At 45.2% G+C, this 288,358-nt stretch overlaps 2 protein-coding genes across 6 annotated transcripts; one reads left to right on the top strand and one right to left on the bottom strand.

Annotated features, from left to right (window-relative positions):
* Positions 1-2,399: 2,399 nt before the first annotated feature.
* On the top strand, positions 2,400-9,692 carry GPX4 (glutathione peroxidase 4). Of its 3 annotated transcripts, none has more exons than XM_069739927.1 (8): positions 2,411-2,537; positions 3,830-3,880; positions 4,666-4,760; positions 4,881-5,025; positions 6,148-6,299; positions 9,047-9,071; positions 9,150-9,209; positions 9,299-9,692. In XM_069739927.1, exons 1-8 carry the CDS (start codon positions 2,457-2,459, stop codon positions 9,329-9,331), a joined length of 642 nt encoding a protein of 213 aa, XP_069596028.1. In that variant the 5' UTR covers positions 2,411-2,456; the 3' UTR covers positions 9,332-9,692. The 3 variants fall into 3 exon arrangements, with proteins under 3 accessions (XP_069596038.1, XP_069596028.1, XP_069596046.1); XM_069739945.1 differs by lacking the exon at positions 2,411-2,537 and adding an exon at positions 2,709-2,753; XM_069739937.1 differs by lacking the exon at positions 3,830-3,880 and having other exon boundaries at positions 2,400-2,537.
* A 73,062-nt stretch (positions 9,693-82,754) lies between these two features.
* On the bottom strand, positions 82,755-206,720 carry SBNO2 (strawberry notch homolog 2). 3 transcript variants are annotated; one of them, XM_069739898.1, is made up of 32 exons: positions 206,490-206,720; positions 170,978-171,151; positions 169,900-169,988; positions 168,349-168,439; positions 153,596-153,757; positions 149,486-149,572; positions 149,296-149,392; positions 149,038-149,198; positions 148,819-148,952; positions 144,362-144,452; positions 143,268-143,411; positions 141,758-141,875; positions 141,524-141,629; positions 140,257-140,410; positions 134,452-134,628; positions 123,924-124,021; positions 123,754-123,833; positions 123,026-123,220; positions 122,802-122,929; positions 122,600-122,728; positions 117,147-117,282; positions 116,921-117,033; positions 116,763-116,834; positions 108,945-109,053; positions 96,307-96,378; positions 95,924-96,067; positions 95,712-95,806; positions 95,497-95,589; positions 94,873-95,004; positions 87,243-87,319; positions 85,380-85,570; positions 82,755-85,291 (listed from the first exon to the last, which is right to left on the bottom strand). In XM_069739898.1, the coding sequence occupies exons 2-32, from the start codon at positions 171,101-171,103 to the stop codon at positions 84,864-84,866; spliced, it is 4,029 nt and encodes a 1,342-aa protein (XP_069595999.1). In that variant the 5' UTR covers positions 171,104-171,151; positions 206,490-206,720; the 3' UTR covers positions 82,755-84,863. The 3 variants fall into 3 exon arrangements, with proteins under 3 accessions (XP_069595999.1, XP_069596007.1, XP_069596015.1); XM_069739906.1 differs by lacking the exons at positions 168,349-168,439; positions 169,900-169,988; positions 170,978-171,151; positions 206,490-206,720 and adding an exon at positions 159,607-159,761; XM_069739914.1 differs by lacking the exons at positions 168,349-168,439; positions 169,900-169,988; positions 170,978-171,151; positions 206,490-206,720 and adding an exon at positions 159,478-159,513.
* Positions 206,721-288,358: the final 81,638 nt, after the last annotated feature.

Below are 288,358 nucleotides of genomic sequence, written 5' to 3'. Positions count from 1 at the left end.
CGTGAGTAAGAGAGGCTCGGCACCGCCTCCATCGCTCATTTAACTTATCGTTATCATAGATGACGATACAGTTGAAAGCAGTGATGGAGGAGAGAGCATCAGCTGACGCTCCCTCTCCCATTACTCCCCCTCTGCTTGTGACCCAGCGGGCACGCGATGACATCATTTCATCGTGTGCCACGCTGTGCCAGCAGTGGAGCTGATGAGACCAGAGCAGAGCCTGGAGCAGGGAGGGGAACAAGGAGGAGGCATAAGTAGTGTATGAGAATGTATGCATTGTAGTATGTCTCTCTGCACTATACTGTGTGATGGGGATCTGCACTTTACTGTGAGTTGGGGGAGCTGCACTGTACTGTGTGTTGGGGGAGCTGCACTGTACTGTGTGTTGGGGAGCTGCATTGTGCTGTGTGTTGGGGAACTGGACTGGACTGTGTGTGGGGGGAGCTGCACTGTATTGTGTGTGTTTGTGGTGAGCTTCACTATATTATGTGTGTGGCTGCATTATACTGTGTGTGGCTGCATTATACTCTGTGAGGGGGGCTGCATTATACTGTGTGTTGGGGATGCATTATATTGCTTTTGTGTGGGGCAGCTGCATTATACTGCGTGTGTGAGTAGGGGATGCATTATACTGCGTGAGTGGGGGATGCAATATACTGCCTGTGTGGGGGGATGCACTATACTGCGTATGTGTGTGGGGAGGAGCTGCATTTTACTGCGTGTGTGTGTGTGGGGGGGCTCCATTATACTGCATGTGTGATTGGGGGGATGCATTATACTGCGTGTGTGAGTGGGGGATGCATTATACTGCGTGTGTGTGGGGAGCGGCTGCATTATACTGCGTGTGTGTCGGGAGGGACTGCATTATACTGCGTGTATGTGGGGAGGGACTGCATTATACTGCATGTGTGAGGAGGGGCTGCATTATACTGCGTGTGTGTGGGGAGGGGCTGCATTATACTGCCTGTGTGTGGGGAGGAGCTGCATTATACTGCCTGTGTGTGGGGAGGGGCTGCATTATACTGCCTGTGTGTGGGGAGGGTCTGCATTATACTGCCTGTGTGTGGGGAGGGGCTGCATTATACTGCCTGTGTGTGGGGAGGGGCTGCATTATACTGCCTGTGTGTGGGGAGGGGCTGCATTATATTGCGTGTGTGGAGAGGGGCTGCATTAAACTGCGTGTTATACTCTGAAGGGGGCTGCATTATACTGTGTGTGGGGAGAGGTTGCATTATACTGTGTGTGTATACTCTTAAGGGGGCTGCATTATACTGTGTGTGTGTGGGTAGGGGCTGCATTATACTGTGTTTATACTCTGAAGGGGGCTGCGTTATACTGTATGGAGGACTATCTGTCCCCATCATTCTTCCTCAGTCTGTGTAAAAAGAATCGGGAACAAGTGTCAAACGACTTCACTATTGTCGATCACGCTCGATTAACTGCCTGAACTCTGCACCTGTAACTACAACCAAAATATTTGTGTGATGTGGAATATGTGAGCATTTGGGGCCCCACTTTCTCTAAAAGCAGCACTAGTGGTGTGAGCTCAGTGGCACAGTCACTTAACCCCTTCGATAATGCCCATGCTTTGTAGCTGCTTTTAGGCTACGTTCACATTAGCGTTGCGCCGCTGTTGCGTCTGCGACGCAGCGGCGACGCAGCGGCGACGCAGCGGCGACGCGCCCCTATGTTTAACATAGGGGACGCGTGCGTTTTTTGGGTGGCGTTTTTCGCCACGTGCGTCGTTTCCGACGCTAGCGTCGGACGCAAGAAAATGCAACAAGTTGCATTTTCTGTGCGTCCGATTTTTGTCAAAAACGACGCACGCGTCGCAAAACGCGCGCGTTTTTGCGCGCGTTTGCGCGCGTTTTAACATGCGTCGCGCGTTGCGTCGCCGACGCAGGGCGGCGCAACGCTAATGTGAACGTAGCCTTAGAGATCGTCACAACCGGGCATCACACTGACTTGTATCTTATTGTGTTTTTTTCTGCTTGTTATTAAATCTGTAAAAAAAACTGGAGGAATAAGAAGCCGTTAGCAGGTTTTCTGCCTGACAAAAATCAGTTTGGAAAAATCGCCGTGTGAACGTAACCGTAGGCTGAGGGGTCGCAGTGACTCCCGACCCCAGCTGCCTTGTGTAAGGTGGGTGTGCTACAGCAGCGAGCAGAATATATGGCGTCACTTATACAAGTCCGCCACCACGGCCCATGACGCCAGGGCTGAGCAGGACGGCATTAGTAATACAGCCAGACACATAACGGGAGATCAGCTGACGGGACGGGATAAAAACTGCAGCATCACGCGCAGCCAGCGCGACCACTCCCACTCCCGGCCACCGTACACAGCGGCCAGGTGACCTCTGATTGGTCGCCAGTGGAGTTCTTTATCAGCAGAGACCACGCCCCTCACAGTGATTGGTCTGTATGTAGCACGAGAGGGCGGAACGTATTGTTGACATGTTCAAAACGCTGTGTGGTGGCGCTGGTCGGTCAGTCCTGCTCGGCGCTGTGAGCGGAGTGTTCGGCAGGAGAGCCATGGTAAGGCGGCGCGTTAGTGACTTGTGTCTACCGGGTATAACCGCCATTGTAGGATCATGGTGCTGCTGCGCCTGGCGAGTTCCCACAATGCCTGGCGCTGTGTAGAGGTCACCGTCTAGGGGAGTGCGGTTCACGCAGGTTTATGTCCGCTTTGGCCGGCTGCTGCGGGCGGGGCTTCCGCAAGGCCTCATGTGGGAGCACAGGGTGAAGTCCGAGGTGCCAGAGTCCTTGTTCTCTGCCTGAGGGCGCGGACGGGCCAGTGAGGTGGTTCCATAGAGGGCGCGGTGGGGCTGAGCACAGCACATGGCTGCAGGCCTCCTCTAGCCCGGTGTCCCCGGTGGCCGGCAGTCTCCACGCCCGGTACCGGCCCCCCAGGGTGCTGCGCTCCTCTTGTGACCGCATGCTCTGTGTGACTGCTTAGTTTCATCACTTCTATCCTGCCAGCATGCTCTGCATTGCCCAGCCACTGGCACCCCATGATCGTGTAGCAATGCTGGCTGTGCAATATCTGCCGGTTATGGCTCAATCCTTAATATAGGATGTATTCTGTACTAACAGACTTTTCTCCAGTTGTCGTGGGGACACTCTCAGATCTTTTAGGCTATGTTCACACTTTGCGGATTTTTCCGCAGCAGAATTCCAAAATCTGTGGTGAAAACCCATCGCGGTTTCTTCTGTGGATTTTCATCTGCAGTTTCCTATTGGAGCAGGTGAAAATCCACAGAAAAGTGACATGCTGCGGCATGTTTCCGCGCGTTTTTTTTCCGCAGCATGTGCACGGCGTTTTTTGTTTCCCATAGGTTTACATTGTACTGTAAACTCATGGGAAACTGCTGCAGATCCGCAGTGGTCAGATCCGCAGCAAAATCCGCAAAGTGTGAACATAGCCTCAATAGCGATATACACCTATCAGTAAAGGTACCTTCCACTTACGTACACCAAGCTGCCACATTTAATTCATGAGTGTTTGGAGGATTTTGGTCAGACGATACATGCCAATGTTCAACATGAATTAGTATATGATTGTTCTGCTGGCCATTGGGGAAGGCAGAATGTGGCTTCACTGCTCCCCACTCCCTATGTTTTGATGGATCTTCCTCTCTGAAATGGGCTGTCATTAATGGTAATAATGTAACCCAGCTGAGGAAAATAATGTCTTTCATCCTGGATCCACTTATTTGGGTCATGAATCTGGCACGCTGGTTATAGCTGCCTGCTAATGTTACATGGCTGGACTGTTTCTGTGTGATAGTACAGTGTTTTGTACAACGCACCTCTCCATTCCCTTCCAGAGTTTCCTACAAGCCTGTCTAATAGCTCTGTGGCTCATTGATGTACCGAAGGTGAGACCTGTGTAGCTGGAAGTCTATCTGCCTCCTCCCTTTCTACATGAATCGTGTAGGACTTGCCTGAACTTAGTAAATCCGGGCCTCATGATGGCCCATTGTGTGGTTCTGTGTTGTGGAGCTGCGTGTGTCGCCTTACCTTCACAATACATGCTATGCCATAAATCCATAAGATATAATGCTATGTGCCACCATTTGACAGTAGTATGGGACCATGTCATGGGTCAATGACTGAGGCTAATAGTATTGCCCATTCTTCTTGCTGTGAATTGTCACCAAAACCCATGTCTCAAAACAAAATGGTTTTGTATGAAAACGGCTTTATGTACCCACCTTGTCTAGCTCCAAGTCCCTGCTGCTTCTAGTGTTATTGTCTGCAGTATGGCGGTCACTGCTGTGGCGCTGCAGCCAATCTGCGAGCTCAGTGACTGAGCCTCTTGTGTTGTCTACTTGGACAGAGCTGCTGATTGGTTGCAGTGTCGTTGATGTGACCTCAGCAGTGCAGACAATAACACGCCAGGAGCAGTGAAGACCCATCCTTGGATTTCAGGAGGGTGAATAAAGCAGCGTTTGGTAATTTAGTTTTTATTTTGGAAAGCTTTTTTTTTTTTTTTTTTTTTTTCTTTTCTCTCTCTAGAAAATCTCTTAAGACAATCCACAAATGTAATGTTGGCAGACTTGAGCAGTGATTGTAGGTGGGGGTATTGTCTAAGCTCTTTCAGAACTAGGGCGGCTAACGTTGTGTAACACAATAATGCCGGCTTTGTTTGCTTGTGTTGCAGTGTGCGCATGTGGATGACTGGAAGAAGGCCAAAAGCATCTATGAGTTCTCTGCTACGGACATTGATGGCAGTGCAGTGTCCCTGGAGAAATACAGGTACCGCTCACTTACTATCTCTCCTGTTTTGCTGTAGACGTGCCCAGCCTCTCATTGGTCTAGTCACTGGAGATTAGCAGTCGCTTGTCACATTATGTAATGTGTTTTTCTGTTTTTCAGAGGCTTTGTCTGCATCATTGTAAATGTAGCATCCAAATGAGGAAAAACTCCAGTAAACTACACTCAGCTTGTTAACCTTCACGCCAAATATGCTGAGAGTGGTTTACGCATCCTTGGGTTTCCTTGCAACCAGTTTGGGAAACAGGTACAGACTTTTTTTTTTTTTTTTTCTTCTAATACATTCTATGGAAGAAACCTGCTTGAGAAGCTAACTTATATTTGGTAAAGAAGCACTGTGAGAAATGTATTTTCTAGCCCAATTTCAGTAGTTGGTTTACATAAGATGGGTTCATATGTGCTTAGATCGTCACCTTCTCCCACTGTCTGAGTCTTGGTGCAAGCCACTTCTGATGCACACATGTAATGCTGCATTTCCACATAAAACGTCATACCAGCTCTGGCTAATCAAAAGCCACCCTGGGATCCCAGAAGCCTAGGGATCTACTAACATCTTGTCTGTCCGATCACCTGGCTGGACTGCAGTCCCAAAAAATTATCTGCCAATCTTACTTCATGTGACTGCTCTAAGAAAACTACTTCTAGTCCACACACTGATCTGGCTCTGATTTGTGGCGCAGAAGAGAATCTGAACACTTGCACAGTATACACATCTATTGAAAAAAGGCTATAATCTTCTTTAGGGTATGAGCTTAAGACTGCAATGCGCTATCTTCTAGATCAGATATGTTGGAGATTAGGCTTTCAGTGATTAGCATGGGATTACATAATACGGCTGTTATGGTAGTAGCCTTGTCGTACTATTCACAGGCTGCATTCACATGGTCTGTAGTGATCAGTGAAATAACAGATTCAACAGCAATCGGTTGGCAAAGTTGTGTAATCATAACTTGGTAATCATTTTTTAAATAACTGATCTGTAGTGGCTTGTTTGGGTGGTGTGGTTTTTTTTTTTTTTTTTTTTTTATTTTTTTTTTTTAACATTGAAGTCTAAAAACTAGATTGAAAATTAACAGATCAGTTTTTTTGCTTACTGGATCCACTCTGCTGATGGATTTAACTTTTCACTGCTGGACATGTGAACTTATCCTAAAACCCTGACCCAGAGCAGCTTGTATACTTTGACCATTTAGTAGAAAATAGTTAATGTGCATACAGCTGGAGTGGGTTATATGTATACATTTTCTTAATAACCAATGAAAAGTCTCAGTATGGAAGCATATTCTATATTATGTTTCTAGAAAATGGTGCTTAATGTGTAGATGCAAAACTTATTCATCTTATTTTTTTTTTTTTTCTCCCATGTAAGGAACCTGGGGATGAAGCTCAAATAAAGGACTTTGCTGCTTCCTACCAGGTGAAATTTGACATGTTCAGTAAGATCGATGTCAACGGTGATGGTGCCCACCCTTTGTGGAAATGGATGAAGGCTCAACCCAAAGGGAGGGGTACTCTTGGGGAGTAAGTGTCAGTTGTTGTCAATATACTGTAAATTATAGGCTTGCAGCACAGTAACAGGCTATCCTGAAATGATGACTAACACATACACTTCAGGTTTAAGATTGTGTACTAGGCTCTTTAATGGCTCGGGCTAATTGCATTGTTTGAACCTCCACCCCCTTCTCAGTCTGTTAGGGGTTTGGAGAAGATAGTAGGTTATTGTAACTTGTGGCAGTGGACTAGTTCCTTGGATTCAGTCTCTTGTGAATGACCCAAATTTGGCATACTCTAGAAGTCCTGTTAAAGGGAACCTGTCACCCCGTTTTTTCAGATTGAGATAAAAATACTGTTAAATAGGGCCTGCACTGTGCATTACAATAGTGTATGTAGTGTACCCTGATTCCCCACTTATGCTGCGAAATACATTACCAAAGTCGCCGTTTTCGCCTGTCAATCAGGCTGGTCAGGTCAGGTGGGCGTGGTGACATCGCTCTTTTCTTCCCCAGCTTTCTGTTGGTGGCGTAGTGGTGTGCGAATGTCCAAGTGCCGAGTCCACTGTGCGCAGGTGAAGAAAAAGCGCACGATCTGCGCTATTACCCTTGTCATCGGTGGGGGCGGCCATCTTCCTGAGGCCGCGCATGCGCAGATGGAGTGCTCTGCTGCACGGGGCTTCAGGAAAATGGCCACGGGATGCCGCGCGTGCGCAGATGGAGATCGCGGCGGCCATTTTCCCAAAGCCAGACATTGTCCGTGTGCCGTGCAGGAGACAGCGCTACATTAAGCGCTGTCCCCCCCCACTGGTGCTGAATCCACCATTCATATCTTCCCTGCAGCAGCGTTTGCTGTAGAGAAGATATGAATAATAGTGTGTAAGATCCAGGTTCCCCCCCCCTTCCCGCTGTGAATAAAATACTCACCCGGCTCCCTCGCTGCTTCCTGTCCTGGCCGCACCTTGTACTGTATGAGCGGTCACGTGGGGCCGCTCATTTACAGTAATGAATATGCGGCTCCATCTCCCATAGGGGATCTGGATTTTACACACTATTTATATCTTCTCTACAGCAAACGCTGCTGCAGGGAATATATGAATGGGGCTTCAGCACGATGCAGCGCTAAACTTTAGCGCTGTCTCCAGCACGGTGCGTGTGGTACCCTGTGGGCACACGGGCGGCCCATGTGTGCCACACTGATGTGCCACTGAAACACACCGGCACACGGACACAGATAATTCCGGTACCGGGTTTTTTTTTTGTTTTGTTTTTTTAATCCCACACAGGGATGTAACTAGTGTGACATGTACTGGCGCCTGAGAAGCAGTGGTACAGTTGGCACTGTTCCCTGGCGCCGGGTGCTGAAGACAGCTCATTTTGCTCTGCTAGTGATCAGCATGAGCAGCGGAGAATGTTGAGTTATAATCAACTGATATCAGCGAGAGCAGGTGCTAGCTGATGGGAGTAATAGTCCGGAATGCTGTTGATAAGCCCCTGATGTATCCTGAAAGAGGTTAGATTACTCACCCAGGGGCGTTCCTGCTGCGGTCCAGTCCAAAGGGTGTCACGGTCCGGGGCCTCCCATCTCCTTACTATGACATCCTCTTCTTGTCTTCACGCTGCGGCTCCAGTGCAGGCGTACTTTGTCTGCCCTGTTGAGGGAAGAGCAAAGTACTGCAGTGCGCAGGTGCTGATAAAGGTCAGAGGCCCAGCACCTGCGCACTGCTGTAGTTTGCTCTGCCCTCAACAGGGCAGACAAAGTATGCCTGCGCCGGAGCCGCGGCAGGAAGACAAGAAGAGGATGTTATCGTAAGATGGGAGGCCCTGGACCACAACACCCATCGGAACGCCCGCCCAGGTGAGTATAATCTAACTTTTTTTTTCTCATCTTTCAGGATACATCAGGGGCTTATCTACAGCATTATAGAATTCTGTAGATAAGCCCCCTAATGCCAGTGGGCTTAGCTCACCTTCGATTTTGGGGGTGACAGGTTCCCTTTAAACACGTGTATAAAACCTTTAGTTTCCACTCCAGGATTTCTTTCCAGGCTCAAAATTACACAGGCAGTAAGGCCTAAATGCAAATATTTTCAGGGTTTTGCTTTAAAGTCCAAACTGAATCTTTAGGCCACATGCACACGTTGCGGATAGTGGTGGGGACTTTTCCAGACTGATTTTGGTAAATCCACAGGTAATCCTGCAGAATTACCATGGATTTACCGCTTTTTTTTTTTTTTTTTGGATTTACACCTGCGGATTCCTATTATGGAGCAGGTGTAAACTGCTGCAGAATCTGCACAAAGAATTGACATGCTGCAGAATAAACAAAGCGGCGCTTCCATGTGGGTTTTTTTTCCCACAGCATGTGCACTGCAGATATCTTCCATAGGTTTACATGGTACTGTAAACTCATGGAAAACTGCTGCGAATCTGCACTGGCCAATCCACTGTGGATTTGCAGCAAAATCCGCAACGTGTGCATATACCCTTGCACCACAAGTCTAATGCCTTTTGGGTTCTCTGCAGGCAAACTCCTCTTGAACTTAGTAAATGCTGTATTTGTTCACCAATTCAAGGCAACCCCATCTTTTCCATATAATTTGCATCTGTTTCATGCCTTAGCAGAAGTAATTGTAAAACGGGTCCCTTGCCAAATTTAATCTTGTGTTTATGGCACTGGTGGATATTCTGGGAAAGATGAGTGACTTTTATTTTTTTTTTTTTTTTTTTTTTCCCTTAGTATTATGTATCTTAACTTTTGTGTTTTGTTTTCTCTAGTGCAATTAAGTGGAATTTTACCAAGGTAAGGCCCTTAAATTCAAAGGAGCAGAAAGCGAGAGTATTTAAGCAGCATTCATTTTATCAATGATTATTCTTACAGTTCCTCATTAACAAAGAGGGTCAAGTGGTTAAGAGATACAGCCCCATGGATGATCCAGTTGTAAGTCTGCATCTAAGATGTGACTTAATTAAACAAACAAAAAAATGACCAGGCATCCGGAATCTGAAATGTTGTTCCTTTTCCTTCAGGTGATCGAAAAGGATCTTCCAGATTATATTTAAGATGTTCCATGCTCATAGGGTCTGACAGTTGACTGCAGTCTTCATTCCTGATAATGATGGTATGCTTCAAAACCGTGAGGGGGAGGCAAATCGGAAGGTGTCTTGGCGTGCACCTGTGGAAGGAGACTGAACTTCGCTGACAGCGCCTAAACAGTGGATCTAGGGATCATGTAATTTATACAAATAAACTATGCATTTAAAGTTTCCAATCAGTTTATTCAGTGTTATATTGAGGGACTAGAACAAGGTATTGGATAACATTGTCCTAATTAAACACAGATTAAATTAACACCACAAATTTTGGTTATTTTTGGATTGTTCTCAGTTTTTAAAGTAAACTCTCAAATTGCCTTCAAACTCAGCAAGTGTGACAATATCATTATTCTCTTTAATTGTGTGAACATAAGGGTTCACTTGTTGATCAGATGGAGTTGGATATCATTCACACATTTACAATATGAGTTTAAAATGGACCCTACATGTTGTCTTGAATCTAGGGTCTCTTCTTTAAATGGATATATGAATTGGGCCTGAGTGTCTTGTATGATTACATGTGATAAGATTTCATAACGCATGATCTTGCGTTTTATCTTTGTTCTTGTTTTTCCATACAGGAATATTGAGTATAACGTTAAGGCTATGATCACATGTTGCAGATTTACTGCAGAACTGCAGCGTTTCTCCTACGCCTCATTGGGGGACACAGGACCATGGGTGTTATGCTGCTTGCCACTAGGAGGACACTAAGTAAACACAGAGTTAACTCCTCCTCTGCAGTATACACCCCTTGACTGGCCAGTAATGACTCAGTTCTTGCTTAGTGTCTGTAGGAGGCACTTGGGTCTGTTTTCAAACCCCACCGTTTTTATTTTTTAAACAGTGAAGGGGGTGACTGATTCCTTTCCAGGGTCTGCTCTCCCCCCCCCCCCCCCCCAAACCATCAACAGGCGAGTATAATCTCCCCATACCTCTCCTGCAACGACTGGGGCATGCCTAAGCTATACCAGGGTGATGGTTCCTATACAGTCCCGATCACATAGACCCGCACAGTAGCCGTAAGTCCACTGCAGCAGGCATTTCCGTAGATGCAGACGTTCTCCATCCCCCAACCTGGGGAGGATCTACTGAGCTACAGGCACCCCTCCTCGATGAGTAATACCCTTCCTCACGCTGCCTGCATAGGAAGGTGCGGTCCTGGTCCCTGGGAGATACTGCTAGATGCCAGCGGCGGTCATCAGTCACGGCCGCCGATACATTCCACTGGCCGGCTCCACAAATTTAGTCCCTGGCTTCTACTGCCAGACTAGGCCGCAACTTAAAATTCCCGCCCACTGTCAAAGCCCTGCCCACTACTCAGGCGCTTCTCACTCTGAACGCGAAGTACCCTGCAAATCTTGGGTGACATCTTGGGACTCCACTTCTGCAGGGAACATTCAGCCAAAAGCGCTGCCTTCCCTCCCTGGGGACACCAGCACAGGACCGCGGGTAAACTGCCCCACTCTTAAAAAAGCTTAACCCCTTTTCTGCTCTCACAGTTAAATTGGAGTATAGACATACACTATGCCTCAATCTAAGGACACAAAAGGGGCAATAAAAAGCAGTGTTATTTATTTATTTTTTTTTATTTTTTTTTAACTTTATGTGCCACTTGCAGTTCTGCATTGCTTGCGCCCACAATACCCCCTTTGTGCCAAAACTGTGACCCGGCCTGTGTGCAGCTGCCTTCTGCCACTACCTCCAGAGTGGGCCATGTCCTTGTCACTTTCAATGGAGTCCTTGGTCAAGGCATTGGACTCTTTCCAAGGGTCCTCCTTAAGCCAGAACTCGCCTCCGTCGGCTGCGACAGAATCTGGCGACGGTGTGGGGCCGTCCGACCACAGGGGGCATACCGTTCTACGGGACTCTCGGGGTGCCAAAAAAGAACCCTTCCCTCATCTCCTGTCTATGCTCAAGCTTCAGCATCTGTGAGCTATTCTCGCTCCCCCTCTGAGGGTCGCAACGTACATGACTCGGTATACTAGTCAGAGGAATCTTTAACCCAAGACTCCTCTATCGGTCAGGACACTTGACTCCCTTATTGAGGCAGTCAACAAATCACTAATGGTTGACGATAAATCTGTTTCCTCTCAGGAACACTTTGTATCTTTTAAAAAGACTAAACGCGTCCAAAAGATATTTCCTAATCACCCTGAGTTTCAGGCCATTATCCAAAAACACAGGGAACACAGAAGCTAAATATTTTTTCTCGAAGGAGTGGCTTCTCTCTCCTTCTGTTCATCCTGCCGTATTGTAACTCGCATCCAAAACAGTCTTCTCCCTGTCATACGGTTCATCAGTCAAATCCTTCTGACAGTCAATTTGACGATCTGGCTCCCTCAGTCTGAGGCCTCAGGAGCAGCTCTCCTTCCATCTTTTGCAGCTACCTGGGTGGCCTGGGCAGAAGTGTTAACCTCTACAGTCCATGGCAGTAATCTTCCCCCAGAGGCGGCCAGACTTTCTAACCAGATAGCTCAGGCCGGAGATTTCGTAGTTAACGCTTCCATAGATGCGGCTAATGGCGCAATTGGCTGCAAATGCAATTTCCATCAGGAGGGCCTTATGGCTCCGCAACTGGCGAGCAGATTCTGCTTCTAAAGTCGCTGACTACCTTACCAAGCGGGTTGTTTATTTGGTGAGAAACTAGACCAAATCATTTCTGACGCTACCAGAGGGAAGAGTAAATTTCTTCCCCAGCAAAAACCTGCCCAGCCTTTTTGGAATCAACAGCAGTTTCGATTCCGGTCCTTTCGTAACAACTCCAGTTGGTCCTCCTCTTCCCCTGGTTCGGGAAGGCAGGAAAACAGAAATCCCCAGGTCTTCCTTCTACACAGTGACTCTTCGACGTGTCCGGCAGACATCGACAAAGTAGGCGGACGCCTTCTTTCGTTCAGTCAAACTTGGCTCTCGGTCGTTCACGACAAGTGGATCAGAGAGCTCATGTCTTCCGGATACAAAATTGAGTCTTCCAGGACTTCCCTCCTGACAACACCATGGAGGACATCCTCCTCCCCCTTGCTGGGACAGGAAACACGTGAGTTTAAAGGTCATGTCCCTGCAAGGAGGGACGCACGAGAGAAGCTGCGCAAGCTTACCGGAGCTCAGGGGGATTATGTGGCTTGCCAATACCCTTCCCCCCTGTCAAGAGCCTCAGGGTAGAAGTTCCCCGGGTGGGGAGTCCCTCTGCTCCAAAGACCAGGAGCAGGATGAGACTCCTGGTTGCAGCCGCTCCTCCCGGTGGGAGGCTCTCTGCTGGGGATGCGGTTCCAGGCTGCGGCGAGTAGCGGCATCCAGCGTGGTGTCTCATCTCGCCGAGCGACTTCCGGAAATCTGAGTGAACTGCATCACTTCGGGATTGCCACGTCCGGTAATCGTGACGTCGTAAAAGCGGGGAAGTGCATGCACTCCAGCGTTGGAACGCATAGCAGTACGGGCGCTCCTACCCAGCGTCTGGAGTCACTGTGGAGCCTTCTGCCTGCCGCAGCAAAGAGCCCATGGAAGGAGGCATGCCTGACGATGGGGTAAGTGCGCATAGCGCAGACTACCCTCACTGCACACCTGAAAATACAGGCCTATCCTATTTACTCCCTGTCTTATGTCATTTAAGATAAAGGAACCCCCGCTGTCTTCCCCTCCCCAAAACCTCCCCCCCCCCCCGCTAAAAAAACCCGGTAAGGCCTCTACAAAATCTAACAGATGTCCCATATGCCACGTGAAACTCCCGGCCTCCCACGGCACGACCTTGTGTGCATCTTGCACATCTAAGTTTGATGGCCAAACAATCCTCACTACTCTCAGAAATGAGATCCCTAATCCGGGAAGAGTTCCAGGCTTCCGTGTCCAGCCTTTCAAGGCAGTCCAGCCCCATCCCTGGCCACAAGCGAGCCAGATGGGAGCAAGACTAGAGAGAGTTGGAGTATAGTTCTGAGGACTTGTCCGATCCAGGGGACTCAGTCTCAGAAGAAGAGGGGGAGCTCCCCTCAGGGAGCCAAGAAAATATCTCTTCCAGGCAGAGGAGACGAATGAACTCGTCCAGGTGGTGAGAAGCACGATGCAGATAGAGGAGACATCTAAGCCGCAGTCCAGACAGGACCTGATGTTTGGGGGACTTATGTCTCGTTTCCTGTCAGCGAACATATTGAAGCTATGATACTGGAAGAGTGGAAGGAGGCGGAACGCCGGCTGGTATTGTCTCGTGACTTTAAGGGTCGCTTACCATTCGACCCTGAAGAAGTCAAGCTACGGGAGGAAATACCTAAGATTGATGTTCCTGTGGCAAATGTCGCCAAAAAGACTGCCATACCCTTTGAGGACTCATCCAACTTGCGCGATCCTATGGACAGGATGGCTGACATACTTCTTAAAAGGGCCTGGGAATCTTCTGCGGCCTTAATTAAGACTAACATAGCAGCCACTTCGGTGGCCAGATCTATGTACCTATGGATGGGGCAGTTGGAAGAGCATCTGTCCAATAAAACCCCGAGGTTTGACATTTTGAGTTCCCTTCCCATTACTAAATCAGCCATGGCGTTTCTATCTGATATGACGGTGGAGTCAGTTAGATTTTCAGCCAGAAATGGCTCTTTGTCTAACGCGGCTAGAAGGGCGGTTTGGTTAAGATCCTGGTCAGGAGATAATGCCTCCAAGACCAAGCTCTGCTCAATCCCCTTTTCAGGGTCAAGAGTATTTGGACCTTCTCTAGATACTATTCTAGAATCTGCCTCTGATTTAAAAAGAAGGGGTTTCCAGAGGACAAACCAAACGAAGCCTCAGTCCTTTCGGAGAGGATTCCCCTTCAGGAAACAGTATGATTTCAGAGGGGGTAGGTCCAATAGAGGATCCTACAGGGGTTCCCGTAGCCAGGGCAATAAGAACAGAAACATCTTCAGCCCATACTCTAGATCCAAAACACAATGACGCCATATGTATCAGGGGGAGGCTTCGCCACTTTGCAGAGAACTGGGCCCAGATAACTCACAATCAGTGGGTCCTCCGAACCGTGGCAGAGGGTTACAGCATCGAGTTCTACTCCCCTCCTCCAGAAAGATACGTTGCCCCTACCGTTGTCACGCAGGACTCTGCCATGCTGGTAGACCTGCAGGACATGCTCTCTTCGGCAGTCATTATTCCGGTTCCTCCGTTAGATGTAGGCCAGGGACACTACTCTTCCCTATTCTCCATCACAAAACCGTCTGGCGACTTCCGCACAATAATAAATCTAAAACCTTTGAACGCCTGGGTCAGGTACAAAAGGTTCCGTATGGAATCCATATGATCAGCAATTCACCTCATAGATCGGGATGCTGTAATGTGCACTCTCGACCTGAAGAGTGCCTATTATCAGGTCCCTGTCCATCCCTCATCTCAAAGGCTTCTGAGGTTTGCCGTAGCTCTGCCGTCCCGGACCTGTCACTACCAGTTTCAATGCCTGCCTTTCGGGCTTGCCTCAGCGCCCCGTATATTCACAAAGCTGGTTTTGGAGATTGTCGCCTTTCTGTGAAACCAGGGCATCATAATAGTTTCATATCGACTACTTTCTCCTCGTGGCAAAATCGTTGGTAATTATCTCTGGTCTGGGTAATCCCTGGTGTTCCATATTGAGTGTGATTGAGGTACACCCCCTGACGAAGGAGAATTGTCCGAAACGCGCGTCGGGGTGCGTTACAGCGGGACCCAGCCACTGAATAAGGTATATACCGGCACAATATTTGAATTTGTCCCATTTGTTCATCTTGAACTATCTTTGCACATTGTTGAGCTCGGTGCTCATTGAGAGTGGGTATCAGTACACTGCAGCACTTTATTTAATGCACTTGGCACATTATATTTTGGCTGAGTCCTCTCCCTATATTTTATGATTGCATGAGGATACGAGAGTGTCTATTTTGTTTTTGTGTTTTACACATGTATATATTTTTTATGCACTTTATATTGTTTATACAATATGAACTGGGACACATTGTGCAATAGTGGGTGAGCCTATTAAATATACTATTCTTAGTAGTTCTGCTGTACGCACAAACCTATTTGGTTTTTATTATATTTTTTTTTTTATTTTTAAATATTTTATGTACTGTCATGTGAGTATAAATCAATAATAAAAAAGATATATTGGTAATTATCTCTGGTCTGGGTAATCCCTGGTGTTCCATATTGAGTGTGATTGAGGTATTCCTTTCTCGTGGCAAAATCGCCAGAGACACTGTCAGTTCACAGGAACCAGACAATATCAGTAATGGAACAATTAGGCTGGGTCATAAACTGGCAGAAGTCCTGATTCCGGAACACAGGAAGATCTTCTTGGGAGTGTGTCTAGACTCCAGACGCAGAATATCCCTATTACCAGAAGACAAACTGGAGGCGATCCAGATCAGGCACCCACTAGAACACAAAGTTTCCATAAGGACGGCCATGAGTTTTAGGCCTAATGACGGCTTGTATACAATGTGTCATATGGGCACAGTCACATTCAAGACCTCTGCAGAGACTGATTCTCTCCAATTGGGATCATCGCCAGTCTTCACTGGGCAGTACCTTGAAGCTAACGAATCCAGTACGAAGGTCTCTCCACTTGTGGACACAGCCAGAGAACCTAAGAGTCGGAGCGCTATGGTCCACTTCCCCTTATGTAGTGATCACTACCCTTATGTCGTGATCACTACGGACGCCAGCGCGTGGGGCTGGGGAGCCCATTTAAAGGGCAAAATTCCACAGGGCAGGTGGCCAGCACACGTCAATCACAGCTGCTCCAACTTCAAGGAGCTGTATGCCGTTTGGGAGTCCCTGAGAAGGAACCGACACATGCTTGCAAATCGTCATGTCAGGATATTATCCGACAACGTGACAACAGTTTAATTCCTGAAACATCAAGGAGGCCCAGGATCTGGCGGGAAGAATATTTCGCTGGACAGAAGATTCAGTCCTATCCGTATCTGCAATTCACCTGGAAGGCTCTCAGAATGTGATGGCAGACTACCTGAGCAGAAGGCGGGTGTGACCAACAGAGTGGGAACTCAACCAGGACATCTTCCAGGAGTTGTCTTTGTTGGGGTACTCCCAGAATAGATCTGTTCGCAAACAGAGGTGTTGTGAATTCTGTGGTCAAGCTCCCTCCTGTGGTCATGAGCGGTACTTCGGCTGGTTCTGTCTATGAGCTTCCTCTGGTGGATGTGAGTGGGGCTGCGGCTTCTGAGTTTCCTTCCTCAGGTGACGAGGTTAAGTCGTTAGGTGCTGCTCTATTTAATTCCACCTAGTTCTTTGTTCCTGGCCTCCAGTCAATGTTCCAGTATTGGTCTTGCTTTCTCCTGGATCGTTCTTGTGGCCTGTCTGCCCTGCATAAGCTAAGTTTTGCTTGTTACTTTTGTTTGCTATATTTTCTGTCCAGCTTGCTATATTGGTTTTTCTTGCTTGCTGGAAGCTCTGAGACGCAGAGGGAGCACCTCCGTACCGTTAGTCGGGGCGGAGGGTCTTTTTGCCCCTCTGCGTGGTTGTTTGTAGGTTTTTGTGCTGACCGCAAAGCTATCTTTCCTATCCTTGGTCTATTCAGTAAGTCGGGCCTCACTTTGCTAAAATCTATTTCATCTCTGTGTTTGTATTTTTATCTTAACTCACAGTCATTATATGTGGGGGGCTGCCTTTTCCTTTGGGGAATTTCTCTGAGGCAAGGTAGAAAAATAAGCCTATCTTCAGGGCTAGCTAGTTTCTCAGGCTGTGCCGAGTTGCATAGGGAGCGTTAGGCGCAATCCACGGCTACCTCTAGTGTGGTATGATAGGATTAGGGATTGCGGTCAGCAGAGTTCCCACGTCTCAGAGCTCGTCCTATGTTAGTAACTATCAGGTCACTTTGTGTGCTCTTAACCACTAGGTCCATTGTGGTTCTGAATCACCTGTTCATAACACAGAGGAAACTCAAAGGTCTCAAAATTCTTCTCCCTGCCCTGAACCCATTGGATCTCCCGGATGGGGTGGACGCTCTGAGCCAAGATTGGGTGGAACCCCTCTCATATGCGTTCCCACCTCTGGCGCTGATCCCAGCTGTTCTCCGGAAAACCGAGCTCTGGTCATTTTGATCGTGCCATACTTGCCAAGAAGGAGCTGGTTCCCTCTGCAAGGGGCCCTGGCAATCAAGAACCCAATAGAGCTTCCTCTCCGGGAGGATGTAATTCATCAAGGTCCGAATTACCACCCGAATCCAGAAAACTCCATCTCTCAGCATGGATCCTGAAGGGGACATCTTGAAGGCTAGAGGCTTATCAGATCAGGTGATAGCCACTATCAAAGCCAGCAGGAAGCCAGTCACATCGGCAATCTATTTAAAGATTTGGAAACGATTCTGTCTGGAAGGTGGCAGGTCCGATGTTGCGGCAGATACTCCTGACATACCTGGAATCCTAAACTTTCTGGAGGCTGTGTTCAACAAGGGCCTTATACCAAGCACCTTGAAGGTGCAGATCTCGGCACTTAGCTCCTTCTTTGACTATCCTCTAGCATCACACCCGTGGGTAGTTAGATTTATCCGAGCTACTCAGAGATTGCGCCCCACTATTAAGCAGTTTACTCCTCCCTGGGACCTCAACCTGGTCCTCAGGTTCCTGTGTAAAGACGCATAAGCCCAGGCCGATAATATGCCCATATCAATCCTAACACGGAAGACAGCATTTCTAGTGGCAGTCACCACGGCCAAAAGGGTGGGGGAAATCCAGGCCCTATGTACCAGCAATCCGTATCTACAAATTAGAGAGGATAGTTTAATCCTTAAACTCAATCCCTCATTTATCCCAAAAGTAGGCTCGGCAAAAAACAAATCAAGAGATTGTATTACCTTCATTTTGTAACCCTGCCAACGCAAGGGGAAAAACCCTTCATTCCCTTGACGTCAGGCAGGCTGTCTTAGATTACCTAGCAGCCACCAGTTTTTGGCGGGTAGATCCAAACCTGTTTATCCTTTTTTGGGGAAAAAATAGGGGAAAGAAGGCCTCGATTGCCCGTTGGATCACGTCTGATATCTGAGGCCTACCAGTCTGAAGGGGTCCCCCCTCCGGCGGGTCTACAGCTCACTCTACACGAGTGATATCTGCCTCCTGGGCCGAGAGGGCAGGTGCCTCTTTTGAGCAGATTTGTAGGGCAGCAACATGGGCAAGTGCCAACACTTTTTGTAAAAATTATAAACTTGATGTCTTGTCTGGTCAACACACTGCATTTGGGAGAAAACTTCTCCAAGCGGTAATCCCACCCTAAGGAGGTGCTTTGGTACTCTCCATGGTGCTGTCAGGAGGGACATCCTGGAAAATAGGCATTAGACCTACCGGTAATTATGTTTCCAGGAGTCCATCCTGACAGCACTGGTTGTTCCCTCCCTGTTCTGTTATGACATATGATGTAATATGTTTCTGTCATTAAAGTACTATTTGCATTTCCATGAGGTGGTTCTTGTTACAACACTAAAGGTCCTGTCCCATCCCCAAACTCTCGTGTGTTTCCTGTCCCAGCAAGGGGGAGGAGGACGTCCTCCATGGTGCTGTCAGGATGGACTCCTGGAAACATAATTACCAGTAGGTCTAATGCCTATTTTCCTCCATTTCCCCTCCGCGCTTCATCCAATCTTCTTCATCCCCCCAAATCAAGGGCGTCACATCTTCTTGAGGCCATACAGGCGCTTCAAAGGGACGGTGTCATCGTTCTGGTCCCTCGAGACCAAAGGTTCAAGGGGTTTTACTCCAACCTTTTCATGGTCCCAAAGAAGGATGGGACTCTACGGCCCATACTGGACCTCAAACTACTGAACAAGTTCGTACGGGTCTGAAACTTCAGGATGGATTCGCTCCGTTCCGTTGTCGCGTCCCTTGGAAAAGGAGAGTTCCTTGCATCCATAGACATCAAGGATGCTTATCTACATATTCCGATTTTTCCCTCTCATCAGCAGTTCCTGCGCTTCGCAGTCCAAGAAGAACACTTCCAGTTTGTGGCCTTGCCCTTCGGACTTGCCACCGCCCCCAGAGTCTTCACGAAGGTCATGGCCATTCTTCACGCTAGGAGAGTGGTAGTTTTCCCCTATCTGGATGATCTATTAATCAAGGGTCTGTCTCAGTCTGCCTGCGAGGAGTTTGTAAGTATCACCGTGGATTCTCTTTCTCACCTGGGTTAGAAGATCAACTTCGAGAAATCATCTCCAGTGCCGGCTCAGCAAATCTGCTTCCTGGGCATGATTTTGGACTCTTCCCGCGGGATAGTCATTCTCCCTCCAGAGAAGGTGTTGTCCTTATAACAGGGAGCGCACAAGCTCTCCCACCCAGTTCCTCACTCCATTTGCTTCACAAAGCGCATCCTCGGGAAAATGGTTGTGGTGATGGAAGCCGTTCCGTTTGCGCAGTTCCATCTCCGTCCCCTGCAAAAGGGGCTTCTGTTAGCCTGGGACAGGAGCCCATTTTCCCTCGCCCGTCGTTTTCACCTACCCCCTCAGGTGGTTGATGCCACAGTCCTGCCTGAACCAAGGGAAGTCCTTTCTCCCAGTGTGCTGGTTAGTGGTGACCACCGATGCCATCCTTTTGGGCTGGGGCACAGTTTTTAATCACCACACGGCACAGGGTCATTGGTCCACAAGAGTCGCGTCTTCCAATCAATATCTTGGAGATTCGAGCAATCACTCTTGCCTTACGCAACTTTCACCACCTTCTTGCAGGCCATCCCATCAGAATCCAATCCGACAATGCCACAGCATGGTGTATATCAACCGGCAAGGGGGAACCCGCAGCAGGGCAGCCATGCTCTAAGTCTCCCACATCCTGCGCTGGGCTGAGACCAATCACTCGCTCATCTCGGCGATCCACATACCGGGTGTGGAGAATTGGGAAGCAGACTTCCTCAGTCACCAAAGTCTTGCTTCAGGCGAGTGGACCCTCCATCTGGAAGTCTTCCAGCAGATTTGCCTTAGCTGGGGGATGCCGGATGTGGATCTCATGGCCTCACGGCTCAACAACCAGGTTCCCCAGTTCATTGCGCGGTCCCGCAATCCTTGCGCCATCGGGGCAGATGCTCTGGTCCTGTCGTGGCATCGGTTCCAGCTGCCATACATATTTCCACCTCTTCCTCTGCTCCCGAGAGTCATCAAGAAGATCAGGGCAGAGGGGAGACCGGTGATTCTCGTCACGCTGGACTGGCCGCGCCGAGCATGGTACGTGGAACTCGTCCAAATGGTCGCTGACGCCCCCTGGCGGCTTCCAGATCGCACAGATCTCTCACAGGGCCCGATTTGCCACCCGAACTCCGGGGCCCTGTCTTTGACGGCGTGGCCGTTGAATCCTGGATTTTAGCTCAAGCCGGATTCTCTCCAGGGGTTTCTTCCACCATGATTCACGCTAGGAAACCCGTATCCATGCGCATTTATCATCACACCTGGTGCATCTTTTCATGGTGCAATACCCATGGATTTTCTCTTTTTTTTTTTCCATTCCGTCCATTTTGGAGTTTCTCCAATCAGGCTTTGCCCTAAGCTCGCTCAAGGGATAAGTGTCCACATTGTCTGTTCTATTCCAACAAAAGATCGCTTCCAGACTGCTGGTTAAGACGTTCATCCAAGGAGTCTCCCGGGTGGTCCCTCGCTATAGATTGCCTTTGGCGTCATGGGATCTTAACTTGGTTCTCGGAGTTCTTTCGGAGGCCCCTTTCGATCCATTGCAGGACATCTCTCACCCTCCTTTTATGGAAGGTGGTCTTTCTCATGGCGATTACATCAATCAGGAGAGTTTCTGAGTTGGCGGCTCTCTTGCTGACCCCCTTTCCTGATTTTTTCACCCAGACAAGGTTGTTTTGAGAACCTCTCCCTCTTTCCTACCTAAAGTCGTCTCCTCTTATCTAAAAGAGGACATTGTCTTGCCGTCATTCTGTCCAGCACCAACCCATCGTATCGAGAAAGCTCTCCATACTCTGGATGTGGTTAGAGCTCTTGGGCGGTACATATCTCGCACGGCTCCCTGTCCTGTTCGTGCTTCCAGAGGGACATATATAAGGTCTACCTGCCTCAAATGCCACTCTGGCCAAGTGGGTTTACTCCACTATTCAGGAATCCTATCGCGTCAGGAACACCCCTGTCCCAGCAGGGATTAAGGCGCATTCGACTCAGTCGGTGCTTCTTGGGCCATTTGGCACCAGGCTTCCGCACAACAGCTTTGTAAAGCTGCGACTTGGTCCAGTCTGCATACCTTCACGAAGCACTATCACATCCATACCCAGGTTGCGGCAGACGCTGCCCTTGGTAGGCGCATTCTGCAGACAGCGGTACCTCAGTAAGCCAGTGGTACATGGGGTTTTAGCAGTGCAATTGCTCCCCACCCAGGGACTGCTTTAGGACATCCCATGGTCCTGTGTCCCCCAATGAGGTGTAGGAGAAAAGGAGATTTTTGTGTACTCACCGTAAAAATCTTTTTCTCTGAACCAATCATTGAGGGACAGAGCACCCACCCTCTTAGCCTATTGGCTGTTTGTTGTTGTATTTTGTTCCTCAGTTTTGGACAGTTTACTTGTCTTGGTTTTACTCCTACTGCTTTAGATCCTCCCTCAACAGCGACTCAGTTCGGTAGTAAAGTGATCCTTCACGGTTGACTCAGTGATTTCCAGATTAATCTACAGGGCGTTGCCGGCAACTGAAAATGACCAGACGGAGACGAATGCCTCTGTGTGGGGGATCGAGCAGATCTCTGGGCCCCCGTTTATTGTGTATGAGTTTTCATAGTCATAGAAATTATACTTCAACCAATCAGCATAAGAATACGCTCACAGTTCTTAACATATAAGAATACAGGAAAAACTTAACCCATGAGGATACAGGAAAAATGGAAACTACAGATATGGTCGTGTCTTTTTGGCATAAAAAACATTAACAGATGCCTCAGTCTTGTATAGCGATACACCCACGAGTCTCTTATCTGGCTCGGCTCGAGTTAGAATACTCAAGGTCTTTATACCAATTATGAACCATAGACTAGCTGAATAACAAAATGTTATCTTTGTGAGAAACAGGACTGAGTTATTTCACGGCAGCTGTAACCTTCTACCTAAGTAAATAACAGAATTTATCTTTAACCAACAACAAAATGGAGTCAAAGCACAAAATGGAGAATCTTTCATAATTTGTTCCTTCACATTCCCCCCTAGATAAATTTTGTTAATGTCCAGCATCAGAGGTACTATCCCAAGCTATAAGCTCGAGAGGTACTGGTCTTCACATGACTAGTGCCATGTTACAAGCCATGGCTGTTGCGGCGTACCCGTCCCCCCTGTATACTAGAATTTACTAATAAATATTGATGACGGTGGTGGGGATCTTTTGAAGATAGCCATATGCTTGCCTTGAACATCTTCATCAGATAACTTTGTGAAATCGGTGTAGAGAAGAGCAGGGGTGGCAACGCTTTTGGTTTCATCATTAGTTGTCTTAGTGCAGAATTTCCTAATACATACAGAAATACACCAAAAAACAAGTTTTAGTATTACATACATGACAAGGATAAAGGCAGCGATATGAAACAAACTTTGCAAGATTCCAGCTATCCAGCCGCAAGTCCCTCAAACCAATTGGCTGGATTAAGAAAGGAGAAGGTGTCTGCCCACCAACTGTCCTTATTACAGTCATTGTCTTTATCATATTGATCTCTGAGTCTTTGAATGTCTTCTAACTTTAACTTTAGAGTACTATTGGGTTCTATATAATGACAGCATGCGGGTCCAATAACCTGACACATACCACCCTGTGCTGCTGTTAAGTAGTCCAGTACTACAGTATGTTGATTAATAACTATGATAAGTTGGTTTTGGACAGCGACAGTAGTATTAAGTATATCCAATATATCCCAAATTTGATCATCTGGATAATCTGTGGCCCTAACCAATTTATCCCACATTTGTGTAGCTGACAATTTTATTGGCTATACCCATCTGTACTACTCATCTTTCATGATATTGTACAAACTTATTATTCAAGAATATTGGAGAATTTAGGCTGTCCCATGCGGTTACCAATATTATTAAATGGAAATACGAAAAACTAAAACATTATGTCCTTTTATTTGCTATTAGTCTGTTTGACCAGCTTGCAGTGCGATACGTGGATTCACGTCGGCCTTCCTTCCAGCTTTACTGACATAGGAGTAATGAGGAGGACTTGGTAGGGACCATCATACAAGGGTTCTAGTCCGTGTTTTCTGACATGCCTTTTCACAACCACAAAATCACCAGACTTCAAGTTGTGACTAGTGTCGGTTTCTGCTGAATCTGGAAGGGAAGAAGAAACTAAAACATGGGTGTTAGCAACATTTTTTACTAAGCTGAATAACATATTGAACAGCACGGTCAGTTTCTTCTGACAACTACTGAGACTGAAAATTTGCAACTGAGAACCTAGCACCAAACAATATCTCATATGGGGACAGGCCATATTTTGCAATAGGGGCAGTACGAATGTGTAAGAGCCCTGGCCATGGAGCCGTAGTCTCCTTCATCATTTTGGTCAATTGTCCCTTCAGTGTGCCGTTCAGCCTCTTAACTTTCCCACTAGATTGTGGATGGTACAGAGTATGAAGGGCTACAGTGGATCCAAGCATTGCCAGAACCTCCTGATACACATGAGAAGAAAAGGCTGGGCCTTGGTCACTTTCATCAACTTCTGGAACACTATATCTGCATATAACTTCCATCACCAATTTCTTTGCTGTGGTCTTTGCAGTCGTGTTGGTGACGTGGAATGCTTCCGGCCAATTGGAGAACATATCGACAACCACCAGACAATATTCATACCTTCCAGACTTAGGCAACGTGATGTGGTCCACCTGGAGCCTTTGGAAAAAATAGTCGGGCTTAGCAAGGTGCTTTGGGGGTACATGTTGAAATTGACCGGGATTGCAGGTCTGACAGATATTACATGCACGGTTGAGTGCTGTCAGGACTGTAGAAATACCTGGAGCCCAGTAGAATTTTTGTACCAGGGCTAGGGCCCGTTCTTTTTTCCTCGATGTGTGGGCCCATGTGCCCACGTGGCAATAGCAGGGTACATCCACTTAGGGAAACACACAAGTTGGTCCTTTTTCCAGAGACCATTGTCCATACGTGCTCCATCAGCCTTTCACTGCTTCACTTCTTCCTTTGGGGACATTCTCTGCATCGTCATTAAGTGGTCTCGTGGGGTCCGACAGAAGACCTCAGTCTGTTGTGGATCATCAGGTTCCTGTAGAGTCAGTGTTTCTTGTAACTGTTTACGCTGAGAGCGTGTGGTCACCATAGTTGGTATGGTCTGTTCAACGGGTAGGAGAGCAGCAGCTTTTGCTTGCATATCCGCAAAGGTGTTACCAACAGTCTGTGGACTGTTCCATAGTACCGTGCTCCTTAACTTTGATAATGGCCACCTGAGTAGGTAATTTGATTGAGTCCATGAGGGTTTTAACAGCTTCAGCATTCTCCACTGAGTCTCGGCAGTAGTAATAAACCCTAGATTGGCCCATAGGGCTCCGAAATCATGAGCAATACCAAATGCATACTGTGAGTCCGTGTATATATTAGCCCACCTGTCTTTGGCCAGAACACATACAGTAGACAGAGCCTGAAATTCTATTTCTTGTGCTGACAGGGAGGGAGTGCAGCTCCGGGCAATACAGTGTCTTCTGTAGTAACAGCATATCCGGTGTGGAATCTGCCAAAATCAGCATATCTTGAACCGTCTTTCAGGGCATTGTAGAGAGGTTGCATTATGCGGGATGCGTCCGGTATCCACTGACAACAATAAGTATATAGTCCAAGAAAACGCTGGAGTTCAGTCTCATCTTTTGGGAAAGGAAGGGAGCTGTCTGCTATTTTTCTTTCTTCTGTGAGGTGTCTGGCACCCTGAAGGAGACAGTGACCCAAAAATATCACTTGACCAAGGCAGAACTGAAGTTTCGAGGCCGAAACCCGACAGTTCAGATCTGCCAGATACTTGAGAAGGCTAACAGTGGCAACAATGGCTTCCTGCTCTGTCTGTGCACACAACAAAAGGTTACCACATTCTGAAGCAGCGTGACATAAGGATATTCTAACTGCCAGGGTAAAAGACACTCGCTCATATTTTTTGCAAACTGATTGGGACTGTTTTGGGCCCCTTGTGGCATAACTGTCCACGTCAATTGTCATCCCTGATAAGTGAATGCAAACAGAAACTGGCAATCTGGGTGTAAAGGAATGCTGAAGAAGGCATTGGCAAGGTCGATAACTGTGAACCAAGCAGCATCCTGAGATATCTGGGACAAGAGTATGTGGATTAGGCACCGGAGTTTCCAGAACAGTAGCTGCATAAACTGCCCGTAGGTCTTGTACCAGCCGGTACACAGGGGGTTGGCCGGGTGGGGTCTCTTTTTTTTTTTAACGGGAAACAAAGGCATGTTACATGGAGAAACACAGGGTACCAGGGCACCATTATCGAGTAACGTTTGTATTTGACCCTTGAGGCCCTGCCAGGGACGTAGCTAGAGCTTTTGCTGCCCGGGGCTGCTCCCGAGTTTGGCGCCCCCCCCCCTCGGCTCAATACACACAAAGGTTACCAAAAATAGGGCAACACGCATGATCGGGACTGCAAAAAAAAAACAACAAGTTCTGCTTACCTGACCGCGCTCCTGCTCTCTCCACGCAGCTGAAGCGTGCACTCGCCGGCGACTGACAATGACGTCAGCATTGCCCCAGTGTCTCCAGCAATCATCTGCCCCAGTGTGTCCTCCAGCATTGCCCCCAGGGTGTCCAGCAATCTGCCCCAGTGTCTCCAGCAATCTGCCCCAGTGTCTCCAGCATTGCCCCAGTGTCTCCAGCAATCTGCTCCAGTGTCTCCAGCAATCTGCCCCAGTGTCTCCAGCAATCTGCCACAGTGTCTCCAGCTTTAGCTTATCAAAAAAAAACCAAACAAACAGAGTCTCCTCACCTGACCAGCGCTCCATGCGGCGAGCTCCCTCCAGCAGCGCATACTCGCCGGCAACTGACGTCAGAAGCCAGCGACGTGTGCGCTGCGGCCGACTTCAGCTGCCAGCCTCCAAATGGCTGGTGGCTCTTGTTAACTATTGATGTGCGGGCGCGGGCCCGCACGTCAATAGCGTTAAACAGCTGCAGCGCCGGCCGCGGTTTTAGAGGGCCCCGGACGAAAGAGTCTCAGTGGGCCCCCCCTTTAACACATAGCACGATTCATGATGCAGATACAGCAGAGAAATATAGCATAGCCACATAGCATATAACACAGCCCACGTAGCACATAACACAGCCCACGTAGCATATAGCACTGCCACGTAGTGTATAACACAGCCCACGCAGTATATAACACAGCCCACATAGTGTATAGCACAGCCACGTAGTATATAACAGCCACGTAGTATATTGCCCAGCCACGTAGTATATTGCCCAGTGACGGAGTATACAGCACAGAGTCACGTAGTATACAGACTTAAATTAAAAAATAAACATAAACTCACCCTCCGATGAAGTTCTGGCCCTGTACCGCACGAGGCAGCTTCCGGTCCCAGGGTTGGTATGAGCGCAGGACCTGTGATGACGTTGCGGTCACATGACCATGACGTCATGGCAGGTCCTTCTCACATACCATCCTTGGCACCGGAAGCTGCCGCTTGCATGGAGCGGGCACTGGAGCGTGACGAGGAGCGGGAAAGGCGGCGGAGGGTGAGTATAGCAGGTTTTTTGTTTTTTTTATTTTCAACATGACATTTTTACTATTGATGCTGCATAGGCAGCATCAATAGTAAATAGTTGGGGACACACAGGGTTAATAGCAGCAGTAACGGAAATATACATTTCACAAAAATTTCAAAAAAATTTTTTTAAAAATTTTTTATGAAAAATATTTTTGTGAAATGTATATTTGTCTGTGTTTTCACATGGCCGATTCATGTACATGTGCTGCTGTGGTCTTTTTTGTCTCTGTGTTGCAGTTTGCAGCTTGCGCGTGTTCACATTGGAAGTGCTGACTTGTTTTTTTCCTCTATTTGTGTGGATGTGGCAGCATCCAGACTTGTCTTGCACTTCCCCCATTGACATTGCAGGTGGCGGTAATTAACTCTACCTGCCCATAAATTGTAGGTCTGGCCCAGAGTGACATGTTTGTCCGAAGTTTTAGGCTGGTGGACCAAGAGTGGCATGTACAGTAGAGTAAGACCCATCAGGGGGAGATCACCTTGCCGTGGTTGATGGGCATACATGAATTGGCCAATTTATGCGCTAAGAATCTCCATTTTAACTGTAAGTTTTATGAAAAAAAAATTTTGAAAAAATATTTTTGTGAAATGTATATTTGTCTGTGTTTTCACATGGCCGATTTATGTTCATGTGCTGCTGTGGTCTTTTTTGTCTCTGTGTTGCAGTTTGCAGCTTGCACGTGTTCACATTGGAAGTGCTGACTTGTTTTTTTACTCTATATATACACACACACATATATATATATATATATATATATATATATATATATATATATATATACACATACATCTCACCTGTGTCTTGCCTCTCTGTTGTGTTTTCTGTCTCTCACGTCTTTTCTGTCTCCCGCTCTGATTTTCATATTTCCTTCTGCCTCTTCTTCCGGCTTGTCCTTGGCTCCGCCCCCGACATTTAGCCCCGCCCCTCCATGGCTCTTCACAGTGTGAGAGCTGTGACGCTGCTGGAGGGGAGGGATCGGAGCTTCTGCTTCTGACTGCAGGTGCGGGGGTGAGTCACAGCGTGTGTGACTGTGTGCCCCTGCTACACTGCAGCCAGCAACTCTGTACGGCCACGCGCACTGCCAGCGCTCTGCTCCAGTCCTCACTATGCAGGGAGGAAGGAGCAGAGAATGAGTGCGCGCAGCCGCGCTGATACCCGCCCCCCGCATTGTGCCGCCCGGGGCGGCCCGCCCCCCTCCCCGCACCACCCTTCCTACGCCACTGGGCCCTGCTCCTGATCATGTTTCAAAGGGTATTGATGGACTTTGGGAAAAGGGGCACCAGGTTTGAGAAACACTTTTACTGGTTCTACAGGCATTATTGGGGGTGAATCTGGGCCTATCAGGGCCATCATAACCGTGGAAAGGACGTGTAAAATACAGATCTCATTATGTTCATCTGCATAGGGGTTATATAACGTAAATACCATCTGACCATCATCTTGGAATTATATTCTGGAGCGGAACTGTGATAATAAATCTGCCCCCAGTAAATTTACCGGACATGAAGGAGAGATTACAAACTGAGCAGTAACTTCAGGGAAAGGTCCCACAGGGATGGGTTTTGTGAGAGTATATTTATTGGGTCTGCCATCTACTCTGATTAAAACAAGCTCTTGATCTGAGAATTGACATGGCAGGGCTTGGGAGGGAGATTTCCAGACATAGGGTTAAAATGGATATTGGAGTATGGGACTGGATTTGTGTAAGGTGGGAGGGCTGGAGCTAAAGTCTGTTGCTTGGGCCACTGATAAGGAACGGAGCTGTGTCCTTGAAGCTGCGGTTCCTGCTCCTTGAAGCTGCGGTGGGGGCTAGAGAGCGAGCAAAATTCGCTGCAGCTGCTGATTTAACCTCTAATTTTACTGCTGATGCAGAATGGGTTAAGTTCTTCTGAAAACTTTGTACTACTTTTAATGCATCATCCGGAGTGGAATTCTCGATGTCAGGTCTAACTGACATTATTGCCTCTTTCAATTCAGATTTAAGGCTGGACATCAAAGCTACTACAAAAAGGTGTGTATGGGCTTTATTATACAGTGAAAACCACAGATCTTTAAATACTACCATAAGACGCCCATAGAACTTCTCGGCAGTCCAGGATATATTGGTGCTTTGGGGTTAAGGGGCATAGGGCTTACAGTCGGGAGAAGAGGCTTAATTTCCTGGGGAAATTATTATTATTTTTTTTATTTGTCTTTCTAACACATTACCCTCAATCACTTTCTCAATTCCTTCTTGTACCGCAAACATCCAGTTTTTGTCATAGTAATAGACAACTTTCCTTTTTCAACGTAACAAAAACAAATCCAAATTCACTTTCTCTGTTAATCCTTAATTTGCTATATATCAACTACTCAACTTGAAGCAGGTGAATCTTTTACCAATCTTTCAATTACACTGATAACCAAACAATCTCTTTCAAGTTTCCTTCTAAAACTAGGCGCCATTTTTTACTTTAAATTTACAATATTTCTTTCTAATTCAATACAATATTGTACTATTGCATTAAATAAAGCACAGATCTCACAGCACATACTACACAAGGATAGAAAATTCAGAGAGGACGCAGCATTGTGCCCCCTCCATACCAGAAACACAGAACAGATAAGAACATCACAGCATTCCTCAACACAAAAGAAAGCAATAGCGCAGCTGTTTGACCTACCCCTCCCATCGGATATTTTGGAAATCTACACACAGAAACAGAATACAGCAATTCTCAGACTTAATTAATTCCTACAAAACCTTCATCACACAATTCATATGCCAGAACACCTTAGAAAAACCAATGATTGAGAATATTTTCCTCATCTTTGGGCTAACAATATCAGATTCAAAACACAAATTCAAAGTCTTCTCTTACTTCCATGGAAACATGATTCTCCTTTAGAGCTAAATATCCTTACTTTGTCGTGCATAGTACCAGAGCGGCCGTATATAGTCTATTTCACTAGGTTTACCTGTCCCCCACTGGGACAACCCATAAATGCGGTACTCAGTGAAAGGAGGAGGGCGTCTTAGACTTCCCTCCGGACACCTCTGGATATATATATACTGTATACTTCTATATATTCCTGAGTTACGCATCCTACCCAATCTTCGATCACCTCACCGCGCCTGATTCTAACAATGATCAGGAATTCAGGATATTTTGACTATAAAGAGAATTACATCACTGGTCAATCCGGGGTGTCCGTCCCTTATGAGGTATGGTTCGAGCACTGGGCTCCCAACGGAACTACACCTCTATATGATTCCACCCAAAAATCACCCCACCATCGGGGACAAACCTCAGATCCTCTTTGCAGCACAAACACAGGATAACCACACCAAACGGTCAGTCTGGACAGTATAACTGCCAACTTACCGTGGTTGTTGTGGGGGATGATCAGTCCCAATTTTCCAGTGTCTGTGTCCGCACCGAGGGTCCTTTGTCTTGTTGTCCTCCGGGGGGCAGAGGCGTTCCTGTTTGGGGCCCCAAGTTGGGCGCCAAGCTGTTGAGGGAGGATCTAAAGTGATCCTTCACGGTTGACTCAGTGATTTCCAGATTAATCTACAGGGCGTTGCCGGCAACTGAAAATGACCAGACGGAGACGAATGCCTTTGTGTGGGGGATCGAGCAGATCTCTGGGCCCCCGTTTATTGTGTATGAGTTTTCATAGTCATAGAAATTATACTTCAACCAATCAGCATAAGAATACGCTCACAGTTCTTAACCTATAAGAATACAGGAAAAACTTAACCCATGAGGATACAGGAAAAATGGAAACTACAGATATGGTCATGTCTTTTTGGCATAAAAAACATATTAACAGATGCCTCAGTCTTGTATAGCGATACACCCACGAGTCTCTTATCTGGCTCGGCTCGAGTTAGAATACTCAAGGTCTTTATACCAATTATGAACCATAGACTAGCTGAATAACAAAATGTTATCTTTGTGAGAAACAGGACAGAGTTATTTCACGGCAGCTGTAACCTACCTAAGTAAATAACAGAATTTATCTTTAACCAACAACAAAATGGAGTCAAAGCACAAAATGGAGAATCTTTCATAATTTGTTCCTTCACATCGCTACTGGCCAGTCAAGGGGTGTATACTGCAGAGGAGGAGTTAATTCTTTATGTGTCTACTTGGTGTCCTCCTAGTGGCAAGCAGCATAACACCCATGGTCCTGTGTCCCCCAATGATTGGCTCGGAGAAAAAGATTTTACGGTGAGTACACAAAAACCTTTTTTTTTCTGCGCAGAAACGCTGCAGATCCGCAAAGCGGTTTACAGTACAATTTAAATCAATGGGGTGGGGGAATGCTGTGCTAATGGTGCGGAAAATTCCGCATGGGAAAACGCAGCGGATTGAAAGAAGGAGCATGTCACTACTTTTGTGCGGATCTGCAGTGTTTCTGCACCCATTCCATTCTAGAAATGTGCAGGGGTAAAAAACGCATGAAATCCGCAGCAAAAACGCATCAAATCTGCACCTGCGTTTTCTGCCAAGAGATGCAGATTTTGTGCAGAAAATTCTGCACCCAAATCTGCAACGTGTGCACATAGCCTTACATGAAGTGACAACTAGCTGACTTGCTTTAACCCCCAAGGGTGGTTTGCACGTTAATGACCGGACCAATATTTACAATTCTGACCACTGTCCCTTTATGAGGTTATAACTCTGGAACGCGTCAAAGGATCCCGGTGATTCTAACACTGTTTTCTTGTGACATATTGTACTTCACGATAGTGGTAAAATTTCTTTGATATTACCTGCGTGTATTTGTGAGAAAAAAAATGGAAATTTGTCAAATTTTAAGGGTATGTGCAGTTCGCAGCTGTTTTCCGTGAGTTTACAGTACCATGTAAACCTGCGGGAAAAAAACGCATGGAAATGCTGCGGCGTTTGTTCCGCAGCATGTTCATTCTTGGTGCGGATTCCGCAGCGGTTTACACCTGCTCCATAATAGGAATCCGCAGATAAAACGCAGTGCTTTTTACCTGCGGATTTCTCAAAACAGGTGTGGAAAAATCCAGATTCCAAATACGTGTGCACATACCCTGAAAATTTCGCAATCTTCCAACTTTTAATTTTTATGCCCTTTTCGCGATAAAAACGCTTACATTATGCATCCTATCATTTAGAATGCATTCCGCATTTTTTGTGCACATGTTACGTTTTTTTCCGCAAAAAAAAAACGCATTCCGGAAAAAGAAGCAACATGTTCATTATTTTTGCAGATTTCCCATTGTTTTGGAGTGTCTGAGGAAAAAACGCATAAAATCCGCGAAAAAAAAAAAAACGCATGCAGAATTCCTGCAAAAAAACTCAGGTTTATCTCAGGAAAATTCTGCATGCATTCCGGACGTGTGCACATACCCTCAGTCAGAGATGCTATTTATAGCGGATTTTTATGATTGGAACTGTCACACACTAAGGCTGTGTACACACATTGCGTTTTTTTTTTCGCTATATAAACGCATACATATGCATTCCGCTATTTTTGTGCACATGATGCGTTTTTTCCATGAAAAAAACGCATCGCGGTAAGCGCAGTATGTTTATTAATTTTGCGGATTTTTAGCGTTTTTCCCGCTATTTAATGCATTGGGAATCTCCAGAAAAAAAACGTGTCAAACGCATGCGGATTTCTTGCAGATCCGGTTTTGCTCAGGAAATTTCTGAAAGAAATCCTGAACGTGTGCACATAGCATAAGGCTATGTACACACGATGCGGATCTGAAGCGGATTTTTCCACACAGAAACGCTGCCGATCTGCACTGTGATTTACAGTACAATGTAAATCGATGCGGATTTAAAAGAAGTGCATGTCACTTCTTTTGTGCAGATCTGCAGCGTTTCTGCACCCTTCCGTGATAGAAATCCGCAGTGGCAAAAACTGCAGAAAATCCGCAGCTGTGAATTCTGCCAGGAGATGCAGATTTTGTGCAGAAAATTCTGCACCACATTTCCTACGTGTGCACATAGCCTAAAAGATGCTTTTTATTGCAAAAAATAGTTTTTGCATTACCACATTGAGAGCTATAATTTTTCCATATTTTGGTCCACAGCCATGTGAGGTCTTGTTTTTTGCGGGACGAGTTGACGTTTGTATTGGTAGCATTTTCAGGCACATGACTTTTGTTTTATCGCTTTTTATTCTGATTTTTTTTTTATTTTGTGAGGCAGAATGACCAAAAACCAGCAATTCATGAATTTCTTTGTGTGTGTGGTGTTTATACCGTTCCGCGTCTGGTAAAATTGATAAAGCAGTTTTATTCTTCGGGTCAGTATGATTACAGCGATACCTCATTTGTTTGTTTTTTTTGTTTTGTTTGGCGCTTTTATACAATAAAAACTAATTTATATAAAAAATAATTTATTTTTGCATCGCTTTATTCTGAGGACTAACTTTTTTATTTTTTCACTGATGCTGTATGGCGGCTCGGTTTTGCGAGACAAGATGATGATTTCAATCTGTCTTTTTGTTCAGACTGCAGACTGCGCCGGCAGTGCGGCCACCCACCTCGGGAATCCCTGCCCCGCACTGTGTTATGCATTATGCACAGTGCGGGGCTAGGATTCCTGGGCATGCGCACTGCGTGTGTCAGACTGTCACCCACGTCCCCCGCCTTACAGCCTCTGTCTATTCAGCTGATCGTCCCGGCGATTGCTATGAGGAGGAGGAGGAGACGCGATCAGCTGAATAGACAGAGGCTGTAAGGCGGGGGACCTGGGTGACAGTCTGACACACGCAGTGCGCATGCCCAGGAATCCTAGCCCCGCACTGTGCATAATGCATAACACAGTGCGGGGCAGGGATTCCCGACGTGGGTGGCCGCACTGCCAGCACAGGTGCAGTCTGCAAGCCTGGCTGGGACGTCAGACCGCCAGAGCTTATTGCGCCTGCCCCACAAAGTTTTACACAGCGCAGGCGCCAGTTTTGAAGAGAAAACAGCGTGGAGGGGGCGGCGCCGAAAGCCCCTGAAGATGTGAGTGACGGCAGAGTACCGTTCAAGCTGGGGATTGAGGACCCGCCTCCGTGGATAAAGATAGGTATTTTGAAAAGCTTCAAAGCGCTTTATTTTAGTAATACATGAACACAAAACTAAAAGATCCACCTTGTTAGAATGCAGCATTACTGCTGCACAAGGTGGCTCTTTTAGTTTATAACGGCTGGAGGGGGGTGACAGTGGCCCTTTAAGTATTTCTGTTAATGTAGTTATGACTTAATACTCACTGTTGCATATCCATGACTGTGTAGATCTTATCTGGTGGAAGGTGTTAAAATAGATGTTGCCAGGCTGAATGTCTTTGCTCATGTAAAAAAAAAAACCCTGGTGTGCTGGCCCCAGCTGCCAAATTATCCCCAACCAGTTCCCACAATCCATCTCTTCTGACCCAGCAGTCTGGACTATAAATTTAGAAACATCCTTGGGGTGCACGCAAGCATCCCAGAAGCAAAGCATCACGAAGCTAAGCGTCGTGATACAGCAGTTATTCCATGGCAGTTAAGTCAGGAGTCGGGTAACCCACACTCTGCTCTCCCTTCTATCAATGTGCTTTATTCCTATCCTCCTATGTTCCCTTGCAGTCCACATTCACCGCCCAATCCCCCCTCCATCACAACTCATATACTTCAGCTCCTCCTTCCCTCTCCCAAGTACAGCTCCCATGCGCTTCTCACTTCCTGGAAAACCTCAGCCCATCTTGCCCAAACATACTGCACAAAAAAACTTCATACAATTCCCAAAACTACTTGCTCTTTATCTTCTTACTCCTACTGATTTCAGGGGACATCTCCCCTCCCTCCCCCCCCCCCAACCCTGGTCCACCAACCTCAACCCTCTACCCCACCTCACATCGAAACCTTAATAATCTTACTAATATTAATTGCACTCCTTCATCTCCTTTTAATTGTGCCCTTTTGAATCCGCGGTCTGTATGTAACAAGCTTTCTTTCATACACACTTTCTGAAAAACTCTCTTAGTCTGTTGGCCCTCACGGAAACCTGGATTCAGGATTCTGACACCGTCTCTCCTGCTGCCATTTCCCATGGTGGCTTACAATTCTCACATTCCCTGAGACCCACAAACAGACATGGTGGTGGAGTCGGCATACTCATTTCCCCACAGTGCACTTTCCAGGTCATCCCCCCCCAGTTCCATCACTCTCATTCCCTTATTTTGAGGTCCACACCATCAGGCTCTTAAGTCCCCTCCCTCAGAGTAGCGGTCATATACCGGCCCCCCAGGCTCACCCATCCACTTCCTGGACCATTTCTCTGCCTGGCTGCCGCACTTCATGTCCTCAGAACTCCCAACCCTTATCCTGGGAGACTTCAACATCCCCACTTCCACATCTGCATCCCAGCTTCTATCACTAACCACTTCTCTAGGCCTCTCACAGCTCTCAACCTCTAAAACACACAGACAGTAACACCCTAGACCTGGTCTTTGTCCGGGTCTGTTCAATCTCCTACCTAGATAACTCACCGCTTCCCCTCTCTGACTACAACATTCTCTCCTTTATGCTCACAAATCCTTTCTCACCCCAGCACACTCCTACCTACCACACATTCAGAAATCTACATGCTATTAATCCTTACGCACTTTCAGACTCCCTACACTCATCATTGGCCCCAATCTCTTTTTCCTGTCCTGATCTGGCTGTACATCACTTCAATGACACTCTTGAAAGCACCCTTGATCAAGTAGCTCCCCTCACCCTCAGAACCTCCAAACATAGAGTGAAACAGCCCTGGCTCACATCGCAAACCCGATTTCTCCAGTGATGCTCTAGGAGTGCTGAACGCTTATGGAGGAAAACGCGCACACCAGAAGACTTCATACACTTCAAATTTATGTTAAGGACCTATAACTCTGCCCTTCACCTCGCCAAACAAACCTACTTCACCACCCTGATCTCCTCACTATCCAACAACCCCAAGAAACTTTTTGACACCATTCATTCCCTCCTCAGGCCAAAAGCCCAAGCCCCTATCACAGACATTTGTGCTGATGACCTGGCTTCCCACTTTATAGAGAAAATAGACAATATCCATCAGGAAATCTGCTCCCAGACACCAAGTGCAATGACTCCCATCCCTCCCTGCATCTCCCCTGGCTCACTCTCCACATTCGATCCCATCACAGAAGAAGTCTTCAAGCTCCTCTTCTCGTCCGACTACATGGACCACCGACCCAATTCCCTCACACCTCTATGAGTCTCTCTCCAGTCGTCACAACTCACCTAACTACAATCTTTAATCTCTCCCTCTCTGGCATTTTCCCCTCCTCCTTCAAACACTCTATCATTACTAAAACCCACCCTCGACCCATCCTGCACAAACAACTACAGACCGGTCTCCAATCTCCCCTTCATCTCTAAGGCTGGTTTCACACTTGCGTTTTGATCTGCAGCGCTTTCAACGCGTTTGAAAACGCATGTGAACGCATGCAAACGCTGCGTTAACGCATGCGGCTAAAAAAACGCAGCGTTTGCACGCGTTCACATGCGTTTTTTCATGCGTTTGCGTTTTTTTGTGCACATGTCCAAAAATATCACAGGAGCCAAAAAAAAGATAACCAGACACCACCAATAGGAATAGAGAGGGCGTATATGATGGGCTCTCTATATATAGACCCTAGGGCTACAGAAATTTTAACAGCTTGCTACTGTTTCCTGTGTCATGATGGATCTTCCATTGGAGAGCTTTTATTTCAACCTGGATTTCAGCTTCAAGATTTTTCTGGCCTGTGCTTTTGCTTGGGAGGAAGACCGAAACCGCCAAAGATGGAGAAGGAGACAACGTAGGCGTTTTTGGAGGAACCCCATAATAGAAGCGTGTGAGAGCCGTGGAGCCTATCACACGCTCTATGCCGAGCTGAATGCCAACCCGGAGAAATTCCAGGAGTACACGAGAATGTCACAAGAATCGTTCAGGGATTTGCTGTCTCGTGTCCAAGGAGCGATACGGCGCCAGGACACCCAGCTCCGTAGAGCGATTCCACCCGAGGAACGTCTGCTGGTGACATTAAGGTACGTTTAAAATCTAAACCAATGACAGTCCCAATTTTGTTTATTCTGACATGTTTTTTTTCTGTTTTCCTCTTCTTTTTTTTTTAACCACACCATAAAAAGAGTAGATTGTATAATGTTGTTTTTTGTTTGTGTTTTTCTTCTAGATTTCTTGCCACAGGGGAGAGTTTATCTTCCCTCCACTTCCAATACCGGATTGGAATATCCACCTTGTCCAGAATAGTTGTGGACACCTGTCGGGCTTTATGGAATGTACTCTGTGAGGAGTTTATACCAGTACCCACCGCGGACATGTGGCGTGATATTGCAGATAAATTCTTGAATGTGTGTGATTTCCCCAACTGTTTAGGAGCGGTGGATGGAAAGCACATCCGCATTATCAAACCTGCCAGAACCGGACCGGAGTTTTTCAACTACAAAAAATATTTTTCTGTAGTGCTCATGGCAATAGCTGATGCGGACTGTCGCTTCATCGCCGTGGACATTGGAGCTTTTGGCCGTGGCAATGATTCCCAGACTTTCAAAAGCTCGGATATGGGCCGGCGTGTGTATGGCAACAATTTTAATTTTCCCCCTCCACAGCCTCTCCTCAACACTCAAGGCCCACCGCTGCCATTTGTTATGGTTGGGGATGAGGCCTTCCAGATGTGTGAAAATCTACTTAAGCCATATTCCAGTCGGGACTTGGACCACACTAGAAGGATCTTCAACTACAGACTGACCAGGGCCCGGAGAACAGTAGAGTGTACCTTTGGCATTCTGGTTGCTATATGGCGCATTCTTGCAACAGCCATAAATCTAAAAGTGGAAACAGTCGACGAGGTGGTCAAAGCCTGTGTGGTTCTCCACAATTACATAATTACTAAGGAGCGATCCCACATTGAACTGGATGAACCAGTTGCACAACCACTGCCTAATTTCCATCATCACCCGCTGCGGTCAACTGCAGCCGTTGGTCTCATGCGGGACCAATTTGCGGCCTATTTTGATTCAGATATTGGACGGGTGTCATGGCAGGACAATGTTGTTTAAATGTCTAGTTGTATCTTTATCTGTACCAGTAAGTTTCTATATTGAAAATAATATTTCAAATTAATAAACTTTGGTGTTGGTTGTGTTGACCGTGTCTCCTATCTTTTTCCTCTCCAAACCAAGGTTGCCCTAAAACGGGCAGTAGATATGTATGTAATATCATTTTTTGTAATCCAAAACCAGGAGTGGGTGATACAGACAGAGGTGCTAGTTATTATGTTAATATCATAATTGACCTCTTGTTGTTCCACTCCCTATTTTGGTTTACAAACAATAATATAAATCACTGGCCACATACTTCTAATAATGGCAACCATGTTGCTTTATTGGTAAGCTTGTTGACGTCATTGCGTCAAGACTCTATACTCATATATCCATTGGACACAAAATGGAGAGACAATCACTGTCACGCTATCTATACTCATCAAGTAAAGTGTCAGAAATAATGAATTCATGATGAACATATACAGGCTCATGAATTCACTATTTCTTACACCTGGGCAGGTGAACATAGATATATAGCGTGTGACAACCATTGTCACCTCAATTGGTGTATAATAGATTAGGTATAAAGAATAGAATATGGTGAATATACAAGGCAGTTATCTACTCAACAGGTCAGGTGTCCTAACTTTTGAGTTTTTGGACACCTGACCTGTTCAGTAGAGGACTGAACTTGATTTCCACCATTTTCTCTTCATTCTGTCACACTAGGCATATACAAAAATAGAGTATGGAAATAAATGTTATATTTTTGGGGCCACCTCATATCTCTATACTAAAGACACACATATAGCTGCAGTCTTGTATTTTTAACTACTTGAGATATGTTGTGGCCCAAAGAACACGTGTGTGGCGAAGTTTCGTGGCGCACGGTGTGTTGCCGGCGGCGATAGACACAATAAACCAAATATAAGTGTGGCAAATTAAACTGTTTTTATTTAGTTAACAAAGTCTAAAACTTATTTTTTGGTACCGCGACGGGTTGTACCGCGACGGCTTGGGGTAGAGTGATGTAAACGGGGGGTGTGAAGAACTGAAGCCTGGCTAACCGTGGACGACGCAGAGGTGGCAGGAGAAGGGGCAATGAAACTAGAAGGGTCTGGAAGTTCGGGGATGGGGCTTGACACATGAGGGGCTTGAGACGCACTGGAAGGGTGAGACAAAACTGACAATACAGACACATCGGAAGGTGATGGGGAGGAATACTAAGAGTTTTTTTTTTTCTGAGTTTTTGTTTGGGTTTGCCTGGTAGGGGGATGTCTTGGTGGGCTCATATGCTGTACCGTGGTGGCTGGAGACACGTCAGGGTTCGGCTGCACTGTCTCACAGTCCATTGCGCTTGTCGAGCGCTCGGAAACGCCAGAGTCCAGCTGCATCGTGGTGGTGGGGAACATAAAGCCCTGCCAGGGTCCTGCTGCATTGTTGGGGGGGGGGGGGAAACATAAAGCCCTGCGTGGTAGGGCCGGTCCAATAAGCCATGCCTGGGTCCTGCTGCATGGGGGGGGGGCCGGACCGATAACCCATGCCTGGGTCCTGCTGCATGGGGGGGGGGGGGGCGGTCCGATAAGCCATGCCAGGGTCCTGCTGCGTAGGGGGGAGGGGGGGTGCTCCGATAAGCCATGCCTGGGTCCTGCTGCATCGGGTGGGGGCCGCTCCGATAAGCCATGCCTGGGTCCTGCTGCATCGGGGTGGGTCCTGGCCGGAAAGCCATGCCTGGGTCCTGCTGCATCGGGAAGGGGGGGGGGGGGGGCGATCCGAAAAGCCACGCCAGGGTCTTGTTGCATCGTGGTGTCAGTGGAGGAGGTCCAAGCCGGAGCGGCGGTTGTCACGGTGGTGGCGGTGGGATGTCCAACTGCACTCGTCATGGTGTTGGCACTGTGGTGGAGTCCACCTGTGGAAGGAATTGAGGTGGCCGTGCAGTGGTATGCGGCAGAGGTCGGCATGGAGGTTAATCGTGACAGTGACGGCACAGTTGGATATGTCGCCATTGTCTGCTGTAAATTCCGACTCTGCTGCATAGCCTGCACAAAAGCAGCATTACAGGCCTGCATCACACTGAGCTGGAGATCAGGGCTAAGGTGTTCCGACATGCCCTGCTCAATTTGGTTGAAAAAATGATGAGCTGGCCTCTGGAGGTTGGCTTTCACTTGATCAAGGCTTTTGGTGACCTCCTGGATATGGCAATTCAAGAGGTTATGAGAAACATCCATTCGGTCACCTAAAGCCTTGACTGCTTCGTGTAAAACCGAGCTCAAGTGCAAAAACTCGGGCATGAGTGACCTGTCCGAAGCCCTCTGACGCTGCCTGGTTGAGCCCCAAAAAAAGGGTGCAGTGGAAGAAGACTGCGAAAGGGGAAGACCTGATGGGCCAGCTCCCTGGTCTCCAGTTAGTGTGGAAGGCCCACCTGCTGCTGCGCTGCTGGATGGCTGGGACGGGTCCGTGGCTGCCGGCTGAAGGACCGCTCCAGAACCTGGGGTGACAGTCGTGCTGTGTGTGCTGTGAAAAAAGGAAAAAGAAAATTAATACCAAAAAATAACCAGACGCTAAATCCTGTGGAATTTGAAAATACAGATTATGTCAATGCAATACAACCGAAAGCATGTGAGCAAAACTTACGTTCTCTGGAGAAGGACCGGTCTTAAAAATGACAGCACATGATGGTATTTGTACAGTCTGGTCCTTGCTCCTGAACCACTGGCAGCATGACTCTCTTCGCGCAGGTCCTTGTTGAAGCGGTCCTTCATGGAACGCCGTGTTTTTACTTTGTCCACTGTTAAAAAAAAAATAAAATAAAAATTATGGTCAGTAAATGGACTTTTTGCCGTGCAAAGACAACTGTGTGTGATGAAAGAAACTCCGAAGAGTTTCTTTCATCACACACAGTCAAGAGAGCACGGCCAAGGTCTCTGCTGCTTCACACTTCAGTGCAATACTTACCAAATGCATTACGGACCCGTGGCGTGGCATTGTCCCAGCCATCCCACAACGCTTGGGCCACCTCATTCCATAAATGGCGGAGTGTGCTGTTCATCGAATGCAGTGGATCCCGGCTGTCCCACAACGGAACTCGCTCCTGGACAAGGGTTATAAGGAGGTCATTGTCAATACGGCATCGTCCCGTCGTGAAACCTAAAATTAAAAGAAAATCATTAAAGTATGCTCAATCACATAAGGAAAAGAAAGATAACAGATGATGAGAAATGGCATGAATATGAAAGTCAACATACAAAAGTATTCCAGAAGAAAAATTTAAAGAAATTCAAGGGTAAAGAAAGGAAGATTGAAGAATATTACAATGAGGACAGTCAGCCTTGTATACATACCCGCTGCCGTCTTCCCACCGGAGGTTGACACCGCTGCTCCGGCCCGGTCTGTGCCTCAGTGGAAGTGCTCTAAAAAAAAAGGAAAAATAAAATTGTCACATGTGTCGATGTGACAGTGAATACTTACCAAGCTGAAGAGGCAAATACTAACCTCACTGACATGCTCCACTTCCGACTGACATGGCTCAAACTCCTCACTCCGAAGAAGACATTCTGATGCATGTGGAAAAAAAGAAATGGAAGAAATTAGGACATGTAGAGCCAAAAATTTGAAAAAACAGGCATTGTTTAGGATATACTCACATTGATCTGGGTCTTGTCCTCCAAAATGCGGTCTGACAGTCTCTTGTCTTCTTCAGAGTCTGATGAGAAGTGTCCTGAGACTGTCCCCAACCTCCCTTTTATCATCTTGATGCTAGGGGGTGGCTTATCAGTGTCTAGACCTCCTTATCTTAATTGAAACGCATGCGTTCAAAAACGCATGCAAACTCATGTACGTAAAAAACGCATGCATTTCCATAGACTCCAATGCATTTTTTGACGCAAAAAAACGCAAACGAACGCATGCGTTTTTATGCGTCAAAAAAAGCCTCTGAAAATTACTACATGTTGCATTTCTGCAAATGAACGCATGCAGCAAAAAACGCATGTGTTGTAAAACGCGACCAAACGCGTATAAAAAAACGCATGCGTTTTTAATATTAAACAGGAAAAAAATGCATGCGTTTTTATGCGGTACAAACGCTGCAGATAAAAACGCAAGTGTGAAACCAGCCTAAACTCTTGGAGCGCCTGATCTACTCCCGCCTTACCCGTTACCTCTCCACTCACTCCCTCCTAGACCCTTCACACTCCGGTTTCCGCCCCTAAATTCGACAGAAACTGCGCTCAAAGTGACCAATGACCTTCTGACAGCAAAATGTAACAGTGACCACTCTCTGCTCATTCTTCTCGACCTTTCTGCAGCTTTCGACACTGTTGACCACCCTCTCCTACTCTCTAGGCGCCAGTCACTAGGCATTAAGGACACTGGTCTCTCCTGGTTCTCCTATCTTTCTGACTGCTCCTTCAGTGTTCTGTTCTCTGGCTCCACTTCATCTCCTCTTCCTCTCACTGTCGGGGTACCTCAGGGCTCAGTCCTTGGCCCCATTCTCTTCTCCCTCTACACAGCCCCAATTTGACAGACCATTAGCAGATTTTACTTTCAGTACCATCTTTATGCTGATGACACACAACTATGCACTTCAGCCCCTGACCTTACCCCTGCTGTACTACAGAACGCCACTGACAGTCTGTCTGCAGTCTCCAACATCATGTCCGCTCTCTATCTGAAACTCAACCTCTCCAAAACAGAACAACTTCTGCTCTCGCCGTCTACTAACCTCCCTAAATCTGACATTTCCCTCTCTGTGGGAGGCACCGTAATAACGCCCAGGCAGCAGGCGCGCTGTCTGGGTGTTATGTTTGACTCCGATCTCTCCTTCACCTCCCATATACAATCTCTTGCCTGCTCATGCTGCTTACACCTAAAGAACATCTCTAGAATCCGCCCTTTTCTCACCATGGAAACAACAAAAACCTCACTGTTGCCCTGATCCACTCCTGCCTGGACTACTGCAATACTCTTTTAACCCCTTCATGACCTTGGGATTTTTTGTTTTTCCGTGTTCGTTTTTCGCTCCCCTCCTTCCCAGAGCCATAACTTTTTTATTTTTCCATCAATTTGGCCATGTGAGGGCTTATTTTTTTGTGGGACAAGTTGTACTTTTGAACGACATCATTAGTTTTAGCATGTCGTGTACTAGAAAACGGGAAAAAAATTCCAAGTGCGGTGAAATTGCAAAAAAAGTGCAGTCCCACACTTGTTTTTTGTTTGGCTTTTTTGCTAGGTTCAACTAAATGCTAAAACTGACCTGCCATTATGATTCTCCAGGTCATTACGAGTTCATAGACACCTAACATCACTAGGTTATTTTTTATCTAAGTGGTGAAAAAAAATTCCAAACTTTGCTAAAAAATAAAATAAAAATTGCGCCATTTTCTGATACTCGTAGCGTCTCCATTTTTCGTGATCTGGGGTCGGTTGAGGGCTTATTTTTTGCGTGCCGAGATGACGTTTTTAATGATAGCATTTCGGTGCAGATACGTTCTTTTGATCGCCTGTTATTGCATTTTAATGCAATGTCGCGGCGACCAAAAAAACGTAATTCTGGCATTTTGAATTTTTTTCCCGCTACGCTGTTTAGCGATCAGGTTAATGCTTTTTTTTAATTGATAGATCGGGCGATTCTGAGCGCGGCAATACCAAATATGTGTAGATTTGATTTTTTTTTATGGATTTATTTTGATTGGGGCGAAAGGGGGGTGATTTAAACTTTTATATTTTTTTTTATTTTTAAAAAATTTTTTCAACTTTTTTTTTTTCACTTTTGCCATGCTTCAATAGCCTCAATGGGAGGCTAGAAGCAAGCACAACTCGATCGCCTCTGCTACATAGCAGCGATCTGCTGATCGCTGCTATGTAGCAGAAATGCAGGTGTGCTGTGAAGGCCGACCACAGCCACCGGCGATCAGTAACCATAGAGGTCTCAAGGACCTCTATGGTTACAATGGAGACGCATCGCCGACCCCCGATCATGTGACGGGGGTCGGCGATGACGTCATTTCCGGCCGCCCGGCCGGATGCGGTAGTTAAATGCCGCTGTCTGCGTTTGATAGCGGCATTTAACTAGTTAATAGGTGCGGGCAGATCGCGATTCTGCCCGCGCCTATTACGGGCACATGTCAGCTGTTCAAAACAGCTGACATGTCCCGGCTTTGGTGCGGGCTCACCGCGGAGCCCTGCATCAAAGCAGGGGATCTGACCTCGGACGTACTATCCCGTCCGAGGTCAGAAAGGGGTTAATTACCTCCCCCTCACTCGACTTTCCCCTCTCCAGTCCATCGTTAATGCAGCAGCCAGGGTCGTCCATCTGTTAAATCGTTACTTGGACGCGTCCGCTCTTCGCCAGTCTTTACACTGGCTGCCCATTCATTACAGGACACAATTCAAAGTACTTGTTCTCACCCACAAAGCCCTGCACAGTGCGGCACCCCCTTACATCTCCTCCCTCATTTCTGGCTATCTGCCTAACCGACCACTGCGCTCTTCAAATGACTTTTGACTAACCTCTGCTCTAATCTGTACCTCCCGACCCCAAGACTTCTCCCGTGCTGTGCCAATCCTCTGGAATGCTCTACCCCAAGATATTAGGACCATCCACAATTTGCATAGTTTTAGGCGCTCGCTCAAAACACATTTGTTCAGAGCGGCCTACCACGTTCACTAATAAAAGTCATTTTATGTTTGTGTGTGTAGCCCATTCACTATCTCCATCTATCCCCCCACCCCCTGAATATGGCTGGACCATCATTGTAAATACACACCTGTACTTTGTATCTCCCCCACCTCATTGTAGATTGTAAGCTCTTACAAGCAGGGTCATCTTATATCGCTTTAATTATTGTATTGTTAACGTTGTTACTTATGACTGTTGTGTTTGAAACTGTAAAGCGCTGCGGAAAATGTTGGCGCTATATAAATAAAGATTATTATTATTACTTACAGCCAATGAAAGCCCAAAACTCATTATCACAGTAACTTAGAATAATTAACAAAAAGCACCCGCAAAGGCTTCCTAAGCATTTGAAAAGGTCCCTTAATCTGTTTCAGTGGGCTCCAAAATCATGGGGAAGACTACTGCCTTGACACCTGTCCAGAAGAAGGTCATTGACATACTCCACAAAGAGGGTAAGCCACAAAAGGTTATTTGCTAAAGAAGCTTGCTGTTCAGAGTGCTGTATCCAAGCATATTAATGGAAAGTTGAGTGGAAGGAGAACGTGTGGTAGAAAAAGGTGCACAAGCAACCAGGATAACCTAACCACAGCCTTGAAAGGATTGTTATGAAAAGGCCATTCAAAAATTTGGGGGAGATTCACAAGGAGTGGACTGTTGCTGTAGATACACACAGACATATCCAGGACATGGGCTAAAAGTGTCACTTTCCTGTGTCAAGCCACTGATGACCAATAGACAACGCCAGAAGCATCTTAGGCCTCTTTCACACTTCAGTCGGTACGGGTCCGTCGCAATGCGTCAGGCCGACATACCGATGGACGTTGTGAAAGTTTTGCACGACGTGGGCAGCGGATGCAGTTTTTTGATGCATCCGCTGCCCATTCTGCAGTCTGGGGAGGAGGGGGGCGGAGTTTCATTTTTTTGTGACGACGGTCTGCCAAAACACGACGGATCCGTCACACGATGGACGCAATGTGTGGCCATCTGTCGCAATCCGTCGCTAATACAAGTCTATGGGCAAAAAACGCATCCGGCGAGCACATTTGCAGGATCCGTTTTTTTGCCCAAAACGACGGATTGCGACGGATGCCAAACGATGGAAGTGTGAAAGAAGGCTTACCTGGGCCAAGGAAAAAGCAAACTAGACTGTTGCTCAGTGCTCCAAGGGGTTGTTTTCAGATTAAAGTAAATTTTGCATTTCATTTGGAAATCAAAGTCCCAGAGTCTGGAGGAAGAGTGGAGAGATACACAATCCAAGATGCTTGAGGTTTAGTGTGAAGTTTCCACAATCAGTGATAGTTTGGGGAGCCATGTCATCTGCTAGTGTAGTTTTTTTGGAGATGGAAATTTAATTCTCCAGCAGGACTGGGCACCTGTCCACACTGCCAAAAGTACCAATACCTGGTTTAACAACAACAGTATCACTGCTTGATTGACCAGCAAACTCGCCTGACTTTGACCCCATTGAGAATCTATGGGGTATTGTCAAGAGGTAGATGAGAGACCTCAAACCCAACAATGCAGATGAGCTGAAGGCTTCTATCAAAGCAACTTGGGCTTCCATAACACCTCAGCAGTGCCACAGGCTGATCGCCTCCATGCCACGCTGCGTTTATGCAGTAATTTATGCAAAGGAGCCCTGACTAAGTATGGAGTGCATTTAACCCCTTCCCGACCTTTGACGCCACGTAGGCGTCATGAAAGTCGGTGCCAATCCGACCTGTGACGCCTATGTGGCGTCATGGAGGGATCGCGTCCCTGCAGATCGGGTGAAAGGGTTAACTCCAATTTCACCCGATCTGCAGGGACAGGGGGAGTGGTACTTTAGCCCAGGGGGGGTGGCTTCACCCCCCGTGGCTACGATCGCTCTCTTTGGCTGTTGAAAGTGAAACTGCCAATCAGAGCGATTTGTAATATTTTACCTATGAAAACTGGTCAATTATTACAATCCAGCCATGGCCGATGCTGCAATATCATCGGCCATGGCTGGAAACCCTGATCTGCCCCCCCCCCTCACCACCACCGATCTCCTCCCCAGTCCTCCGTTCAGTCCGGTCAGGGCTGCCACTAGGAATTTCAGGGCCCCATACTGGCAAAATTTTCAGGGCCCCCTTAAGACTCCGCCCAGGCTCCACCCCAGCCCCGCCTCCACCCCTCGAACTGTCCACAGCCCCACCGCTCTCTTGGCAAAACTCCACTTCTCACAAATCACACATTAACAGTTCCCATCACCAGATCAAACACATAGCCAGCAGCTTTTGTTTTGGCCAAAAGGTTTTTTTTAATCTGAGACGACAACAAGGTAGACTCTTTTGGCCAGGCCCTACTCTACTCTAACCTATTAAACATTTGTTAAAATATGCAATACAATTTAGATGTATTTTTATTTATTTTTCAATTTTTCAAATGACCAATAATACCACATACAAGGGACAAATACCACAACACCATGACCAGACACCATATTATCACCACATAGTGACCTATAATACTATCTACAAGGAACAAATACCATGTGCAGACCACATATTACCACCACAGTGACTGAACAATGTCACATATAAGGGACAAATACCACCGCAGCATGTCCAGACCACATATTACCATCACATGGTGACCAACTACATACAAGGAACAAATACCAACACAACATGAACAGACCACATATTACCACCACTCAGTGACCGAATAATAGCACATACAAAGAACAAATACCGCTACACCATGGCCGGACAACATATTACCACCACATTGTGACTGAATAGTACAATACTGATCATTAATTTAAAAAAAATACTATCACCATAAGTGCCATTATACACAGGAGATCTGTACTTAGTATGCAGTGTGTGTACAGGTAATACAGTGGTCACCGATGCCATTATACACAGGAGCTCTTTATATAGTGTCAGTGTACAGGTAATACAGGGATCACCAGTGACATTATACACAGGAGCTCTGTATATAAGGTACAGTGTACATGTAATACAGCGATCACTAGTGACATACACAGGAGCTCTGTATATAGTGTATAGTGTACAGATAATATAGTGATCACCAGTGACATTATACACAGGAGCTCTGTATACAGTATACAGTGTATGGTGTCAGTGTACAGGTAACATACTCACCAGTGACGTCTCTAGCTAAAGTCCTTCATCCTTGCGTTTCTTTTTAATCCAGCGCAGACCGCTATCACTTCTTTCTGCCAGGACTCGTCTCTGCATAAAATAACAGTTATCTAGAGCAGGGGTCCCCAACTCCAGTCCTCAAGGCCCACCAACAGGTCATGTTTTCAGGATTTCCTTTGCATTGCACAGGTGATGCAATTATTACCTGGGCAAGACTAAGGAAGTCCTGAAAACATGACATGTTGGTGGCCCTTGAGGACTGGAGTTGGGGACCCCTGATCTAGAGCACCGCTTCCAGAGCACATTCCCCATTTTTTCCCTTTCTTCTACACTACACATCTGACTACAGACGTTCACCCACCATTAATATATAATTGGTTATTATGCAACCCACCATTCCAAATATAAATTATAATCCACCACTGTGCCCCCACTATCTGTATATAGCCACTTTCCCCATTTAATATATAAATGAATTAGCACCTGTATTCTTTCTCCCAATTTATTACCAGTCACTTTATCCTCAACGACCCCCACTATTTACCTCCCGCTCTAACCCTTACCCAAATTCACTATAGTTACATGCCCCTTCTGCCTCAATTCATTGCCATGTCTTCTCTCTCTCCCACCCTCTATTCATTATCAATTGCTCTTCCCCACCCTCAAAATTCATTATTTGCTCTCCCCACCTTCAATACACCATTTGCTCTTCCCACCCCCACCTTCAATTCAGTTGCTGTCCATGTCCCTCACTTCATGTGCAGTCCCCATCACCCCCACTTCTTCATTTAGTCCCCTATCATTTAGTCCCCTATCCCCCCGTCACTTCATCTGCAGTCCCCCTTACTTCATCATTTGCAGCCCCCTATCATTTCATCATGTGCAGAACCCCCTCAAACACACTTCATCATCTGCAGTCCCTATCACCCCACATCATTTGCAGTCCCCATCACCCCCACATCATCATTTGCAGTCCCCATCACCTCCACATCATCATTTGCAGTCCCCATCACCCCCACATCATTATTTGCAGTCCCCATCACCCCCACATCATCATTTGCAGTCCCCATCACCACCACATCATCAGTTGCAGTCCCCATCACCCCCACATCATCATTTGCAGTCCCCAACACCCCCACATCATCATTTGCAGTCCCCATCACCCCACATCATCATTTGCAGTCCCCCCACATCATCATTCGCAGTCCCCCCACATCATCATTCGCAGTCCCCCCACATCATCATTCGCAGTCCCCCCACATAATTTGCAGTCCCCATCACCCACACATCATTTGCAGTCCCCATCACCCCCACATCATTTGCAGTCCCCATCACCCCCACATCATCATTTGCAGTCCACATCACCCTCACATCATTTGCAGTCCACATCACCCCCACATCATCATTTGCAGTCCCCCCACATCATTTGCAGTCCCCCCCACATCATTTGCAGTCCCCATCACCCCCACATCATTTGCAGTCCCCATCACCCCCACTGTTGTGAATTCTGTGGTCAAGCTCCCTCCTGTGGTCATGAGTGGTACTTTGGCTGGTTCTGTCCATGAGCTTCCTTTGGTGGATGTGAGTGGGGCTGCGGCTTCTGAGTTTCCTTCCTCAGGTGACGAGGTTGAGTCGTTAGGTGCTGCTCTATTTAACTCCACCTAGTTCTTTGTTCCTGGCCTCCAGTCAATGTTCCAGTATTGGTCTTGCTCTCTCCTGGATCGTTCTTGTGGCCTGTCTGCCCTGCATAAGCTAAGTTCTGCTTGTGTTACTTTTGTTTGCTATTTTTTCTGTCCAGCTTGCTATATTGGTTTGTTTTGCTTGCTGGAAGCTCTGGGACGCAGAGGAAGCACCTCCGTACCGTTAGTCGGTGCGGAGGGTCTTTTTGCGCCCTCTGCATGGTTGTTTGTAGGTTTTTGTGCTGACCGCAAAGCTATCTTTCCTATCCTCGGTCTATTCAGTAAGTCGGGCCTCACTTTGCTAAAATCTATTTCATCTCTGTGTTTGTATTTTCATCTTTACTCACAGTCATTATATGTGGGGGGCTGCCTTTTCCTTTGGGGAATTTCTATGAGGCAAGGTAGGCTTATTTTTCTATCTTCAGGGCTAGCTAGTTTCTCTGGCTGTGCCCGAGGCGCATAGGTCTGGTCAGGAGCGCTCCACGGCTAACTCTAGTGTGGTGTGATAGGATTAGGGATTGCGGTCAGCAGAGTTCCCACGTCTCAGAGCTCGTCCTATGTGATTAGCAACTATCAGGTCATTTTCTGTGCTCATATTCACCAGGTCCATTGTGGTTCTGAATCACCAGTTCATAACAGTACTGGAGGCCCAAAGTACTAATGCTTCTCAATAGAGGGAAAAGAGAAGTTCTGAGACCATTTTTTTTCTTTGCACTGTGTTTTGTCTTTCTTTTCCCCTTTACATCAGGGTGGTTCAGAACACTGGTGTAGACATGGACATTCAGGGTCTGTCCTCTTTGATGGATAATCTCGCTATAAGTGTACAGAACATTCAAGATTTAGTGGTTCAGAATCCTATGTTAGAACCTAAAATTCCTATTCCTGAGTTATTTTCTGGAGATAGAGCTAAGTTTCTGAATTTCAAAAATAATTGTAAACTATTTCTGGCTTTGAAACCCCGCTCCTCTGGTGACCCAGTTCAACAAGTAAAGATCATTATTTCTTTATTACGTGGCGACCCTCAAGACTGGGCATTTTCCCTTGCGCCAGGAGATTCTGCATTATGTGATATTGATGCGTTTTTTCTGGCGCTCGGGTTACTTTATGATGAACCTAATTCAGTGGATCAGGCACAGAAAATCTTGCTGGCTCTGTGTCAGGGTCAGGATGAGGTAGAGATATATTGTCAGAAGTTTAGGAAGTGGTCTGTGCTCACTCAATGGAATGAATGTGCTCTGGCAGCAATTTTCAGAAAGGGTCTCTCTGAAGCCCTTAAGGATGTCATGGTGGGATTTCCTATGCCTGCTGGTCTGAATGAGTCTGTCTTTGGCCATTCAGATCGATCGACGCTTACGTGAGCGTAAAACTGTGCACCATTTGGCGGTATTATCTGAGCATAAACCTGAGCCTATGCAATGTAATAGGACTTTGACCAGAGCTGAACGTCAAGAACACAGACGTCGGAATGGGCTGTGTTTTTACTGTGGTGATTCCACTCATGCTATCTCCGATTGTCCTAAGCGCACTAAGCGGTTCGCTAGGTCTGCCACCATTGGTACGGTACAGTCGAAATTTCTTTTGTCCGTTACTTTGATCTGCTCTTTGTCATCCTATTCTGTCATGGCATTTGTGGATTCAGGCGCTGCCCTGAATTTGATGGACTTGGAGTTTGCTAGGCGCTGTGGGTTTTTCTTGGAGCCCTTGCAGCATCCTATTCCATTGAGAGGAATTGATGCTACGCCTTTGGCCAAGAATAAGCCTCAGTATTGGACCCAACTCCCCAATGTGGAGCTTACTCTTTGCCACATGGGGTTTTTTTTTGCCTTCCTCTGGATCAACATGTTAGGGCATGTTAGGTTAGGCTATGGGTTGAACTAGATGGACATATAGTCTTCCTTCAACCTTAATAACTATGTAACTATGTAACTGACCATGTGCATGGCTCCTGCGCATCAGGAGGATATTCGCTTTTTGGTGTTGCAGAATCTGCATGATGTGGTCGTGTTGGGGTTGCCATGCCTACAAGTCCGTAACCCAGTATTGAATTGGAAATCTATGTCTGTGTCCAGCTGGGGTTGTCAGGGGGTACATGGTGATGTTCCATTTCTGTCTATTTCATCATCCACCCCTTCTGAGGTCCCAGAGTTCTTGTCAGATTACCGGGATGTATTTGATGAGCCCAAGTCCAATGCCCTACCTCCGCATAGGGATTGTGCTATCGATTTGATTCAGTAGAGAAAAGCGGAAGGCACCACTAAATATATGTCTAAATAATTACACGCTGGGGCTCACCAAGGACTTGAAAAGCTACAATTAGACCAGAAAGAAAGAAAAGATCATGTCCATAAAATGGGAGCACCTCAGACAAATAAATGAAATGCAAAGTTTTTATTATATATCAACAAGATAATATACCACACACAAAAAAAACATAGAATATAAAAACATTTAAAAGTGCAACAGACAAAAAAGAAAAACACAGCAGTCATATCCTAATATAGGGAAAATGACAACCCACAACCCTATCTTCTCCCAAGATAGCAAAGATATATATATGTACACAAACGTAGTGACCCAAGAAACAGTTCCGCGATCACATACACTATATAGAGGAACAATAAGAAATTCTCAACCTCAGCAGAGACAATGCAGTGCATACAAGCGCATGTCGCTACTTGATATCACAGTACCATATAGCCCTACAAAAACAGCCAAAATGTAATGCTCACCGGCACGTGCAATCCCATGCCTGGGCAGCTGTTGAAAAAAGGCTCCTTGCACCTAGGTAAAGAACATGCTGGGCACGATGGTCACATACATGTCAAAATTAAGCAGAAGCCCACACTGCAAAAGATCCATAGGCACATGAGAGACCGTATCGTGTGCAGGTAAAGGAGGGAGAAATATGGGAGAGAAGGAAAGGGGCTGTGGGGTGCAACCCACGCGTATCGCCGCAGCTGTGGCGGCTTCCTCAGGGAAAAAATTAGCATTTGATTCCTGGTAGTAAGTTTCCTAAAGGTCGACTGTTTAATTTGTCTGTACCTGAGCACTCCGCTATGCGGAGTTACGTAAAGGAATCCTGGGAGAAGGGTCATATTCGCCCGTCGTCGTCGCCATTGGGGGCAGGGTTCTTTTTTGTGGCCAAGAAGGATGGTTCGTTGAGACCTTGTATTGATTACCGCCTTCTAAATAAAATCACAGTCAAATTTCAGTACCCCTTGCCGCTGCTGTCTGATTTGTTTGCTCGGATTAAGGGGGCTAGTTGGTTCACCAAGATAGATCTTCGTGGTGCGTATAATCTTGTGCGTATTAAACAGGGCGATGAATGGAAAACAGCATTTAATACGCCCGAGGGCCATTTTGAGTACCTGGTTATGCCATTCGGGCTTTCCAATGCTCCATCAGTATTTCAGTCCTTTATGCATGACATCTTCCGAGAGTACCTGGATAAATTCCTGATTGTATACTTGGATGATATTTTGGTCTTCTCGGATGATTGGGAGTCGCACGTGAAGCAGGTTAGAATGTTGTGCTAGGTCCTGCATGCGAATTCTTTGTTTGTGAAGGGGTCAAAGTGTCTCTTTGGTGTTCAGAAGGTTTCATTTTTGGGTTTCATTTTTTTCCCCTTCTACTATCGAGATGGACCCTGTTAAAGTTCAGGCCATTTATGATTGGACTCAGCTGACATCTCTGAAGAGTCTGCAAAAGTTCCTGGGCTTTGCTAATTTTTATCGTCGCTTCATCAATAATTTTTCTAGTATTGCTAAACCGTTGACTGATTTAACCAAGAAGGGTGCTGATGATGTCAATTGGTCTTCTGCTGCTGTGGAAGCTTTTCAGGAGTTGAAGCGTCGTTTTTCTTCTGCCCCTGTGTTGTGCCAGCCAGATGTTTCGCTCCCGTTCCAGGTCGAGGTGGATGCTTCTGAAATTGGAGCAGGGTCTGTTTTGTCTTTGTGGTTTCGTACCTTCCGGGCTCTAAAAATGTGAAGGCGGATGCCCTGTCTAGGAGTTTTGTGCCCGACTCTCCGGGTTTGCCTGAGCCGGCGGGTATTCTCAAAGAGGGGGTAATTTTGTCTGCCATCTCCCCTGATTTGCGGCGGGTGCTGCAAAAATTTCAGGCTAATAGACCTGACCGTTGCCCAACGGAGAAACTGTTTGTCCCTGATAAATGGACGAGTAGAGTTATCTCTGAGGTTCATTGTTCGGTGTTGGCTGGTCATCCTGGAATCTTTGGTACCAGAGATTTGGTGGCTAGATCCTTTTGGTGGCCGTCTCTGTCGTGGGATGTGCGTTCGTTTGTGCAGTCCTGTGGGATTTGTGCTCGGGCTAAGCCCTGCTGTTCTCGTGCCAGTGGGTTGCTTTTGCCCTTGCCGGTCCCGAAGAGGCCCTGGACACATATCTCTATGGATTTTATTTCGGATCTCCCCATCTCTCAAAAGATGTCGGTCATTTGGGTGGTTTGTGATCGCTTCTCTAAGATGGTCCATTTGGTACCCTTGTCTAAATTGCCCTACTCCTCTGATTTGGTGCCATTGTTTTTCCAGCATGTGGTTCGTTTACATGGCATTCCGGAGAACATCGTTTGTGACAGAGGTTCCCATTTTGTTTCGAGGTTTTGGCGAGCCTTTTGTGCTAGGATGGGCATTGATTTGTCTTTTTCCTCGGCTTTCCATCCTCAGACAAATGGCCAAACTGAACGAACCAATCAGACCTTGGAAACATATCTGAGATGTTTTGTTTCTGCTGATCAGGATGATTGGGTGTCCTTTTTGCCTTTGGCTGAGTTCGCCCTTAATAATCGGGCCAGCTCGGCTACTTTGGTTTCGCCGTTTTTCTGCAATTCTGGTTTCCATCCTCGCTTCTCTTCAGGGCAGGTTGAGTCTTCGGACTGTCCTGGTGTGGATACTGTGGTGGATAGGTTGCAGCAGATTTGGACTCATGTAGTGGACAATTTGACATTGTCCCAGGAGAAGGCTCAACGTTTCGCTAACCGCAGGCGCTGTGTGGGTCCCCGACTTCGTGTTGGGGATTTGGTTTGGTTGTTGTCTCGTTATATTCCTATGAAAGTTTCCTCTAAGTTTAAGCCTCGTTTCATTGGTCCGTATAGGATTTCTGAGGTTCTTAATCCTGTGTCTTTTCGTTTGACCCTTCCAGCTTCTTTTTGCATCCATAATGTATTCCATAGGTCATTGTTGCGGAGATACGTGGCACCTGTGGTTCCATCCGTTGATCCTCCTGCCCCGGTCTTGGTTGAGGGGGAGTTGGAATATATAGTGGAGAAGATTTTGGATTCTCGTATTTCGAGACGGAAACTCCAGTACCTGGTTAAGTGGAAGGGTTATGGTCAGGAAGATAATTCCTGGGTCTTTGCCTCTGATGTTCATGCTGCCGATCTGGTTCGTGCCTTTCATTTGGATCATCCTGGTCGGCCTGGGGGCTCTGTTGAGGGTTCGGTGACCCCTCCTCAAGGGGGGGTACTCTTGTGAATTCTGTGGTCAAGCTCCCTCCTGTGGTCATGAGTGGTACTTCGGCTGGTTCTGTCCATGAGCTTCCTTTGGTGGATGTGAGTGGGGCTGCGGCTTCTGAGTTTCCTTCCTCAGGTGACGAGGTGAAGTCGTTAGGTGCTGCTCTATTTAACTCCACCTAGTTCTTTGTTCCTGGCCTCCAGTCAATGTTCCAGTATTGGTCTTGCTCTCTCCTGGATCGTTCTTGTGGCCTGTCTGCCCTGCATAAGCTAAGTTCTGCTTGTGTTACTTTTGTTTGCTATTTTTTCTGTCCAGCTTGCTATATTGGTTTGTTTTGCTTGCTGGAAGCTCTGGGACGCAGAGGAAGCACCTCCGTACCATTAGTCGGTGCGGAGGGTCTTTTTGCACCCTCTGTGTGGTTGTTTGTAGGTTTTTGTGCTGACCGCAAAGCTATCTTTCCTATCCTCGGTCTATTCAGTAAGTCGGGCCTCACTTTGCTAAAATCTATTTCATCTCTGTGTTTGTATTTTCATCTTTACTCACAGTCATATGTGGGGGGCTGCCTTTTCCTTTGGGGAATTTCTCTGAGGCAAGGTAGGCTTATTTTTCTATCTTCAGGGCTAGCTAGTTTCTCAGGCTGTGCCCGAGGTGCCTAGGTCTGGTCAGGAGCGCTCCACGGCTACCTCTAGTGTGGTGTGATAGGATTAGGGATTGCGGTCAGCAGAGTTCCCACGTCTCAGAGCTCGTCCTATGTGATTAGCAACTATCAGGTCATTTTCTGTGCTCGTATTCACCAGGTCCATTGTGGTTCTGAATCACCAGTTCATAACACCCCACATCATCATTTGCAGTCCACATCACCCCCACATCATCATTTGCAGTCCCCCCACATCATTTGCAGTCCCCATCACCCCCACATCATTTGCAGTCCCCATCACCCCCACATCATTTGCAGTCCCCATCACCCCCACATCATTTGCAGTCCCCATCACCAAAAAAAAACACCAAAAAACAGGCAAAGATGCTTACCTGTCTAAATAGGCCTCAATACAAATGCACAAGCAGGGTCCAAATTGTTCTGTACACTGTGGCCTCTGTTCTCACGGGATGCATTTTAGCACTGGGCAGCCCGCCATATGGCGTCATTAATAGGCTGTAGCCAGACGCTTTGTATTCCTTGTGTGAACACGCCACATACAGAGTATTTTATCTTAGTGCATTGGTGTACCACACGGCCAAACCCTTATTGAAGGCTGGCTGTTTTATTAGGTATTGCACCTGTGCACTTGCTATTTTGTTTGGGTCCGCTGCACCCTGCTTGTGCATTTGTATTGAGGCTTATTTAGACAGGTAAGCATCTTTGCCTGTTTTTTGGTGTTTTTTCTTGAATGTGTCCTTTTTTGGTGTTTTTCATGTTAGAGTAGGACTGGCAATACGTAAGGACCCTTGGCGTGGGTTGCCAGCTTCCATATTATGGCCCTAATATCAACTAATACCTTACATATATTTATATGTTTTTTTTGCACGTATATTTTTTGCAGGGTGCAGCTGGGCCCAAATTGTTCTGTACACTGTGGCCTCTGTTCGCACGGGATGCATTTTAGCACTGGGCAGCCCGCCATATGGCGTCATTAATAGGCTGTAGCCAGACGCTTTGTATTCCTTGTGTGAACACGCCACATACAGAGTATTTTATCTTAGTGCATTGGTGTACCACACGGCCAAACCCTTATTGAAGGCTGGCTGTTTTATTAGGTATTGCACCTGTGCACTTGCTATTTTGTTTGGGTCCGCTGCACCCTGCTTGTGCATTTGTATTGAGGCCTATTTAGACAGGTAAGCATCTTTGCCTGTTTTTTGGTGTTTTTTCTTGAATCAGTCCCCATCACCCCCACATCATTTGCAGACCCCCATATCATTTGTAGTTCCCCCACATCATCATTTGCAGTCCCCATCACCCCCACATCATCATTTGCAGTCCCCATCACCCCCACATCATCATTTGCAGCCCCCCACATCATTTGCAGTCCCCCCACCATCATTTGCAGTCCCCTCACCATCATTTGCAGTCCCCTCACCATCATTTGCAGTCCCCCCACCATCATTTGCAGTTCCCCCACATCATCATTTGCAGTCCCCCCACATCATTTGCAGTCCCCATCACCCCCACATCATTTGCAGTCCCCATCACCCCCACATCATCATTTGCAGTCCCTATCACCCCCACATCATCATTTGCAGTCCCCATCACCCCCACATCATCATTTGCAGTCCCCATCACCCCCACATCATCATTTGCAGTCCCCCCACATCATTTGCAGTCCCCATCACCCCCACATCATTTGCAGTCCCCATCACCCCCACATCATCATTTGCAGTCCCCATCACCCCCACATCATCATTTGCAGTCCCCATCACCCCCACATCATCATTTGCAGTCCCCATCACCCCCACATCATCATTTGCAGTCCCCATCACCCCCACATCATCATTTGCAGTCCCCATCACCCCCACATCATCATTTGCAGTCCCCATCACCCCCACATCATCATTTGCAGTCCCCATCACCCCCACATCATCATTTGCAGTCCCCATCACCCCCACATCATCATTTGCAGTCCCCATCACCCCCACATCATCATTTGCAGTCCCCATCACCCCCACATCATTTGCAGTCCCCATCACCCCCACATCATTTGCAGTCCCCATCACCCCCACATCATTTGCAGTCCACATCACCCCCACATCATTTGCAGTCCCCACCACCACATCATTTGCAGTTCCCATCACCCCCACATCGTCATTTGCAGTCCCCTATCCCCCCTTCACTTCATCTGCAGTCCCCCTTCATCATTTGCAGCCCCCTATTATTTCATCATGTACAGTACTCCCTAAAACACACTCCATCATCTGCAGTCTCACTCCGACCCACCTCACCCATTTAAAAAAACAAAAATGTTTTTTATACTTACCTCAGTCGTTCCCGGGGCATCTAGTGTTTCCAGCAGGGAAGCAGCAGCTAGAATGTAGGGGCTGCTGAGAGGACCTGACAGGAGCCCATACATTCTAGCACATTCACTACTGAGACGGCTAGAATGTATGGGCTGTAGTCAGGACCTGCAGGGAGCCCATACACTCTAGCTACAGCCGAGCAGGAGCTGCGCAGCCAACTAGGTGAGACGGCCGTGCACAGCTTCAAGAAGGCTCCCGGGCCCCAGCGCCGACGTGTGCGCCCCAGTGCACAGTATTTTAGTGCACGATGGGGCCCGATCAGTAGAAGCACAACAGTGGGGCCCCAAATCTGCAGGCCCCTCTGTGTACTGCTGCAGACCGGGCCCCATACAGCAGTAATGGCTGTAATGCCCTGATGGCGGCCCTGAGTCCGGTACTGTGGTCCTCTCCCCTCCGTCGCCCTGTCTGCTCCCCCGTCCTCCTGTCCGGTCCCCCCGTGCTCCGATGCCACCCCCCGTGCTCCGATTCCTTCCCCCCCCCCCTCATACTTACCGAGCCTCCCGGTGTCCGTCCGTCTTCTCCATGGGTGCCGCCATGTTCCAAAATGGCGGGTGCATGCGTAGTGCGCCTGCCGAATCTGCCGGCCGGCAGATTCAAAAAAAAGTAAATGAACCCCCCTTTATCACCCCCATAGGTAGGGACAATAATAAAATAAAGAAAATATATATATTTTTTTTCCACTAGAGTTAGAACTAGGGTTAGGGAATGTGCACACGTATTCTGGTCCTCTGCGGATTTTTCCGCAGCGGTTTTGATAAATCCGCAGTGCAAAACCGCTGCAGATTTATCACGGTTTTTCTGCAGTTTTCACTGCGGTTTTCTATTGGATTAATTAGATCAGAGCCACATATACGTCCTATACTGGACAGAAAAAAACTCCCATTGATAATATAAACAATTAGAAAAAAAGGAGTCAGAACGCTGCCAATTAGATCCATAAAATTACAAGTATTTATTAAGTAGTAACATAAAATATACAATCACATAAACACCTAATAAAAAATCTACAGTATGTCCACTCCACGACTGACATGGGTAAGGTCCAGTCCTAGACACCTTTTGATACAGCTAGTTTACATAGGTTCCTAGAGGGATTTAACAAGTGTGCTTTCACTTTTGGTATATTCATCTTGCGCTCTGAACCTTGGACCTTAAGTCGTATTACATTTAGGGGTGGTACGTGATTCTGTTACCTGTACCCTTCACATGAGTAACCCTATATTTACTGTAGATTTTTTATTAGGTGTTTATGTGATTGTATATTTTATGTTACTACTTAATAAATACTTGTAATTTTATGGATCTAATTGGCAGCGTTCTGACTCCTTTTTTCTAAATGTTTATATTATAGGTTTTCTATTGGAGCAGTTGTAAAACCGCTGCGGAATCCGCAGAAAGAAGTGAAATGTGCGGAATGTAAACCGCTGCGTTTCCGCGCAGTTTTTTCCGCAGCATGTGCGCAGCGTTTTTTGTAAACTCATGGGAAACTGCTGCGGTTTTCCGCATCGTGTGCACATACCCTTAGAATTAGGCTATGTGCACACGGTGCAGATTTGGCTGCGGATCCGCAGCGGATTTGGCTGCGGATGCGCAGCGGATTTGGCTGCGGATGCGCAGCGGATTGGTGTTTTTTATTCTGGTGAGTGCGCTCCACTTTCTTTCTTTTGACCCCTCAAACTGACTTCAAATGTGAGGTGGTCCCTAAAAAAAATGATTTTGTAAATTTTGCTGTAAAAATGAGAAATCGCTGGTCAACTTATAACCCTTATAACTTCCTAGCAAAAAAAAATCTGAGAACCGCTAGGATCCGTTGAAGCGTCATAAAGGGGTTAATGAACATACTTTTCAGTAGGCCAACACTTCATATTTTAAAATAATTTTTCAAGCTGGTGTTCTAAAGTATTCTAATTCACTGAGATGACTTTTGGGTTTTCATTGGCTGTATGCCATAATCATCAACATTAACAGAAATAAACACTTGAAATACAGTTATATGAAAAAGTTTGGGCACCCCTATTAATCTTAAGCTTAATGTTTTATAAAAATAGTTTTTTTTGCAACAGCTATTTCAGTTTCATATATCTATTAACTGTTGGACACAGTAATGTTTCTGCCTTGAAATGAGGTTTATTGTACTAACAGAAAATGTGCAATCTGCATTCAAACAAAATTTGATACAGTGCCTACAAGTAGTATTCAACCCCCTGCAGATTTAGCAGGTTAAAGGTACCGTCACACTTAGCGACGCTGCAGCGATACCGACAACGATCCGGATCGCTGCAGCGTCGCTGTTTGGTCGCTGGAGAGCTGTCACACAGACAGCTCTCCAGCGACCAACGATCCCGAGGTCCCCGGTAACCAGGGTAAACATCGGGTAACTAAGCGCAGGGCCGCGCTTAGTAACCCGATGTTTACCCTGGTTACCAGCGTAAAAAAACAAACAGTACATACTTACATTCAGCTGTCTGTCCCTTGCCGCCTGGTTCCTGCACTGACTGCTGGCCGTAAAGTGAAAGTGAAAGCACAGCACAGCGGTGAGTCACACAGCGGTGACTCACCGCTGTGGCTGTGCTCTGCTTTCACTTTACGGCCAGCAGTCAGTGCAGGAACCAGGCGGCAAGGGACAGACAGCTGAATGTAAGTATGTAGTGTTTGTTTTTTTACGCTGGTAACCAGGGTAAACATCGGGTTACTAAGCGCGGCCCTGCGCTTAGTTACCCGATGTTTACCCTGGTTACCAGTGAAGACATCGCTGAATCGGTGTCACACACGCCGATTCAGCGATGTCTGCGGGGAGTCCAGCGACCAAATAAAGTTCTGGACTTTCTTCCCCGACCAGCGACAGCACAGCAGGATCCTGATCGTTGCTGCCTGTCACACTGGACGATATCGCTAGCGAGGACGCTGCAACGTCACGGATCGCTAGCGATATCGTCTAGTGTGACGGTACCTTTACACATTTGGAATTAACTTGGCATTGTGACATTTGGACTGTAGATCAGCCTGGAAGTGTGAAATGCACTGCAGCAAAAAAGAATATTATTTCTTTTTTTTTTTTAAATTGTGAAAAGTCTTTTCAGAGGGTCATTTATTATTCAACCCCTCAACCCACCAGAATTCTGTTTGGTTCCCCTAAAGTATTAAGAAGTAGTTCAGGCACAAAGAACAATGAGCTTCACATGTTTGGATTAATTATCTCTTTTTCCAGCCTTTTCTGACTATTTAAGACCCTCCCCAAACTTGTGAACAGCACTCATACATGGTCAACATGGGAAAGACAAAGGAGCATTCCAAGGCCATCAGAGACAAGATCGTGGAGGGTCACAAGGCTGGCAAGGGGTACAAAACCCTTTCCAAGGAGTTAGGCCTACCTGTCTCCACTGTTGGGAGCATCATCCGGAAGTGGAAGGCTTATGGAACTACTGTTAGCCTTCCACGGCCTGGACAGCCTTTGAAAGTTTCCACAAAAATCCAACATATACCAAATACGGAAGCACTAATCATAAATATAATCCAAAAAATTGCTTTATTAAAGATAATAAGTTTATCCACAAGTGATAAAAGTAGTACATAAAAAATGGAGATGCACATGCAACACCACAGCAGGTGCAGGAACAGTATCACATCTATAGGTGAATCTCAATACAGGCATACATAGAGAGTATAGAGCTATTGCACACACCATCCAAAATAAATACAGGAAGTTAAACTGAATGACATATACAGGCTATATTAACATCTGCATCTGCCAATGAGGCCAGAACAATGCTGCGCCTTGCTTGCTAGTGCACACAGATGAAGTTCTCATAAAGCCCTATCAGACCTTCTATCAAGTGATAGCCCAATGCTGGTAATCAAGGAGTGCTACCGCACACATAATACACATCTAAGCCCATCTCTATGTTGTATATAGATAAGATAAAATAAAGGTGATACGTGACCTGCACAAGCTGTGAAGAGCCCCAACGCGCGTTTCACGTTAGCTTCGTCCGGGGGTTGCTAGTGTAGGTGTTAAAATGTGGGGTTTTTATAGTTATACCTTCATTGGTGGGGGCGGCGTGGTAATGGCGCTCGCATCTCTGTGCCGAGTCCCAGCGCATGCGCAGGTCGGCGTACTCGTCACTGTTCCACTTCCCCGTCTGACGCATCAAGGCGGGGGGTGGAGCCAGCAACGTACCAGACGCGTTGCCACGGCAGCGCGAGGAATCAGTCAGAGGCGGAGCGCGCTCACCGCTCTGTATTGTGCTTATGGTAATAGTGGGAAGACTATGCAGAGAGTATTAAGGGGCAGGTGTAGATGGAAGGGGACATCTAAATACTTCCAAGATATCACTCACGATTTAGAAAGTGCACAGTGTAACTGGATGTAATATACCAAACTAGTGGGTACATAGTCAGTGCGTCTGCTACAGGTCACATATCACCCAGACGCAACAAATACACAGTAGTATGTACAGAGACAGCCTAGACATATAACAAAAAATAATAAATAAATAAACCAATCTTGCTCAAGTGAATACCTGTGCGAATTGTTCCTAGTACTTATGGAGTATATCATTAGTCATATAAAATGTTTATAAGAATTAAGTGCAAGTGTAAACAGGGTCCAAAATGTGGAGCCCACTAGTGTGAATGAAAAAATAATTTGTTAAAAATAAGTTTCACATATATCAGTATAGTGACAGCATATGTTAAGTGAATAAATAATTAGTTAAAGATAAGTTTCACATATATTAATATAGTGACAGCATATGCTAAGTGACATCAAATTTAGTGTCCCCATAGTCTTCTTGTTTTCCTGTGCGAATTGTTCCTAGTACTTATGGAGTGTACCATTTGTCATATAAAATGCTTATAAAAATTAAGTGCAAGCGTAAACAGGGTCCAATATATGGAGCCCATTAGTGTGAATGGATGAATAATTTGTTAAAAATAAGTTTCACATATATTAGTATAGTGACAGCATATACTAAGTGACATCAAGTATAGTGTCCCCCTAGTCTTCTTGTTTTCCATTGGTATAAATCTTCTCATTTCTTCTCCCTCGTATACAACAAGATATGGATATTATACAGTGGGGCAAAAAAGTATTTAGTCAGTCAGCAATAGTGCAAGTTCCACCACTTAAAAAGATGAGGCGTCTGTAATTTACATCATAGGTAGACCTCAACTATGGGAGACAAACTGAGAAAAAAAAATCCAGAAAATCACATTGTCTGTTTTTTTATCATTTTTTTTCATATTATGGTGGAAAATAAGTATTTGGTCAGAAACAAACAATCAAGATTTCTGGCTCTCACAGACCTGTAACTTCTTCTTTAAGGGTCTCCTCTTTCCTCCACTCATTACCTGTAGTAATGGCACCTGTTTAAACTTGTTATCAGTATAAAAAGACACCTGTGCACACCCTCAAACAGTCTGACTCCAAACTCCACTATGGTGAAGACCAAAGAGCTGTCAAAGGACACCAGAAACAAAATTGTAGCCCTGCACCAGGCTGGGAAGACTGAATCTGCAATAGCCAACTAGCTTTGAGTGAAGAAATCAACAGTGGGAGCAATAATTAGAAAATGGAAGACATACAAGACCACTGATAATCTCCCTCGATCTGGGGCTCCACGCAAAATCCCACCCCGTGGGGTCAGAATGATCACAAGAACGGTGAGCAAAAATCCCAGAACCACGCGGGGGAACCTAGTGAATGAACTGCAGAGAGCTGGGACCAATGTAACAAGGCCTACCATAAGTAACACAATATGCCACCATGGACTCAGATCCTGCAGTGCCAGACGTGTCCCACTGCTTAAGCCAGTACATGTCCGGGCCCGTCTGAAGTTTGCTAGAGAGCATTTGGATGATCCAGAGGAGTTTTGGGAGAATGTCCTATGGTCTGATGAAACCAAACTGGAACTGTTTGGTAGAAACACAACTTGTCGTGTTTGGAGGAAAAAGAATACCGAGTTGCATCCATCAAACACCATACCTACTGTAAAGCATGGTGGTGGAAACATCATGCTTTGGGGCTGTTTCTCTGCAAAGGGGCCAGGACGACTGATCCGGGTACATGAAAGAATGAATGGGGCCATGTATCGTGAGATTTTGAGGTCAAACCTCCTTCCATCAGCAAGGGCATTGAAGATGAAACGTGGCTGGGTCTTTCAACATGACAATGATCCAAAGCACACCGCCAGGGCAACGAAGGAGTGGCTTCGTAAGAAGCATTTCAAGGTCCTGGAGTGGCCTAGCCAGTCTCCAGATCTCAACCCTATAGAAAACCTTTGGAGGGAGTTGAAAGTCCGTGTTGCCAAGCGAAAAGCCAAAAACATCACTGCTCTAGAGGAGATCTGCATGGAGGAATGGGCCAACATACCAACAACAGTGTGTGGCAACCTTGTGAAGACTTACAGAAAACGTTTGACCTCTGTCATTGCCAACAAAGGATATATTACAAAGTATTGAGATGAAATTTTGTTTCTGACCAAATACTTATTTTCCACCATAATATGCAAATAAAATGTTAAAAAAAACAGACAATGTGATTTTCTGGATTTTTTTTTCTCAGTTTGTCTCCCATAGTTGAGGTCTACCTATGATGTAAATTACAGACGCCTCTTTTTAAGTGGTGGAACTTGCACTATTGCTGACTGACTAAATACTTTTTTGCCCCACTGTACATCCTCTCCGGTCCGAACAGTCCTTCCAGCAGGGGTGCCACTAATCAAACCACCAACCAGGCGCTCATCCATAGAAGAATATCTAGATGTAAACTAAGAAAAATACTGATTAAAATACAAGCTAAAATACAAAAGACAATAAATAATAAATAGAACAAAAAACACACATAAATAACTACCTAAATGGGCAAAGCTGAGCTTCTCATTTAACCCTTTTGGGTAAGCACAATCAATCTTCTTTATCCATCTGGTTTCTAACTGCGCTAAGGTTTTTTTTCCAGTTTCCACCTCTTTGGTCTATGAATACCTTATCTATGCCAGATACTCTCAACAGTTTGGCTTCACAATCATGATATTTTTTAAAATGTCTCGCTACTGGCTTCAATGTTGACATGTCAGTTGTTTCTCGTGCATTCAGAATATCTCTGTAGTGCTCCCTAACACGAATTCTTAGTGGCCTAGAGGTTAAACCCACATAAATTTTGCCACAGGGGCAGCTGGCATAATACACCACACCAATCGTATTACATCTTATGTGTTGTGTAATGGTTAATACCTTTGTTCCATCACTCGATTTGAAGGTGGATGCTTTCTGCATGTTAGGGCAGGTTATGCAGTCATTGCAAGGGAAGAACCCCCATTTTGGTCCTTTTGAACCGAAAGCTTTGCCTGGATCTTCACCCGGGTGGTCAATCCAGCATAAGGACGGTATACAGGCAGCCCAAATGTTTCTAACTATGTCCGACTATGACACAGAATTTACTAACTTTCTGATTTCCTTACTAAAGTTTGCATTGGAGCATAATTATTTCATTTTTAAAAATACCATCTACGTTCAAAAGCAAGGTACTGCGATGGGGGCGGCGTTCGCCCCCTCGTATGCAAACCAAGAATTCGTGTTAGGGAGCACTACAGAGATATTCTGAATGCACGAGAAACAACTGACATGTCAACATTGAAGCCAGTAGCGAGACATTTTAAAAAATATCATGATTGTGAAGCCAAACTGTTGAGAGTATCTGGCATAGATAAGGTATTCATAGACCAAAGAGGTGGAAACTGGAAAAAAACCTTAGCGCAGTTAGAAACCAGATGGATAAAGAAGATTGATTGTGTTTACCCAAAAGGGTTAAATGAGAAGCTCAGCTTTGCCCCTTTTCTTTAGGTAGTTATTTATGTGTGTTTTTTGTTCTATTTATTGTCTTTTGTATTTTAATCAGTATTTTTCTTAGTTTACATCTAGATATTCTTCTATGGATGAGCGCCTGGTTGGTGGTTTGATTAGTGGCACCCCTGCTGGAAGGACTGTTCGGACCGGAGAGGATGTACAGTGGGGCAAAAAAGTATTTAGTCAGTCAGCAATAGTGCAAGTTCCACCACTTAAAAAGATGAGAGGCGTCTGTAATTTACATCATAGGTAGACCTCAACTATGGGAGACAAACTGAGAAAAAAAAATCCAGAAATCACATTGTCTGTTTTTTTAACATTTTATTTGCATATTATGGTGGAAAATAAGTATTTGGTCAGAAACAAAATTTCATCTCAATACTTTGTAATATATCCTTTGTTGGCAATGACAGAGGTCAAACGTTTTCTGTAAGTCTTCACAAGGTTGCCACACACTGTTGTTGGTATGTTGGCCCATTCCTCCATGCAGATCTCCTCTAGAGCAGTGATGTTTTTGGCTTTTCGCTTGGCAACACGGACTTTCAACTCCCTCCAAAGGTTTTCTATAGGGTTGAGATCTGGAGACTGGCTAGGCCACTCCAGGACCTTGAAATGCTTCTTATGAAGCCACTCCTTCGTTGCCCCGGCGGTGTGCTTTGGATCATTGTCATGTTGAAAGGCCCAGCCACGTTTCATCTTCAATGCCCTTGCTGATGGAAGGAGGTTTGCACTCAAAATCTCACAATACATGGCCCCATTCATTCTTTCATGTACCCGGATCAGTCGTCCTGGCCCCTTTGCAGAGAAACAACCCCAAAGCATGATGTTTCCACCACCATGCTTTACAGTAGGTATGGTGTTTGATGGATGCAACTCAGTATTCTTTTTCCTCCAAACACGACAAGTTGTGTTTCTACCAAACAGTTCCAGTTTGGTTTCATCAGACCATAGGACATTCTCTCAAAACTCCTCTGGATCATCCAAATGCTCTCTAGCAAACTTCAGACGGGCCCGGACATGTACTGGCTTAAGCAGTGGGACACGTCTGGCACTGTAGGATCTGAGTCCATGGTGGCGTAGTGTGTTACTTATGGTAGGCCTTGTTACATTGGTCCCAGCTCTCTGCAGTTCATTCACTAGGTCCCCCCGCGTGGTTCTGGGATTTTTGCTCACCGTTCTTGTGATCATTCTGACCCCACGGGGTGGGCTTTTGCGTGGAGCCCCAGATCGAGGGAGATTATCAGTGGTCTTGTATGTCTTCCATTTTCTAATTATTGCTCCCACTGTTGATTTCTTCACTCCAAGCTGGTTGGCTATTGCAGATTCAGTCTTCCCAGCCTGGTGCAGGGCTACAATTTTGTTTCTGGTGTCCTTTGACAGCTCTTTGGTCTTTACCATAGTGGAGTTTGGAGTCAGACTGTTTGAGGGTGTGCACAGGTGTCTTTTTATACTGATAACAAGTTTAAACAGGTGCCATTACTACAGGTAATGAGTGGAGGAAAAAGGAGACTCTTAAAGAAGAAGTTACAGGTCTGTGAGAGCCAGAAATCTTGATTGTTTGTTTCTGACCAAATACTTATTTTCCACCATAATATGCAAATAAATTGTTAAAAAAAACAGACAATGTGATTTTCTGGATTTTTTTTTCTCAGTTTGTCTCCCATAGTTGAGGTCTACCTATGATGTAAATTACAGACGCCTCTCATCTTTTTAAGTGGTGGAACTTGCACTATTGCTGACTGACTAAATACTTTTTTGCCCCACTGTATAATATCCATATCTTGTTGTATACGAGGGAGAAGAAATGAGAAGATTTATACCAATGGAAAACAAGAAGACTATGGGGACACTAAATTTGATGTCACTTAGCATATGCTGTCACTATATTAATATATGTGAAACTTATCTTTAATTATTTATTCACTTAGCATATGCTGTCACTATACTGATATACGGTATGTGAAACTTATTTTTAACAAATTATTTTTTCATTCACACTAGTGGGCTCCACATTTTGGACCCTGTTTACACTTGCACTTAATTCTTATAAACATTTTATATGACTAATGATATACTCCATAAGTACTAGGAACAATTCGCACAGGTATTCACTTGAGCAAGATTGGTTTATTTATTTATTATTTTTTGTTATATGTCTAGGCTGTCTCTGTACATACTACTGTGTATTTGTTGCGTCTGGGTGATATGTGACCTGTAGCAGACGCACTGACTATGTACCCACTAGTTTGGTATATTACATCCAGTTACACTGTGCACTTTCTAAATCGTGAGTGATATCTTGGAAGTATTTAGATGTCCCCTTCCATCTACACCTGCCCCTTAATACTCTCTGCATAGTCTTCCCACTATTACCATAAGCACAATACAGAGCGGTGAGCGCGCTCCGCCTCTGACTGATTCCTCGCGCTGCCGTGGCAACGCGTTTGGTACGTTGCTGGCTCCACCCCCCGCCTTGACGCGTCAGACGGGGAAGTGGAACAGTGACGAGGACGCCGACCTGCGCATGCGCCGGGACTCGGCACAGAGATGCGAGCGCCATTACCACGCCGCCCCCACCAATGAAGGTATAACTATAAAAACCCCACATTTTAGCACCTACACTAGCAACCCCCGGACGAAGCTAACGTGAAACGCGCGTTGGGGCTCTTCACAGCTTGTGCAGGTCACGTATCACCTTTATTTTATCTTATCTATATACAACATAGAGATGGGCTTAGATGTGTATTATGTGTGCGGTAGCACTCCTTGATTACCAGCATTGGGCTATCACTTGATAGAAGGTCTGATAGGGCTTTATGAGAACTTCATCTGTGTGCACTAGCAAGCAAGGCGCAGCATTGTTCTGGCCTCATTGGCAGATGCAGATGTTAATATAGCCTGTATATGTCATTCAGTTTAACTTCCTGTATTTATTTTGGATGGTGTGTGCAATAGCTCTATACTCTCTATGTATGCCTGTATTGAGATTCACCTATAGATGTGATACTGTTCCTGCACCTGCTGTGGTGTTGCATGTGCATCTCCATTTTTTATGTACTACTTTTATCCCTTGTGGATAAACTTATTATCTTTAATAAAGCAATTTTTTGGATTATATTTATGACTAGTGCTTCCGTATTTGGTATATGTTGAATTTTTGTGGTTTGTTTTGGGAGCGTCATACAGATAGGCCGTTGTTCTTTTCTTTTGGGTTTACTGACTTTGAAACTTTCCTCCCGTGCCGAGGCCAGGCTTGTCCGAAGAGTCAAGGCTAACCCAAGGACAACAAGGAAGGAGCTCCGGGAAGATCTCATGGCAGTGGGGACATTGGTTTCAGTCAATACCATAAGTAACGTACTCCACCGCAATGGTCTCCGTTCCAGACGAGCCCGTAAGGTACCTTTACTTTCAAAGCGTCATGTCAAGGCTCGTCTACAGTTTGCTCATGATCACTTGGAGGACTCTGAGACTGACTGGTTCAAGGTTCTCTGGTCTGATGAGACCAAGATCGAGATCTTTGGTGCCAACCACACACGTGACGTTTGGAGACTGGATGGCACTGCATACGACCCCAAGAATACCATCCCTACAGTCAAGCATGGTGGTGGCAGCATCATGCTGTGGGGCTGTTTCTCAGCCAAGGGGCCTGGCCATCTGGTCCACATCCATGGGAAGATGGACAGCACGGCCTACCTGGAGATTTTGGCCAAGAACCTCCGCTCCTCCATCAAGGATCTTAAGATGGGTCGTCATTTCATCTTCCAACAAGACAACGACCCAAAGCACACAGCCAAGAAAACCAAGGCCTGGTTCAAGAGGCAAAAAATCAAGGTGTTACAGTGGCATAGTCAGTCTCCTGACCTTAACCCAATTGAAAACTTGTGGAAGGAGCTCAAGATTAAAGTCCACATGAGACACCCAAAGAACCTAGATAACTTGGAGAAGATCTGCATGGAGGAGTGGGCCAAGATAACTCCAGAGACCTGTGCCGGCCTGATCAGGTCTTATAAAAGACGATTATTAGCTGTAATTGCAAACAAAGGTTATTCCACAAAATATTAAACCTAGGGGTTGAATAATAATTGACCCACACTTTTATGTTTAAAATTTATAAAAATTTAACTGAGCAACAAAACGTTTTGGTTTGTAAGATTTATGCATCTGTTAATAAATCCTGCTCTTGTTTGAAGTTTGAAGGTTCTAACTTATTTGCATCTTATTAAACCTGCTAAATCTGCAGGGGGTTGAATACTACTTGTAGGCACTGTATATGATATATGAAACTGAAATAGCTGTTGCAAAAAAAAAAACAATTTTTATAAAACATTAAGCTTAAGATTAATAGGGTTGCCCAAACTTTTTCATATAACTGTAGATCACTCTGTTTGTAATGATTATACAATATGAGTTTCACTTTTTGTATTGAAGAACTGAAATAAATTAACTTTCTGATATTCTAATTTTGTGAGAAGAACTTGTATGTTTGGAACAGAACTAGATGAGTTACTGGAGAGAGCCTCCAACAAAAAGTGTTGCCAGAACCCAAGGTGATCAAGAAGAAGCTGTTTTTTTTGTCCCTCACAAAGTCAGCCCCCTCCATATAGGAAAAGGGAAGACCGGGCACTGGAGCTATCCTAAAGGAGGTAAAGGTAGAAACATCTTGCTCTCCCAGAATCAATGTCAGGACAGACAATGACTGCCTTTTTGGAAGTGCATTGAGCAGCAAGGTAGATTGCAGCTGAGGGGAAAAAGAAAAAAAAAAAATCTTTAAATCTTCAGCATAGCGAGTGTGAGCAAGCTGATTGTGACCTGAGCGTTAAGTGTGAACGGCGGTAAGTGTGACTTGTGATTCAGTGACTTTGGATTCAGGGAGTTTCCAAGGGAGGAATTACTGTCTGTGTTTTATTAATACTTTGCATTTATTTTTTTTTGTTTAACGTTTCTGTGTGGTGCAATCCCCATTAGGAAATGTGCTCCACTCTTGTTAATGCCATCCAGTGCACGTCTTGCCACATATATGCAATCCTTGATCAGCCGATCGAGGGTGCATACAGCTGTGTGAGATGTGAGCACATTGTGCATTTAGAAACCCAGATTCTGAATCTAAATGTGCAGGTGGCAACACTGAGATCCATAGACAATATGGAGAGAGAGGAGTCTTCTGCTCACTGATCAGATGCTCAATGGGATAGATGAGGGGGGAGATGGTAGGATGGAGCTGCAGGACGGTGAAGTAGCAAGCTGGGTGACAGTTAGAAGGCCGGGTAGAGGGAAGAGTGCCAGGGAGGCTAGTCCTGATCTGGAACACCCCAGTAAGTTTGCTAAGTTGGCAGATGAGGGGGGTGCAAGTACAGGAGTAGCACTGCTTCAGCCAGGCATGTCCTCTGAAAGCCGGAGGAGTGACTGCTACAGTAAGGAGGGAAATAGGAAAAAAAAATTATGGCTCTGGGAAGGAGGGGAGCGAAAAACGAACACGGAAAAACGGAAAATCCCAAGGTCATAAAGCCCACTCCACAAGGGCAATTTCTGTATCCTGGGCCGAAAGAGCAGGGGCTTCCATAGACCAGATCTGCAGGGCTGCAACTTGATCTAATATACCATCTTTCTGTAGGCACTCCAAGCTAGATGTGATATCAGGTCAGCAGTTCGATTATGGACGGAAAGACCTGCAGGCAGTGTTCCCACTCTAAAATGCCATTGATTTGGTATTTCTCCTGTCGTGCTGTCATGAGGGACGTTCCTGGGAAAACAGGAATTAGACCTACCAGTAATTGCTCATGTTTATTGTACTTGTCTATTTATGCCCCCTTTTTTCACATGTAAAGCGCCATGGAATAAATGGCACTAGAAAAATGAATAATAATATTTCCAGGAGTCTATCATGACGGCACCATTACATTCCCTCCTCTGAATTATGAAACTGATGTAAGGTTAACATTTGTATGTAAGAATTCAATAAAAGAGTTGCATCCATTCCCTGGTGTGGTGATTGGTAAAAGACACTGGGGGTGAGGTGGAAGGGGGGGCTTTCAACCTGCTGTGTGTTTCCTGCCCTAGAGGATGAGTAGGACTACCTCCTGTCGTGCTGTCATGATGGACTCCTGGAAATACAATTACAGGTAGGTTTCATTCCTATTTTCATGGTACTGCTCAAAATCACATGCTTTAATTTGCTGTTAATTCATTGGGCAAGAGGCGCAACGTGGTTGAAATTATAATATGACAACATCTGCAAGGAGTTGTATGTTCTCCCCTTGTTTGCATGGGTTTTCTCCGCTTTCCTCCCACACTCCAAAGACAAACTGATAGAGAATGTAGATTGTGAGCCCCATTGGGGACAGTGATAATGTGTGTAAAGTGCTGCAAAATATGATAATAGCACTATATAATAAATAAATAATGATAAAAGGCCCAAAAATAGGCAGTGACCAACAGGCCGAGGAAAATCCATAAACTATACTTACTGTATATAATTGTGTATAAGCAGAGTTTTTCAGCACATTTTTTGTGCTGAAAACACCCCCTTCAGCTTATACACGAGTAGTGTTGAGCATTCCGATACCGCAAGTATCGGGTATCGGAATTCCGATACTGAGTTACGATACTTTTGTGGTATCGGGAATCGGTATCGGATCCATAGTGATGTGTAAAATGAAGAATTAAAATAAAAAATATTGATATATTCACCTCTCCGGCGGCCCCTGGACATCACCGCTGGTAACCGGCAGGCTTCTTTGTTTAAAATGAGTGCGTTTAGGACCTGAGAATGACGTCGAGGCTTCTGATTGGTCGCGTGCCGCTCATGTGACCGCCACGCGACCAATCACAAGCCGCGACGTCATTCTCAGGTCCTAAACGCGCTCATTTTAAACAAAGAAGCCTGCCGGTTACCCGCGGTGATGTCCAGGGGCCGCCGGAGAGGTGAATATATCAATATTTTTTATTTTAATTCTTTATTTTACACATTAATATGGATCCCAGGGCCTGAAGGAGAGTTTCCTCTCCTTCAGACTCTGGGAACCATCAGGATACCTTCCAATACTTGGTGTCCCATTGACTTGTATTGGTATCGGATATTGGTATCGGCGATATCCGATACTTTTCGGGTATCGGCCGATACTATCCGATACCGATACTTTCAAGTATCGGACGGTATCGCTCAACACTATACACGAGTCATTGTTCCAGATAGACGACGGGGGAGGGGGAGCGGCGGAACAGCGGGTCACAGAGGCAGGGGCCGGCGGCTGTGGCTGTAACTGTGCCTGCTGCTAAAGAGAAAAGAATATTCACTGCGCTGGCAGTGAATATCAATTTCTCTTACAGCGTGCACAGCTACAGCCGCAGCCTACATACATTCCCTGTGTGCCCTCGCTGCATCTCTTTCCTGTGCCAGCCTTCCGGCCGAGCGATCACGTGTCCCTTGCTCTTTAAGGTAATGACTATTCACCCCTCTCCACTCCCAAAGGCATGGAGTGAACATTCATTACTTTAATCCCATGACGTACTATCCCGTCGAGGTGACTTGGGACTTAATTCCCAGTGACGGGATAGTACGTCACATGCGATCGGCCGCGCTCACGGGGGGAGCGCGGCCGATCGCGGCCGGGTGTCAGCTGATTATCACAGCTGATATCCGGCACTATGTGCCAGGAGCTGTCACGGACCGCTCCCGGCACATTAACCCCCAGAACACTGCGATCAAACATGATCGCAGCGTTCCGGCGGTACAGGGAAGCATTGCGCAGGGAGGGGGCTCCCTGCGGGCTTCCCTGAGACCCTCAGAGCAACGCGATGTGCTCACCTTGTACCGAGCATCTCCTCCCCCCGGATGCAAAAAGACCGCTGGGCTACATTCTGGTCTTGCAGGTAGGTGGCTTACCAGCGCCTGCCCAGAGCAAGCGCTGGTAAGCCTGCAGCCCTGCATGTCAGATCGCTGATCTGACACAGTGCTCTGCAAAGTGTCAGATTAGCAATCTGACCCTATAACATGATTCAAACCCCCCCCCTCCTGGCAATGTTATAAAGTAAAAAAATAAAAAAAATATTCACATGTGTAAAAAAAAAAAAAAAAAAAAAAAAATTCTAAATAAAGAAAAAAAATATATTGTTCCCATAAATACATTTATCTAAATAATAAAAAAATAAAAGTACACATATTTAGTATCGCCGTGTCCTTAACGTCCCCACCTATAAAACTGTCCCGCTAGTTAACCCCTTCAGTTAACACGGGGGAAAAAAAGGCAAGAAAATGCTTTATCATACCGCCGAAAAGTGGAATAACACGCGATCAAAAAGGATATAAATAACCATGGTACCGCTGAAAACGTCATCTTGTCCCGCAAAAAACGAGCCACCATACAGCATCATCAGCAAAAAAATAAACTTATTGTCCTCAGAATAAAGCGATGGAAAAATAATAATTTTTTTCTATAAAATAGTTTATCGTATAAAAGTGCCAAAACATTAAAAAAATATGAATGAGGTATCGCTGTAATCGTACTGACCCGAAGAATAAAACTGCTTTATCAATTTTACCAAACGCGGAACGGTATAAACGCCTCCCCCAAAGAAATTCATGAATAGCTGGTTTTTGGTCATTCTGCCTCACAAAAATCAGAATAAAAAGCGATCAAAAAATGTCACGTGTCCGAAAATGTTACCAATAAAAACGTAAACTCGTCCCGCAAAAAATAAGACCTCACATGACTCTGTGGACTCAAATATGGAAAAATTATAGCTCTCAAAATGTGGGGAGACAAACTATTTTTTGCAATAAAAAGCGTCTTTTAGTCTGTGACGGCTGCCAATCATAAAAATCCGCTAAAAAACCCGCTATAAAAGTAAATCAAACCCTTCATCACCCCCTTAGTTAGGAAAAATAAAATAAAAAAAATGCATTTATTTCCATTTTCACATTAGGGTTAGAGCTAGGGTTACGATTAGGGCTAAGGTTAGGGCTAGGGTTTCAATTAGAATTGGGGAGTTTCCACTGTTTAGGCACATCAGTGGCTCTCCAAACGCGACATGGCGTCCGATGTAAATTCCAGCCAATTCTGCGTTGAAAAAGTAAAACAGTGCTCCTTCCCTTCCGAGCTCTCCCGTGCGCCCAAACAGGGGTTTACCCCAACATATGGGGTATCAGCGTACTCAGGACAAATTGGACAACAACTTTTGGGGTCCAATTTCTCTTGTTACCTTGGGAAAATAAAAGTTTTGGGGGCTAAAAAAACCATTTTTGTGGGAAAAAATTACAGTGAAACACTTGGGGGTTCAAAGCTCTCAACACATCTGGATAAGTTCCTTGGGGGGGTCTAGATTCCAATATGGGGTAACGTGGGGGGTTTCTACTGTTAGGGGCTCTGCAAACGCAATGTGATTCCTGCAGACCATTCCATCTAAGTCTGCATTCCAAATGGCGCTCCTTCCCTTCCGAGCTCTGCCATGCGCCCAAACGGTGGATGTGGATCCCACCCACATATGGGGTATCAGCGTACTCAGGACAAATTGGACAACAACTTTTGGGGTCCAATTTCTCCTGTTACCCTTGGGAAAATACAAAACTGGGGGCTAAAAAATAGTTTTTGTGGGAAAATACGTACGCTACTCACCTGGTAGCAGTGTTTTTTCAGGAGCCATGACAGCACAACGAGAGAGGGGATCCGCCCTTCAGGGACAGGAAACCTCAGACATAAAAAGGGCGGCACCTCACTCCCCCGCCAGTTGGTTTACAGAGTATGAAAGGACCTTCTAGGTTAGTAGCACATAGACAATATTAATATATGGTACAATTCACCCAGTGACTAAACTTAGGAATTAACTAAAGGAAGTGTTGAACCCATAAACAAAGAGGGTAGGGAATCTAAGGGTGCTGTCATGGCTCCTGAAAAAACACTGCTACCAGGTGAGTAGCGTACGTATTTATTCAGTCGCCATGACAGCACAACGAGAGACTTTCAGAGAAGTGAAAAAAGTGACTAGGGAGGGATAACCGCCTCCAGCACCCTTCTCCCAAACGTGAGGTCGGAGGAGCCACCTAGATCTAACCTATAGTGTCTAAGAAAGGTGGATGGAGAAGACCATGTGGCCGCCTTACAGATGTCTTCAATCGACACTTCTGCCCTCTCAGCCCAAGATGTGGCTACCGCACGAGTGGAGTGTGCCTTTATGCCTTCTGGAATTTCCACGCCACCTGCGGTATAAGCAAGAAATATGGCCTCCCTAATCCATCTGGCTAGCGTATTCTTTGATACCCTAAGCCCCTTCCTAACTCCCTGGTAGGATAAAAATAAGGAATGATCTTTTTTCCAGGCGTCTGTTACTGCAATATATCTGAGAAGGCATCTACGCACGTCCAAACAATGAAATCTCTGTTCTTTATTGTTAGAGGGATTAGGACAAAATGAAGGCAAGATTACCTCCTGGGACCTATGAAATTTTGACGCGACCTTTGGAAGATAAAGAGGGTCAGGCCTCATCACCACTCTATCTTCCGTAATTTGCATATACGGACGCTGCCTGGACAATGCTTGCAGATCACTAACCCTTCTTGCCGATGTGAGGGCAACTAAGAGGGCTGTTTTGACAGACAGGATCTTGATCGGGACAGAGTCAATGGGCTCGAACGGAGCTTGTGTTAGAGCCGAGAGCACAAGATTTAGGTCCCATGGAACTATTCTCTGTTTAATAACCGGCCTGGATCTGGTGACCGCTTTGAAAAACCTTGTTATCCAGTGATTACTAGCTATGTTGGAATTATATAGTGCCCCTAGAGCCGAAACCTGAACTCTAAGGGTGCTGGTGGCTAAGCCTAAATCTAGGCCCTTCTGTAGAAATTCTAGGATCTGAGCAATATCAGGTTTCTGATCGATCTGTGCTCCTGAGCTTGATAGGAACTTCCTCCATATCCTAACATAAATGCTAGTCGTGGAGGCTTTCCTACTCTTAAGCAGCGTATTTACAAGGTTCTGAGAGAATCCCTTCTTTTTCAGAAGTGACCTCTCAAGTTCCACGCTGTCAGATGTAAGTTGGCTACTCGTGGATGCAAAACTGGACCCTGGGAGAGGAGGTCTGGAATTTCTGGGAGAATCCATGGTTGGGAAATGGACATGCTTCTTAACCATGGGAACCAAGACCTTCTGGGCCAGAATGGAGCTATTAATATAACTCGGGCTTTGTCTTCCCGAATCTTCCTCAGAACTAAAGGAATTAGATTCAGAGGGGGAAACGCATAGGCGAGACTGAAGTTCCAGGAGATCAGAAGAGCGTCGATTGCGGAGGGGTTGTCTCTTGGGTCTAGGGAACAGAATTGATGGAGCTTCTTGTTTCCTCGACTGGCAAACAGATCTATTTCTGGACATCCCCACAACCGTACGATCTGATTGAAGACAGCCGGTTTTAGAGACCAATCCCCTTGTTTGAGCTCGTTGCGGCTTAAGTAATCGGCCATGGTATTTAGTTTCCCCTTTATATGAAGGGCCGTAAGGGAGAGTAGGTGATTTTCGGCCATCTGAAAAATACGATTTGTAACGTTCATTAATGACGTAGACCGTGTGCCTCCTTGGCGGTTCACATAAGCAACTGTCACCTGGTTGTCAGAGAGTATTCTAACATGTCTACCCTGTAGAGGTACAAGAAACCTATCCAAGGCGCGTTCCACCGCCATCAATTCTTTCAGATTGGAAGACGAGTCCTGCTCAGATCGGGACCATAGACCCTGAACGTAATTATTTTCCCAATGTGCTCCCCACCCCGTGGGACTAGCATCAGTTGTTATTACTCGTGATATATGATATGTCCAAGGTACCCCTTTACGCAGATTAGGGATGTGCGTCCACCACCTTAGTGAAACCGTGGCCTCTACGGATAGAGAGAATTTCTTATCTAGGTTGGCGCCTAGTCGCCGAAAATTACGTAGAACATCCCACTGAAGAGACCTAGAGTGAAACTGTGCCCACATCACCGCCGGAAAACAAGAAGTAAGTGACCCCAAAAGAGACATAGCACTTCTTAAGGAGACTACGGGATTTTTAATTGCTCTAGAGGCCAGCCGGTGGATAGCATCAACTTTTGAGTCTGGCAGGCGACATTCCTGCTGAGCTGAATCTACAATAAGACCCAAAAACTGCTGTGATGTGGAGGGTTGAAGACGCGATTTTTTAAGATTGACAATCCAACCTAAGTTACGAAGTGCTACCATCACTTTCTCTAACTGCTCTTTACAGTGTAACTCTGAATGCCCCACGATCAGTAAGTCATCCAAGTAAGGAATTATCAGTATGTTTTGCTCATGAAGGTGTGCCATAACCTCTACCATAACCTTAGTAAAGACCCGGGGTGCGACTGCAACACCAAAGGGGAGTGCCTGATATTGGAAGTGCTCCACTGTGCCGGCAAGAGAAATCGCCACCCTGAGAAAACGCTGGTGATCTGCATGTATCGGAACATGGTAATAGGCGTCTTTTAGATCTAAGACCACCATGAAGCACTTGTGAAAAAGAAGCTTTATTGCCGTTTTCACAGATTCCATTTTGAAGGATGGGATTAGCAAGAATTCATTCAGGCCTCTCAGATTAATAATGGTACGGTATGACCCATCTGGCTTCTTTACCAAGAATAACGGGGAATAGAACCCCCTACCTCGCTCTTCCGTGGGTACCCGAATAAGAACCCCCTTTTGTCTGAGATCCTGAACTTCTGACTCCAACGCCAACTGTTCTGCAGGAGAAGAACGGATAGGAGTTAGTTTAAATTTGTCCTGAGGGATCTGATGAAACTGGAACTTTAATCCCTCTTTAATGATACTGAGTATCCATGGACTGTTGGTGATCCTCAACCAGGCTGGGTAGAAAGCTAAAAGCCTACCGCCCACCTGGACCGCTAGTCATTGAGTTTTCTTCGAGTCCCGAGGGGTGTTAAACATATACCCCCTACCTCTTCTTCTGCTGCTGCTGTAATATTTGGATGAATCTCTATTTGGTTCTCTATCAGATCTGCGGCGATAAGACCATCCCCTGCTGTAGTCACGCCTATAAAAAGGTTTTCTTAATAGAGGGAACCGCTTCTTAGAGTCGCCCGCCTTCTCAAGCAGCTCATCAAGTACCGGACCGAACAGATGAACTCCTTCACAGGGGATGCCGCATAGCCTTGACCTAGCTTGTAAATCACCTGGCCAACATTTAATCCAAAGTGCTCTGCGGGCTGCGTTGGATAAGGCTGAAGATCTTGCGGCCAGCCTGACCGAATCCGCTGATGCATCCGAAAGGAAGGCTGCAGCATCTTGGATCATGGGCATAGATGATAGGATTTCACTTCTAGGAACTTTATCCTTAAGTTGATCTTCCAGGTGGCCTAGCCACACCATCAAGGACCGAGCTGTGCAAGTAGCCGCCACTGCCGGTCTCAGGGATCCCGCAGAAGTCTCCCAAGCTCCTTTAAGGAACACATCAGCCTTTCTATCGAGCGGGTCCTTTAAGTTACCTAAATCTTCAAATGGAAGAGAAGACTTTTTGCATGCTTTGGCCACTGCTGCGTCTAACTTCGGGACTTTGTCCCAAGAAGCTGAAGCTTCTTCCTCGAACGGGTATCTTCTCTTAAATGCTGGCGGAAGTGACCCCTTTCTTTCGGGCTTCTTCCACTCCTTCATAATCAGAGACTTGATTTTCTCCACCACAGGAAAAACCCTTCGGGATTTACGGTCTATGCCCCTGAACATAATGTCCTGAATGGAGCATTCTGGCTGAGTCTCTTCAATCCCCATGGTGTTGTTGACAGCTTTCACCAGATGATTAATCCTATCTAATGATAGACATGTTCGGCTAGACTCTACGTCCTCTGAAGATGAAGATGATGGATGGGAATCCGAGCTCACACTATCGGAATCCATCTCTGATACAGGGGATGAACCTAGTATTCTCTTCTTGGATTGTTTCTTATGAGAACTGGATTTTAAGGAGTCCCTGATCTCCTGTCTGACCATGTCCCTAAGGGTAGACGTCAGGTCAGGGGCCTCCTCTTCGATTAAGTGCTGTATGCAGGATCTGCACAGCTTCTTTTTATGCCCATCTGGGAGAGGCTCTGTACAAACGGCACACTCCCTATGTTTAGCTTTGGAAGCACATTTTTTCCCCTAAATAAGGAGAGAGGGAATACAAGGAGGGACACCAATCAGAAAGCGTACTTTCACGTAGCTCACTTACCCATCCTTGAAGTAAACGGTACCGTGATCGGGGGGTCCTCTTTGGCCGGAGAATTCCTACGGCCCGAGGATTTGGTGGACCTCTGAGCAGCTTTAGCTCCACCAGCACGACTACTGCCACTGGAACGCCGCTGGGAGCTTCTCTGAGACTTTCCTGTTTGTGGCTGCTCCAAAGGCTGCTGCTGTTCACCGCACAGCTGCGGAGTTCCCTCCGGTGACTCCATTAGGAAATGGACAGGAACCAGGATGGGCATCTGTGCGGCTCTTAAATACATCCCCCTGGGTACCACCCCCGGATGGGGGTCAGCAGGGCTTCCTCCAGGTGTCAACGATCGGTATTAACTACCGATAGGCTCTGGCCACTGCACGCCGTGCCCCACGCTGAGCGCCGAACTCCCTGCGGCCAGTATCGTCCCCCTGCCCCTGGGCGCCGCCATTAGCCGGCGAAAGAACGCTACCGCGCATGCGCGGCCGCGCCACCGCCCGGCGCCGCTCGCTGCGTCATCCGGACACGCCCCTTCCGGTCACAGCTGCGGCGCCGAGGGCAGACGCGCCGAACAGAGGACGGCAGCGTCCTCCGGCCAAGACGGACCACCAAGGCAGGAGTGGACAGACCCCAGAGGCCACGTAGACACGGCGGCGTATACTCACAAGGTAATGTGACACCTAGAAGCTAACCCCTTGGGGTTGCTTCCTCCTGCTCTCACCGACACTAACAGTCCCCCTGCCGTGTGGTGCTACCGGCCTCCTGACTAGGCCGAGGCAGGGGACCCCCGCTACCTGATCCGGCCTGTCAGGAGTGGGAAGACTTCTTTCTTCAACCTTCTTCAAAAAAGGTCTGCCTGAAGAGGTTCCACTGTCAGGGACAGGAAACCAACTGGCGGGGGAGTGAGGTGCCGCCCTTTTTATGTCTGAGGTTTCCTGTCCCTGAAGGGCGGATCCCCTCTCTCGTTGTGCTGTCATGGCGACTGAATAAAAAATAATTTTTATTTTCACGGCTCTGCGTTATATACTGTAGTGAAACACTTGGGGGTTCAAAGCTCTCACAACACATCTGGATAAGTTCCTTAGGGGGTCTACTTTCCAAAATTATGTCACATTTGTGGGGTTTCAATGTTTAGGCACATCAGTGGCTCTCCAAACGCAACATCTCAATTCCAGTCAATTTTGCATTGAAAAGTCAAACGGCGCTCCTTCCCTTTCGAGTTCTGCCATGTGCCCAAACAGTGGTTTGCCACCACATATGGGGTATCAGCGTACTCAGGACAAATTGCACAACAACTTGGGGTCCATTTTCTCCTGTTACCCTTGGTAAAATAAAACAAATTGGAGCTGAAGTAAATTTTGTGTGAAAAAAAGTTAAATGTTCATTTTTATTTAAACATTCCAAAAATTCCTGTGAAACATCTGAAGGGTTAATAATCTTCTTGAATGTGGTTTTGAGCACATTGAGGGGTGCAGTTTTTAGAATGGTGTCACACTTGGGTATTTTCTATCATATAGACCCCTCAAAATGACTTCAAATGTGATGTGGTCCCTAAAAAAAAAATGGTGTTGTAAAAATGAGAACTTGCTGGTCAACTTTTAACCCTTGTAACTCCCTAACAAAAAAAATTTTGGTTCCAAAATTGTGCTGATGTAAAGTAGACATGTGGGAAATGTTACTTATTAAGTATTTTGTGTGACATATCTCTGTGATTTAAGGGCATAAAAATTAAAAGTTGGAAAATTGCGAAACTTTCAAAATTTTCGCCAAAGTTCAGTTTTTTTCACAAATAAACGCAGGTAATATCAAAGAAATGTTACCACTATCATGAAGTACAATATGTCACGAGAAAACAATGTCAGAATCATCAAGATCCTTTGAAGTGCTCCAGAGTTATAACCTCATAAAGGGACAGTGGTCAGAATTGTAAAAATTGGCCCGGTCATTAACGTGCAAACCACCCTTGGGGCTTAACGGGTTAATGAGCGGGGACATGTGATTGCGGGGACATGTGATTGCTCGGCCGGAAGAGCTGCTGGCGCCGAAACGAGATGCAGCGAGGACGAGCAGGAAAGGTAAGTAGGATGTGTTTTTTGTAAGTTTTTTTTTATAGGAACCGTGCATACAAGGATAGGGGATAAGAAGCCATGCATACAAGGACGGGGATAAGGAGCCATGCATACAAGGATGGGGAGCAATGCATACAAGGGCGGGGACGGGAGGCCATGCATACCAGGACGGGGAGCCATGCATAACAGGATAGATATGAGGGGACAATGCATACCCGGCTTATACTCGAGTCAATAAATTTTCCCAGCTTTTCTTGGCAAAATTAGGTGCTTCAGCTTATACTTGGGTCAACTTATGCTCGAGTGTATACCGTACATCTTTCTAGGTGACAAAACTTCTGTCAAAAATAAAGAAAATTTCAAGGCGAAACACCAAACACTGCATGAAAAATACACCAGTGGGTATTACAGAACCCAACGTAATTTTCAAGTCTCACATTCCCTTATACACAGAATTCTTTATAAAAAAAAAAAAGTGGTCTCAACTATACCAAAGTTACATACAATTGCTGTAGCACACATTTTTTCATTTACAACACAAAAACAGTTTGGATCAAAGACAGACTCAGATGTGCATTGACATTGAAACTTTTACTGAGTTGCTGAATCCAGCGTTCAGTTACAAATAGAAAATGTAGGAATTAATTGAAGGCACATAGTCTAAATAAAACTGTATACATATATATATATATATATTACAAACTTATAAATATGCGTAGAAGACCTGCGTGTGTCAGGACACAATCAGTAGCACACACAAGTCATAATAACTTAATTGTAAAATGTGATCGATCACAGGCACTGAAGTGATCTCACAGGGTACACAAAGATAACGTGACAGAATGGAGGGGACAGCAGCTCCTCTTGGCCCCTTTTACTGCCAAAGAGGCATGCATTTAAAATTCCAGAGAAAGGTTTTGCAGAGCCCCTGTCCTGACAGGTAATAGGGGGATAAATACCTGAGATAAAAATCGGCATTTAATGAACAAAGACGCACAAAATAATAGCAGTCGAGCAGTGGTGCACACTAATCTGGTGTACATAGCAAGGCACTGGTTGAGAGACATTGCATATTATTATTTGCTATAGTGGTAGTCACAATAAGGTAATGCTTTTATACACGGTTCCAATCATGGAATAACCAGGAGTCATGCTTCAATCTTTGGGCTGACAAGTGGGTGCCTGAAGAAAGGGTGGGACAAGTCTGTTAATCAAGACCCATGGCCAGATTTTCACAACGTGTCTCAGGAGAATTGAGAGTTAACAATCTAGAGACGGCAGGGCAGAAAATTGGCATATAAAGAAAAAGCACTCCAGGATCTCGTGAAGGCAGCGAGCCAAAAAAGTCTGCACCCACAGCACTGACCAATGTGTCACCACTGGTGATGTGAATGCAAGCTGCAAAAGGACAGAGAAAGTCTGCATTTGGATAGAGCAATAGTTTTGTTCTTCTCTGTATGACAGAATTTTAATGATTCAACTATAGCTGAGGCCAATAGGACAAGAAAGATGTGTCCCTAGCCTCATATTTACCAATACATTCAATAACTTAACGTCCAGTCATAACCCAAAAGAAAACTAAAGACATGACTTGATTAGTTGACCAGATTTGTCCCATTTCACCAATACAAGTTGGGTTCATCTATTCCTAAGTAAGATTCCCCCAGCAAACAGAAAAGAGCACATGATGTGGGCAAAAATGCCACGGATTCGATTATTTCTTGCAAGCAGTAGAGGTAATGAGTGTGTACTGAATGATTCTAGCCATTATTAGGTGTCTTTCTGTTTGCATCGTCGACACGGAGTACTGTACAGCCGCTGACGAGAAGTGATGCAGATGTCCCTTTTTACATTTTTGATGGAGCAGTCAAAAGGAGAAGTGCACTGGAAAGGAAACAGGAAAAAAAACACACAGTCCCTTAAAATGTGAGGAAAATAAGAAAAATATTTGTCTTTGGCATAAAACGTAAAACAATGTCTGCCTCTGTCTGACAAACTGTACCCAGCCTGAGACATACAGTTATGGACATAAATATTTATATACAAACATACCCTGAGCAGAGACCCAGGCCCCATCTATCCACAGGGAGGAGGTCATGGGGCAGCAAATAGTGCAAAGATTAGCAAGGGTTAAAATAACGATTAAAAGATCAGTCTTTTCCCACCCCTTCTCCATGTATACATTTATACTGATCACGCATGCTATTGCTCTGCAAAAGGCTCGTTTAGCCAGCAGTGTATAAAGCTCGGCAGAGGAGACAATAAAGTGCTGTGCGCTCATGAACACAGAAGAACCTATGTACACGGGAACATGTATCCCAAAGCCTATCCTAAGCTGCTCAAACAAATGAGCAGGGAAACACAGTGTTGTGCTCCTGGTGTGAGTTCTGCATCATTCAAGTCCCACAAAACAGGGACAAACTGCAGGTTACAGCACCTGATGTGTCAGCCACTTAGTAAGAAAGGGGTCTTGCTAGCTTCTATGTTGGGATGTTAGAATAAACCTGTGCATGACACTTGGTCCTCTGAGAATGGTGAATAGTGTACTGCTTGCTTTGGCCTATGAGACTTCAGATTTGTTTTTATATTTGTGAAATCTAGTATAATGGCTTCTCCAACAAACCGCATCAGACTGCTGGAGCAGAGCTGCTGGTCTGATATCACTGGGAAAACTTTAGTTGTCAGTCTGTACCCCAGAAGTTGTTCTGTTCCCCTCCATACTGGATGACACTCTGGCGGTCCACAGGTGATGGATCATTTGCTTTCTGAAGCATCTCCTCTATGATCTCTTTGACATTAACCGACTCACTGAGGAAAAAGTCACTAGATAGGATACTCCCTAGAGGTTCTAGGTAAGGATATCCATGCAGTCCCTGCGTGGTTGGCAGTGGAGGACTACAAGTCAAGTCCAAAACGTCAGGTTGTGGAAAAGGTGCTGGCTGAAACATAGGTAAAGAGAAGTCCAAAGGGAGAGATGAGGAGGGCAGAAGGGGCATAGACTGGCGAAGAGCCTTCTGACGGGATTCCTCATGCTTGCGTTTTACACTCATATCCATTTGCTTGAGCTCCTCTTGGACCTTATACACACAGAGCTCTGGAATTTTTATGCCTGGACAGTGGAGAAAGAAAGAAAAAACACAATTATGTTGACATTCATACACAGGGTGTCTTGTATGTACTCGGTGACAGCTACTTACCCACTTGCTTGTGTTTGTCCTTAGTTTTTAAACGTACAATCTGTAGGTAACTACTGCTTGTTATGTCAGAAATCACAGATGCCATCCGACTCCAAACTCTGAGCAAAGAGCCACACAACATGTAATAATGTCGAAGACGTAGACCTTGTATACACTCCTTTCCTTGTTGCACTGTTTTACAATTGCCATTCCTACATATTGAAATAAATAAAGCCCTTGAAAAAAACATATAAAAAAACAACAATATTTGCTTGTCAAACGTCTATGGGAAGGGAAAACAAATAAGACTAAGATGTCTGCCTCAGCAATCACAGGTGTAATGGCGAGAGACTAAGAATTGTTCAGCTTCAAGGGGGTCGTGTCATCAGGTTGTTTGGGATATAAAAAAACCAAAAACTCCTCAATCTGTAGCTTGGATTTTGTGGGTGCAGCGCAGGACACTCACTCCATGGCAGGCACCGGAAATATTGATGCCACAGTTCTTCCATGGCAGGACCACTTGGGGCCTGTTATTGGCTGCAGCGATCAGGTGAGTAGAACAGTGCGTCATCAGAGAAACATATGATAAAGCGCTGTTCTAGACACCTGGCACTCCTAACATTCCCGAGAAATCATTGCCAGCACGGAGCACCCAGCGTTAGCTCCACAGGTGTGGTGGCAGATTTTGGGATTTTCACTGAATCCAAGCTTCTGGTTAAGTTTTCGTTTCATTTAGTCTGGACAACCAGGGCTATGGAGTCGGAGTTGTTGAGTCGGAATCCATTTTGGTGAAGTTGGGGTCAGTATAAAATGGACTGACTCCTAAAATATATAATACATTGGGTACAATAGTACAATGCAGTATGTGCTGTAAATGTTTTCCTAAGAATTTGGGAACAATATGAAATGTCCTATCAATGTCTGTTCTGTCCCTGATCTAAGGATCTCGGCTTTTAGGTGAGATGAATCTGTGCTGCACTTTATGTACAGGCTCAGTAGTGAGGCAGGGCTGTGGGGTCAGGAGTCAAGGAAATGTCCTATAAATGTCTGTTCTGTTCCTGATCTAAGGATCTGGGCTTTTAGTTGAGATGAATCTGTGCTGCACTTTATGTACATGCTCAGTAGTGAGGCAGTGCAGTGGAGTCTGGAGTCAAGGAAATGTCCTATAAATGTCTGTTCTGTTCCCGATCTAAGGATCTCGGCTTTTAGGTGAGATGAATCTGTGCTGCACTTTATGTACAGGCTCAGTAGTGAGGCAGGGCTGTGGGGTCAGGAGTCAAGGAAATGTCCTATAAATGTCTGTTCTGTTCCTGATCTAAGGATCTGGGCTTTTAGTTGAGATGAATCTGTGCTGCACTTTATGTACATGCTCAGTAGTGAGGCAGTACTGTGGAGTCTGGAGTCAGGGAAATGTCCTGTAAGTGTTTGTTCTGTTCCCGATCTAAGGATCGGGGCTTTTAGTTGAGATGAATCTGTGCTGCACTTTATGTACATGCTCAGTAGTGAGGCAGGGCTGTGGAGTCTGGAGTCAGGGAAATGTCCTGTAAGTGTTTGTTCTGTTCCCGATCTAAGGATCGGGGCTTTTAGTTGAGATGAATCTGTGCTGCACCTTATTTACATGCTCAGTAGTGAGGCAGTGCTGGAGTCAGGGAAATATCCTATAAGTGTCTGTTCTGTTCCCGATCTAAGGATCCGGGCTTTTAGTGGAGATGAATCTGTGCTGCACCTTATGCACATGCTCAGAGACAAAGCTGTGAGGTCGGAGTCAAAGGTTTGGCTTACTGACTGGACAGCCCTGTAGACAACACCATTTGTTTATTTTTAAAACCACTTTTCTACGCTACCCTTACGATATAGACTCTGAACAAAGACAAATTATCTTACCACATGGTATGGGAGCAGTTGCTTAAAGAAAATTCATACTGACGATCCCAATGCTCCTGAGCCTCCAGTGCAGATACCTGCAAGTTATTAAAATCAAAGGTTTGTAGCACATCAATCTCAGACAATGAACACATACCAACATTAAGCCTGCATCACTTGCTTTCACATTTTGGCGCAGCACAGCCCAGCATTGCTCTAAAAGTAAAGTCCAGGTAAAATGTTATTTTGCCCAGCACCAAGGAGATTCTGGGATTCAAACAAATGATTCATGTGTTCTGCATTAGAACTATTACTATATCAGTGATGGCTGAGCTTTTTATTTTTTAAAGGTCTTAAATATTACCTATTAAAAGGAATGTATTTCTTTTGTATTAACCCCTTAATGACTGCAAATACACATTAAAACAGCGGTCGTTAAGGAGCCTCATTCCCTACCGCTATTTTAAAACGGAAACCGTGACGTATGTGCTGAGCGTAAAACACAAGAATGTGATCCCGCCTTATTCTGAAAGCAATCAAAAAATGTTATGTACCCCAAAATGTTCTCAATAAAACCCCTAATTTATCTCACACAAAACCAGCCCCCACTCAGGTCCTTCATCTGTCACTGGAAATATAGTGCTTCCCACGTTACTGGTAAAAGATTCTGGAAAAGTGGCATGGCTCTCATCCCCCAAATAAAATACAGTGAAATCTGCGCTCACACATCCCCCTCCTTCTGAGCCCCACTGTGCCTAAACCACAGTTAGTGGTCACATGTTTAGCATTAGTGTAGCAAGGAGAGTCCTCCAGGGTGCAAGTGCGTGTCGCCAGCAACACAAGCTGGACACCGTGTATGGGGGCACTACACTATATGGGCGTACAATGTATGGGCACTAAACTGGCATATTTGCAATTCTCAAGAAAAAAAGCTGATGCATGTGTGAGATTGATAACAGCGTTTGAATAGTTAACAGTCACCTGTAACAAATATTGCCGGCATCTGCTGCATATGGAGGGAGCTCGCTCCAGAGGCTCATCCACGCAATGTAGGAAGGGGTTAAGTAGCGCTACCTAGTGGTCTGGACAGTCATGGCCAAAAGTTTAGAATGACACAAATTTTGCTTTTCAAAAAGTTTGCTCCTTCAGTTTGCATAATGGCATTTTTATATTAACTCAGCATCGTTATGAAGAGAAATCATATGAATTACTTGCTATGAAAATTTACGTAAAAGGGTTGTCCAAAGGCAAAGTCATTGTCCTCCTAAATCCCTATCTATTTAATGCCATAATCTAAACATTTTTCTAATATACTTGATGTAAAAATTCCCACTGCTTCCCTAACTACACTATTACACTAACTGCTATTCTATTTTTTTTCCTAGGCAGCTTCCAGGTGTCAATTTTTTCGTATATTTCCAGGAAGAATAACAGAACAGCACAACATAGAAATTGAGCAATTATTTATGTGAAATACAGGCTATTTAATAAAACAGACCTCAGGAATGTTACCAGGTTTTCTTTAACCCAAGAATGCGTAACCTGGGCCTTTTAGGCCCGGCTAGCTTACATTTTGATATTTTCTGCTAAATTACTTTAGTACAGTACATTTTTCATATCTTACTTTGCAATTTTGAAATAAACTTGTACAAGTTATTAAGAGTTCTCCATATGATTTTCACAAGGGCTTAAAAGGCCCGGGTTATGTGAAGTGTATATTTCAGATGTCACACATTCTAGGGTTAAAAGATATCACTAAAAAATATGCTCTAGGGCCGTGTTTGTGAACGTATGGCACGCGTGCCATTCCCCTCAGCAGTAGCACCCGCCAATCTCCTCTGCATGCAGTATCATCAGGCCACGCACGTGCCGAGAAGGGTGAGGATGGCGGCTAGTGCTGAGGGAATGGCGCGCATGCAGAAGGGAATAGCTGCAGATCTAGTGATGAGGGGATGGCGCCCCTACCTACAGGTAGGACTGTGGTGTATGAAGATGATAGAGATGGGCGGACCCTTGGATGGTTGGGTCCAGCCAAACAGTAAAAAAAAAAGTGGGGGGACCCAAACATCCAGTATATGCCACACACTGTCATGTGCATGAATGCGTGGCAAACACTGCTTCTGATTAGCGGTAAGATCATTACCGCCGGTCAGACAGCCGCGGTTTCCACAGTGTCAAATGACAGCGTGAGCCTGCAGCTGTGATAAGAGGTAAAAAGTTTGCCTCCGGTCACTGGTATCAGTTGATGGGACTACTGCTCCTATCAGCAGACACCTGCTACCTCTAATAACAGTGAGAGCAGGCAGCGACTGATGGGAGCATTCATCAGTCGGCCCCGGCGCTCTAAATAAATAAGTATAAAAAAACTGGTGTGGGTTCCTCTGTATTTTTGATAATCAGACAGGCAAAACTGACAGCTGGGGCTGCAACCCTCTGCTGTCAGCGTTGGCAAGGTTGGTTATGAAGAAAAGAGTGATTCCCACACGTTTTTATTTTTTATTTAAATAATTTGGAAAAATCGTGTGGGGTCCCTCCCATTTTTGACAACCAGCCTTGCTAAAGCAGACAGCTGAGGGCTGGTATTCTCAGGCTGGTAAGGGGCCATGGATATTGTCCTCCACCCTAAAAATAGTAGCCCGCAGCTACCTAGAAAAGGCATTATTAGATGCTCCAATTCTGACGCTTTGCCAGTCTCTTTCCAATTGCCCTGCAGCGGTGGCAAGTGGGGTTCATATTTGTAGGGTTGATGTCACCTTTGTATTGTCTGGTGACAGCAAGCCCACCAGTTAGTAATGGAGGGGCATTGATAAGACACCAATCCTATAGTTATATTGTAAATAAACACACAGCCAGAATAAAGTCCTGAGACTACCAACCCCAAGCTGTCTGATTTAGCAAGGCTGGTTGTCACAAATGAGGGGGAACCTCAAGTTGATTTTTTACTTATTTTAATAATTTAAAAATACAGCATGGGGACACCTCTATTCTTGATAACCATCCTTGCTAAAGCCGACAGCTGAAGGTTGCAGTACCCAGCTGTCTGTTTTGCCTTGCTGGTTATCAAAAATAGAGTGGAAGTGATGCCAGTTTTTTTTTTAATTACTTATTTAGAGAGCAGGCGCCAGCTAATGAATACTCCCATCAGCCGCCGCCTGCTCTTGTTATTAGCGGCAGCAGGCATAGGCTTATGGGAGCAGTAGTCCATCAGTTAACGCCAGTGAACGGATATAAACTTTATACCTCCGATTACAGCTGCGAGTTCACACTGTCATTTCACAGCCTGGGAACCGCGGCTGTCTGACCGGCGGTAATGATTTTACTGCCAATCAGAATCAGAAATTGTAAAAAGTAACAATTACAGTTTATTATTATCCAGACATAGAACCAGTTTGTTGAACGTTTTCAGTCCCAGATGGACCTTCTTCAGAACAGTTCAATTTATCTGGAATGGAAGGATAATGCGTTTGGCCAGTAGGGGGATCCCTCTGACAATGTAATGGCTATCACCACACTAAATGCAATGTGTACATCTGGGGTGTGTAGTGCACAGCGGCGCTACAGAGATCCGGAGGTCAGCACGTGGTGAAGCTGCAGCGCTGGTGGCGTGCTAGGTCTCCGAGGGGAAGAGTGTGGTGATAGCCATTACATTGTCAGAGGGATCCCCCTACTGGTCATACACATTATCCTTCCATTCCAGATAAATTGAACTGTTCTGAAGAAGGTCAATCTGGGACCGAAAACGTTCAACAAACAAACTGGTTCTATGTCTGGATAATAATAAACTGTAATTGTTACTTTTTACAATTTTTGAGTGCCGGGTTATTCTTGAATACTTGTGACTGAGGGTTGGATACCCTACTCGAGCACCAAAACTCATATCCTCACAGAGTGCCGTGTTTATCTACTTTTAATCAGAAGCAGATTTTGCCATGTTGTCATGCATATGACAGCAAGACAAACACCCGGTGTATTTTTTTTTCTTTAATGTGGGGCCATTATACTCTATGGAACACTGTGGGGCCATGATACTGTATGGAGCACTATGGGGGCCAATATACTGTATGGAGCACTATGCGGGGCCAATATACTGTATGGAGCACTATGTGGGGCCAATATAATAATAATAATAATCTTTATTTTTATATAGCGCTAACATATTCCGCAGCGCTTTACATTTTGCACACATTATCATCGCTGTCCCCGTTGGGGCTCACAATCTAAATTCCCTATCAGTATGTCTTTGGAATGTGGGAGGAAACCGGAGAACCCGGAGGAAACCCACGCAAACACGGAGAGAACATGCAAACTCTTTGCAGATGTTGTCATTGGTGGGGTTTGAACCCAGGACTCCAGCGCTGCAAGGCTGCTGTGCTAACCACTGCGCCACCGTGCTGCCCGTACTGTATGGAGCACTATGCGGCGCCAATATACTGTTTGAAACACTGTGGGGCCATTATACTGTATGGAACACACTGGGGCCATTATGCTGTATGGAACACCATGTGGTCCCATCATACTGTATGGAACACTGTGGAGCCATTATACTGTAAGGAGAACTATGTGGGGCCAATATATTATATGGAGCACTATGTGGGGCCAATGTACTGTATGAAGCACTATGTGGGGCCAATATACTGTATGGAGCACTATGCGGCGCCAAAATACTGCTTGAAACACTGTGGGGCCATTATACTGTATGGAACACACTGGGGCCATTATGCTGTATGGGGCACCATGTGGGCCCATCATACTGTATGGAACAGTGTGGGGCCATTATACTGTATGGAGCACTATGTGGGGCCTTCGTACTGTATGGAACACTGTGGGGCCATTATACTGTATGGAGCACCATGTGGGGCCATTATACTGTATGGATCACAATGCCTGGCCTATTATACTGTATGGAGAACTATGTGCAGCCCATTACACTGTATGGAGGACTATCTGGGGCCCATTACACTGTATGGAGCACTAGGTGGGACCCATTAGATTGTATTGATGACCTATGTGGGACCATTAGACTGCAAGGAGGACTTTTTGTGGCCATTATACTGTATGGAGGGTTGAAAGGGGATTACAGTTGGATTGGGTCATTCTTTCTTGGGTGGTCATCATACTGTGCATGTGGAGAATACTGTGGGGGTATCATACTGTGTTTGGGGCCCTTTTTTGCGTCATACTTTATTATATGTTTTATTCAAGGTTTTTTTTAATCTTTTATTACATATTTAAAATAGGCCATTGGGACATATGATTTTTACTGCTTTTACATAACATATTATATTATTCCAATATAATTCCAAAAGCTAATCATTTTATTTGATAAGGAAAAACTTCCTCAATTGTAGACTTTTTTTAAACAAATATCAATGTTGAACAGTGACCTTCTCCAAGCTTTTAATTTTGGCATCCCTGGCTTAAAGAGTTATTTTCATCATGATAAGGGGTTACAATTGTAAAGACTTTGAGATTTTACTTTTGATTAAAAATCCTCTACATTTTCAAGAACAGACCTCCACTGCAATCAGTGGCTAGTATCTTAGGCTTGGAGTGCAGTGCTTACAACCTCTTTGCTATAGACTCAATAGTGCGCTAATGTAAGAGTTGTTTTTCTTAACTAAAACCTCAGTATTCAGGTTAAATTGCAGTGTTAGCATTTTGCAATAAATAAATGGGCTTTGGATTGCAAATTGGGCACTCGGTCACGAAAAGGCTCGCCAGGCTCTAGGAAGTAGGTCTGCAATTAGTATTGAGGTTCTCTTTGAATGTTACATTTTGGTCAAAATAATTTTCACCCCTTCACGACACATGACGTATATATACACACACATCATAGGTCGTGTATCCATCTTTTATGCGTGCTTCGGTGCTAAGCCCGCATATTTTCCGGCACATGACAGCGGATTTGAGAAAAAAAAAAAAAAAAAGACAGCCTTAAAAGTTGTAGTGTTGCAGCAAGGCAGTGATATGATATACAGTGCCTTGCGAAAGTATTCGGCCCCCTGGAACTTTTTAACCTTTTCCCACATATCATGCTTCAAACATAAAGATACCAAATGTAAATTTTTGGTGAAGAATCAACAACAAGTGGAACACAATTGTGAAGTTGAACAAAATTTATTGGTTATTTTAAATTTTTTGGGAAATTCAAAAACTGAAAAGTGGGGCGTGCAATATTATTCGGCCCCTTTACTTTCAGTGCAGTAAACTCACTCCAGAAGTTCATTGTGGATCTCTGAATGATCCAATATTGTCCTAAATGCCTAATGATGATAAATATAATCCACCTGTGTGTAATCAAGTCTCCGTATAAATGCACCTGCTCTGTGATAGTCTCAGGGTTCTGTTTGCAGCACAAAGAGCATCATGAAGACCAAGGAACACAACAGGTTGGTCCGTGATACTGTTGTGGAGAAGTTTAAAGCTGGATTTGGATACAAAATGATTTCCAAAACTTTAAACGTCCCAAGGAGCACTGTGCAAGCGATCATATTGAAATGGAAGAAGTATCATACCACTGCAAATCTACCAAGACCCAGCTGTCCCTCTAAACTTTCATCTCAAACAAGGAGAAGACTGATCAGAGATGCAGCCAAGAGGCCCATGATCACTCTGGATGAACTGCAGAGATCTACAAGCTGAGGTGGGACAGTCTGTCCATAGGACAACAATCAGTCGTACACTGCACAAATCTGGCCTTTATGGAAGAGTGGCAAGAAGAAAGCCATTTCTCAAAGATATCCATAAAAAGTGACATTTAAAGTTTGCAAAAAGCTACCTGGGAGACACGCCAAACATGTGGAAGAAGGTCCTCTAGTCAGATGAAACCAAAATCAACTTTTTGGCAACAATGCCCAACGATATGTTTGGCGTAAAGGCAACACAGCTCATCACCCTGAACACACCATCCCCACTGTCAAACATGGTGGTGGCAACATCATGGTTTGGGCCTGATTTTCTTCAGCAGTGACAGGTAAGATGGTTAAAATTGATGGGAAGATGGATGGAGCCAAATACAGGACCATTCTTAAAGAAAACCTGTTGGAGTCTGCAAAAGACCTGAGACTGGGATGGAGATTTGTCTTCCAACAAGACAATGATCCCAAACATAAAGCAAAATGTACAATGGAATGGTTCACAAATAAACGTATCCAGGTGTTAGAATGGCCAAGTCAAAGTCCAGACCTCAATCCAATCGAGAATCTGTAGAAGGAGCTGAAAACTGCTGTTCACAAACGATCTCCATCAAACCTTACTGAGCTCGAGCTGTTTGCCAAGGAAGAATGGGCAAGAATTTCAGTCTCTCAATGTACAAAACCGATAGAGACATAACCCAAGTGACTTGCACCTGTAATCGCAGCAAAAGGTGGCGCAACAAAGCATTAAGTTAAAGGGGCCGAATAATATTGCACGCCCCACTTTTCAGTTTTGGAATTTCCCAAAAAATTTAAAATAACCAATAAATTTCGTTCAACTTCACAATTGTGTTCCACTTGTTGTTGATTCTTCACCAAAAATTTACATTTGGTATCTTTATGTTTGGAGCATGATATGTGGGAAAAGGTTGAAAAGTTCCAGGGGCCGAATACTTTCGCAAGGCACTGTATATAGTAGATTGACAGTATACAGTCTACAGTGAGCAAAAACATACCTTACAATACTTGCTCAGCAAGCTATCCAGCGTTTCTGCTTGGCTCTGTTTCCCAATATTGGGTTTGTACAGGTTATAATACTTCCCTTGTCTATGCTCAGCCAAGACTGCAGAGTACATGTCACCTCGTACCTGGAGATAAAATGATATAAATTCACTTATACAAGTCGTAGGCTGCAAATTAAAGAAGCACTCCTCCCATCAAAGTTTTTATCCTCCTAATAGATTGCAGTCACCATATATTATATAGCACAGTGTACTTACAATTAATCATTTTGACTTTCTACTCAGCTAATTCTCTTTTATATTAGGCCAATGACATCACATGATTAAAAACTGAACAATTGAAGCCTAAATTCCATGTAGAAACATGACGTCAATTTTCTCAGCACGAGTCATCACTGCAAAGTCCCTGGCGGGGGAAAAGGAGGAAGCAGCTGGGTCAGGAGTGGAAGAGGGGGGATGACTCATGCAGCGACAAGAGAAGAATTAGCTGGGTAGAAAGGCAAAATAAGCAATTGAAAGTACACAGTGCTGTATAATATGATGATTGCAATATATTAGAAGGATAAAAATTTTGATAGGGGTGCTTCTCTAAGAAACAATATGTACACATGAACACACCTTATACGACCGATAGAAGCCTTCATTTGGTGCATGTAGTTCATCAGATTTTTCCAGAGCTTTGTCCCAACTCATACCACGATCAACACTGATCTGTTAAAATGGAAGTCAGTGCAGTGATAAATGCAATAGAAGAAAAGCTATATGAAGAAAATCAAATAAAGGTCGATATCACCAAACAAAATGAAAAGGAAACAGAATATTCATATATTTACCTTGTAAAATACTACTTGTCCATCTTGAGGATGTCCTGGAGTCAAGTACGTTTCTTTACTTTCCTGATAGATCTCATCCACTCCAGGAGCTAGATCTAGTACACGTAAAGAAATATATAGTAAAATACATCTGAACCCATAGCCACAGACAAGCACTGAGCAATCTTTGACTTTCTTAATAAATACATGATTTCATAATTCATTCATCTCACCCAGAATGCCCATGTCATATTTCCCATCCTTCTTATCTTTCTCAATAATGAAGTCAAACGTGTCAGAGAAAAACTGAAAAAGGCTGTTTTGCTTGTGGACTTCCAGACCCAGCATCCGATTCAGGAACTTTGTCACAGAACACTCTGTCGGACATCAAGAGAGTAAATCAGAGGTTGTTTCAAGAAAGTGATGTTACATACCGGACATCGATTATGGTATTAAATGGCCGTCAATGCAAAAAGTGAAATGTGCTGTAGATGTTCACCATCAAAAGGCTAGCACCTCAGGAATCAGTGGTAAGCCTACAACACGCGGCCATTTAGCTTCCACATACACAAGTACAGAATGTTCCTTCTACAACCGCTGGGAGTCAGTAACTTACCTTTATCAACAACAACATTGTACTTTGTCTCTTTACAGCAAATTCCCACTGACAGCAACCCTTGCTTCATATCTACAGAGAGATGAAATCTGGTCAAGAAGTCACCTGGTAATACCCTGCACACAGTATAAACCGGTATACGGTATGTACAAGAGGCAGCAATGTTCAGGAGAGAATTGTGTAGTGATGTTACAATATGATAACGACAGAAAAATGTATGGAATTGATAGAAAAACATGGGCATTCTATTATGCTTCTGTGTTTGTCTTAGTTATGGAAATACTTCAGAATCACAGTTAATCACTGAATTGCTATGCTTTTGAAGTAGTTGTATGCCGAGCCCGCATCTGTCCTGGCAGATAATGGTGGAAATATTCAGCCTTTATCTGCCTCTAACAGCCACAGGTGGAGCAGAGATCCGTGCGTGGCTGTTAACTTTCTAAATGCCAATGTTGAGATGCGACAGCGCATTAACAGCGCACGGGCGGGGGAGGGTGCGCGGTCTGTCCCCTCACACGATGTTAATGTGTTGTCATGGCAGCTAGGGGTCTGCTGACAAACCCTGTATCCATCATCATGCTACTCCTGCGAAAACGGATTTAACGGATTTTTGCTATATACAAAATTTTAGAATTTTTTTTCACCACTTAAATAAAAACACAAAAAATATACATGTTGGCATCTGTATAATTATACTGACATGTGTAATCACACTGCCTGGTGATTTTTACTGTAAAATCAAATGCTTTAAATAAAAAACAAATGGTAGAATTGCACTTTTTTTGCAATGTCGCCACATTTAATTTTTTCGCGCTCTCCAGCACATCATTTGATTTAATGAATGCTATCAATCAAAAGTAAAATTCGGCCAGCAAAAACAAGCCCTCACCGCGGTTATATCAACAGAAAAATAAAAAAGTTTATGGCTCTTGGAATAAGAAGAAAAAAAATGAAAATACGGAAAACTGCCAGATGGTAAAGGGGTTAACACCTTTCCGTTTGTTTTCATTTCTTCCTCCCCCTCTTCCAAGAGCCATAACTTTTTTTTTTATTTTACCTTCCACATGTCCGTATAAGGGCATTTTTGAGGGACAAATTTTACTTTTGAATAGCACCATTCATTGCTATCATGTGACACCCTGAAAACAGGAAAAAAAAAATAGAAGTGTGTCAAAATTGCAAAACAAAGTGTAATTCCACAATTATTTAGGGTTTTTTATTTACAGTGTTAACTACCGTATATACTAGAGTATAAGCCGAGATTTTCAGCCCATTTTTTTAGGCTGAAAGTGCCCCTCTCGGCTTATACTCGAGTCTTTGTCCCAGGGGGGTCGGCTGGGGAGGGGGAGCGGCGGCTGTGACATACTCACCTGCTCATGGCGCGATCCCTGGCAGCTTCCCTGATGGTCTTCTCCGGGCGCTGACAGCTTTTCCCAGCGTTGAGCAGTCACATGGTACTGTTCATTACAGTAATGAATATGGACGCGACTTCACGCATATTCATTACTGTAATGAGCGGTACCGGTGACCGCTCAAAGCTGGAAGAGCTGCCGCACCCGGAGAAGACCATCAGGGAAGCTGCCAGGGACCGCAACGGGAGAAGGTGAGTATAATGGGGAGGGTGAGCAGCATTGCGCGATATTCACCTGTCCTCGTTCCACCGCCAGTCACCGCTCCGTCTTCCGCGTCCTCTGCCTGAACGTCAGTGCAGAGGATGCGGAAGACACAGCGGCGTCCGGCGGTGGAACGAGAACAGGTGAATACTGCAAGTGCGGGGGGCCTGAGCGACGAGAGGAGAGTTTGTAGTTTTTACTTTTTTTTAATCGCAGCAACATATGGGGCAAATATCTCTATAGGGCCATAATCAGCATTTGTGCAGCATTATATGGGGCAAATATCTCTATGGGGCATCTTATGGGGCCATAATCAGCATTTGTGCAGCATTATATGGGGCAAATATCTCTATGGGGCATCTTATGGGGCCATAATCAACATTTGTGCAGCATTATATGGGGTAAATGTGTCTATGGAGCATCTTATGGGGCCATTACAAACCTTAGTGCAGCATTATATGCGGTAAACATGTCTATGGAGCATCTTATGGGGCCATTATAAACCTTTGTGCAGCACTATATGGGGCATATTCTTCTAAAATGGAGCATCTTTTATTGGTACCTATTTTTATTTTTGAAATTTACCAGTAGCTGTTGCATTTTCCACCCTACGCTTATACTCGAGTCATTAAGTTTTCCCAGTTTTTTGTGGCAAAGTTAGGGGTCTCGGCTTATCTGTTTTATGGTCCCTTATTTTAATTACCAGTAAAAGCTAAGTATGCAGTTGTGAGCTGATATTAATAGCCTGGGAAGCTCCATGGGTAATATCCCCTTCCCAGGCTATAAACATCGGCCCCCAGCCGTCAGCTTTCCCTCTGCTTTTTTTTTTTTAAATGACATGAGAGCCCACGCCATTTTTTTTACAGAAAAATAATCTTTTAATAATTAACCTCTTAACCCCCAGGCTATTTACAGTTTTTGCTCCCCTTCTTCCCAGAACACTAACTTTTTAATTTTTTGGTCAAAATGGCCATGTGAGGGCTTGTTTTTTGCGGGACGAGTTGTGCTTTTGAACAACACCACTGGTTTTAACATCTCATTTACTGGAAAACGGGAAAAAAAATCAAAGTTCGGTGAAATTTCAAAAAAAGTGCAATCCCACGGTTGTTTTTTTTCTCTTTTTTTTACCATGTTCACTAAATGCTAGAACTGCCATTATGATTCTCCAAGTCATTATTAGTTCAAAGACACCAAACATGTAAGGGTTCTTTTTCATTTAAGTGGTGAAAAAAATTCCAAAGTTTGTTTAAAAAAAAAAAAAAAAAAATTGTGTCATTTTCCAAGACCCATAGCGCCTCCATTTTTCGTGATCTCGGGCTTATTTGTTGCGAGCCAAACTGACATTTTAATGATACCATTTTGGTGCAGATACTATCTTTTGATCGCTTGTTATTGCATTTTAAGGCTATGTTCACACTTTGCGGATTCCACTGCGGATTTTTCCGCAGCAGAATTCCAAATTCCGCAGTGAAAACCCGTTGCGGTTTTTACTGCGGATTTATTGCGGTTTTTACTGCGTTTTCTTCTGCGGATTTTCATCTGCAGTTTTCTATTGGAGCAGGTGAAAATCCGCAGAAAAGAAGTGACATGCTGCGGAATGTAATCCGCAGCGTTTCCGCGCGGATTTTTCTGCAGCATGTGCACAGCGTTTTTTGTTTCCCATAGGTTTACATTGGAATGTAAACTCATGGGAAACTGCTGCGGATCCTCAGCGGTCAAATCCGCTGCGGATCCGCAGCAAAATCCGCAAAGTGTGAACATAGCCTTATGCAATGTTGCAGCGACCAAAAAAAAACATAATTCTGGCGTTTTGACTTTTTTCTTGTTACGCGGTTTAAGGATCGGGTTCATATTTTTTTATATTGATAGATCGGCGTATGTTTGATTTTTTTTATTGTCTTATTTTGAATGGAGAGATTGGGGGTGATTTGAACTTATTTTTTTTTATTTTTTTTTTAAATTTCATAATTTTTAAAAACATTTTTTTTTTTAAACTTTTGGCATGCTTCAATAGTCTTCATGGGAGACTAGAAGTTGCCATAACCCGATCAGCTGCTTCATAGAGGCGATGATCAGATTGCCTGTATGTAGCAGAAAAGCTCACTTGCTATGTACTCGCTCATAGCAATCCGGCAGTGACAACCTTAGAGGTCTGCTGGAGACCTCTGGTTGTCATGCCAACCCATTGGTGACCTGCGATCATGTGACGGGGTCACCAATGGGAGGGATTTCCAATGCATTTGCCGGAAGCGCGAGTTAAATGCCGCTGTCCGAAATTGACAGGTTGATCTCGATTCCACCCGCAACTGTTGCGGGCACATGTCAGCTGTTTATATCAGCTGACATGTACCCGGAAAGGTGTGGGCTCCATTGCTGACCCCACACCTTTTCCCCCAAACAGGGGGAGTCTGACATCGGCGTACTATTATGCCCGATGTCGGAAAGGGGTAAAATACATGTACAGTAAGCTGAGTAAGCTGCACACACATTGTACTAATTGTATTTGTCACTGACATCTATATATCTACCTATTCTATGTGTATATACTGTATGTAATCTATCTCTTCTATCCTGTCGGCTCCCATTGTGATTTTACACTACGCGGCTGCTGAATTTCTGGCTTTTTATCTATAGTTATATGTGTTTTAAAGAATATTTCCTTGAAAACGATGTGTAAATGACAGAGAATTGCTCTATGTAAAAGCTCATGTTAAAATCGCATTGAAATCGGATAGAAATCGCACTGCATTCAGATGTAAATCGGATGCTAGGTGTGAAAAATCGGATTGTACTTGCATGACAGTCATACGACTCTCGGCAAGGAAACTCGCAACGATTTTTAGTGTCAACCTCCAGGTGGCAGTTTGGTTCCTGTGTCCTCTCATGGATCGACAGAGAAAAACTGATGCTATACGGATTGCATACTGACCACCATACAGGTGAAAATCGTCAGTTCTCTAGATGAAAAATATAGTTCTTACCGATAACGGTATTTCTCTGAGCCCATGACGGCACCACGGAGAGAGGGGATCCGCCCACCAAGGACAGGAAACCTACGGATAAAAAGGCGGTACCACTCTCCTGCATCAGTTGTTTACATAGATAATGATGGGAGACTACTAAGACATTTGTAAAAATTTTAACTGTTTAGCATAACAAGATACCGCGTGACTTTAAATTATAATAGACTATGGCACTATTCCATGTGTGCACCCATAAGTGAAGGGAGGGAATGTACGGGTGCCGTCATGGGCTCAGAGAAATACCGTTATCGGTAAGAACTATATTTTTCTCTGATCGCCCATGACGGCACCACGGAGAGAATTACATAGATAGTACATTCAGGGAGGGACCACTGCCTCCAGAACCCTTTTACCAAAAGTAAGGTCTGAAGAGGAGATTAGGTCCAATCTATAGTGCCTATAGAATGTGGATGGTGAGGACCAGGTAGCAGCTCTACATATCTGGTCTATGGAAGCTCCGGCCTTCTCCGCCCAGGAAGTTGCTACTGCCCTTGTTGAGTGAGCTTTAACCTCCCTGGGAACGGGCATCCCACTTGCTGAGTATGCTAGGCTGATGGCGTCCGTGATCCATCTTGCTATGGTGGCTTTAGATGCTTTTTTCCCCTTCCGGGGACCCTGGAAACACACAAACAGAGAGGAATCCTCCCTACTCTCTCTAGTGACTTCTAGGTAATGTAAGAGACATCTCCTTACATCTAGTGTATGTAGATTTTGTTCCTCCTTATTTTTAGGATTGGGACAGAAGGAGGGAAGAGATATCTCTTGAGACCTGTGAAATTTTGAAGCCACTTTCGGGAGATATGCTGGGTCTGTTTTTAAAACAACCCTATCCTCTAGAAATTGTGTGTGAGGAGGCCTGGCTGAAAGGGCCTGCAAGTCGCTGACCCTACGGGCAGAAGTAAGGGCGACTAAAAGAGCTGTCTTGAGGGATAGCGTTTTTATTGTAGATTCATGTAATGGTTCAAATGGAGGACTAGTCAGGGCTTTAAGGACCAAATTTAAGTCCCACTGAGGAACCACTTTTACTGGCAGAGGCCTAGATCTTCCTGCCGCCCTAATGAATCTAGAGACCCACCTATTTGAAGCCAAGTCAAAATTAAATAGAGCACCTAATGCTGCCACATGGACTTTTAGGGTACTGGTGGCTAACCCCATTTCCAACCCGTTTTGCAAGAACTCTAAAATGGCATTAATAGGAATTTCTTTCCCTATTTTAGCGCCTGAAACGGACAGGAACTTTTTCCATATTTTGCCGTACTGTTTTGTTGTAACCGGCTTCCTACTTTTCAACAGAGTTGAAATTAACCCTGAAGAGAACCCTCTGCTTTCTAATATTTTCCTCTTAAGAGCCAGGCTGTCAAGTGTAAGTTCTTGACCCGCGGATGATAGATTGGGCCCTGTGACAACAGATCCTGTAGGTCTGGCAATACCCAAGGGTCGGATATCGACATCTTCCTCATCCATGAGAACCAAGGTCTCTTCGGCCAGAACGGGGCAATTAATATGACCAACGCCCCGTCCTCCCGAATCTTCCTCAGCACTGCTGGAATCAAAATGAGAGGAGGAAAGGCATAGACCAGATGGTGACCCCAAGAAATCAGGAAAGCATCCAGGGCTACTGGGTTCCCCATGGGAGATAGAGAGCAAAAGGCGGCTACTTTTTTGTTTAAATGGCTCGCGAAGAGATCTATTTTGGGAACCCCCCATTTCTGAGTGATCTGGGTAAATATGCCTGGATTTAGTTCCCATTCTCCCTGTTTTAGGCTGGAACGACTGAGGAAGTCTGCCTTGTAATTGTCTATCCCTTTTATGTGTAGACTTGTCAGGGATAGAAGGTTGTTTTCGGCTATCTGAAGGATCGAGTTGGCCACTTCCATTAGACTTTTGGAACGGGTACCCCCCTGATGGTTTATATACGATACTACCACCTGATTGTCCGACATCACCCTCACATGGTGAGATTGAAGGACCCCCAGGAATTCCTGAAGGGCAAATTTTACTGCCAGGAGTTCCTTCATATTGGAGGAATTGTTTGCAAGGGACGGGGACCAAATGCCCTGAGCTACAAGGTCGCCCAGATGAGCCCCCCACCCTGAGGGGCTTGCGTCCGTTGTTAGGACCTTTGATATCGGGATTACCCATGGAACTCCCTGGGAAAGATTTTCCTGCAATGTCCACCAAGTTAGAGAGAGATTGGTGCGAGGAGACAATGTTAACCGCCCGTCTAAATGCTCTCCTAGGCGGATTTGCTCGGACAGTAGCTGCCATTGGAGATCCCTGGAATGTAGTTGGGCCCACTGGACTGCCGGGATGCAAGAGGTCATAGAGCCTAACAGTGACATGCCCTGTCGGAGAGTTATAGAGGGGAGAGATTGTACTCTTGATGCTAAGCTTTTTATCTTTTGTAATTTGCCCTCTGGGAGCCGGCATTCCATTTTTCTGGAGTCTAGAGTGAGACCTAGGTACTCCTGAACCTGAGAAGGCACCAGTTTGGATTTCTCTAGGTTTATTAGCCAGCCCAGGTTTTTTAGAGATTGAATCACTAAATCTAGCTGATTCTTGCAATGTTGCTGGGAGGAGCCTATCACCAGGAAATCGTCCAGATATGGAACGATCAGGGTGTTTTCTTCCCTGAGGTGAGCCATTACCTCCGCGACCAGCTTTGTAAAAACCCTCGGGGCTATTGCTAGGCCGAATGGAAGAGCTGTAAACTGGAAGTGTCTTAGGACTCCCTTGATGTGGATTGCCATTCTGAGGAATCTCTGGTGATCCTTGTGTATTGGGACGTGATAATATGCGTCCTTCAAGTCCAGGACCACCATGAAACACTGAGGAAACAGCATTTTGATTGATGACTTTATCGTTTCCATTTTGAATGCTTGAACCTCTAAGTAATTGTTTAGATTCTTCAGATTGATAATGGTCCTGAAGGAACCATCTGGTTTTTTCCTCAGGAATAGAGGGGAATAGTACCCTTGCCCTCTTTCTTGAGGGGGAACTTCTAGGAGTACTCCTTTTTTTACTAACCCCACAATCTCGTTTTCTAGAGTTAACTGTTCTTCTGCTGAGGATCTGGTAGATGTTACCTTGAAGGAGGGACGAGGGTACCTCTTGAATGTTAACCTCAGTCCTGATTCTATGATGTTTAGGATCCAATGACTGGAGGTGATCTTTTTCCAGGCTGGGAGAAAGAGAGATAATCTCCCTCCCACCTGGGGTGAACCTTCATTGTGGAGGTTTCTTGCTGTCATTGAGGTTTTTATTGAAGATAAATCCTTTATTTTTATTTTTCTTATCATCCCACTTCCCCTGGCCTTTCCCTGGGTTCTTACGGAAAAACCTCTTGTTCCGAAAGGGCTTCCGATAAGAGGGGAGACCCAGAGAGGGGAAGGACTTTTTCTTGTCCCCGGCTTTCTCTAAGATGTCGTCTAGAGTCGACCCAAACAGAAACTCCCCTTCACAGGGGATGGTACAGAGTTTCGTTTTCGTTTGTAGGTCGCCTGGCCAATTCTTAAGCCAGAGGGCGCGCCTGGCCGCATTAGCAAACACTGCTGCTCTGGCGGATAGCCTGATGGAGTCGGCCGAGGCATCGGCTAGGAAGGCCGCAGCCCCCCTCATTACGGGTAATGTATCCAGAATTGAGTCTCGGGAAGTTTTCCCCTTTAACTGCAACTTTAACTGCAACTGCCGGCTTCAGGCCTCCTCCCGCTGCCTCCCAAGAGCCCTTGAGAAATGCATCTGCCTTTTTGTCCATTGGGTCCTTCAGAACCCCCATGTCCTCAAACGGGAGGGCGAATTTCTTTGAGGCTTTAGCAATTGCCACGTCTAATTTCGGGGCCTTCTCCCAAAAGGAGCACGATTCTTCCTCGAAGGGATATTTCCTTTTTGGAGTTAAGAGAGTCTTCCTCATGGGCTTTTTCCATTCCTTCTTAATTAGGGCTGCAATTGCTTCGTTAAGCGGAAAAGCTCTCCTCTTTTTCTGTTCTAGGCCTCCAAACATAATGTCTTGTACTGTTTTTTTAGGATGGGAGTCTACCAACCCCATGGTGCTTCTTACTGCCTTTATGAGGCCATCAGTATCCTCTAGTGGGAAACAGTTATGTCCCCCCGAGGAAGAAGTAGATGATGAGGATGAGTCGGAGGAGACGGAGGACGCTGAACTCTCACTACCACTTTCGGATTTTGAGGCTGGAGATGGAGACCTATGCCTGGTCTTTCTCCTTTTTTTTCCACTTTTTAGTGACCTAAAAGTGTCCTCTACTTGTTCTTTAATTAGGCTCTTAAGATCTGAAGCAAACCCTGGAAGGTTTTCAGACACAGTTTGTTGAATGCAAGTATTGCATAGTCTTTTATCACATGTAGGTGGAAGGTCCTCTCTACAGATGGCGCAACTTTTGTGTTTAGTTTTAGCTACGCTTTTCCTCCCCTAAAAAGAGACAAATAACAATCTTACTGTCTCTGACATTCACGAAGATCCACTTACCACCTCCAGGACCCATAAATACCGATTGGGGGTTCTCTGCCTCTGGCTTTCTCCCCGACGCCGTACTGGACTCCTTACTGTGTTGAGACCTTTGGCGTTCTTTGCTGGTGTCCTGGTGCACTTTCTGCTGCCGCCTTTTTTGCTGCTGCTGCTGCTGTGGCGATACTGCAGGTGGAGGTGATTCGGGCGGAGGTGATGCTGGGTCACTCATACTGCTGCTGGTCTGCGTGCCTTGAACTCGCTGAGTTGTCGCTCCTATTCCCCTTGAAGCTCCTGCCTATTACTGCAGAGCCACCAAGAGGATGAGGGTTCTACTATTTGAACCCTCCCGCCGCTTCCCTGCACCTGCGCAGTAGCGACTGATCATATGAGGAGCGGTCGGCGCCTGCGCAGTAATCCGACTCAAAAAACACGCTCTAGCGGTAATCCGCGCCATCCGACCGGAAGACCCGCCGGCGCCTGCGCAGTGCGCATCAAGCGCCCCGCCGAAACATACCGGCGGCTTCAGAAGCACCCCCGGCGCCTGCGCAATGCACACCAAGCGCCCGGCTGGAGCCACGCCGGCGCCTGTGCAGAGCGCGCCCCGGCCAGAAGCCCCGCCGGCGCCCACGCAGTGTACACCAAGCGCCCGGCTGGAGCCACGCCGGCGCCTGCGCAGAGCGCACCAAGCGCCCGGCCGGAAGCACCGCCGGCGCCTGCGCATACCGGCGCTCTGCAGACCTCGCGAGACCCAGCTGGATACCGGGCCTGCGCAAAGCAGCGCCCGGAAGCAGATATGCGCTGCTGACCGGCACCCCCGGTCCTATGCAGCCCCAGTAGCACAATACCTGCACGCCTGATGGCGATGCAGTGTGCAGACTGACGCTTGATTTAGGGAGGGTCGTGCTGCACCTCCCGCAACCACAGAGGGACCCCCCTGGATGTTGCCGCTGCTGCATCTTACCTGGGGAGGTGACCGCGAACTCCTTGTCACCTCCCCCGCACACCCTGTCGGCCCACTGGCTCCCAGCGGTGGCGCTTCGGGTCACCACCCTAGCCGAGGCAGAGGGACCCCAGCTGCCTGAATCGGACTGGTTGGCCCCGGATCCAACGACGAACTGGTAAGTCCGTAGGTCTCCCATCAAGGACAGGAAACCAACTGATGCAGGAGAGTGGTACCGCCTTTTTATCCGTAGGTTTCCTGTCCTTGGTGGGCGGATCCCCTCTCTCCGTGGTGCCGTCATGGGCGATCAGAGAAAATTGGATAATTGTCTTTATACGCTCATCTGAACCTGTCATTACAGTTATATGAAAAAGTTTGGGCACCCCTATTAATCTTAAGCTTAATGTTTTATAAAAATAGTTTTTTTTGCAACAGCTATTTCAGTTTCATATATCTAATAACTGTTGGACACAGTAATGTTTTTGCCTTGAAATGAGGTTTATTATACTAACAGAAAATGTGCAATCTGCATTCAAACAAAATTTGACCGGTGCATAAGTATGGGCACCCCACCAGAAAAGTGACATTAATATTTAGTAGATCCTCCTCTTGCAAAAATAACAGCCTCTAGTCGCTTCCTGTAGCTTTTAATGAGTTCCTGGATGAACGTATTTTTGACCATTCCTCTTTACAAAACAATTCCAGTTCAGTTAAGTTTGATGGTCGCCAAGCATGGACAGCCCTCTTGAAATGATCCCACAGATGTTCAATGATATTCAGGTCTGAGGACTGGGATGGCCATTCCAGAACAGTGTTATTGTTCCTCTGCATGAATGTCTGAGTAGATTTGGAGCTGTGTTTTGGATCATTGTCTTGCTGAAAGATCCATCCCCTGCGTAACTTCAACTTTGTCACTGATTCCTGAACATTGTTGTCAAGAATCTGCTGATACTGAGAGGAATCCATGCGTCCCTCAACTTTAACAAGATTCCCGGTGTCGGCATTGGCCACACAGCCCCAAAGCATGATGGAACCTCCACCAAATTTTACTGTGGGTAGCAAGTGTTTTTCTTGGAATGCTGTGTTTTTTGGGGCCGCCATGCATAACGTCTTTTTGTATGACAAAACAACTCAATCTTGGTTTCATCAGTCCACAGGACCTTCTTCCAAAAAGAAATTGGCTTCTCCAAATGTGCTTTTGCATACCTCAGCCGACTTTGTTTGTGGTGTGCTTGCAGAAACGGCTTCTTTCACATCACCCTCCCATACAGCTTCTCCTTGTGCAAAGTGCGTTGTATATTTGACCGATGCAGTGACACCATCTGCAGCAAGTTGATGCTGCAGCTCTCTGGAGGTGGTCTGAGGATTGTCCTTGACTAATCTCACCATTCTTCTTCTCTGCCTTTCTGATGTTTTTCTTGGCCTGCCACTTCTGGCCTTAACAAGAACTGTACCTGTGTTCTTCCATTTCCTTACTATGTTCCTCACAGTGGAAATTGACAGGTTAAATCTCTGAGACAGCTTTTTGTATCCTTCCCCTGAACAACTATGTTGAATAATCTTTGTTTTCAGATCATTAGACAGTTGTTTTGAGGAGCCCATGATGCCACTCTTCAGAAGAGATTCAAACAGGAGAACAACGTGCAAGTGGCCACTTTAACTAGCTTTTCTCATGATTGCATACACCTGGCTATGAAGTTCAAAGCTCAATGAGGTTAGAAAACCAAAAGAAAAGTGCTTTAGTAAGTCAATAAAAAGTAGGTAGGAGTATTTAAAACAAGAAAATGATAAGGGTGCCCATACTTATGCACCGGTCAAATTTTGTTTGAATGCAGATTGCACATTTTCTGTTAGTACAATAAACCTCATTTCAAGGCAGAAACATTACTGCGTCCAACAGTTATTAGATATATGAAACTGAAATAGCTGTTGCAAACAAAAAAAAAAAATTTTTATAAAACATTAAGCTCAAGATTAATAGGGGTGCCCAAACTTTTTCATATAACTGTATACAGATAGTGTTATGTAAAGAAAAAAAAAGATATAACAAGTGATCAAAACGTCATATCTATCCCAAAATGGTATAAAAAAACTTTTTACTCTGCAAAAAATAGGTCAATCAACTGAAAAATGAAAATGTTATGGGTCTCTGAATATTTTAGTGGTGAACAAAAATCAGTAGTTTGTGTTAAAATAAATAAATTAAAAAAAGACAAACAAAAAACAAAACTGGGCATGTTTGGTATCACTATAATGGTACTAATGAGGAGTTGTATTGCGGTGTTGTTTTGGGAATTGTTTTTGTGTTGTACATTGTGTGGTAAAAATGTAAGAATTGTGTTTTGTCTTTTTTTTTTACAATTTCACCGCACTTGGAATTCTTTTCCTGTTTTCCAGCACACTATGTGGTAAAAAAGAATGGTGTCATTCAAAAGTAAAACCTGTCCTGCAAAACACAAGCCCTCAAATGTCTATGTGGACAGAGGGTGAGGGAAAAACAAAAACCTTGTGAAGGGGGTTAAAGCCAATGAGGATGTGAACATATTAAACCTGTTCTAACAAGACTTTCCATGATAAGCAAATGCACAATAACGCACCTTGAAAGAAAGTGGCGGGACCCCCAGGGTATTCTTGTGGGGGAGGCACATCTCTTTGTGTCTGGTTCAGAATAGAAGACAGTATCTGTTCCAGTGACCTTGACCCATACTAGACAAACATAAAAGGAAAGTAATGAAAGCAATAATTGCATAGCCATCAGCTAACACAACTATCTCTAGATAATACAGTCATGGCCAAAAGTATTAACACCCCTGCAATTCTGTCAGATAATACTCAGTTTCTTCCTGAAAATGATTGCAATCACAAATTCTTTGTTATTATTATCTTCATTTAATTTGTCTTAAATGAAAAAAACCACAAAAAGAATTGTCCTAAAGCCAAATTGGATATAATTCCTCACCAAACAAAAAAGGGGGTGGACAAAATAGGGATTTTTGTGTGTACTCACCTTAAAATCCTTTTCTCCGAGCCACTCATTGGGGGACACAGGACCATGGGTGTTATGCTGCTGTCACTAGGAGGCTGACACTAAGCTGAGACAAAAAAAGGTTAGCTCCTCCCCTGCAGTATACACCCTCATGCTGGCTTCCAGAGACCCAGTTCAGTGCAAAAGCAGTAGGAGAATAATACCAAAAATAGTAAGTAACATTAGAGTAGAACATGTCCAAAAAAAAAAGTAGTCAAAAACTGAAAAAGGTAACAAGCCGAACAGGCTAACAGGGTGGGTGCTGTGTCCCCCAATGAGTGGCTCGGAGAAAAGGATTTTAAGGTGAGTACACACAAAAATCCCTATTTCTCCTTCGCCACATTGGGGGACACAGGACCATGGGACGTCCAAAAGCAGTCCCTGGGAGGGAAACAATACAACCAAATAACTCCGTGTACCATCTGACTACAAATGCGCAACGGCCGCTTGCAGACTATGTCTGCCAAGGGCCGCGTCCGCCGAGGAATGAATGTGGACATTGTAGTGCTTTGTGAAAGTATGCAGGCTGGACCACGTTGCAGCCTTGCAAACCTGCTCCGCTGTTGCCTGGTGCCGGATGGCCCAGGAAGCACCCATCGACCGAGTGGAGTATGCTCTAATCCCCGCCGGGATAGGTCTGCCCCTGACCCGATAGGATTCCTGGATAGCAGATCGAATCCATCTGGCTATCGTGGCTTTGGACGCAGCCAAACCCTTTCTGTGACCCTCCGGGAGAACAAAGAGGGAATCCGATTTTCTGAAAGGAGCCGTTCTGGAAATGTACCTCCTAAGGGCCCGAACCACGTCCAGGGTGTGAAGGGCTCTTTCAACCCTGTGTTTTGGCTGAGAGCAAAAAGAAGGGAGAATGATGTCCTCATTAAGGTGAAAAGTTGAGACCACCTTACGAAGAAAGGCCGGAGATGGGCGAAGGACCACCTTGTCCTGGTGGAAGGCAAGAAAAGGGGCCCGGCAGGATAAAGCGGCCAATTCTGATACCCGTCTGATGGACGTCACAGCTACGAGGAAGGCAACCTTCCAGGAGAGGACAGAAAGTGGAACGTCCTGAAGAGGCTCAAACGGAGGTTCCTAAAGAACCCCCAGGACCAAGTTGAGATCCCAGGTCTCCAACGGCATTCTGTAGGGGGGTACCACATGGGAGACCCCCTGAATGAAAGTCTTGACTTGAAGGTTGGCAGCGATCCTATGTTGGAATAACACGGATAAAGCTGAGATCTGACTTTTGAGGGAACTCAGCGCCAAGCCGGAATCCAAACCGGACTGAAGGAAATCCAAAGTGCAAGGGATAGAGAAAACGAGCGGAGGATGACCATGGGGACTGCACCACGAGAAGAAGGTTTTCCAGGTGCGGTGGACGCCTTGCGCGCGCTTATCATGGTGGGAATGACCTGCTGAGAGAAACCAGCTCGAGTTAGAATCCAGCTTTCAACAGCCATGCCGTTAAACGTAGGGCCCCTGAGCTCTGGTGGCAGATCGGCCCTTGGCGAAGCAGATCTGGGCGGTCTGGCAACCGCCAGGGGACGTCGGCTACGAGCTGAACGAGCTCCGCGTACCAAGCGCGACGAGGCCAATCCGGAGCGACCAGAATGACCGGAACCCCCTCTGTCTTGATTTTCCGGATCACCTTTGGCAGTAAGGGAAGCGGAGGAAACACGTATGGGAGTTGGAACTGATGCCACGGGGATATCAGCGCGTCCACTCCGATAGCCTGGGGATCCCGAGAACGTGCAATGAAATTGTGAACCTTGGCGTTCAATCTGGACGCCATCAAATCCATGTCCGGGGTCCCCCAGCGAAGGCAGATCTGCCGAAAAACCTCTGGATGGAGTTCCCACTCCCCCGAGGCAAGGCCCTGACGGCTCAGAAAGTCCGCCGCCCAGTTTTCGACACCCGGAATGTGCACCGCGGAAATGGTGGAATGGTTGGCTTCGGCCCAGCGATGAATGTGGGAAACTTCCTGCATCGCCGCCCTGCTGCGGGTACCCTCTTGGTGGTTTAAGTATGCCACCGCTGTGACATTGTCCGATTGGACTCGGATTGGGTGACCAGCGAGCAGGGAGTGAAAGCGTCTCAGGGCGAGTCTGATCGCACAAATCTCCAGGATGTTTATAGGGAGCCTCAACTCCCGCACTGTCCAACGACCCTGAGCAAAGTGGTGAAGAAACACCGCACACCCAGCCGAGGAGACTGGCGTCGGTAGTTATCACTAACCAGCGGATCGGGAGAAAAGACTTCCCCTGGAGGAGAGATGGACCCAGGGACCACCATACAAGGGATTGTCTGATCCGCGGAGACAAAGGGCAAGGACGATCGAGGGAGAAGGGACTCCTGTCCCAGTTGTCCAGCAGAGCCTGTTGTAGGGGGCGGAGATGGAGTTGAGCAAAGGGGACCGCTTCTATTGCGGCTACCATTTTGCCCAGGATCTTCATGGCGAACCGAATCGGTCGCGGGCGAGGATGGCAGAGCGTCCGGGCTCCTTGCTGAAGCTCTTGGGCCTTGGACCGAGGAAGCAAGACTAGACCCCTTGAGGTGTCCAGGATCATTCCCAGAAAGGAGATCCGACGGGCAGGAATGGGGGAGGACTTGTCCAGGTTGATCAACCAGCCCAGGCGTGAAAGGAAATCCAAGGTAATGCGGACGCTTGCCGCGCAGACCTGAAAAGACGGACCCTTTATGAGGAGGTCGTCTAAATAAGGTAACACGACCACTCCTCGAGAGTGAAGAATGGCCATGACGGCCGCCATGACTTTCGTGAATACCCTGGGCGCCGTGGCAAGACCGAAGGGTAAGGCCGTGAATTGGAAATGGTCCTCTAGGATGGCAAAGCGGAGGAACCTTTGATGTGGCGGGAATATTGGAATGTGAAGATAGGCATCCTTGATGTCTATCGATGCCAGGTATTCCCTCTCTATCCAACGAGGAGATGACCGACCGGAGCGATTCCATCCTGAAGTGCCGAACTTTTACGCACTTGTTCAGGAGCTTCAGGTCCAAAATGGGGCGCACTTTCCCGTCCTTTTTGGGCACGACGAAGAGGTTTGAGTAAAAACCTCTGAACCTCTCGTGTTCCGGGACTGGAACAATGACCCCGCTCTGGCGGAGGGAACGAATGGCGCAAAGAAGGGCGCGAGACTGAGCCCCCGAGTTGGGGAGGCAAGAGGGAAAAAACCGAGCTGGAGGGGAGGCAGAGAACTCTATTTTGTAGCCAGACGACACCAGATCCCTGACCCATTCGTCGTGAATGACGGAGAGCCAGACTTGCTGAAAAAGAAGTGGACGTCCGCCTACTTTGGTGGTATCGACTGGAAGAGTTCCCGAGTCATTGCGAAGGGAATCTGGCAGGCCTGGACCCTCTGGTTCTGGGTTGCCTAGGCTTTCCTCGCCAGGACTGATTCGGCCTGAAAGAGGTACGAATGTCTCTGTCTGAGCGAGCGGATCGGTCCGATCTGGAAGAGGTGGCAGGATTGGACCAGGCTGGACTGCTACGAAAGGGCCGAAAGCGAAAATATGGTTGGCGCTGGAAGGCAGCTTTGGGCCTCTGTTGGGGAAGGAACTTGCTCTTTCCCCCTGTAGCATCACAAATAAGCTGGTCTAGCTTTTCTCCAAAAAGACGCCCGCTCTGAAAAGGAAGGGAAATCAGAGACTTTTTAGAGGAGGAATCTGCGCGCCACTCTCTGAGCCAAATGGCTCTTCTGATGGTGATTGAAGCCGCCGTTGCTGCACAATTCGTTGCATCGAGGGATGCGTACATCACGTAATCACCAGCCATGGCAATCTGTTTGGCAATGTCCGCCACCTCTGACGGGAGATCCTGCTCCTGAACCGATTTTGCTAGGGCATCTGCCCAGGAAACCATCGCCTTGGCCACCCAAGCCGCGGTGGAGGAGGGAAATAGGGAAGAACCCGAGGCTTCGTACACTGAGCGAGCTAGGGAATCTAGCTGGCGTACAGTGGGATTCCTAATCGAAGCGCCATCTGGAGCGGATAAGAGCGTTTTGGAAGCTAGGCGCGAAACCGGAGGATCTACCAAAGGGGACTCCGTCCAGTCTTTAACGAGATCTGCGGAAAAGGGATACTTCGATTCCAGGGTCTTTTTGCCCGTGAAACGCTTATACGGACGCTCCCTGTGTCGCCTGACTATATCCAGGAAATCTGGATGAGAGGCGAACGTCTTATGAGAACGCTTGGCTCTAGTAAAGGAGACTGAGTGGTCCGGAGCCAAATTAGGGTCATCGTCCACCTTGAGGGCGTGATTGACTGCCTCAATGAGGGAGTCCACTGTAGATCTAAGCTCCGGTGCATCCGGGTCTAAGGATACATCAGACTCATATTCAGAGTCGTGAAAGCTACGAGCCCCTAAAGAGGGTGAGCGACAGGTGGAGCTGCCCGAGGCTGACTGGCGTGATGAGCGCTCAGGAGAGGTAGTGCGGATCCGTTTTCTGGATGACCGTGCCTCTTTTCGGATAGAGCGGCCCCTGCTGGCCGACGATTCCCCTGTTACGGAGGGATCCCTTACCCCAAGAAAAGGATTGCCCCGCTCCCCAGGGGGGTTCTGAATGTATTTGATGGCATTGGCTAAAAAATCCACAGACAGACAGAGAAGCGACCCACGCAGGGGGACTAGCTACCCCAGGGTCGGTGGCGGTGGAGGGCTCCTGGGCACTTGGGGCATCGCAGGCTGAGCAGAGGGGGGAACTCTGAGGCCAAGGAAGTGGAGCCTGGCAGGTGGTACACGCAGAAAAGAAGGTAGTATGCACCTTAGAGGACTTTTTAGACTTTGACTGGGACATGGTGCACCCTAATGTAAGATAGACCAGGGTCTGAATCTAAGGAAGCGAGGGCGGCACTGCAGGGGAGAACCTGACGTGGTCTCCTTACCCGAGGTCCTGTGTCCCGCAGAGAGAGAGGAGAGGCGGCGGAGGTGCTGGCGACAGTCGGCGATGAAAACGCTGCACGTGTGGGAAGCTGCGGCTGGAGAGCAGGAGCTGCAGCGTGCAGAGGAAAAAAATCCAAGATGGCCGCCGAGAATGGGGAGAGGAGATCTCAGCCTATCGGGATGTGGCCTGTGCTAGGCCGAAGCCGGGGACTAAATTTTCGGCTTCGGCCCGGCGTGCAGCCGCTAAGCACTGGAGGCTAAGGGGCCCAGAAAAAACGTTGCCGCTGGTAAAAAAGGGAGCCCTCCGGACCGCAGAGCAGCCGGCCCCCCCCCCCCCCCCTTTCTGAGGCACTTACCCCGAAAAGAGGGGGAACGCCGACTCCTGCTGCCTATAGGTGAGCTGTGCCCGGGAGTCTGTAGAAAAGGACGGTGCAGGTATTGGGGAGCCTCCATCCACCATCCCCTGAGAAGGGGGGTGGAGAGGAACCGTCCGCCTCCTTCCATCAACCGCAGAATCAGTGGTGATGCAGTGGGGGCTGCACGGACGCCACAAAGTAAGGTGCCTCTGAGCAGCAGAGGGTAAACCTGGTGGGCAGGGCAGATGTCCGGCAAAAAAGACCTGGCTGCAGAGGATACGTGGAGGACACACCATGTTCTCGTCTGTAAGGGGGGTGGGGGAGATCGGTCCCTAGAAAAGGCCCGTCGCTCCCAAAAATCAGCTCAGGCAGTGGCATCCCACGTCGCAGGAGAGGATATGGAGAGGTGAACTCCCGTGCTCGCCTGTTGGTGGTTCGGGGAGATCAGAGCCTTGAAAGGATCCGTCGCCCCTTCATCCAGTAAAAAATAGAGAGTTAAATCCAGTGTGCCTCCTATGGACACTAAGCTTGAACTGGGTCTCTGGAAGCCAGCATGAGGGTGTATACTGCAGGGGAGGAGCTAACCTTTTTTTGTCTCAGCTTAGTGTCAGCCTCCTAGTGACAGCAGCATAACACCCATGGTCCTGTGTCCCCCAATGTGGCGAAGGAGAAAGTATTGGCACTGTTCGAAAAATCATGTGATGCTTCCCTAATTTGTGTAATTAACAGCACCTGTAACTTACCTGTGGCACCTAACAGGTGTTGGCAATAACTAAATCACACTTGCAGCCAGTTGACATGGATTAAAGTTGACTCAACCTCTGTCCTGTGTCCTTGTGTGTACCACATTGAGCATGGAGAAAAGAAAGAAGACCAAAGAACTGTCTGAGGACTTGAGAAACCAAATTGTGAGGAAGCATGAACAATTTCAAGGCTACAAGTCCATCTCCAAAGACCTGAATGTCCCTGTGTCTACCGTGCGCAGTGTCATCAAGAAGTTTAAAGCCCATGGTACTGTGGCTAACCTCCCTAGATGTGGACGGAAAAGAAAAATTGGTAAGAGATTTCAACGCAAGATTGTGCGGATGTTGGATAAAGAACCTTGACTAACATCCAAACAAGTTCAAGCTGCTCTGCAGTCCAAGGGTACAACAGTGTCAACCCATACTATCCGTCGGTGTCTGAATGAAAAGGGACTGTATGGTAGGAGACCCAGGAAGACCCCACTTCTTACCCAGAGGCAAAAGCCTGGCTGGAGTTTGCCAAAACTAACCTGAAAAAGCCTAAAAGGTTTTGGAAGAATGTTCTCTGGTCAGATGAGACAAAAGTAGAGCTTTTTGGGCAAAGGCATCAACATAGAGTTTACAGGAGAGAAAAAAGAGGCATTCACAGAAAAGAACACTGTCCCTACAGTCAAACATGGCGAAGGTTCCCTGATGTTTTGGGGTTGCTTTGCTGCCTCTGGCACTGGACTGCTTGACCGTGTGCATGGCATTATGAAGTCTGAAGACTACCAACAAATTTTGCAGCATAATGTAGGGCCCAGTGTGAGAAAGCTGGGTCTCCCTCAGAGGTCATGGGTCTTCCAGCAGGACAATGACCCAAAACACACTTCAAAAAGCACTAGAAAATGGTTTGAGAGAAAGCACTGGAGACTTCTAAGGTGGCCAGCAATGAGTTCAGACCTGAATCCCATAAAACACCTGTGGAGAGATCTAAAAATGGCAGTTTGGAGAAGGCACCCTTCAAATATCAGGGACCTGGAGTAGTTTGCCAAAGAAGAATGGTCTAAAATTCCAGCAGAGCGTTGTAAGAAACTCATTGATGGTTACCGGAAGCGGTTGGTCGCAATTATTTTGGCTAAAGGTTGTGCAACCAAGTATTAGGCTGAGGGTGCCAATACTTTTGTCTGGCCCATTTTTGGAGTTTTGTGTGAAATGATCAATGTTTTGCTTTTTGCTTCATTCTCTTTTGTGTTTTTTCATTTAAGACAAATTAAATGAAGATAATAATACCAAAGAATTTGTGATTGCAATCATTTTCAGGAAGAAACTGAGTATTATCTGACAGAATTGCAGGGGTGTTAATACTTTTGGCCATGACTGTAACGGCAGCGGGAAAAGATCAATGTCAATCTAACCTTGTTCTCAAAATTGTACTTGCTGAGATCTCTTGATTCTGTAGCTCTTCGGTCCCCATGAGTAAGTGCGCCCTGTTTATGAAAGCAAACATGGTCTTGTGAGGTCCCTCACATGGGAGAGAATACATTTTAGGCTGGATTAGGAACTGTACACTTACCAGGCTTTCCAGTCTTTTAGCCACAATAGATGCAAATCTCCTTTCTCCCGCAAGTTCGGATATGAGGAACACATACTCTGGGGCAGAGACTTGGTTAGACCTGTGTGTGCGACCTGAACAAGAAATGTACTTACAAGATATTGCTAAGGCAAAAGCTGAGAAAGTAAAGACAGGTAAAGCATTTGGCAAAAGAAAAACAAACTTTGGAGAATGTGGATGTACTCACCAAACTGCTGGATGGCTCGATCAGCACTCCATGGTAGTTCAAGTGTCATGTGTACTCGTCGTCGTTGGTTTTTCACCCGGCGGTCAGCTTGTAGGGAAATACCTGAACTTGATGCCTCTGATATAATCGCCACAAGCTGTATGTTAAATGTGAAGTAGATGGTTACAAATGGTGGCCAAATATGAAAAGCAAAATGATGGGAATGAGGCAAACGTTAATTAATTTTGTCTACAAATTAACCCCTTCAGTTCCCGAGCCTGTTTGCATCTTCATGACCAGGCCTGATTTTATAATTCTGACCACTACCACTTTATTCGGTAATAATTCTGCAATGCTTCTACGGATCCCACCGACTCTGAGAATGTTTTTTCCATGACATATTGTACTTCCTGATAGCGATTTCTTCAATATGACTTGTGCTTATTTGTGGGGGAAAAACGCAAATTTGGTAATTTTCAAACTTAACTGATTAAAGGGCATAAAAAATTATGTCACACAAAATAGTTCATAAATAATATTTTCCACATGCCTACTTTACATCAGCACCATTTTTTAAACAATTTTGTTAGGAAGTTAGAAGGGTTAAAAGTTGACTGGCGATTTCTCAATTATCCAACAAAATATCCAAAACCATTCTTTTTACGGACCATCTCCCATTTGAAGTGACTTTGGGGGCCTATATGACAGAAAATACTCAAAACTGACACCATTCTAAGAACTTCACCCCTCAAGGTGCTCAAAAGCACATTCAAGGAGCTTATTAACCCTTCAGGTGCTTCACAGGAATTAGTGGAATGTGGATTGAAAAAAAAGAGCATTTACATTTTTGTTCAAAAATGTTACTTTAGACCCAAACATATTTTTTTTATTTTCACAAGGGTAACCAGAGAAAATGAACCCCAAAAATTGTTGTGCAATTTCTCCTGAGTCAGCAGATACCCCATATGTGGAGGAAAACCACTGTTTGGGCACACGGCAGGGCACGGAGGGGAAGGAGCGCCTTTTGACTTTTTGAACGCAAAATTGTCTGGAATCTAAAGCAGATCCCATGTCGCGCTTGCAGAGCCACCAATGTGCCTAAATAGTGGAAATCCCCACAAGTGACCCCATTTTGGAAACTAGATCCCCCCCAAAGAATTTATTTAGATATGTGGTGAGCGCCGTGAACCCCCAAATTGCCTCACAGAAAGTTATAACATTGAGTCGTGAAAATTAAAAACATTACAAAATTCACATTTTTTCCACAACAATGATCTTTTAGCCCCAGTTATTTTTACAAGGGTAACAGAAGAAAATGAAACCCAAAATTTGTTGTGCAATTTCTCATGAGCACGCCAATATCTCATATGTGGGAGAAAAATACTATTTGGGCACAAGTCAGGGCTCAGTATGGATGGAGTGACATTTTGGAATGCAGACTTAAGGTACCTTCACACTGAGCAACTTTACAACGATAACGACAACGACAACGATCCGTGACGTTGCAGCGTCCTGGATAGCGATCTCGTTGTGTTTGACACGCAGCAGCGATCAGGATCCTGCTGTGACATCGCTGGTCGTAGCTGAAAGTCCAGAACTTTATTTGGTCATCAGGTCGGCGTGATTCGTCATGTTTGACAGCAAAAGCAACGATGCCTGCAATGTTTTTTCACAGAGCTAACAACCAGCGAGAACGATAACTGGATCGCTCCTGCATCGTTCTGGAGTTGCTGTGTTTGACATCTCTACAGCGACCTAACAGCGACGCTCCAGCGATCTAGTTTAGGTCGGATCGTTGTCTATATCGCTGGAGCGTCGCTAAATGTGACGGTACCTTTAGATGGAATGGTCTGCGGGGGACAAGTCGCATTTGCAGAGCCCCTGATGTGCCTAAACAGTAGAAATCCCCCACAAGTGACCCCATATTGGAATTGATCTAGTGTTTTCCTGGTACATGAATGTTATAATGTAGTGGCATATATGTAAATTGTGTGGAGTACTTCAGGTTGTCATATGCTAATTGTGTAGTGTAGCCAAGTTGACATACGTGAGTTGTGCAAGTCTGAAATGTATTTAGTAGTCCATGGATTTGTGGTACAGTCTGAAGCATTCTTGTATACACAGGCCAGGTTTATCGGGGCAGGTGACTAATTGATAAGTAGTGTAACTGCATATCCCCCTCCTGTTACACACTCGGCACCTCTTTTGCCATCTTCCTTTTTTCGTGGTTTGAGGGACCTCCCCCAGGAAATGTTGGCCTTGTACAATAGGAGCATCTTCAGTTCCGGTAGTACTGGAGCCCACTCCTTCCTGATCTCCAAACTTAAGGCCTTTGATCACTACCTCTTAGAATTGAAGTTATGTATCGGTCTGGCCGGCACATTGTGATAGCACAAAAGCGTTGTACATTGCCATCTGTACGATGTGCAAGGCCAGCTTCTTGTACCACACCATTTTTTTTTTTTCTTATGGAACTGTAGGGCTGGAGAGCTTGATCAGAGAGATCAACTTCCCCCATATTCTTGTTGTACCCCAGTACACAATCTAGTTTGGTGACCTGTGAAGAGGTACCTCGTACAGCGGGGGGGGTGCTGCCATCACCATGTATAGTCGTCAAAAAAAGGACATCCCTATTGTCCTTGTCCACCAGCATGTTGTCACTACATTGTGTTTTGTTCTCACCTTTCTGAGCAGCTGCCCAATTATCGTAGGGGTAGCACGCGCAGAGAGGGACTTGAAGAGTGGGATGTTGGTATAAAAGTTATCTTCGTAGAAGTGATAACCTTGATGAAGCAGTGGGTGCACCGAATCTCACACAATTTTCCCACTCACTCCCAGGATACGTTTCGTGTGAGTGATTGGTGTGAACTTTTTTTTTATTTCGAACAGATGTAGGAAGCACGCACAGATGTGACTCTTTTTCCTGAGCTGACACCAAGTCAATTCAGTATAAAATTTTTTGTAGTAGGTGACAATTATTACAGAATATTTTACTGTCCCTAATCTAACATTTTTTCATTCTCTTTTCACAAAAAAACCCCAACAACCGGAGGTTGATCACTGATGTGTGTCAGTGATCAGCGCTTGACGGCTGTAGGACGGACACATGGATGATTCTTTTTTTTCGCACTGATATAAACTCAATTCAGTAAAAAATACTGTAGTAGATGACGATTACTACAGCATATTTTACTGTTCCTAATCTAATCCTATCAACTAATCTAAATTCTTTTACTCAGTGATGTTCGTCACCAACCAGTGCTTGACGGCTGTAGGACGCACACATGGATGTGGTGCAAAAAGGGGAGAGAAGAAAAAAAAAGTCCTTGCCAAAACTGAGCACGGGTGCTAATAAGTAGTGTACGTCTGATCAGCGGTTCGACAGCTGTAGGATGCAAAAGGGAAAAAAAAGTGGGAAACAGCGAGCACGAGTAAAGTGGGAAACAGCGAGCACGAGTGCAGATCAGCGATTTGAGTTGCTGATCAATGCTTGGCGGCTGCAGGACGCACGCACAGAGGTGGTGTAAACGGGAGAGAGGAAAATGTACAGGGAGAAAAAAAAGTCCTGGAAAATCAGTGATTTGTGTCACTGATCAATGCTCGGCGGCTGCAGAACGCACGAACAAAAAAAAAAAAACTGCCAAAAATGGAGCGATCAAGTACTCATCAGAGCTAAAGTACTGATAAGCACTTGGTGCCAGAAAGCAGTGGGGGGGTCGGTAGGGAGATATTATGGGGGGGAGGGGGTGGGGGGGGGGGTTAGGAAAGATCGTGCAAGGATTAAGAAGGGATGAGGAACTCTTCTTTCTTCTGCAGTAGCTGTAGGAGCAAGAGCACAGGCAGGCTTCTGTGGCACCATAAGGCCCAGCATGGCGCACAGAGTGACTGCCCTGTATTTCCTCATTCTAGCTGCAGATTAGTTCAGAGCGGTGACTCTAAGAATAAAATAAGTGGAATCATAGCCACCATCCCAAGGAAGTGAACAGTCCATATTGGCAAGTGCTTGTGAAAAATATCCAATAAATAAGGAGTAAATACCTGTAAATACGACACCAAGGGAGCGAATTATGTGAGGCTGAATAAAAGTGGGGTCTCCCCCTACCCCAATGTGCGTTTCGCCACTTGCTTCTTCTGGGATCGTGAAGTATATTTTTCATGAGCACTTATGCATTGCCAATATGGACTACTAATTTTTTGGGGATGGTGGCTATTACTACACTTATTTTTGCTTAGCGTTTGATTACTCATGTTAGGGCTATCGTTGTACTAAGATGTAGTTTGGCCATCTAATTCTACTCTACCATATTTACCCTGTATGGAAATTCATCCAGGAGCAGTCTTTTGGTGTCAGTCCACACTGCCATATTGGGAGTTTTCTTCAACTTTTGATGGTGATATACTATATATCTCTGTAGAGGTTCATCATTCGGGCTACTTAGCATTTCATCTTATGTGATTAGCAGGATAAACTATTAATATAACCCATTTTTTTCTATATTACAAACTAAGTATTTTCCTGTCTATTCTTGTTTATATAGCAGTGTATCAGTTTGGATACTGTGGTGTCCCCCTTACTGGGAAATCTGTTATATTTTAATCTACTTTTTAATAAAGATTTATTGGTTTTTAATCTGGTGGTTCTGTTCTTTACTCTAGATAATGATTTTTGCCAGAGTATTTGTTTTCAGTATTGCAGCCCTATCTGCCTGCGAGATGGAAGCTGAAAGGAACCTGATCTGTAAGTTATAACCACACATAGCTCTGCCGGGAGAGCAAAGAGTGGATATTTAACATCACATTGGTAATCCCCCGTCATGTAAAATAATCTCTGGAGGCAGAATTACCTTCCAGGCACCATCCTCCCCAGAGCCTGGAAGAAGTCGTTCGCATAGTAATAAAAGAGTTCTCCACAACAAGGCATCTGATATGAGGCATACAGGTATCACTCTCCACAGCAGTCTATACACCTGTATGCCCATATTAATAGTTTAGAGAGGTCAAATGTGGTGACAGATTCCCTTTAAGCCATGATATTGCTAATCAGTAGAGTTAATATACTCTTGCCGCCATGAATTGATAACGCTGCATTGGATTTGTGGTGAAAAAATCCACTACAAGTGGACATGATAAATGATTGTACAGAAACCTTCATAGGGCTAAAATTATATCCCTGTCACACAATAGAATGAAGTTTGAAATATCATGCAACTACGATGGCATGAAAGAAATTCCCCCTGGCTCAAATGTCAAACAGTTGAACATTTGTTCAAACAACAAGCAACCTATTAGCAGCGAGGACACCCATGGAACAAAAATGCACATTCTGATATGATAACGGGATCTCAATATGCGCACATAGGTGGGTGATCAGGGAAAGAAGAAGTCATTCTAACATCACTCAGTAAAGAAAAATGTGATAACGAATAGTTGGGAGAAATTGTGCAACACATTGTAAGAAAGTCCTATAAGCTCACCTTGGTGCCATTCATAAAACGTTCCTTCTCCCGCAAGTTCACATTATCTATTGATAGGTTCTGCTCGGCTCGGGACTCAAACCCCACGCCCTCAAGGCGTCGAACCACTCGCCCTTTTCTACCCGTCATCTATAGACAAGAAACCGTTACAAAAACTGGCCACACTAAAATATATGTCAATAGCAAAATGTAGGTTACATACTTCTGCCACTTTGTCTGGACCCCCTAGCTGATCTATAAGTTCATCCAATGTATTCAGAGGTAACACTTTCCCTAAGTCTTCAACCTTGGCTAACAAATCCATCTTCATTTGTTCCACGTGTTCAGGGCCTAGGACCATGAGAAAATTAATCAATGGGTTTTGCAGACTAGTTTACAACCAGAGATCTAATTTCTGACATCCCCTGACCCTAAATAACTGCTTACCACGGTCAGGCACTATGTGTCCATTAAATGTGTGTTCGACAAATATGACATCGTCATTGTCCTGTAAGGACTCAGGAGAAGAGTTGAAGTCACTGTCCAGTGCGCCGTCAGAATCCGAGCTGCTCTCTTCACTGTTCCGGAGTAATGCCCCAATATCTCCACGGGTTATCTTTCCACTGCGTGGCTTTGCACGTTCTGCGAAGCATTACAAATGGCGCAGAATAAAAGAGAGGTTTGATAGGTCAATAAAGAAAAAAATACAACTCTGCATTAAAGGTGAAATTCATTAACGTGATGAGGTCCAAATTTCTTTACTAAGTGGACATATATTGCACAACTCAGAAGTTGCACAAAAACAGTGCGACATTTGGGGTTTACAACAGTCTTGAGCAGCTACCTCCATGTGGTGTAGAATGGGTGGGACAGATCGTGGTAACACCCGCCTGTCAATTTCGGTAAATATTGTTCCACTTTAGCGGTGTAAATGACTCCAGAAATGTACTCCAATACCAGACTCAATGGTTCACAAAGGCACCTAATTCGCTGAGCAGCATGTGCCACTAATGGATCAGGCACATTGTACTCTAGTAATCTGCTTCATTAAGACTGTCCTGTGCAACGTCAGCCATGATGAACCAACCCATAAGAAGTAAAGAGTGCACAGAGGCCCACACTTAACCATTATATAAGGTTACAATCTATAGTCATATGGGTTATTCGTTACGCACTTTTCCTTTTCAGCAAGTTCTTCTCGCGCTTCCTTTTGCTTGAAGGGAAATGTTTCAGGATCAGAGACTTGAACACCCCTCTGAAGAGTTAAAAATCAAGCCACATTAGCACACATGCAGCTAGAATGTGCAATAGACATACATACAGGGCGCAGTGTTTCTGTACTCACTCAGCAGCGGACACAAAGCGGTCCAGATGACCATCATTTTCATCCATAACTTCTCGTGTCCGAGCTTCCCCAGTAGATTGCAAGCCAATAACAACACACTGCAGGAGAGAAAAAAAAACACATTTCTGCAGCAATGTAACAGTCTCACAAATAAAGCTTATCAAAGGGAACCGGTCACAAGGAAAAACGCTATTATCCTGCAGGTTAATGGCGTTACTAACCTGCCCGTAGCAGGACATTGTGGGTAGAGAATGAACTTTATACTCCCCACCCCCGGCAGTGTTCTTGTTTCAGTCACCGCTGAGGGTGTACACAGCAGCAGCCGGCATGGTTACGGTTGCCGCCTTGTATACCGAGATCGGTGACTGAACCAGCACCGATGCCGCCCCCATGACTGAAACCACTCCCCCAGCCCTGATGGACGCAGGCTCTGCATGGGGCCAACTGTCAGTCAGGGCCGGGCTGCGGTTACACCCCACTTCTATATACTAAGTGTGGTGACTGAAACCCCAATGCTGCTGGGGAGAATAAGGTCATTTTTCTCCTCGCAGTGTTAGGCTACAGGCAGGTGGGGACAGGTTCCCTTTAAAGGATTTTTCCCCAAATCATAAAGTGGTCTCAGTTTTCTGTACATACAGAATTAATCATGTGTGCCACTACAACCTATTTCAACTCTGCACCGATTTGCATATATCACCCCTTAATGATGACCAGGGCACTCTTTGTTGGGCAAACATGACAATGTAACTATTGCCCTGGTGTAAGAAAACATCTGACAGCTCAGCTATGCTGAAAATCCCACTGATACCAAGGGCATATGCACTTAATGAGTCCAATTCTTGAAAAACAGATGCACCCATGACCCTGTCTAATAAAACTTCCCCCAAGCTCACTAATGGCACCCTCATTGCCCTCACAGTCATGGTGTAATGCAGCTCAGCTATTCTATGCCAAGTCTGTTATGCATGCAGCGGAGACCATGAAGATCTCCATGGACCACCAATGAAAGGTGGAGGTTACAAACAGTAATATGGTGCGTCACAGTTACTACATTCCATACTGGTAACCTCATTAATGTAAAGAAGAATTGCCCACGAAGAGAAGATCTGAAGCACTGAGAAAAAGCAATGCGCTGCTGGGAAAAGTAGTTTTAGCAGAAAGAATAGGACCACCCATTCAACGCTGTGATGCTGCACAGAGGGGAAGATGGAGATGAAAAAAAGACACAAATGTACAAGAAATAAACATTTTGTTGGTAGGCTTGTACGGCATCTTAATAGTCATGCACATACTATGCTTTGCCATTGTGGGTATTATTCTTTATAACTATTATAGGCAGCACTTGAACTAACTGCATCACTAATATATATGTCATAAGGGGAGTTCGATCACATAATCGTTTTACTTTTGAAAGCACAGCTAACAAATATAGGGCAAGGACAACATGTGCTTAAAGCAAGTGTGGTGTTTTTTATATAGGCGATCACAGTTCAACAACCAGCAGAATATCAATCAGGGTATGTTGCCACGGTCAATAAAAGCTGCGGACTGGATGCTGCGTACAGCTACAGCGTCCGACCCGCAGCGGCCAGATATTACAGCATAGTGGAGGGGATTGTATGAAATCCCATCTCCACTATGCATGCACCGGCGCCCACGGCTTCCCTGCGGAGACGGACATGCGGCACATCTTTCTAGACCGCAGCATGTCTATTTATATTGCAGAGACGCTCAGCCTCCGCAAGATAAATATCACTTGTACAATGTATAGGATGCGGGGATTCCGCATGGTTCAATGAACACATGCGATATCACTGCGTGTACAAAAGCCGGCAGCGTTTTGGACGGAGCGGACATGTGCTGCATCCAAAGTGCTGCCATATCCTGAATGTGGAAACATACCCCAAGTTAAATGCCTAGGCTTATCGTTTTCAGAAGACAACAAAGCAGAAACAATACAGCTTTGTCATTTCAGAGAACAGGGGTTTTTTGGTTTGTCAGTCACTATCACCTCCTCTAAATAAGTAGACTATTGTAAAGCTTAAATGTATAAATGATGTAAACTGAAAATGGTGTAGTGTTATTTCATTTTCCACTGACCCCAAGTTACAAAACATGACGGAAAAGCTGCAGGCAAGAAAAAGGATTGATCTGTTACGGGGAGTGACATATACACGGTTATTCACATGGTCACCCCATATCTGAGAACACTTAAATGTAAACGTAAGGGGCAGTTATAGAGTTTTACATTCTTGCAGATTTTGTACTTTGATTTTTAGAAAGTGTTGTGGGCCTAAGGCTCTGCTTTTTGCAGACTTTCAGCCACAAAAATGTTTTGCATTTTTATTTCTAAAAAGTTATACTTTAATGCAAGATTGCCATTATGTGCTTTGAAAGTGCTCTGTGGCATTCTTTTAACTGGGTCAGATGTCTACTTTTAACGTTTATGGGGCGCTTTTATTTCCAGAAAGTGAAAAATTCTGAAAGTAGGAGCACCACATGATCGTGAGTGGTTGGATTAAGCAATAGAAATATGACAATATTTCATTTGCCAGTTGCTAACATAAGATCCCAAGTTCAGAGAAGCTGCAGATCCTTTTGGGATGGTCCTGTCCATCTGAATAGGGCCTACAGAAATCTGTGTCTACGGCAGAAACAACTCCATTCAGATTAACAGAGTGTATTGTCAGTCACATGAACATCTGCCACATGTGAATGAACATACCTACATAGAGGACCAAGATTTAACCCCTTAACACCCAAGGGTGGTTTGCACGTTAATGACCGGGCCAATTTTTACAATTCTGACCACTGTCCCTTTATGAGGTTATAACTCTGGAACGCTTCCATGGATCCTGGTGATTCTGACATTGTTTTCTCGTGACATATTATACTTCATGTTAGTGGTAAAATTTCTTTGATAAGACTTGCGTTTATTTGTGAAAAAAAAAATGGAAATTTGTTGAAAATTTCGCTATTTTCCAACTTTGAATTTTCATGCCCTTAAATCACAGAGATATGTCACACAAAATACTTAATAAATAACATTCCCCACATGTCTACTTTACATCAGCACAATTTTGGAACAAAAATTTTTTTTATTAGGAAATTATAAGGGTTAAAAGTTGACCAGCGATTTCTCATTTTTATAACACTTTTTTTTTTTTTTGGGACCACATCACATTTGAAGTCACTTTGAGGGGTCTATATGGTAGAAAATAACCAAAAGTGACACCATTCTAAAAACTGCACCCCTCAAGGTGCTCAAAACCACATTCAAGAAGTTTATTGACCCTTCAGGTGTTTCACAGGAATTTTTGGAATGTTAAAAAAAAACAAAAAAAAAAAAACACATTTTACTCTTTTTCCACAAAAAATGTACTTCAGATCCAATTTATTTTACCAAGGGTAACAGGAGAAATTGGACCCCAAAAGTTATTGTCCAATTTGTCCTGAGTACGCTGATGCCCCATATGTGGGGGGTAAACCACTGTTTGGGCGCACGGGAGAGCTTGGAAGGGAAGGAGCATTGTTTTACTTTTTCAACGCAGAATTGGCTGGAATTGAGATCGGATGCCATGTCGAGTTTGGAGGCTCCCTGATGTGCCTAAACAGTGGAAATCCCCCAATTCTAACTCCAACCCTAACCCCAACACACCCCTAACCCTAGTCCCAACCCTAACTTTAGCCCCAACCTTAACCCTAAATTTAGCCCCAACCCTAACCCTAAATTTAGTTCCAACGCTAACCCTAAATTTAGCCCCAACCCTAACCCTAAATTTAGTTCCAACGCTAACCCTAAATTTAGCCCCAACCCTAACCCTAAATTTAGTTCCAACCCTAACCCGAACTTTAGCCCCAACCCTAAACCTAACCGTAAAATGGAAATAAATACATCTTTTTTATTTGATTATTTTCCCCTAACTAAGGGGGTGATGAAGGGGGGTTTGATTTACTAGTTATAGCGTTTTTTTAACAGGTTTTTATGATTGGCAGCTGTCACACGCTAAAAGATACTTTTTATTGCATAAAATCGTTTTTGCATCACCACATTTTGAGAGCTATAATTTTTCCATATTTCGGCCCACAGAGTCATGCGAGATCTTGTTTTTTGCGGGACAAGTTGACGATTTTTTTGGTAATCTTTTCGGGCACATGACGTTTTTTGATCGCTTTTCATTACGATTTTGGGAGGCAGAATGAACAAAAACCAGCTATTCGTGAATTTCTTTTAGGGGAGGCTTTTATACCGTTCCGCATGTGGTAAAATTGACAAAAGCAGTTTTATTCTTCGGGTCAGTACGATTACAGCGATACCTCATTTATATCATTTTTTTATGTTTTGGCGCTTTTATACAATAAAAACAATTTTAGATAAAAAAAAATAATTATTTTTGCATTGCTTTATTCTGAGGGCTATAACTTATTTTTTCACTGATGATGCTGTATGGCAGCTCGTTTTTTGCGGGACAAGATGACGTTTTCAGCAATACCATGTTTATTTATATCCGTGTTTTTGAATGGGTGTTATTCCGCTCTTTGTTCGGCGGTATGATGATAAAGCGTTGTTTTTTCCTCGTTTTTTATTAATTTTTTTACGGTGTTCACTGAAGGGGTTAACTAGTGGGACAGTTTTATAGGTCGGGTCGTTACAGACGTGGGGATACTAAATATGTGTACTTTTTTTTTTTTTTAATCTTTTTTACAGGGTGGAACATCACTGTATAAAGTCAGATCGCTGATCTGACACTTTGCACAGCAGTGTCCCAGATCAGCGATCTGACAGGTAGTGAAGGAGGCTTCTCAGGTCCTGCTCTCAGCAGGCACTGACAAGCCACCTCCCTGCAGGACCCCGCGGCCATCTTGGATCCGGGGGTCTGCAGGCAGGTAGAAGCTCAGAACAAAAGAAGATCATATCGCGTTGTTCTGAGGGTATCAGGGAAGCACGCAGGGAGCCCCCTCCCTGTGCGATGCTTCTCTATGCCACCGAAACGCTGCAATCTTGTTTGATAGCAATGTTCCGGGGTTAAAGTGCGTTTAGTGCCGGGTGTCAGCTGTGAGAATCAGCTGACACCCAGGCGCACTCTCCCCGTGAGCGTGGCTGATCGTGTGTGACGTACTCTTCCGTCCATGGGAATTAAGCCCCAGGTCACATGGACGGAATAGTATGTCGGATGGCAGAGAGGGGTTAATAGGTGCTGCAGAGCAGAAAAAAAACATTTTTTTTAACCCCTTCATGACCCAGCCTATTTTGACCTTAACCCCTTCATGACCCAGCCTATTTTGACCTTAAAGACCTTGCCGTTTTTTGCAATTCTGACCAGTGTCCCTTTATGAGGTAATAACTCAGGAACGCTTCAACGGATCCTAGCGGTTCTGAGATTGTTTTTTCGTGACATATTGGGCTTCATGTTAGTGGTAAATTTAGGTCAATAAATTCTGCGTTTATTTGTGATAAAAACGGAAATTTGGCGAAAATGTTGAAAATTTCGCAATTTTCACATTTTGAATTTTTATTCTGTTAAACCAGAGAGATATGTGACACAAAATAGTTAATAAATAACATTTCCCACATGTTTACTTTACATCAGCACAATTTTGGAAACAAAATTTTCTTTTGTTAGGAAGTTATAAGGGTTAAAATTTGACCAGCGATTTGTCATTTTTACAACGAAATTTACAAAACCATTTTTTTTAGGGACCACCTCACATTTGAAGTCAGTTTGAGGGGTCTATATGGCTGAAAATACCCAAAAGTGACACCATTCTAAAAACTGCACCCCTCAAGGTACTCAAAACCACATTCCAGAAGTTTATTAACCCTTCAGGTACTTCACAGCAGCAGAAGCAACATGGAAGGAAAAAATGAACATTTAACTTTTTAGTCACAAAAATTATCTTTTAGCAACAATTTTTTTATTTTCCCAATGGTAAAAGGAGAAACTGAACCACGTAAGTTGTTGTCCAATTTGTCCTGAGTACGCTGATACCTCATATGTGGGGGTAAACCACTGTTTGGGCGCACGGCAGGGCTTGGAAGGGAAGGAGCGCCATTTGACTTTTTGAATAAAAAATTGGCTCCACTCTTTAGCGGACACCATGTCACGTTTGGAGAGCCCCCGTGTGCCTAAAAATTGGAGCTCCCTCACAAGTGACCCCATTTTGGAAACTAGACGCCCCAAGGAACTTATCTAGATGCATAGTGAGCACTTTGAACCCCCAGGTGCTTCACAAATTGATCTGTAAAAATGAAAAAGTACTTTTTTTTCCACAAAAAAATTCTTTTAGCCTCAATTTTTTCATTTTCACATGGGCAACAGGATAAAATGGATCCTAAAATTTGTTGGGCAATTTCTCCTGAGTACACTGATACCTCATATGTGGGGGTAAACCACTGTTTGGGCACATGGTAAGGCTCGGAAGGGAAGGAGCGCCATTTGACTTTTTGAATGAAAAATTATCTCCATCGTTAGCGGACACCATGTCGCGTTTGGAAAGCTCCTGTGTGCCTAAACATTGGCGCTCCCCCACAAGTGACCCCATTTTGGAAACTAGACCCCCCAAGGAACTTCTCTAGATGCATATTGAGCACTTTAAACCCTCAGGTGCTTCACAGAAGTTTATAACGCAGAGCCATGAAAATAAAAAATAATTTTTCTTTCCTCAAAAATGATTTTTTTAGCCTGGAATTTCCTATTTTGCCAAGGGTAATAGGAGAAATTGGACCCCAAATGTTGTTGTCCAGTTTCTCCTGAGTATGCCGATACCCCATATGTGGGGGTAAACCACTGTTTGGGCACATGCCGGGGCTCGGAAGTGAAGTAGTGACGTTTTGAAATGCAGACTTTGATGGAATGCTCTGTGGGCGTCACGTTGCGTTTGCAGAGCCCCTGATGTGGCTTAACAGTAGAAACCCCCCACAAGTGACCCCATTTTGGAAACTAGACCCCGAAAGGAACTTATCTAGATGTGTGGTGAGCACTTTGAACCCCCAAGTGCTTCACAGAAGTTTATAATGCAGAGCCGTGAAAATAATAAATACGTTTTCTTTCCTCAAAAATAATATTTAGCCCAGAATTTTTTATTTTCCCAAGGGTTACAGGAGAAATTGGACCCCAAAAGTTGTTGTTCAGTTTCTCCTGAGTACGCTGATACCCCATGTGTGGAGGTAAACCACTGTTTGGGCACACGTCGGGGCTCAGAAGGGAAGTAGTGACTTTTGAAATGCAGACTTTGATGGAATGGTCTGCGGGCGTCACGTTGCGTTTGCAGAGCCCCTGGTGTGCCTAAACAGTAGAAACCCCCCACAAGTGACCCCATTTTAGAAACTAGACCCCCCAAGGAACTTATCTAGATATGTGGTGAGCACTTTGAACCCCCAAGTGCTTCACAGACGTTTACAATGTAGAGCCGTGAAAATAATAAATCATTTTTCTTTCCTCAAAAATGATGTTTTAGCAAGCATTTTTTTATTTTCACAAGGGTAACAGGAGAAATTAGACCCCAGTAATTGTTGCGCAGTTTATCCTGAGTATGCTGGTACCCCATATGTGGGGGTAAACCACTGTTTGGGCACACGTCAGGGCTCGGAATTGAGGGAGCACCATTTGACTTTTTGAATACGAGATTGGCTGGAATCAATGGTGGCGCCATGTTGCGTTTGGAGACCCCTGATGTGCCTAAACAGTGGTAACCCCTCAATTCTACCTCCAACACTAACCCCAACACACCCCTAACCCTAATCCCAACTGTAGCCATAACCCTAATCACAACCCTAACCCCAACACACCCCTAACCCTAACCACAACCCTAATCCCAACTGTAGCCATAACCCTAACCAAAACCCTAATTCCAACCCTAACCCTAAGGTTATGTGCCCACGTTGCGGATTCGTGTGAGATATTTCAGCATCATTTTTGAAAAATCCGCGGGTAAAAGGCACTGCGTTTTACCTGCGGATTTTCCGCGGATTTCCAGTGTTTTTTGTGCGGATTTCACCTGCGGATTCCTATTGAGGAACAGGTGTAAAACGCTGCGGAATCCGCACAAAGAATTGACATGCTGCGGAAAATACAACGCAGCGTTTCCGTGCGGTATTTTCCGCACCATGGGCACAGCGGATTTGGTTTCCATATGTTTACATGGTACTGTAAACCTGATGGAACACTGCTGCGAATCCGCAGCGGCCAATCCACTGCGGATCCGCAGCCAAATCCGCACCGTGTGCACATGGCCTAATTCTAAAGGTATGTGCACACACTGCGGAAAACGCTGCGGATCCGCAGCAGTTTCCCATAAGTTTACAGTTCAATGTAAACCTATGGGAAACAAAAATCGCTGTACACACGCTGCGGAAAAACTGCACGGAAACGCAGCGGTTTACATTCCGCAGCATGTCACTTCTTTCTGCGGATTCCGCAGCGGTTTTACAACTGCTCAAATAGAAAATCGCAGTTGTAAAACCGCAGTGAAATGCGCAGAAAAAACGCGGTAAATCCGCCATAAATCCGCAGCGGTTTAGCACTGCGGATTTATCAAATCCGCAGCGGAAAAATCCGCAGAGGACCAGAATACGTGTGCACATACTGAAACCCTAACCCTACCCCTAACCCTATTCTAACATTAGTGGAAAAAAAAAATTCTTTATTTTTTTTATTGTCCCTACCTATGGGGGTGACAAAGGGGGGGGGGGGGGATCATTTAATATTTTATTTATTTTGATCACTGAGATAGATTATATCTCAGTGATCAAAATGCACTTTGGAACGAATCTGCCGGCCGGCAGATTCGGCGGGCGCACTGCGCATGCGCCCGCCATTTTGGAAGATGGCGGCGCCCGGGGAGAAGACGGATGGGCCCCGGCAGGATCGGTAAGTATGATAGGGTGGGGGGGAGCACGGGGGGATCGGAGCGCGGGAGGGGTGGAACGGAGCAGGGGGGGGGGGGTAGAAAGGAGCACGGGGGGGAGCGGACAAGAGCACGGGGGGGAGCGGAGCACAGGACAGAGGGGAGCCGGAGCAGTGTACCAAACAGATCGGGGGGCGATCGGTGTGGTGGGGTGGGGGCACACTAGTATTTCCAGCCATGGCCGATGATATTGCAGCATCGGCCATGGCTGGATTGTAATATTTCACCCGTTATAATAGGTGAAATATTACAAATCGCTCTGATTGGCAGTTTCACTTTCAACAGCCAATTAGAGCGATCGTAGCCACGAGGGGGTGAAGCCACCCCCCCTGGGCTAAACTACCACTCCCCCTGTCCCTGCAGATCGGGTGAAATGGGAGTTAACCCTTTCACCCGATCTGCAGGGACGCGATCTTTCCATGACGCCACATAGGCGTCATGGGTCGGATTGGCACCGACTTTCATGACGCCTACGTGGCGTCATGGGTCGGGAAGGGGTTAAATTGTGCCTCTCCGTTGAGGAGACAGTAGTGATAAAAGCATTTGGTACTTAAAACAGTTTTCTTTAAGTTTAAGTGGATATTACCAGACAGATTTGACCAATCATAAGTAGGCAGCACACACTGGGGGGGAAAAGAACACACACCCACAGTAGCATTGACAAACAGTTTGCTCCCCTCACTGCAGTATAATATGTGCTGGAGAACAGTAGAGCCGAGTGTGATTAACCAGCAGCTCTCTGCTCTCTGCAAGTCTCATTACAAAATACTTCTTGTAGCTCTCCTCTCAGAGTGCTGCATTCTGCCAATAACAAGCAGACATCCAGATACAAAGGGAAAAAGAAAACACCAACAAAATAGCTTAGAACAGGCTGCCTAAGATGATAAAACATTCAATGTGGGGGAGGGACAGTACAGCAGAGTTGGCAGCACTACACTTGCTTTGGCAATGGTAATGTAGATTTGGTTCTGCCAATAAAGCTCATTTGAATTTGAGAAGAGAGCTAGTAAAGGGGCTTGTAATGAGCCTCCACTCTGCACCACTGCCCCTCCCCCACACTGAGAAAGCTGATAATCACACTCAGCTCTGCTGTGCTCCAGCACCTGTCATCACACTGCAGATGCTTTGTCAATGATATTATGGGGATGTGCCCTTTTTTCCCCAGTGGGTTGTTGCCTGCTTATGATTGGTCAGCAGTAAAAAGAGCAAGAAGTATATGCCCCCAGTTAAATGTCTCTGGTAATGTTCATTTAGACTTAAGAATTAACTGATTAGGTGCCAAATACTTTGATGCTAAAACCTCCACAACAGAGAAGTAAAATTTAAATAAATAATATAAAAACATCTGTTTATCTGTATTACTATTACATCAGGTGTCCAGTCAACATGAAAAATTTGGTGAAAGGTCCTCCTTGACGATCGTTTACATAACATTTTAGTGTGACAGGGTTACCTAAAGACAGCAACAACAAGAACTTATATTTACAGTAAGGATGAAGTAACTGTAGACATTTTATCCAGTACTGAAAAGAAAACTAATGAGCTTAACAGAAGAAACAAGCTTCTCTGCAAATCATACTTATGACCCTTTAAGTCACTCTTTGTGCTCACTTGCACTCACCTTTCCTCTGGACAACTCTTGGTTAGCCAAGGCTACTAGCCGCTGTACTTTAGCAGCAATACATAGGTACTTAAAAAATCGCTGATGTGCTGACCAAAATTGACCCCACAGAGATTTTCGAGAGTCCAACCCAATCCAATCAGCTGCAGTCTGGAAAATTGTCAGTGCTTCGGCCCACTAGAAGGAGAAAACGCAAAGAGAGAATTAGAGTGCATGGTAGAAATGACGAACTTTGTCATCCAAAAAGTCTCTCATCCCTAAAACATTAAGCTACAATTATATAAAGGAATTAAAGCCTATGAAAAAGAAAAAAACAATTTCAGTTGCAGTTTTTTAGCGGATGAGAAAAAAAGTGTTTTCTTTTATATGCAAGTATGCGCCCCCATCCCTAGCTCATGCCTACGGCCACGCTTGTGACATACCCATATATGAAAGTATGCGCCCCCATCCCTAGCTCATGCCTACGGCCACGCTTGTGACATACCCATATATGCAAGTATGCGCCCTCATCCCTAGCTCATGCCTACGGCCACGCTTGTGACATACCCATATATGCAAGTATGCGCCCTCATCCCTAGCTCATGCCTACGGCCACGCTTGTGACATACCCATATATGCAAGTATGCGCCCCCATCCCTAGCTCATGCCTACGGCCACGCTTGTGACATACCCATATATGCAAGTATGCGCCCCCATCCCTAGCTCATGCCTACGGCCACGCTTGTGACATACCCATATATGCAAGTATGCGCCCTCATCCCTAGCTCATGCCTACGGCCACGCTTGTGACATACCCATATATGCAAGTATGCGCCCTCATCCCTAGCTCATGCCTACGGCCACGCTTGTGACATACCCATATATGCAAGTATGCGCCCTCATCCCTAGCTCATGCCTACGGCCACGCTTGTGACATACCCATATATGCAAGTATGCGCCCTCATCCCTAGCTCATGCCTACGGCCACGCTTGTGACATACCCATATATGCAAGTATGCGCCCTCATCCCTAGCTCATGCCTACGGCCACGCTTGTGACATACCCATATATGCAAGTATGCGCCCTCATCCCTAGCTCATGCCTACGGCCACGCTTGTGACATACCCATATATGCAAGTATGCGCCCCCATCCCTAGCTCATGCCTACGGCCACGCTTGTGACATACCCATATATGCAAGTATGCGCCCTCATCCCTAGCTCATGCCTACGGCCACGCTTGTGACATACCCATATATGCAAGTATGCGCCCTCATCCCTAGCTCATGCCTACGGCCACGCTTGTGACATACCCATATATGCAAGTATGCGCCCCCATCCCTAGCTCATGCCTACGGCCACGCTTGTGACATACCCATATATGCAAGTATGCGCCCCCATCCCTAGCTCATGCCTACGGCCACGCTTGTGACATACCCATATATGCAAGTATGCGCCCTCATCCCTAGCTCATGCCTACGGCCACGCTTGTGACATACCCATATATGCAAGTATGCGCCCTCATCCCTAGCTCATGCCTACGGCCACGCTTGTGACATACCCATATATGCAAGTATGCGCCCTCATCCCTAGCTCATGCCTACGGCCACGCTTGTGACATACCCATATATGCAAGTATGCGCCCTCATCCCTAGCTCATGCCTACGGCCACGCTTGTGACATACCCATATATGCAAGTATGCGCCCTCATCCCTAGCTCATGCCTACGGCCACGCTTGTGACATACCCATATATGCAAGTATGCGCCCTCATCCCTAGCTCATGCCTACGGCCACGCTTGTGACATACCCATATATGCAAGTATGCGCCCTCATCTTTAGCTCATGCCTACGGCCACGCTTGTGACATACCCATATATGCAAGTATGCGCCCTCATCCCTAGCTCATGCCTACGGCCACGCTTGTGACATACCCATATATGCAAGTATGCGCCCCCATCCCTAGCTCATGCCTACGGCCACGCTTGTGACATACCCATATATGCAAGTATGCGCCCCCATCCCTAGCTCATGCCTACGGCCACGCTTGTGACATACCCATATATGCAAGTATGCGCCCTCATCCCTAGCTCATGCCTACGGCCACGCTTGTGACATACCCATATATGCAAGTATGCGCCCTCATCCCTAGCTCATGCCTACGGCCACGCTTGTGACATACCCATATATGCAAGTATGCGCCCCCATCCCTAGCTCATGCCTACGGCCACGCTTGTGACATACCCATATATGCAAGTATGCGCCCCCATCCCTAGCTCATGCCTACGGCCACGCTTGTGACATACCCATATATGCAAGTATGCGCCCCCATCCCTAGCTCATGCCTACGGCCACGCTTGTGACATACCCATATATGCAAGTATGCGCCCCCATCCCTAGCTCATGCCTACGGCCACGCTTGTGACATACCCATATATGCAAGTATGCGCCCTCATCCCTAGCTCATGCCTACGGCCACGCTTGTGACATACCCATATATGCAAGTATGCGCCCCCATCCCTAGCTCATGCCTACGGCCACGCTTGTGACATACCCATATATGCAAGTATGCGCCCTCATCCCTAGCTCATGCCTACGGCCACGCTTGTGACATACCCATATATGCAAGTATGCGCCCTCATCCCTAGCTCATGCCTACGGCCACGCTTGTGACATACCCATATATGCAAGTATGCGCCCTCATCCCTAGCTCATGCCTACGGCCACGCTTGTGACATACCCATATATGCAAGTATGCGCCCTCATCCCTAGCTCATGCCTACGGCCACGCTTGTGACATACCCATATATGCAAGTATGCGCCCTCATCCCTAGCTCATGCCTACGGCCACGCTTGTGACATACCCATATATGCAAGTATGCGCCCTCATCTTTAGCTCATGCCTACGGCCACGCTTGTGACATACCCATATATGCAAGTATGCGCCCTCATCCCTAGCTCATGCCTACGGCCACGCTTGTGACATACCCATATATGCAAGTATGCGCCCCCATCCCTAGCTCATGCCTACGGCCACGCTTGTGACATACCCATATATGCAAGTATGCGCCCTCATCCCTAGCTCATGCCTACGGCCACGCTTGTGACATACCCATATATGCAAGTATGCGCCCTCATCCCTAGCTCATGCCTACGGCCACGCTTGTGACATACCCATATATGCAAGTATGCACCCTCATCCCTAGCTCATGCCTACGGCCACGCTTGTGACATACCCATATATGCAAGTATGCGCCCCCATCCCTAGCTCATGCCTACGGCCACGCTTGTGACATACCCATATATGCAAGTATGCACCCTCATCCCTAGCTCATGCCTACGGCCACGCTTGTGACATACCCATATATGCAAGTATGCGCCCTCATCCCTAGCTCATGCCTGCGGCCACGCTTGTGACATACCCATATATGCAAGTATGCGCCCTCATCCCTAGCTTATGCCTACGGCCACGCTTGTGACATACCCATATATGCAAGTATGCGCCCTCATCCCTAGCTCATGCCTACGGCCACGCTTGTGACATACCCATATATGCAAGTATGCGCCCTCATCTTTAGCTCATGCCTACGGCCACGCTTGTGACATACCCATATATGCAAGTATGCGCCCTCATCCCTAGCTCATGCCTACGGCCACGCTTGTGACATACCCATATATGCAAGTATGCGCCCCCATCCCTAGCTCATGCCTACGGCCACGCTTGTGACATACCCATATATGCAAGTATGCGCCCTCATCCCTAGCTCATGCCTACGGCCACGCTTGTGACATACCCATATATGCAAGTATGCGCCCTCATCCCTAGCTCATGCCTACGGCCACGCTTGTGACATACCCATATATGCAAGTATGCGCCCTCATCCCTAGCTCATGCCTACGGCCACGCTTGTGACATACCCATATATGCAAGTATGCGCCCCCATCCCTAGCTCATGCCTACGGCCACGCTTGTGACATACCCATATATGCAAGTATGCGCCCTCATCCCTAGCTCATGCCTACGGCCACGCTTGTGACATACCCATATATGCAAGTATGCGCCCTCATCCCTAGCTCATGCCTACGGCCACGCTTGTGACATACCCATATATGCAAGTATGCGCCCTCATCCCTAGCTCATGCCTACGGCCACGCTTGTGACATACCCATATATGCAAGTATGCGCCCCCATCCCTAGCTCATGCCTACGGCCACGCTTGTGACATACCCATATATTCAAGTATGCGCCCTCATCCCTAGCTCATGCCTACGGCCACGCTTGTGACATACCCATATATGCAAGTATGCGCCCTCATCCCTAGCTCATGCCTACGGCCACGCTTGTGACATACCCATATATGCGCCCTCATCCCTAGCTCATGCCTACGGCCACGCTTGTGACATACCCATATATGCAAGTATGCACCCTCATCCCTAGCTCATGCCTACGGCCACGCTTGTGACATACCCATATATGCAAGTATGCGCCCTCATCCCTAGCTCATGCCTACGGCCACGCTTGTGACATACCCATATATGCAAGTATGCGCCCTCATCCCTAGCTCATGCCTACGGCCACGCTTGTGACATACCCATATATGCAAGTATGCGCCCTCATCCCTAGCTCATGCCTACGGCCACACTTGTGACATACCCATATATGCAAGTATGCGCCCTCATCCCTAGCTCATGTCTACGGCCACGCTTGTGACATACCCATATATGCAAGTATGCGCCCTCATCTCTAGCTCATGCCTACGGCCACACTTGTGACATACCCATATATGCAAGTATGCGCCCTCATCCCAGGCTCATGCCTACGGCCACGCTTGTGACATACCCATATATGCAAGTATCCGCCCTCATCCCTAGCTCATGCCTACGGCCACACTTGTGACATACCCATATATGCAAGTATGCGCCCTCATCCCTAGCTCATGCCTACGGCCACACTTGTGACATACCCGTATGTATGTGTATAGCAAATGGCAGTTGCACACAAGAACCAGGTATGAGAGCACCTGCACTGACACTGTGTGAGCACTGCAGGGCTCCTGAAGTGCCAGTGCACACAAGCAGGGCAGCAAATTGGGTCCCGGAAACGCTCGCTGTGGGCAAGTGAGTACTATCAATTAGTATAAGAAGAGTTCAAAAAGTAATTTAAGAGGTTGTATCAGTGCGTTAAGACCTTGGCAAGGGTGCACGGCAACACCCTCATCTGTATATGAATTAAGCATTTTTTGTCAGCCATTAAAACATTAAAATCTACGCTGCATGTATGACTTTCCTAGGAGTCAAGTCCCCTACATAGCTGTATTAGGCTACGTTCACATTAGCGTTGCGCGCCGGTGCGTCGGCGACGCAACGCACGACGCACCAAAAACGCTGCGTTTTGCGACGCGTGCGTCATTTTTTTACGAAAATCGGACGCACGAAAAATGCAACTTGTTGCATTTTCTTGCGTCCGACGCTAGCGTCAAAAACGACGCACGTGTCGGAAAACGCAACCAAAAAAACGCACGCGTCCCCCATGTTAAACATAGGGGCGCGTCGCCGCTGCGTCGCCGACGCAACAGCGACGCACATTAGCGGAACGCTAATGTGAACGTAGCCTAAGAAGTTTAGTTTGCCTTTAGAGGGCGAAAGACTTCCTATAAAATGGCATTAGACTTTCTGAGTTCCAGGAGTGAGCACATTGGCTGGTTAGCCAAAGAGCTGACACATGATAATGAAGGAACTGCTTTCAATGGCTTTAGTGAGGCACCATTCACAAATGCCAGATATCTTAAAACTTTAATTCCAAAAAATCTAATTTCTCCTCTTTCCTACCAGCTGTGCCGCTCGGTTGTACATCTCTTTGAAAGAGTCATCCAGGGGAATTTCCTCAATCCGAAAATTGACTCCAGTGAAACTGAGCTGCCTTGCGATGTACATACCGCTCAACTTCATATCCATGGCAACTATCTCCATGGCCCCTACACCCCTGTATAAGAAATTAGAAAAGAGACAAGTTTAGGAATATATATATGACGAGAAGCACAGAGAAAACAACTTCAAAGGACAGTATTAAAGGGAATGTCTCATGTATTTAAATTTCACTAAATGAAACACAAAGCAAAATAGTGTATTAATTCCATTTTTGTTTTAAAGGGAATCTATAAGCAGGTTATTGCTATGTATTCTGAAGACCGCATGCTGTAGGGGTTAACACACAGATTTCAGATATGCCTTTCAAGCTCCTCTCTCATCAAGCTCTTGCAATGACTGTTTTAGCATCAAGAGCCTAGACCAGTGCCTGGCAGTCCAACTCCGCCCCCTCCTGTGATAAGAAGCTCAGAGCCTGGTGGGGGCGGGGTTAGCTTCCTCAGCTCTGCTGCCTGCTCAATCTAAAAGCACTGATTATATGTCAAAACGGCTGTACAAAATAAACAAAGTGATATATCATTGGATTCAGGGTCTCTTTGCCTACATCACATTGCAGGTTTTGCTACCTCAAGTAAGAGGAAACAGATTCCCTTTAAAAGATATAGCTACTTGCTGTTTTCAAGAAATTCCTTTGGGTGTCTATTTTTGAGACAAATACTTCCTGCATGTCTATGTATTAAAAGAAATTGAAAAATAAAAAAAAAAATCATCAGGTGATGTGTGCATTATGAACTGATGACAGCTGCAAGTTAACGGTCAGAAAAATGTCAAATCAGCTATAAGGATATCAGAAAATTATGCCATGCAGCCGTAATTCTTTAGATGTCACATGCAGAACTTTATTTAGATCTATTGGGCTGTAGTCCTGCATAATATAAAAGTTCAGTACAGACTATGGGGGAGAAATAGTTTCCTGCCTTTTGCAGAATCTGTCCAAACCTATAAAGCAAAGCCGACAAATGAGCCGCAGAAAATCGACCACAAAATAAAATGGACATTTCAAGTTTTTTTCCTTTATGTAGCTACATAAAAGAAAAAAAATCAAGTTAATAAAAAAAAAAGGAAATATTATTCAATTTCTGATGATACATTCCCTTTAATGTTCATTAACCAAACATAGTGAGACAAATGCCCTTTCATTTAGGCCCTTAAAGATTTGACCACCGTGTACCTCTTTTCAATTGCGTGCAAGAACTCATCAAAAGTGCTGAAAGACGTGCCCTCTCCCCAGATACCCAGCCGACTCATATAGATCATGTTCTTCGGCTCAGACGCACCTGTGACACAGTGACAAGAAAACTGAAGCTAGACTGTGAAAAGTTGATTTTAGAAAACCGTGGACACTACACCAGAAGAATGAAGAGTAATGCCAAGTGTGGACTAGGCACTGAGAATTTCAACTCACCGGTGGCACTGGCATACACAACGCGTGCCAAAGGCAAATTGTTCTGCAGCTCTAAAACTGCACGGCCCATTTTAGTACAGGAGGCATTTTTGGCTTTGTGACATTCATCAAACACAATCTGTAAATGGACGGTCAAGGAAACAAGCGGTAGAACAGTAGAGCAACATTGTAAAGTGCATAACATCATCCAACCCATTTCATCGCATTCATACACAGGATGTACAAACCATTAAAACCATCTATCTGCACAAAAGCTGTTCTACCCTGTATGCACACATGGATTTTTCCTCTCTGAACCCTGTTCACACAGGTTATATACAGATGATCAGGTTTTTAAATACATCAGATAGGGATTGCATACATTAGTTAGGACTGCTCTGATAAGGGTATACCGTGAAGATTGGTAGAGCAGCTTAGTATACATTTTTTGCAAAAAACGTATCAACCAAATACCCTGTTTTTTTACATCTTTTACTAGCACTTGCGGATTACTGCAACATTTTTTCAAACTGAGTGTTTTTGGTTTCACTATTCTCTTTTGTGTCTTCAGGTTTCTTGGTGGTGTGTGAACATGATCATACAGACTTGTTCACTGTGCAAGTAGCCCATGTGTTCCTGTTTCCATAATTGTTCTCTTGTGTCTACAAGACTGGGGAGTTCCACCACTCCTCTTGGGCTATCTGCACAAAAGCTGTTCTACCCTGTATGCACACATGGATTTTTCCTCTCTGAACCCTGTTCACACAGGTTATATACAGATGATCAGGAAAAAAGGGGCTATCTGCACAAAAGCTGTTCTACCCTGTATGCACACATGGATTTTTCCTCTCTGAACCCTGTTCACACAGGTTATATACAGATGATCAGGTTTTTAAATACATCAGATAGGGATTGCATACATTAGTTAGGACTGCTCTGATAAGGGTATACCGTGAAGATTGGTAGAGCAGCTTAGTATACATTTTTTGCAAAAAACGTATCAACCAAATACCCTGTTTTTTACATCTTTTACTAGCACTTGCGGATTACTGCAACATTTTTTCAAACTGAGTGTTTTTGGTTTCACTATTCTCTTTTGTGTCTTCAGGTTTCTTGGTGGTGTGTGAACATGATCATACAGACTTGTTCACTGTGCAAGTAGCCCATGTGTTCCTGTTACCATTAAAACCAGTGCAACATTTTCTAATTATTATCGGATCCTGCAGGGTGGCACAATTAAAACCTGGGAGTTTCATCGCAAGCAATGCTGTGGACTAGGTTAGTGTAGAACCAGGGCTGTGGAGTCGGAGTCGTGGGGTTGGAGCTTATTTTGCTGGAGTCGGTGTCATGAAAATTGAGGAATCCAAGTCGGAGGTTTGACTTATTGACTCCACAGTCCTGTGTAGAACCTGCTAAAATGTATCGAAACACACAGAATGTATTGAAACGCACACAGAAATATACATATGTAAATATATTAGAAGAAGACACATGGCTATAGAAATAAACAATTATTTTGAAATAAGGATACGACTCCATTAAAGTTCTCTCCACACCACTGTATGATCTGTTTAATACGAGTTCGATGTTGACCTCCAGCTTGACTCTCTCCAATAAGTGCGGAATAGGTGGCAAAAAGTACCCCCTCAGATGCAGAGGTGTCTCCATATTTTATCTGTGAAAATACCCAGAGACATTGCAATACAGATAACAAGGGTGCTGAATAAGTGCGATGACCATCTATGAATAAAAAAGGTTGTCAAGTCAGACCAAAAACAGGGAACCAGTAAATGGGAATCTGAAACACTAAGTGACTAACTACATAACAACCAAGCATTGTAAATTTAGGGTGATTGCTCCTGGGCTTTAATCGTGCACTATAGTAAATTTATGGTGTGGGGTTAAAGCCCCTGCTAAAAAAAAAAAAAAAAAAAAAAAAACAGATTACGTATCCACAAGACTATAATAAACTGAAAAATTCAGGTTATGTCGTGTGAAACGTTACAAGTAAATAACATTTGAAAAAAATATAATATATTTTTTTAATTTAAGAAAAGATCTTTTTGTTTCGGTATACATACTTACACTGGCATATATTACACAGCACCCCAAAACAGCACTAACAAGTAATACAATTTGTCCCGCATAAAGAAAAGTCTCATGCAGTCGTATCAGTAATAAAATAAAAAAGTCCCTTTCTGCCCATTTGGGGGTTAATGACGAGGGACCCACATGCATTGCTAGTTTACTGGAAACGGGGTCCCAGTGGTCAGACACTTACTGATCAGACCTTTATGGCTTTTCCACACGTGTCGTTCATCTGAAAACCACGTTAACAAATGGAAGGCAAAACAGCAAAAACTAGTTGTTGCCAGCATCTCGTGTATTCAGAAGCATTTTCATTTTTCAGAAAGTCATCTCTTCACAAACCCTTCCTATTGGGGGCCCGGCAGCAAGTAGCCTCTGTACCAATATAATATCTTAACCAAGATCTTAGCGACCCGATTGTGGGCAGCACTGATTCTTCCCGTGCCATACAGCTGAGTATTTAGAAGCTGGGCTATTTGCCTAATGTACAGCACCCAAGGTTTGGTGAAAAGCGGTGGGAATGTCAGACAGGCCTACCTTACTAAGAGCATGCACGGGGACACAGCTGGCCTCGATGTCTCTCAAGTCTCGCTCTGCATCACAGCGCAGGTCATTGGATACACTAAACCTGTGGAGGGAAAAGAGCATTTCACTCCTGGTTCTTTAACAATTGAACAACCTTGCAATATATGGACAGATGAGGTCGCTGTGACTATATCTAAAGGGAGTGGAACTCGGGATATAGAAAAAGCTGCCTTAACTTAAAGATGTTCATAGTAAATTAATAATTACTACTTTAGCATAATAAATGAATGACTATATTTAGAAACAGATGGTTTTGACAAAAAGGGCAATCTATAACGTGATTGGAAGCGCAACGTCCTGGTTCTGTGGCATAATACTGAACATCTTTCCTGGTAGGATATGGGACCTGCGAGTTCAGAATCAGCAGTCAGTCCCTCTCCACAACCTCTCAAAGTTATTTCTTTTTCCCTGCTTGGGCAAAAGGCCATTTTAATGTACTACGCTGTGCTGGGGGAGAAAATGGCTAGAAGGTTGGAGGAGTGTTTAAACTAGGAATTGGGGGGGGGGGGCTGGGTATTCATCTTATAGGAGGGGAAGATAGTGCAGATAGAGACCTGGGCACAAATAAGGAAGTTGGGGGTGGCGGTGGCATGGGGGGTGAGGTTAGAACAGTTAATAATTTAAGAAATAGAGGTACAGAGAGGAACATCAAGTGCATGTATACTAATGCCAGAAGCCTCGCCAACAAAATGGACTAATTAGAACTAATGTTATTGGAGCATAATTATGACATGGTGGGGATATCTGAAACGTGGCTGGATGAGAGCCATGACTGGGCTGTTAACTTGCAGGGCTATAGCCTGTTCAGAAATGACCGTACAGGTAAGCGAGGGGGTGGGGTGTGTCTATATGTAAAATCGTCCTTAAAACCCATCCGGCGTGATAATATAGGTGAATCTAATGAAAATGTAGAATCCCTGTGGGTGGAGATAAGGGGAAAAAATAATAAATTACTGATAGGGGTTTGTTATAAATCTCCAAAAATAATGGAAGCAATGGAGAATATCCTCATAAAGCAAATAGATGAAGCTGCGACTCAAGGGGAAGTCATTATTATGGGGGACTTCAACTACCCTGAAATAGATTGGGGAACAGAAACCTGCAGTTCCAGCAAAGGTAATCGGTTTTTGACAACTATGAGAGACAATTACCTTTCACAACTGGTTCAGGACCCAACAAGAAGGGGGGAACTGCTAGACCTAATATTAACCAACAGGCCAGACCGCATATCAAATATAAGGGTTGGGGGTCATTGGGGGAATAGTGATCACAAAATAATAAGTTTTCATGTATCCTTTAATAGGATGTGTAGTAGAGGGGTTACAAGGACACTAAACTTCAGGAGGGCAAATTTCCAATGCATGAGAGAGGATCTTGGTGCAATTAACTAGGACGATATCCTGAGACACAAAAATACACAAAGAAAATGGGAGACATTTATTAGCATCCTGTATAGGACCTGTGCACAGTATATACCGTGTGGGAATAAACATACTAGAAATAGGAGGAAACCAATATGGCTAAATAAAGCTGTAAGGGGCGCAATAAGTGACAAAAAGAAAGCATTTAGAGAATTAAAGGAAGTAGGTAGTGAGGAGGCATTAAATAAATACAAAAATTTAAATAAATTCTGTAAACAGCAAATCAAGGCAGCTAAGATTGAGACAGAGAGACTCATTGCCAGAGAGAGTAAAAATAATCCCAAAATATTCCTTAACTACATAAATAGTAAGAAACTAAAAAATGATAGTGTTGGCCCCCTTAAAAATAGTTTGGGTGAAATGGTGGATGAGGATGAGGAAAAAGCCAATATGCTAAATGACTTTTTTCATCAGTATTTACACAAGAAAATCCCATGGCAGACAAAATTACTAGTGATAAAAATTCCCAATTAAATATCACCTGCTTAACCCAGCAGGAAGTGCGGCGGCGTCTAAAAATCACTAAAATTGACAAATCTCCGGGCCCGGATGGGATACACCCTCGAGTACTGCAGGAATTATGTACAGTCATTGATAGACCATTATTTTTAATCTTTAAAGACTCCATAATAACAGGGTCTGTACCACAGCACTGGCGTATAGCAAATGTGGTGCCAGTAAGCTTAACCTCTACTGTGGGTAAAATCCTGGAGGGCATTCTAAGGGACGCTATACTGGAGTATCTGAAGAGGAATATCCTCATGACCCAGTATCAGCACGGGTTTACTAGGGACCGTTCATGTCAGACTAATTTGATCAGTTTCTATGAAGAGGTAAGTTCCGGATTGGACCAAGGGAACCCAGTGGATGTAGTGTATATGGACTTTTCAAAAGCTTTTGATACGGTGCCACACAAAAGGTTAATACATAAAATGAGAATAATGGGGATAGGGGAAAATATGTGCAAGTGGGTTGAGAGCTGGCTCAGGGATAGGAAACAAAGGGTGGTTATTGATGGAGCACACTCGGACTGGGTAGCGGTTAGCAGTGGGGTACCACAGGGGTCAGTATTGGGCCCTCTTCTTTTTAACATATTTATTAATGACCTTGTAGGGGGCATTCAGAGTAGAATTTCAATATTTGCAGATGACACTAAACTCTGCAGGGTAATCAATACAGAGGAGGACAATTTTATATTACAGGATGATTTATGTAAACTAGAAGCTTGGGCTGATAAATGGCAAATGAGCTTTAATGGGGATAAATGTAAGGTCACGCACTTGGGTAGAAGTAATAAGATGTATAATTATGTGCTTAATTCTAAAACTCTGGGCAAAACCGTCAATGAAAAAGACCTGGGTGTATGGGTGGATGACAAACTCATATTCAGTGGCCAGTGTCAGGCAGCTGCTACAAAGGCAAATAAAATAATGGGATGCATTAGAAGAGGCATAGATGCTCATGAGGAGAACATAATTTTACCTCTATACAAGTCACTAGTTCGACCACACTTAGAATACTGTGCACAGTTCTGGTCTCCGGTGTATAAGAAAGACATAGCTGAACTAGAGCGGGTGCAGAGAAGAGCGACCAAGGTTATTAGAGGACTGGGGGGTCTGCAATACCAAGATAGGTTATTACACTTGGGGCTATTTAGTTTGGAAAAACGAAGACTAAGGGGTGATCTTATTTTAATGTATAAATATATGAGGGGACAGTACAAAGACCTTTCTGATGATCTTTTTAATCATAGACCTGAAACAGGGACAAGGGGGCATCCTCTGCGTTTGGAGGAAAAAAGGTTTAAGCATAATAACAGACGCAGATTCTTTACTGTAAGAGCAGTGAGACTATGGAACTCTCTGCCGTATGATGTTGTAATGAGTGATTCATTACTTAAATTTAAGAGGGGACTGGATACCTTTCTGGAAAAGTATAATGTTACAGGGCATATACACTAGATTCCTTGATAGGGCGTTGATCCAGGGAACTAGTCTGATTGCCGTATGTGGAGTTGGGAAGGAATTTTTTTCCCCAATGTGGAGCTTACTCTTTGCCACATGGGTTTTTTTTGCCTTCCTCTGGATCAACATGTTAGGTTAGGCTATGGGTTGAACTAGATGGACTTATAGTCTTCCTTCAACCTTAATAACTATAACTATGATTACCTCCCCTCAATAGGAAGAATATCTGCTGCTGAAAAAAAGTATATTCCTCCAGCAATTAGGTAATGTTGCTACAGTGTAAAGGGCTATGCCAAATCCACTAGTGGCAGCTGCTCTTTGCTGCTACGCAGGGTAGTCAAACTATTCGGGTCTTTGGACAATAGCCAACTGACCGAGTCAACCCTACGGAAGGATGTGGAGACCGAGGGTATCACCCTGCCTTACAGCACCCCATACCACAAGCTGCACGATTACATCAGCTCAAAGAATTGCTTGTACAGACTTCCATGGATACCTTGTATCCAGTAGACTGTTTCAATAGTTCCTCAGGCAGGGTAGCGTTGAGCATCTCCGCCATAACCACAAATTGCTGCACGTATTTAACATACTATGAAGAAGGTTTGGTCACCTTCATCAAATTGTAAATGTCAGGACACTTAAGGTAATTCTAACACAATTCTGCCAAATTCTAAATACTATTTTGGGGACTCCTCATGGCAATTGTGGTTTGAAATGCCGAGGTTTTCTCTGTTGAAATAAATGAGGAAAACAGCAGCAAAGACTAACAATCTACAATGATGTCCCCTAACCAGATATCTGTAGTACACTGTATAGGAGCCAAAATAGTAAAGCTTCATTGTCGATGTAACCCATTAATCTGCTTTCAGCCTCATTCAGAGGTCCATTTTTCATGCACAATTGTACCCAAGAATTCTCAAGAATTATGACACATGGATCTGTGTCGCAGATCAAAATATTCCATAAAAGTCTATAGGTCCAGGAAAAACACAGCTAGTAGTTATAGTTTCAAAGACAGATTTACCAGAGAGCTTTTTTCCTGCCGTTTAAGAAGTTTTCTAGTATGATTCCCGAAACAGTCCGTCCCTTTCCTACACCAGCTCCATCTCCAATCAGAAATCCAGCTCGTTGGCCGCTGGGAAGGATCACTTCGTGTTGCTTTAAGAGAACGGAACAGAAAAATGGATAACTAACATCTTCAGAAGAAAGTTTTATGCTCTGGCAATAGTGTTCGGACACACACCTGACAAGCGTACACTATGGCTTCAAGCTGTAAAGCAGACAAAAGCCCTTTTTCAACAATAGACCTAGGTAGGGAAAGGGCATAGGTGACGTCTGGTGGGGGGACGCTGGAGAGGGTGCTGGTCTCCACTACTCGGTCAGGGTGCTGGATACCTAGTTTGGCTACACACAAGACAAGACGACGGAATATCAGTAACAAATAATATACTTAGTAGTAAACATTCACATAGGTGAATTTGGCTTTTGTCCAAGAATTTACATTTAGAAGGCATATAATCTGCATAGGTCTCCGTGTGCCCCAGCTCTTCAGCATCTTCATCGTCATCATCCTCTTCTTCTACTAAGGGATTTGATTGCTGTTTAAAATAAAGCGCATAAAAAGGAATTCATCTACAGGATACCAACTATATGGAGCAACAATGGGTGTAATGCCAGCGTTTACATCTCACCCGTTGCTGCACTGCTGGAGTATTAATGATCGCTTGCAGGTCCTCAAGTCTGTCAAAGTTTAGAAATGGGCGACTGGAAGAAAGAAGCTAATCAAAGAGGAGAGAGAAGCAGTGAGTAAATAGTAAACACTAACTTTGCGTAATTAGTATTACTGCAACTATTTAACAAGAGAAATCAAATTAAAAGGAACTTGCCAAGCAATGCATGCACACTGCAGCCAGGTATGAGATTTTCGGAAATAATCTGCCGATCTGGCCAGGGACCGTAAACTGGAGACCAGTCCAGTTCTGCCACGGATGAGCTCCTCCCAGTGCCGCCCCAGGTGATTGACAGGTCTCTCCCTCATGTGTCAACAGGGAATCACCTCTAGCAGCGCTGGGAAGAGCCAATCTTTAACCCCTTAGTGACCGAGCCAAATTTTTGAAATCTGACCAGTGTCACTTTATGTGGTAATAACTCTGCAACGCTTCAACAAATCCCAGTGATTTTGAGATTGTTTTTTCGTGACACATTATACTTTATGATAATGGTAAATTTAGTTCAACATTTTTTGTGTTTATTTATAAAAAATATCAAAAATTTTAGAAAATGTTAAAAAAGTAGCAATTTTCTAAATTTGACTGATTATCCCTTTAATCCAGATAATCATACAACAGCAAACCATTAATAAATAACATTTCCCACATGTCGGCTTTACAGCAGGACCATTTGTAAAATGTTATTTTATTTTGTTAGCATTTTAGGAGGTTTAAAAATGTAGCAGCAATTTTTCATTTTTTCAAAGAAATTTACAAAATTTATTTTTTTAGGGAACTATCCATGTTTGAAGTGACTTTAGGGGTCCCATATATTGGGAAACCCACAAACGTGATACCATTTTAAAAACAGCACCCCTAAACATATTGAAAACTGCTGTCGGGTAGTTTATTAACCCTTCAGGTGCTTTACAGGAATTAATGCAAAGTGGTATAACAGAAATGAAAATGTGTATTTTTACCACCTAAATGTTGCTAACTTCTAAACATATTACTACATCCGTCAAACTCTAAGGCCACTGTTTGGTCATGAATTGCCATGGCAAACATCAGGACCACAAAATCATGATCTGAGGGCACCAATTGGGACAAAGAAGAAGCCCCCACACTCTGTTAACCATTTATAATGATGTAGTCACTATTGACAGCAGCATCTAAGGGGTTAAACAGATTTAGATGGTGCAAATACTGTTCCTGGCTGATACAGAAAGTTGTCAGCTATAGTGTACAACCGACAGATGCTGGATTGTCATCTGTATGGGGAGGCTATTCTATTATATCTCAGGTCAGTTAAAAGACGTATTGGCGGTCATTAAGGGGTTAAAGTATATTTTCTCTGACGGAGCATTACAAGAATAATATACCTGCTGCAATCGTGTAGCTAGGTTGCAATTCATGCAGCCCGAGGATTGGGCAGCATGAATCGCCTCAAAAGTTCCTCCAATATACAAAGAACAGAGACTGTAATGTACTTACTGGTGATCACCGAGTGTGCTCGTTACGCGAGTTTTCAGAGCATGCTCGGGTGGTCTCCGAGTATCTTGGGCCTGCTCGGAAATTATGTTTGAATCCCCGCAGCTGCATGATTTGCAGCTGCTAGACAGCCTGAATACATGTGGGAATTTCCTAACAAACAGGAACCACCACGTGTTCAGGGTGTCGACTAGCAGCCACAAATCAAACAATCTACGAGCACGTCCAAGATACTCGGAGAACAACAGAGTAGAGCTCGGAGAGCGTGCTCGGAAATCTCGAGTAACGAGCACACTCACTCATCACTAGTAATTAACACAACATATCAACAGGTTTCCAAAATGGCAACCCAATAGCACAACTGTAAGGGTATGTGCACACGTAGAAAGGTGCTCTGTGGATTTTTCCGCAGCGGATTTCAGAAATCCGCAGGTAAAAGGCACTGCATTTTATCTTGCGGATTTACTGCGGTTTTTATGCGGATTCCACCCGCGGTTTTACACCTGCGGATTCCTATTATGGAGCAGGTGTAAACCGCAGCAGAATCCGCAAAAAGAATTGACATGCTGCGGAATGTAACCCGCAGTGTTTCAGCGCGTTTTTTTCCGCAGCATGGGCACTGAGGATTGCGGTTTCCATTGTACTGTGAACGCATGGAAAGCTGCACGGATCCACAGCAAAATCTGCAACGTGTGCACATAGCCTTAACATGAAATATAACATTAATGGTTGCTTAAAGGGAATCTGTCAGCAGGTTTTTGCTATGTAATCTGAGGACAGCAGGAGATAGAGGCTGAAACATAGAATTCTGGGATGTGTCACTTGTCAAACTGTGTGCTTTTGTTTACTAAGTGTGAATGATTTATCACAAAGATTAAAGAAGTCCCTCACTTGGTCCCGATAAAAAATAAAACCAAAAAACCTATACTCACTTACTGTGCCGGCGCCGTTCCCACAGTGTCAGCACTCACTCTCCCCGGGGCTCTCGTGCGGAGTTGTGACATGTGACGCCCAATCAGTTCTGGCGCCCCTGTCCCCCGCCTTCAGACAAACTGAACATGAAGAAGTAGTCTGGGATCAGCTGCAGCCCGAACTTCCTCATCATGTTTGATTTGAACAAAGGTGGAGACAGTGATGCCAGAACTGATTTGGCGCCCGCATCACAACACCGCACGAGATCCCCGGGGAGAGTGCGTGCCAACACCGCGGGAATGGCATCAGCATGAGAGGCGAGTACAGGCTTTATTTATTTATTGAGGCCAAACATTTTGATCAAGAAGGAGTTGTCCTAGTAGTGGACAATCCCTTTAAATTGTGGACTAGTCTCACTCCGCCCCCTCCCGTGGTAAGCACCTCACTGTCTATGAACAGAGCTTGGTGTGAGTGGGGGTCAGCTTTCTCAGCTCTGCTTTATTCTAAAATCTCTGATTGAGAAACGGCTGCACCAAGTAATCTAAGTGATATAAAAAAAAACATTGGAGTCCGGCTCAACAGGACTGGATTTTCCTTTTCTTTTTAATTTTTGAAAAGAAAACATGGTGCATACAAAAGAAAAATTTAAATGGTCGACATGACCCAGTCGACGCATGAGTACCACTTTGCACAACGTGCCCCTTTTTGTTCTAAACCAAAAACATCAAAGAGAAAGAAGTATGTAGAAAGTGAAGGGTCCTTTCCTCATGGTAGAATTCACAGGTTTCCCTTTTATACTTACCCTGCTTCTTTTAAGGGCGCAGTCAGACAACCTTGTTACTTAGAGAGGATCGCATCACAATTCTCGGACTGACCGTCGGCTCTCCTGACCCGAGTGTGACAGCTGAGTAGAAGTACATGTTGTCACGCTGAGGTCAGGAGAGTCCGAAGATTGCGATGTGATCCTCGAGTAATACAGCCGTCTGACTGCGCCCTAGATGATCAGCATTATGGCAACATGTTTTCAATGATTTGTATGCACTGATTATTATATTGCCTTGCACACCCTACTACATACCTTACAGTACAGACATACTGGTCGCATGGTATGCCATGTATTTCTGATGTTCTCATCATCGTATGTTCATTACGGTTATTATGCTGTGCACGGATTTATCTATAGGGTATCCCGTTTATTGTGAGGATAGGTGCTAGTCTCATCATGGACACAGATAATCTGTTTCTATGTGGTCGAATAGCCTTTTAAATGATTTTAATAATTTTGTTTTGCTTTGTCCCCATGTTATAATAAAAGATTATTTCTTAATCTGGTGATCCCATCACTTCTTTCATATTTATTTCTCTTGTATTTTTGGTATTTATTTTTTTTAAGTATGCATTTTGGCTGATCCCAATTTATTAGGTAGTGCCCTCAGAAGTTTCTTTTCTTTTTGTTCAAAAACACTGCAAAAAAAACCAAAACACCAAAACAATCTTTCCGTACTTTGAGTAATATTCAATGTGCAAAAAAAAAACAAACAAAAAAACCAGCAATTTAAGAAAAATTGATGAATTGGGCTGTAAAATTATACACATCATCATATAAAATGCACAATTAGAAACAACATCTTGATAAGGTCAGACGTCCAGGTAGGAGCCCGTCTACTGTAGGTCGGATTCACTACTCACCGATGTAGTGCTGGTGTCCTGGGGCATAATATCCCATATTGTAGGGACATTGTCCAGAGTGTCGTTAGGCAGGAAATCATGGGTGTCCTTGATATCAGATAAAGAGTCCGGGGAAGAAAGGATGGAGTGGTTGGATAACTCATTAAAATATGTAGGAGGGTCCTTTCAGGAAAAAAAAAGAAAAAAAGATAGGACAGTTAAAAGGTGTGAAGAATAAATAAAACGCTGACAACACCTCCAATTCATAAATTACTTCCATTTCAGAACGGATACCAAGTAAGCAGACATTTTTCCACATTCATTTCCGTATGTATGCATTCAGCATCTGAAGTTTTACATATCATTAGTTTGTAAAAACCATCCAGATATTCTCCTAAATTAGTCAGAAAATGCCATCATAAACGCTTCAAGACAGTTTACGAGGACTCCTCTAGATAGCGGTGGTATTTCAGACAAAAAGCACAAGCACCACAATGCAAATTCCGAGACCCAATAAGCACTACCTAGAGCAGTCGGAACTTATCATCCTACACAAGGTCCTTTACCATTTACTAACCTGTTCTTAATCAATAAAAAATTCCAATCATTGCCTTAAATGCAGAGACCCACACGAACTGGAGAAAATTCAATTATAATCTGACCGCATATGACAATTGTGGGACATGTCGTCAGATCACGCATTTAATAAGATCAATTGAAGAGACGACCATTTATTATCCATGCTGCTATCCGGTGTTAGGAAGGAAAGTCTGACTGTCAGATCACTAGAGGGCTAGTACACCTTGTTGGCGATATTTCTACAGAAGCAAAGCGGTGTTATTCATATTCAATGGATCGCCTATCCTCATCTATTTTACAAACAGAAAGAAAAACATGAAAAAGCTCGGAATTCGGGCTAACGATGACCAGCACCGCTAGCATTAAAGTATTGTCCCTACTACTGTAGCGATCGGACAATTTCTCAGCATGTCGGATGGAGGTTTCGGACACGGGAAAAAGTGCTCATAAGCAAATATGCTGTAAGCCCAACACTCACAACATCACTGGCAGAGAACAAATCCACCCCCATCAAACAATGAGGAGAGTCCTACTTCAATAGAAAAGACAGCCATTGCCATATTTAATATGAAGACTCAAAATAGTCAGTGAAGGAATGAACAACAACAAAAAAGGCGACTATCAAGTATGGAGAAAATGATAGACATTTCATACTTCTATACAAACCTACAATATAAATATATTTTTTATATATCACACACACCTATGTGTGATAGATAGATATATTTACGCACATATGTGTGTGTAAAATACGATATATATAATATACATATTTATATTCCCAGTTAATTTAAAGACCCATGGTCAGCCGGCTGCACTTGGATCACACTGAGGGAGTGCACGCTAGTACTCCATGTTAGATAAAGGTGGATAATAGCAACATAAACAGCAATATGGCAGTGATAGGGTTACTTTAGGGACGGACTTCCCCTTTTTCAGTAACCATAGTCTTGGAGAGAGAATGTTTGGTAAGGTGCTACTGAATCCTAACAGAGGTGACGGATCTGAAGATCTACGTGGTCTTTTGGACCATGGACTACTATAGAACTAGCGAACCTTAATGCCATGTGTGCACAGAACTCGGCTAGCTTTTTGTAAGAACTGGAAGATTAAGGAAACTATCCAGTAAACACTGCAGTGACAAATAGCTGTATTGAGGAGATGTTGGAAACTCCCTTTAATCACCCTGTAATTATAGATACAATGGTGTTATTTTATGGGTTAAAATGTAACCAGCCTCGATCTCTGCACAATGATTTAATTTATCTCAGGAAAATAGGAACCAGGCGAACCAAAAAAAATGCCAAGGTGTAGCATAGCACTTACCAGCTTACCACTATTCAGCTGGCACAAGTCCCTTGGAACGGGAGTCATGGTGCCGGTGGGACCAGAGGCTTAGAATGTGCTGGACACTCCTCTACTTGTCTGAATGGCATCTTTCCACTCTTTCCTTGGTTGCGCCCTATGAAGCATTGCCACTTTTAATGTGCTCCTTACTAAACACAGTAGAAAATAATCAGCCATTCCTCAACCATTCCATTGTCTCCAGTTTCACCAACATTTAAGAAAACATACTGTCAGGTTACTATCAAAATAGGCGTATGTGGCAACGTATGAGTGAGACTGCTATGGAGTGTGTGTAGAATAAAACAAGGCATAGCTATAAAGAAGCCAGTGTAAAAGTATCGCTGAAGAACAGGGATATCCTCTAGGTGCAAGGGCATTAGTAAAGGTGGGCACTGGAGCTGCAGCGCTGCACTCCGGGTCATATATAGAAACAGCGATAGACGCAATGTGGGGCATTAATCTCCTGGAATATTGTCACCTTAGGATGGAAGCATTTTTAATATTAGTTTTCTGTGATTGTTAGGAAGCTTTAAGGATGGATTCATTGAATGTGAATAATATATATTGTACTTCAGAAGGTAACATAGTAACATAGTTAGTAAGGCCGAAAAAAGACATTTGTCCATCCAGTTCAGCCTACACTCCATCACAATAAATACCCAGATCTACGTCCTTCTACAGAACCTAATAATTGTATGATACAATATTGTTCTGCTCCAGGAAGACATCCAGGCCTCTCTTGAACCCCTCGACTGAGTTCGCCATCACCACCTCCACAGGCAAGCAATTCCAGATTCTCACTGCCCTAACAGTAAAGAATCCTCTTCTATGTTGGTGGAAAAACCTTCTCTCCTCCAGACGCAAAGAATGCCCCCTTGTGCCCGTCACCTTCCTTGGTATAAACAGATCCTCAGCGAGATATTTGTATTGTCCCCTTATATACTTATACATGGTTATTAGATCGCCCCTCAGTCGTCTTTTTTCTAGACTAAATAATCCTAATTTCGCTAATCTATCTGGGTATTGTAGTTCTCCCATCCCCTTTATTAATTTTGTTGCCCTCCTTTGTACTCTCTCTAGTTCCATTATATCCTTCCTGAGCACCGGTGCCCAAAACTGGACACAGTACTCCATGTGCGGTCTAACTAGGGATTTGTACAGAGGCAGTATAATGCTCTCATCATGTGTATCCAGACCTCTTTTAATGCACCCCATGATCCTGTTTGCCTTGGCAGCTGCTGCCTGGCACTGGCTGCTCCAGGTAAGTTTATCATTAACTAGGATCCCCAAGTCCTTCTCCCTGTCAGATTTACCCAGTGGTTTCCCGTTCAGTGTGTAATGGTGATATTGATTCCCTCTTCCCATGTGTATAACCTTACATTTATCATTGTTAAACCTCATCTGCCACCTTTCAGCCCAAGTTTCCAACTTATCCAGATCCATCTGTAGCAGAATACTATCTTCTCTTGTATTAACTGCTTTACATAGTTTTGTATCATCTGCAAATATCGATATTTTACTGTGTAAACCTTCTACCAGATCATTAATGAATATGTTGAAGAGAAGAGGTCCCAATACTGACCCCTGCGGTACCCCACTGGTCACAGCGACCCAGTTAGAGACTATACCATTTATAACCACCCTCTGCTTTCTATCACTAAGCCAGTTACTAACCCATTTACACACATTTTCCCCCAGACCAAGCATTCTCATTTTGTGTACCAACCTCTTGTGCGGCACGGTATCAAACGCTTTGGAAAAATCGAGATATACCACGTCCAATGACTCACCGTGGTCCAGTCTATAGCTTACCTCTTCATAAAAACTGATTAGATTGGTTTGACAGGAGCGATTTCTCATAAACCCATGCTGATATGGAGTTAAACAGTTATTCTCATTGAGATAATCCAGAATAACATCCCTCAGAAACCCTTCAAATATTTTACCAACAATAGAGGTTAGACTTACTGGCCTATAATTTCCAGGTTCACTTTTAGAGCCCTTTTTGAATATTGGCACCACATTTGCTATGCGCCAGTCCTAATAGGTAATACTTGCAAATACGGTTCCCGTGAATAGTTAGCCCTAAAGGGATAAGACAGAACCGTCCATTCATTACCCTGCATCATATAAATGCCAGCATCAACGCAACGGGTTTACTCTAGACCAAATCCAGAATTTGGCTTCCTATGGGGAGAAACGGGCTAGTAATGTCCTGAAGTGCAAGCCAGGAGTTACACTACCTGCCTAGACTATGGCCACATGGTTGGGAGAAAGGGAGAGATTTTCATCTGCTACAATTGACGTTGATAAAAAGGCATGTATTCCAATGGTACTATTCAGAGGAAACCAAAGGCTTAACTATCCGGCCATCTGACCAAATTCTAGGATGAGGAATACACTTGCTTATATATCAGTCTTACAAAAAAAACACAAAAAGCACGCACCCGTAAGAAGCGAGCAGCGAAACGGCGCCCGTTGGGCGGGAGGGAAGGACACCAGACGCAGGGCACTTTTTGTGGTAAGCTCTAATATACATTTGGTCCACCTATTGGCACTACTTGTTGTCACTCATCAACTTATGGCAAGTTTGTCCGTCACAGCAGACTGTCAGTTTCGGCACCTTATGTTGCAGTATTTGCACACTTACTCTTATTGTACAATGATGGTCTGTTAGTGTTATACCGCACATTGGCACCTTTATATATATGGAGACAAGATTTTGGTCCCTAATACAGTTAAGTTTGGGAGACTGACCTTCCATGCACTTGTATATATGTGTATATATTACCTAATATACTTACCTGTTCTCCTCATAGCCTGGTTATTAGTCTTTTGCTATACGCCAACTTTGGTATATATGGTAGGAGTGATTATTGGTTGTTTTATATATATATATATATATATATATATATATATATATATATATATATATATATATATATATATATATATATAGGTTTTAAAGCCCTGTCACTGATTAGTTTTTTTATCTATTTTTGTAATAAAAGAACTTTTTGAATCAATTTCCTTGCCTTTATCACTTATTATCCATAGGCTACTATACCTATATGGATATTGTTGTTTGAAGCAAAAAAAACGCAGATTGTTAGGAGGATCCCAGTTTTAATGGGAAACACCTCCCTAGTGTAGCTATTACAGTAAGAGAGACCTCCCCCCAATCATTATGGCTTGTAGAGCCCTCCCTTATTATATTAGGAGATAGATCCCTAGGTCTTCATATTACTGGAAAAATGAGATTTCCCTCCCTCATTGATAATGCCGAGAAATGGTCTCCACGCCAAAATTACAAAAATCAGTCACATTATTAGAAATTCACATACCAAGTTTGATTTATTTTTTGGGGGTGGGGGTGGGGGTGGGGGAGGATCAATAGGATATAAAATGAAACAATGTTGCTTGGTTAAAAAAAACAAAAAAAAAAAAACACACCTTCTAAAGTCTACAACATACAAGAGGATTCCTTTACAATTTAGTGTTAGCATTTGCTCACTAATGACTATTAGCAAATTTTTACTTCCTATTTTCCGGCCCTAACTTTACAACCAACACCAACCCACATTCGCAAAGTCAAATAGGGTTCCTTCAGCAAACCTTGACCGTACTTATCTTGTCCAACATCAAATTCCACAACACAGTCTAAGACGGCACCACTATAAGACGGGTTACTGTACTGTCATGGAAAAGAACTGTACCCAAGCCCCATGGTGCACAGAAAGTGTACACATCAAGGGTATTAGACCATTGTACCCTACTAACACATGCAGGTGGAGAACACACATATACATTATACATATATATATATATATATATATACCAATAACACACACCATATTATACATATCTCACATGGATTACACACACACAGATTTGCATGAGATGGTGAAACTTTGACAGTCTTCCTCATGGCTTCTTAGGACATGACTCAATGTATTTCTCAGAAATCCCCCCTTTACCTTAGCAGCAGTTTGGCTCATGTCCTTGTAAAGTTAGGGACCTTCCCAAGTGTGACCTGGAGGAAGAATACAGATCCTCGCCCTGCAAATGATCTAAATGAAACTGAAGGTACATGAGGGTGCATGTACCTTGTTCGCTGGGGAGAGCTTCAGCCAGAAGTGCAGCTGTGACATGCCCACAGAGGCCAGGAGATGGGCTGCAGAGGTAGCAGCAGCAGCAGCAGAGATGACAGCAGCTGGCAGCCCTCCTCCTCCCTCCCCCAGGGTCTGCACGGCCAGCCCTGATCCCACTTCCTCTCACTGCTCTTCTGACTTTCAGGAAATGATTCTAGGAGGATTCCTGGCAGTCACAACACTTACTGGGCCTGGCAGCAAGCGCCACCCCTCCAAGTACCTGTACCTGCCCTGCCGGCCAATCACAGCATGGGAACTTAACTCCTCAACTACTGGGAGAGCCTGGCCCAACATTTCATTAACCCCTTCCCCGCCCACCTAACTGCCTTACGCTCAGACATTGATTCTTTCGCTGCTCATGCCTCCCTCCCCCAGAGAGCTATTGAATTGAGGGGAATGGAGAAGATTCCAGGAACTTTAATATTTACAGCAGACCATGAACGCGCATTAACTTTGGCAGGAACTACATGGTCCTATGCCCCCACCGCCAGCAGACGCACCCTTCTCGTAAAACGATGCTATATGTTCCTTTCTCACAAATAATGCACACACAGGGTAGAATTAGACAGGACCCATTTACCTGAGCCGATTTGGCCCATTTTCGGAGAATTTAACCCTTATATTACACACTTTTCAGCAGTACAATAAAGCATGTGAAAAGGAAAAGCACAGGATTGTGGAGAAGGCTTCTGTACATGCTGCAGATGTAAACGTGCACATGTGGGTCTTTTACACAGATTTGTGGCTGATACTATCCCATCAGGCCAGGGGTGAGCTATTCGTTTTCCTGAGGGCCAAACCAATAGGCCAAATTCTGCTCAGAATTATTCTTTTATATTCATTGTTAGCATGAAATACTGAGCAGAATGATGTCTGTTGACTAGCTACTACTGCTAATACATGTTACAGTAGGGCTTCCTATAACCTGTATTCAGATCAATAGCAGCTAGTCAAAATCACAGAATTCACTGCTTCTTATAGTTTATAAAAAAAAAATCATATTGCTCCTGTTTTTCAGTACTTGTACCTTCAAGTGCCCCAACACAATGTTGCCCTCACAGTCCCCCCAACACAGTATGTCGTCCCCACACAGCATACCATGTAGTATTATGCTCTTAAATTTTCCATAAGATCTCAAAATTAAGAACAAAAAATTAAATAAAACTACTCGCCTAACCCTGTTTCACTGCTGCTGCGGTCTGTGCAGCATACTGAGCTTGCACAGCAGGCACGATGTAATGTAAATCGCTCCCTGTTCAATCTTGTTCACTGGTGTCTGCATCCCAAAAATGCTGAGACCAATGAAATTGAGACACTGGGCAGGGAGCAGGCATACAGTGCAAAACACCACTCTTTCCAGGCCTGTGGCTGTCCTCGTCCACGGACCGGACGTGAACAGCCCAAGTGTCACACTTTGCCCAAGTCTGCATCAGACATCCCGTGGCATGTAAAAGATTGGGCACCAATGGTTAAAATGACTGTTACTGTAAACCAGGGGTGGGGAACCTCAGTCCCTCAGGCCATTTACGGCCCTCGATGACCTTTCATCAGGCCCCCGAGCAGATTCTCAGGACCGCATTCTTGGGCAAGGAGCTGTATTTTAATTGCCACCAGCTCAATAATTTCTTCTTGCTCTGTTAGCACACGCGCAGTGTTCACTACTGTACATTGAAGGGCATGCACTGAAAGATTACGTCCTGACACCAGTGCCAGAGTCATGATGTACTTTGTGGGTGGAGTTTGTACGGCCCCCGAAGGATCGTATATGCAAATGGCCTTTCGCAGAAAAAAAGATTCCCCACCCCTACTGTAAACAGTTAAGCAAGTTGAAGATGAAATGATCTCTAAAAGACCTAAAGATTACACATTTCCTTTGTATTTTAGACTAAAAAAAATAAATATAATGCCATTTTTAACCCCTTATTGACAGCCAATACGTCTTTTAAGTGACCTGAGATATAAGAGAATAGCCTCCCCATACAGGTGACAATCCAGTAGCTGTCGGCTGTCCACTATAGCTGACTTGCTGTACCAGCCACGATCAGTGTTTGCACCGTCCAAATCTGTTTAACCCCTTAGATGCTGCTGTCAATAGTGACTACTTCATTATAAAGGGTTAACAGAGTGTGGGGGCTTCCTCTTTATCCCAATTGATGCCCTCAGATCATGATTTTGTGGTCCTGATGTTTGGCATTGCAATTCACGACCAAATAGCGGCCCTAGAGTCAGACGGGGCTGTAGTTATCTGTTCAGAAGTTAGAGGCATTTAGGTGGTAAAAATACACATTTTCATTTCTGTCATACCACTTTGCATTAATTCCTGTAAAGCACCTGAAGAGTTAATAAACTACCTGACTGCAGTTTTCAATATGTCAGGTGGTATCACTTTTGGGGGTTTCCCAATATATAGGACCCATAAACTCACTTCAAACATGGATAAGTCCCTAAAAAAATAAATTGTGTAAATTTCCTTGAAAAAAAATGAAAAATTACTGCTACATTTTTAAACTTCTTAAAATGCTAACAAAATAAAATAACATTTTACAAATGGTGCTGATGTAAAGCCGACATGTGGGAAATGTTATTTATTAATGTTTTTCTGTGGTATGACTATCTGGATTAAAGGGACAATCATTCAAAGTTTGAAAATTGCTAATTTTTTTTACATTTTTCTCAAAATTTCTGATATTTTTTTTTTATAAATAACACAAAAGAGATCAACCTAAATTTACCATTATCATAAAGTATAATGCATCACGAAAGAACAATCTCAAAATCTCTGGGATTTATTGAAGCATTCCAGAGTTATTACCACATAAATTGACACTGGTCAGATTTTAAAAATTTGGCTCCGTCACTAAGGGGTTAACATTTTAAAAATTACCCAAAAAGAAAATGGGCCAATGATAATGTTTGGGCACCCTTAGAGATTTGTGCGCTCTTTTATTAAGGTTTCAGACTTTAATTAGCCTTTTAGGCTACTTTCACCCTAGCGTCGGCACGGGTCAGTTGCTAAGCGTCAGGCCGACGTACCGACGCACGTTGTGAAATTTGTGCACGACGTGGGCAGCGGATGCAGTTTTTCGACGCATCTGCTGCCCATTCTGAAGTCCGGGGAGGAGGGGGCGAAGTTCCGGCCGCGCATGCACGGTAGAAAATGGTGGACGCGACGTACGAAAAAACGTTACATTGAATGTTTTTTCGTGCTGACGGTCCGCCAAAACACGACGGATCCGTTGCACGACGAACGTGATGTGTGGCCATCTGTCACTAATACAAGACTATGGGCAAAAAACGCATCCTGCGGGCACATTTGCAGGATCCGTTTTTTGCCCCAAACTACGGATTGCGATGGATTGCTAAAAACTCAAGTGTGAAAGTAGCCTTAGGGTGATGGCTTGTTCACCATAATTGTTAGGAAAGCTCAGGTGATGCAAGTTTCCCAGCTTTATAAAAACCCAGCCTACTCTAAAGGTACCTTCACACTGAACAACTTAACAACGATATCGCTAGCGTTCCGTGATGTTGCAGCATCCTGGATAGCGATATTGTTGTGTTTGACACGCAGCAGCGATCTGGATCCTGCTGTGACATCGTTGGTCGGAGCAGAAAGGCCAGAACTTTATTTCGTCGCTGGATCTCCCGCAGACATCGCTGAATCGGCGTGTGTGACGCCGATTCAGCGATGTCTTCACTGGTAACCAGGGTAAACATCGGGTTACTAAGCGCAGGGCCACGCTTAGTAACCCGATGTTTACCCTGGTTACCATTGTAAATGTAAAAAAACAAACAAACACTACATACTTACATTCCGGTGTCTGTCCCCTCGCTGTCAGCTTCCCGCACTGACTGTGAGCGCCGGCCGGCCGTAAAGCACAGCAGTGACGTCACGGCTCTGCTTTACGGCCGCCGCTGAGACAGTGCAGGGAAGCTGAGGCCGGGGGACAGACACCGGAATGTAAGTATGTAGTGTTTGGTTTTTTTAACATTTACAATGGTAACCAGGGTAAACATCGGGTTACTAAGCGCGGCCCTGCGCTTAGTAACCCGATGTTTACCCTGGTTACCAGGGGACTTCGGCATCGTTGGTCGCTGGAGAGCTGTCTATGTGACAGCTCTCCAGCGACCACACAGCGACGAAACAGCGACGCTGCAGCGATCGGCATCGTTGCCTATATCGCTGCAGCGTCGCTTAATGTGACGGTACCTTAACCTTGTGCCAAAAAAAGAGCATGCATGGGATCTCAACTGCATAGCATTCAGAAAATTAAAATGGTGGAGGCTCATGAATCAGGAGAAGGCTATAAGAAGATAGCAAAGCATTTTCAAGTATCCCTTTCCTCAGTTCGAAATGTAATTAAACAATGGCAGCTAACAGAAACAGTGGAGGTCAAGATAAGGTAGGATTTCTAGACGCAAATCAGAACCCCCGCATAACTGCAAAAGACCTTCAGAAAGATTTAGCAGACTCTGAAGTTGTGGTACATTGTTCTACTGTTCAGAGCCAGCTGCACAAATATGACCTTCATGGTAGAGTCATCAGAAGAAAACCTCACCTGCATCCTTCACCATAAAATTCAGAGGCAGAAGTATGCAAAAGAGCATCTAAACAAGTCTGAAGCATTTTGGGGAAAAAGTCCTGTGGACTGATGAGGTTAAAATATAATGCTTTGGTCACAATGATCAAAAGGTATGCGTGAAGAAAAAACGGAACAGAATTTCAGGAAAAGAACATCTTGCCAACCATTAAGCATGGGGATGAATCAACCATTCTTTGGGGCTATGTTGCAGCCAATGGCACGGGGAACATTTCAAGGGAAGATTTTACAATGGCCCTCACAGTCCCCCTGATCTGAACATCATTGAAAATCTGGGGCTCCACCTTAAAATAGAAGTACATGCAAGACGACCCAGGAATCTCAGAACTGGAAGAATTTCCAAGGAAGAATGGATGAAAATCCCTCAAACTACAAATGTAAGACTTTTGCCTGGCTACAAAAAGCATTTACAAGAAGCGATACTTTCAAAAAGGGGTGCTACTAGCACCCCTAACCATGCATAGGCCCCTTTTCTTTTTTTTTAATTTTTAAAATGTAACAGATGACAATGCATATATTTTGTTGACTAAATTAGAAACATTATTATGATTATCTTTAGTGACAAGCGAATATACTTGTTACTCAAGATTTCTCGAGCACACTTGGGGGTCCTCCGAGTATTTTTTAGTGCTCGGAGATTTAGTTTTTCTTGCCGCAGCTGAATGATTTACATCTGTTAGCCAGCGTAACTACATGTGGGGGCTGCCAGGTTGCTAGGGGGCCTCTCTGACCTTTCCCGAAGCCTGCGCAATGCAGTACTTTGCTCAGCCCTCAACAGGGCAGACAAAGTACACCCGAGCCGGAGCCACAGAGTGAATACAAGAAGAGGACGTCATCGTAAGAAGATAGGAGGCGCCGGATCGGACCGCGACGCCCATTGGACCAGAACCGGATCGGGACCGCCCCTGGGTGAGTATAATCTAACCTCTTTTTCTCATCTTTCAGGATAAATCGGGGGCTTGTCTACAGCATTACAGAATGTTGTAGATAAGCTTCTGATGCTGTGGGCTTAGCTCACCTTCGATTTTGGGAGTGACAGGTTCCTTTTAATGTTGCCCAGTGATAGCCCCAAAACCTGAAAGCTCTGGAGAAAATCTGTATGAAGTGGGCCAAAGTCCCTGCTGCAGTGTGTGCAGACTTGGTTAAGAACTACAGGAAACATTTGACCTCTGTAATTGCAAACTAAGGTTTCTGTATCAAATATTAAGTTTTCTTTTTCTACTGTATGAAATATCATATTTTTCAGACTATAAGATGCATTTTTTCCTCCAAAAATGTGAAGGAAAATGGGGGGTGTATCTTACAGTCCAGATGTACGTGCTCTGGCTGTGGTGGGGAGGGGGGGGTGAGCGGCAGCTGGTCACAGGAGAAAGGGACCAGCTGCTGTGGCTAATTCCTGTGCCCGCTGCTAAAGAGAAATGAATATTCACTGCCTTCCACGCCCATTGGTGTGGAAGGCAGTGAATATTCATTTTTCTTTAATAGCGGACACGCTGTTAGCCACAGCAGCTGGCTTGCTGCAGCTGCCAGGAGTTTGCGTTAACCTGCTACATAATAATAATAATAATAATAATTTTATTTATATAGCGCCAACATATTCCGCAGCGCTTTACAAGTTATAGGCTATGAATATTCACTGCTATCCATTCCTATAGGCGTGGAAGGCAGTGAATATTCATTCCCTTTAGTAGCGGACACGCGTGAACGCCCGGCAGCTGCAGGCAGCTGGCCGCTGTGACTAACACTGTGCCTGCTATTAAAGAGCAATGAATATTCACTGCTCTCCATGCACATTGTCCCGGCAAGGAGAGCAGTAAGTAGTAAGGCAGATGTCCTCGGCTTGTAAGTAGAACATGACATCACTGCCATGCGCTGCTTACGAGCATTAATCAGCTGCTGGCATCGGAACAAGATGCTGCGAGGGAGCACAGGAAGTATAATGTTTTGTTTTTTATTTTTATGTTTTTCTGATGGGGGCCCTGATTGCAAGGATAGGGATGAGGGGGGAGATGCATACCAGGATAGGGATAAGGCGACCATATATACCAGGCTAGGGGATATTAGTACAGAATTGACCAAATTTTTTGCTTCAATTTTTTTTTAAAAAAAATACTTTCTAGTGATGAGCAAATATACTCGTTACTCGAGATTTCTCGAGCATGCTCGGGGGTCCTCCAAGTATTTTTTAGTGCTCGGAGATTTAGTTTTTCTTGCCGCAGCTGAATGATTTACATCTGTTAGCCAGCATAAGTACATGTGGGGGTTGCCTGGTTGCTAGATAATCCCCACATGTAATCAAGCTGGCTAACAGATGTAAATCATTCAGCTGCGGCAAGAAAAACTAAACCTCCGAGCACTAAAAAATACTCAGAGGACCTCAGAGCATGCTTGAGAAATCTCGAGTAACGAGTATATTCCCTCATCACTAATAATTTCCTCCTCTAAAACCTAGGTGTGTCTTATGGTCTGGTGTGTCTTATAGTTGGAAAAATATGGTGCTTATTTCATGCCATAAAATGCAAATTCATTATGTAAAAATCATACAATGTGATTTTCTGGTTTTTATTTTTAGATTCTGTCTCACAATTGAAGCGTACCTACGATAAAAATGACACACCTCTGCCATTCTTACAGGTCGGAAAATGTGCAAAATCAGCAAATGTATCAAATACTTATGCTCCCCACTTTAGGAACTGCTCTAAGTGATGTGCAAACAAGAATAAAATCTTTGTCTGCCAATCACAATTACTAGCATAATCAAGAGCCGCATTTAAAAAAAAAAATATGTGAAAGAAAACCCAATTGTAGGGACAGGAAAGGAGCATATAGGGATTTCAACATGCTCAACCCTTAACTCACAGGGGAAATAAACAGTTTGGCAAGGGCTTATTTGCTTTTTTAAAATACTGAAAAACAACAAATATGATAATCAGAGCCTAGAATGTGTGCTTGGAGATGGGTGGATGCAACATGCAGCACGTGGGCACATTTCTGCAATAATCATTTAAACATTCCAGCTATGAATCTGCTGCGTGTGAATGCACTCAAAGACCAGCTAAGATAAAGTAGAGAAATTGACTGAACAATTGTTAGTGGAAGCGTTTGTTCCGCACAGTGTCACTGTTATCGGCAGCCAGCATTTCACTGTTCACATTGGGCTACAGCCTGCCGTAAAATCATGATTTTATTGTCCCAATAAAAGATGCAATCAAAGACAAATAAGCCCTGATCATAGATGTAATCATTAAACACAAACTTACTCCTCCAGCACATAACCCAGTCCTGGCAAATCAATGGTTATGAGCAGCTTGAAAACCTAGCACAGTTCCTCCTGCACTTGAGTGTGTTAATCCTTCCTGGGACTTCCCACAAAAAGAAATCTGGAAATTTGGGAAGATTTTTTGCTTTGACCAAGTGCTCAAAATGCAGCATAAAGATAATGGGAGCATATTTACAGGTTACGGAAGAGAATGCCGCTCCCATCTTACTGCTCAGTCTGATCACATATACATTACTGGAAATAGCACTGCACAACATTACGCAATATTCAGTACAGGTCACCACAAAACTGCAGCCAGACAGAGGGGAGGGTCAGAGGAGAGGAGGCAGCAGGGACATGATGCAAAAGCAAGAAGGTGAAGCAAGGGAATGAAAACACTGGAATAAAAGAAGAACGCTTGGTTGGTTAAAGGAACAAAGAGAAGAAGAAGTTTTAGGGAAACTGACAGAAACAGGTGCCAAAACAGAACAAAAACAAGTCATCACAGGACCCAGCAAAAGAAAATGTATCAGGGTTCATGAGCAATAAGGAAGCGAAAGCTGTCGGCAACAAGGAAGCCAAATATTGAAAGACTGACGGAGACAGATCCTGCGTGTGGGTGGTCCATAGATTGAGCAGGAGAGTAGAGACCCTGACCAACAATGAGGGAAACACACCTGCGGTGACATTTCCATGTGTTTGAGAAAGGGGGAGGCCCACGAAACGTCTCCGCAGGTGTGTTTCCTTCTTTGTCGGTCAACCTGTGCAGTTTTCGGTTTTGCATAGCAAGGAGGAAGCAACAGATTTATGCAAATGGCCTACAGACAATCATTGTCTTACCTGAGTGTAGGATTGGCTCTCATGAAAGTAATTAGAGAATGGGGTGGAATAGTTCCTACTGTAATATTCTGTCTGACCATTATAATGTAATCTGAGAAGAGAAAAAAAAAACACAAAATGGAACAAGGAAAAAACAGAACACCCTAAAGTAAATCTCGAGATGCCGCTCAGAGTAGATGCTGGAAAGACAAGTGATAAATCTTGCATTCCGGGCACGAGACAGCAGTCATAAGAGAAGTTCACACTTTTACATTCCTCGCTGTCAAGCATTACGTCGGGGCTTCTGTCAGAACCCAGAAAAGCTGGATTCTGATGGGAATAGTCCCGAAGGAGCCATTCTTTTAAATGAAGGAAAAGGGGTCATTGTATGGCCTACATCCTAGTAGTATTCGTCTTCCGACAAGCAGAAAATGTGATCTGGCAACAGATGTGGTGCACTGTATAGGCAAGAACCTAGCCTTACTATAAAAACTATCTCCAAGACCAGGCACTGTTCACCAGCATCACAAAGGATCTACCGTTACACACAGGATTTTACAAGTCTGTCACACAAGAATGGAACAGGTTATGGTGCACCCTGCCAAAGAAAAAAAAACCTAAATATTTTTATGTATTGCTTAAAGTAGCACATACAGAGAAAGTGACATTCTTCCAATAGTAGAAGTAGTGGACACCCCTAAGCAATTGCTTGATTAGTGAAGTATTCGCTCGATTCTGGTGACCTACGTGATGTGTACTCCAACTTTCAGGCTCTCGTGTGTGGTTTAGACGTCATTTTATTCTATGTATTCTCAGGAGATCCTCGATGTGACTGGTCCATAGAGAAGACGGTGTGGGATACAAAGTTCTGAGAGCAGTCACTTGCGACAAGGAAAAGAGCTCATAATTCACGAACAAAGCAATCCGTAAGAACAAAGGTCATTTCTAACATTTCAGCAGGTTTCCTGTTCGGATGAAATGGTGAAGGCTATACTGTTATCACTATATTATGTGTATCTTTTCGGGTTTAGGCAGGGTTTAGAAAGCTTGGTGTGGAGCTCCACTCTATGGTCTTCACCACCAATAGTTGTTTTAGTCATCCTGTATCTGCAACAACTGATATAGAAGAAACACTCATGAATCTTTCAGGTGGGAGCACCTTGCAGAACTGGCTCCGAGAACTCAACATCTGGGATTTATGCGAGTAGCCCCACCTTGTACCTAACTACGCTCACCTCTAATTTTTGAGCATTATGCTATAAAGGGCAATAAAACTTCAGCAAGTCCACACTGTAACTAAAAAATATAAATTAAAAGTAACAGGGAAATAAAAGAGAAATGTAAAAACAAACATCACGCAAACAAGGAAACAATAGAAAAATGCAGAGGAAAGCCACCCAACAAGACATGATTTGGATGAAATAAAATGTGTCAGAACACAAAATGACATTTGTTTTCAGAAAACTAAAACGAGTTCAGGCTGCTTTTGGTAGAAAAGCGCAAATTAAATATTAAATTATCTGCAACACATTTTGGAAAGCAGCAAGGGGAAGAGGGATAGGTGGAACTTACGGATCTGAGCTGGTGATAGGAGCATGGGGCAAGCAATGAGCAGGTGAATATGAGAAATGTGTCCATTGGGTACCAGGCAGCAGCGGGGTCTGAAATCACAGCAAAGGTGCATCAGAAGTCATTCCTACCTATCCCGTTAGCACCTACTTCCTATAAGCAGACAATATGGGTCACATTGAAATTGCATTTCTTAAAAACAGAAAAGGGAGGTCAAAAAACATGCGGAGGTCCAAAAACAGCAACCTTTTTGCTGCTGTTGCCTTACCCGGCTCAGGGCATGCATGCTAAATAATATCAGACATTCTATACCAAAGGGTTAGGGGAATGGTGACACCGGCAGATGTGCTACAGAGATGTCTGCAATTGTTGCATACATTTTAATGCCATCTGCAATAATCCATGCACAAGCTGCACAAGAAAAAAAACTCATTAATTTGTATCGAGTGAATTGTATTACAAGACTTTTCTGTAACACATCTGCCTTGTGTGAGCATATTGGTTATGTATAGCCTATGGCAGCAAGTATAGATACAGATTTGGGATGGGATTGCCAAAAACAATTCAGCATGGCATTAAAAAGAACAAAAAACATTAGTGGACACCACAGAGAATTGCGGTCCATCAGGAGCAAAAAACGTTACATGTAACGTTTTTTGCTCCTGGCGGTCCGTCACAAAACGGCGCAACCGTTGCACGACGGTTGCGACGTGTGGCAAAGCGTCGCAAATGTTAATCTATGGGGCAAAAACGCATCCTGCAAACAACTTTGCAGGATGCGTTTTTTGCCATTTACGCATTTTACGCATTGCGACGTCTGGCAAAAAACGCCATTGTGAAAGTAGCCTTATAGTCTCCTTGCAGCAGCACACTTCCAGTCCTCTGGGCAATGCCGCGGGCAGTGAACACTCACCATGAATCCCTTCCAATGCTCCACATCATGTCACTCAGGGATCGGTGGGCGTGATTGTGCTCACTGTGTCGCTGACTACGCACTGCCTCGGCATCGCCCAGATGACTGGAAGCAAGCACTTTGGCTATAAATGCCATCATCATGTAGACACCCAGTGGGGGACCTCACCTCAACATCAGCCAGGGTGGGCTGGTATTGCATTGTTGCAGTTGAGCACATTCCGTTGGCTCCGTGTTGTGACTCAGGTTGTGGGTATCTCCCCCCCCCGTCCATCACAGACACCGTGCAGGGCATTAGGATCCTTGACGTAGCATGGCGTCAGTCAATCTGGATTAATGAATACTTTGGAGAAAGGGGGAAAGAAAGAAGACGGGTAGTGTTATCAATAAAGTGTACAAATAAGTGTACAATAGGAATAAAACATTATGTGATGCACAAAATGATTGTTATGTCGTCCATCCTTCAGTATTGCTCCCACCCATTAGGGAATGTGCACACGATCTGGAACTGGCAGCGCTTTGGACGCAGCACATGTCTGCTGTGTCCAAAGCGCTGCCGTCTACTGAAAGTAGGTGAATCCGCATGTGCTCATCGAACCGTGTGGAATCACCGTGTCCAATACATTGTAGGGTTGACGTATTTCACTTGCGGAGTGAGCCATGGGAAACTCTGGACCCATAGTGGACATGAGGTTTCCAGAAATCCCATCCACTATGCTCTAACATCTGGGTGCTACGGGTTGAACGCTGTGCAAGTACACAGCGTCAAAGCCGGAGCAACTCCGGATCGTGTGCACATTACCCTTATAAAACAGCACTTGATTCCTCATATATGTATCATCTTTTATGATTCGCTGAGAACACTTTATTTTGTGTTATGGATTTATTTGCCTATCATTTTAAAGGGTTAAACATATGTAACTGAAAATTCACAGTCCGGATCATTGAAGAGTTGGTTCCATGCAGCAAAAAAGCCAACACTATAACATGCCAGATGAGTGATTAAGACTGCACACTTAATTGATCTTGCGCCTACACTTGAAAGCCAATGGGGACTCGGCCGTTATTCAGGACTAGCCAAGGTTGGAGTAACTAAGATCCTTACTTCAATACAATTGCACTCAGCTATCCATTATACCAGCTCTTGTCTGCACATGCTTTTATGTATTGAACTCTGAGCATATTATCACAGTTATTTTGTCTTACACCCTTTGGCAGACTGCTGTAACGCCATGCCTTAGCTATGAGACACTAAAAGACAAGACCAAGAACAGAGTTACCAAACAATATGGCATATTATTAACAGAGCGGGGAATACGGAACCAACCATAGCCTTAGGCTTTAGCTGAACATATCAATGGTTGGGGAGAGAAGCGGTGTGCTCACAAAATACAATGCTAGGTCCAGAAATAGCTGGCCAGGTACACAAGTGTAGCTCTTTACAAAAACATATCCAAGATACAGTTATATAATCAATAGAGTGCTGACTCTCTGCATTAATTTGAGGGAAGTCGCATCCTAACTCATGTATATGGTAATATATATATATATATATATATATATATATATATATATATATATACATATACTATATGTATATATATGTATATATATATATATAGATATCTATCTATCTATCTATCTATCTATATATATATATATATATATATAGATATATATAGATATATATCTATATATATATATATATATATATATATATATATATATATATATATATCTATATATATATATATATATATATATATATATATATATATATAGATATATATATATATATATATATATATAGATATATAGATATATATATATATATATATATATATATATATATATATATATATATAGATATATATATATATAGATATATATATAGATAGATATATGAAATACTTTATGTGACCACACTAAAATAATATACACTGACTAGATGGTGGCCCGATTCCAATGCATCGGGTAATCTAGAATATGTATGTACCGTAGTTTATTTATGAAGATTTCAAATTAATGCAATGAATAGACAGGATTCGGCCAGCCGGGCGCGACCAATTAGCAAAGCGTGGTTCAAATCCCGCGCCAATTCGCGGCCGGACTGCGCCTGTAGCTGATTGTTCGCAGCCGGCCACGCAGTATACAACACAGCCCACGCAGTATACAACACAGCCCACGCAGTATACAACACAGCCCACATAGTATGTAGCACAGCCCAAATAGTATATAGCACAGCCCACGTAGTATATAGCACAGCCCACGTAATATATAGCAATGTGGGCACCATATCCCTGTAAAAAAAGAATTAAAATAAAAAATATGTATATACTCACCTTCCGGCGGCCCCCGCATCCAGCCCAGGCCTTTAGCGATGCTTGTCGTGATGCTCCGTTCCCGGTAATGCCTTGCGGTAATAACACATGATGATGTAGCGGTCATTGCCGTAATGCATTCTTGGGACCGGAGCGTCACGAGGAGCGGGAAAGGCTGGCGCAGACGACGGAAGGTGAGAATAATGATTTTTTTTATTATTATGTTTAACATTATATGTTTTTACTAATGATGCTGCATAGGCAGCATCAATAGTAAAACGTTGGTCACACAGGGTTAATGGCAGCGTTAACGGAATGCTTTACACCGCGTTATGCCGCGGTATAACGCAGTCCGTCTAACGGACTTCTGAAACGCTATGTGGGTGCTGACTGGAGGGGAGTAGGGAGGGGCCAATTCGCGGCCGGACTGTGCCTGTCGCTGATTGGTCGCGCCCAGCCGGCCACGACCAATCAGCGACCCGGGATTTCCGCGACAGACAAACAGACGGAAGTGGACAATTATATAGATAGATAAGCAGATTTCCATTAGAGATCAATGGTGTCATAGAGAGAAGCCTAATCAATGTAACATTATTGAATGTCTCCACAAAACACATTTTATGCTTCATTGTCCTTAGTTATTGTCACTCAAAATAAGAACCATCTGCAATACAACACTGCAATGTTTAACCCCTTAGTGACCGAGCCAAATTTTTGAAATCTGACCAGTGTCACTTTATGTGGTAATAACTCTGCAACACTTCAACAAATCCCAGTGATTTTGAGATTGTTTTTTCGTGACACATTATACTTTATGATAATGATAAATTTTGTTCAACATTTATTGTGTTTATTTATAAAAAAAATATCAAAAATTTTAGAAAAATGATAAAAAATTAGCAATTTTCTAAATTTGAATGATTATCCCTTTAATCCAGATAGTCATACAACAGCAAACCATTAATAAATAACATTTCCCACATGTCAGCTTTACATCAGCACCATTTGTAAAATGTTATTTTATTTTGTTAGCATTTTAGGAGGTTTAAAAATGTAGCAACAATTTTTCATTTTTTCAAAGAAATTTACCAAATTTATTTTTTTAGGGACTTATCCATGTTTGAAGTGACTTTAGGGGTCCCATATATTGGGAAACCCACAAGCGTGATACCATTTTAAAAACAGCACCCCTAAACATATTGAAAACTGCTGTAAGGTAGTTTATTAACCCTTCAGGTGCTTTACAGGAATTAATGCAAAGTGGTATGACAGAAATGAAAATGTGTATTTTTGCCACCTAAATGTTGCTAACTTCTAAACAGATTACAACAGCCGTCAGACTCTAAGGCCACTGTATGGTCATGAATTGCCATCGCAAACATCAGGACCACAAAATCATGATCTGAGGGCACCAATTGTGACAAAGAAGAAGCCCCCACACACTGTTAACCATTTATAATGATGTAGTCACTATTGACAGCAGCATCTAAGGGGTTAAACAGATTTAGATGGTGCAAATACTGATCGTGGCTGATACAGCAAGTTGTCAGCTATAGTGGTCAGCCGACAGATGCTGGATTGTCATCTGTATGGGGAGGCTATTCTCTTATATCTCAGGTCAGTTAAAAGACGTATTGGCGGTCATTAAGGGGTTAATGTGACGATGTAAATAATCCCTGCAACGCAATATGTAGTCTCCCTATGGTAACATAATAGAGTTTTCATCGGCATACCGAAGATAAAACAAGCTTCTGACCATGTGAGTAATGTAAAATAATATTAACCCCTCTGTGACCTTAGACGTACTATCCCGTCGAGGTGCCCTGGGCTTATCTGACCCTGGACGGGATAGTACGTCATAGCCGATCGGCCGCGCTCACGGGGGGAGCGCGGCCGATCGCGGCCGGGTGTCAGCTGCTTATCGCAGCTGACATCCGGCACTATGTGCCAGGAGCGGTCACGGACCGCCCCCGGCACATTAACCCCTGGCACACCGCGATCAAAGATGATCGCGATGTGCCGGCGGTACAGGGAAGCACCGCGCAGGGAGGGGGCTCCCTGCGGGCTTCCCTGAGCCCCCCGCAGCAACGCGATGTGATCGCGTTGCTGCGAGGGTCTCCTCACCTCCCTCCCTGCTCGAGCCCCGGATCCAAGATGGCCGCGGATCCGGGTCCTGCAGGGAGGGAGGTGGCTTCACAGAGCCTGCTCAGAGCAGGCACTGTGAAGCAGCCTGCACTCCTATCAGATCAGTGATCTGACAGAGTGCTGTGCAAACTGTCAGATCACTGATCTGTGATGTCCCCCCCTGGGACAAAGTAAAAAAGTAAAAAAAAAAATTTCCAAATGTGTAAAAAAAATAAAAAAAAATATTCCAAAATAATGAAAAAAAAAAAAAATATTATTCCCATAAATACATTTCTTCATCTAAATAAAAAAAAAAAACCAATAAAAGTACACATATTTAGTATCGCCGCGTCCGTAACGGCCCGACCTATAAAACTGGCCCACTAGTTAACCCCTTCAGTAAACACCGTAAGAAAAAAAAAAAAAAAACGAGGCAAAAAACAACGCTTTATTATCATACCGCCGAACAAAAAGTGGAATAACACGCGATCAAAAGGACAGATATAAATAACCATGGTACCGCTGAAAGCGTCATATTGTCCCGCAAAAAAAGAGCCGCCATACAGCATCATCAGCAAAAAAATAAAAAAGTTATAGTCCTGAGAATAAAGCGATGCAAAAATAATTATTTTTTCTGTAAAATAGTTTTTATCGTATAAAAGCACCAAACCATAAAAAAATGATATAAATGAGGTATCGCTGTAATCGTACTGACCCGAAGAATAAAACTGATTTATCAATTTTACCAAACGCGGAACGGTATAAACGCCTCCCCCAATAGAAATTCATGAATAGCTGGCTTTTGGTCATTCTTCCTCACAAAAATCGGAATAAAAAGCGATAAAAAAATGTCACGTGCCCAAAAATGTATTCAATAAAAACGTCAACTCGTCCCGCAAAAAACAAGACCTCACATGACTCTGTGGACCAAAATATGGAAAAATTATAGCTCTCAAAATGTGGTATTGCAAAAAATATTTTTTGCAATAAAAAGGGTCTTTCAGTGTGTGACGGCTGCCAATCATAAAAATCCGCTAAAAAACTCGCTATAAAAGTAAATCAAACCCCCCTTCATCACCCCCTTAGTTAGGGAAAAATAAAAAAAAATGTATTTATTTCCATTTTCCCATTAGGGCTAGGGTTAGGGCTAGGGTTAGGGCTAGGGCTAGGGTTAGGGCTAGGGTTAGGGCTAGGGTTAGGGCTAGGGTTAGGGTTAGGGCTAGGGTTAGGGCTAGGGTTAGGGCTAGGGTTAGGGCTAGGGTTAGGGCTAGGGCTAGGGCTAGGGTTAGGGCTAGGGTTAGGGCTAGGGTTAGGGCTAGGGTTAGGGCTAGGGTTAGGGTTAGGGCTAGGGTTAGGGCTAGGATTAGGGTTAGGGTTAGGGTTGGGGCTACAGTTAGGGTTGGGGCTAAAGTTAGGGTTAGGGTTTAGATTACATTTACAGTTGGGAATAGGGTTGGGATTAGGGTTAGGGGTGTGTCAGGGTTAGAGGTGTGGTTAGGGTTACCGTTGGAATTAGGGTTAGGGGTGTGTTTAGATTAGGGTTTCAGTTATAATTGGGGGGTTTCCACTGTTTCGGCACATCAGGGGCTCTCCAAACACGACATGGCGTCCGATCTCAATTCCAGCCAATTCTGCGTTGAAAAAGTAAAACAGTGCTCCTTCCCTTCCGAGCTCTCCTGTGTGCCCAAACAGGGGTTTACCCCAACATATGGGGTATCAGCGTACTCAGGACAAATTGGACAACAACTTTTGTGGACCAATTTCTCCTGTTACCCTTGGGAAAATACAAAACTGGGGGCTAAAAAATAATTTTTGTGGGAAAACAAAAAGATTTTTTATTTTCACGGCTCTGCGTTATAAACTGTAGTGAAACACTTGGGGGTTCAAAGTTCTCACAACACATCTAGATAAGTTCATTGAGGGGTCTAGTTTCCAATATGGGGTCACTTGTGGGGGGTTTCTACTGTTTAGGTACATTAGGGGCTCTGCAAACGCAATGTGACGCCTGCAGACCAATCCATCTAAGTCTGCATTCCAAATGATGCTCCTTCCCTTCCGAGCCCTCCCATGCGCCCAAACGGTGGTTCCCCCCCACATATCGGGTATCAGCGTACTCAGGACAAATTGGACAACAACTTTTGTGGACCAATTTCTCCTGTTACCCTTGGGAAAATACAAAACTGGGGGCTAAAAAATAATTTTTGTGGGAAAACAAAAAGATTTTTTATTTTCACGGCTCTGCGTTATAAACTGTAGTGAAACACTTGGGGGTTCAAAGTTCTCACAACACATCTAGATAAGTTCATTGAGGGGTCTAGTTTCCAATATGGGGTCACTTGTGGGGGGTTTCTACTGTTTAGGTACATTAGGGGCTCTGCAAACGCAATGTGACGCCTGCAGACCAATCCATCTAAGTCTGCATTCCAAATGATGCTCCTTCCCTTCCGAGCCCTCCCATGCGCCCAAACGGTGGTTCCCCCCCACATATCGGGTATCAGCGTACTCAGGACAAATTGGACAACAACATTTAGGGTCCAATTTCTCCTGCTAACCTTGGAAAAATACAAAACTGGGGGCTAAAATATAATTTTTGTGGAAAAAAAAATATTTTTTATTTGCATGGCTCTGCGTTATAAACTGTAGTGAAATACTTGGGGGTTCAAAGCTCTCACAACACATCAAGATGAGTTCCTTAGGGGGTCTACTTTCCAAAATGGTGTCACTTGTGGGGGGTTTCTACTGTTTAGGTACATTAGGGGCTCTGCAAACGCAATGTGACGCCTGCAGACCATTCCATCTAAGTCTGCATTCCAAATGGCGCTCCTTCCCTTCCGAACCCTCCCATGCGCCCAAACGGTGGTTCCCCCCCACATATGGGGTATCAGCGTACTCAGGACAAATTGGACAACAACTTTTGTGGTCCAATTTCTCCTCTTACCCTAGGGAAAATACAAAACTGGGGGCTAAAAAATAATTTTTGTGGGAAAAAAATTTTGTTTTATTTTTATGGCTCTGCATTATAAACTTCTGTGAAGCCCTTGGTGGGTCAAAGTGCTCACCACACATCCAGATAAGTTCCTTAGGGGGTCTACTTTCCAAAATGGTGTCACTTGTGGGGGGTTTCAATGTTTAGGCACATCAGTGGCTCTCCAAACGCAACATGGCGTCCCATCTCAATTCCTGTCAATTTTGCATTGAAAAGTCAAACGGCGCTCCTTCCCTTCCGAGCTCTCCCATGCGCCCAAACAGTGGTTTACTGCCACATATGGGGTATCAGCGTACTCGGGACAAATTGGACAACAACTTTTGAGGTCCAATTTCTTCTCTTACCCTTGGAAAAATAAAAAATTGGGGGCAAAAATATAATTTTTGTGAAAAAATATGATTTTTTATTTTTACGGTTCTGCATTATAAACTTCTGTGAAGCACTTGGTGGGTCAAAGTGCTCACCACACCTCTAGATAAGTTCCTTAGGGGGTCTACTTTCCAAAATGGTGTCACTTGTGGGGGGTTTCAATGTTTAGGCACATCAGTGGCTCTCCAAACGCAACATGGCGTCCCATCTCAATTTCTGTCAATTTTGCATTGAAAAGTCAAACTGCGCTCCTTCCCTTCCGAGCTCTCCCATGCGCCCAAACAGTGGTTTACTGCCACATATGGGGTATCAGCGTACTCAGGACAAATTGGACAACAACTTTTGAGGTCCAATTTCTTCTCTTACCCTTGGAAAAATAAAAAATTGGGGGCAAAAATATAATTTTTGTGAAAAAATATGATTTTTTATTTTTACGGTTCTGCATTATAAACTTCTGTGAAGCACTTGGTGGGTCAAAGTGCTCACCACACATCCAGATAAGTTCCTTAGGGGGTCTACTTTCCAAAATGGTGTCACTTGTGGGGGGTTTCAATGTTTAGGCACATCAGTGGCTCTCCAAACGCAACATGGCGTCCCATCTCAATTCCTGTCAAGTTTGCATTGAAAAGTCAAATAGCGCTCCTTCCCTTCCGAGCTCTCCCATGCGCCCAAACAGTGGTTTACTGCCACATATGGGGTATCAGCGTACTCAGGACAAATTGGACAACAACTTTTTGGGTCCAATTTCTCCTGTTACCCTTGGTAAAATAAAACAAATTGGAGCTGAAGTAAATTTTTTGTGTAAAAAAGTTAAATGTTCATTTTTATTTAAACATTCCAAAAATTCCTATTAAACACCTGAAGGGTTAATAAACTTCTTGAATGTGGTTTTGAGCACCTTGAGGGGTGCAGTTTTTAGAATGGTGTCACACTTGGGCATTTTCTATCATATAGACCCCTCAAAATGACTTCAAATGAGACGTGGTCCCTAAAAAAAAATGGTGTTGTAAAAATGAGAAATTGCTGGTCAACTTTTAACCCTTATAACTCCCTAACAAAAAAAAAAATTGGTTCCAAAATTATGCTGATGTAAAGGAGACATGTGGGAAATGTTACTTATTAAGTATTTTGTGTGACATATCTCTGTGATTTAATTGCATAAAAATTCAAAGTTTGAAAATTGCGAAATTTTCAAAATTTTCGCCAAATTTCCGTTTTTTTCACAAATAAACGCAGGTACTATCAAAGAAATTTTACCACTATCATGAAGTACAATATGTCACGAGAAAACAATGTCAGAATCACCAGGATCCGTTGAAGCGTTTCGGAGTTATAACCTCATAAAGGGACAGTGGTCAGAATTGTAAAAATTGGCCTGGTCATTAACGTGCAAACCACCCTTGGGGGTAAAGGGGTTAAACTGAGCACAGGGTTAAAAAAAAAAAAAAAAAAAAAAAGTATAACCCCATTATACATTGCTTGAATGAAAAAAAAAAAGAAGCTATTTAAAGAGCAGAACTGTAAAATAGAAAAAAATATCCATTTAATATGTAATGACTTAAAATCTAGCAAGATTATCTACTCTATGCGGAACAAAAAAAAAAAAAAAAAACACTAAAAAAAGATTTTTTTTTCTTTTTAATTTACAATAAACAAATTGATTCTTCCTGCCAACGTTTCGTTGCCTCTTGTCCCCATAAATTATGAATAAGAGCTATGCACAAAATTATATGTCCCTAAAATAGTGTGATTAAAAAGCATATTAATGAAAAATAAGATGCATCTAATAAACAATGATCACAAGGTTGGAGAATGGGGGTACAAAGGAGTTGCATGTTCATCACCACTGCAGTCACACTGGGGACTACACAGACCTGAGGAAGGTTTAGGTCTCAGAAGACGGACCTTTGACAATCTGGCATTTATCACCTACCTGGTGCATAGGGTTGTTGATGTCAAACCACTCTAAGGCCGGCGTCACACTCAGCGTATGAAAATAATACGCTGAAAAGTCCCGAAAATAGTGGTCCGTAGCTCCTCTGTAGGCAGGGTGTGTCATCGTTTTTTGCGCATGGCATCCTCCGTATGTAATCCGTATGGCAGCCGTAATGCGTGTTTTTATCGCAGGCTTGCAAAATCGACATACGGCTATACAAGGGATCCATGTGTAAAAAAAAACAACAAAAACCCATATATACTGATATACAGGGTGGAGCGCGGTAATTTGCTTTTTTGCACTGCATGCTGTGGCGGCACTGTCGGTCGAAGAGAGGGGAGAGTGGGTGTGGCTTACAGTGGCTGATGGGAGATTTGTATTCCTCTGCCTTTCAGTTGCCATCATGCAGTGGACACGTGAGGAGAGGTCATTTTGTGTTGAAGCGTATTTTTCAAATGCCCACTCGATCATTGCAGTGCAGCGTGCTTTTCGTTTACAATTCGCTGTTCCTCCACGCGGACGTGTTCCTGGACGGCAATCAATTGTAAATTGGGTGAATGCATTCAGAACAGCAGGGAATGTGTCATGTGTACGAAGGGGACCCGAGAGAAGGATTACAACACCACAAAACATCGAGAGAGTTAGAGCAGCAGTACTGCAATCTCTGAAACGCTCTGCTCGGAAGCAATCATTTGCTCTTGGCATTTCAAGACGTTCTCTCCACCGGATTCTTCATGATGAACTGAATTTTCACCCGTATAAAATGTGCGTGGTCCAACATTTGTCAGCATGGGACTATTTGACACGGCGGACCTCTTGTGAAGACATGTTAGCAACGATACCCCGATATCCCAACAGGATGGTGCCACTGCACACACAGCGAGGGTTACCATGAATTGTTTGAGGCAAATGTTTCCTGGACGGCTTATCTCTTTGAGGGGAGATGTGAACTGGCCAGCACGCTCACCAGATTTAGCCCCATGGGATTTTTTCCTTTGGGGTTACCTGAAGACTAAGGTGTATATCAACCGTCCCAACACCTTGGAAGACCTAAGGAACAATATTGAAGCTGAAATTGGCAGAATACCAGTGGACATGCTTGTTAGAGTTCATGAAAACTTCAGAAAACGTATGCAGCAGTGTGTGGATAGCGAAGGTCGACATTTGCCAGATACACTATTTAAAACCATGTAATTTAAAAATTCCATTACTGTTCAGTATAATTAAAATATAAAATAAATTTTTCTAATGATCATAATTTTTTTTATTTCATTCCCAAATCAGCAAATTACCGCGCTCCACCCTGTATATATATATATACAGTTAGGGCCAGAAATATTTGGACAGTGACACAATTTTCGCGAGTTGGGCTCTGCATGCCACCACATTGGATTTGAAATGAAACCTCTACAACAGAATTCAAGTGCAGATTGTAACGTTTAATTTGAAGGGTTAAACAAAAATATCTGATAGAAAATGTAGGAATTGTACACATTTCTTTACAAACACTCCACATTTTAGGAGGTCAAAAGTAATTGGACAAATAAACATAACCCAAACAAAATATTTTTATTTTCAATATTTTGTTGCAAATCCTTTGGAGGCAATCACTGCCTTAAGTCTGGAACCCATGGACATCACCAAACGCTGGGTTTCCTCCTTCTTAATGCTTTGCCAGGCCTTTACAGCCGCAGCCTTCAGGTCTTGCTTATTTGTGGGTCTTTCCGTCTTAAGTCTGGATTTCAGCAAGTGAAATGCATGCTCAATTGGGTTTAGATCTGGAGATTGACTTGGCCATTGCAGAATGTTCCACTTTTTGGCACTCATGAACTCCTGGGTAGCTTTGGATGTATGCTTGGGGTCATTGTCCATCTGTACTATGAAGCGCCGTCCAATCAACTTTGCAGCATTTGGCTGAATCTGGGCTGAAAGTATATCCCGGTACACTTCAGAATTCATCCGGCTACTCTTGTCTGCTCTTATGTCATCAATAAACACAAGTGACCCAGTGCCATTGAAAGCCATGCATGCCCATGCCATCACGTTGCCTCCACCATGTTTTACAGAGGATGTGGTGTGCCTTGGATCATGTGCCGTTCCCTTTCTTCTCCAAACTTTTTTCTTCCCATCATTCTGGTACAGGTTGATCTTTGTCTCATCTGTCCATAGAATACTTTTCCAGAACTGAGCTGGCTTCTTGACGTGTTTTTCTGCAAATTTAACTCTGGCCTGTCTATTTTTGGTATTGATGAATGGTTTGCATCTAGATGTGAACCCTTTGCATTTACTGTCATGGAGTCTTCTCTTTACTGTTGACTTAGAGACAGATACACCTACTTCACTGAGAGTGTTCTGGACTTCAGTTGATGTTGTGAACGGGTTCTTCACCAAATTAAGTATGCGGCGATCATCCACCACTGTTGTCATCCGTGGACGCCCAGGCCTTTTTGAGTTCCCAAGCTCACCAGTCAATTCCTTTTTTCTCAGAATGTACCCAACTGTTGATTTTGCTACTCCAAGCATGTCTGCTATCTCTCTGATGGATTTTTTCTTTTTTTTCAGCCTCAGGATGTTCTGCTTCACCTCAATTGAGAGTTCCTTTGACCGCATGTTGTCTGCTCACAGCAACAGCTTCCAAATGCAAAACCACACACCTGGAATCCACCCTTGACCTTTTAACTACTTCATTGATTACAGGTTAACGAGGGAGACGCCTTCAGAGTTAATTGCAGCCCTTAGAGTCCATTGTCCAATTACTTTTGGTCCCTTGAAAAAGAGGACGCTATGCATTACAGAGCTATGATTCCTAAACCCTTTCTCCGATTTGGATGTGGAAACTATCATATTGCAGCTGGGAGTGTACACTTTCAGCCCATATTATATATATATAATTGTATTTCTGAACATGTGTTTGTAAACAGCTAAAATAACAAAACTTGTGTCACTGTCCAAATATTTCTGGCCCTAACTGTATGTATATGTATATGTATATGTATATGTATATGTATATGTATATATATATATATATATATATATATATATATATATATATATATATATATATATATGTCAGTAGACACATATATGTATATATATTAATATTTCATCCAGCGCGATATAGCAGAAAGCCGGTAATTCAATTGCCGGCTTTTGCTATCTCCTTCCTAAACCCGACATGATCTGAGACATGGTTTACATACAGTAAACCATCTCATATCCCCCTTTTTTTGCATATTCCACACTACTAATGTTAGTAGTGTGTATATGCAAAATTTGGCCGTTCTAGCTAGTAAATTAAGGGGTTAAATGGCGGAAAAAATTGGCGTGGGCTCCCGCACAATTTTCTCCGCCAGAGTAGTAAAGCCAGTGACTGAGGGCAGATATTACTAGCCTGGAGAGGGTCCACGGTTATTGGCCCCCCCCTGGCTAAAAACATCTGCCCCCAGCCACCCCAGAAAAGGCACATCTGGAAGATGCGCCTATTCTGGCACTTGGCCACTCTCTTCCCATTCCCGTGTAGCGGTGGGATATGGGGTAATGAAGGGTTAATGCCACCTTGCTATTGTAAGGTGACATTAAGCCAAATTAATAATGGAGAGGCGTCAATTATGACACCTATCCATTATTAATCCAATACTAGTAAAGGGTTAAAAAAAAAAAAACACACATTATAGAAAGCCGTATAATACTGATCAGTTTAATACGGCAGATTGTGCCGTATGTTTTGCGAGTTTTACGGACGTAGTTTCTGCGCTCTTACGTCCGTAAAACTCGCAAGTGTGAAGCCGGCCTCAGGGTAAGTTCACACAGGGCATTTTTGCTGCTTTTTTTATGCTAATTTTCAGCTGCTTTTTACAGTACCAGCAAAGCCTATGAGATTTCAGAAATCTCATGCACACACATTGGTTTTTTGTTTGATCAGTATTTTGTGCTTTGCTGCGTTTTTTGGACAAAAAAACAATGTGTGTGTGTGTATATGAGATTTCTGAAATCTCATAGGCTTTGCTTGTACTGTAGGAAGCAACTGAAAATTAGCATAAAAAACGCAGCAAAAACGCCCTGTGTGAACTTACCCTTTCAGCGTTTTTCCACCCATTGACTTGAATGGGTGTTGAAAAAAACGCCGCAAAAATGCAGGTATCATTATTTGCTGTATTTTTGGTGCTGAAAATCGAAGGACATTAGCATGGACAAAGAGAAAAAAAAATGCACCAAAATGCATCTAAACCTGCGTTTTTGACGCAGCTCCTTTCCTGCCAAGAAGATCAAGTTTTGCTGCAGAAAAAAAAAGCAGCAAAAACGTCCTGTGTGAACTTACCCGAACTTACCCGAAAGGGTATAAAATAAAGCATCTTTGCAAATAGTCTTGATCAAAAGAAAATAATGGTTGGAAAACTAGACAACCATTAACACCTTTAAGACAGGGAAATGTTCCATTTTCCCTTTTCGTTTTTCCTATCCTTCCATAAGCATTTTTTTTGGCCATCAATAAAGCCGTATCAGGGTGTTTATTGCTGCACAAGTTGTAGTTTTATGACACCATTCACTTTCTCATGTAGTGTACTGAAAATGGGATAATACAAGTTTTAAGTGGTAAAATATTGAAAAAATGCAATTCCGTCAAGGCTTTCTGGAATTCATCATGCGGTTATACATCCCCAGGCTCGGACTGGCCCACAGGGTAACAGTGAAATCCCCCGGTGGGCCCCTGTGTAGATCTGGGCCCCCAACCCCACTGTATGGGCAGTACTTGGCGTAATTCACTTGGTTCACTCTGTACAGGAAAAAGCAGCATCTCATCATTCATTAACCAAACAACCCAGTTTATTATTACATAGAGATATAGGTAAATTTGTGAACAAAGGTAGCATAATATTTGTATGCAGGTGAACAGTGGGCCCCCCAAAGTCAATGTTATTGGTGGGCCCTTGTCACCCCAGTCCGACACTGTACATCCCTATGATTCTTCAAGTCAGTACGAGGAAAACAATACCAAACTTATGAGGGTTCTTTTTTAGTGGTTAAAAAATTCTAAACTAAAAATACATAAATACAGTATACACTTGTGCATGTTCCGGGTTTTTCAGCATAATTTTTGTGCTGAAAATGCAACCCTCGACTTACACACGAGTCATTGTCCCGGCGGGGGAGGGGAGCGGCGGGTCACAAAAGGCAGGAGCTGGCAGCTGTAGCTACAGCCTGTGCCCGATAAATGAATATTCACTGCACTGGCAATGAATATTCATTTCCTTGCGCGCGCAGTTAAGGTACCGTCACATTAAGCGACGCTGCAGCGATCTAGACAACGATGCCGATCGCTGCAGCGTCGCTGTGTGGTCGCTGGAGAGCTGTCACACAGACAGCTCTCCAGCGACCAACGATGCCGAAGTCCCCGGGTAACCAGGGTAAACATTGGGTTACTAAGCGCAGGGCCGCGCTTAGTAACCCGATGTTTACCCTGGTTAAAAGTGTAAATGTAAAAAAAACAAAAAAAAAACACTACATACTTACATTCCGGTGTCTGTCGCGTCCCCTTCCCTGCACTGTGTAAGCGATGGCCGTAAAGCAGAGCGGTGACGTCACCGCTGTGCTCTGCTTTACGGCCGGCCGGCGCTGACACAGGATGCAGGAGGAGTGCAGGGAAGCTGAACGCCGGGGGACGCAACAGACACCGGAATGTAAGTATATAGTGTTTTTTTTTTTTTTACATTTACAATGGTAACCAGGGTAAACATAGGGTTACTAAGCGCGACACTGCGCTTAGTAACCCAATGTTTACCCTGGTTACAAGTGAAGACATCGCTGGATCGGCGTCACACACACCGATTCAGCGAGGTCAGTGGGAGATCCAGCGACGAAATAAAGTTCTGGCCTTCTAGCTCCGAACAGCGATGTCACAGCAGGATCAAGATCGCTGCTGCGTGTCAAACACAACGATATCGCTATCCAGGACGCTGCAATGTCACGGATCGCTATAGTTCTTGTTCTAAAGTCGCTCAGTGTGAAGGTAACTTTACAGCCGAAGCCCCCGGCTTCCAGCAGCTTCCGGGCTCTCACGGGTGCCCACTCATTAAGGTAATGAATATTTGTCTCTCTCCACTCCCACAGGCGTGGAGAGAGGTGAATATTCATTACCTTAATGAGCGGGGACACGTGACCACCGGGCTGCAGGAGATGCTGGCACCAGAACAAGATGACGCGAGGGCGCGCAGGGAAGGTAAGTAGGATGTTTTTTGTTATATTTATGCTTTTCTCATGGGAGCCATACATACAAGGATGGGGATGAGGAACCATGCAGACAAGGATGGGAATAAGGAGCCATGCATACAAGGATGGGAATATGGAGCCATGAACACAAGGATGGGGATAAGAAGCCATGCATACAAGGATGGGGATAAGGAGCCATGCATACAAGGATGGGGATAAGGAGCCATGCAGACAAATATGGGGATAAGGAGCCATGCAGACAAGGATGGGGATAAGGAGCCATGCAGACAAGGATGGGAATATGGAGACATGCAGACAAGGATGGGAATATGGAGACATGCAGACAAGGATGGGAATATGGAGCCATGAACACAAGGATGGGGATAAGAAGCCACGCATACAAAAATGGGGATGAGGAACCATGCATACAAGGATTGGGATAAGGAGCCATGCAGACAAGGATGGGGATAAGGAGCCATGCAGACAAGGATGGGAATATGGAGCCATGCAGACAAGGATGGGCATAAGGAGCCATGCAGACAAGGATGGGGATAAGGAACCATGCAGACAAGGATGGGGATAAGGAGCCATGCAGACAAGGATGGGAATATGGAGCCATGCAGACAAGGATGGGAATATGGAGCCATGCAGACAAGGATGGGGATAAGGAGCCATGCAGACAAGGATGGGGATAAGGAGCCATGCAGACAAGGATGGGGATAAGGAGCCAGGCAGACAAGGATGGGAATATGGAGCCATGAACACAAGGATGGGGATAAGAAGCCATGCATACAATGATGGGGATAAGGAGCCATGCATACAAGGATGGGAATATGGAGCCATGCAGACAAGGATGGGGATAAGGAGCCATGCAGACAAGGATGGGGATAAGGAACCATGCAGACAAGGATGGGGATAAGGAGCCATGCAGACAAGGATGGGAATATGGAGCCATGCAGACAAGGATGGGGATAAGGAGCCATGCAGACAAGGATGGGGATAAGGAGCCATGCAGACAAGGATGGGGATAAGGAGCCAGGCAGACAAGGATGGGAATATGGAGCCATGAACACAAGGATGGGGATAAGAAGCCATGCATACAATGATGGGGATAAGGAGCCATGCATACAAGGATGAGGAAGAGGAAGTATGCATACCAGAATAGGGATTAGGGGACAATACATACCCAGCTTATGCTCGAGTCAAGAAGTTTTCCCAGTTTTTCAAGGCAAAATTAGGTGCCTCGGCTTATACTCAGGTCGACTTATACACGAGTATATACGGTAATTGGTTTCAGTAGCCATTTATTAGTACCAATAAGCTTTTTTTTTTATTTCTTTTCCATCAATGTAGCTGTGCGAGGGCTTGTTTCTTTGCACACTGAGATTCATTTTCATTAACACCAATTTGGCAAACATAGTGCAGAGATCGATAAAGATGTAGTTACTTACCGGTAACGGGATTTCTCAGAGCCCATGACAGCACCACGGAGACAGGGGATCCGCCATTCAGGGACAGGAAACCAACAGATAAAAGGGGCGGTACCTCTCCCTCGCATCAGTTGGTTTACAGAGCGAAGGATGACCTCCAGATTATTGCCAAAGATTTACCCGCTGAGAGCGGCATTTAACAAGAACTTCTGGCAATCATGCCGGAAATCCACCCATCGGTGACCCCCGTCACGTAATTGCGGGTCACCGATGGGTTGGCATGGCAACAAGAGGTCTCCTGGAAACCTCTATAGTTGTCACTGCCGGATTGCTATGAGCGCCGCTCAGTGGTCAGCGCTCAAAGCAAGTGAGGTATTTTGCTACATACAGGCGATCTGATCGTCGTCTGTATGTGCAGAACCGATCGGGTTATCGCAGCTTCTAGTTTCCCACGGAGGATATTGAAGCATGCCAAAAGTGGAGAAAAAAAATGAAAAAAATATAAATAAAAAAATATAAAAGTTCAAATCACCCCCCCTTTGCCCCATTCAAAAATAAAACAATAAAAAAAAAAAAAAATCAAACACACATATTTGGTATCGCCGCGTCAATAAACTAAAAGGATTAACCTGATTGCTAAACGGCGTAGCGAGAAAAAATGTCAAACCGCCAGAATTACGTTTTTTGGTCGCCGTTACATTGCATTAAAATGCAGTAACGGGCGATCAAAAGATTGTATCTGCACCAAAATAGTATTAAAAGCATCAGCTCGACAGGCAAAAAAATAAGCCATCACTTAACCTGAGATAACAAAAAATGGAGACGCTATGAGTATCGAAAATGGCGCAATTTTTTTTTAACAAATTTTGGATATTTCTTCACCACTTACCATAGATAAAAAAGAACCTAGACATGTTTGGTTTCTATGAACTTGTAATGACCTGGAGAATCATAATGGCAGGACAGTTTTAGTATTCCGTGAACCTAGTAAAAAAGCAAAACAAAAAAACAACTGTGGGATTGCATTTTTTTGCAATTTCACCACACTTGGAATTTTTTCCCCTGGTTTCCAACACACGATATGTTAAAACAAATAGGGTCATTCAAAACTACAACTCGTCCCGCAAAAAACAAGCCCTCACATGGCAATATTGACGGAAAAATAAAAAAGCTATGGCTCTGGGAAGAAGAGTAGCAAAAAACGAAAATGCAAAACCGAAAATACCTCCGGTCATGAAGGGGTTAAACATTTTTATCATAATACTTATAAGTAACACTCTATGTCTATACATAAATCACACCACAAACAGTGATAGCGTGCTCACCCATATGTGATGGGAGGAAAGATAAGAGTGCTGTCATGAGCTCTGAGACATCCAGTTACCGGTAAGTAACTACGTTTTTCTCCTTCCCCCATAACAGCACCACAGAAAGAATTATAGAGAATTGTATCTTAGGAAGGGACCACAGCCTGTAGAACCCTTCTCCCAAAGGTTATATCAGAAGAAGAGGTTAGGTCCAGCCGATAGTCTTTACAAAAAGTAGAAGGTGATAACCAAGAGGCAGCCTTACAGATTTGCTCTATTGATACCTCAAACCTTTCTGCCCAGGAGGTTGCCACTGCTCTCGTGGAATGAGCTCTTAAATCCTCCGGGCGACATTCCCACTAGATGAGTAGGCCAACGAGATCGCATCTCTTATCAATCTTACCAAGGTACTTTTGGAGGCCTTGAGTCCCTTCCTAGGCCCCTGAAAGCATACAGAGATCCTTCCTTACTCTACCCCCTGTGTAGATGCTATGTACTGAACCAAATACCTTTGTACGTCTAATGACTAGAATTTCTCTTCTCTTGTATTTTTGGGGTTGGAGCAAAAGGAAAGAAGGACTACCTCTTGGGACCTGTGTAACCGAGATGCTACCTTACGCAAATAAGCAGGGTCAAGTTTTAAAATAACTCTTGTCTTCTAAGGGTGGTTTCACACTTGCGTTTTTGTCTGCAGCGTTTTTTTTTTTTTTTTTTAAACGCACGCTTTTTTTCCCCTATATTTAACATTGAACACGCATGCGTTTTTGTTTGTACGCGTTTGGTCGTGTTTTGCAACGCATGCGTTTTTTTACTGCATGCGTTCATTTTCAGAAATGCAACTTGTAGTATTTTTGAGAGGCGTTTTTTGGACCAAAAAAAACGCATGCGTTTTCATGCGTTTTTTTGGGTCAAAAAATACATTGGAGTCAATGGGGACGCATGCGTTTTTTTGCGTTAAAAACGCATGCGTTTTTATATTAAAAAAACAGAAAACACACTGATATGCCACCCCCCAACATAAAGGTGATAAAGGGATCCTAACCGTAACCCTAACCCTACCCCTAAGGGATCCTAACCCTAACCCTACCCCTACCCCTAATCCCTTTAGGGTTAGGGGTAGGGTTAGGGGTAGGGTTAGGATCCCTTAGGGTTAGAGGTAGGGTTAGGGTTAGGATCCCTTTAGGGTTATGAGCCATACCCCTAACCCTAACTATTTCTGTTTATAGTGGGTTTTTTACTTTATTTTGATGATTGGCAGCTGTCACACATTTCTCAGCATGCATTTAAAAAACGCAAACGCATGAAAAAACGCATGTAAACGCGTCAAAACGCAGCGTTTTTTTCACCACATGCAAAACCGCATGCGTCAAAAAAACGCAGCGTTTGCACACGTTTACATGCGTTTTTTCACCATGCTTTTTTTGCGTCTTTTACCGCAAAAACGCACCCAAAAAAACGCAAATGTGAAACCAGCCTAAGATCCTAGTGAAGGGAGGGCCTTCAGATAAAGCCTGAATGTCGCTCACTCTACGGGCTAATGTTAAAGCCACTAGAAGGACCATTTTTAGGGATAGAACCATGAGCGAGGCAGAATCTAAGGGTTCAAAGGGGGACCTGTTAGGGCTGATAAGACCAAATTTAGATCCAATGGCGGCAATTTTTTTGGCTGGTAATGGGACCTAGATCTTGCGGAGGCTCAAATAAATCTTGCTACCCAAGGATTGCATGCTACATCGTGATTGTATAGGGCACCCAGAGCAGCCACCTGAATCTATAGGGTGTTAGCAGCCAGGCCTTGTTCCAACCCCTTTTGTAGGAACTCCAGGATTGCCATAATTGGGACTCCTTCCTGGACTCTAACCCCTGAAGTAGATATGAATTTTTTCCAAGTTTTACCGTAGGCTTTGGTAGTGACAATTTTTCTACTCTCAAGTAGGGTGGAAACCAAGTTTGGGGAAAAACCTCTGTCCCTCAAAAGCGCCCTTTCAAATTCCACGCTGTTAACTGTAAGTTCGCTGCCTGAAGGTGATACACCGGTCCCTGAGAGAGAAGGTCTAGAATTTCCGGTAGTCCCCAGGGGTCGGTGATGGACATCATCCTCAGCCAGGAGAACCAAGTTCTTCTTGGCCAGAAAGAGGCAATCAGTATCACTCATATCATGTCCTCCCTGATCTTCCTTAGAAATGCTGGGATGAGAATGACAGAGGGGGGAGGGGGGGCATAGGCCAGGCTCTGATTCCACGGAATCATAAAGGCATCTAGAGCCTGAGGGTTCCCTCTGGGATCTACGGAGCAAAAGGAGTCTACCTTTGTGTTGTCGATTCTGGCAAAGAGATCTATGACAGGGAGACCCCACATTTCTATAATCTGGCTGAAAATGAACTCTTTTAGCACCCACTCGCCCTGTTTCAACTGAGTGCGGCTCAGAAAGTCTGCCTTGTGGTTTTCTACTCCCCGAATGTGGAGTGCTGTCAGGAAGAGGAGATTGCTTTCCACCAACCGGAAAATCTGAGTTTGTGTGTCCATCAAGGCCCGTGGCCCGATTCCCCCTGATGGTTCAGATAGGCCACCACCACACGGTTGTCCAAAAATACTCACACTTGATGACCTCGAAGGGTATCTAAGAACTCTATCAGGGCATAACTGACTGCAAATAGCTTCTTTTGGTCTGCTGACCCATCCAGACCGCCTTAGTAACCCTGTTGTCCAGATGAGCCCCCCACCCCTGGGGCGTGCATCCGTGGTGACTAATCAAGACACTTTGTTCACCCAAGGGACCCCCTTGGTTAGATTGCCCATCTCTTTCCACCAATTCAGGGAATGAATAGTTGTTGATAGAGTCATACAACCTAATAGACAATTTAGGGAGACCTGTATTTTTTAAATGTCCCACTGGAGTCCCCTGGTGTGTATTTGGGCCCACTGAACTGCTGGCAAACATGAGGTTAGGGAACCTAAAAGGGACATCGCTTTTTTTTTTAGGTCATGGATAAGTTTTGTGACGTCGTCAACACGTGACCCGCAATTTTTTCCCTTTTGTCCTCCGGAAGGCAACACTCTTGTGTCTGGGAGTCCAACATAAGCCATAGGAACTCCTGAACAGTCTTCAGCTCGATCTTTGATTTTTTAGACTCAATAGCCAGCCTAGGTTTACTAAAGAGGTCATTACTCTCTCTAGTTGTGTTTTGCAATGTTGGACCGAGTTGCCCATCACCAGTAAGTCGTCCAAATAAGGGACGATCAAAATGTCCTGTTCCCTCAGGTGTGCCATTGCTTCCGCCACTAGTTTGGTAAACACCCGAGGGGCTACCGACAAGCCAAAGGGAAGGGGTCTTGTATTGAAAAAAATGTATTTCTCCTTTTATGGAGACCGCTACCCTAAGGAACTTTTGAGAGTCTTTGTGTATGGGAACGTCATAAAATGCATCACTCAGATCCAGGACCGTTATAAAGCAGTTGAGAAACATTATGTTGATAGCTGACTTTATTGATTTCATCTTGAAAGTTTGAGTTGTTGCATACTTGTTCAATCTTTTTAAGTTTATAACTGCCAGGAAGGATCAGTCTGGTTTGTTTACCAGAAACAATCGGGAGTAGAATCCTTCTATCTTTTCCCAAGTAGGGACCTCCTGGAGAACAGCCTTGCCCACTAGGTCCAACACCTCACATTCCAAGGCCCTTTGATCCTCCAGGGAGGATCGTAAAGGAGTTAATACAAAGTTCTGGGGAGGGAATGAACAAAAATCTATCCTCAGGCCAGACCTGATTAGGTCTAGTATCCAGGGACTGTTGGAAATCTTTTCAAAGACCAGAAGGAAATGAGATAGTCTGCCCCCACCTGGGAAGGACCGTCACTTGGAGGGAGAGGGATTCCCATCGTGAGAGGAGCTTCCAAAGAGAAAACCTTTATCTTTCTTTTTCCCTTTTTCTCATCTATTCTGTTCTCAAAGCAAGTAGACTGTCTGAACTTTGATTTATCTACTGACTCAATTTTTCAGTGAAAAATGGATCCCCATAGCAGAGGCCTGCACAACATCAGGTTCCCATAGCCGAAGCCTGCACAACATCCGGTTCCCATCTTCTTATAGGAAAATGCATTCACAAATAAATTTGAATACACAAGTGCTGGGACAGAGGAATGCTCATTAAAGGGAATCCGTCACCCCAATGTTTATTTGTAATGTTTATTTGTGATACTGGCTACATCTCATCAATGCTGTAGATACTGTATTGTCCACAATGTGATGATGGCTGGTAACAGCGACTCCCTGCATTTCCTTACTATTGTTAAGGACATATTGGGAGTTGTAAGTTTAAGTGATACAAAAGTATATGGGGCTGACCTGACATTACAATTGATCACCAAACTTGGTGCTGCATTTGTGTGACAACGGTGGCTCTGGCACCGCATTTGTGCGACGACAATGTGGCCCTTGGACTATAAAATCTTGTGCACCCCTGCCATAGAATTTGAAGACCAAGTTGATACCACAAAACAGATGAGAATATCACATGATCCAAGTCCCACAGGCCAGACACATGGATACATTTTTAAACAGGATGTGTTTCTATAGGTCAGTGAGCTGTCTGAAAAAAAAAAAAAAACATAAAAAAAGAGAGCAAAAAACGTTGCTTTTTCATCATACTGCAGAATAAAACGCGATCAAAGAGTGAAATGGAAATAAAAATAGTACTGATGAAAACGTCATTTTGTCCCACAAAAACCAAGCCACAATACAGCTCTATCAGTGGAAAACTATAAAAGATATAACTTTCAGAATAAAACGATGCAAAAACAATTAATTTTTCTATAAAATAGTTTTTATTATGTAAAAGTGGCAAAACATGAAGAAAAAAAAAAAAGATATAAATGTGGTATCGCTGTAATCGTACTGACCCGAAGAATAAAGTTGCCTTATCAATTTTATCATATGTGGAACGGCAACAATAATTAAAAAAAAAAAAAAAAAAGAAACAATTCCTGAATTGCTATTTTTTGTTCGTTCCTGCCTCCCAAAAATCTGAATGGAAAGCAATCAAAAAACATTTGTCCGAAAATGGTATCAATAAAAACATCAACTTGTCCCGCAAAAAAACAAGCCATCACATGACTGTCAGCTGAAATATGGAAAAATTATATCCATCAAAATAGGACGATGTAAAGTTGTTGTTTTTTTTTTTTTTTTTATAAAAACAAACGTCTTTTAGTGTGTGACAGCAGCCAAACAGAAAAAATACATATCTACTATATAATTGTCTAAGCGTCACTTCTGTCTTCCTGTCTATCCTACTGTCTGTCACGGATATTCATTGGTCGCGGCCTCTGTCGGTCATGGAATCCACGTCACTGATTGGTCTCGCCAGCTGCCTGTCATGGCTGCCGCGACCAATCAGCGACGGCCACAGTCCGATTAGTCCCTCCTCTGCAGTCAGCGCCCACTCCATACTCCCCGCAGTCACCGCTCACACAGGGTTAATGCCAGCGGTAACGGACCGCGTTATGCCGCGGGTAATTCACTCCGTTACCGACGCTATTAACCCTGTGTGACCAAGTTATTACTATTGATGCTGCCTATGCAGCGTTAATAGTAAAAATATCTGTTAAAAATAATTTAAAAAAAAATAAAAAATCATTATATACTCACCTTTCGCGACGCTCCGGTGACCGCTCCTTGCAAGAGGCAGCTTCCGGTGCCAAGGAGGACCTGCCATGACGTCACGGTCATGTGACCGCGACGTCATCACAGGCCCTGCGCAAGAAGGACCTGCCATGACGTCACGGTCATGTGACCGAACTACAAGGGGCCCCCGGAAGGTGAGCATATGTTTATTTTTTAACCTGTGACATACGTGGCTGGGCAATATACTACGTGACTGGCCAATATACTATGTGGCTGGGCAATACACTATGTGGCTCTGTGCTGTATACTACGTGGGCTGTGCGATATACTACGTGGCTCTGTGCTGTATACTACGTCACCGGGCAATATACTATGTGCCTGGGCAATATACTATGTGGACATGCATATTCTAGAATACCCGATGAATTAGAATCGGGCCATCATCCAGTATGTATGTATGTATGTATGTATGTGTGTATACTATATATAGTATTGCTGTAATCACACCAACCCAAAGAATAATGTCGTGTAATCACTTATACCACATGAGGAACTGTGTGAAAAATAAATAATACCAATTCTTCACCTGCTGTTGATTTGTTCATTCTGCCTCGGCTCACATTTAACCTGTGCTCTACGCTGAGAGCTTATACCAGGGTTTCCATGAGGCAGATGGAGGCACTGTGGACGCCGTAGGACTTGTGATCCAGCAGTGTACATCTTTTAAGGCATACACAAAAGTGCAGTCCGCCACAGTTTTGTGCACCTCTGAAATGGACACCGCTGAACAGAGGCCAGAGTAGCAATGCTCTGCTGCCTCATTATAGTGACTGGGTCCCTCGGGGGTTTCACCTGAATCATATCACTCAGCGGGCATAATGTATTGGTCACTACAATGTACCAGTCACTACAACAGCAGTTTGCATTTTTCACTCGGCAACATCCACTGCTGCTTGTTTCTGGAAATCACCCATGGAGTCAAAATCGAAATTACAGCTGTGGATACATAGGGGTATAATTTCCAAAATGGGGTCACTTGAGGGGAGATGCTGCTCTTCTACTGTACAGCCGCATATTTATTATTGCTACTCTCAGCAGAATTTCTGTGACAAACTTTGGCACCATTTTTACCCATTTCCCCTTGTGAAAATGTAATCTCTTGTGCTAACATTTTTTTGTGGTAAAATGTAATTATTTCATCTTCACTGCCCAATGGTATAAAATTCTGTGACACACCTGTGGTGTTAATATGATCACTGCACCCCGAGATGAATTCATTAAAAGGTGTAGTTTGTAAAATGAGGATATGGTACACTCAAACCAGTGCAGCAAAATCTGCACTGTAATATGGCAGTCCTTCCCTTCTGAGCTTTGCACTGTGCCTCAAAAGTAGTTTTCGACCACTCATGGTGACGTACTCAGGAGAAATTGCACAACAATGTGTACTGTTCATTATCATTATCTCTTATTACCCCTTTTGAAAATTGCAAACTTGGGGGTTCAAAGCAACATTTTTAGTGGAAAAAAATAGTAATATTTAATTTACTGAGCCCAATGTTATACAACTTTGTGAATCATCTGAGGGTTAAAAATACTCACTACTGTATTTTTCGGACTATAAGACGCAGGGCTGTGGAGTCGGAGTTGGAGTCGTGGAGTCGGAGTTAGTTTTGGTTGGAGTCGGAGTCGGTAGAAATGTACCGACTCCAGCTTTAAAAAAAATATGTATTAATATTTCATAATTGAACTCTCATATGAATTTTATAAATGTTACTCAAATATATATGTTCTATCAAACTATGAACAACAGTGATAAGCAGTTCTGCTGGAGATAGAGACATTTCTTAAGGTACCGTCACACTCAGCGACGCTGCAGCGATATAGACAACGAGCCGATCGCTGCAGCGTCGCTGTTTAGGTCGCTGTAGATACGTCAAACACAGCAACACCAGACCGATGCAGGAGCGATCCAGTGACGTAATGGCAACTCACTTATCGTTCTCGCTGGTTGTTCGCTCCATGTAAAACATTGCTGGCATCGTTGCTTTTGATGTCAAACATGATGATACACGCCGACCTGACGACCAAATAAAGTTCTGGACTTCTAGCTCCGACCAGCGATGGCACAGCGGGATCCAGATCGCTGCTGCGTGTCAAACACAACGAGATCGCTATCCAGGATGCTGCAACGTCACGGATCGTTGTCGTTCTCGTTGTAAAGTTGCTGAGTGTGACGGTACCCTTACTTCTTGTGTGTCACTGTTCTCCACTGCCCTTATCTAATCTTATACTTGGTTAACCTCATGCTGCCCCAACCCCCCTATTTACAATGTATGAAACTGAAAGTGAAAATGAAAATCAAAGAACACAGCCAGTACATTTCAGCAGAATTTTTCTTGTGCACTAAAAGAAATTGAGAAATTTGACCGTTCATCAAAAATAATAGTGCAACAAGCGATTCCTCCTTATCCTGACCTTGTCAGAGATGTTGCCCGAGTGGATACTGCTTTGCCACCAACCCAAGTTAGTGTAGAGAGGTTGTTCTCTGCTCTCAAAATAATTACGGTAGATCAGATTTGAGGGCATCCATGAAGGAGGATCTGACAGAGGCAATACTTTTTCTGAGGACAAATGTATAGATTTCTTCTTATTAACTGCATAACAGTGTTTATTGCATATTAACTTACAAGAGTTTAGAAAAGTTTATAAAAGTTATTTGCTATATTCTAATTGTATTCTAATAAATATAGTTTTTTCTCTAAGTGGTCTGATTACTTATATGATGGTGAGAAACTCAATAAGCACGATGTTAATATTTGACAACAGTAAATTTATTGTTACGAATTGGCCATTTATGAAGGAGTCGGAGCCGGAGTCGGAACCTGATAAAATCCAGGAGTCGGAGTCGCAACTGTGGCTTACCGACTCCACAGCCCTCATAAGACGCACCTTTCCCCCAAAAAATTTGGGAGGAAAATAGGAGTTGCGTCTTATAGTCTGAACGCAGGCTTACCGGGGGTTGCGGCAGTGGTGTAGCAGCGTCCATTCCTCAGGGAACCTGCGGCGGCAGAAGTGTGGCGATGCTGAAGCTCAGCGTCGGAGGTGAGCACTGAGGAGTGCATCACTGGTTTCCCTGTGGCCATCTTCCTGAAGCCATGGACCGCCGGAGGCGGCACGTACGCGGATTGAGATCTCGGCTGGACCTCTCGCGCTCCATTTTCCTGAGGCTGTGGGCATCAGGAAAATGGCCGCTGGAGACCGCACTGGCGCAGACTGATATCTCGGCTGCCCTCGGCTTCAGGAAAATGGCCACCGGAGGCTGCGCGTGCAACGATTGAGATCTCGGCGGCCCTCGGCTTCAGGAAAATGGCCAGCGAGAAACCAATGATGCACTCAGCTCACCATGGACACCAGGCCGCAGCATCACATTTCTGCCGCCGGCATCCTGAGGAAGGGACCCTGCTTCACGGAACGCACGCTGCTCTGCCTCACCGCTGACCCTGGACCCGCAGTATCGCACCGCTGAGATAACCCGGGACTGCAGCATTGCCCCACTTCTGCCGCCACCGGCTTCCTGAAAAAGGGACCATGCCTACTGTGACCCATTCTACCACCGCTGGCCCTCAGGTAAGATTCCTTAACCCCTTCATAACACGGGGCATTTGTTGTTTCGCTCCCCTCTTTCTTAGAGCCATAACTTTTTTACTTTTCCGTCAATATGGCCATGTGAGGGCTTATTTTTTGCGGGACAAGTTGATCTTTTGTATGACACCATTTGGTTTACCATGTCATGTACTAGAAAATGGGGAAAAAAATCCAAGTGCGGTGAAATTGAAAAAAAAAGTGCAATCCCACACTGGTTTTTGTTTGGCTTTTTTGCTAGGTTCACTAAATGATAAAACTGACCTGAGATTAAGATTTTATGATTCTCCAGGTCATTACGAGTTCATAGACACCAAACATGTCTAGGTTCTTTTTTATCTAAGTGGTAAAAAATTTTCCAAACTTTGCTAAAAAAAAAAATGCGCAATTTTCCAATACCTGTAGCGCCTTCAATTTTTTGTGATCTCGGGTCGGGTGAGGGCTTATTTTTTGTGTGCTTAGCTGACATTTTTAATTATACCATTTTGGTGCAGATACGTTCTTTTAATTGCCCGTTGTTGCATTTTAATGCAATGTTACGGCAACCAAAAAAAAAAAAAACTAATTCTGCCGTTTCTAATTTTTTTGAATTTTTATTCTGTTAAACGAGAGAGTTATGTGACACAAAATAGTTAATAAATAACATTTCCCACATGTCTACTTTACATCAGCACAATTTTGGAAACAACATTTTTTTGTTAGGAAGTTATAAGGGTTAAAATTTGACCAGCAATTTCTCATTTTTACAACGAAATTTACAAAACCATTTTTTTTTATTAGACACCACCTCACATTTGAAGTCAGTTTGAGGGGTCTGTATGGCTGAAAATACCCAAAAGTGACACCATTCTAAAAACTGCACCCCTCAAGGTGCACAAAACCACATTCAAAAAGTTTATTAACCCTTCAGGTACTTCACAGCAGCAGAAGCAACATGGAAGGAAAAAATGAACATTTAACTTTTTAGTCACAAAAATGATGTTTTAGCAACAATGTTTTTATTTCCCCAAGGGTAAAAAGAGAAATTGGACCCCAAACGTTATTGTACAATTTGTCCTGAGTACGCTGATACCCCATATGTGGGGGGGAACCACTGTTTGGGTGCACGACAGGGCTCCGAAGGGAAGGAGCGCCATTTGACTTTTTCAATGAAAAATTGGCTCCAATCTTTAGCGGACACCATGTCGCGTTTGGAGAGCCCCCGTGTGCTTAAACATTGGAGCTCCCCCACAAGTGACCCCATTTTGGAAACTAGACCTCCCATGGAACTAATCTAGATGTGCGGTGACTACTTTAAACCCCCAAGTGCGTCACAGAAGTTTATAACGCAGAGCCGTGAAAATAAAAAATCATTTTTCTTTCCTCAAAAATTATTTTTTAGCCTGCAATTTTTTAATTTCACAAGAGTAACAGGAGAAATTGGACCCTAAAAGTTGTTGTCCAGTTTGTCCTGAGTACGCTGATGCCCCATATGTGGGGGGGAACCACTGTTTGGGCACACGTCGGGGCTCAGAAGGGAAATAGTGACTTTTGAAATGCAGACTTTGATGGAATGGTCTGCGGTCGTCACGTTGCGTTTGCAGAGCCCCTGATGTGCCTAAACAGTAGAAAAGTGACCCCATTTTGGAAACGAACCCCCCAAGGAACTTATCTAGATGTGTGGTGAGCACTTTGAACCCCCAAGTGCTTCACAGAAGTTTATAACGCAGAGCCGTGAAAATAATAAATATGTTTTCTTTCCTCAAAAATTATGTTTTAGCAAGCAATTTTTTATTTTCGCAAGGGTAACAGGAGAAATTGGACCACAATAGTTGTTGCCCATTTTGTCCTGAGTATGCTGGTACCCCATATGTGGGGGTAAAACACTGTTTGGGCGCATGTCAGGGCTTGGAAGGGAGGGAGCACCATTTGACCTTTTGAACGCAAGATTGGCTGGAATCAATGGTGGCGCCATGTTGCGTTTGGAGACCCCTGATGTGCCTAAACAGTGGTAACCCCTCAATTCTACCTCCAACACTAACCCCCCACACCCCTAACTCTAATCCCAACTGTAGCCATAACCCTAATCACAACCCTAACCCCAACACACCCCTAACCACAATCCCAACCCTAACCCTAATCCCAACCCTAACCCTAATCCCAACCCTAACCCTAATCCCAACCCTAACCCTAATCCCAACCCTAACCCTAATCCCAACCCTAACCCTAATCCCAATCCTAACCCTAATCCCAACCCTAACCCTAATCCCAACCCTAAACCTAATCCCAACCCTAACCCTAATCCCAACCCTAACCCCAACCCCAACCCTAATCCCAACCCTAACCACAACTTCAACCCCAACACACCCCTAACCATAACTCTAACCACAAGCATAATCTTAACCCTATTTCCAACCCTAGCCCTAATTCCAACCCTAGCCCTAAGGCTATGTGCCCACGTTGCGGATTCGTGTGAGATTTTTCTGCACGATTTTTGAAAAATCCGAAGGTAAAAGGCACTGCGTTTTACCTGCGGATTTCCAGTGGTTTTTTGTACGGATTTCACCTGCGGATTCCTATTGAGGAACAGGTGTAAAACGCTGCGGAATCCGCACAAAGAATTGACATGCTGCTGAAAATACAACGCAGCGTTTCTGCGCGGTATTTTCCGGACCATGGGCACAGTGGATTTGGTTTTCCATAGGTTTACATGGTACTGTAAACCTGATGGAAAACTGCTACGAATCCGCAGCGGACAATACGCTGCGGATCCGCAGCCAAATCCGCACCGTGCGCACATAGCCTAATTCTAACCCTAACCCCCCCTAGCGGAAAAAAAAAATATTTTCTTAATTTTATTTTTGTCCCTACCTATGGGGGTGATAAAGGGGGGGTGGTCATTTACTATTTTTTTTTATTTTGATCACTGTGATAAAACCTATCACAGTGATCAAAATATACCTGGAACGAATCTGCCGGCCTGAAAGATGGCGACGAACATGGAGAAGATGGACGGACAGCGGGAGGCTCGGTAAGTATGAGGAGGATGAGATCGGAGCACGGGGGGGGGGGAAATCAGAGCACGGGGGGAGCGGACAGGACAACGGGGGTGCGGACAGGACGACGGAGGTGAGCGGAGCACAGGACGGAGGACTGGGGAGATCGGTGGCGGTGGGGGAGGGCAGATCAGGGTTTCCAGCCATGGCCGATGATATTGCAGCATCGGCCATGGCTGGATTGTAATATTTCACCAGTTTTCATATGTGAAATATTACATATCGCTCTGATTGGCAGTTTCACTTTCAACAGCCAATCAGAGCGATCGTAGCCACGGGGGGGGGGGGGGAGGGGCGGGGTGTGAAGCCACCCCCCCTGGACTGAAGTACCACTCCCCCTGTCCCTGCAGATCAGGTGAAATTGGAGTTAACTTTTTCACCCGACCTGCAGGGACGCGATCCCTCCATGACGCCACATAGGCGTCACAGGTCGGATTGGCATAGACTTTCATGACGCCTACGTGGTGTCACAGGTCGGGAAGGGGTTAAACAGTGCTGATATGCCATCCACACATCCCTTTTATGGAGGCACTGTGGGAGTAGGGAATACAGTATCCTTCACATGCTCACCTTATACACTGGAAGATTTCCCATTTTAGAGACTGAACATGCAATGTGTGAGTAGAAACCCTAAAATTGACATCTCCATGGCCGTACAACAATAGTAGCATATAAGGGTATGTGCACATGTTGCAGATTTCCTGCAGATCTGCAGCTTTTTTTTTCCGCACAGAAACGCTGCAGATCTGCAAGTGATTTACAGTACAATGTAAATCAATGGCAAAAAAATGCTGTGCTAATGGTGCGAAAAAATCTGCATAGAAAACGCAGCAGATTCAAAAAAAGGACCATGTCAGTTCTTTTTGCAGATCTTCTGCGTTTCTGCACCCATTCCATAATAGAAATCTGCAGGGGGAGGGGAGAAGAAGAAAACGCACAAAAATCTTCAACGTGTGCACATACTAAAAAAAGGTGCAGATTCTGACCTGTGTTTTCTGCCAAGGAAATTCCACAGGCAAATCTGCAACATGTGCACATAGCCTAAAAATACAAAACATATCTATGAGGTGCGGAAGCAAGTTATCTGCCACCAACATGTTTGGTCACATATAAAGAACAGAAACAGAAAGTAAGACGGCTGCAGTAAACAGTATACCAGTGCCCCACCTAGCCGGGATTTGTGCATCACGTGCAGGCCTCCATTTATCCTTCTATATACCTGTCTAACTAATGTGTCTGGATATCAACCGACTCTCCCCTCATGAGGTAAAGGAGAGATTAGGCCTGTGGGACTTCAACATGACTGATATTTTGATGGTAAAAAGTTCCACTATCAACTAAAGATAAGGACCTATAACATAGCAGCCAATGTCTAACTCACATGTTTCATCACGTCTGGCGGCCATAGGGTGTCATTGTGGAGCAGAGTGCTCAGTGCATGCGGTTCATACAGAGCGAGAGGCAGCGCCACTGTCCTATTGGTCCCAGCAGCCATGTGACAGATGTGGAGTCTAACAAGATCCAGCACATACTGACTGAATGTTCTGGGAAGTGCTTACATTGCATATACAGTGATGCTCTACAGCAGGGGGGTCTGCCTTACAGCATGTTACATGCCCCAAGGTAAAGACGCCCGTCCCTGATAAAGATTGCCATTAAAGAGGAGGGGTCCGCTCTTCTGACATGTCAGAGAGAGAGAGAGAGAAAGAAAGAGACGCTCTCCTTTGGCTAAACTGAATCGTCTCTGCGATCAGTGTAGTAAGTTCTCCTGTTGATCACTTTTATTTTCTGTACCTGTTTATGCTGTATTTTTTTGTCCCCCTTGTAAAATCTTTTGAATATTTTTCATAAACGCTGGCTCCCTTTGGGTTAAACATAACATTTAATAGCTGTGTTCCTTCTGTTCTGTAAACTACGCCTCGAAGGCAGAAGCTACCGTACGGCGTCTAATTGACCGAGACAGGTTAGTGGTGGCAGCGAGTAGTCTGGGGTCACTGGAGAGTTAGCGGTGATCGTACTGGGGTGTATACCCATATTCCATGTGTTGGAATCCGGAGGTGTATATGCCATACGCTCACCGTTAGTTTTCCGGTAGCCGGCCTAGTGGTGCGAACAGGTTGCTTCCTTCTCCGTTGATCGTCGGTTAATTGTGTAATTGTCCGGACAAAGGGGGCAGCAGAGAGCGGTTCGCTCCAGAGATCACAGCGGGTGGCACTCGTGACCTTCCCGGACTGTGATATCAGGAATTTGTGGAATTACAAAAAAGTCCTGACAAATTTATATCCCTGACAACATGGATTCCCTTATAATTTTGCAACCCTGGAAAAATATTTTCTTAGGATATTTTCTTAGGACTTTTCATTGTTCCTTTCCTCTGTAATTCTTCCTGGAAATATATGAATACATTGATAATGGAGCATAACCATTCCCCTTGTCAATGGGGAGACTACACAGTCTCACACTGTCCTTCTTTCAGAGCCCATTGTCAATAACCAGAATGGAAACGCTCTGTGGTCGATTTTTACATACATCCCCAACGGAGTTACAGAGGAAAGAATGACCAACCCTGAAAAAAAGATGTCCTTTTATTTGTTTTCATAAACTTCCATGACAAATAAGGAGATAGCTGGCTCAGACAGAAGCAGCAGCACAACCCCCTGGCTGCTGTACCACATCGGGCCCCAGGTTCCTCTCTACACTCCCTTCTTCTTTTAGAGGAGACACCACAACCAAAAGCAGAAGAGGGGACACTGCTTTATCTGCATTTATGTACCAGACGGACATCATATAAAGACTGACAGGTACAAGGCTCAGACCCCGCAAGTGCTATCGCTATCCATGCAAGGAGCAGAAACAGAAGGACCTGTATTGTCCTGGCACAGGTATCACCATGCGACCGCTTCGTTTTACTGTGTCTGCCTCCATTCCAGGGGCTTTTCTGCTCTATTTTCTAATGGCTGCACAAAGAGGATCAAAACAGATGCCGCAGGCAGAAGCGGAGAGCGTACAGGAGCCAGGACACTAACACTGCGCTGACAGGGATCACATCCCTGAGATCGGGGACCCGTGCCTGTGTTGTGACAGCGAAACAGAAGGAAATCCCCTGTGTAACCCCATGTCGTCTGTATGGCATCTGGCTGTGTGTCTCTAACTCATGTATCATCTTATCCAGGAAAACAGAAGACACCGGTGCATGGGTTGTGATGGAAGACAAAATAAGTAACACCCACAAAATCCCTGTGCTGCCGTGGGACAGCGGGCACACGACTGGCAGTGGGACGGTGGGCACACGACTGGCTGCAAGCACTGCGACTGGCAGCGGGACGGCGGGCACGTGACTGGCAGCGGGCACACGACTGGCTGCGCGACGGCGGGCACACGACTGGCTGCAAGCACACGACTGGCAGCGGGACGGCGGGCACACGACTGGCAGCGGGACGGCGGGCACACGACTGGCTGCAAGCACACGACGCAGCGGGACGGCGGGCACACAACTGGCAGCGGGCAGACGACATGGGGCGGGACGGCGGGCACACGACTGGCAGCGGGCACACGACTGGCAGCGGGACGGCGGGCACACGACTGGCAGCGGGACGGCGGGCACACGACTGGCAGCAGGCACACGACTGGCAGCGGGACGGCGGGCACACGACTGGCAGCGGGCACACGACTGACAGCGGGACGGCGGGCACACGACTGGCAGCGGGCACACGACTGGCAGCGGGACGGCGGGCACACGACTGGCAGCGGGCACACGACTGGCAGCGGGACGGCGGGCACACGACTGGCAGCGGGCACACGACTGGCAGCGGGACGGCGGGCACACGACTGGCAGCGGGCACACGATTGGCAGCGGGACGGCGGGCACACGACTGGCAGCGGGCACACGACTGGCAGCGGGACGGCGGGCACACGACTGGCAGCGGGCACACGACTGGCAGCGGGACGGCGGGGACACGACTGGCAGCGGGACGGCGGGCACACGACTGGCAGCGGGCACACGACTGACAGCGGGACGGCGGGCACACGACTGGCAGCGGGCACACGACTGGCAGCGGGACGGCGGGCACACGACTGGCAGCGGGCACACGACTGGCAGCGGGACGGCGGGCACACGACTGGCAGCGGGACGGCGGGCACACGACTGGCAGCCCGACGGCGGGCACACGACTGGCAGCGGGCACACGACTGGCAGCGGGCACACGACTGGCAGCGGGCACACGACTGGCAGCGGGCACACGACTGGCAGCGGGCACACGACTGGCAGCGGGCACACGACTGGCAGCGGGCACACGACTGGCAGCGGGCACACGACTGGCAGCGGGCACACGACTGGCAGCGGGCACACGACTGGCAGCGGGCACACGACTGGCAGCGGGCACACGACTGGCAGCGGGCACACGACTGGCAGCGGCCACACGACTGGCAGCGGGCACACGACTGGCAGCGGGCACACGACTGGCAGCGGGCACACGACTGGCAGCCCGACGGCGGGCACACGACTGGCAGCGGGCACACGACTGGCAGCGGTGTGCGGTGGGGAAACAATGGGAAGCCTCGAGGTGCCCACCTACATCACGATACAGTACATACAGCACGACTGCCTGCATATCCCTACTTGCTGGGACTGCTAGTTCCCCACCACATAAAGAACCGACCAGGCTGCGGTAAGTGTACACGACGCTCCTAGCCCCAGCGCTCACCACTCTACTTCCGGGACGTCTCCCGTGGGTCCTCACTCCACACTGATCCCGAACACCGAAGCCACCAGCTGGCTGCTGCCTGACAGACTGGTCCCCACACGGAATCCTCGCTCCCGGCGCTTTGTTTACAACTTTTTTCTCCCCCCGTTAATGCTTCCGGTTACAGGAGCCCGTATAGCAGAGGTTTCCGCTCTTCACTTCCTGCTTCCTGCAGCCATCTTTACTTTACACGAACTTCCGGTCTTTGACATCATTGGGCGTGACGCTAATCACCATGGCAACGAGAAGTTCCTCACTACTGACGTTACCGTGCGTAATTGTCAGTGCGATTGCGCCACGTCCCTTGCGCAATTCACTTAAGCCGTGCGCCATGTTTGTCACGGTGCTGTGCCCCTTGTGAGGGCGGCCTGGCTGCAGCCTGGGCCCCCGGGGTGACTGGCAATCACACGGAGTGTGGGCACACCTCATCAATAAGTGCCTGGCATTCTGGTGGAAAGTCATTAAGCCACTTTTCTCCTTCATGGCCAGTCTGCATTTTACAATTCTGACCACTGTCCCTTTATGAGGCCATAACTCTGGAACGCTTCACCGGATCCCAGTGATTGTTTTCTCATGTCATATTGTACTTCATGATAATAGTAACATTTCAATGTGACGTGTGTGGTTGTGAAAAAAAAAAGGAAATTTGGCAAAAAAAATTTGTAATTTTCAAACATTTAGTTCTTACACCCTTAAATCACAGAAATGTGTCACACAAAACAGTCCCTAAATCACATTTCCCACCTGTCTACATCTGTATCATTTCAGAAACTTTTTTTTTTTGTTAGGAAGTAGAATTAATGTTGCCCAGTGATTTCTCATTTTTCCAACAAAATTTACAACACCCATTTTTTAGGCAACACATCACATTTGAAGGCACTTTGAGGGGTCTATATGACATAAGATGCCCAAAAATGACAAAACCACATTCAAGAAGTGTATTAACCCTACAGGTGCTTCACAGGAATTAATGCAATGTGGAAGGGAAAAATGAACATTTCATTTCTATTTTCACGAGGGTAAAAGGAGAAAATGGATAAATACAATTTGTTGTGCAACTTGTCCTGAGTATGCTGATACCACATATGTGGGGGAAAACCACTGTTTGGGCGCACGGCAGGGGTCATAAGTGAAGGAGCGCTATTTGACATTTTGAATCCAAAATTTGCTGGAATAATTAGCAAACGCCATGTCACGTTTAGAGAGCCCCTGATGTGCCTAAACAGTGATAATCCCCCACCATTGACACCATTTTGGAAACTAGACCCCTCAGGAACTTTTCTATATGTGTTGTGACCAGGGCCGCCATCAGGGCATTACTGCCCATACTGGCATATGGGGCTCGATGACCAGAGTTAAGTTAAACTCTGTCGGAGGCTGGCAGATGACTTCAGCGCTCAGGTCGCCGACGTATGACGTCATTGTCATTCGCAGATGAGTGTGCGCTGGAACTGCATGGAGGCAACCTCGCCGCAGGAGCGCGGCAAGGTAAGAAGTAAGTTTTTTTTCATTTTTATTGAAAGCGGAAGGATGGGACACATGGGGGCAGGATGGGAGACACAGGGGAAAGAATGGAGACAAGATAAGAATGGAGACAGAGGGAGCAAGAATGGAGACACAGTGGACAAGAATGGAGACATGGGGCAAGAATGGAGACAAGGTGCAGGAATGGAAGCACGGCAATCGACACACAAGGGGCAAGAATGGAGACATGGGGCAGGAATGGAAACGGAGCAGGAATGGAGACACGGGGCAATAATGGAGACACGGGGCAAGAATGGAGACACAAGGGGCAAGAATGGAGACATGAGGCAGGAATGGAAACGGAGCAGGAATGGAGACACGGGGCAATAATGGAGACACGGGGCAAGAATGGAGACACAAGGGGCAAGAATGGAGACATGGGGCAGGAATGGAAGCACGGCAATGGAGACACAAGGGGCAAGAATGGAGACATGGGGCAGGGCAGGAATGGAAACGGAGAAGGAATGGAGACACGGGGCAATAATGGAGACACGGGGCAAGAATGGAGACACGGGGCAGGAATGGAAACACAGGGAAGAATGGAGACACGGGGCAAGAATAGGAGACATGGGGAAGAATGAAGACGGGGCAAAAATGGAGACACGGGGAAGAATGGGAGACAGAACAATGGAGACACAGACAGGGGGCAAGAAAGGAGACGGGGAAGAATGGAGACACGGGGCAAGAATGGGAGAGACGGGGGGGAAATGAAGACACAGGGAAGAATGGAGACACGGGGAGAATGGGAGACACAGGAGGAAGTATGTGAGACGGGGAGGAATGGGAGACACGGGGAAGAATGGAGACACAAGGGGCAAGAATGGATACACGGGGAAAGAATGGAGACAGGGAATAATGGAAACACAGGGGACAAGAATGGAGACACGGGGCAAGAATGGAGACATGGGGCAAGAATAGAAACACAGGGGGCAAGACACGGGGAAGAATGGGAGACACAGGTAAGAATGGAGATGGGGAAGAATGGAGACACAGGGGGCAATAGTGGAGACACAGGGACCATAATGGAGACACGGGGCAAGAATGTAGACACGGGGCAGGATGGAGACACATGGGGCAGGATGGAGACACATGGTGCAGGATGGAGACACATGGGGCAGGATGGAGACAGATAGGGCAGGATCATGGGGCAGTATGGAGACACATGGTTCAGGATCATGGGGCAGGATGGAGCCACATGGTGCAGGATGGAGACAGATGGGGCAGGATCACGGGACATCACATGGGAGCAGAATGGATACTGATGAGGCCAGGATGGGAGAAAATATGAGGCCAGGTTGGGAGAACATATGGCTGAAGCCAGGAATGAGACACACGGGGGCCAAGATGGGGGATATTATTACCATAGGGGCTAATTAAGGGATATTATTACTACAGTCATGTATTTATTTTATATTTTGAGGATACTGTTTTAAATGGGGGGGGCGGTCCTGTTACTGTGCAGAGCGACACTATGTCACCTTTTTTTCTCCATCTGGTGTAGTGTAGAAGTTGGGAAAAAATTAAGTAATGTGTTCTGCAAGCTGTGCTCTAGATAACTGTGTTATTTCCTGCTGAGACGAGCCCTGGCTGGAAGAAGTGATGGCGGTCTGTACTGGATGAAGATGAACAGCAAAGATGAAGGACTTCACCTAGAGACGTCACTGGTGAGTCAGTGTGTTACCTGTACACTGACACTATACACTGTATACTATATACAGCGGTCCTGTGAGCAATGTCACCAGTGATCACTGTATTACTTGTACACAGACATTGCATACTAAGTACAGATCTCCTGAGTATAATGGCACTTATGGTGATATTAGTATTTTTTTTATTAATGATCAGTATTGTAGTATTCAGTCACTATGTGGTGGCAATATGTTGTCCGGCCATGGTATGGCGGTATTTGTTCCTTGTATGTGATGTTATTTGGTCACTATGTGGTGGTAATATGTGGTCTGGTCATGGTGTGGTGGTATTTGTTCCTTAAATATGCTATTATTTGATCACAATGTGGTGGTAATATGTGGTCTGGACATGGTTTGGTGTTATTTGCTCCTTGTATGTGAGATTATTCAGTCACTATGGTGGTAATATGTATATGTGGTCTGGACATGGTGTGGCGGTATTTGTTCACTATGTGGTAATATGGTGTCTGGTCATGGTGCACTGATATTTGTCCTTTGTATGTGATATTATTGGTCATTTTAAAAATTGAAAAATAGATAAAAATATATACGAAAATTGTATTGGATATTTTAACAAATAGGATAGAGTAGACAAGTGCTCGGCCAAAAGAGTCTACCTTGTCATGGTGTCAGCTTAAAAAATCTTTTGGCCAAAACAAAAGCTGCTCGCTATATGTGTGATCTGGTGATGGGAACTGTTAATGCGTGATTGGTGAGAAACAGAGTTTTTCCAAGAGAGAGAGAGGTGGGGCTGTGGACAGTTCGAGGGATGGAGGCAGGGCTGGGGCTGAGCCTAGGCAGAGTGTCAGGGGGGCCCTGAAAAGTTTTCCAATATGGGTCATCGAAATTCCTTGTGGCAGTCCTGGTGGTGACCACCTTGATCCCCCAGGTGCTACACAGAATTTTATATAATTGAGCTGTGAACATAAAAAAAATCAAATTTTCCCACAAAAATGTTTTTTTAGCCCCATTTTTTTTATTTTCACAAGAGTAACAGGAGAAAATGGACCCCTACCTTGTTCTGCAATTTCTCCTATGTACGCTGATACCCCATATGTGGGGGGGAAATTACTTCTTGGGCGCACAGTACGGCTCAGAAGGGAAAGAGCACCATTTGAATTTTGGAGGTCAAAACTGGCTTGGATCATTAGCGGACACCATGTCATGTTTGTAAATCCCCTGATGTGTCAAAACAGTGGAAACCCCTCACAAGTGACCATATTTTGGAAACTGGAACCCTCAGGCAATGTACTAGAAGTTTAGAAGTTTATAAATAGAGCCATGAAAATAAATCAAATCACATTTTTACCACAACAATGTTTTTAGCCATAAATTTATTAATTTCACAAGGGTAACAAGACAAACTGGATTCCAAAATCTGTTGTGCAATTTCTCCTGAGTATGCTTACACCCCATATGTGAGGGAAAACTACTGTTTGGGCTCACAGCAGGGCTCAGAAAGGAAGCAGTGATGTTTTCGAATGCAGACTTTCATGGACTGGTCTGCGGGTGTCATGTTGCATCTGGAGAGCTCCTGATGTGCCTAAACAGTGGAAAACACCTACAAGTGACCCCATGTTGTAAACTAGACCCCTCCAGAAATGTATCTAGATATGTGATGAGCACTTTGAACCCACAGTTGCTTCAAATAATTTTACAACGTTGAGCTGTGAAAATTAGAAACATATTTTTCGCACAAAAGTGTTGTTTTAGCCCCATTTTTTTTCATTTTCACATGGATAGCAGAAGAAAATGGACCCCAAAATTTGTTGTGCATTTTCTCCTGATTACACCGATACCCATATGTGTACGAAAACTACTTTTGAGGTGGGGTAAAGTAGATGAAAAGCACAGCCTGGAGCTGGAGGTGCCCGACAAGTAGGTGCCCAGACCTTGAATTATAGTATAGGATATACTTTGGCACACTCGTAGGGGTCTGATGCAAAAAGTGTTTATTATATACATACAGTATTTACACGATTCATGTAAATACTGTATGTATATAATAAACACTTTTTGCATCAGACCCCTACGAGTGTGCCAAAGTACGGTATATCTGAAAACTACTTTTGAGGCACAGTACAAAGGTCAAAAGGCAAAGAGCACCACACTGGAGTTCAAATTTTGCTGGACTGGTTTGAGGGTGCCATGTCACATTCGCAGAGCCCCTGAGGTGCCAGAACAGCAGAACTCCCCATAAGTGATCTGTCACGGGTTTACCGGGACAGAGAGGAGCCAGAAGACCACAGCGTCTGATACTACTCCTGCACGGATTGGAAGCACTTCACCTTATTAAACTATGTAAATTTCTTTGGGCAATGCAGGGGTTAATCTGCTCTGTTGGGAGCTTCTGGAGCTAAGGCTCTCAGCTGTGCACTGTTAGCCACTTCAATATCCTATATAAACTAGGCCCTAGCTAGCACTCATTGTCAGAACAAGCTTATGCTGCATGGCCGGAGGTTGTTGGTTATTAGAGGAGAAAGCTTTTTTTTGGTGGGTTTATCTGCGACTGTTGCTACTTTTTGAGTGTGTTATAATTCCCTTTCTTCTACTTTAGTTTAACCCCTTCCTTCACTCTCCTGTGCATTCCTATGTTGTATGTGTGTATGTTTGGTATTTTTCGTTACCCCTATTTATATTACCTTGTTAGTCTGGTTGTTGTACAGTACTCTACTACTCCCTTTGTCTCTGGGTGAGGGAAGGTATAGACTGAGGGCAGATTCAGGAGCTAAGACAAGATACTTGGCAGCATTTTCACTATCAGAAGTAATCTAAGGAACAGGGCAAGCTAGGGTGGGACAGGGACAGGGAAGAAGACTCTAGTCTCCAGACATCCGACAACAGAATCATGACATGACCTCATTTTACAAACGAAACCTCTCAATTCATCTAGGGGTACAGTGATCATATTGGCACCACAGGTGGGTTACAGAATTTTATAGTATTGGGCAGTGAAGAAAAAATAATTACATATTTAGCACCAAAATTTAGTTTTAGCCCTAGATTTTACTTTTTCACACTGGGAAACGGGTAAAAATTTCACCAAAATTTGTCTCACAATTTAGGCTGAATGTAGAAATACCCCATATGTGGCTGTACATTACTACAGTACTATTTTTCTCCTGGAGTGCAGATTTTCCTAGAATTGTTTGCAGACTCCTTATACAGAGCCCCTTGGTGCTAGAAGAGCAGAATCCCCCCTCATGTGACCCCATTTTGGAAATTATACCCCTTTGGGATTAAGGGCAAATTAAGGAGCTAAGGCAAGGTACGTGGCCCTGGCATCTCCACCATCAGAAGTACTTGGGGGATTAGAGATATGCCCTAACAGGGCGCAGTGGACCCAATTAAAGATGGCGGCTACACAGGTGCAGTAATACCGATGAGACAGCCAGCCTACAATCAGGGATTGGCCGTTTGGTACACCAGTGCACAAAAAGATACAGTCTGTATGTGGCGATTGTGGTGCAGTGACCCATATTACAGCCAGGGGGCGCTGTGTGTGCACTTCAGGATGCGCTTTGGAGGCATAATTATGGTGAATTAGGGACTGGCATTTTTGTAAATGGGCAATATGAGTCGCAGAGGTGCTCTGGCTTGTAAGCCTGTAGTATTGTTGTTCTGGGACCTGTAGTCCCACAAATATTTGTATAGTTATAATGGGAGGCTTATAGGGCTAGTTTAAAGAGCTGGGTGGGTTGAACTAGCCACACACACACATACACACACACACACACACACACACACACCCCACCTATGGGAGTGGTTACAGCCAGGGCCGTATTTAGAGTTTCTGCTGCCCTAGGCACGTTTAGTGCTGCCTCCCCCCTTGGTGAGTATGACACTATCGGCAGTGACTTTGGCAAGAATGGCTGTTGTGAAAGTTGCCTTTTGCAGCAGATCGGGCAGTTTTTTTGCATCTGCTGTGTAACGGATCACTTATGGCAACACTGCGTTCGGCCTCATTCATTCCCTATGGGATTTGCGGCACTTGCTGTGATCTGGCAAATGCGGTACCATACCTCCCAACTCTTGAAGGGAAAGAGGTATAAAGGTTGGTACGTGCGCCGCGACAAATTTTAGGCCACGCCTCTGACCACACCCATTTTACAACTAGTCACACCCATATCCAAGTCCAACCACACCCATTTAGCACTGCTGATCACACTGTTTCCTATACAATAATTATAACCAAAAAAAAATATGGCCACACAATGCTCCATACTGTATAATGGCCACACAGTGCTCCATACTGTATAATGACCACACATGATGCTCCATACTGTATAATGGCCACACATGATGCTCCATACTGTATAATGACCCCACATGATGCTCAATACTGTATAATGACCACACATGATGCTCAATACTGTATAATTGCCACACATGATGCTCAATGCTGCATAATGGCCACACACGATGCTCCATACTTTATAATGGCCACACATGATGCTCCATACTGTATAATGGCCACACAGTGCTCCATACTGTATAATGACCACACATAATGCTCCATACTGTATAATGGCCACACATGATGCTCCATACTGTATAATGGCCACACATGATGCTCCATACTGTATAATGGCCACACATGATGCTCCATACTGTATAATGGCCACACATGATGCTCCATACTGTATAATGGCCACACATGATGCTCCATACTGTATAATGGTTCTACATGATGCTCCATACTGTATAATGGCCACATATGATGCTCCACGCATAATGGTTAATGGCCCACCCCCCTCCCATCCTGTATGCATGGCTCATCCCCCCCACATGCATGGCTCATCGGCTTCCCGCTCCCATCATGCATGGCTCATCTCTCCCCCCTCCTGTATGCATGGCTCATCTCCCCCCCTGTATGCGTGGCTCATGTTGTCCCCCTCCCTGTATGCAGGGGTGGCTCTGGCTCATCTCCCATCCCCCCCTATGCGTGGCTCATGTCCCCCCTCCCTGTATGCAGGGGTGGCTCTGGCTCATCTCCCATCCCCCCCATGCGTGGCTCATGTGTTGTCCCCCTCCCAGGCCTCCCTGTATGCAGGGGTGGCTCTGGCTCATCTCCCATCCCCCCCATGCGTGGCTCATGTTTTGTCCCCCTCCCAGGCCTCCCTGTATGCAGGGGTGGCTCTGGCTCATCTCCCATCCCCCCCTCCCTTCTGTACGCATGGCTCATCGCCGCCCTCCTCTCCCCCCTGGCCAGCCGCCCCCAGGGTCCATCCTCCATGCATGGGCGCCGCATCAGCGTCACCATCATTCATGGGTAGCTCATCGGCTGAGGCTCCCCGACCCCGCCACTCCGCGCTCCAGTCCCATCCTATCATGGCTCGGCTCGCTGCTCCGCTCCCCATCCACGGTCCTCCCCCCGCCGTCCTCCCACCCTGGCTGTCACATCATGACATCAGACATTCATACTCACCGAGTCACCGTCGGTCCGTCCGACTCCTTTCCACACCGCGCGTAATCCACCTCTGTCCCGGCGGCGGCGTAGCACCCTTGTTCTCCTGCGTGAGCTGTCAGGTGGTACCGCTCATTAAGTTCATGAATATGCGCATATTCATGAACTTAATTAGCAGCGGTACCACCTGACCGCATTCACGCAGGACGAGCTGCCGCCGGCCGACCAGACCAGGCATCACTGGAGCTAGCTAGGTGAGTATGTATGATGATGACTCACCAGTCCACACTGTATGATGTCGGGGCAGGGGCGGGCGACCGCAGGCAACCGCGGGTGACCACGGGGGGATATTATTAGGGACAGGGTGACCCCGCCGGCCTGGACCTAAAAAAAAAAAAAAAAAACCTTTGCTCTGGTGCCAACCCCCCGCATAGTCGCCGCCCTAGGTACGTGCCCTCGAGTGCCTAGTGGCAAATACGGCCCTGGTTACAGCTACATAATGTGACCAGGGTTTGGGTCACATGGTTGAGAGTGTATGGACCTGGAAGGTTCAGAGTGTGAGGCCTGGAATAGCCTGTGTGTTCGAATGTCCTGGGATGGTCTGGCTTCCTGAAAGCAACTGCTGAGGCTATGGACTGAATGGTCAGTGTTTCGGATTGTCCTGGAGTGGACTGGAGTCCTGGAAGCACCTGGTGAGACTATGGACTGATGGCATGTGAGTTGGAAGTGCCTGGGACTGGACTTCCTGAAAAGCGTATGGAGAGGCCGCATCTACAGAGCCTGTGACAGCTACTGTGTTGGGGAGGCTACAGTTCCTACTGCGGGTCTGGACTATTTGAGGTACCCTGGTCACAAGCACGGTGACCCCAGTGAGGCAGCTTTCCCCTGGGAACCAGCACTGACAGGAGTCAGTGTGTGGAGCCGGAGCTCCTGTAAGGTAACTCCAGATAACGGGGTTACGGGCAGAGACGTATCTGCCATTGGAACAGACTGTCGGTGGTTAATGTGTTCCGTTGATGTATATAATGAACTGTAATGAACTGTTTGTGATGCGATTTATGACGTTTAACAAACCGGAATAGACTGTTTATGTGTAGAAACCGTGCCTGAGTGCGTTAATCCCGTGCCAAGCGAGTGTCCCCCCAACCCACTCAGGTAGCGCTAGCACCACACAATGTTCACACACAGGAGATGCAGAGCATCTGGTTCACAGCCTATTAATGACGCCCATATTCTTAGATCAGGTGGGCTGCCCAGTGCTAACTGAAATGTATCCTGTGTGAACAGAGGCCACAATTTACATAGCCATCTGGGCCCAACTGCGCCCTGTTAGTGCATTGTTTTGAGGCTTGGGCAGGTAAGGTTTCTTTCACAAATCAGGTTTTTTGTTTCAGGCACAATCCGGCAAGTTTTGAAGAAAAAAGGATCCGTGTTCTTTTTGCGCCGGATTGCGCCTGATGGCCAGACGTTTCATCCATTTTTTTCTGGATCCGTCCAAATAGTCGTTTCCAGTGGACAGAGAAAACGTTTTTTCGTCCAGCGAAAAAAGCGCACAGGGACGGAAGCGGCCGAAATGTGTGAAACGGACATGTGAAAGGATGAATCCGGCCGCCCATTCCGGTTATCCAAGCATTTTCCATTGAATTCATGCATATTTTCCGTTCTGAGGTCTCTCTCTCTCCTCCCTATACATCAGTTTTTACACTATTTACAACGAATCCTTTTTTTTCAACATTTGCCGGATTTTGCCTGAAGCAAAACACCTGATGTGTGAAAGTAGCCTAAGCGTCTCTGCCTTTTTCTTGTTGTTTTTTTTTTATAGATTTTTGGAGGATTTTCACATCCCCTTTTTGTGGTTTTGATGTTAGAGTAGGACTCACAAGTGTGAGGACCCGTGACGTGGGTTGTGAGCTTTCGTTTTTTGGCCAGAATATCAACTAATACCTCACATATATTGCTATGTGTTTTTTGCACTTTATATCTTTTCAGGGTGCAGTTGGGCCCAGATGGCTATGTAAACTGTGGCCTCTGTTCACACAGAATGCATTTTAGTTAGCACTGGGCAGGCCCCCTGATCTAAAGTATGGGCGTCATTAACCCCTTTACCCCCAAGGGTGGTTTGCATGTTAATGACCGGGCCAATTTTTACAATTCTGACCACTGTCCCTTTATGAGGTTATAACTCTGGAACGCTTCAACGGATCCCAGTGATTCTGACATTGTTTTCTCGTGACATATTGTACTTCATGATAGTGGTAAAATTTATTTGATAATACCTGCGTTTATTTGTGAAAAAAACTGAAATTTGGCGAAAATTTGGAAAATTCGCAATATTCCAACTTTGAATTTTTATGCAATTAAATCACAGAGATATGTCACACAAAATATTTAATAAGTAACATTTCCCACATGTCTACTTTACATCAACACAATTTTGGACCCAAATTTTTTTTTGTTAGGGAGTTATAAGGGTTAAAAGTTGACTAGCAATTTCTCATTTTTACAACACCATTTTTTTTTAGGGACCACATCTCATTTGAAGTCATTTTGAGGGGTCTATATGATAGAAAATACCCAAGTGTGACAACATTCTAAAAACTGCACCCCTCAAGGTGCTCAAAACCATATTCAAGAAGTTTATTAACCCTTCTGGTGCTTCACAGGAATTTTGGAATTTTTAAATAAAAATTAACATTTAACGTTTTTTTCATAAAAAATTTACTTCAGCTCCAATTTGTTTTATTTTACCAAGGGTAACAGGAGAAAATGGACCACAAAAGTTGTTGTTCAATTTGTCCTGAGCACACCAATACCCCATATGTGGGGGTAAACCACTGTTTGGGCTCATGACAGAGCTCGGAAGCGAAGGAGCGCCATTTGACTTTTCAATGCAAAATTGACAGGAATTGAGATGGGACGCCATGTTGCGTTTGAAGAGCCCCTGATGTGCCTAAACATTGAAACCCCCCACAAGTGACACCATTTTGGAAAGTAGACCCCCTAAGGAACTTATCTAGAGGTGTGGTGAGCACTTTGACCCACCAAGTGCTTTGCAGAAGTTTATAATGCAGAACCGTAAAAATAAAAAATCACATTTTTTCACAAAAATTATCTTTTCGCCCCTAATTTTTTATTTTCCCAAGAGTAAGAGAAGAAATTGGACCCCAAAAGTTGTTGTACAATTTGTCCGGAGTACGCTGAAGCCCCATACGTGGGGGTAAACCACTGTTTGGGCGCATGGGAGAGCTTGGAAGGGAAGGAGCGCCGTTTGACTTTTCAATGCAAAATTGACATGAATTGAGATGGGATGCCATGTTGTGTTTGGAGAGCCACTGATGTGCCTAAACATTGAAACCCCCCACAAGTGACACCATTTTGGAAAGTAGACCCCCTAAGGAACTTATCTAGAGGTGTGGTGAGCACTTTGACCCACCAAGTGCTTCACAGAAGTTTATAATGCAGAACCGTAAAAAAAAAAATCATATTTTTTCACAAAAATTATGTTTTCGCCCCCAATTTTTTATTTTCCCAAGGGTAAGAGAAGAAATTGGACCCCAATAGTTGTTGTCTAATTTGTCCTGAGTACGCTGATACCCCATATGTGGGGGTAAACCACTGTTTCGGCGCATGGGAAAGCTCGGAAGGGAAGGAGCGCCGTTTGACTTTTCAATGCAAAATTGACAGGATTTGAGATGGGACGCCATGTTGAGTTTGGAGAGCCACTGATGTGCCTAAACACTGAAACCCCCCACAAGTGACACCATTTTGGAAAGTAGACCCCCTAAGGAACTTCTCTAGATGTGTGGTGAGCGCTTTGACACACCAAGGGCTTCACAGAAGTTTATAATGCAGAGCCGTAAAAATAAAAAATAAAATTTTCCCACAAAAATTATTTTTTAGCCCCCAGTTTTGTATTTTACCGAGGGTAAGAGGAGAAATTCGAGTTGTTGTCCAATTTGTCCTGAGTACGCTGATACCCCATATGTGGGGGGGAACCAGCGTTTGGGCGCATGGGAGGGCTCGGAAGGGAAGGAGCGCCATTTGGAATGCAGACTTAGATGGAATGGTCTGCAGGCGTCACATTGCATTTGCAGAGCCCCTAATGTACCTAAACAGTAGAAACCCTCCACAAGTGACCCCATATTGGAAACTAGACCCCCCAAGGAACTTATCTAGATGTGTTGTGAGAACTTTGAGCCCCCAAGTGTTTCACTACAGTTTATAACGCAGAGCCATGAAAATAAAAAATCTTTTTTTTCCCACAAAAAATTATTTTTTAGCCCCTAGTTTTGTATTTTCTGTTATGAGAGGCAATTCAGTATCACAATGGACATGGAGGTCAGAGCACATACAGTGATCTGACAATAACCCAAAATAATAGAACGAGCTCTGAGACGTGGGAACTCTGCAGACCGCAATCCCAAATCCTCTTCAAACACAACTAGAGGCAGCCGTGGATTGCGCCTAACGCTCCCTATGCAACCCGGCACAGCCTGAGAAACTAACTAGCCTGAAGATAGAAAAAATAAGCCTACCTTGCCTCAGAGAAATACCCCAAAGGAAAAGGCAGCCCCCCACATATAATGACTGTGAGTAAGATGAAAAGACAAACGTAGGAATGAAATAGATTCAGCAAAGTGAGGCCCGATAATCGAGACAGAACGAGGATAGGAAAGATAACTTTGCGGTCTACACAAAACCCTAAAGAAAACAATGCAAAGGGGCAAAAAAGACCCTCCGTACCGAACTAACGGCACGGAGGTACACCCTTTGCGTCCCAGAGCTTCCAGCAAAACAAATAGACAAGCTGGACAGAAAAAATAGCAACAAATAGCAAAGAAGCACTTAGCTATGCAGAGCAGCAGGCCACAGGAATGATCCAGAGAAACACAAGTCCAACACTGGAACATTGACAGGAAGCATGAATCAAAGCATTAGGTGGGGTTAAGTAGAGAAGCACCTAACGACCTCACCAGATCACCTGAGGAAGGAAACTCAGAAGCAGCAGTACCAGTTTCCTCCACAAACGGAAGCTCCCAGAGAGAATCAGCCAAAGTACCACTTGTGACCACAGGAGGGAGCTCTGCCACAGAATTCACAACAGTACCCCCCCCTTGAGGAGGGGTCACCGAACCCTCACCAGAGCCCCCAGGCCGACCAGGATGAGCCACATGAAAGGCACGAACAAGATCGGGAGCATGAACATCAGAGGCAAAAACCCAGGAATTATCCTCCTGAGCATAACCCTTCCATTTAACCAGATACTGGAGTTTCCGTCTTGAAACACGAGAATCCAAAATCTTCTCCACAATATACTCCAATTCCCCCTCCACCAAAACCGGGGCAGGAGGGTCAACAGATGGAACCATAGGTGCCACGTATCTCCGCAACAATGACCTATGGAAGACGTTATGTATGAAAAAAGAATCTGGGAGGGTCAGACGAAAAGACACAGGATTAATAACCTCAGAAATCCTATAAGGACCAATGAAACGAGGTTTAAACTTCGGAGAGAAAACCTTCATAGGAATATGACGAGAAGATAACCAAACCAGATTCCCAACACGAAGTCGGGGACCCACACGGCGTCTGCGATTAGCGAAACGTTGAGCCTTCTCCTGGGACAAGGTCAAATTGTCCACTACATGAGTCCAAATCTGCTGCAACCTGTCCACCACAGTATCCACACCAGGACAGTCCGAAGACTCAACCTGTCCTGAAGAGAAACGAGGATGGAACCCAGAATTGCAGAAAAATGGCGAAAGCAAGGTAGCCGAGCTGGCCCGATTATTAAGGGCGAACTCAGCCAAAGGCAAAAAGGACACCCAGTCATCCTGATCGGCAGAAACAAAGCATCTCAGATAGGTTTCCAAGGTCTGATTGGTTCGTTCAGTCTGGCCATTAGTCTGAGGATGAAAAGCCGAGGAAAAAGACAAGTCAATGCCCATCCTACCACAAAAGGCTCGCCAAAACCTCGAAACAAACTGGGAACCTCTGTCAGAAACGATATTCTCTGGAATGCCATGCAAACGAACCACATGCTGGAAGAACAATGGCACCAAATCAGAGGAGGAAGGCAACTTGGACAAGGGTACCAGATGGACCATCTTAGAAAAGCGATCACAGACCACCCAAATGACTGACATCTTTTGAGAGACGGGAAGATCTGAAATAAAATCCATAGAGATATGTGTCCAAGGTCTCTTCGGGACCGGCAAGGGCAAAAGCAACCCACTGGCACGAGAACAGCAGGGCTTAGCCCGAGCACAAATCCCACAGGACTGCACAAAAGAACGCACATCCCGCGACAGAGACGGCCACCAAAAGGATCTAGCCACTAACTCTCTGGTACCAAAGATTCCAGGATGACCAGCCAACACCGAACAATGAACCTCAGAGATCACTTTATTTGTCCACCTATCCGGGACAAACAGTTTCTCCGCTGGACAACGATCAGGTTTATTAGCCTGAAATTTCTGCAGCACCCGCCGCAAATCAGGGGAGATGGCAGACACAATTACTCCTTCCTTGAGGATACCCGCCGGCTCAGACAAACCCGGAGAGTCGGGCACAAAACTCCTAGACAGAGCATCCGCCTTCACATTTTTAGAGCCCGGAAGGTACGAAATCACAAAGTCAAAACAGGCGAAAAACAGCGACCGGCGAGCCTGTCTAGGATTCAAACGCTTAGCAGACTCGAGATAAGTCAGGTTCTTATGATCAGTCAATACCACCACGCGATGCTTAGCTCCTTCAAGCCAATGACGCCACTCCTCGAATGCCCACTTCATGGCCAGCAACTCTCGGTTGCCCACATCATAATTCCGCTCAGCAGGCGAAAACTTCCTGGAAAAAAAAAGCGCATGGTTTCATCACTGAACAATCAGAACCTCTCTGCGACAAAACAGCCCCTGCTCCAATCTCAGAAGCATCAACCTCGACCTGAAACGGGAGCGAAACATCAGGCTGGCACAACACAGGGGCAGAAGAAAAACGACTCTTCAACTCCTGAAAAGCTTCCACTGCCGCAGAAGACCAATTGACCAAATCAGCACCCTTCTTGGTCAAATCTGTCAATGGTTTGGCAATACTAGAAAAATTGCAGATGAAGCGACGATAAAAATTAGCAAAGCCCAGGAACTTTTGCAGACTTTTCAGAGATGTCAGCTGAGTCCAATCATGGATGGCTTGGACCTTAACAGGATCCATCTCGATAGTAGAAGGGGAAAAGATGAACCCCAAAAATGAAACCTTCTGCACACCAAAGAGACACTTTGATCCCTTCACAAACAAAGAGTTAGCACGCAGGACCTGAAAAACCGTTCTGACCTGTTTCACATGAGACTCCCAATCATCCGAGAAGATCAAAATGTCATCCAAGTACACAATCAGGAATTTATCCAGGTACTCTCGGAAGAGGTCATGCATAAAGGACTGAAACACTGATGGAGCATTGGCAAGTCCGAATGGCATCACTAGATACTCAAAATGACCCTCGGGCGTATTAAATGCAGTTTTCCATTCATCGCCTCGCCTGATTCGCACCAGATTATACGCACCACGAAGATCAATCTTGGTGAACCAACTAGCCACCTTAATCCGAGCAAACAAATCAGATAACAAAGGCAAGGGGTACTGAAATTTAACAGTGATCTTATTAAGAAGGTGATAATCTATACAAGGTCTCAGCGAACCATCCTTTTTGGCTACAAAAAAGAACCCTGCTCCTAATGGCGACGATGACGGGCGAATATGCCCCTTCTCCAGGGATTCCTTCACATAACTGCGCATAGCGGTGTGCTCAGGCACGGATAAATTAAACAGTCAACCTTTTGGGAATTTACCACCAGGAATCAAATTGATAGCACAATCACAATCCCTATGCGGAGGTAGGGCATCGGACTTGGGCTCATCAAATACATCCTGGTAATCAGACAAGAACTCTGGAACCTCAGAAGGGGTGGATGACGAAATTGACAAAAATGGAACATCACCATGTACCCCCTGACAACCCCAGCTGGACACCGACATGGATTTCCAATCTAATACTGGATTATGGGCTTGTAGCCATTGCAACCCCAACACGACCACATCATGCAGATTATGCAACACCAAAAAGCGAATATCCTCCTGATGTGCAGGAGCCATGCACATGGTCAGCTGGGTCCAGTATTGAGGCTTATTCTTGGCCAAAGGCATAGCATCAATACCTCTCAATGGAATAGGACACTGCAAGGGCTCCAAGAAAAACCCACAACGCTTAGCATATTCCAAGTCCATCAAATTCAGAGCAGCGCCTGAATCCACAAACGCCATGACAGAATATGATGACAAAGAGCAGATCAAGATAACGGACAGAAGAAATTTTGACTGTACCGTACCAATGGTGGCACACCTAGCGAACCGCTTAGTGCGCTTAGGACAATCATAGATAGCATGAGTGGAATCACCACAGTAGAAACACAGCCCATTCAGACGTCTGTGTTCTTGCCGTTCAACTCTGGTCAAAGTCCTATCGCACTGCATAGGCTCAGGTTTAAGCTCAGGTAATACCGCCAAATGGTGCACAGATTTACGCTCACGCAAGCGTCGACCGATCTGAATAGCCAAAGACATGGACTCATTCAAACCAGCAGGCATAGGAAATCCCACCATGACATCCTTAAGGGCTTCAGAGAGACCCTTTCTGAACATAGCTGCCAGCGCAGATTCATTCCATTGAGTGAGCACTGACCATTTTCTAAATTTCTGGCAATATACCTCTATCTCATCCTGACCCTGACAAAGAGCCAGCAAATTCTTTTCTGCCTTATCCACTGAATTAGGCTCATCGTACAGCAATCCGAGCGCCAGGAAAAACGCATTGATATTATTCAATGCAGGATCTCCTGGCGCAAGAGAAAATGCCCAGTCCTGAGGGTCGCCGCGCAAAAAAGAAATAATAATCAAAACCTGTTGAACTGGATCACCAGAGGAACGAGGTTTCAAGGCTAGAAATAACTTACAATTATTTTTGAAACTCAGAAACTTAGTTCTATCTCCAAAAAAAACAAATCAGGAATAGGAATTCTTGGTTCTAACATAGATTTCTGATCAATAGTGTCTTGAATCTTTTGTACTCTTGCCGAGAGCTGATCCACAAATGAAGACAGACTTCTAATGTCCATCGCTACACCTGTGTACTGAACCACCCAAATGTCTAGGGGAAAAAAAAAAGACAAAACACAAAGCCAAGAAAAAAAAATGGTCTCAGAACTTCTTTTTTCCCTCTATTGAGAATCATTAGTACTTTTGGCTTCCTGTACTGTTATGAGAGGCAAGTCAGTATCACAATGGACATGGAGGTCAGAGCACATACAGTGATCTGACAATAACCCAAAATAATAGAACGAGCTCTGAGACGTGGGAACTCTGCAGACCGCAATCCCTAATCCTCTCCAAACACAACTAGAGGCAGCCGTGGATTGCGCCTAACGCTCCCTATGCAACTCGGCACAGCCTGAGAAACTAACTAGCCTGAAGATAGAAAAAATAAGCCTACCTTGCCTCAGAGAAATACCCCAAAGGAAAAGGCAGCCCCCCACATATAATGACTGTGAGTAAGATGAAAAGACAAACGTAGGGATGAAATAGATTCAGCAAAGTGAGGCCCGATATTCTAGACAGAACGAGGATAGGAAAGATAACTTTGCGGTCTACACAAAACCCTAAAGAAAACCACGCAAAGGGGCAAAAAAGACCCTCCGTACCGAACTAACGGCACGGAGGTACACCCTTTGCGTCCCAGAGCTTCCAGCAAAACAAATAGACAAGCTGGACAGAAAAAATAGCAACAAATAGCAAAGAAGCACTTAGCTATGCAGAGCAGCAGGCCACAGGAATGATCCAGAGAAACACAAGTCCAACACTGGAACATTGACAGGAAGCATGAATCAAAGCATTAGGTGGGGTTAAGTAGAGAAGCACCTAACGACCTCACCAGATCACCTGAGGAAGGAAACTCAGAAGCAGCAGTACCAGTTTCCTCCACAAACGGAAGCTCCCAGAGAGAATCAGCCGAAGTACCACTTGTGACCACAGGAGGGAGCTCTGCCACAGAATTCACAACAATTTTCCCATGGGTAACAGGAGAAAATGGACCCCAAAGTTGTTGTACAATTTGTCCTGAGTACACCGATACCCCTATATGACAGAGCTTGGAAGCGAAGGAGCGCCATTTGACTTTTCAATGCAAAATTGACAGGAATTGAGATGGGACGCCATGTTGCATTTGAAGAGCCCCTGATGTGCCTAAACATTGAAACCCCCCACAAGTGACACCATTTTGGAAAGTAGACCCCCTAAGGAACTTCTCTAGATGTGTGGTGAGCGCTTTGACACACCAAGGGCTTCACAGAAGTTTATAATGCAGAGCCGTAAAAATAAAACAACAAATTTTTCCCACAAAAACTATTTTTTAGCCCCCAGTTTTGTATTTTACCGAGGGTAAGAGGAGAAATTCGACCCCAAAAGTTGTTGTCCAATTTGTCCTGAGTACGCTGATACCCAATATGTGGGGGGGAACCACCGTTTGGGCACATGGGAGGGCTCGGAAGGGAAGAAGCGCCATTTGGAATGCAGACTTAGATGGAATGGTCTGCAGGCGTCACATTGCATTTGCAGAGCCCCTAATGTACCTAAACAGTAGAAACCCTCCACAAGTGACCCCATATTGGAAACTAGACCCCCAAGGAACTTATCTAGATGTGTTGTGAGAACTTTGAGCCCCCAAGTGTTTCACTACAGTTTATAACGCAGAGCCATGAAAATAAAAAATCTTTTTTTCCCACAAAAATTATTTTTTAGCCCCCAGTTTTGTATTTTCCCAAGGGTAACAGGAGAAATTGGACCCCAAAAGATGTTGTCCTATTTGTCCTGAGTATGCTGATACCCCATATGTTGGGGTAAACCCCTGTTTGGGCACACGGGAGAGCTCGGAAGGGAAGGAGCACTGTTTTACTTTTTCAACGCAGAATTGGCTGGAATTGAGATCGGACGCCATGTCGCGTTTGGAGAGCCCCTGATGTGCCTAAACAGTGGAAACCCCCCAATTATAACTGAAATCCTAATCCAAACACACCCCTAACCCTAATCCTAACAGTAACCCTAACCACACCTCTAACCCTGACACACCCCTAACCCTAATCCCAACCCTATTCCCAACCGTAAATGTAATCTAAACCCTAACCGTAACTTTAGCCCCAACCCTAACCCTAACTTTAGCCCCAACCCTAACCCTAACTTTAGCCTCAACCCTAACTGTAGCCTTAACCCTAGCCCTAACCCTAATCCTAGCCCTAACCCTAGCCCTAGCCCTAATGGGAAAATGGAAATAAATACATTTTTTTAATTTTTCCCTAACTAAGGGGGTGATGAAGGGGGTTTGATTTACTTTTATAGCGGGTTTCTTAGCGTATTTTTATGATTGGCAGCTGTCACACACTGAAAGACGCTTTTTATTGCAAAAAATATTTTTTGTGTTACCACATTTTGAGAGCTATAATGTTTCCATATTTTGGTCCACAGAGTCATATGAGGTCTTGTTTTTTGCGGGACGAGTTGACGTTTTTATTGGTAACATTTTCGGGCACGTGACATTTTTTGATCGCTTTTTATTCCGATTTTTGTGAGGCAGAATGACCAAAAACCAGCTATTCATGAATTTCTTTTGGGGGAGGCGTTTATACCGTTCCGCGTTTGGTAAAATTGATAAAGCAGTTTTATTCTTCAGGTCAGTACGATTACAGCGATACCTCATTTATATCATTTTTTTATGTTTTGGCGCTTTTATACGATAAAAACTATTTTATAGAAAAAATAATTATTTTTGCATCGCTTTATTCTCAGGACTATAACTTTTTTATTTTTTTGCTGATGATGATGATGATCATGTTTGATCGCAGTGTGCCGGGGGTTAATGTGCCGGGGGCGGTCCGTGACCGCTCCTGGCACATAGTGCCAGATGTCAGCTGCGATAGGCAGCTGACACCCGGCCGCGATCGGCCACGCTTCCCCCGTGAGCGCGGCTGATCGCGTATGACCTACTATCCCGTCGGTGGGCATACGGGCCCACCCCACCTCGACGGGATAATACGTCAGATGTCAGAAAGGGGTTAATAGGCTCTGAGCCAGATGCTCTGCATCTCCTGTGTGTGAACTTTGCCACATACAGACTGTATCTTTTTGTGCATTGGTGTACCAAATGGCCAATCCCTGATTGTAGGCTGGCTGTCTCATCAGTATTTACTACCCCTGTTTAGCCGCCATCTTTAATTGGGTCCACTGCGCCCTGTTAGTGCATTTGTTTTGAGGCCTGGGCAGGTAAGCCTCTCTGCCTTTTTCTTGTTTTTTTTTTTATAGATTTTTGGAGGATTTTCAAGTCCTCTTTTTGTGGTTTTGAGGACAGGGAAGGAGCCACTGGTCCCATGACACCCGGCAAAGGAGCAGTGACACTGAGAAACAGCGAGGGTGCTACAGTTCTTTCTTAGCTTTCTACAACTCTGTACGTCTGTTTGTAACAGCAGGAACCGAAGTATTAAGTGGAAGATTAGGAATAAATACTGGATGCAAGCCATAGTTAGCAAAAAATGGACTTTGGGATGTAGAACTGTGTTTGGAGTTATTACAGGCAAATTCTGCTGTTGGTTAAGGATGAGCAAGTAGTGAAATATTCGGACTCGCTATACTTGTAACGAGTAGGTCCTAATACTCGAGTATTCGTAGTGAGTACAATGCAAATCAATGGGTGCGAGTGGGGAAAAAAAAAAAATTTGCACAGCACTCGCACCATACAAGTGCTGTCTGATTTCTACGAACCGGTGTCCTTTGAAAAGCCGGCAATTCATATGTGTCTACAGTAAAATCACACTGACAGGTTAGAATAGAATTGATAGAATACATATATACACATAGAATAGGTGTATATATTGTAGCATGGCTAAAGGGTGTGTAGTCGATGGGAGGTATGTGCCACATAAGTGCCTTGTTACTGTATGGTAGCCCTGGGGTATTTCTGTTTTGCACATAACCATGTAAATATATGTGTTTCAGGACCTGTGGTAATGTCAGACCACATGGCTAATCATGTGATGGGTTACTGGGTGTGGTTAGCTCTATTTAAGACTGGCTAATGCTTTACACAGTAGATATGTGTGGAGGTGAAACCCTCCTGAGTGTGTTACGGCTTCAGGACTGAGCCGGAAGACCTGGACACTTGTTTTTCTTTGCCTGAACCAAAGGCTATTTTGTTTTCTGTTGTTTTGCCACATGGTTTATGAAGCAATAAACCCAGTGAACTTTAAAGGAACACGTCTCCTGAGTGTCAGCCGTCGCAGCTGAGTGAGTGGAACCCCTACAATTGGTGGTAGACATGCGAGCAGCGTTCCCAGCGGAGACGTGAGTTTATTTTTGAATGTCCTGGGTCAAGTCTGTTGCAAGCCAGCAAGCATTGCCGGAGAAAATGGAGGACTTGCTGAAACACTTGGTCCAGCAGGAGCAAAGGCAGCAAGAGACCAACAGGCTGTTGATGCAGCAGATACAACAGAGCCAGCAGGAGCAACGGCAGCAGATGCAGCAAAACCAGCAGGAGCAACGGCAGCAGATGCAGCAGAGCCAGCAGGAGCATCAGCAGCAGATGCAGCTTCTGGCAACCGCCATCCAGGGCAAGGCGAGCGCCCCAACCCCAGGTTTGGCTGATAACACCCACGTCCGGAAGACGGTAAGACGCGCATTGCAGAAAATGACTCCCAGGGATGATGTTGAGGCCTTCCTGACGGTGTTTGAGAGGGTCGCTGAGAGGGAAAAACTTCCGCCAGAGCAGTGGGCAGAGGTACTTGCGCCACACCTGACAGGAGAACCCCAGAAGGCGTACTATGATTTGACCTTGCAGGATGCCAAAGAGTATCACAAATTGAAAGCCGAGATTCTCGCACGTTTGGGGGTGGCACTGACTGTCAGGGCACAGCGAGTTCACTCCTGGGGCTATCACCGGGACAAACCACCTCGTTCCCAAATGTTTGATCTGTTGCACCTGGTCCAGAAATGGCTGCAGCCAGAATCCTCTGCGCCTGCACAGATGGTAGAACGGGTGATGATGGATCGGTTTGTCCATTCCCTTCCGAGGCCTATACAGTCTTGGGTTGCCCAGGGTGATCCCCAGAATGCCGACGAGCTGATTGGACTGGTTGAGAGATACCAAAGGTTGGAAGGCTCCTTCGGGAGGCAGCCCATGCTGTACTGGGGGTCCCAGAAGGCAGCTGAGTCCCAAAAAGGGGTGGTGCGTCCAAGGTCACAAAGGGCGGGGGAGGTGGTGCCCAAGGTCCCCACGGGTGATATTATTTGTTGGAGGTGCCACAAGCCAGGACATATAGCTGCCCGTTGTTCCCAAACCACTGAGCAGATGGACTGCAGCATGGGACGCCGTTGTTCATACTATGCGTATCCAGCCTGTAGTGTGAACTCTCCATCTAACGAGGGACCTCAAGCGTGTCCCGTAAAGGTGAACGGTCGAGCAGTAATGGCACTGTTAGACTCGGGGAGCCTAGTGACCCTGGTGAGGGCCACTTTTCCTCTCCACCTGCTCCCAGGAAAGAAGGTCGGAGTGCGGTGCATACATGGTGATGCAAAGGACTACCCTATGGCCAGGGTGGACATTGAAACGGCATGTGGCACTGAGTCCCACATAGTCGGCGTAGTTCAGGACTTGTTGCACCCTATAATTATTGGCCGGGATTTCTGTTTGTTTTGGGATTTGTGGGGAAAAGGTTCTGAGCTCCCTGGCAGGGAACCAGTGAACCCTGGAAGGGTATCGCCACACCCAGAGGCAGACAGCTTTCCTTTTTGTGTTCTGGTTGGGGATGAGGAGGAAGTATCCCCTACATCTGACATTTTGGAGTTAGAAGTTACCGGTGAAAATTTTGGGACTGCCCAACATAGGGACCCCACTCTGAGGGAAGCCTTTAATAATGTCACAGTTATTGACGGGGTGGTACAGGAGCCGGGGGCAGACACAAGATTTCCCTATTTCCTGTTGAGGGGGGAATTGTTGTACCGGGTCACGAAAATAAGGGAGGAGTTGGTAGAGCAGTTGATAGTGCCGGGTCCGTATAGACGGAAAGTGTTGGACATGGCCCATTCACACATCTTGGGTGGACACCTGGGGGTGGAAAAAACGCAGGAACGGGTTGTGCAGAGGTTCTATTGGCCTGGGTGTCACCGGGAAATAGTGAACTATTGCAGGTCCTGCCCTACATGTCAGCTAACTGCTCCCACTCCTCATTTCCGGAACCCCCTTGTGCCACTGCCCATTATTGAGGTACCGTTCGAGAGAATTGCCATGGACTTGGTCGGTCCCTTAGTTAAATCAGCTCGGGGCCATCAGTATATATTAGTCATCCTGGACTATGCCACACGCTATCCTGAGGCAATTCCCTTGAGAAATTCTTCCTCAAAAAGCATAGCCCGCGAGTTGGTCCATGTCTTTTCCCAGACAGGTCTGCCAAAGGAGATCCTGACTGACCAGGGTACACCTTTCATGAGCAAGGTGATGAGGGAGTTGTGCAAAGCCCTGAAGATCTCCCAGTTGAGGACCTCGGTGTACCATCCCCAGTCAGATGGCCTTGTTGAGAGGTTTAACAAGACACTAAATAGCATGCTGAGAAAAGCTATAGAGAAAGACGGTAGAGACTGGGATTGTCTCTTACCCTATCTGATGTTTTCCATTCGTGAAGTTCCACAGGCCTCCACAGGGTTCTCACCGTTTGAGCTTCTATATGGCCGACATCCACGAGGACTCCTGGATATAGCCAAGGAAACCTGGGAGGCCGAAGTCACGCCCCACAGAAGCGTCATTGAGCATGTGGCCCTGATGCAGCAGAGGATTGCAAAGGTGATGCCTATCGTGAAAGAACACCTTCTCCAAGCACAAGAAGCTCAAGCCAGGGTCTACAACCGGTCTGCAAGAGTGAGGCAGTTCAATCCGGGAGACCGAGTTCTTGTGTTAGTTCCAACGGTGGAAAGCAAGTTCTTGGCCAAATGGCAAGGGCCATATGAGGTTGTCGAGAAACTTGGTGAGGTAAATTATAAAATTCACCAACCAGGAAGACCATTCCAAGTTTACCATGTCAACCTCATCAAGCCATGGCAAGATAGGGAGCCGACAGTAACTCCGTCATTGTTAAGCAACCCAGAAGGTGAGGTTGGAGCGGTTACTATAGCAGAGACGCTATCAAAGACCCAGAAACAGCAGTGCCGGGAATTACTCCAGAAAAACAGGGACCTGTTTTCAGAATTGCCAGGATACACGAAGGTCATAGAGCACGAGGTCCTAACAGAGCCACATGTGCGGGTGAATGTGAAACCTTATCGTATTCCTGAGGCTCGTCGAGAAGTTATCTCCAAGGAAGTGGAGCGTATGTTGAGGCTTGGAGTCATTGAGGAATCCAAGAGCGGTTGGTCGAGCCCAATTGTCCTGGTCCCAAAACCTGATGGAGAGTGGAGGTTTTGCAACGACTATCGGAAGTTGAATGAGGTCTCCAAGTTCGACGCTTATCCCATGCCCCGTATTGATGAGCTCATCGAAAGGCTTGGGCACGCCAGATATATATCCACCTTGGATTTGACAAAGGGGTATTGGCAGATCCCCATGGCACAGGAAGCCAAGGAGAAGACAGCCTTTTCGACACCTGATGGATGCTTCCAGTATGCCCGGATGCCGTTTGGCCTACAGGGAGCCCCGGCGACCTTCCAGAGGGCTATGGATAGAGTCCTTGCACCCCATAAGGCCTACGCTGCTGCGTACCTAGATGATATCGTCATCTTTAGCCCGGACTGGGAGAGTCATCTGGAGAAAGTCCAAGCGGTATTTGATGCTATAAGAGAGGCCGGATTTACTATAAACCCGAAGAAGTGTGCCTTGGGTAAAGAAGAAGCTAAGTACCTTGGATACATAGTGGGTCATGGAGAAATAAAACCCCAAATCAGTAAAGTGGAGGCAATTCAAACATGGCCAAAACCAGTTTCCAAGAAGCAAGTTAAAGCCTTCCTGGGAATCGTGGGATATTACAGGAGGTTCATCCCAAACTTCGCCACGATGGCTGCGCCTCTGACTGACCTGCTAAAAGGGACAAAACCAGTAATGGTTAAGTGGTCCGAAGAAACAGAGTCAGCCTTCCAAGAAATGAAAAACGCTTTGTGTAAGCAACCCGTTCTGATGGCCCCAAACTTCAAGAAAGAGTTTATTCTTCAGACAGATGCCTCAGATGTTGGGGTGGGAGCAGTACTTTCCCAAGAACTACATGGGGAGGAGCATCCTGTTCTCTATCTGAGTAGGAAGCTGTCCTCATCTGAAAAGAACTACTCAGTCGTTGAGAAGGAGTGCTTGGCCAAAAAATGGGCAGTGGACACATTACGGTACTATCTGCTGGGACGTAAATTTAGACTGGTATCTGACCATGCCCCACTTAGGTGGATGAGGGAAATGAAAGGGAGAAATGCCAGAGTCACCCGTTGGTTCTTAGCCCTGCAGGACTTCAGTTTCCATGTGGAACATAGGGCCGGAAAGCTGCATGGTAATGCGGATGCCCTATCAAGAATCTCTTGTTTAGTGGGGGAAAGTGCCAAGCCCCACGGCTTTAGGCAGAGGGGGAGGTATGTAGCATGGCTAAAGGGTGTGTAGTCGATGGGAGGTATGTGCCACATAAGTGCCTTGTTACTGTATGGTAGCCCAGGGGTATTTCTGTTTTGCACATAACCATGTACAGTGGGGCAAAAAAGTATTTAGTCAGTCAGCAATAGTGCAAGTTCCACCACTTAAAAAGATGAGAGGCGTCTGTAATTTACATCATAGGTAGACCTCAACTATGGGAGACAAACTGAGAAAAAAAAATCCAGAAAATCACATTGTCTGTTTTTTTAACATTTTATTTGCATATTATGGTGGAAAATAAGTATTTGGTCAGAAACAAAATTTCATCTCAATACTTTGTAATATATCCTTTGTTGGCAATGACAGAGGTCAAACGTTTTCTGTAAGTCTTCACAAGGTTGCCACACACTGTTGTTGGTATGTTGGCCCATTCCTCCATGCAGATCTCCTCTAGAGTAGTGATGTTTTTGGCTTTTCGCTTGGCAACACGGACTTTCAACTCCCTCCAAAGGTTTTCTATAGGGTTGAGATCTGGAGACTGGCTAGGCCACTCCAGGACCTTGAAATGCTTCTTACGAAGCCACTCCTTCATTGCCCTGGCGGTGTGCTTTGGATCATTGTCATGTTGAAAGACCCAGCCACGTTTCATCTTCAATGCCCTTGCTGATGGAAGGAGGTTTGCACTCAAAATCTCACGATACATGGCCCCATTCATTCTTTCATGTACCCGGATCACTCGTCCTGGCCCCTTTGCAGAGAAACAGCCCCAAAGCATGATGTTTCCACCACCATGCTTTACAGTAGGTATGGTGTTTGATGGATGCAACTCAGTATTCTTTTTCCTTCAAACACGACAAGTTGTGTTTCTACCAAACAGTTCCAGTTTGGTTTCATCAGACCATAGGACATTCTCCCAAAACTCCTCTGGATCATCCAAATGCTCTCTAGCAAACTTCAGACGGGCCCGGACATGTACTGGCTTAAGCAGTGGGACACGTCTGGCACTGCAGGATCTGAGTCCATGGTGGCGTAGTGTGTTACTTATGGTAGGCCTTGTTACATTGGTCCCAGCTCTCTGCAGTTCATTCACTAGGTCCCCCCGCGTGGTTCTGGGATTTTTGCTCACCGTTCTTGTGATCATTCTGACCCCACGGGGTGGGATTTTGCGTGGAGACCCAGATCGAGGGAGATTATCAGTGGTCTTGTATGTCTTCCATTTTCTAATTATTGCTCCCACTGTTGATTTCTTCACTCCAAGCTGGTTGGCTATTGCAGATTCAGTCTTCCCAGCCTGGTGCAGGGCTACAATTTTGTTTCTGGTGTCCTTTGACAGCTCTTTGGTCTTCACTATAGTGGAGTTTGGAGTCAGACTGTTTGAGGGTGTGCACAGGTGTCTTTTTATGCTGATAACAAGTTTAAACAGGTGCCATTACTCAGGTAATGAGTGGAGGAAAGAGGAGACTCTTAAAGAAGAAGTTACAGGTCTGTGAGAGCCAGAAATCTTGATTGTTTGTTTCTGACCAAATACTTATTTTCCACCATAATATGCAAAAAAAATGATAAAAAAACAGACAATGTGATTTTCTGGATTTTTTTTTCTCAGTTTGTCTCCCATAGTTGAGGTCTACCTATGATGTAAATTGCAGACGCCTCTCATCTTTTTAAGTGGTGGAACTTGCACTATTGCTGACTGACTAAATACTTTTTTGTCCCACTGTAAATATATGTGTTTCAGGACCTGTGGTAATGTCAGACCACATGGCTAATCATGTGATGGGTTACTGGGTGTGGTTAGCTCTATTTAAGACTGGCTAATGCTTTACACAGTAGATATGTGTGGAGGTGAAACCCTCCTGAGTGTGTTACGGCTTCAGGACTGAGCCGGAAGAACTGGACACTTGTTTTTCTTTGCCTGAACCAAAGGCTATTTTGTTTTCTGTTGTTTTGCCACATGGTTTATGAAGCAATAAACCCAGTGAACTTTAAAGGAACACGTCTCCTGAGTGTCAGCCGTCGCAGCTGAGTGAGTGGAACCCCTACAATATATATATATATATATATATATATATATATATATACACACACACACATACACACGGTTCAAAAAAATATAGGGAACACTAAAATACCACATTCTAGATATCTCTGAATTAAATATTCCAGTTGCAAATTTTTATTTATTGCATAGTGGAATGTGATCAGAACAATAAAACATAAAGATTATCAATGTAAATCAAAATGAAAATCCCATATCTTTGCTTTAATAAACTCCGGGGTTGCTTTGGCTTTATGTTTTGGGTCATTGGTCGTCGTTTCATACTACAGATGGACAATCAGTTTTGCTGCATTGGCTGGATCTGAGCACACAGTATGCGTCTGAATACCTTAGAATTCATTCGGCTGCTTCTGTCCTGTGTCACATCATCAATAAACACTAGTGACCCAGTACCACTGACAGCCATGCATGCCCAAGCCATCACACTGCCTCCACCGTGTTTTACAGATGACGTGGTATGCTTTGAATCATGAGCTGTACCACGCCTTCGCCATACTTTCCTCTTTCAATCATTCTGGTAGAGTGTTGTTCACTTGGTTGGCTGTTGTGAAGGGGTTTCTCTTCACCATGGAGCTTATACTGCGATCATCCACCACTGTTGTCTTCTGTGGGGGCCCAGGTCTTTTTGCATTGAGGAGTTCACCAGTGCTTTCTTTCTTTCTCAGGATGTACCAAACTGTAGATTTTGCCACTCCTAATATTGTAGCAATTTCACGGTTGGGTTTTTTCTGTTTTCGCAGCTTAACCCCTTTCTGCCATTAGACGTACTATTGCGTCCATGTGGGGTGGGCTTTACTTCCCAAGGACGCAATAGTACGTCATATGCGATCGGCAGTGCTCACGGACCGGCCCCGGCACATTAACCCCCGGCACACCGCGATCAAAGATGATCGCGATGTGCCGGCGGTACAGGGAAGCACCGCGCAGGGAGGGGGCTCCCTGCGGGCTTCCCTGAGCCCCCCGCAGCAACGCGATGTGATCGCGTTGCTGCGAGGGTCTCACCTCCCTCCCTGCTCCCTCCAGCCCCGGATCCAAGATGGCCACGGATCCGGGTCCTGCAGGGAGGGAGGTGGCTTCACAGCGCCTGCTCAGAGCAGGCACTGTGAAGGCTGCAGCGCTGCATGTCAGATCAGTGATCTGACAGAGTGCTGTGCAAACTGTCACATCACTGATCTGTGATGTTACCCCCTGGGACAAAGTAAAAAAGTAAAAAAAAAAAATTTCAAATGTGTAAAAAAAAAATAAAAAAAAATATTCCAAAATAATGAAAAAAAAAAATAAAAATATTATTCCCATAAATACATTTCTTTATCTAAATAAAAAAAACAAAACAATAAAAGTACACATATTTAGTATCGCCGCGTCCGTAACGGCCCGACCTATAAAACTGGCCCACTAGTTAACCCCTTCAGTAAACACCGTAAGAAAAAAAAAAAAAAAACGAGGCAAAAAACAACGCTTTATTATCATACCGCCGAACAAAAAGTAGAATAACATGCGATCAAAAAGACAGATATAACTTACCATGGTACCGCTGAAAACGTCATCTTGTCCCGCAAAAAACGAGCCGCCATACAGCATCATCAGCAAAAAAATAAAAAAGTTATAGTCCTGAGAATAAAGCGATGCAAAAATAATTATTTTTTCTATAAAATAGTTTTTATCGTATAAAAGCGCCAAAACATAAAAAAATGATATAAATGAGGTGTCGCTGTAATCGTACTGACCCGAAGAATAAAACTGCTTCATCAATTTTACCAAACGCGGAACGGTATAAACTCCTCCCCCAAAAGAAATTCATGAATAGCTGGTTTTTGGTCATTCTGCCTCATAAAAATCGGAATAAAAAGCGATCAAAAAATGTCACGTGCCCGAAAATGTTACCAATAAAAACATCAACTCGTCCCGCAAAAAACAAGACCTCACATGACTCTGTGGACCAAAATATAGAAAAATTATAGCTCTCAAAATGTGGTAACGCAAAAAATATTTTTTGCAATAAAAAGCGTCTTTCAGTGTGTGACGGCTGCCAATCATAAAAATCCGCTAAAAAACCCGCTATAAAAGTAAATCAAACCCCCCTTCATCACCCCCTTAGTTAGGGAAAAATTAAAAAAATGTATTTATTTCCATTTTCCCATTAGGGCTAGGGTTAGAGTTAGGGCTAGGGTTAGGGCTAGGGTTAGGGCTAGGGTTAGGGCTAGGGTTAGGGCTAGGGTTAGGGTTAGGGCTAGGGTTAGGGCTAGGGTTAGGGTTAGGGCTAGGGTTAGGGCTAGGGCTACAGTTTGGGTTGGGGCTAAAGTTACAGTTAGGGTTTAGATTACATTTACGGTTGGGAATAGGGTTGGGATTAGGGTTAGGGGTGTGTCAGGGTTAGAGGTGTGGTTAGGGTTACTGTTGGGATTAGGGTTAGGGATGTGTTTGGATTAGGGTTTCAGTTATAATTGGGGGGGTTTCCACTGTTTAGGCACATCAGGCGCTCTCCAAACGCGACATGGCGTCCGATCTCAATTCCAGCCAATTCTGCGTTGAAAAAGTAAAACAGTGCTTCTTCCCTTCCGAGCTCTCCCGTGTGCCCAAACAGGGGTTTACCCCAACATATGGGGTATCAGCGTACTCAGGACAAATAGGACAACAACTTTTGGGGTCCAATTTCTCCTGTTACCCTTGGGAAAATACAAAACTCGGGGCTAAAACATATTTTTTGTGGGAAAAAAAAGGATTTTTTATTTTCACGGCTCTGCGTTATAAACTGTAGTGAAACACTTGGGGGTTCAAAGTTCTCACAACACATCTAGATTAGTTCCCTGGGGGGTCTAGTTTCCAATATGGGGTCACTTGTGGGGGGTTTCTACTGTTTAGGTACATTAGGGGTTCTGCAAACGCAATGTGACGTCTGCAGACCATTCCATCTAAGTCTGCATTCCAAATGGCGCTCCTTCCCTTCCGAGCTCTGCCATGCGCTCAAACGTTGGTTTCCCCCAACATATGGGGTATCAGCGCACTCAGGACAAATTGGACAACAAATTGTGGGGTCGAATTTCTCCTGTTACCCTCGGAAAAATACAAAACTGGGGGCTAAAAAATAATTTTTGTGGGAAAAAATTTTTGTTTTATTTTTACGGCTCTCCATTATAAACTTCTGTGAAGCCCTTGGTGGGTCAAAGCGCTCAGCACACATCTAGATAAGTTCCTAAGGGGGTCTACTTTCCAAAATGGTGTCACTTGTGGGGGGTTTCTACTGTTTAGGTACATTAGGGGCTCTGCAAACGCAATGTGACACCTGCAGACCATTCCATCTAAGTCTGCATTCAAATGGCACTCCTTCCCTTCTGAGCCCTCCCATGTGCCCAAACAGTGGTTCCCCCCACATATGGTGTATCATCGCACTCAGGACAAATTGGGCAACAAATTTTGGGGTCCAATTTCTCCTGTTACCCTCAGGAAAATACAAAACTGGGGGCTAAAAAAATAATTTTTGTGGGAAAAAAATTTCGTTTTATTTTTACGGCTCTGCATTATAAACTTCTGTGAAGCACTTGGTGGGTCAAAGTGCTCACCACACCTCTAGATAAGTTCCTTAGGGGGTCTACTTTCCAAAATGGTGTCATTTGTGGGGGGTTTCAATGTTTAGGCACATCAGTGGCTCTTCAAACGCAACATGGCGTCCCATCTCAATTCCTGTCAATTTTGCTTTGAAAAGTCAAACGGCGCTCCTTCCCTTCCGAGCTCTCCCATCCACCCAAACAGTGGTTTACCCCCACATATGGGGTATCAGCGTACTCAGGACAAATTGTACAACAACTTTTGGGGTCCAATTTCTTCTCTTACCCTTGGGAAAATAAAAAATTGGGGGCAAAAAGATAATTTTTGTGAAAAAATATGATTTTTTATTTTTACGGTTCTACATTATAAACTTCTGTGAAGCACTTGGTGGGTCAAAGTGCTCACCACACCTCTAGATAAGTTCCTTAGGGGGTCTACTTTCCAAAATGGTGTCACTTGTGGGGGGTTTCAATGTTTAGGCACATCAGTGGCTCTTCAAACGCAACATGACGTCCCATCTCAATTCCAGTCAATTTTGCATTGAAAAGTCAAATGGCACTCCTTCGCTTCCGAGCTCTGCCATGCGCCCAAACAGTGGTTTACCCCCACATGTGGGGTATTGGCATACTCAGGACAAATTGTACAACAATGTTTGGGGTCCATTTTCTCCTGTTACCCTTGGTAAAATAAAACAAACTGGAGCTGAATTAAATTTTTTGTGAAAAAAAGTTAAATGTTCATTTTTATTTAAACATTCAAAAAATTCCTGTGAAGCACCAGAAGGGTTAATAAACTTCTTGAATATGGTTTTGAGCACCTTGAGGGGTGTAGTTTTTAGAATGGTGTCACACTTGGGTATTTTCTATCATATAGACCCCTCAAAATGACTTCAAATGAGATGTGGTCCCTAAAATAAAATGGTGTTGTAGAAATGAGAAATTGCTGGTCAACTTTTAACCCTTATAACTCCCTAACAAAAAAAAATTTTGGTTCCAAAATTGTGCTGATGTAAAGTAGACATGTGGGAAATGTTACTTATTAAGTATTTTGTGTGACATATCTCTGTGATTTAATTGCATAAAAATTCAAAGTTGGAAAATTGCGAAATTTTCATAATTTTCGCCAAATTTCCGTTTTTTTCACAAATAAACGCAGGTACTATCAAATAATTTTTATCATTGTCATGAAGTACAATATGTCACGAGAAAACAATGTCAGAATCACCAGGATCCATTGAAGCGTTCCAGAGTTATAACCTCATAAAGGGACAGTGGTCATTAACGTGCAAACCACCCTTGGGGGTAAAGGGGTTAAGGATGGCTTGTTTCACCTGCATGGAGAGCTCCTTTGACCACATGTTTACTTCACAGCAAAACCTTCCAAATGCAAGCACCACACCTCAAATCAACTCCAGGCCTTTTATCTGCTTAATAGAGAATGACATAACGAAGGGATTGCCCACACCTGTCCATGAAATAGCCTTGGAGTCAATTGTCCAATTACTTTTGGTCCCTTTAAAAACAGGGTGGCACATGTTAAGGAGCTGAAACCCTTCACCCAGTTTTAATGTGGATACCCTTAAATGAAAGCTGAAAGTCTGAACTTCAACTGCATCTGAATTATTTTGTTTAAAATTCATTGTGGTAATGTCTATAACTAAAATTAGAAAAATGTTGTCTCTGTCCAAATATATATGGACTTAACTGTATGTGCAGTGCCCCAGAGACCTGGTCGCTGCAGTATGGCACTCTGCCGCTAAGGGGAGTGGCGGTACGTCTGATGGCACTAAGGAGTTCTCCTGACCAGGTATCACCAGAACACATTACACTTCACACTCCGGCCACTAGGGGGAGAAAAAGGCTTTATTTATTGGGCCACTCCTCACATTGGTAAAACTAGGGGCTGGGGAGGAAGTTAGTCAGAAGCTGACTGGGTTGGATTCAGGCAACATCCCGTGGCAGGGGGTGTTGCAGGGAGAAGGCACAGGGGGGTCCCTGTCAGGCGTGGAACCTGGCAGGTGCCTAGCGAACAGAACGTAACGGAACCGCACCTGCACACCCTGCAGCGGTATCCAGGAGAGAGACACGAAGGGAAGGATATTGTGGAACAGTGTAAACGAGATCAAGCACAAAGGAGAGCCAGTAGGAGTAGGAGTCGTGCTGAGAGACAGAGGCAACATCTTACTGAGGCGCGTAGTCGGTGGCCGGAACACCGCAGGAGTAACTGACTTCAGGCCTTACTTCAAACTCCGCCGGACAGTTAATTATAGGTTGGCTGTCTACCTTACTACACCTACGAAGACATAGGGGGTAACACGTGGAGAGGGGCGTCTCTAGGGTCCTGGAAGACCTCCAAGCCTTCCCGTCATACGGGTGCGTCCTAGCCAAAACATTCTGGGGGACGAGAAACTAGTAACATCTGGAACTAAAGAGAGAGAAAGAGCTGTAGAGAACGACGAACGAGAACAGCAGTTGTAAGGACTATTCCGAATGCTCAGCAGGGTAGGACTACAACACACAGGCGCTAGTGGTAGGCAACGGTTTCCATCTGCGAAGGAAACTCTGGAAGTTCCCATCGGACCGTCCGGTCTCAGAGAGCCCTGTTAAATGTACTCTGGATTGAGGATCCTGAAGCCTTCAGTAAAGAGGTAAAGAGACTGCATCCTTGTGTCTTCGTTATTGACTGCACCTCACACCATCACCATCTATCTTACTGGGAAGCCCTGGGGACATACTTCACCTGTGGGAAGGTATACCATCCAGCTGCCATTCCATCACCCCAGCGGACCCCACAGCAGCGTTGGTCACCCTGACCGAACACCACAGGTGGCGTCACGAACCCTTGACAGACTGTACCACCTTTATTGGACGCCCCTTGGCAGGGTCACGGACCGGGTCTAGCCACCGTGACAGCCCCAGGAACCGAACCAGAGAGGCCCGGTACTGAGAACTCGTGGCCCTGTGTCTGGGGGCGATCCACTTACCCATGTGGGAAATGGTACACGCCGGCTTGAGAGCCCCGACGTACGTTTCGCTATGATTAGCTTCTTCGGGAGGCGTATAGAGGTTGCTGGATGGAGGGGCTTTTTATAGCAGGCCAGATGATGAGTGGCGTCGCTCCATGACGCGCATGGGGGGCGGATACCGAGCCGCAACACGTCATGTCCGGCTGTCCCAGCGCTGAGGGGGAGGAGATAAAACTCTCCGTGACGTCAGTGATCCCATTAGCGCTGATAGGACACCACCCGAGGCATGCGCAGAGATCGGGCCCACCACGCATGCGCGTGCCGTGGCTGCCATCTTTGTTACTGGCTGTAAACAGGGCAAGTGCCGAGAATATGGAGACAAAAGGCCGGACCAAAAACGGCTGGCGAAAACTGAGTGACAGGTGGGTAATAACATCAGAGGGCATGGAAAACGCCACCCAGAGCCGTAGGTGGAAGGAAAATCTCCTATACCTATTTTACGGTACCGCCATGGTTGTTCACCTTGTCATCACCAATTTTCCATAATCATATTGTGTTTTTATTGTGTGGTTGTACTAATAAAATTATATATATTTTTCACTATATTATGTATAGCGTTATATATTTTTTGGGGCGTCATACTCCGCTATTCATTATAGGTTCTACAGATCTCAAATAGTCTTTTATTTCAAACAAAACGTCACAACACTTGTCAGAATATGCTAAAAACAGTTACCAGCAGTATCAGATTAAAGTGCAGGTGCATAAGTGCAACATGGTATTATGGTATAAGTCCTGTAGCAAAGTGCCTAGTATGCAATACAAATTTGCAAATACATGACAAGTACATGAGAAGATTGTTTACCTATTACTCTGATGGTCCTCCAAAGATCACATATCCTATTGCGTATTCTGGCAGTGCTACCCTCCACCCCGATGCACGTTTCACTGCTGGCTTCTTCTTTATGAATGACAAATTTTTAATTTGTCATTAATAAATTAATAATATTTTTAATGTATATTTTTTTGTGTAAGTGGTTATCTTTGTATACCCTAGCCGGTCAGGATTTCAGGTCGTACACTTTGTTTCCCTAGTGTCAGATCATGCGCCCCTGAGATGGATTAGGGAAAAGAAGGGGAAGAATACCAGGGTAAGTAGGTGGATTCTGATGCTCCAAGACATAGAGTGGGTGGAGACCTGCAGAGTCGGCACCGCCATGTGCTGACATGAAGTGTGTGATGTCACAGTCATGTGGACAGTGACATGGGTGAGGAGTCACATGGTCTGGGCTTAAATAGAATCCAGAGGCAGCCTAGGTTTTGAGTGTCTGGAGAGGAACACTACAGAGAAGTAGTTTGTGCTGTGGTTTAGGCCTGAACCATGGGTCGTGGTAAGCTACTACAAAGACTACCGACAGCTAGTGTTGAGCATTCCGATACCGCAAGTATCGGGTATCGGCCGATACTTGCGGTATCGGAATTCCGATACCGAGATCCGATATTTTTGTGATATCGGGTATCGGTATCGAATCAATAGGGATGTGTAAAATAAAGAATTAAAATAAAAAATATTGATATGCTCACCTCTCCGGCGGCCCCTGGACTTCACGCTGCTAACTGGGAGGCTTCTTTGTTTAAAAAGCGCGCCTTTCGGACCTGTGAATGACGTCCCGGCTTCTGATTGGTCGCGTGCCGCCCATGTGACCGGCACGCGACCAATCAGAGGCCGCAACGTCATTCGCAGGTCCTCAATTCCTAGAATTAGCAGTTTTGTGAATGAGAATGACGTCGTGGCTTCTGATTGGCCGCGTGCCGGTCACATGGGCGGCACGCGACCAATCAGAAGCCGGGACGTCATTCACAGGTCCGAAAGGCGCGCTTTTTAAACAAAGAAGCCTCCCGGTTAGCAGCGTGAAGTCCAGGGGCCGCCGGAGAGGTGAGCATATCAATATTTTTTATTTTAATTCTTTATTTTACACATCCCTATGGATCCCAGGGCCTGAAGGAGAGTTTCCTCTCCTTCAGACCCTGGGAACCATGAGAATACCTTCCGATACTTGATGTCCCATTGACTTCTATTGGTATCGGATATCGGTATCGGCGATATCCGATATTTTTCGGGTATCGGCCGATACTATCCGATACCGATACTTTCAAGTATCGGACGGTATCGCTCAACACTACCGACAGCTACTGTTTTGTTTTGCTGTTTTTGCCCAGTGGGTCGTGTTTATTTTTGTGCTTAAACTTGGTTTATGCCGTTTCAATAAACCAAGTGCATCCTTCAAGCTGCAGCGTGTGCAGCCGAGTGAGCCGCTCTACCATATGTGGTGGAGAATGCAGGCAGCATTCCCCATGAACATGTGTGAAGGCCACAAACCAACATATGACATCAGGTAAGATGGAGGACCTGCTCAAACATCTGCTACAAGCACAATAGCAACAGCAACAACAACACCAGCAACAATTACAGCAGCAACAGATGGTGCAACAAGAGACAAGTAATCTGCTTATACAGCAGATGCAGCAGCATCAGCAGCACCAAAAGCAGACTGACTTGCTTTCAGAGGAAGTTTGTGGAAGACCGGCAGCCCCTACCCTAAGTCCAGGTGATAACATGTACGTCCGGATGTCGGTAAGACGAGCCATGCAAAAATTGGCCCAGGGTGATGATGTGGAGGCATTTTTTACTGTGTTCGAGCAGGTGGGGTAGCATGAGAAGCTACCGCCAGAGTAGTGGGCGGGGTTGCTGGCCCCCCATCTGACTAGTGAGCCCCAGAAGTCCTAATATGATTTGGCATTGCAAGATGCGCAGGAGTATGCCAAATTAAAACTAAAATTTTGTCACGCACAGGAGTGACTATGTATATCAGAGCACAAAGGGTTCATCACTGGGCATACTATGAGGACAAACTGCCTCGATCCCAGATTTTTTACTTATTGTATCTTGTGCAAAAATGGTTGCAGCCAGAATCTTCCACCCCAGCCCAGATGGTCAGACAGATTCATGCACTCCCTTCCTGGGCAGGTGCAGACTTGGGTTACCCAGGGAGATCCCCGAAATGCAGACGAACTGGTGGGCCTAGTGGAATGGTACCAGGTGGTCAAGAGGTCCCTAAGGAAGCCAGTGAGTGGTGCATCCACATACTGGGGTACCCAGCGGGAACCTGGGTCCCAAAAGAGGGGTAGTAGAGCCACCACTGTGGGTAGTCCTAGATCCCAACGGGTCGCTGAGGGGTTGTCAAAGGCTACAGGGAGAGGCTTGCTTTGATGGAGATGTCGTGGTCAGGGACATATAGCCACCCGTTGTTACTTGTCCTTTGAAGAGGTGGACTGCAGCCTAGGGTGGCGCTACTATGCCTATTCCACCTGTAGTGTGGACTATCAGCCTGGTGAAGGGCCGCAGGCATGTCCTGTGACAATAAATGGAGTACTGGTGTCAGGACTCAGGGCGTTTGGTGACCCTGATAAGGGCCACACTCCCCCACCAGTTGATCCCAGGGAAACAAATGGGCATGTGCTGTATCCACGGGAATGCCAAGGACTATTCCGTTGCCAGAGTGACTTTGAAAACTAACTGTGGGGTGATATTGCATGAGGTCGGGGTGGTTAAGGACGTGCTACACCTGGTGATAATAGGGCAGGACTTTAGCCTGTTCTGGGACTTATGAGGGAAGGAGGAGATACCAAGTATCTTAGACAGAAGCCAGCTCAATGCTGATGAAGCCCAATTGCAGTTGGAGGTGGATGAGTTCCCCTTGTGTCTCTTGGCTGGTGGTGAGGACGAGATGGTGACCAGTGGGGCCAAGATTCCTGAACTGTGGGTTTCTGGTGGAAATTTTGGGACTGCTCAAATGCAGGATCTTGCCCTAAAAAGAGCATTGGAAAATGTGACTGATAAATGGGTTGCCCAAGAGTCGGGGGGCTGACACCAGGTTTCCATATTTTGCTTTAAATGGAGAGCTTCTAAATCGGGTCACTAAGCTGAGAGAGGAAGTGGTAGAGCAGTTGTTAGTACTGGGATGCTTTAGGCGTAGGATATTAGAACTGGCCCATTTTCATGTCTTTGGTGGACATCTGGGAGTAGACAAAACACAAAAGTGGGTCCTTAGGAGGTTTTACTGGCCTGGGTATCACAGAGAGATTGTTAACTTCTGCTGGTCCTGCCCCACTTGTCAGCTTTCTGCTCCCATGTCCCACTTCCGAAGTCCCCTAGTGACGTTACCCATTATAGAGATCCCATTTGATCGGATTGCCATGGACCATGTAGGGCCCCTTGTTAAGTCCGCTAAAGGGCACCAATACATTCTAGTGGTGCTGGACTATGCAACATGATACCCATAGGTTAGTCCATATTTTTTCTCGGACGGGCTTGCCAAAGGAGATCCTGACGGACCAACACACACCTTTTATGTCAAAAGTGATGAGGGATTTGTGAAAGGCTCCCAGGTTACGCAGCTCTGCACTTCGGTGTACCATTCACAGACGGACATGCTTAAGAAGGTCGTGGAGAGGAATGACCAAGACGGGAATTGCCTACTGCCATACCTGTTGTCTCGATCATGGAAATTCCGCAGGTCTCTACGGGGTTCTCACCGTTAGAGCTGTTATAAGAATGACACCCTCGGAGACTTCTAGAAGTTGCAAAGGAGACCTGGGAAGCAGAAGTTACACTTAACTGGATCGTCATTGAGCATGTGGCCTAAATGCAGGACCGGATTGCAAGGGTGATGCCGATTGTGAAGGAGAGCCTCCTTCAGGCACGAGAAGCCTAGGTGAGGGTCTACATCCAAGCCGCGAAGCTAAGACAGTTTAGCCCTGAAGACCGGGTGTTGGTATTGATCCCCATAAGTGGCAAAGGTCATACGAGGTGGTTGAGAAGTTGAGTGACATCAACTACAAGGTCCACCAACCAGGGAGAAGAAAGCCGTACTAAGTGTACCACATCAACGTGCTCAAACTAAGGTGAGACCGGGAACTGGTGGAGGCTGCGAGCCTTGGAGCCAGTCCTGAAATGAGGGTTGAGGATGTCACAGTGGCAGAGACACTGTCGCCTGTCCAGAAACAACAGTACCGTTAGCTGCTTCAGTGGAACCAAGACCTGTTTACAGAGCTACCAGGTTGCACGCAGGTTGTGGAACACAAAATCCTGACTGAACCACATGTGAGGGTGAATCAAAATCTGTATCCGATTTCCAAAGGCAGCAGTGAGGTGATCTCCAAGGAGGAGAGGAGAATGTTGAGCCTGGGTGTCATTGAGGCATCAAAGAGTGGTTTGTCCAGGCCTATTGTTCTTGTGCCGAAGCCAGATGGAGAATGGCGCTTGCGCTTGTGATTACAGAAAGCTAAATGTGGTGTCCAAGTTTGATACATACCCAATACCCCAGGTTGATGAGCTCATTGAGAGGCTAGGGTCAGCCAGATATATCACCAACCTGGACCTAATGAAACTGTACTGGCAGATTCTCCTGTCTCCAAGTGCCAAGGAGAAGACGGCCTTCGCTACACCTGATGAATGCTTCCAGTATACCCGGATGAAGTTCAGATTACCATCCAAAGGGCTATGGACCGCATACTAGTCCCTCACAAGAAGTACGCCGCAACGACATCGTGATCTTTCATCCCAGATTGGGGAAGTCACCTTTAGAAGGTACAGGTGGTACTGGATGCAGTGAGGAAGGCAGGGTTTACTATAAACCCAAAGAAGTGTGCCTTCGGGAAAGAAGAGGCAAAATACTTGGGCTACGTTGTTGGAAGGGGCAATATAAAGCCACAAATAGACAAAGCAATCCAAATGTGGCCTCAGCCTGTCTCCAAAAAGCAGATTAGGGCATTTCTAGGAATTGGGGGATATTATCCATGATTTATGCCGAATTTTGCCATGATAGCCGCCCTCTGACAGATCTTCTCAAGGGCACAAAGTCGTCGATTGTCAAAGGGTCCTCTGAAGTTGAGATGGTATTCCAGGAGTTGAAGCTCGTCCTGTGCAGACAGTCAGGCTTGGTCACACTGGACTAAGGAGTTTGTGATCCAGATGGATGCCTCCGACCTTGTAGAACCCCCTAGTTAAGTCTGCCAGAGGCCACCAATTCATCTTGGTCATCATGGACAATGGAACATGGTACCCGGAGGCAGTACCACTGAGGAACTCCTCAGCCAGGAGTATAGCCGGAGAGCTAGTCCATATTTTCTCCTGGACGTGCCTGCTCAGAGAGATCCTGACGCACCAAGGAACACCATTCATGTCCAAGGTAATAAGAGAATTATTTCAGGCCTTCCAGATTACCCAGCTCAGGACATCTGTGTACCATCCGCAGATGGAAGGCCTTGTGGAAAGGTTCAACAAGACCTTGAAGTCTATGCTGATGGTTATGGAGAAGGATGGCCGGGACTGGGATTGCCTGCTTCCAGACCTACTATTCTCCATTTGAGAAGACCCACAGGCTTCTATTGGGTTCTCACCGTTCGAGCTGTTATACGGACAGCACCCTTGGGGACTTCTGGACATCGCAATGGAGACCTGGGAAGTGGAGGTAACACCCAACAGAAATGTTATCAAACATGTGACCCAAATTCAGGACAGAATCATGAGCGTGATGCCAATTGTGAGGGAGAGCCTTCTTCAAGCACAAGAGGTCCAGGCAAGGGTTTACAATCAGTCGGCAAGACTGAGACAGTTTAGCCCTGAAGAACGGGTATTGTTGTTGATTACCAAGGTGTAAACTAAATTCCTGGACAAGTGGCAAGGCCCATACGAGGTGGTCGAAAAGTTGTGTGATGTCAACTATAAGGTCCACCAAAAGGGAGAAGAAGCCGTACCAGGTGTACCACATTAACCTGCTGAAACCATGGCGAGACAGGGATCCGGTGGAAGCAACTTACCTAGGGTCCCATACTGAAGCCAGGGTTGAGGATGTCACAGTGGCAGAGACAATCTGGCAGAGACAATGTGCCAGCCCAGAAACAACAGTGTCGTGAGCTGCTTCAGCAGGACCCGGACCTGTTGACGGAGTTACCTGGATGTACAAAGGTTTTTGAGCACAAAATCCTGACTGAACCACATGTGAGTGTCAACCAAAAGCTGTATTCGGATTTCTGAAGCCTGCCGTGGGGTGATCTCCAAGGAGGTGAGGAGAATGTTGAGCCTGGGCGTCATCGAGGAGTCAAAGAGCGGCTGGTCCAGCCCTGTTGTCCTTGTGCCAAAGCAGGATGGAGAGTGGCACTTCTGTTACGACTACAGGAAGCTAAATGAGGTATACAAGTTCGAAACATATCTGATGCCCTGGGTCGATGAGCTCATTGAGAGGCTAGGGTCAGCCAGATTTATCACCACCCTGGACGTAACAAAAGGGTACTGGCAAATTCTCCTGTCCCCAAGTGCCAAGGAGAAGATGAACTTCTCCACACCTGACGGGTGCTTTCATTATACCCGGTGTCACAACTCTGTTATCAGGTGTTCCTGGACCAGGGGCTCCTTCACTGTCCCTAATGCTAGGGGGCGCCCTAGCTCGCCCTGTTCCCCGGGTTACTTCTGAAGGTGAAGAAGCCAGGGTCATGTACCTTGCCTTAGCTTCTGAATCTGCCCCCAGTCTGTACCCTTCCCCCACGCAGGGGAGAGGGAAGTAGTAGTGCACCATAGTAAACCACTCACAAAACCAAGCAACTGTCACAGATATATCCACCAACCGACCACTCAAATAACCAACACCTATCCTCCCAACCATGCAGCATAAGCTACTCTGACAATGTGTGTTAGTCAGGACCCAGAATATATAGCGGATGAGAGTGGCTAACAGTGCACAGCTGAGAGCCTTAGCTCCAAGAGCTCTCACCAGAGCAGATTAGCCCCTGCACTGCCCAAATAAATTTACACCATTTAATAAGAAGGGGAAGTGCTTCTATTCAACACAGGAGTAGGAGAAATCAAACGCTGAGGTCTTCTGGCTACTCTTTTTTTGTGGTAAACCTGTGACAGTGCCCCCCTTTTATGAGGGACCTCCATTGTGATGAGCGGAAAGGAGAAGGCGGAGTTTCGGCCGCGCATGCGCGTTCGAAAATGGCGGACACGTCGCACAAAAAAACGTTACATTGGACTTTTTTTGTGCGTTGCGTCCGCCAAAACACGACGGATCCGTCGCACGACGGATGCGACGTGTGCCCATCCGTCGCGATCCGTCGCTAATACATGTCTATGGGAAAAAAACGCATCCTGCAAGCACATTTGCAGGATGCGTTTTTTGCCCATAACGACGGATTGCGATGGAGCCCAGAAGACAGAAGTGTGAAAGTAGCCTTAATGAGAATCAGTGATTTTTGCTATTTGAAATTCTACGTTTCCATCCACAATGACTATAGATGGCGGTAGCCGTTATGGTACATGGGACGCAACAGACTTTCTAAAGTAGATATCGATGAAACACATTATGGATCCAAAAGGTGGGCGGCAATAAAGGGCGGAATGCTACTGGATTGACATCGGCTACGATCTTATAAGGACCGATGAACCAGGACCCAGTTTCCAAGAGGGAACCTTCAACTTAATGTTCCTTGAGGATAACCACACCATGTCACCACCACACAGGTCTGGACCCACCAAACGTCTCCGATCAGCCACACTCTTATATTTGGACCCCATCTTCCTAAAATTATCAATAACCCTGTCACAACACAGCTGTCGGGTGACCTGAGGCCAGGGGCTCCTTTTCTGGCCCTAACACTAGGGGGCACCCTAGCTCGCCCTGTTCCCTGGGATACTTCAGATGGCGAAGATGCCGGAACCTCTGCTCTTGCCTTATCTCCTAAATTAGCATTCCATCTGTTCTCTTTCCCCACCCAGGGAGAAGGGAGCGCTACTGCGCATCGCAGTATAATAAACCAACAGACAGGGCGACAAAGAAAAGAGGTAATTGAACACTCCACACACCAAATATTAACTCATTTATAACAGAGGAATCTACTGGGGTGTGCAGGAAGGGGAAGAAACCAAAATAGGAAAGGATAAGGAATTACCAAGTGTACAAACCAAACAGTCGCCTCTAGCACTTCTTCTCATACCAACTTCTCTCCCTCCTTTAAAGGGAACCTGTCGCCCCCCCCCCCCCCAGGTATTTGTATCTAAAACAGCCACCTTGTGCAGCACTAATGCTGCATTCTGACAAGGTGGCTCTTTTAGTTCGGGTCCCTGCAAACGCTGCAATAATCGCTTTTATAATTTGTCCCTCATACTTTGAAATAGACCTGGGGGCAGGTCTTTTCCCCCGGACAAAAATGCCTCCCAGCCGTCAATCAGGGCCTCTGCACGCCTGGCGCCGCCTCCTCTTCCTTCATTAGCGTCCCCAGCGCCTGCGCTGTAAGTTCGAAGGGCAGCGCAGCCCCCAGGTCTATTTTAAGGTATGAGGGACAAAATATAAAAGCGATTATTGCAGCGTTTGCAGGGACCCGAACTTTGTCAGAATGCAGCATTAGTGCTGCACAAGATGGCTCTTTTAGTTACAAACGCCTGGGGGGGGGGGTTACAGGTTCCGATTAACAATGTAGCAAAAAGCTAACTCTGACAGGATTAGTAATAGAGCACGGATTATATAGGGAAAAGGAGTGGCTAACGGAGCACAGCTGAGAACAGGGATTTCCAACATGGCTGATTAACCCCTGTTCTGCAGGAAAAAATAAACACATTTAATAAGACTGAGAAGTGCTACTTCTCAGCGCCGAAGTAGGAGCAACCATATATTGCAGTCTACTGCCGTCGAAGTAACCCCGTGACAAACCCCTTGTCACACAGAAGTAATAGAGGATGAAAATCGTTCTTCTGATTTTCCAGAAGAACGATTCCTATTAAATGAGCTGAACTGAAGATGAAAACTGAATGCCCCAAAGAACATGGACTTACCAGTAGATTCATGACAACTATTATTTACTGCGAATTCAGCTACAGGTAAGTAGGTGACCCAATCCTCCTGATTGTCAGACAGAAAACACCTAAAATTAATATCAATATTCTGGTTAACCCGTTCCCTTTGCCCATTAGACTGCGGGTGAAATGCTGAAGTTAACGACAGATGGATGTCCAAACGGGTGCAAACCCCCAAAATGTGGAGATGAACTGGACCCCCGGTCAGAAACAATATTGGTAGGGATCCCATGTAATTTTACAATTTCTCTGATTAAAATTTGCGCCAAGGTCTTGGTGTTAGGTAAAGCGAGTAGCACAATAAAACAAGACATTTTACTGAATCTGTCCACTACCACCAAAATTACGGTATTCCCCACCAATACGGGTAGATCAGTGATAAAATCGACCGCTAAATGAGTCCAAAGTCCTCTGGGAATCGCCAATGGTTGGAGAGATCCCGGCGGACAAGTATGAGAGGTTTTAGAACGCACACAGACACTGCAGGCGGCTACATACTCCCGGACATCCTCATGTACTCCTGACCATCAAAAACGTCAAGTAAGAAGATCAGTGCTGGCTTTATTACCAGGATGTTCAGTCAAGACCAAATCATGATGTTCAATAAGGACTCACAGACGGAGATTGACAGGCACAAACAGTTTACCTAGCGGACAAACAGCATGGGCGTCCCCCTGAGCGTCAACAACTTCTTTTTTATAGTATGCGAACTGCTTCACAATTATCCCCACCCCCAGGAAAACATCAAGATAAGGCATCCGCCTTAACCCCTTTACCCCCGGGCCATTTTCTGTTTTTGCATTTTAATTTATTGCTCCTCTTCTTCCCAGAGCCATAAGTTTTTTATTTTTTGGTCAAAATGGCGATGTGAGGGCTTGTTTTTTGCGGGATGAGTTGTACTTTTGAATGACTCCATTGGTTTTAACATATTGTGTACTGGAAAATGGGAAAAAAATTCCAAATGCGGTGAAATTGCAAAAAAAAGTGCAATTCCACAGTTGTGGGTTTGTTTTTTTTGCCATGTTCACTAAATTCTAAAACTGGCCTGCCATTATGAGTCTCCAGGAAGGTTCTATTTTATTTAAGTAAGTGTAAGGCTGGGTTCACACTTTGTGGTTTTTACCGCGGAATTGCCGCGATTTTGATGCTGCGGGTCCGCAGCAGTTTCCATAGCGTTTCCATTTACATGTAAACCCTATGGAAATCGCAAACCGCTGTGCACATGCTGCAGGAAAAACCGCGCAGAAACGCAGCAGTTTAGGCCATGTTCACACTTTGCGGCGTCCCTCTGCGGGTTCTCCCGCAGCGGATTTGATAAATCTGCAGGGCAAAACCGCTGCGGTTCTCCCTGCAGATTTATCGCGGTTTGTTCCGCGGTTTCCGCTGCGGGTTTCCGCCTATACTATTGATGCTGCATATGCAGCATCAATAGTAATGTTAAAAATAATAAAAATTGGTTATACTCACCCTCTGATGTCCGGATCTCCTCAATGCTGCACCCGGCGGTCCGGTTCCAAAGATGCTATGCGAGAAGGACCCTTCGTGACGTCACGGTCATGTGACCACGACATCACCGCAGGTCCTGGTCGCACAGCAACTCTGACCGGACGGCCGCGTGCAGCGCTGAGAGGTGAGTATATCATGATTTTTTATTTTTATTCTTTTTTTTACCACAAATATGGTTCCCAGGGCCTGGAGGAGAGTCTCCTCTCCTCCACCCCGGGTAGGAACCGCACATTAGCCGCTTACTTCCCGCAACGTGGGCACAGCCCCATGCGGGAAGTAAGCGGTTCAATGCATTCCTATGGGTGCAGAATCGCAGCGATTCTGCACAAAGAAGTGACATGCTGCGGGTTTTAAACCGCTGCGTTTCTGCGCGGTTTTTCCCGCAGCATGTGCACAGCGGTTTGCGGTTTCCATAGGGTTTACATGTAAATGGAAACGCTATGGAAACTGCTGCGGACCCGCAGCATCAAAATCGCGGCTGTTCCACGGTAAAAACCGCAAAGTGTGAACCCAGCCTTAAAACCCGCAGCATGTCACTTCACTTCAGCGCCAGAGAGCTCCAGGGAGGACCTGTCAGGGGTGGGTTCCTGGCAGGGACCTAGCAGAAAGGACAGATCGTTACGGAGCCGCGCCTGCACTACCTTGCGGCGGTATCCTAAGGAAGGACACGAGGCGAAGTATATTGTGGAGAAGTGAGAAACGAGATCACCGCACAAAGGAGATAGAACCAGTAGGAGTCGTGCCCCGAGATCGGCAACATCCTACTGAGGCGCGTAGCCGGTGGCCGAAACGCCGAGGAAGTAACAGACTTCAAGCATTACTTCAAACAGCGGCAGGACAGTTGATTATAGGTTGGCTGTCTACCTTAAATCACCTAAGCAGACATAGGAGGCAATTGTGGGAGAGGGGCGTCTCTAGGGTCCCAGAATAACTCCAGGCCTTCCCGTCATACGGAGGCGTCCTAGCCAGATAAACTGGGGGACGGAGAGAGAGAAAGGACAGATACGACAGTTGTGAGGACTATCCCGTGGTGCTCAGCAGGGAAGGACTACAACACACAGGCGCTAGTTGGTAGGCACTGATTTCCACCTTCAAAGGGAACTCTGGATGTGCCTTCGGACCGGCCGGTCTCAGCCAGCCCTGTTAGCAGTGCTCTGGATTGCGGATCCTGAAGCCTTCAGTAAAAAAGGTAAAGAGACTGCAACCCTGCGTCCTCGTTATTAACCGTGCCTCACATCATCACCACCTACACTACTGGGAAGCCCTGTGGGAAGGTATACCATCTAGCTGCCATAACACCACCCCAGTGGACCCCAAGCAGCGTTGGTCACCCTGACCGAACACCACAGGTGGCGTCACGAACCCTTGACAGACTTTAATCACCTTTCATTGGACGCCCCTTAGCAGGGTCACGGACCGGGTCCAGCCACCGTGACAACCCTAGGACCGAGTACCCCGCGGCCCTGCGTCTGGGGGCGCTCCACTAATACTCACCATATCTCCACCTCAAGGGTGTGGCTGGGATGTTAAATGTTAAGCCACTGTTTTTTCTTTCTTCTGTTGTGTGTTTGGAGAGGAAAAACTCCAGATGTAGCTCCAGATGGAGCAGAGGAATTTGTGTTTTTCCTGTGGGTGAATCCTGCAGGAAAAAGGACTCTATTGGACTTTATCTTTGCTTTGTTTTTCCATTAGACTAGAAAGGCCACGTTTACTTTATTCAACCCTGCTACGGTATATTCTGTTCTTTAATAGACCAGCATATGATTTACCGCAAGAGGAATTCCTGAGTTTACTTGCTGAGTGAGTCAACCGTTCACACCACCAACACCTATCATTCTAGCCATGCAGCGTAAGCTAGCTCTGACAATGTGTGTTAATCAGGACCCAGATTATGTAGGGGATGGCAGTGGCTAGCTAACAGTGCACAGCTGAGAGCCTTAGCTCTAAGAGCTCTCAAGAGAGCAGATAACCTCTGCACTGCCAAATGAAATTGACACCGTTTAATAGGGTGAAGTGCTTCTATTAAACGAATGAGTAGGAGAACTCAGACACTGTGGACTTTGGGCTCCTCTCTGTCATGGTAAACCTGTGACACTCAGATGCCGTTCGGACTAAAAGGAACCCCAACTACCTTCCAGAGGATCCTAGCCTCTCACAAAAAGTACGCTGCTTCTTATCTAGACGACATTGTGATCTTCAGCCCAGATTGGGAAAGTTACCTACAGAAGTCCAGGCGGTACTGGACGCACTGAGGAAGGCAGGGTACAGCATAAACCCAAAGTAGTGCGCCCTGGGGAAAGAAGAGGCAAAATACTTGGGCTTCATCGTTGAAATTGGTGAAATAAAGCTGCAAATAGACAAGGTGGAAGCAATCCAAAAGTGGCCACAATAGGTCTCCAAAAAGGGGGTCAGAGCGTTTCTGGAATTGTGGGATACTATTGGCAATTTATCCTGAATTTCGCCTTGATAGCCGCCCCCCTGCCTGATCTTCTCAAGGGCACAAAAACGTTGCGGTGGGAGCTGTGTTGTCTCAGTACATAGATTGGGACGAACACCCAATCCTATACCTGAGTATAAAACTTTCCTCCTGTGAAAAGAACTATGTCATCCTGGAAAAAAAGTGCTTGGCTTTCAAGTAGGCAATCGACACCCTGAGATACCAACTGTTAGGCAGGAAGTTCAGGCTAGTGTCAGATCATGTGCCCCTTAGGGTACCGTCACACTATACGATTTACCTACGATCACGACCAGCGATATGACCTGGCCGTGATCGTAGGTAAATCGTAGTGTGGTCGCTGGGGAGCTGTCACACAGACAGCTCTCCAGCGACCAACGATGCCGAGGTCCCTGGGTAACCAGGGTAAACATCGGGTAACTAAGCGCAGGACCGCGCTTAGTTACCCGATGTTTACCCTGGTTACAAGCGTTAAACTAAAAAAAAACAAACAGCACATACTTACATTCTGGTGTCCGTCAGGTCCCTTGCAGTCTCTGCTTCCCGCACTCAGTGACTGCCGGCCGTAAAGTGAAAGTGAAAGCACAGCCGCTGTGCTCTGCTTTCACTTTACGGCCGGCAGTCACAGTGCGGGAAGCAGAGACGGCAAGGGACCTGACGGACACCAGAATGTAAGTATGTGCTGTTTGTTTTTTTTTAGTTTAACGCTTGTAACCAGGGTAAACATCGGGTAACTAAGCGCGGTCCTGCACTTAGTTACCCGATGTTTACCCTGGTTACAAGCGAACGCATCGCTGGATCGCATCGCTAGATCGGTGTCACACACACCGATCTAGCGATGACAGCGGGAGATCCAGCGATGAAAGAAAGTTCCATACGATCTGCTACGACGTACGATTCTCAGCCGGATCCCTGATCGCTGCTGCGTGTCAGACACAGCGATATCGTAACGATATCGCTGGAACGTCACGAATCGTACCGTCGTAGCGATCGAAATGTTATAGTGTGACGGTACCCTTAGATGAATGAGGGCAAGGAAGGGGTAGAATGTCTGGGTGACTAGATGGTTTTTAGCACTTCAGGATTTAAATTTTCACGTGGAGCGCAGGCCAGGGAAGCTGCATGGGCACGCAGATGCCCTGCCCAGATTTCCCTGTTTAGCGAGTGAAGGTGCCAAAACCTCTGGCTGTGGTCAGAGGGGGGATATGTGTGACAAAATCACTGGTAAAGTGCTGGAGAGGAGATATGTTTTGCTGCACTGTACTAGTACTGCTCTGTGGGAACTGCATTTCTGCCCGGTGCAGTACTAGCATGGTGGCACGATCACGGCCTCATGCTGAGCGCTGTGGAGATCGGGTACGGGTGTCAGCTGTATGTGACAGCTGACACCCCACAGTAATGCCCACGATCGGTGCTAGCAGCTTATCAGCGCCTGTTAAGAGCAGGAGCCGGCAAACCTCCTACACTGCCTGTCAGATCGCTGATCTGATACAGTGCTATGCAAAGTGTCAGATCAGAGATATGACTTTATGTAGTAATGTCCCAACCTGGGACAATGTAATAAAGTTAAAAATATGTGTGTAAAAATATTTAAAAAATTCCCAAATAAATGAATAAAATACAATTTAATAAATATTTTACCAATACATATATTTATGTAAATAATAATAAAAAAGTACACATATTTGTTATAGCCACGTCCTTAGCGACCCGACCTATAATACTGTTCCACTAGTTAACCCCTTTAGTGAACACCATTAAAAAAAGGCAAAAAACCAATGCTTTATTATCATACCGATGAACAAAAAGTGGAATAACACGCAATCAAAAAGACGGATATAAATAAACATGCTGCCGCTGAAAACATCATCTTGTCCTGCAAAAAACAAGCCACCATATAGTTCCATCACCGGAAAAAATAACAAAGTTATAGCTCTCAGAATAAAGCGATGCAAAAATAATTATTTTTTCTATAAAATAGTTTTTATTGTATAAAAGTGCCAAAACATAAAAAAATTATATAAATGAGGTATCAGTGTAATCGTACTGACCCGAAGAAGAATAAAACTGCTTTATTAAATTTACCACACGCAGAACACTGTAAGCGTCCCCCCCCCCCCCAAAAGAAATTCATGAATTGCTGGTTTTTATTCATTCTGCCTCACAGAAATCGGAATAAAAAGTGATCAAAAAAAGTCACGTGCCCGAAAATGGAACCAATAAAAACGTTAAGTCGTCCCGCAAAAACAAGACCTTACATGACTCTGTGGGACAAAATATGGAAAAATTATAGCTCTCAAAATGTGGTGATGCAAAAACTATTTTTTTGCAATAAAAAGCATCTTTTAGTGTGTGACAGCTGACAAACATAAAACCCGCTATAAAAAGTAAATAAAGCCCCCCTTTATCAACCCCTTAGTTAGGGAAAAAAAAAATGTATTTATTTTAATTTTCCCATTATGGTTAGGGTTAGGGTTGGGGCTAGAGTTAGGGGTTAGGGTTTGGATTACATTTACGCTTGGGGTTGGGATTAGGGTTAGGGTTGGGATTTTCTTAGTGTTGGGATTAGGGTTAGGGGTGTGTCGGGGTTGTGGTTAGGGTTGGGATTAGGGTTAAGGGTGTGTTCGGGTTAGGGGTGTGGTTAAGGTTATGGTTAGGGGTTTGTTGGGGTTAGGGATGGAGTTAGAATTCAGGGGTTTCCACTCTTTAGGCACATCATGCGGTCTCTAAACGTGACATGGCATCCAATCTCAATTCCAGCCAATTCTGTGTTGAAAAAGTAAAACGGCGTTCCTTCCCTTCCGAGCTCTGCCGTGTGTCCAAGCAGTGGTTTACCCCCGCATATGGGGTATCAGCATACTTAGGACAAATTGGACAACAACTTTTGCGGTTCAATTTCTCCTGTTGCCCTTGCGAAAATACAAATTTGGGAGCTTAAAAATAATTTTTGTGGGAAAAAAATGAGTTTTTATTTTCACGGCTCTGCGTTATAAACTTCAGTGAAACAGTTGGGGGTTAAAAGTTCTCACAACACATCTATATAAGTTCCTTTGGAGGTCTAGTTTCCAATATGGGGTCACTTGTGGAGGGTTTCTACTGTTTAGGTACGTCAGGGGCTCTGTAAACACAACGTGACGCCCACTGTTGTGAATTCTGTGGCCAAGCTCCCTCCTGTGGTCGTGAGTGGTACTTCGGCTGGTTCTGTCTATGAGCTTCCTTTGGTGGATGAGAGTGGTACTGCGGCTTCTGAGTTTCCTTCCTCAGGTGATGAGGTTAAGTCGTTAGGTGCTGCTCTATTTAACTCCACCTAGTGCTTTGATCCTGGCCTCCAGTCAATGTTCTAGTATTGGTCTTGCTTCCTCCTGGATCGTTCCTGTGGCCTGTCTATCCTGCATAAGCTAAGTTTTGCTTGTGTTATTTTTTGTTTGCTATTTTTTCTGTCCAGCTTGCTATATTGGTTTTTATTGCTTGCTGGAAGCTCTGGGACGCAGAGGGAACACCTCCATACCGTTAGTCGGTGCGGAGGGTCTTTTTGCCCCCCCCCCTGCATGGTTGTTTGTAGAGTTTTGTGTTGACCGCAAAGCAATCTTTCCTATCTTCGGTCTGTTCAGTAAGTTGGGCCTCACTTTGCTAAATCTATTTCATCTCTGCGTTTGTATTTTCATCTCAACTCACAGTCATTATATGTGGGGGGCTGCCTTTTCCTTTGGGGTATTTCTCTGAGGCAAGCTAGGCTTATTTTTCTTTCTTAGGGCTAGCTAGTTTCTCAGGCTGTGCTCGAGGCGCATAGGTCTGGTCAGGAGCGCTCCATGGCTACCTCTAGTGTGGTTGGATAGGATTAGGGATTGCGGTCAGCAGAGTTCCCACGTCTCAGAGCTCGTCCTATGTTTTTGGGTAATTGTCAGGTCACTTTGTGTGCTCTGAACTTCAAGGTCTATTGTGGTTCTGAATTACCTGTTCATAACAGTACTGGAGGCCCAAAGTACTAATGCTTCTCAATAGAGGGAAAAGAGAAGTTCTGAGACCATTTTTTTTTCTTTGCACTGTGTTCTGTCTTTCTTTTCCCCTTTACATCAGGGTGATTCAGGACACAGGTGTGGACATGGACATTCAGGGTCTGTTCTCTTTGATGGATAATCTCGCTATAAATGTACAGAACATTCAAGATTTAGTGGTTCAGAATCCTATGTTAGAACCTAAAATTCCTATTCCTGAGTTATTTTCTGGAGATAGAGCTAAGTTTTTGAATTTTAAAAATAATTGTAAACTATTTCTGGCTTTGAAACCCCGCTCCTCTGGTGACCCAGTTCAACAAGTTAAGATCATTATTTCTTTATTACGTGGCGACCCTCAAGACTGGGCATTTTCCCTTGCGCCAGGAGATCCTGCATTATGTAATATTGATGCGTTTTTTCTGGCGCTCGGATTGCTGTATGAAGAACCTAATTCAGCGGATCAGGCAGAGAAAAATTTGCTGGCTCTGTGTCAGGGTCAGGATGAGATAGAGATTTATTGTCAGAAGTTTAGAAAGTGGTCCGTGCTCACTCAATGGAATGAATGTGCGCTGGCAGCTATTTTCAGAAAGGGTCTCTCTGAAGCCCTTAAGGATGTCATGGTGGGATTTCCTATGCCTGCTGGTCTGAATGAGTCTATGTCTTTGGCCATTCAGATCGGTCGATGCTTGCGTGAGCGTAAATCTGTGCACCATTTGGCGGTATTATCTGAGCATAAACCTGAGCCTATGCAGTGCGATAGGACTTTGACCAGAGCTGAAAGGCAAGAACACAGACGCCAGAATGGGCTGTGTTTCTACTGTGGTGATTCCACTCATGCTATCTCCGATTGTCCTAAGCGCACTAAGCGGTTCGCTAGGTCTGCCACCATTGGTACGGTACAGTCGAAATTTCTTTTGTCCGTTACTTTGATCTGCTCTTTGTCTTCCTATTCTGTCATGGCATTTCTGGATTCAGGTGCTGCCCTGAATTTGATGGACTTGGAGTATGCTAGGCGCTGTGGGTTTGTCTTGGAGCCCTTGCAGTGTCCTATTCCATTGAGAGGAATTGATGCTACGCCTTTGGCCAAGAATAAGCCTCAGTATTGGACCCAGCTGACCATGTGCATGGCTCCTGCGCACCAGGAGGATATTCGCTTTCTGGTGTTGCATAATCTGCATGATGTGGTCGTGTTGGGGTTGCCATGGCTACAAGTCCATAACCCAGTATTAGATTGGAAATCTATGTCTGTGTCCAGCTGGGGTTGTCAGGGGGTACATGGTGATGTTCCATTTCTGACTATCTCATCATCCACCCCTTCTGAGGTCCCAGAGTTCTTGTCTGATTACCGGGATGTATTCAATGAGCCCAAGTCCAATGCCCTACCTCCGCATAGGGATTGTGATTGTGCTATCGATTTGATTCCTGGTAGTAAGTTTCCTAAGGGTCGACTGTTTAATTTATCTGTACCTGAGCACGCCGCTATGCGGAGTTACGTGAAGGAGTCTTTGGAGAAGGGTCATATTCGCCCGTCATCGTCGCCATTGGGAGCGGGGTTCTTTTTTGTGGCCAAGAAGGATGGTTCGCTGAGACCTTGTATTGATTACCGCCTTCTAAATAAAATTACGGTCAGATTTCAGTACCCCTTGCCGCTGCTGTCTGATTTGTTTGCTCGGATTAAGGGGGCTAGTTGGTTCACCAAGATAGATCTTCGTGGTGCATATAATCTTGTGCGTATTAAACGGGGCGATGAATGGAAAACAGCATTTAATACGCCCGAAGGCCATTTTGAGTACCTGGTTATGCCATTCGGGCTTTCTAATGCTCCATCAGTGTTTCAGTCCTTTATGCATGACATCTTCCGAGAGTACCTGGATAAATTCCTGATTGTATACTTGGATGATATTTTGGTCTTCTCGGATGATTGGGAGTCTCATGTGAAGCAGGTCAGAATGGTGTTCCAGGTCCTGCGTGCGAATTCTTTGTTTGTGAAGGGGTCAAAGTGTCTCTTTGGTGTTCAGAAGGTTTCATTTTTGGGGTTCATTTTTTCTCCTTCTACTATCGAGATGGACCCTGTTAAAGTTCAGGCCATTTATAATTGGACTCAGCCAACATCTCTGAAGAGTCTGCAGAAATTCCTGGGCTTTGCTAATTTTTATCGTCGCTTCATCAATAATTTTTCTAGTATTGCTAAACTGTTGACTGATTTAACCAAGAAGGGTGCTGATGTGGTCAATTGGTCTTCTGCTGCTGTGGAAGCTTTTCAGGAGTTGAAGCGTCGTTTTTCTTCTGCCCCTGTGTTGTGCCAACCAGATGTTTCGCTTCCGTTCCAGGTCGAGGTTGATGCTTCTGAAATTGGAGCAGGGGCGGTTTTGTCGCAGAGAAGTTCTGATTGCTCGGTGATGAAACCATGCGCCTTCTTTTCTAGGAAGTTTTCGCCTGCTGAGCGAAATTATGATGTTGGCAATCAAGAGTTGCTAGCCATGAAGTGGGCATTCGAGGAGTGGCGTCATTGGCTTGAAGGAGCTAAGCATCGCGTGGTGGTCTTGACTGATCACAAGAACTTGACTTATCTCGAGTCTGCCAAACGGTTGAATCCTAGACAGGCTCGTTGGTCGCTGTTTTTCTCCCGTTTTGACTTTGTGGTTTCGTACCTTCCGGGCTCTAAAAATGTGAAGGCGGATGCCCTGTCTAGGAGTTTTGTGCCCGATTCTCCGGGTTTGCCTGAGCCGGCGGGTATTCTCAAAGAGGGGGTAATATTGTCTGCCATCTCCCCTGATTTGCGGCGGGTGCTGCAAAAATTTCAGGCTAATAGACCTGACCGTTGCCCAGCGGAGAAACTGTTTGTCCCTGATAGGTGGACGAATAAAGTTATCTCTGAGGTTCATTGTTCGGTGTTGGCTGGTCATCCTGGAATCTTTGGTACCAGAGATTTGGTGGCTAGATCCTTTTGGTGGCCGTCTCTGTCGCGGGATGTGCGTTCTTTTGTGCAGTCCTGTGGGATTTGTGCTCGGGCTAAGCCCTGCTGTTCTCGTGCCAGTGGGTTGCTTTTGCCCTTGCCGATCCCGAAGAGGCCTTGGACACATATCTCTATGGATTTTATTTTGGATCTCCCCGTCTCTCAGAGAATGTCGGTCATTTGGGTGGTTTGTGATCGCTTCTCTAAGATGGTCCATTTGGTGCCCTTGTCTAAATTGCCTTCCTCCTCTGATTTGGTGCCATTGTTTTTCCAGCATGTGGTTCGTTTACATGGCATTCCAGAGAACATCGTTTCTGACAGAGGTTCCCAGTTTGTTTCGAGGTTTTGGCGAGCCTTTTGTGCTAGGATGGGCATTGATTTGTCTTTTTCCTCGGCTTTCCATCCTCAGACAAATGGCCAGACTGAACGAACCAATCAGACCTTGGAAACATATCTGAGATGTTTTGTTTCTGCTGATCAGGATGATTGGGTGTCCTTTTTGCCTTTGGCTGAGTTCGCCCTTAATAATCGGGCCAGCTCGGCTACTTTGGTTTTGCCGTTTTTCTGCAATTCTGGGTTCCACCCTCGTTTCTCTTCAGGGCAGGTTGAGTCTTCGGACTGTCCTGGTGTGGATACTGTGGTGGATAGGTTGCAGCAGATTTGGACTCATGTAGTGGACAATTTGACTTTGTCTCAGAAGGCTCAACGTTTCGCTAACCGCAGGCGCTGTGTGGGTCCCCGACTTCGTGTTGGGGATTTAGTTTGGTTGTCATCTCGTTATGTTCCTATGAAGGTTTCCTCTCCTAAGTTTAAGCCTCGTTTCATTGGTCCGTATAGGATTTCTGAGGTTCTTAATCCTGTGTCTTTTTGTTTGACTCTTCCTGCTTCTTTTTCCATCCATAACGTGTTCCATAGGTCATTGTTGCGGAGATACGTGGCACCTGTGGTTCCATCTATTGATCCTCCTGCTTCGGTTTTGGTTGAAGGGGAGTTGGAGTATATAGTGGAGAAGATTTTGGATTCTCGTGTTTCGAGATGGAAACGCCAGTATCTGGTTAAGTGGAAAGGTTATGGTCAGGAAGATAATTCCTGGGTCTTTGCCTCTGATGTCCATGCTGCCGATCTGGTTCGTGCCTTTCATGTGGCTCATCCTGGTCGGCCTGGGGGCTCTGGTGAGGGTTCGGTGACCCCTCCTCAAGGGGGGGGGGGTACTGTTGTGAATTCTGTGGCCAAGCTCCCTCCTGTGGTCATAGTAACATAGTTGGTAAGGCCGAAAAAAGACATTTGTCCATCCAGTTCAGCCTATATTCCATCATAATAAATCCCCAGATCTACATCCTTCTACAGAACCTAATAATTGTATGATACAATATTGTTCTGCTCCAGGAAGACATCCAGGCCTCTCTTGAACCCCTCGACTGAGTTCGCCATCACCACCTCCTCAGGCAAGCAATTCCAGATTCTCACTGCCCTAACAGTAAAGAATCCTCTTCTATGTTGGTGGAAAAACCTTCTCTCCTCCAGACGCAAAGAATGCCCCCTTGTGCCCGTCACCTTCCTTGGTATAAACAGATCCTCAGCGAGATATTTGTATTGTCCCCTTATATACTTATACATGGTTATTAGATCGCCCCTCAGTCGTCTTTTTTCTAGACTAAATAATCCTAATTTCGCTAATCTATCTGGGTATTGTAGTTCTTCCATCCCTTTTATTAATTTTGTTGCCCTCCTTTGTACTCTCTCTAGTTCCATTATATCCTTCATGAGCACCGGTGCCCAAAACTGGACACAGTACTCCATGTGCGGTCTAACTAGGGATTTATACAGAGGCAGTATAATGCTCTCATCATGTGTATCCAGACCTCTTTTAATGCACCCCATGATCCTGTTTGCCTTGGCAGCTGCTGCCTGGCACTGGCTGCTCCAGGTAAGTTTATCATTAACTAGGATCCCCAAGTCCTTCTCCCTGTCAGATTTACCCAGTGGTTTCCCATTCAGTGTGTAATGGTGATATTGATTCCTTCTTCCCATGTATATAACCTTACATTTATCATTGTTAAACCTCATCTGCCACCTTTCAGCCCAAGTTTCCAACTTATCCAGATCCATCTGTAGCAGAATACTATCTTCTCTTGTATTAACTGCTTTACATAGTTTTGTATCATCTGCAAATATCGATATTTTACTGTGTAAACCTTCTACCAGATCATTAATGAATATGTTGAAGAGAACAGGTCCCAATACTGACCCCTGCGGTACCCCACTGGTCACAGCGACCCAGTTAGAGACTATACCATTTATAACCACCCTCTGCTTTCTATCACTAAGCCAGTTACTAACCCATTTACACACATTTTCCCCCAGACCAAGCATTCTCATTTTGTGTACCAACCTCTTGTGCGGCACGGTATCAAACGCTTTGGAAAAATCGAGATATACCACGTCCAATGACTCACCGTGGTCCAGCCTATAGCTTACCTCTTCATAAAAACTGATTAGATTGGTTTGACAGGAGCGATTTCTCATAAACCCATGCTGATATGGAGTTAAACAGTTATTCTCATTGAGATAATCCAGAATAACATCCCTCAGAAACCCTTCAAATATTTTACCAACAATAGAGGTTAGACTTACTGGCCTATAATTTCCAGGTTCACTTTTAGAGCCCTTTTTGAATATTGGCACCACATTTGCTATGCGCCAGTCCTGCGGAACAGATCCTGTCGCTATAGAGTCCCTAAAAATAAGAAATAATGGTTTATCTATTACATTACTTAGTTCCCTTAGTACTCGTGGGTGTATGCCATCCGGACCCGGAGATTTATCTATTTTAATCTTATTTAGCCGATTTCGCACCTCTTCTTGGGTTAGATTGGTGACCCTTAATATAGGGTTTTCATTGTTTCTTGGGATTTCACCTAGCATTTCATTTTCCACCGTGAATACCGTGGAGAAGAAGGTGTTTAATGTGTTAGCTTTTTCCTCGTCATCTACAACCATTCTTTCCTCACTATTTTTTAAGGGGCCTACATTTTCAGTTTTTATTCTTTTACTATTGATATAGTTGAAGAACAGTTTGGGATTAGTTTTACTCTCCTTAGCAATGTGCTTCTCTGTTTCCTTTTTGGCAGCTTTAATTAGTTTTTTAGATAAAGTATTTTTCTCCCTATAGTTTTTTAGAGCTTCAATGGTGCCATCCTGCTTTAGTAGTGCAAATGCTTTCTTTTTACTGTTAATTGCCTGTCTTACTTCTTTGTTTAGCCACATTGGGTTTTTCCTATTTCTAGTCCTTTTATTCCCACAAGGTATAAACCGCTTACACTGCCTATTTAGGATGTTCTTAAACATTTCCCATTTATTATCTGTATTCTTATTTCTGAGGATATTGTCCCAGTCTACCAGATTAAGGGCATCTCTAAGCTGGTCAAACTTTGCCTTCCTAAAGTTCAGTGTTTTTGTGACTCCCTGACAAGTGCCCCTAGTGAAAGACAGGTGAAACTGTACAATATTGTGGTCGCTATTTCCTAGATGCCCAACCACCTGCAGATTTGTTATTCTGTCAGGTCTATTAGATAGTATTAGGTCTAAAAGTGCTGCTCCTCTGGTTGGATTCTGCACCAATTGTGAAAGATAATTTTTATTGGTTATTAGCAGAAACCTGTTGCCTTTATGGGTTTCACAGGTTTCACTTTCCCAGTTAATATCCGGGTAGTTAAAGTCCCCCATAACCAGGACCTCATTATGGGTTGCAGCTTCATCTATCTGCTTTAGAAGTAGACTTTCCATGCTTTCTGTTATATTTGGGGGTTTGTAACAGACCCCAATGAGAATTTTGTTACCATTTTTCCCTCCATGAATTTCGACCCATATGGACTCGACATCCTCATTTCCTTCGCTAATATCCTCCCTTAAAGTGGACTTTAGACAAGACTTTACATAGAGACAAACCCCTCCTCCTCTCCGATTTTTACGATCCTTTCTAAACAGACTGTAACCCTGTAAGTTAACTGCCCAGTCATAGCTTTCATCTAACCATGTCTCGGTTATTCCCACTAAGTGTCGTGAGTGGTACTTTGGCTGGTTCTGTCTATGAGCTTCCTTTGGTGGATGAGAGTGGTACTGCGGCTTCTGAGTTTCCTTCCTCAGGTGATGAGGTTAAGTCGTTAGGTGCTGCTCTATTTAACTCCACCTAGTGCTTTGATCCTGGCCTCCAGTCAATGTTCTAGTATTGGTCTTGCTTCCTCCTGGATCGTTCCTGTGGCCTGTCTATCCTGCATAAGCTAAGTTTTGCTTGTATTATTTTTTGTTTGCTATTTTTTCTGTCCAGCTTGCTATATTGGTTTTTCTTGCTTGCTGGAAGCTCTGGGACGCAGAGGGAGCACCTCCGTACCGTTAGTCGGTGCGGAGGGTCTTTTTGCCCCCCCCTGCGTGGTTGTTTGTAGGGTTTTGTGTTGACCACAAAGCAATCTTTCCTATCTTCGGTCTGTTCAGTAAGTTGGGCCTCACTTTGCTAAATCTATTTAATCTCTGCGTTTGTATTTTCATCTCAACTCACAGTCATTATATGTGGTGGGCTGCCTTTTCCTTTGGGGTATTTCTCTGAGGCAAGCTAGGCTTATTTTTCTTTCTTAGGGCTAGCTAGTTTCTCAGGCTGTGCTCGAGGCGCATAGGTCTGGTCAGGAGCGCTCCACGGCTACCTCTAGTGTGGTTTGATAGGATTAGGGATTGCGGTCAGCAGAGTTCCCACGTCTCAGAGCTCGTCCTATGTTTTTGGGTAATTGTCAGGTCACTTTGTGTGCTCTGAACTTCAAGGTCTATTGTGGTTCTGAATTACCTGTTCATAACAGCCCACAGACCATTAAATCAAAGTCTGCATTCCAAAACGGCGCTCCTTACTTCCGAGCTCTGCCATGAGCCCAAACTGTGGTTCCCCCCCACATGTGGGGTATCAGCATACTCAGGACAAATTGCACAACAACGTATGTGGTCCAATTTCTCCTGTTACCCTTGGGAAAATAAATAATTGGGGGCAAAAAATCATTTTTGTGAAAAAATATGATTTTTTATTTTTGCGGCTCTACCTTATAAACTTCTGTGAAACACTTGGGGGTTCAAAGTGCTCACCACACATCTAGATATGTTCCTTACGGGGTCTACTTTCCAAAATGGTGTCACTTGTTGGGGGTTTCCACTGTTTAGGCACATAATGGGCTCTCCAAACGCAACATGGCGTCTGATCTCATTTCCAACCAATTCTGCGTTGAAAAAGTCAAACAGTGCTCCTTCCCTTCCAAGCTCTGCCATAAGCCCAAACAATGGTTTACCCCCACATATGCGGTATCCGTGTACTCAGGACAAATTGCAAAACAGCTTTTGTGGTCCAATTTTTCCTGTTACCCTTGGGAAAATAAAATATTAGGGGCGAAAAGATCATTTTTTGTGAAAAAAATATGATTTTTTATTTTTACGGCTCTACATTATAAACTTCTGTAAAGTGCTCACCACACATCTAGATAAATTCCTTGGGGGGTCTACTTTCCAAAATGGTGTCACTTGTGGGGGGTTTCCACTGTTTAGGCACATCAGGGGCTCTCCAAACGAGACATGGCGTCCGATCTCAATTCCAGCCGATTTTGCATTGAAGAGTCAAACGGCGCTCCTTCCCTTCTGAGCTCTGCTATGTGAAACAGTGGTTTACCCCACATATGGGGTATCAGCGCACTCAGGACAAATTGTACAACATGGGGTCCATTTTCGCCTGTTACCCTTGGGAAAATATAAAATTTGGGGCGAAAAGATAATTTTTGTGAAAAAAATATGATTTTTTATTTTATGGCTCTACATTATAAACTTCTGTGAAGCACTTGGGGGTTCAAAGTGCTCACCACACATCTAGATAAGTTCCTTAGGGGGTCTACTTTCCAAAATGGTGTCATTTGGGGGGGTTTCCACTGTTTAGGGTAAGGGGTGTGTTAGGGGTGTGGTTAGGGTTGGGATTAGGGTTAGGGGTGTGTTGGGGTTAGGAGTGTGTTGGCGTTAGGGTTGTGATTAAGGTTGGGATTAGGGTTTGGGGTGTGGTGAGGGTTGGGATTAGGAGTTTGTTGGGGTTAGGGTTGGGGTTAGAAGTGGGGGGTTTCCACTGTTTAGGCACATCAGGGGGTCTCCAAACGCGACATGGCATCCGATCTCAATTCCAGTAAATTTTTCACTGAAAAAGTTAAACGGCGCTTCTTCCCTTCTGAGCTCTGCCGTGCGCCTAAACAGTGGTTTACTTGCATATATGGGGTATCAGCATACTCAGGACAAATTGTACAACAACTTTTGGGGTCCAATTTCTCCTGTTACCCATGGTAAAATAAAACAAATTGGATCTGACATAATTATTTTGTGAAAAAAAGTTAAATGTTCATTATTTTTAAAACATTCCAAAAATTCCTGTGAAGCACCTGAAGGGTTAATAAACTCGTTGAATGTAGTTTTGAGTACCTTGAGGGGTGCAGTTTTTAGAATGTTGTCACTTTTGGGTATTTTCTATAATATATAGACCCCTCAAAGTCACTTCAAATGTGATGTGGTCTCTAAAAAAAATGGTTTTGTAAAATTTGTTGAAAAAATGAGAAATCGCTGGTCAAGTTTTAACCCTTATAACTTCCTAACAAAAAAAATGTTGGTTCCAAAATTGTGCTGATGTAAAGTAGACATGTGGGAAATGTTATTTATTAACTATTGTGTGTGATATAGCTCTCTGATTTAAGGGAATTAAAATTAAAATTTGGAAAATTGTGAAATTTTCAAACTTTTTGACAAATTTCCGCTTTTTTTTCACAAAAGAGCGCAAGTCATATCATGGAAAATTTACTGCTATCATAAAGTACAATATGTCACAAGAAAACAATGTCAGAATCAGTGTGATCCGTTGAAGCGTTCCAGAGTTATTACCTCATTAAGGGACACTGGTCAGAATTGTAAAAATTGGCCGGGTCAGAAATGTGAAAACAGGCTGGGTCGCGAAGGGTTTAATTGTGTCAGTGATGTAAAACCCAGAAATTTTCCTCATTAAGTGCCGCGAGAGGTTAACAGACCATTTGTTTAAAGGGCTCCGTCGCCGTCGTTTGCTCGAATGGAAGCCTAGGGGCGCCGGATCCGTCAAATGACAGAATCTGGCGAAGGATTCTGTTTTTTTTTTTAACTGAGCATGCTCCAATTTTTTAAAGATCCAATTAGCCAGATCCGCTAGTCGGATCTGGCAAAAAAACGGATCCGTCGCATCAATCTGCGACGGATCCGTCGAGCCAACGGATTGTGACTGACGGCAAAAACTGATGTGTGAAAGGGGCCTAATGTTTGTACTTTTGTGTGTATATAATGCGTGTACGAGTGTGTGCAGGGCTGCCAAAAGGAATTTTGGGGCCCCATACTGGCAACATTTTTGGAGCCCCTTGAGACTCCGCCCAGGCTCCACCCCAGCTCCGCCTCAACCCCTCGAACTGTCCGCAGTCCCACCGCTCTTTCTTGGAAAAACTCCACTTATCACCAATCACACTAACAGTTTCCATCACCAGATCACACATATAGCCAGCAGCTTTTGTTTTGGCCAAAAGATTTTTCTACTCTGCCACCATGACAAGGTAGACTCTTTTGGCTGGGCCCTAATCTATGCTAACTTATTAAAATTTGATAAAATATGTAATACAATTTAGGTATCTTTTTATTTATTTTTAAATGTTTAAAGTGACATATAATATCACATCCGAAGGGACAAATACCACCACACCATGACCAGACACCATATTATCACCAGATAGTGACATATAATACCACATACAAGGAACAAATACTGCCGCACCATGTCCAGATAACATATTAAAGGGACACTGTCACCTGAATTTGGAGGGAACAATCTTCAGCCATGGAGACGGGGTTTTTGATTCACCCTTTCCTTACCCGCTGGCTGCATGCTGGCTGCAATATTGGATTGAAGTTCATTCTCTGTCCTCCGTAGTACATGCCTGCACAAGGCAATCTTGCCTTGCGCAGGCGTGTACTATGGAGGACAGAGAATGAACTTCAATCCAATATTGCAGCCAGCATGCAGCCAGCGGGTAAGGAAAGGGTGAATCAAAAACCCCAAAACCCCGCCTCCATGGCTGAAGATTGTTCCCTCCAAATCCAGGTGACAGTGTCCCTTTAAAACCACATGGTGACCAATAATGCCACATACAGGAAACAAATACAGCCACACCATGACCCGAACATATATTACCACCACAGTGACTTAATAATAGCAAATACAAGGGACAAATACCGCCACACCATGGCCGGACAACATATTACCACCACATAGTAACTGAATACTACAATACTGATCATTAATAAAAAAAACACAATGCTATCACCATAAGTGCCATTATACACAGGAGATCTGTACTTAGTATGCAGTGTCAGTGTACAGGTAATACAATGATCACCGGTGACATTATACACAGGAGCTCTGTATATATTGTCCGTATACAGTTAATACAGTAATCACCAGTGACAATATACACAGGAGCTCTGTATATAGTGTCAGTGTACAGGTAATACAGTGATCACTGGTGACATTGTACACAGGAACTCTGTGTATAGTGTCAGTGTACAGGTAACATACTGACTCACCAGTGACGTCCTTCAGCTTTGCTTTTCATCTTCATCCAGCACAGACCGCCATCATGTCTTCCAGCCAGGACTCGTCTCTGCAGGAAATAATATAGTGATCTAGACCTCCACTTCCAGAACACATTACTTAATTTTTTCCCAACTTCTACACTACACCAGATGAAGAAAAAAAGGCGACATAGTGTCGCTCTACACAGTAACAAGACCGCCCCCCCATTTAAAACAGTATCCTCAAAAAATTAAATAAAAACATCACTCCAGTAATAATATCCCTTAATTAACCCCTATGGTAATAATATTCCTCATCCTGGCCCTGTGTATCACATTCCTGGCTCCACCCATATGTTCTCCCATCCTGCACTTATGAGTATCCATTCTGCCCCATATGATCTCCCCATCCTGCCCCATCTGTCCCATGATCCTGCCCCATCTGTCCCATGATCCTGCCCCATCTGTCCCATGATCCTGACCCATCTGTCCTATGATCCTGCCACCCCATCTGTCTCCATCGTATCCATCCTGCCCCATTTGTCTCCATCCTGCCCTGTGTCTGACATCCTGCCCTGTGTCTCACATCCTGCCCTGTGTCACATTCTGCCCCGTGTCTCACATTCTGCCCCGTGTCTCACATTCTGTCCCAAGTGTCTCACATTCTGCCACCATGTCTCACATTCTGCCCCGTGTCTCATATCCTGCCCTGTATCTCACATTCTGCCCCCATGTGTCTCACAATCTGCCCCATGTCTCACATTCTGACTCATCTGTCTCATTTTGACCCATGTCTCACATTCTACCTTGTGTCTCACATTCTGACCCGTGTCTCACATTCTGACCCATCTCACATCCTGCCCCCTGTGTCTTACATCCTGCCCCCTGTGTCTCACATCCTGCCCCCTGTGTCTCACATTCTGCCCCCTGTGTCTCACATTCTGAGCCGTGTCTCACATCCTGCCCCCATGTCTCACATTCTGCCCCGTGTCTCACATTCTGTCCCCAAGTGTCTCACATTCTGCCGTGTCTCACATTCTGCCCCGTGTCTCATATCCTGCCCTGTGTCTCACATCCTGCCCTGTGTCTCACATTCTGCCCCCATGTGTCTCACAATCTGCCCCATGTCTCACATTCTTCCCCGTGTCTCATTCTGACACTTGTGTCTCACATTCTGACCTGTGTCTCACATTCTGACCCATCTCACATCCTGCCCCGTGTCTCACATCCTGCCCTGTGTCTCACATTCTGCCCCCTGTGTCTCGCATCCTGCCCCCTGTGTCTCACATCCTGCCCTGTGTCTCACATTCTGCCCCGTTTCTCACATCCTGCCCCCTGTGTCTCACATTCTGCCCCGTTTCTCACATCCTGCCCCGTGTCTCACATTCTGCCCCCTGTGTCTCACATCCTGCCCCCTGTGTCTCACATTCTGAGCCGTGTCTCACATCCTGCCATGTCTCACATTCTGCCCCGTGTCTCACATTCTGCCCCCCGTGTCTCACATTCTGCCTGCTGTGTTTCACATCCTGCACCCCTGTCTCACATTCTGCCCCCCTGTGTCTCACATTCTGAGCCGTGTCTCACATCCTGCCCCCATGTCTCGCATTCTGCCCCCCTGTGTCTCACATTCTGCCCCCCTGTGTCTCACATTCTGCCCCCGTGTCTCATATCCTGCCCCCCTGTGTCTCATATCCTGCCCCGTGTCTCACATTCTGAGCCGTCTCACATTCTGCCCCCATTTCTCGCATCCTGCCTCCGTGTCTCACATCCTACCCCGTGTCTCACATCCTGCCCCCGTGTCTCACATCCTGCCCCCGTGTCTCATATTCTGACCCCCCTGTGTCTCACATCCTGCTCCCCGTGTCTCACATCCTGCCCCCCGTGTCTCACATCCTGCCCCCGTGTCTCACATCCTGCCCCCGTGTCTCACATTCTGCCCCGGTCTTGCCGCATTCAATAAAAATAAAAAACACCTTTCTTTTTACCTGGCCGCGGTCTAGCGCCAAAGTCCATCCCAGGCATTTCAGTGCGGACTCGCCGGCGATGACAATGACATCATACATCAGCGATGTGTGTGCTGATGTCAGCTGCCAGCCTCCGATTGGCTGGTGGCTTTAACTATTGCCGTGCGGGCCTGCAAGGCAATAGAGTAACAGAACCTGCGTCCAAGACGCAGGTTCAGTTACTGTACCGGCAGAAGCCTGCCGCTGGGGCCCATACACCAGTCAGGGCAGTAATGCCCTGATGGCAGCCCTGTGTGTGTGTATACATAATGTGTGTACTTCTGTGTGTATATATAATGTGCGTGCGTGTGTGTGTGTATATATATATATATATATAATATGTGTGTACGTGAGTGTGTGTGTGTGTATATATATATATATATATATAATGTGTGTACGTGTGTGTGTGTGTGTGTGTGTGTGTGTGTGTGTGTGTGTGTGTGTGTGTGTGTGTGTGTGTGTGTGTGTGTGTATGTACATATATACACAGCTCTGGCAAAAATTAAGAGACCACTGCAAAATGTTCAGTTTGTCTGATTTTTCTCTTTATAGGTATATTTTTGAGTAAATTGTTCTTTTATTCTATAAACTACTGACATCATGTCTCCGAAGTTCCAAGCATTAAATTTTGTATTTATTTTCTGAAAATGAGAAATGGTCAAAATAACAAAAAAAAATACGTACGCTACTCACCTGGTAGCAGTGTTTTTTCAGGAGCCATGACAGCACAACGAGAGAGGGGATCCGCCCTTCAGGGACAGGAAACCTCAGACATAAAAGGGCGGCACCTCACTCACCCGCCAGTTGGTTTACAGAGTATGAAAGGACCTTCTAGGTTAGTAGCACATAAACAATATTAATATATGGTACAATTCACCCAGTGAATAAACTTAGGAATTTTCTAAAGGAAGTGTTGAACCCATAAGCAAAGAGGGTAGGGAATATAAGGGTGCTGTCATGGCTCCTGAAAAAACACTGCTACCAGGTGAGTAGCGTACGTATTTATTCAGTCGCCATGACAGCACAACGAGAGACTTTCAGAGAAGTGAAAAGGTGACTAGGGAGGGATAATAGCTTCCAGCACCCTTCTCCCAAACGTGAGGTCGGAGGAGCCACCTAGATCTAATCTATAGTGTCTAAGAAAGGTGGATGGAGAAGACCATGTGGCCGCCTTACAGATGTCCTCAATCGATACTTCTGCTCTCTCAGCCCAGGATGTGGCTACCGCACGAGTGGAGTGAGCCTTTATACCTTCTGGAATCTCCACGCCACCTGCGGTATAAGCAAGAGATATCGCCTCCCTAATCCATCTGGCTAGGGTATTTTTTGATACTCTAAGTCCCTTCCTAACCCCCTGGTAGGATAAAAATAATGCGTGGTCTTTTTTCCAGGTGTCTGTTACTGAAATGTATTTAAGAAGGCACCTACGTACGTCCAAACAATGAAATCTCTGCTCCTTATTGTTAGAGGGATTAGGACAAAATGAAGGTAGGATCACCTCCTGGGATCTATGAAATTTTGAGGCAACCTTTGGAAGATAAAGAGGGTCAGGCCTCATCACCACTCTATCTTCCAAAAATTGCATATATGGACGTTGCCTGGATAATGCCTGAAGATCACTAACCCTTCTTGCCGATGTAAGAGCAACTAAGAGGGCTGTTTTGACCGACAGGATCTTGATCGGGACAGAGTCAATAGGCTCGAACGGAGCTTGTGTTAGAGCTGAGAGCACAAGATTTAGGTCCCATGGAACTATTCTCTGTTTAACAACCGGCCTGGATCTGGTGACCGCTTTGAAAAACCTTGTTATCCAGTGATTACTGGCTATGTTGGAATTATATAGTGCCCCTAGAGCTGAAACCTGAACTCTAAGGGTGCTGGTGGCTAAGCCTAACTCTAGGCCCTTCTGTAAAAATTCTAGGATCTGAGCAATATCAGGTTTTTGATCGATTTGTGCTCCTGAACTTGATAGGAACTTCCTCCATACCCTAACATAAATGCTAGTCGTGGAGGCTTTCCTACTTTTAAGTAGAGTATTTACAAGATTCTGGGAGAATCCCTTTCCTTTCAGAAGTGACCTCTCAAGTTCCACGCTGTCAGGTGCAAGTTGGTTACTCGTGGATGGAAGACTGGACCCTGGGAAAGGAGGTCCGGTATTTCTGGGAGGATCCATGGTTGGGAAATGGACATGCTTCTCAACCATGGGAACCAAGACCTTCTGGGCCAGAATGGGGCTATTAAAACCACTCGGGCTCCGTCTTCGCGAATTTTCCTCAGAACTATAGGAATGAGATTCAGAGGAGGGAAAGCGTAGGCGAGATTGAAATTCCAGGGGATCAGAAGAGCGTCGACTGCGTACGGGTTGTCCCTTGGGTCTAGGGAACAGAATTGATGGAGTTTCTTGTTTCCTCGACTGGCAAACAGATCTATCTCTGGACATCCCCACAACCGCACGATCTGATTGAAGACAGCCGGTTTTAGAGACCAGTCCCCTTGTTTGAGCTCGTTGCGGCTTAAGTAATCGGCCATGGTATTTAGATTTCCCTTTATATGAAGGGCCGTAAGGGAGAGCAGGTGATTTTCGGCCATCTGAAAGATATGATTTGTAACGTTCATTAATGACCTAGACCGTGTACCTCCTTGGTGGTTCACATAAGCAACGGTCACCTGGTTGTCAGAGAGTATCCTAACATGTCTACCCTGCAGAGGTATAAGGAACCTATCTAAGGCGCGTTCCACCGCCATCAATTCCTTCAGATTGGAGGACGTGTCTCGCTCAGAATGGGACCACAGACCCTGAATGCAATTGCCCTCCCAGTGTGCTCCCCACCCCGTGGGGCTAGCATCCGTTGTTATTACCCGTGATATCTGATATGTCCAAGGTACCCCTTTACGCAGATTAGGGATGTGTGTCCACCACCTTAGTGAACCCGTGGCCTCTACAGATAGGGAAAATTTTTTGTCAAGGTTAGCGCCCAGACGCCGAAAATTATGCAGAACATCCCATTGCAGAGCCCTGGAGTGAAACTGTGCCCACATCACCGCCGGAAAACAAGAAGTAAGTGAACCTAAGAGTGACATAGCACTTCTTAGGGAAACTACGGGATTACTAATTGCTCTGGAGGCCAGCCGGTGAATAGTATCAACTTTTGAGTCTGGCAGGCGACATTCCTGCTGAGCTGAATCCACAGTAAGACCCAAGAACTGCTGTGATGTTGAGGGCTGAAGACGCGACTTTTTGAGATTGATAATCCATCCTAAGTTGTGTAACGCCGCCATCACTTTCCCCAACTGTTCTTTACAGTGTACCTCTGAGCGCCCAACGATCAATAAATCATCCAGATAGGGAATTATTAGTATATTTTGCTCATGAAGGTGTGCCATAACCTCCACCATAATCTTAGTGAACACCCGAGGTGCGACTGCAAAACCAAAGGGGAGTGCCCGATATTGAAAGTGCTCCACTGTGCCGGCAAGAGAAATCGCCACCCTGAGAAAGCGCTGATGAGTTGCATGTATCGGGACATGATAATAGGCGTCTTTCAGATCTAAGACAACCATGAAGCAATTGTGAAAAAGAAGCTTTATTGCCGACTTCACAGATTCCATTTTAAAGGGTGGGACCAGCAGGAATACATTCAGGCCCTTCAGATTGATGATGGTACGATAAGATCCATCTGGCTTCTTTACCAGGAATAAAGGGGAGTAAAACCCCGTACCTTGTTCCTCCGTAGGTACTTTAACGAGAACCCCCTTTTTTTGGAGATCTCGAACCTCTGACTCCAACGCCAACTGTTCTGCGGGAGAAGAACGGATAGGAGTTAATTTGAATTTTTCCAGGGGGGTATGGTGGAATTGGAACTTTAGCCCCTCTTTAATGATACTGAGTATCCATGGACTATTGGTGATTTTTACCCAGGCTGGGTAGAAGGCCAAAAGCCTACCGCCCACCTGGGCCGCCAGTCATTGATGCTTTTTAGAGTCTCTAGAAGAGTTAAACATGTAACCTCTACCTCTTCTCCTGTAAGAGTTGTATCTGGTCGATTCTCTATTTGAATCCCTGTCCGATCTTCGGCGATATGGCCCTCCTCTATTATAGTCCCATCTATAGAAGGGTCTTGTTAGGAGAGGGAATCGCTTCTTACTGTCACCTGCTTTTTCTAGAAGCTCATCCAGCACTGGGCCAAACAAATGAACCCCCTCACAGGGGATGCCACATAGTTTTGATCTGGCCTGCAAGTCTCCTGGCCAGCATTTTATCCAAAGAGCCCTACGGGCCGCATTGGACAGTGCTGATGACCTTGCCGCTAGCCTAACAGAATCGGCTGACGCATCCGCAAGGAAGGCTGCTGCATCCTGAATCATAGACATAGATGATAGGATCTCGCTCCTAGGAACCTTATCCTTGAGCTGGTCTTCTAGATTACCCAGCCATACCATCAACGACCGGGCAGTGCAGGTGGCCGCAATCGCTGGTCTCAGGGAACCCGCTGATGTTTCCCAAGCTCCTTTAAGGAATACCTCAGCTTTCCTATCAAGCGGGTCTTTTAGGCTCCCCAGATCCTCAAACGGAAGAGACGTCTTTTTACATGCTTTAGCCACCGCCGCATCCAGTTTCGGGACCTTGTCCCAGGAGGAAGAAGCTTCTTCCTCAAAGGGATATCTTCTTTTGAACGCTGGTGGGAGAGACCCCTTCCTTTCCATTCTCTCGTAATCAGAGACTTAACTTTATCAACTACGGGAAATACTCTTCTGGATTTGCGATCTATGCCTTTAAACATTATATCCTGGATGGAACATTCCGCCTGGGTCTCTTCAATGCCCATAGTGCTATTGACAGCTTTGACTAAGCGGTTAACCCTGTCCAGTGATAGACAGGTTCGACTAGATTCCACGTCCTCTGATGATGATGACGGATGAGAATCCGAACTCACACCACCCGTGTCTGAATCCACATCCGAGGCTGGGGATAATATCTCCTTCCTCTTTTTTGAAACTGTCTTCTGAGACCTTATGGAATCTCTGACCTCCTGTCTAACCAGATCCCTAAGAGTAGACGTAAGGTCAGGGGTCTCGTCCTCCATTAATTGTTGAATGCAGATGCTGCACAATTTCTTTTTATGTCCATCCGGAAGAGGTTCCGTACAGATGGCACACTCTCTATGTTTGGATTTGGACACAGATTTCCTCCCCTAATAAGGAGAGAGGGAATACAAGGAGGGACAGCTATCAGAAATGTACTTTCACGAAGCTCACTTACCCATCCCTGCAGTGAATGGTACCGTGATCGGGGGGTCCTTCTTAGCCGGAGATTCCTTACGGCCAGAGGACTTAGTTGACTTCTGAGTTTCTTTGGCTCTACCAGCGCGACTACTGCCACTAGAACGCCGCTGGGAGCTGCTCAAAGGTTGTTCAGGTAACTGCTGCTGCTCACCGCCCAGCTGCGGTGTTCCTTCCAGAGACTCCATTCCAAGATGGTGGACAGGAACAATGTTGAGGCCTCAGTGCAGCGTTTAAATCTATCCCCCTGGGTACCACCCCCGGATGGGGGGTCAGCAGGGACATCCCTCGGTGCACCGCTAATTGGTACTGCCCCCGCTAGCGCCCGTAGAGCGCCAGACACCCTGAGGCCAAAATCCCCCCCTGCGACGCCGGGCGCCGCCATTAGCCAGGATAAGACGCTATCGCGCATGCGCGGCCGCGTCATCGCCCCGCGCCGCACCTGCGTCATCAGGACACGCCCCTTCCGGACGCGGCCGCGGCGCTGAGAGCAGACGCGCCGAACAAGGACGGCAGCGCTCACCTAGCCACCGCAGACCCCAGCAGCAGCGGCGGACCGACCCCAGGAGCTCCGGCAGATGCGCACCATTGGGCCTCACGTACCAGGTGAACAGCGGCACCACAGAAGTCAAGCCCCCCGCTTAGGGCTGCTTCCTCCTGCTGTCACCTACACAGACAGTCCCCCTGCCGTGTGGTGCTTCCATCCCCCTGATCAGGCCGAGGTAGGGGACCCCCGCTACCTGCATCGGCCTGTCAGGAGTGGGATAGCTTCTATCTTCAACCCTCTTCTCTGGGCCTGTCTGAAGAGGTTCCACTGTCAGGGACAGGAAACCAACTGGCGGGTGAGTGAGGTGCCGCCCTTTTATGTCTGAGGTTTCCTGTCCCTGAAGGGCGGATCCCCTCTCTCGTTGTGCTGTCATGGCGACTGAATAAATGCATTGCTTTCAGACTTCAAATAATGCAAAGAAAACAAAGTTCATAATCATTTAGAAACAACAATACTAATGTTTTAACTCAGGAAGAGTTCAGAAATCAATATTTTGTGGAATAACCATGATTTTTAATCACAGCTTTCATGCGTCTTGGCATGCTTTCCAGTCTTTCACACTGCTTCTGGGTGACCTTATGCCACTCCTAGTACAAAAATGTAAGCATTTCTTCTTTGTTTGATGGCTTGTGACTATCCATCGTCCTCCTGATTACAATCCAGAGGTTTTCAATGGGGTTCAGGTCTGGTGATTGGGCTGCTCATGACAGGGATTTGATTGACCTAGCTGAGTGGCATGGCGCATTGTGCTGCTGGAAAAACCAGTCCTCAGAGTTGGGGAACATTACCTGAGCAGATTAATCAACTGTTTTTCCAGGATAACCGTGTATGCGGCTTGATTCATACGTCCTTCGCAAAGATTAACCTGCCCAATTCCAGCCTTGCTGAAGCATCCCCAGAACATCACTGATCCTCCACCAAATTTCACCGTGGATGCAAGACACTATGGCTTGTACGTCTCTCCAGGTCTCCGTCTAGATGACCAGGTGTTGGGCAAAGCTGAAAATTGGACTCATCAGAGAAGATTACCTTACTCCAGTCCTCTATGATCCAATCCTTATGGTCTTTGGCAAACTTCAGCCTGGCTCTCCTTTGCTTCTCATTGATGAAAGGCTTTTTTCTACCTTTACATGACTTGAGCCCTGCCTCTAGGAGCCTGTTTTGAACTGTTCCTGCCGTGCCCTTCACCCCAGCTCCCATTTATCATTCCTTTTGTAGGTCACTTGATGTCATCCTGCGGTTGCTGAGTGATATTCGAATAAGATGATGGTCATCCTGGTCGGTGGAGAGTCGTTTTTGCCCTCTGCCGGTCCGTAGCTCTGTTGTCCCCAATGTCTGCTGCTTGGCCTTGCTGTAATGGACTGCCGTCTTAGAAATGTTAACGATTTTACGACATGCGCCGTACTATTACTGCGCATGCCGTGTCACCCCCCTTGATGTGGGCTCCGGCGGTGAGCCCACATCAAAGTCGCGACTTGTCAGCTGTTTTGTACAGCTGACATGTGCGCGCAATAGCGGCGGGTGAAATCGCTATTCACCTGCCTCTATTAACCTGTTAAATGCCGCTGTCAAATGCAGACAGCGGCATTTAACCGGCGCTTCTGGCCGGGCGGCCAGAAATGATGTCATCGCCGACTCCCGTCACATGATCGGGGGTCGGCGATGCATCAGGAAGGTAACCATAGAGGTTTTTGAGACCTCTATGGTTACTGATGCCAGCCTGCTGTGAGCGCCCCCCTGTGGTCGGCGCTCACAGCACACCTGCATTTCAGCTACATAGCAGCGATCTGATGATCGCTGCTATGTAGCAGAGCCGATCAGGCTATGCCAGCTTCTAGCCTCCCATGGAGGCTATTGAAACATGGCACAAGTAAAAAAAAAATGTTTTTAAAAATATGAAAAAATATAAAAAATATAAAAGTTTAAATCACTCCCTTTCGCCCCATCCTATATAAAACAATAAAAAAAAAAAAAAACCTACACATATTTGGTATCGCCGCGTTCAGAATCGCCCGATCTATCAATAAAAAAAAGCATTGACCTGATCGCTAAACAGCGTAGCGAGAAAAAAATCCGAAACGCCAGAATTAGGTTTTTTGGTCGCCGTGACATTGCATTAAAATGCAATAACGGGCGATCAAAAGAACGTATCTGCACCGAAATGGTACCATTAAAAACGTCAGCTCGGCACACAAAAAATAAGCCCTCACCCGACCCCAGATGACGAAAAATGGAGACGCTTCGGGTATCGGAAAATGGCACTTTTTTTTTTTTTTAAGCAAAGTTTTGAATTTTTTTTCACCACTTGGATAAAAAATAACCTAGACATGAACTCGTAATAATGACCTAGAGAATCACAATGGCAGGTCAGTTTTAACATTTAATGAACCTAGCAAAAAAAGCCAAGCAAAAAAACAAGTGTGGAATTGCACTTTTTTTGCAATTTCACCGCACTTGGAATTTTTTTCCCATTTTCTAGTAAAAGACATGGTAAAACCAATGATGTCGTTCAAAAGTACAACTCGTCCCGCAAAAAATAAGCCCTCACGTGACCATATTGACGGAAAAATAAAAAAGTTATGGCTCTGGGAAGGAGGGGAGCGAAAAATGAAAACGCAAAAACGAAAAAGGGCCACGACTTGAAGGGGTTTTAAGGATGGAGGCAACATGACACTTACTGTGTCCCACTGCTTCTAAAGCCAGAATTGAGCCTTTCTTTTCCTCACTCAAGACTTTTCTTTTCAACTCCTGTGGCATGGTTAAGTTATTTTTTCATTCCTATTAGGGCCCCTTTCCACTTGTGAGGAAAACGGACGAGTGCAATCCGATAAAAAATCGGATTGCACTCGGACCAATGTTAATCAATATGTGACACTCCATTTGCGATTTTTTTTTTTCCCAGCCGAAATTGGACTGAGAAAAATCTGTGTCGGCTGAGAAAAAAAATCGCAGCATGCTGCGTATTGCTGAGATTCTCGGACGAGACTCGCCAATGCAAGTCAATGGGTGCGAGAAAAAAAACGCACAGCACTCGCACCATGCGAGTGCTGTCTGATTTTTACGCACCCGTGTCCTTAGAAAAGCCGGCAATTCAGCGCAGAGTACAGTAAAATCACACTGACAGGTTAGATGAGAGTAGATATATACACATAGAATAGGTATATATACATATATATATGTCAGGGAGACACCTATATATATATTTATATTTAATGCAGCGCGAGACAGCTTTAAAGCTGGTAATTCAATTACCGGCTTTTGCTTTCTCCTTCACAAACCCGACATGATATGAGACCTGGTTTACATACAGTAAACCATCTCATATCACCATTTTTTTTGCATATTCCACACTACTAATGTTAGTAGTGTGTATTTGAAAAATTTGGGCGTTCTAGCTATTATATTTAAGGGTTAAATGGCGGAAAAAATTGGCGTGGGCTCCCGCACAATTTTCTCCGCCAGAGTAGTAAAGCCAGTGACTGAGGGCAGATATTAATAGCCTGGAGAGGGTCCATGGTTATTGGCCCCCCTGGCTAAAAACACCTGCCCCCAGCCACCCCAGAAAAGGCACATCTGGAAGATGCGCCTATTCTGGCACTTGGCCACTCTCTTCCCATTCCCATGTAGGGGTGGGATATGGGGTAATGAAGGGTTAATGCCACCTTGCAATTGTAAGGTGACATTAAGCCTAATTAATAATGGAGAGGCGTCAATTATGACACCTATCCATTATTAATCCAATTAAAAGAAAGGGTTAAAAAAATACACACACACATTATTAAAAATTATTTTAATGAAATAAAAACAAAGGTTGTTGTAATTTTTTATTTAACGCCCAATTGACTCAGTGAAGACCCTCGTTCTGTGACAAAAAAAAAATAATAAACCAACAATATACTTACCTTCCACAGATCTGTAAAGTCCAACGATGTAAATCCTTCTGAAGGGGTTAAAACATTTTGCAGCCAGGAGCTTTGCTAATGCAATGCTACTCCTCGCTGCAAAACCCCGGGGAATGAGTCTAAATATAGATCAATGAGCTATATTTAGCTTCATTTGCGGTGAGGCGCCCTCTGCTGGCTGTTCATAGATCGTGGGAACTTTCCTTGAAGCTCCCAGGCTTTCTAGGAAAGTTCCCACGATCTATGAACAGCCAGCAGAGGGCGCCTCACCGCAAATGAAGCTAAATATAGATCATTGATCTATATTTAGACTCATTCCCCGGGGTTTTGCAGCGAGGAGTAGCATTGCATTAGCAAAGCTCCTGGCTGCAAAATGTTTTAACCCCTTCAGAAGGATTTACATCGTTGGACTTTACAGATCTGTGGAAGGTAAGTATATTGTTGGTTTATTATTTTTTTTTTGTCACAGAACGAGGGTCTTCACTGAGTGGATTGGGCGTTAAATAAAAAATTACAACAACCTTTGTTTTTATTTCATTAAAATAATTTTTAATAATGTGTGTGTGTATTTTTTTAACCCTTTCTTTCAATTGGATTAATAATGGATAGGTGTCATAATTGACGCCTCTCCATTATTAAATAGGCTTAATGTCACCTTACAATTGCAAGGTGGCATTAACCCTTCATTACCCCATATCCCACTGCTACACGGGAATGGGAAGAGAGTGGCCAAGTGCCAGAATAGGCGCATCTTCCAGATGTGCCTTTTCTGGGGTGGCTGGGGGCAGGTGTTTTTAGCCAGGGGGGGGGGCCCAATAACCATGGACCCTCTCCAGGCTATTAATATCTGCCCCCAGTCACTGGCTTTACTACTCTGGCGGAGAAAATTGTGCGGGAGCCCACGCCAATTTTTTCCGCCATTTAACCCTTAAATATAATAGCTAGAACGCCCAAATTTTGCATATACACACTACTAACATTAGTAGTGTGGAATATGCAAAAAAAATGGTGATATGAGATGGTTTACTGTATGTAAACCAGGTCTCATATCATGTCGGGTTTGTGAAGGAGAAAGCAAAAGCCGGTAATTGAATTACCAGCTTTAAAGCTGTCTCGCGCTGCATTAAATATAAATATATATATATATATAGGTGTCTCCCTGACATATATATATGTATATATACCTATTCTATGTGTATATATCTACTCTAATCTAACCTGTCACTGTGATTTTACTGTACTCTGCGCTGAATTACCGGCTTTTCAAAGGAGACCCGTGCGTAAAAATCGGACAGTAATACAGATGTCATACGGATGTTGCGATAAAAAAAAAAAATCGCATGACACTCGCATGGCACTCGCATGGCACTTGCAGACGTTACATCAGTTTTTTCGGTCCGTAAATCGGACCGTTTTTTTCTCACACAAGTGGAAAGGGGCCCTTACTTTTGGGATATTACTAGCACTTGGTTTGCGATCCAGCTTGTCCTATTACAAGAGGGCTGTGAACACCACAGCAGTGTTTAGGCTATGTGCACACGTAGGAAAAGAGGTGCAGAATTTTCTGCACAAAATCCGCATCTCCTGGCAGAATCCGCAGCCGCGGATTTGCCGGGGTTTTTATGCGGATTTTGTGCAGTTTTTATGTGGAATTGATGTGGATTTTGTGTGGATTTTCGGCAGTTTTTGCCACTGCGGATTTTTTAACATGGAGGGGTGCAGAAACACTGCAGATCCACACAAGAAGTGACATGCACTTCTTTGAAATCCGCAGAAATTCCGCACTGATTTCTCCGCACCATCTGCACAGCTATTTTTACTATTTTTATTTGTACTGTACATCACAGTGCGGATCTGCAGCGTTTCTGCGCGGATAAATCCACCGCGGATCCACAGCAAATCCGCATCGTGTGCACATAGCATTAGACTTTCCTTCATTAAATAAGATTTGGCTCAGGTGGTCACCTAATCAGAAGCACATTAAGTAGAATGAGGTGTACTCTGGTTGGAATTCAACTGATACTGGAATGGACTGGCTGTCAGACGTGTAGAGAAGCGGATTTTTATAAAACTGAGCAGTGGTCTCTTAGGCCAGTGTTTTTCGACCAGTGTGCTGCGACACATGGTCGGGTGTGCCGTGGGGAACGGGAGTCAGCTGTTCTCTGTGCCGACTGTCAAGCTGACAGCCGGCACAGAGAAGCTGCAGCGCGCCGGCTCCCGGAGATCAATTGTACTCGCAGACATCTACCAGCTGCGAGTACAATTGAGGCTCTGACCGCTGGGTCAGAGCGACGCCAGCAGCGTGATAAAGTCATGTGATCACGCTGCTGACGTCACTATCCGGCGCGCAGTAGAAAGAAGAGACTTGGTGGTAAGTGCTCCTGTGCTGTGGAGCTGAAGACACCGAAGATTCAGCGTGGGGTGGGTTTATGGGGAGTATGTGGGGGGATTTATTAAGTGTGTGGGGGGATTTATTCAGTGTGGGGGGGATTTATTAAGTGTGTGGGGGGAATTATTAAGTGTGGGGGGATTTATTAAGTGTGTGGGGGGGATTTATTCAGTGTGTGGGGGGGATTTATTCAGTGTGTGGGGGGGATTTATTCAGTGTGTGGGGGGGATTTATTCAGTGTGTGGGGGGGATTTATTCAGTGTGTGTGGGGGATTTATTCAGTGTGTGGGGGGGATTTATTCAGTGTGTACGTGGGGGGGGGGCTGGAATTTATTTAGCATGTGTGGGGCAGGGTGCATTTATTCTATCGGAAGGGCAGTGGATATATTCTGTGGGGGTGAGTGGGGAGATGGGGGTGGACACAGTAGCGAGGGGAAAAATGTGTGCTGACAGTACTGGGAGCAACGGTGATGGGATGTGTGAGGACAGTATGGGGAGTCGGGGGAATGTGTGAGGGGGGAATGTGTGAGGAGGAAATATGGAGAGAGCAAAGGGGTATGTTAGCAGGGGGGGGATGTACAGGAGGAGGCTATTAGAAATGTGTGCAGACAGTAGGGGGGATGAAAGTGTGAGTGGACACATAATAGATACTGAGTAGTGTGAGGGTAACAGCCAGGAGGAGACAGTATGCCAAGCAGGAGGAGTGTAATGAAGGGGCACAGTAGAGAGACTGGGCTCTCTATGAGGGACACCGTATGAGAAGGCAGTGTGAAGTATGGAAAAGAGAGAGAGGGTAGTGTGGATGGCATGTACCATAAGAGGGACAGTGAGGGTCATATTATGTGCTGGGAATAAAGTGAGGGGCAATTATTTACTCAGGGGCTCAGCCTAGGGCAGATATTGTTATTCCGGAGCATTATAATAACACTGCTATCTTTAAGGGTGTTGTGTCGGGATGTGCTGCAGAAGACAGGAGAAGATGGAAGTCTGCAGAAACGAGCTCTGCCGGTGGATGAGAAGAGTCATCATGGCATCTGGACAAGGTGAAGATGAAAAGAAAGAGGCGACTCCACAAACAACGTCATCTATCAGGTACCTGGATGTAAATGTGTGTTTTTTTGTGATACTAATTCTCATTTTTATTTGTTAGGAACATTAAAGGGGATGTCCAAGGCTGTGATGAGTCTGCAGTCATACTATGTGACTGCAGACTTCTGAATTCTCACAGTGCACACTGCTATCATAATTCTCTGATGTTGGTGATTTACATACATGCGGTCACGTGCTGACTAGACATGTGTGGCCTCATTCAATGAAAATGAATTGACTGAGGCCGGACACGTCTAGTTAGAATGTGGCCAGAAGTATCCAAATCACATACTTGTGCTGTCATGACCGTCCACTCTGGCCACCGGCAAGGGAGAATCCTGAAAGTGTGCAGTGCTTGCGCTGTGAGAATTCAGAAGCCTGCAGTTTTTACACTTGCTGAATAAGAGAAAACTGCAGATGTAAAACTGCAGTGGAAACAGCACAAAATCCACAGTAAAAAAGCAGCGTTTTTGCACTGCGGATTTATCAAATCTGCTGCAGAAAAATCCGCAGTGGACCATTCTACGTGTGCACATAGCCTTAATTTTTGCCAGAACTGTATATGTGTGTACTTGTGAGTGTGTATATAATATGTGTGTGTATATAATGTGTGTGTATATATACAGTGGGGCAAAAAAGTATTTAGTCAGTCAGCAATAGTGCAAGTTCCACCACTTAAAAAGATGAGAGGCGTCTGTAATTTACATTATAGGTAGACCTCAACTATGGGAGACAAACTGAGTAAAAAAAATCCAGAAAATCACATTGTCTGTTTTACTATTATTTTATTTGCATATTATGGTGGAAAATAAGTATTTGGTCAGAAACAAAATTTCATCTCAATACTTTGTAATATATGCTTTGTTGGCAATGACAGAGGTCAAACGTTTTCTGTAAGTCTTCACAAGGTTGCCACACACTGTTGTTGGTATGTTGGCCCATTCCTCCTAGCAGATTTCCTCTAGAGCAGTGATGTTTTTGGCTTTTCGCTTGGCAACACGGACTTTCAACTCCCTCCAAAGGTTTTCTATAGGGTTGAAATCTGGAGACTGGCTAGGCCACTCCAGGACCTTGAAATGCTTCTTACGAAGCCACTCCTTCGTTGCCCTGGCGGTGTGCTTTGGATCATTGTCATGTTGAAAGACCCAGCCACGTTTCATCTTCAATGCCCTTGCTGATGGAAGGAGGTTTGCACTCAAAATCTCACGATACATGGCCCCATTCATTCTTTCATGTACCCGGATCAGTCGTCCTGGCCCCTTTGCAGAGAAACAGCCCCAAAGCATGATGTTTCCACCACCATGCTTTACAGTAGGTATGGTGTTTGATGGATGCAACTCAGTATTCTTTTTCCTCCAAACACGACAAGTTGTGTTTCTGCCAAACAGTTCCAGTTTGGTTTCATCAGACCATAGGACATTCTCCCAAAACTCCTCTGGATCATCCAAATGCTCTCTAGCAAACTTCAGACGGGCCCGGACATGTAATGGCTTAAGCAGTGGGACACGTCTGGCACTGCAGGATCTGAGTCCATGGTGGCGTAGTGTGTTACTTATGGTAGGCCTTGTTACATTGGTCCCAGCTCTCTGCAGTTCATTCACTAGGTCTCCCCGCGTGGTTCTGGGATTTTTGCTCACCGTTCTTGTGATCATTCTGACCCCACGGGGTGGGATTTTGCGTGGAGACCCAGATCGATGGAGATTATCAGTGGTCTTGTATGTCTTCCATTTTCTAATTATTGCTCCCACTGTTGATTTCTTCACTCCAAGCTGGTTGGCTATTGCAGATTCAGTCTTCCCAGCCTGGTGCAGGGCTACAATTTTGTTTCTGGTGTCCTTTGACAGCTCTTTGGTCTTCACCATAGTGGAGTTTGGAGTCAGACTGTTTGAGGGTGTGCACAGGTGTCTTTTTATACTGATAACAAGTTTAAACAGGTGCCATTACTACAGGTAATGAGTGGAGGAAAGAGGAGACTCGTAAAGAAGAAGTTACAGGTCTGTGAGAGCCAGAAATCTTGATTGTTTGTTTCTGACCAAATACTTATTTTCCACCATAATATGCAAATAAAATGATAAAAAAAACAGATAATGTGATTTTCTGGATTTTTTTTTCTCAGTTTGTCTCCCATAGTTGAGGTCTACCTATGATGTAAATTACAGACGCCTCTCATCTTTTTAAGTGGTGGAACTTGCACTATTGCTGACTGACTAAATACTTTTTTGCCCCACTGTATATATATATATATATATATATATATATATATATATATATATATATATATATTCC

This window comes from Ranitomeya imitator, chromosome 1 (assembly GCF_032444005.1).
Source record: "Ranitomeya imitator isolate aRanImi1 chromosome 1, aRanImi1.pri, whole genome shotgun sequence".
Classification (NCBI taxonomy): Eukaryota; Metazoa; Chordata; class Amphibia; order Anura; family Dendrobatidae; genus Ranitomeya; species Ranitomeya imitator.
Note: the sequence above shows the minus strand (reverse complement) of the source record. Positions and strands in the feature narration are given on the sequence as shown.

What these genes read in the sequence shown, in the direction of transcription:
- SBNO2 (XM_069739898.1), bottom strand. Translation starts at nt 171,103, where the DNA reads ATGCCCTGCACGGTGTCTGTGATGGACGGGGGGGGGAGATACCCACAA. An exon ending in GTCCAGACAAAGTGGCAGAA is followed by an intron (nt 122,729 to 122,801) that starts GTATGTAACCTA and finishes TCTTGTCTATAG; the next exon opens with ATGACGGGTAGAAAAGGGCG. An exon ending in GTTTTATGAATGGCACCAAG is followed by an intron (nt 117,283 to 122,599) that starts GTGAGCTTATAG and finishes TTTAACATACAG; the next exon opens with CTTGTGGCGATTATATCAGA.